We start from the raw sequence: 240,000 nt of genomic DNA, 5'->3' as shown, positions 1-240,000 counted from the left end.
TGAGGTATACTGTCGTGTTGTTGTTGCTGACTCTCACATGCCCAAATTCAATTGCCCTTTGCAATGATTAAAGTGTTTGTAACTGAATTGAATTGAATCCCTTCCCCTGTCCTCCTTGCAGGTCCTGAAAGGCTGTAAGAAGCTGGCCATGTCAGTTTGTTCAGTAGGCCGGATCCCCGGGGGGTATGTCACCAACAACATTTATGCCTGGGTGGATCCTCATGGCCGCAGTGTGTCCCCTCCCTCCGACCTGGAGCAGCAAAGCACCCTGGGACCACAACACAGCCAGAGACGTACAGGACACACACAGGAGAAGACAGTGAGTGGATTGAATACCTCTGAGAATCTAAAATATATTTTCTCTCAGTTGTTTCAATATGGCTGACATATGGGTCAAATGGCCACTCATGTTTGACAACAAACAACTAATGGAGGGGGTGAACATGAGAAGGAGGAGGAGAAGGAGGAGGAGAAGGGGGGCAGAAATCAATGTGGAGCCTCACTGAGCTCTCCATATACCCAGGTTACATTAAAATGGCACCCTATTCCCTATGTAGTGCACTACTTTTGAACAGAACCCTATGGGCCCTGGTAGTGATCTATGTAGTGAATAAGGTTCCATTTGGTACTCAGACCATCCCTGCCCTGTGCACTCCTCTGCTCTGTCCAGTACCTCTCTCATCTATTGATGTGAGACTGCATCGTCAGCACCACAGACCAGGCAGGCAGCCGGGGGTACGGTACACAGCTTTACACAGCACTGCAGAATTAAAAGTAAACTACGAGGACGGCCAAACACAGCCCAAGGTTCTTAAAAACAGATTTACTTTCACTAAATAAACTGTGGGAACAGTAGAGGTGTATGGGGCTAACTTAATCACTAAATAAACTGTGGGAACAGTAGAGGGTTATAGGGCTAACTTAATCACTAAATAAACTGTGGGAACAGTAGAGGTGTATGGGGCTAACTTAATAACTAAATAAACTGTGGGAACAGTAGAGGTGTATGGGGCTAACTTAATCACTAAATAAACTGTGGGAACAGTAGAGGTGTATGGGGCTAACTTAATCACTAAATAAACTGTGGGAACAGTAGAGGGTTACAGGGCTAACTTAATCACTAAATCAACTGTGGGAACAGTAGAGGGTTACGGGGCTAACTTCATCATGCAGATAATTTCTAACCGGTTATTTTCCCCTGTATTTGGGTGAGATTCGGAGGGCCTGAGATGTTTATGTCATTAAATTGACAGTGATATTGTCTCTCTCAATGTGGGCCTGAGAACCCATCTGCATCTTAAATGGCATCCCATTCTCTATATACTAAAGTGCACTACTGTTGACCTGGGGATTTATCCCTGGTCATAAGTAGTACACTATGTAGGGAATGGGATGCTGTTTGGTACGAAGCCCCTGTTAGTACCATACCTCAGCCCAGACCCCAGGCCCCCATACAAGGTGTGATGATGTGTTGCTTATCTTGAGGCGGAGCCAGGGGGCATGAGTCTCTGCCAATGGAGAGTCAAGGCCTTTCATTTGGGACTCCTCCCTCTGGGCATCAAGCCTCATGTGTTGGAGGGATTGGTTGATGCTACCTCTGCACCTTTGATATAAACATTAATTTGTAAAGAAAGGTGCTCTGACATTCTGCATGTTGCGTTCTTCAAATAATTTGGTGCCATTTGGGAAGCACATCATATCACTTACCACTGTCACTTCCTGTCTGGTGACTGCCCCCTCTGTCTGTCCCTAAAGGTAAACCTGAACCTGGACGATGGTCTCTCTCTGGGCCTGATGATCAGAGGAGGGGCGGAGTATGGCCTGGGTATCTACATCACTGGGGTAGACCCCGGCTCAGCTGCAGACCACGGGGCACTCAAGGTATTAACCGATTATTACCATGCATATCCTATTGAAATTGTTACACCCCATCTGTCACAACTGTCTTCCTGGAAATGACTGGACCAAAGCGCAGTGTGATGAGTGTACATTTATTTTTATTTGAATTGAATGTCGCCAACAAAACAAGGAAACGACCGTGAAGCTTAACTTGGGCAACAATGCCACTAACAAAGTCAACTACCCACAAATGCGAAAGGAAAAAAAGGCTGCCTAAGTATGATTCCCAATCAGAGACAACGATAGACAGCTGTCTCTGATTGAGAACCACACCCGGCCAAACACAAAGAAATAGAAAACATAGAAATAAAGAAACTTGAAAGCCCACCCTAGTCACACCCTGGCCTAACCAAAATAGAGAATAAAAGCCTCTCCATGGCCAGGGCGTGACACCATCACAGCGAATACAACGCAACCACAAGGTTCAGACGCCGTGAAGCAAAGGGGGTAAGAATCTTCTGTGGTCCATCTCGCTGTGTCGAAACCTGGCAGACACTTTTTAACTGACAAAAATATCATATGTACAAAAGGGTCGGCCATTGCATTCTTTAGTCTGCTGTTTTTTTTCAACTCAGATGACTGAGGCAGGACTAGTGAGCTTGTAAACAGAATGACTGAACCATGGCACCATAGTATCATGGCTGGGTTCGAAATAGATCTCGCAGGCATCAAGGATTTTTATGCCTTGAGACAATTGAGACATGGATTGTGAGGGTAAATGGGCGCACCGGTTTGTGTCAAGAACTGCAATGCTGCTGGTTTTTTCACGCTCAACCGTTTCCCGTGAGTATCAAGAATGGTCCACCACCCAAATAACATCCAGACAACTTGACACAACTGTGGGCAGCAGTGGAGTCAACATGGGCCGGTATCGCTGTGGAACGCTTTCAACACCTTGTACATCCATGCCCAGACAAATTGAGGCTGTTCTGAGGGCAAATGGGGGTGGGGGAGCACAACACAGCCCTCAGCTCTTCATCTCTCTGTCAAAGAAACACTGCCAAAATGTCAAGCGCATCTTATTCAATCTTTCAAGAGACCATGCTTAGATTTCGAAAAAGTATTGGAAGGATAGGGAGCGTATCTTTTTTCACTGTGACTGACAATCAGAGTTCAATCAGAACTACATCACTGCATGAGATGGAATGACATGGATCACTCCTAAAACCAATTATCCATCCAATTATACACAGGTTAATGTTCTATAACCTGTTGGTAATACATGGATGAAGTGATGCATAGCCCTGTGAATGATGTGTTAGAGAAATACTTTTGAGAAGCAGGGACATACAATGTGCTCATGTCTTGATATCTGCAGTAAACCAGCATGTGAGCTAGCGAGAGGCTAGTTTAATGAGGCTAATTCAATGTTGCTCTTTCATGACCTTTTCTGGAGCTATTTTGCAGAAGCTGAGAGAAACCTCTCCTCTCCTGTCCACTCCTCTCCTGTCCACTCCTCTCCTGTCTACTCCTCTCCTCTCCTGTCCTCTCCTGTCCTGTCCTCTCCTGTCCACTCCTCTCCTGTCCTCTCCTCTCCTCTCCACTCTTTTCCTGTCCTGTCCTGTCCTCTCCTGTCCTGTCATCTCCACTCATCTCCTGTCCTGTCATGTCCACTCCTCCCCTCTCCTGTCCTGTCCACTCCTCTCCTGTCCTGTCATGTCCACTCATCCCCTCTCCTGTCCTCTCCTGTCCACTCCTCTCCTGTCCTGTCCTCTTCTCTCCTGTCCACTCATCTTCTGTCCTCTCCTCTCCACTCCAATCCTGTCCACTCCTCTCCTGTCCACTCCTCTCCTGTCCGCTCCTCTCCTGTCCACTCCTCTCCTGTCCACTCCTCTCCTGTCCACTCCTCTCCTGTCCTCTCCTCTCCTGTCCACTCCTCTCCTGTGCACTCCACTCCTGTCCACTCCTCTCCTGTCCACTCCTCTACTGTCCTCCACTGTCCTTTCCTGTCCACTCCTCTCCTGTCCTCTCCTCTCCTGTCCACTCCTCTCCACTCCTCTCCTGTCCTGTCATGTCCACTCCTCTCCTGTCCTCTCCATTCCACTCCTCTCCTCTCCTGTCCTCTCCTGTCCACTCCAGTTCTCTCCTGTCCTTTCCTGTCCACTCCTCTCCTGTCCTCTCCATTCCACTCCTCTCCTCTCCTGTCCTCTCCTGTCCACTCCTGTCCTCTCCTGTCCACTTCTCTCCTGTCCACTCCTCTCCTGTCCTCCCCTGTCCACTCCTCTCCTGTCCTCTCCTGTCCACTCCTCTCCTGTCCTGTACACTCCTCTCCTGTCCACTCCTCTCCTGTCCTCTCCTGTCCTCTCCTCCCCTCTCCTGTCCTCTCCTGTCCACTCCTCTCCTGTCCTGTCCTCTTTTCTCCTGTCCACTCATCTCCTGTCCTCTCCTGTCCACTCCACTCCTGTCCACTCCTCTCCTCTCCTGTCCTCTCCTCTCCTCTCCTGTCCTCTCCTCTCCTGTCCTCTCCACACCTGTCCACTCCACTCCTCTCCTGTCCACTCCTCTCCTGTCCACTCCTCTCCTGTCCTCTCATGTCCACTCCTCTCCTGTCCACTCCTCTCCTGTCCTCACCACTCCTGTCCACTCCTCTCCTGTCCTCTCCACTCCTGTCCACTCCACTCCTGTCCTCTCCACTCCTGTCCTATCCTGTCCACTCCTCTCCTGTCCTCTCCACTCCTGTCCTCTCCACTCCTGTCCACTCCTCTCCTGTCCTCTCCACTCCTGTCCTCTCCACTCCTGTCCACTCCACTCCTGTCCTCTCCACTCCTGTCCTCTCCTGTCCACTCCTCTCCTGTCCTCTCCACTCCTGTCCTCTCCACTCCTGTCCACTCCTCTCCTGTCCTCTCCACTCCTGTCCACTCCACTCCACTCCTCGACTGTCCTCTACTGTCCTTTCCTGTCCACTCCTCTCCTGTCATGTCCACTCCTCTCCTGTCCACTCCTCTCCTGTCATGTCCACTCCTCTACTGTCCTCTACTGTCCTTTCCTGTCCACTCCTCTCCTGTCCTGTCCTCTCCTCTCCTGTCCACTCCTCTCCACTCCTCTCCTCTCCTGTCATGTCCACTCCTCTCCTGTTCTCTCCTGTCCACTCCTCTCCTGTCCACTCCTCTCCTGTCCTGTCCTCTACTCTCCTGTCCTCTCCTGTCCACTCCTCTCCTGTCCACACCTCTCCTGTCCTGTCCTGTCCAGTCCACTCCTCTCCTGTCCTTCCCCCTCCTGTCCTCTCCACTCCTGTCCACTCCTCTCCTCTCCTGTCCACTCCTGTCCTCTCCTCTCCTGTCCTCTCCTCTCCTGTCCCCTCCTCTCCTGTCCCCTCCACTCCTCTCCTGTCCTGTCCACTCCTCTCATGTCCTCTCCTGTCCTTTCCTGTCCACTCCTCTCCTGACCTCTCCTGTCCTTTCCTGTCCTCTCATGTCCACTCCTCTCCTGTCCACTCCTCTCCTGTCCTGTCCTCTCCTCTCCTGTTCTCTCCTGTCCACTCCTCACCTGTCCACTCCTCACCTGTCCTGTCCTTTCATGTCCTATCATGTCCACTCCTCTCCTGTCCTGTACTCTCCTGTCCATTCCTCTCCTGTCCTGTCCTCTCCTCTCCTGTCCTCTCCTGTCCACTCCACTCCCGTTCACTCCCACCCTGTCCTCTCCTGTCCACTCCTGTCCTCTCCTTTCCACTCCTCTCCACTACTCTCCACTACTCTCCACTACTCTCCTGTCCACTACTCTCCTGTCCACTCCTCACCTGCCCACTCCTCACCTGTCCACACCTCTCCTGTCCTGTCCTCTCCTGTCCTCTCCTATCATGTCCACTCCTCTCCTGTCTTCTCCTGTTCTGTCCACACCTCTCCTCTCCTGTTCTCTCCCATCCTGTCCTCTCCTCTCTTGTCATCTCCTGTCCACTCTCCTGTCCTCTCCCCTCCACTCCTGTCATCTCCTGTCCTGTCCTCTCCACTCTACTCCTGTCCTCTCCCCTCCACTCCTGTCCTCTCCTGTCCTCTCCACTCTTCTCCTGTCCACTCTTCTCCTGTCCTCTCCTCTCCTGTCCTCTCCTCTGACAGGGGGTAAACTAAACTCCACTAAATACATGATATCAGTCATCCTATCTCTGAGGAACAATAAGACACCGTCAATCCGTCCAGGTGTCAGCCCTGTAACGAGGACCTCTATCAGCCAATCTGGATCCAGCTGTTGTCTGTTGGACGGTGTGACAGATGATCATACGTCTGTCCCATCTCTGTGCCCTGACATGGGCTTTAATTATTGTCATTCCCCCATGGGGATCAGACCAGCCTCCAGCCCTTCCATTACCTTGTCTTTCAACAGGCCAGCCCACTGATGTGCCTGTCTGTCGCTTCTCATCCACAGATAAGCACTCTTTGGCTAGCAACGGGACAGGACCCTCTGAAATATAACATTTATTGTCTTTGGGAGATTGTCCATTTGCTCTACTGGTCTCCTCCATGGCTACTCTCTCAGGCCAACTGGAAACACACCACCTAAAGTCAGCCAACTGTCTTGGCTGCCCAAAATACTCTGCATTGATCTCCCTCTCTCTCTCTCTCTCTCTCTCTCTCTCTCTCTCTCTGAGAAAGGACAAGAACATTGTGTGTGTAAAATTGCTCCTCTCCTCTCAATCTTGTCTGACTCATAACCATTTTATTTCACACTTTGTCTCAGATGATCAATGAAACGCCACTTAGAAATGATGGTTCAATCTATCTACTTTGAGCATTTGAGTTACAGTATGTTGGAGGGGTCCCATATTGTCACAGAGTAAGCATTACAGAGGCAGGAAGGTTTGAGGGGACACAGACCGTGGGTATGTCCCAAAAATCACCCTAGTAGGGCTCCCGAGTGGTGCAGCGGTCTAAGGCACTGCATCTCAGTGCTAGAGGTGTCACAGACACCGTGGTTCAGGGGTAGGTCATCATTGTAAATAAGAATTTGTTCTTAACTGACTTGCCTAGTTAAATAAAGGTTAAATAAAAACCCTCCCCTCCAGTGGCTGCAGCTCAAGAGACCTCGACTGGGGGGTGTAAATCAGGACCTCTCACCCTCCCTCCCATCCCTCCCTCCACTTCAATGAGTTATGGAGGTTCACTCAAGCTGATTCGTCCTCTGAATGTAAATGCATTAGTGTTAGGAGGGAGGGAGAGAGAGGAGAGGAGACGTCAATAACTAATTTCTCCCTTTACTTCCTCTTGTGGAAAGAGAATAGGCCAATTGAAGAGGTTCAGCAATGCCACTGTGTCTCCTCAGCTTCTCCTGTGTTTGTCAGATTCTCAGTTCTCTTTTATTTCATGCTAGACTAACTCATATGTTGTATGTCTGCTGGATAGGATAGAGAGATAAGCATGTATCTGGGTGGGAGCCATACCACTCCGGACCACTCATTTCACCAACTCATGCTGATGCTCTGAGATGGCCAGTAAAATACATGAGAAATGGAAAAACAACATTCACACACTCCAATGTATATAGAAGTTGTTTCATTGTGAATTTAATTTCTATTAAATACTAGTCGCGTTACATATTGATACTGCAGATTACTATTGTATCCCCTGTAGATCAGTAGATGTTTTCCTTACTAATTACTAAGCTAAAATCAAAGCGGAACTGCTTTGTGGAAACTGAATGTGGAACAGGAAGAATAGGAAAGGGCATAAAACAAAGAAGAGCTTTGATTGTAAATCACCACGTCTGTCAAGTGTTTTGTTTGTGCATTAGAAGAATGAATAGGCTGGGAGATAATAACCATTGATTTTTTTCCCCCAGTGTTGTGTTTTATGAATGATGTTCCTTCTATAGAATTGGCCTCTTACTGTCAGTGATATCCTCCTTTCAGCATTTTCTGTTTTTATTACTAGCCATAGATTGATCCTACTTAAGTCAATCAAACTGAATTGCTGTCTTTCCCTAGTAGTTCCTTAGCCTGGTGAAACCAGCCCAATCTTGCAAAAGCTCACATGCTGTTTCCCTTTACGTATCAAGCTAAACGAAAGGTGGGCGAAGCGGTCATTCTGCTTGACCAGGCTAGTATCTCCTGTTCCCAGGGTGAAATAAAACCACAGATTGTTTCCAGAATAATACGTGTGTGTGTGTGAGGGCAGTAGCTAGTCAATAATGAAACTGCGTAGCCTACACATCGCTGTGGTGGGTTTGAGTGCACTAAGTTCTGCTTCAGTGTACTTTGTGTTATTGCCTGAACCTTGAGCTGCAGCTCTCAGAATGTCTGCTCTGCTCTCACCTGAATACTGGCCGGGCCTTGACTGTTGGAAGAATGTTCAAGACTATCAGGAAAAGCCATGGCACTTTTGTGTGGGTGTACTTGCGTGTGTGTGTGTGTGTCTGTATCAGTGTCTGTGTGAATACACACCCTCTCTCTACCAGTGCACCCACCCTCTCCTCTCTGTCTGTTCAGGTGGGCGACCAGTTGCTGGAGGTGAATGGGCGGAGCTTCGTGGCCATCCCCCATGACGAGGCGGTGAGGATCCTGAAGACGTGTCGTCACCTGCTGGTGAGGGTGAGGGACGTTGGCCGCGTGCCCCATGCCCGCACCGTGGTGGACCAGACCAAATGGATCAGCAGCCCCATCACCCCTAGCCCACCGCCCATAACAGAGAGCACCGCCAGCCCAGCCGCTACACGGTGAGTTAGCGCCCATAACAGAGAGCACCGCCAGCCCAGCCACTACACAGTGAGTTAGCGCCCATAACAGAGAGCACCGCCAGCCCAGCCACTACACAGTGAGTTTGCGCCCATAACAGAGAGCACCGCCAGCCCAGCCGCTACACGGTGAGTTAGCGCCCATAACAGAGAGCACCGCCAGCCCAGCCACTACACAGTGAGTTTGCGCCCATAACAGAGAGCACCGCCAGCCCAGCCGCTACACTGTGAGTTAGCTGCCATAACAGAGAGCACCGCCAGCCCAGCCGCTACACGGTGAGTTAGCTGCCATAACAGAGAGCACCGCCAGCCCAGCCGCTACACAGTGAGTTAGTGCCCATTACAGAGAGCACCGCCCGCCCAGCCGCTACATGGTGAGTTAGCTGCCATAACAGAGAGCACCGCCAGTCCAGCCGCTACACGGTGAGTTAGCGCCCATAACAGAGAGCACCGCCAGCCCAGCCGCTACACAGTGAGTTAGCGCCCATAACAGAAAGCACCGCTAGCCCAGCCACTACACAGTGAGTTAGTGCCCATAACAGAGAGCACCACCAGCCCAGCCGCTACATGGTGAGTTAGCGCCCATAAAAGAGAGCACCGCCAGCCCAGCCGCAACACAGTGAGTTAGCGCCCATAACAGAAAGCACCGCTAGCCCAGCCGCTACACAGTGAGTTAGCGGCCATAACAGAGAGCACCGCTAGCCCAGCCGCTACACAGTGAGTTAGCACCCATAACAGAGAGCACCGCCAGCCCAGCCGCTACACAGTGAGTTAGCGCCCATAACAGAAAGCACCGCTAGCCCAGCCGCTACACAGTGAGTTAGCACCCATAACAGAGAGCACCGCCAGCCCAGCCGCTACACAGTGAGTTAGCGCCCATAACAGAGAGCACCGCCATCCCAGCCGCTACACGGTGAGTTAGCGCCCATAACAGAGAGCACCACCAGCCCAGCCGCTACACAGTGAGTTAGCGGCCATAACAGAGAGCACCGCCATCCCAGCCACTACACGATGAGTTAGCGCCCATAACAGAGAACACCGCCAGCCCAGTCGCTACATAGTGAGTTAGCGCCCATAACAGAGAGCACTGCCAGCCCAGCCGCTACACAGTGAGTTAGCTGCCATAACAGAGAGCACCGCCAGCCCAGCCGCTACACGGTGAGTTAGCTGCCATAACAGAGAGCACCGCCAGCCCAGCCGCTACACGGTGAGTTAGCGCCCATAACAGAGAGCACCGCCAGCCCAGCCACTACACAGTGAGTTTGCGCCCATAACAGAGAGCACCGCCATCCCAGCCGCTACACGGTGAGTTAGCTGCCAAAACAGAGAGCACCGCCAGCCCAGCTGCTACACGGTGAGTTAGCTGCCATAACAGAGAGCACCGCCAGCTCAGCCGCTACACAGTGAGTTAGTGCCCATTACAGAGAGCACCGCCCGCCCAGCCGCTACATGGTGAGTTAGCTGCCATAACAGAGAGCACCGCCAGTCCAGCCGCTACACGGTGAGTTAGCTGCCATAACAGAGAGCACCGCCAGCCCAGCCGCAACACAGTGAGTTAGTGCCCATAACAGAGAGCACCGCCAGTCCAGCCGCTACACGGTGAGTTAGCTGCCATAACAGAGAGCACCGCCAGCCCTATGGCTGTGTCCCAAAAGGCACCCTATTGCACTACTTTTGACCAGAGCCCCATGGACCATTGGCGATGCATCCTATGAGAGTTTGATGATATCTTTGTCATGCTGAAAGACTAATGAAAGCTCCTTCCTCCGTTTATGTTAAATTCCCTTTGAAAACCAAACGTCCTTGGAATGTACAATGCACAGTGGCATCGATGTTTCATCTTTAATGTAACAGATATGTAGTATGTTTGACGCTTTGAACATGGAATGATTTTTCCATTCGATCAGTAATTTTTTCTTTGACCAGAAATAATGTCTTAGGGCCTTCATGTCTGCGGTAACATGAATATTAGCAACTGAATGTAATATATTTCAATTACAATCCAGCCTCCATAGAAGCAATATATAGAATGATCACGTAACAAGGTAACATAATGAAATTACCATTGAATTTCTGACCAGTGTCATTATTCTTCTACAGCTGTCAGTGTCTTCTCATGTGACTGACTGACTAATGCGAGGCAGAATACGTCCAGCTCATTGTTGGAGGAGACTAAGGTTCCTTCTCTCTGGGTTTGACAGTGATGTGGCAGGCTGCTCAGTTCCAGGGAGAGCTGTCTCTCTCTCCCTCCTTTCCTCTGTCTGTCTTTCTTTCTCTCCCTCCTTCCCTCGGTCTCGCTCTCCCTCGGTCTATCACTCTCTCCCCCCTTCCCTCTGTCTGTCTGTCTGTCTGTCTGTCTGTCTGTCTGTCTGTCTGTCTGTCTGTCTGTCTGTCTGTCTGTCCCGTCTGTCTGTCTGTCTGTCTGTCTGTCTGTCTCTGTCTACTTGTATGTCTCTCCCTCCTTTCCTCTGTCTATCTATCTGTATACTTGTCTGTCTCTCCCTCCTTCAATCTGTCTATCTATCTGTCTACTTGTCTGTCTCTCCCTCCTTCAATCTGTCTATCTATCTGTCTCTCTCCCTCCTTCCCTCTGTCTATCTATCTGTCTACTTGTCTGTCTCTCCCTCCTTTCCTCTGTCTATCTGTCTGTCTCTCCCTCCTTTCCTCTGTCAGTCACTAGCTCTAATGGTGGCCGGTTGATTGAGAGCCCTAGAAGGTATACATTTCCCTTCAGCTCCTTTAGAAATCAAGCAAGTGGCTTTAAGTCCCACACTTCATTAAACACACGTTGCCTGCGAACCACCCAGTCCCTACATAGTGCACTACTTTTGAGCAAGGCCCTGTGTAGATAATAGGGTACCATTTGGGGTCCATCTGTAGGCTTCCTAGGGAGCTCTGCCACCAGGTCTCCCTGGGTTGCTGTTGTTCTCATGGCCAGACCATACACATTTCAAAGTCAGTTGTGTTTGGGTGTTTGTGTTATTGTAAAATGGGTTTTCTGTTAGTGGTTCATTATGGGAGCATCTTTTAAGTTCTACTGTTTTTGTTGCAGGCCATCTTCAGCGCGGGCTACACCTGTATTAGGAAAGGTAAGTCAAATTCTACTATCTCCAATGCTTCCACCAGTTGTGTCAAGTTGGCTGGATGTCCTTTGGGTGGTGGACCATTCTTGATACACACGGGAAACTGTTGCAGTTCTTGACACAAACCGGTGCACCTGGCACCTACTACCATACCCCGTTTAAAAACACTTAAATATTTTGTCTTGCCCATTCACCCTCTGAATGGCACACATACACAATACATGTCTCAATTGTCTCAAGGCTTAAAAATCCTTCTTTAACCCGTCTCCTCCCCTTCATCTGCACTGATTGAAGTGGATTTAACAAGTGACATCACCCAGGGATCATAACTTTCACCTGGATTCACCTGGTCAGGCAAGAGCGGTTGTCCTAAATGTTTTGTACACTCAGTGTATACTTAAGCAATAAGGCTTAAGGGGGTGCAGTATATGGCCAATATACCACAGCTAAGGGCTGTCCTTATGCACGACACAACCTGGATACAGCCCTCAGTCGTGGTATATTGGCCAGATACCAGAAACTCACAAGGTACCTTATTGCTATTATAAACTTGTTACCAATGTAATTAGAGCAGTAAAAATAAAAGTTGTCATATCTGTGGTATACAGTCTGATATACCACGGCTGTCAGCCAATCAGCATGCAGAGCTCGAAGCACCCAGTTGATAGTCTATCATGTACTACTTGATACTACTATATCCTCATTGATACATAGAACTGGAACATCAGAGGGTTGACCACAACTCACCACACTAAAGGCCTTTTATACTGATAGTGAACTATCTTCAGATTCAGTCTTCATCTGCTAGTACCATTAACCTCAGCATCACACATGAACTGCACAGGTTGCATCCCAAAAGTAACGCACAATTAGGGCATAGTGTGCTATATGGGATGCCAAGAAAGGGAAAGCAGTATGATTTACTGGAAGAGAAGAGAGGGCTGCATTTTGCTGGGGCTGGCTCTATGCTGGGGCTGGCTCTATGCTGGGGCTGGCTCTATGCTGGGGCTGGCTCTATGCTGGGGCTGGTTCTATGCTGTGGCTGGCTCTATGCTGGGGCTGGCTCTATGCTGTGGCTGGCTCTATGCTGGGGCTGGCTCTATGCTGGGGCTGGCTCTATGCTGGGGCTGGTTCTATGCTGTGGCTGGCTCTATGCTGGGGCTGGCTCTATGCTGGGGCTGGCTCTATGCTGTTTTACAGTTAAGAGTAGCTCACCCCTGCTTTGCTTCTCTCTCTCTCTATTTCCTAACAACTGAAACACTGAAGTGAAGAGGATTTTCAACAATTCTCCTTTATAATTCTGGCCTTCTTCACGGGCTGAAAAGTGTTGGTTTTAGCAGTAAGGAAGTCTTTTTTATCAAGATCCCCCATCCTCCAAGGGGATCTGAATTTCCCCTTTACTTCAGTGGAACATCCATGACCTCATCGTTAGCTGGACACACTGATCGATTCTTCAAGGGACGGGAAGTGACAGCCTGGCCAGATGCCATCACCATGGCGACACAAAGTCAGCTCTCGTCAATAAAAGAGGGAAGAGGGAATAGAGGAAGAGCACGGACTGTCCTTCGTTAGCGGTCCATAATTAGTTGAAGGGGAACACTGAGCATCTAATCACATGATCGGGGAAATGCTGCATTCCCCATTCACCCATCCATCACTGTCATAAAACCTCAAACCTCATTAGCATTCACTATCACTAAGTTTAATACAGAGAAATGCAATCCAACAGATGACATGGAATTGATACAGGTTACAGCAATATGACCTTTAGGCGAAGCAGTGTATTTGTCAGCTGAGATACAGTATGTAGATTGAGTTGATCCATTTCTTTGGAGACCCTGAGGTTCTCATCCAGTGAACTTGATGGTTGAGCAAGTCTACGCTCTGAGCTTCAATGTTATTATGCCTTACCTTGTACTACTGTGAGTACAGAGTGCTGTAAACCTGTGTCCCAGTCAGGATCCTTACAGAGTGCTGTAAACCTGTGTCCCAGTCAGGATCCTTACCTGTGTACCTGTGTCCTTACAGAGTGCTCCCATGGTGGTGATGAGAGGCAAGGTTCAATAACAGACAGCCCTGACACTCTCACGCACACACACGCACACTCTCTCTCTCACACACACACACCTCTCTTCAAGGTTAGGAGAGTTTGTCACCAATTAAGCGGGAGACCGTCACCAAAATCACCCCAGAAAGAGAGTTCTTTTGAACCTGTGTGTTTATTTCTCCGTCCTGATTCAGTCAGGCCGCAGGCGTGGTCAAGGATAGCAGGGTTCAGTACACAAATCGAGTTCTCGGTAGGTCCAGGTCCAAACACCAACAGCTAAGTCCAAACCGTCCAACTCATACACAATATATATCATCTCTTTCTCTATCGTTCACAGATCCTCCCAGCCCCTTCCTCTCTCTCTTCCTGGTTTGTCATGACCCCTTATCTGTGGATCGGACCCACCTTCTGAGCATTCCCCTTGCTTCTGAGAATTGGCGGTCGGCCATTTTGTGATCTGTAGTTCTGATCGGGATTGCTCTTTTAGTGAAAGGGCAGAGCCTGTTTTATGATTTATTATTATTATTATTTTTTTTAAGGGGTGGATCAGCTTAGTATTGCAGAAAGACTTGCTTCCATCAATGTAAATGTCTGCATCATATCCAATCCCACATACAGTGGGGCAAAAAAGTATTTAGTCAGCCACCAAGTGTGCAAGTTCTCCCACTTAAGAAGATGAGAAAATCACATTGTAGGATTTTTTAATTAATTTATTTGCAAATTATGGTGGAAAATAAGTATTTGGTCAATGACAAAAGTTTCTCAATACTTTGTTATATACCCTTTGTTGGCAATGACAGAGGTCAAACGTTTTCTGTAAGTCTTCACAAGGTTTTCACACACTGTTGCTGGTCCCTTTGCAGAAAAACAGCCCCAAAGCATGATGTTTCCACCCCCATGCTTCACAGTAGGTATGGTGTTCTTTGGATGCAACTCAGCATTCTTTGTCCTCCAAACACGAAGAGTTGAGTTTTTACCAAAAAGTTTTGGTTTCACCTGACCATATGACATTCTCCAAATCTTCTTCTGGATCATCCAAATGCTCTCTAGCAAACTTCAGACGGGCCTGGACATGTACTGGCTTAAGCAGGGGGACACGTCTGGCACTGCAGTATTTGAGTCCCTGGCGGCGTAGTGTGTTACTGATGGTAGGCTTTGTTACTTTGGTCCCAGCTCTCTGTAGGTCATTCATTAGGTCTCCCCGTGTGGTTCTGGGATTTTTGCTCACCGTTCTTGTGATAATTTTGACCCCGCGGGGTAAGATCTTGCGTGGAGCCCCAGATCGAGGGAGATTATCAGTGGTCTTGTATGTCTTCCATTTCCTAATAAATGCTCCCACAGTTGATTTCTTCAAACCAAGCTGCTTACCTATTGCAGATTCAGTCTTCCCAGCCTGGTGCAGGTCTACAATTTAGTTTCTGGTGTCCTTTGACAGCTCTTTGTTCTTGGCCATAGTGGAGTTTGGAGTGTGACTGTTTGAGGTTGTGGACAGTTGTCTTTTATACTGATAACAAGTTCAAACAGGTGCCATTAATACAGGTAACGAGTGGAGGACAGAGGAGCCTCTTAAAGAAGAAGTTACAGGTCTGTGAGAGCCAGAAATCTTGCTTGTTTGTAGGTGACCAAATACTTATTTTCCACCATAATTTGCAAATAAATTCCTTAAAAATCCTACAATGTGATTTTCTGGATTTTTTTTCTCATTTTGTCTGTCATAGTTGAAGTGTACCAATGATGAAAATTACGTGGTTGAACTTGCACAATTGGTGGCTGACTAAATACATTTTTGCCCCACTGTACATATGAGATGAGTAATGTAGGGTATGTAAACATTATATAAAGTGGCATTGTTTAAAGTGGCTAGTGATACATTTATTACATCAATTTTTCCATTATTAAAGTGGCTAGAGTTGAGTCAGTATGTTGGCAGCAGCCACTCAATGCTAGTGATGGCTGTTTGACAGTCTGATGGCCTTCAGATAGAAGCTGTTTTTCAGTCTCTCGGTCCCAGCTTTGATGCACCTGTACTGACCTCGCCGTCTGGATGATAACGGGGTGAACAGGCAGTGGCTCGGGTGGCTGTTGTCCTTGATCTTTTTGGCCTTCCTGTGAAATCGAGTGGTGTAGGTGTCCTGGAGGGCAGGTAGTTTGCCACCAGTGATGCGTTATGCAGACCTCACTACCCTATGTCGAGCCTTACGGTTGTGGGTGGAGCAGTTGCCATACTAGGCGGTGATACAGCCCGACAGGATGCTCTCGATTGTGCATCTGTTAAAGTTTGAGTGTTTTTGGTGACAAGCCAAATGTAGACCCTGCCACATACCTCTCGTGTCTGAACCGTTGAATTGCGACTCTACTTTGTCTCTATACTGACGCTTAGCTTGTTTGATTGCCGTGCGGAGGGAATAGCTACACTGTTTGTATTCGGTCATTTTTCCAGCCGCCTTGCCCTGATTAAAAGAAGTGGTTCGCACTTTCAGTTTTGCGCAAATGCTGCCATCAATCCACGGTTTCTGGTTGGGGAAGGTTTTAATAGTCGCCGTGGGTACAACATCACTGATGCATTTTCTATTAAACTCGCTCACCAAATCAGCATATACATCAATGTTGTTGTTAGATGCTATCCGGAACATATCCCAGTCCACGTGATCGATGCAATCCTGAAGCGTGGAATCAGATTGGTTGGACCAGCGTTGAACAGACCTGAGCATGGGCGTTTCCTGTTTAAGTTTCTGTCTATAGGCTGGGAGCAACAAAATGGAGCCGTGGTCAGATTTGCCAAAAGGAGGGCAAGGGAGGGCTTTGTATGCGTCGCGGAAGTTAGAGTAACAATGATCCAGGGTTTTGCCAGCCCGGGTCGCACATTCGATATGCTGATGAAATTTAGGGAGCCTTGATTTCAACTTAGCCTTGTAAAAATCTCCAGCTACTTACAATCAAATGCCGACTGCATTATATACCAAGAGAATTCTCTTCGATCATTATCACTGTCGTGTATATCACCCCCCCAAGCAGACACCTCGACGGCCCTGAAAGATCTTCATTGGACAATATGTAAACTGGAAACCACATATCCCGAAGCTCCATTTATTGTAATTCTAGGTCAGGTGAACAAAAGGACTTGAGTTCCTGTATGTTGTTATGATCACACCACTACTCGTTAATCATAAGGCATACACCCCCGCCCTTCTTCTTACCGGAGAGATGTTTGTTTCTGTCGGCGCGATGCGTGAAGGAACTAGGTGGCTGTACCGACTCTGATAACGTATCCTGAGTGAGCCATGTTTCCGTGAAACAAAGAATGTTACAATCTCTACATCTCTCTGTAAGGCAACCCTTGCTCGGATTTCGTCTACCTTGTTGTCAAGAGACTGGACATTGGCTAGCAGTATACTCGGCAGCAGTGCGCGATGTGCCCGTCTACCAGAAGACCGCTCCGTCTGCCCCTTCTGTGGCATCGTTGTTTTGGGTCGCCTGCTGGGATCTGATCCATTGTCCTGGGTGGTGGACCAAACAGAGGATCCGCTTTGGGAAAGTCGTATTCCTGGTCATAATTTTGGTAAGTTGACGTTGCTCTTATATCAAATAGTTTCTATATAATAATAGTTCCTCCCGGTAGTATGTAGTAAGACTTAAGATTTCCTGGGGTAACAGCGAAATAAATAATACATACATTTTTTTTTAATACTGCATAGTTTCCTAGGAACGCGAAGCAAGGCGGCCATCTCTGTCGGCGTCGGATGTATTAGTCCCATCCTTCAGCTCCATTCAACCCCTCCCATCTATCTCTCAACACCATCCATTTTGGATTTCAATTTGCCATATATTTTTCAACTGTACTGTGATGCTTGACAAAAGTACCGAACCTTTCTATTCTCATAGCTTCTACAGGTTGTAAATTAAAAAGAAACATTTTTGCTAAATTATTATATTATATTATTTATTGATTGACAATGGATTTTCAAATCACCCAGTATTGCTATCTGCAGCGTTAGTTCTAGGCAAATTTTGCAACTCTTCAGCCATTCCTGGACCTGTGACCAAAAATGATCTACATATGGACAATACCAAAAATAAATTACTCTGCCTCCTCACTGAAAAATCTGCAGAGCTGGGAAGATTGTATCCCCCATATACAGTGCCTTGCGAAAGTATTCGGCCCCCTTGAACTTTGCGACCTTTTGCCACATTTCAGGCTTCAAACATAAAGATATAAAACTGTATTTTTTTGAGAAGAATCAACAACAAGTGGGACACAACCATGAAGTGGAACAACATTTATTGGATATTTCAAACTTTTTTAACAAATCAAAAACTGAAGAATTGGGCGTGCAAAATTAGTCAGCCCCCTTAAGTTAATACTTTGTAGAGCCACCTTTTGCTGCGATTACAACTGTAAGTCGCTTGGGGTATGTCTCTATCAGTTTTGCACATCGAGAGACTGACATTTTTTCCCATTCCTCCTTGCAAAACAGCTCGAGCTCAGTGAGGTTGGATGGAGAGCATTTGTGAACAGCAGTTTTCAGTTCTTTCCACAGATTCTCGATTGGATTCAGGTCTGGACTTTGACTTGGCCATTCTAACACCTGGATATGTTTATTTTTGAACCATTCCATTGTAGATTTTGCTTTATGTTTTGGATCATTGTCTTGTTGGAAGACAAATCTCCGTCCCAGTCTCAGGTCTTTTGCAGACTCCATCAGGTTTTCTTCCAGAATGGTCCTGTATTTGGCTCCATCCATCTTCCCATCAATTTTAACCATCTTCCCTGTCCCTGCTGAAGAAAAGCAGGCCCAAACCATGATGCTGCCACCACCATGTTTGACAGTGGGGATGGTGTGTTCAGCTGTGTTGCTTTTACTCCAAACATAACGTTTTGCATTGTTGCCAAAAAGTTCAATTTTGGTTTCATCTGACCAGAGCACCTTCTTCCACATGTTTGGTGTGTCTCCCAGGGTGCTTGTGGCAAACTTTAAACAACACTTTTTATGGATATCTTTAAGAAATGGCTTTATTCTTGCCACTCTTTCATAAAGGCCAGATTTGTGCAATATACGACTGATTGTTGTCCTATGGACAGAGTCTCCCACCTCAGCTGTAGATCTCTGCAGTTCTCCCAGAGTGATCATGGGCCTCTTGGCTGCATCTCTGATCAGTCTTCTCCTTGTATGAGCTGAAAGTTTAGAGGGAAGGCCAGGTCTTGGTAGATTTGCAGTGGTCTGATACTCCTTCCATTTCAATATTATCGCTTGCACAGTGCTCCTTGGGCTGTTTAAAGCTTGGGAAATATTTTTGTATCCAAATCCGGCTTTAAACTTCTTCACAACAGTATCTCGGACCTGCCTGGTGTGTTCCTTGTTCTTCATGATGCTCTCTGCGCTTTTAACGGACCTCTGAGACTATCACAGTGCAGGTGCATTTATACGGAGACTTGATTACACACAGGTGGATTGTATTTATCATCATTAGTCATTTAGGTCAACATTGGATCATTCAGAGATCCTCACTAAACTTCTGGAGAGAGTTTGCTGCACTGAAAGTAAAGGGGCTGAATAATTTTGCACGCCCAATTTTTCAGTTTTTGATTTGTTAAAAAGGTTTGAAATATCCAATAAATGTCGTTCCACTTCATGATTGTGTCCCACTTGTTGTTGATTCTTCACAAAAAAAGACAGTTTTATATCTTTATGTTTGAAGCCTGAAATGTGGCAAAAGTTCGCAAAGTTCAAGGGGGCCGAATACTTTCGCAAGGCACTGTATATAACATTCTATTGGTTGCAAGAATTTCGTATTGTAATTTAAATTGAAAAATTCTAAGTTTTGTACCCGGCGTTGTTTTGCGTATCAATTCATAAACCATGTGCCATGGAATGTGTACATCGGAAATGTATATGGCACAGCGGTCAGTTTTTTGGTCCTTAAATTAAAGTGGTATATGTTTTTATTTATCACTGTCACGCCCTGACCATAGATATCTCTGTTTTCTTTATATTTTGGTTAGGTCAGAGTGTGACTGGGGTGGGTACGATAGTTTTTGTATTGTCTAGGTGTTTTGGATGTCTAAGTGTTTTTGTATTTCTATGTTGGCCTGATATGGTTCTCAATCAGAGGCAGCTGTTTATTGTTGTCTCTGATTAGGGATCAGATTTAGGTAGCCATTTCCCTTTAGTTTTTTGTGTTTTTATGTGTAGTTGCCTGTCAGCACTCGTTTGTATAGCTTCACGGTTCGTTTTGTTATTTTGTTAGTTTGTTCAGTTTTTCATTTTGTAAATAAATAAGAATGTGCGCATACCACACTGCGCCTTGGTCCGATTCTTATAACGAACGTGACAATCACGCTTTTCTTTAACCATGTATGTCGGCCCTGTATTAAAGAACATAAAAAGTTCCTTACTTTCTCCCCTTCTACTTGCTTCTTCCATTTTTGTGGTAATGCTGCAATTAGTTGGTTGTAATTTTGGGTAGAGAAGACATTTCCGTATGTTAGCTGCATGTGTGACATAACTCAGCCAGTCCTATTTATGATATCATTCATTAAAATTAGACCTTTCTAAACATTTCTTCCAAAAATACGTTTTTTTAATCAATTAGTATGTTTGAGTTTAACCACATTATTTGTTGTATTATTTGTTCTGTCTTTTCAGTTGGATTAAACTGAAATTGCAAACAATTTGCTAAGGCCTGTTTAAAAAATAACGATATTTTGGAGATTAGTTCCTTTTCAAACAACCGAAAGTGGGCCGGTGTAATCTGAATAAAGGGGAAAAGGCCATTCTTGAACATAGGATGAGACATTCGTACCAATTTACTAGAAAACCAGTTTGGACTTAATATAACTCTTGTGTGACTGATGCCTTTAATGAGAGGTCTGATGCTTTAATATTTAATGATTTCTGCCCCCCCCCCGAATTCATATTCGTTATATAAATAGGCCCTTTTAATTTTGTCTGGTTTGCAATTCCAAATAAAATTGAATATTTTTTGTTCATATAATTTAAAAAGCAGGTCACTAGGTGTAGGCAAAGCCTTAAGCAAATAGCTAAACTGATATGACTGAAGAGTTAATCAGGGTGATTTTTCCACAAATAGACAGGTATTTTACTTTCCATGGTAGCAATATCTTATCTATTTTTGCTAACTTTCTATAAAGATTTATTGGAGTGAGATCATTTCTTTCTTTTGGGATTTGTATACCGAGTATGTCCACATCCCTGTCAGACCATTTAATTGGTAAACTACACAGTAATGTAAAAAAAAAATGGTGATCCAACACGTAATATAGTGACACTTATCATAATTTGGTTTTAGTCCAGAGAGGATAGCAAAAGGTATCTAGATACACTATGAGGCTGCGGAGAGATTCTAATTGTGGTTTTAAAAGAAAACATGAATCATCAGCATACAATGAACCCTTAGTTTTTTAAGCCACATATTTCTAATCCCTTAATATTATTGTTTGATCTAATTTTAACAGCTTACATTTCGATGGCAATAATAAATAGATGTGCCGATAGTGGACAACCTTGTTTTACTCCCTAGATAGTTGAAAACCTTCTGAGATACATACATACATACATACATACATAACTTTAACCCATTTTATAAGAGATTCCCCAAAATTGATATACAAGAGCCCGTTTATTAGTCCTGCCCTCGCATATCTGCCATTTATCACTCAACCCACTTCTTTGCCACAGCACACAAAAACACAAACACACACACACACACAAACACACACACTCAATTGTCATAAAAGAATCAGGAGACACAGGGGACCACCACTGTACAGCAAGGGAACTAGGTGGACACAGGAATGTGTGTGTGCGCGTGCATGCATGTGTGTGTGTGTGCGGCGGGTGGGTGGGGGGCGGGGGGGGGGGGTAATTGACAGTGTCCAGGGCCCTCAGAAGGGATTTGCTCCGGTCAGGACAGACTGCTCTTCAAGGTTATGACTTTAAATGCAGTTTGAGTTCTGGCAGCCACAGAGAGGCTAATGGCCCCTGAACCAATATCACACACACACTCTCAGACACACACATACCAATCTCTCACACAGTCTCCCACATCAGCAGGAGGAGAGAACACCCTATGCTGCTGCCCGTTGAGGAGCAAGGACTCATGATCAATACAAATTCTTCCTAACTCACAACAACTGTGAAATGATACAAGTACTATAAAACACATACCCTGTCTGTACTTCTAATATAGACCAACACATTCAAACGAGCAGCAATCAACCGCTTCTTAAAGTGTTGTCTCGTCTTGTGAACATTACAGCTTTGTTTCCAAAGAGGGACATCCTTTGTTAGGATGTGTCCCAAATCACACCCTATTCTCTATATAGTCTTCAACTTTTGATCAGAGCCAACAGTGAATAGGGTGCCATTTATGACACATCCTCATTGTCCCTAATGCATTCAGTCATCTGGCCTCACATGCAACCCAAACCGGCTGCGCGCGTGCGCCATTGTGTGCTATCGTGCAAACATTTATTTTGCCCCCCCACACCAGATCACCACACGCAGGTTAAAATATCAAATCAAACTCTGAACCAATGACATTAATTTGGGGACAGGTCAAAAATCATTAAACATGTATGGCAATTTAGCTAGTTAGCTTGCACTTGCTAGCTAACTTTAATTTGTCCTATTTAGCTAGCTTGCTGTTGCTAGCCAATTTGTCCTGGGATATAAACATTGAGTTGTTATTTTACCTGAAATGCACAAGGACCTCTATTCCGACAATTCATCCACACATAAAACGGCCAACCGAATCATTTCTAGTCATCTCTTCTCCTTCCAGGATTTTTCATTGTTTAACTTACAGTGGGGCAAAAAAGTATTTAGTCAGCCACCAATTGTGCAAGTTCTCCCACTTAAAAAGATGAGAGAGCCCTGTAATTTTCATCATAGGTACACTTCAACTATGACAGACAAAATGAGAAAAAAAATCCAGAAAATCACATTGTAGGATTTTTAATGAAATTATTTGCAAATGATGGTGGAAAATAAGTATTTGGTCAATAACAAAAGTTTATCTCAATACTTTGTTATATACCCTTTGTTGGAAATGACAGAGGTTAAACGTTTTCTGTAAGTCTTCACAAGGTTTTCACACACTGTTGCTGGTATTTTGGCCCATTCCTCCATGCAGATCTCCTCTAGAGCAGTGATGTTTTGGGGCTGTTGCTGGGCAACACGGACTTTCAACTCCCTCCAAAGATTTTCTATGGGGTTGAGATCTGGAGACTGGCTAGGCCACTCTAGGACCTTGAAATGCTTCTTACGAAGCCACTCCTTCGTTGCCCGGGTGGTGTGTTTGGGATCATTGTCATGCTGAAAGACCATGATGTTTCCACCCCCATGCTTCACAGTAGGTATGGTGTTCTTTGGATGCAACTCAGCATTCTTTGTCCTCCAAACAGTTTTTACCAAAAAGTTATATTTTGGTTTCATCTGACCATATGACATTCTCCCAATCTTCTTCTGGATCATCCAAATGCTCTCTAGCAAACTTCAGACGGGCCTGGACATGTACTGGCTTAAGCAGGGTGACACATCTGGCACTGCAGGATTTGAGTCCCTGGCGGCGTAGTGTGTTACTGATGGTAGGCTTTGTTACTTGTTACTTGTTCTTGGCCATAGTGGAGTTTGGAGTGTGACTGTTTGAGGTTGTGGACAGGTGTCTTTTATACTGATAACAAGTTCAAACAGGTGCCATTAATACAGGTAACGAGTGTAGGACAGAGGAGCCTCTTATCGAAGAAGTTACAGGTCTGTGAGAGCCAGAAATCTTGCTTGTTTGTAGGTACTTATTTTCCACCATAATTTGCAAATAAATTCATAAAAAATCCTACAATGTGATTTTCTGGATTTTTTTCCTCATTTTGTCTGTCATAGTTGAAGTGTACCTATGATGAAAATTACAGGCCTCTCTCATCTTTTTAATTTGGAGAACTTGCACAATTGGTGGCTGACTAAATACTTTTTTGCCCTACTGTATATGGTGATGGCATCTAAACTTTAATTATTTTACCACAACTACCGGCAAAACAGTTAGTCTTACAGTCACCCACGTGGGTATAACCAATGAGGAGATAGCACGTGGGTTCCTGCTTCTATAAACCAATGAGAAGATGGGAGAGGCAGGACTTTCAGCGCGATCTGCGTCAGAAATAGGAATGAGCTCTATTTTAGCCCTCAGTGTTTAAAACGCTCGTTGGCGCGCAATAATTTAATAACATGGATTTCTAAATTTAATTTGCGACGCTCGCGCACGCGACGTGTCCGGTCTGGTCAGCATGTTAGGTTGTTGAAACGGCACTAACCTGTACTAAATCAACATGCCCTGACCACCCATCTCCACTCACAAAGCTCATTAGTTGCAGACCGACAAAATCCACAGAGTTTGGACTCATTCCTGATGATTAGATGTTCAAATTTAGTGATGTTGTTGTAAGCATTCTGTTGGCCTTTTACTGTCTACAATGACAATGCAGGAAAGAAAGAGAGAGAGAGAGCTAGAGAGGGGGAGAGACAGAGGTGAGTGTATAATACAGTGTTTTATCTTTTTGTCATTGATGATGCTGAAAATGTTTTCTCCACAGTGTTCCCTGTCCTTCATCCTGTTGTATCAGACTAGCAGTGTTTTCTCCACAGTGTTCCCTGTCCTTCATCCTGTTGTAGCAGACTAGCAGTGTTTTCTCCACAGTGTTCCCTGTCCTTCATCCTGCTGTATCAGACTAGCAGTGTTTTCTCCACAGTGTTCCCTGTCCTTCATCCTGCTGTATCAGACTAGCAGTGTTTTCTCCACAGTGTTCCCTGTCCTTCATTCTGCTGTATCAGACTAGCAGTGTTTTCCCCACAGTGTTCCCTGTCCTTCATCCTGCTGTATCAGACTAGCAGTGTTTTCTCCACAGTGTTCCCTGTCCTTCATCCTGCTGTAGCAGACTAGCAGTGTTTTCTCCACAGTGTTCCCTGTCCTTCATCCTGCTGTATCAGACTAGCAGTGTTTTCTCCACAGTGTTCCCTGTCCTTCATCCTGCTGTATCAGACTAGCAGTGTTTTCTCCAGTGTTCCCTGTCCTTCATCCTGCTGTATCAGACTAGCAGTGTTTTCTCCACAGTGTTCCCTGTCCTTCATCCTGCTGTATCAGACTAGCAGTGTTTTCTCCACAGTGTTCCCTGTCCTTCATCCTGTTGTAGCAGACTAGCAGTGTTTTCTCCACAGTGTTCCCTGTCCTTCATCCTGTTGTATCAGACTAGCAGTGTTTTCTCCACAGTGTTCCCTGTCCTTCATCCTGTTGTATCAGACTAGCAGTGTTTTCTCCACAGTGTTCCCTGTCCTTCATCCTGCTGTATCAGACTAGCAGTGTTTTCTCCACAGTGTTCCCTGTCCTTCATCCTGCTGTATCAGACTAGCAGTGTTTTCTCCACAGTGTTCCCTGTCCTTCATCCTGTTGTAGCAGACTAGCAGTGTTTTCTCCACAGTGTTCCCTGTCCTTCATCCTGCTGTATCAGACTAGCAGTGTTTTCTCCACAGTGTTCCCTGTCCTTCATCCTGCTGTATCAGACTAGCAGTGTTTTCTCCACAGTGTTCCCTGTCCTTCATCCTGCTGTAGCAGACTAGCAGTGTTTTCTCCACAGTGTTCCCTGTCCTTCATCCTGCTGTATCAGACTAGCAGTGTTTTCTCCACAGTGTTCCCTGTCCTTCATCCTGTTGTAGCAGACTAGCAGTGTTTTCTCCACAGTGTTCCCTGTCCTTCATCCTGCTGTATCAGACTAGCAGTGTTTTCTCCACAGTGTTCCCTGTCCTTCATCCTGCTGTATCAGACTAGCAGTGTTTTCTCCACAGTGTTCCCTGTCCTTCATCCTGCTGTAGCAGACTAGCAGTGTTTTCTCCACAGTGTTCCCTGTCCTTCATCCTGCTGTATCAGACTAGCAGTGTTTTCTCCACAGTGTTCCCTGTCCTTCATCCTGCTGTATCAGACTAGCAGCGTTTTCTCCACACTGTTCCCTGTCCTTCATCCTGCTGTATAAGACTAGCAGTGTTTTCTCCACAGTGTTCCCTGTCCTTCATCCTGCTGTATCAGACTAGCAGTGTTTTCTCCACAGTGTTCCCTGTTCTTCATCCTGCTGTAGCAGACTAGCAGTGTTTTCTCCACAGTGTTCCCTGTCTTTCATCTAGCTGTATCAGACTAGCAGTGTTTTCTCCACAGTGTTCCCTGTCCTTCATCCTGCTGTATCAGACTAGCAGTGTTTTCTCCACAGTGTTCCCTGTCCTTCATCCTGCTGTATAAGACTAGCAGTGTTTTCTCCAGTGTTCCCTGTCTTTCATCCTGCTGTATCAGACTAGCAGTGTTTTCTCCACAGTGTTCCCTGTTCTTCATCCTGCTGTATCAGACTAGCAGTGTTTTCTCCACAGTGTTCCCTGTCCTTCATCCTGCTGTATAAGACTAGCAGTGTTTTCTCCACAGTGTTCCCTGTCTTTCATCCTGCTGTATCAGACTAGCAGTGTTTTCTCCACAGTGTTCCCTGTCCTTCATCCTGTTGTAGCAGACTAGCAGTGTTTTCTCCACAGTGTTCCCTGTCCTTCATCCTGCTGTATCAGACTAGCAGTGTTTTCTCCACAGTGTTCCCTGTCCTTCATCCTGCTGTATCAGACTAGCAGTGTTTTCTCCACAGTGTTCCCTGTCGTTCATCCTGCTGTAGCAGACTAACAGTGTTTTCTCCACAGTGTTCCCTGTCCTTCATCCTGCTGTATCAGACTAGCAGTGTTTTCTCCACAGTGTTCCCTGTCCTTCATCCTGCTGTATCAGACTAGCAGTGTTTTCTCCACAGTGTTCCCTGTCCTTCATCCTGCTGTATAAGACTAGCAGTGTTTTCTCCACAGTGTTCCCTGTCCTTCATCCTGCTGTATCAGACTAGCAGTGTTTTCTCCACAGTGTTCCCTGTTCTTCATCCTGCTGTAGCAGACTAGCAGTGTTTTCTCCACAGTGTTCCCTGTCTTTCATCCTGCTGTATCAGACTAGCAGTGTTTTCTCCACAGTGTTCCCTGTCCTTCATCCTGCTGTATCAGACTAGCAGTGTTTTCTCCACAGTGTTCCCTGTCCTTCATCCTGCTGTATAAGACTAGCAGTGTTTTCTCCAGTGTTCCCTGTCTTTCATCCTGCTGTATCAGACTAGCAGTGTTTTCTCCACAGTGTTCCCTGTTCTTCATCCTGCTGTATCAGACTAGCAGTGTTTTCTCCACAGTGTTCCCTGTCCTTCATCCTGCTGTACAAGACTAGCAGTGTTTTCTCCACAGTGTTCCCTGTCTTTCATCCTGCTGTATTAGACTAGCAGTGTTTTCTCCAGTGTTCCCTGTCTTTCATCCTGCTGTATCAGACTAGCAGTGTTTTCTCCACAGCGTTCCCTGTTCTTCATCCTGCTGTATCAGACTAGCAGTGTTTTCTCCACAGTGTTCACTGTCTTTCATCCTGCTGTAGCAGACTAGCAGTGAAGCATGTGTTCATCATCATCAACTCTCCTTCACACCTTTATAGGCCTGACAGGTAACATACAAGTGACCTCTCTTCCACTGTAAAGATTTCATTGCATAATCTGGGAGCTCACATAAACAGGGTTGTGTTGGAATGATACCATAGTAAAACCGGTAGGATGACCTTTGGGAGAAAATGAACGTCTTTTTTATCAGAGCCGAGATTTGGGTCCCAAATGGAAACCTATTTCTTATATTGTGCACTTTTTTTGACCAGAGCATGATCAATAGTAGTGCACTACGTAGGGAATAAGGTGCCTTTTTGGGATGCATTACATTTCTCTGAGTTGAGCCTGGTAGTGGTGGTGGCGACAGGTGTGCGGGGAGCAGAGAGGATAGCTTTGTAATTTAGAGTAACAACAGTTGATGCTTTGCTTCTGAGCCCCTAACTACCTCTATCATTTTCTCTTTACTCTCTGGGCCTGACCCCATATTTCTCATTGTAGTGCTCCTGACGGTGGATTTCACACTCCAACAAAGCTATAACCTCTAACTCTAACTTGTCGATCTTTTTGGCCTTCCTGTGACATCGGGTGGTGTAGGTGTCTTGGAGGGCAGGTAGTTTGCCCCCTGTGATGCGTTGTGCAGACCTCACTACCCTCTGTCGAGCCTTACGGTTGTGGGCGGATCAGTTGCCATCCTAGGCGGTGATACAGACCGACAGGATGCTCTCGATTGTGCATCTATAAATGTTTGAGTGTTTTTGGTGACAAGCCAAATTTCTTCAGCCTCCTGAGGTTGAAGAGGCGCTGTTGCGTAAATCATTCACTGTAGTGTTTTTGTGGACTTTACTGTAGTATACTGTAGTATTTACAGTAGTGTTTTTATGGACTTTACTTTTAAACTTCTTATGGTATAGGGAACGCGTGCGTCCCACTTGGCCAAAAACCAGGGAAAATGCAGCGCGGAAAATTCAAATAAATTGATATAAAAATCAAACTTTCATTAAATCACACATGTAAGATATTCAATTAAAGCTACACTCTTTGTGAATCCAGCCAACAAGGCTTTTCGGCGAAAGCACAAGATGCTATTATCTGATGATAGCACAGCAGTTAGCAAAGAGGGTAGCAGTAAACAAAGAGGGTAGCACATTTCAACCATATTTCAACCCTGCAGGCGCTACACAAAACGCAGAAATAAAATATAAAACATGCCTTACTTTTGACAAGTTTCTTTTGTTGGCACTCCAATATGTCCCATAAACATCATAATTGGTCCTTCTGTTCGATTAATTCCGTCCATATATATCCAAAATGTCAATTTATTTGGCATGTTTGATCCAGAAAAAAACAGCTTCCAAAATGCGCAACATCACTCCAAAATATTTCAAAAGTTGCCTATAAACTTTGCCAAAATATTTCAAACTACTTTTGTAACACAACTTCAGGTATTTTTAAACGTTAATAATCGATCAAATTGAAGAAGGGTCTATCTGTTGTCAATAGAGGACGAGAGGAAACTAACGCTACTTTTCAAGTCTTGGCCAACTCTCAACAGCGTTACCCTTTTCCAGGATGGCCCTACTTCTTCATTGCACAAATGAATAACCTCAACCAAATTCCAAAGACTTGTGACATCCAGTGGAAGGGGTAGGAATTGAAAACAAGTTCTTAAGCAATATCGTTTGCCAATGAGAACTCAGTGAACAGAAAGAGACCTAAAAAAAAAAAATCTGAACGGTTAGTCCTCGGGGTTTTGCCTGCTACATAAGTTCTGTTATACTCACAGACATGATTCAAACAGTTTTAGAAACTTCAGAGTGTTTTCTATCCAATAATATGCATATATTATATTCTTGGCATGAGTAGCAGGAAGTTGAAATTGGGCACGCTATTTATCCAAAAGTGAAAATGCTGCCCCCTATACCTTAAGAAGTTTTAAGCGTTAGACTAGAAACCGAAAGGAGAGCTGACAAGGTCAAATCTGTCATTCTGCCACTGAACAAGGCAGTTAACCCACTAGGCCGTTATTGAAACTAAGAATTTGTTCTTAACTGACTTCCCTAGTTAAATAAAGGTAAAAAATAAATAATGAACTTGCAGTACAGTGAGTTTATTAAGCTCTGAGCTCCAACAGTGCAAGTTAAAAAGAGTGAACATAATAATAACTATGGTATACTACAAAGTTCTATGGTAAGCACTACACGATCAAGTGATGCTACAGTGTATAATATACTACAGTTGACTAAATATTTACATAGTAAACTGTAGTCTTTTTTCATGTGGGTTCATTCATTCATTCCCTCCCCCCACCCCTCCTTCTATCCCTCCAATCAGTCTGTGTGTCAAGGTGTGGGGCCCCTGGGTTTCCAGGTGTCTCTGGAGGAGCAGGCCTTCCTGCTGCTGACAGACCCAGAGAGACAGACCATGGGCTACTACCTGCGGGAGTACCAGGAGGGACACATCGGCCTGGAGCCCCTGACCATGGCCCTGTTTGAGCTCTTCAATACTCGTGCCAAGGTAACGCACCCTATTCTATATATAGTGTACTATTGGGCTCTGGTAGAAAGTAGTGCATTATATAGGGAATAGGGTGGCATTCAGGATACACCTGGGTGCCTGGTTCATCTTATGGTCAATCTTTTACTCTCTTGATGATGGTACCTCCACAACTGTTGAGAACATTTGAATGTCATGTACACACAGTCACTCATCCAACATGCCCATACATGTTCTCTATGAGGTTCCTGGTCTCAGTTGTTAATCCATTCTTCCTTCTGGCCTCCCTCTAGTTTTCTTTGTCAAAGGAGACCTGATCAAAACATGGTGCTCAAAACATTGTCTTATAAATTCCCATGGGAGTGTGCCGATTCCCCTTCTCACCTTTTATTTGGCAACTCAAAATGGCCACCAATCCACTCAATATGGCCAACATATCATTATGGGATCATTTAATTGAATGAGGATGCCCATTCTACTCATTCTAATCCTACTCTCCTGTCCTCCCTCCAGTTGTCCCTGCTATCTGAGGTGCGTAGTCAGGTAGCTCCCCAGGAACTGGAGCTGTATGATGGCCTGGTGCTGCACCGCGAGAGGGAGGCTCTGAAGGCCTGGCACGGAGGAATAGGATCCCTACACCCTGTGCACCCATACAGCCGCTGTCTACACGCTGAGCCCTCAGCCAGCCACATCCACTCCAACCCGGCCACTCTCTGCTCTGCCAAGGTAGGAGGAACCGTGTAGGATGGATGGACTTACAGGTGTGTTCCTATTGGATGGTTCTGGACTATTCAAAGTGTGTGTGTGTTCATCCGTGTGTGTATGGGTGCATGCTTGCGTGCCTATTGAAGTCTATGGTGCCTGTGGCTGTATACTGTATGTGGGTGTTTCTTCCTGGCATCTTCTCTCATCTTTCATCCATTGGAAGTTGCACTCTGACTGTTGCCACTGTCAAATGAAACGGAGCAGTGACTTCAGATGAGATTGCTGAGCAGCAGTGTTCTATAGCGTCAATATTCCACTGATGTGGCCCGGACCAGCTGAATGGGACCTCACTCTGCCAAGTCACTCTACAAAACGCTATGACACACTGTAACCATCCAACTGAGTCTGAGACCCAGCCACGCTTTAATAGAAACTGATAAAACAGTGTTTGTATCCACAATGGCACCCTATTCCCTATTTACTGCACTTAATACAGAATAGGGTGCCATTTTCTCCAACAAAGCAGAGATTATTCAGTGGTGAACCAGCAGGATTTTAAACCATTGTGAGAAGAGATTATCTTTAAGATGACTGAGCTGAACCCAAGGATGTTTTTTGTGCTCAGCAGTTGTTCATGTTAGCGTGCGTGAACGTGGGTGTGTGCATGTGTTTGACAGTTTCCCCATGGTCCAAGGTGACAGTGTTGCTGTCTGTTTGATATGGCTGGCTGGTTGCCATGGCTGGCTGGTTGCCATGCCTGGCTGGTTCTGCTGAGCTTGTCCACTCTGTGCTTGTATAATTGATCATGTTGACATCATCATTACTATAGCTGTAAAATCCCACCCTTAGTTAACAAGTCATTGAAGTTCATTCATATTGTATCAACTAAATTAACTTCCTGTGTTAATTGTTGATTGAGGTCTTTAGTCACAGTTCATGGTTAATGTTTCAGCACATGATTGTCTCACAACATTGTACTGGGAGGCAGGTCAGTGAGTCTATGGCTGGGCCTGTTTATTTTGGATGATACGGTCAAATCAAATTTTATTGGTCACATACAAATATTTAGCAGATGTTATTGCGGGTGTAGCAACATGCTTATTTTCTTAGCTCCAACAGTGCAGTAGTATCTAACAATTCAGTAGTATCTAACAATTCAGTAATATCTAACAATTCAGGTGGAATACCAGGTGAAGTCATACTATTGTAACACACCAACCTTGTGTCTCTGTCTCTCTTTCAGAAGGAGTGCTCACATGGTGACATTGTACAGCAAGATCCAGGGGCAACCACTAATGTCATACCTGACGTTACATTGGTGAGTCTGTATGTGAGTTTGAGTTTGTTTCAGATTGATTGAAATCATAGTCAGGTTTATGATGTGCAGGATTATAACTAAATGCTAATGTTTTTGAACAATGCATTTTAAAGGTTAGGCGTGAAACTCTCTCCATGAAAAAACAACATTTGGTGACCTTCATCAGACAGACTTGAGTTTGTACAGAGTTTGTTTGTAAAACAATTCTGTACAATGTCCCTTTTTGTTTCTAGAATGAAGTGCAGTCGACAGCTGAGTCTCCTCCGTTCTTCAAGCCGCCTCCTCCCCCCGGACCCGGACAGACCCAGCCCAGACATCCGAGGGACAGGGAGAGGGAGCAGTCCAAGCGCTTCTTATCCAGACACTCCCAATCTGGCCTGGTCTTTACTGCCCCCACCAGGCTGCACCAGGAATGTCACCACAAACACCTTAAAGCCTTCCAAAGCTTCTCCAACCACCAAACGTCCAACTCCCCTAGCTCTGAGCTCCATCACATCTGTCCCAACCCTGGCCATCATAATAGCTCCAACCCTGGCCATCATAATAGCTCCAACCCTGGCCATCATAACAGCTCCAACCCTGGCCATCATAACAGCTCCAACCCTGGCCATCATAACAGCTCCAACCCTGGCCATCATACTACCCCCAACCCTGGCCATCATACCACCCCCAACACTGGCCATCATACCACCCCCAACACTGGCACTGGCCATAGCGTCTATCCAAGCTCTGGCAATGACACATCCATGAACTCTCTTCACCACACCTGCCAAAGCTCCCTCCACATCTCCACAACTACCTCCTCCGACCACCACACCCCCCAAACACACCACGGCTGCTCCAGCTCCGGCCACCATTCCTGCCCTGGCTCCCCTCATCCCAAGCACTCTGGTCCTCAGAACAAGGACACATTCATCAAGCTTCCCATCTTCAGATCCTGCTCCCATGAGAAGCCTGTTACCTCCCCTGTTCCCTCCCCTGGTCCCTCCCCATGTCTCTCTCCCTGTCTCTCTCCCTGTCCCTCCCCTGGTCCCTCCCCATGTCTGTCCCCCTTTCTCTCTCCCTGTCCTTCACCCTGTCCCTCTCTCTCTGTGCTGGGACCTCCCCCATGTAGTCCAGACAGGCCCTGCTCCCCCTGCTCTCCCTCCCTCAGCCAGGGAGGTTTGTGTGTCATGGCCGACACACACAGACTGACTGCTGAGGCCAAGCCCGAGCCCCAGCAGAGAGGTAAAGATTAATGTGTGTGTGTATCTGTGTACCTGTGCCTGTGTTTGTCTTTGTGCTTGCCTGTGAGTATGGCTTAACATGCATGTATATATATATATATATATATATATATATATATAATCAAATCTACTTTCCTTTATGTATCCAGGCACCACATTGTCCCAGCTGTCAGACAGTGGTCAGACTCTGAGTGAGGACAGTGGGGTGGACATTGCTGAGGCACGAGGGCTCAGTAAAGACAGCAATCCTTGGCCAACTAAGAACCAGGCCAGCCAGGCCACACAAGGGCCCCATGGGGCCCAGGGGTCTGCAGTACTGGCATCCAAACAGGTGAGGCCCACCAAGGGCCCATATCACAACAGAAACAACATGGATGAGTCTCAAATGGAATCCTATTCCCTTTATACTGTAGTCCACTACTTTTTGACCAGGGCTTATAGGGCCCTGGTCAAAAGTAGTGCACTATACAGGGAATAGGGTACAATTTGGGACGCATACCATGACATTCATAAATCTCAGAGTTTTAGGACACTCTGTTTTGCCTTTTAACAAATTCATGGTTTGCCCCACTTGGTAACACTGAAAAAAATACTAAAGGCATATTTTATTACAGAAGTCAATGCCGTCGATTAGGCTTGGTGTTTAGCTTGCTTCTATGTATTTTAGTCCTCATTCTATGCTATTATTCCAACTCTTCTATTCTATGTCCTTATTCTATGTCTTTTTTCTATGTCTTTATTCTATGTCCTTATTCTGTCCTTATCCTGTCCTTATTCTATGTCTTTATTCCAACTCTTCTATTCTATGTCCTCATTCTATGTCCTTATTCTATGTCTTTATTCAAATGTCCTTATTCTGTCTTTATTCTATGTCCTTATTCTGTATTTATTCTATGTTTTTAGTCCATGTCCTTATTCTATGTCCTTATTCTATATCTTTATGATATGTCCTTATTCTATGTCCTTATTCTATGTTCTTATTCTGTCTTTATTCTATGTTTTTAGTCCATGTCCTTATTCTATGTCCTTATTCTATATCTTTATGATATTTCCTTATTCTATGTCCTTATTCTATATCTTTATGATATGTCCATATTCTATGTTCTAATTCTGTCTTTATTCTATGTTCTTATTCTATGTCTTTATTATATGTCCTTATTCTATGTTTTTAGGCCATGTCCTTATTCTGTGTCCTTATTCTGTGTCCTTATTCTATGTTCTTACTCTATGTCCTTATTCTATGTCCTTATTCTATGTCCTTATTCTATGTCTTTATTCTATGTCCTTATTCTATGTCCTTATTCCATGTCCTTATTCCTATTCTTTATTCAAGGTCCTTATTCTATGTCCTTATTCCATGATGTCTTCTTGTGTGCCCTGCAGCAGCCCGGCTCTCCAGTGCCCATACTTACTCTGGTACGTGTGGTAAAGAATGCCAACACTCTGGGCATTGCTATAGAGGGAGGTGCAAACACACGGCAGCCACTGCCACGCATCGTCACCGTACAGGTGAGAGAGAGGCTGATTCCCAAATGGTACCCTATTCCCTATGTAGTGCACTGCTTTTGACAAGGAGGTTCATTTAAAAGAAGTGCACTTGTATAGGGAATATCTAGATGATTCTGCATCAGTTTATCATACTGTAACATTTAGGATAACTTTGAACATGAATGTAGTATGAAGACTACACAAGGCTTTTGTACTGTGAAGTCTGTAAATAGTAAGAACCACAGCCTCCTATGTGGATGTAGAACCCCCATGTTGTGCCTAAAGGTCTGTGCGTATTGATACGTATTGTAGTGTTAATGAGTGCAATATGGATTACAGCAAGCATCAAACATGACAGAGAAGCCTCCCGAGTGGTGCAGTGGTCTAAGGCACTGCATCGCAGTGCTAGCTGTGACACTAGAGATTCTGGGTTTGAGTCCAGGCTCTGTCGCAGCGAGCTGCGACCTGGAGACCCATGGGGCGGTGCACGATTGGCCCAGCAGGTTAGAGGAGGGTTTGGCTGGCAGGAATGTCCTTATCCCATCGCACACTAGTGATTCCTCTGGCGGGCTGGGTGCAGTGCACGCTGACACGGTTGCTAGGTGTACAGTGTTTCTTCTGACACATTGGTGCGGCTGGCTTCCAGGTTAAGTGTGCGCAAGAAGCAATGCGGCTTGGTTGGGTTGTGTTTTGGAGGACGCACGGCTCTCGACCTTCGCCTCTCCCAAATCCATATGGGAGTTGAAGTGATGAGACAAGACTGTAACTACTAATTGGATACCACAAAATTGGGGGAAAAAAACAGAGACATTACCATTTTCTCTTTCATCTTAAATGTGAGCTTCCCAGAACATCTGTTTATGTGCGTGATAACAACCTATATTTGCATTGATAATAATTTCAAAGCAGGTCAAGGAATCTCTCCTGGGGATGTTTAACTTTGTTGAAGAAAGTTTTCTACCACCTGGTTAGTGTTAGGGGTCTTGGGTAATCTATTCAGGTCTACAGGATGTTGTGGACAGGCGTGGACAGACTGAAGTTGACCTAAATTCCAACATTATTCATCTTTTGTTTTCATTTAACAATAATGTATCTACAAGTACAGCATGCGTTTTCATATTATACACTGAGGTTGCTTCCCAAAGGACACAATATTGCATAGAAAGTCCACAACTTCTGAGCTGAGGGCTCTGGTCAAAAGACATGCACTACAGTACATAGTGTGTTTCTGCAGTCTTTTATGTGCGGAACATCCTCGTACCTAATTCAGACTCACAAGATATGGAGAGTCTTATTGAGGGGTTTGTATGACAGCCGTGCAGGGATTTCCATAAGAATGACTCCTCACGAGCAGCCCCCATGAATCTCTATAGTCCAATAGAGTCCTGATGGTTCCCCAGGCATTTACAGGCCCAACAGCTGACATGGCAAAGATACTACTGCCTCATTACATCAATTATGTTTCACCACCATTAGTATGATTAAATAACAGTCCATTTATGTGTCCCAAATGGCATCTTATTCCCTGTATACAGTCCCTATGGGCCATGGGCAAAAGAAGTGCACTGTAGAGGGAATACGATGCCATTTGAGATGGAGACTTTTGGTTGGCCCTGAATCATCATACAAGCAATTGTATGTGACATTGTTGAAAAGGTTATGTCAGGATAGGACAGCCAGAGAATAGAAATGGGATTTGACTGTTTGACTGCCTGAATGATATGGGGCATTTTTACATTTGGTAAGTTGGTGCCATTAGAATATTATCAAGAGAACTTTAAGGAGAAGAAGTTGTCACGCAATGGTTTGCCATAACACGCAATGGTTTGCCATAACACGCAATGGGTTGCCATAACACGCAATGGGTTGCCATAACACGCAATGGGTTGCCATAACACGCAATGGGTTGCCATAACACGCAATGGGTTGTCATAACACGCAATGGTTTGCCATAATGCACAATGGGTTGCCATAACACGCAATGGGTTTCCATAACACACAATGGGTTGCCATAACACGCAATGGGTTTCCATAACACAGAATGGGATGCCATAACATGCACAGCCAAGTCTATGCAGCAGCAGCTAGAGTGCCATCTTGTTAGATGGTTGGAATGCCTTCCCCCTCTGTCGTAATGAGGGTAGACAGCGTAATGCTTCAACTTAAGTGGGAACTACTTCTGCAGTCCAAAAGTATTGTTTAGCCTCTTTCTTGCACTCACATCCCAGACTTGATTTTAATCTTCCTGGCACTAATTCTGCTGATAGCGGATAACTATTTCGAAGAAGGGTCTACTTGTAATAACTGTGATATGTGGTTGTGTTTTTCACTAAACTTAGTTGAATGTGCTGTAGGAAGCAGTAAAGTAGAATGCAGTAAAGGAACAGTGAGAGCACTAAGGGGTACAGGCTCTGGCGCTAAGTGCCCAGGGCTGAGCCTGCCTGCCCTGCTGCCTGGTTATCAGCCCCTTCCTGCCATGGCCTCCTCTGTTCTCAGCTAGACTTATGTCTCTGTCCTGCTGTCTCTGTCCTGATGTCTCTGTCCTGATGTCTCTGTCCTCATGTCTCTGTCCTCATGTCTCTGTCCTCATGTCTCTGTCCTCATGTCTCTGTCCTGATGTCTCCGTTCTGATGTCACTGTCCTTGTTTTTCCTGACAGACAGGAGTCCACAAGGCACAAAGCTCTACATCATTCCTCCCTTCACTCTCTACCTCTACCTTTACCTCTACCTTTACCTTTTACGTCTATCTCTATCTCTACCTCTACCTTTACCTTTTACCTTTTACGTCTATCTCTACCTCTACCTTTACCTTCACCTCTACCTCTACCCCTACCTTTTACCTCTATCTCTACCTCTACCCCAACCTTTACCTTTTACCTCTATCTCTACCTCTACCCCTACCTTTACCTTTTACCTCTACCTCTACCTTTACCTCTATCTTTACCTTTACCTCTATCTCTACCTTTACCTTTTACCTCGATCTCTACCTCTACCTCTACCTCTACCTTTACCTTTTACCTCGATCTCTACCTCTACCCCTACCTTTACCTTTTACCTCGATCTCTACCTCTACCTCTACCTTTACCTTTTACCTCGATCTCTACCTCTACCTCTACCTTTACCTTTTACCTCGATCTCTACCTTTACCTCTGCCTTTACCTTTTACCTCGATCTTTCTTTACCTTTACCTCTACCTTTACCTTTTACCTCTATCTCTACCTCTACCACTACCTTTATCTTTATCTTTACCACTACCTCTACCACTACCTTTTACATCTACCTCTACCACTAACACTACCTCTACCTTTACCTCTACCTCTACCTCTAACCTTCCTTGAATCCAAAACAATGCTCTCGTATCTACCTTCGTATCTTTTGTTTATACTCTCTTCTCTCTAGCAAGAACACATCCTATCTACACATCCTGTCTACAGAAAGGGATTATTTATTTGATGTTTAATTCTCTCTCTCTGTTCTCTCTCGCTCTCGCTGTCTCTCTCTCTCTCTCTCTCTCTCAGAAGGGGGGCTCGGCACACAGTTGTGGGCAGCTGAAGGTGGGACAGGTGATTCTGGAGGTGAACGGGGTCTCCCTGAGGGGTAGAGAGCACCGGGACGCTGCTCGCATCATCGCTGAGGCCTTCAAGACCAAAGAGAAGGACCACATTGACTTCCTGGTTACCGAGTTTAACACAGCCCTACTGCAAGGCCTTTAGCGGGGTCGTATTTAGGCTCCACACAGAAGAAAAGAGACTGAAGGGACCACCTGAACAAGAAGGGACCTCCTGAACTAATGCTTGTTCCCATTTTCCTGCAGGGGCTTCAGCAGGACTTTGCACTTTAGAGAGCTGGAACAGATGGAGGAAGGAGGAGAAAGAGAGAACGGAAGGAGGGAGAAGTTTGATGGAGTGTTGCACCTGGGGACAAAATAAAGACAATCCGTTATTCTCCTGTAAGCCCCTTCTCCCTTCCCACATTGTTGTCCCTATATACCAACTTACCAGGCTGGCCATGTAGTGTTAAAAAGCTAAGACATCCTGCCTTAAGAAGAACCCACCGATAGAACACACAGTTGAAGTCGGAAGTTTACATACACTTAGGTTTGTGTCATTAAAACTGATTTTTCAACCACTCCACACATTTCTTGTTAACAAACTGTAGTTTTGACAAGTCGGTTAGGACATCTACTTTGTGCATGACACAAGTCATTTTTCCAATAATTGTTTACAGACAGATTATTTCACTTATAATTCACTGTATCACAATTCCAGTGGGTCGAAGGTTTACATAAAACTAAGTTGACTGTGCCTATAAACAGCTTGGAAAAGTCCAAAAAATGATATCATGTCTTTAGGAGCTTCTGATAGGCTAAGTGACATAATTTGAGCCATTCGGAGGTGTACCTGTGGATGTATTTCAAGGCCTACCTTCAATCTCAGTGCCTCTTTGCTTGACATGTGAAAATCAAAAGAAATCAGCCAAGACAATTGTAGACCTCCACAAGTCTGTTTCATCCAGTAATTTCCAAATGCCTGAAGGTACCACATTCATCTGTACAAACAATTGTACGCAAGTATAAACCCCATGGGATCACGCAGCTGTCATACCGCTCAGGGTGGAGACGCGTTATGTCTCCTAGAGATGAACCTACTTTGGTGCGAAAAGTGCAAATCAATCCCAGAACAACAGCAAAGGACCTTGTGAAGATGCTGGAGGAAACAGGTACAAAAGCATCTATATCCACAGTAAAACGAGTCCTATATCGACATAACCGGAAAGGCTGCCCAGCAAGGAAGAAGCCACTTCTCCAAAATAAAAAAGCCAGTTTGCAACTGCACTAAGATCATACTTTTTGGAGAAATGTCCTCTGGTCTGATGAAACAAAAATAGAACTGTTTGGCCATAATGACCATTGTTATGTTCAGAGGAAAAAGGGGGAGGCTTGCAAGCTGAAGAACACCATCACAACTGTGAAGCACGGGGCTGGCAGCATCATATTTTGGGGGTGCCTTGCTGCAGGAAGGACCGGTGCACTTCACAAAATAGATGGCATCATGAGATAGGAAAATCATGTGGATATATTGAAGCAACATCTCAAGACATCAGTTACCAAGTTAAAGCTTGGTTGCAAATGGGTCTTCCAAATGGACAATGACCCCAAGAATAGTTCCAAAGTTGTGGCAAAATGGTTTAAGGACAACAAAGTCAAGGTATTGGAGTGTCCATCACAAAGCCCTGACCTCAATCCTATAGAAAATGTGTGGCCAGAACTGAAAAAGCGTGTGCGAGCAAGGATCCTATCAACCTGACTCAGTTACACCAGCTCTGTCAGGAGGAATGGGCCAAAATTCACCCAATTAATTGTGGGAAGCTTGTGGAAGGCTACACAAAACGTTTGACCCTAGTGAAACAATTTAAAGGCAATGCTACCAGATACTAATTGAGTGTATGTAAACTTCTTACCCACTTGGAATGTGATGAAAGAAATAAAAGCTGAAATAAATAATTCTCTCTAACATTTCACATTCTTAAAATAAAGTGGTGATCCTAACTGACCTAAGACAGGGAATTACTACTAAGTTTAAATGTTAGGAATTGTGAAAAACTGAGTTTAAATGTTTTTGGCTAAGGTGTATGTAAACGTCCTACTTCAACTGTAATAGCATTAAAAATAACCATGGAAGAACCCACTAAAAAAGCGTAATAGAAACTAAGGATCCACCAATAGAACATAAATGCATTGAGAAGAACCCACCAATAGAATCTAAAATAGTCCAAGAACAACCCACCAATAGAACCTAAAAGCATTGAGAAGAACCCACCAATAGAATCTAAAATAGTCCAAGAACAACCCACCAATAGAACCTAAAAGCATTGAGAAGAACCCACCAATAGAATAAAAAATAACCCACCAATAGAACCTAAAAGCATTGAGAAGAACCCACCAATAGAATCAAAAATAGTCCAAGAACAACCCACCAATAGAACATACTCGAATTGAGAAAAACCCACCGATATAATCTAATACAGTGCATTTGGAAAGTATTCAGACCCCTTGACCTTTTCCATATTTTGTTACGTTACAGACTTATTCTAAATAAAAAATGTTCCTCATCAATCTACACACAATACCCCCTAATGACAAAGCAAAAACACGTTTTTAGAAATTGTAGCAAATGTATTAAAATCAAAAATCCCTTATTTACATAAGTATTTACTATGAAACTCGAAATTGAGCTCAGATGCATCCTGATTCCAATTATTATCCTTGATGTTTCTACAACTTGATTCTAGACCACCTGTGGTAAATTCAATTGATTGGACATGATTTGGAAAGGCAAACATCTGTCTATATAAGGTCCCACAGTTGACAGTGCATGTCAGAGCAAAAACCAAGCCATGAGGTTGAAATAATTGTTTGGAGAGTTCCGAGACAGGATTGTGTTGAGGCACAGATCTGGGGAAGGGTACAAATAAATGTCTGCAGCATTGACGGTCCCCAAGAACACAGTGGCCTCCATCATTCTTCAATGGAACAAGTTTGGAACCACCAAGGCTCTTCCTAGTGCTGACCGCCAGGCCAAACTGAGCAATCAGGGAGAAGGGCATTGGTCAGGGAGGTGACCAAGAACCCGATGATCACTCTGACAGAGCTTCAGAACCTTCCAGAAGGACAACCATCAGCACTCCACCAATCAGGCATTTATAGTAGAGAGGCTAGACAGAAGCCACTCTTCAGTAAAAGGCACATTGGAGTTTGCCAAAAGGCACCTAAAGACTCTCAGACCATGAGAAACAAGATTCTCTGGTCTTATGAAACCAAGATTGATTTTTTTGGCCTCAATCAATCAAATGTATTTATAAAGCCCTTCTTACATCAGCTGATGTCACAAAGTGCTGTACAGAAACCCAGCCTAAAACCCCAAACAGCAAGCAATGCAGGTGGCTAGGAAAAACTCCCTAGAAAGGCCAGAACCTAGGAAGAAACATAGAGAGGAACCAGGCTATGAGGTGTGGCCAGTCCTCTTCTGGCTGTGCCGGATAGAGATTATAACAGAACATGGCCAAGATGTTCAAATTTTCAAAGATGACCAGCAGGGTCAAATAATAATAATAATCAGCACCTCAGGAGTAAATGTCAGTTGGCTTTTCATAGCCGATCATTCAGAGTATCTCTACCGCTCCTGCTGTCTCTAGAGAGTCGAAAACAGCAGGTCTGGGACAGGTAGCATGTCCGGTGAACAGGTCAGGGTTCCATAGCCGCAGGCAGAACAGTTGAAACTGGAGCAGCAGCACAACCAGGTGGACTGAGGACAGCAAGGAGTCATCAGGCCAGGTAGTACTGAGGCATGGTCCTAGGGCTCAGGTCCTCCAAGAGAGAGAGAGAAAGAAAGAAAGAATTCGAGAGAGCATACTTAAATTCACACAGGACACCGGATAAGACAGATATAACACACTGACCCTAGCTCCCGAGACATAAACTACTGCAGCATCAATACTGGAGGCTGAGACAGGAGGGTTCAGGAGACACTGTTTGGCCTGAATTCGAAGCGTCACCTCTGGAGGAAACCTGGTAGCATCCCTATGGTGATGCATGGGGTTGGCATCATCATGCTGTGGGGATGTTTTTCAGTGGCAGGGACTGGGAGACTAGTCAGGATTGGGGGAAAGATGAACAGAGCAACGTACAGAGAGATCAATGATGGAAACCTGCTCAGGACCTCAGACTGGGGCGAAGGTTCACCTTCCAATAGGACAACGACCTTAAGCACATAGCCAAGACAATGCAGGAGTGGCTTCGGGACAAGTCTCTTAATGTCCTTGAGTGGCCCAGCCAGAGCCCAGACTTGAACCCGATCAAACATCTCTGGAGAGACCTGATAATAGCTGTGCAGTGATGCTCCCCATCCAATCTGACAGAGCTTGAGAGGATCTGAAGATAAAAATGGTAGAAACTCCCCAAATACAGGCAGTGGTGGATAAAGTACCCAACTGTCATACTTGAGGAAAAGTAAAGATACCTTAATAGAAAATGACTCAAGTAAAATTCACCCAGTAAATTCCTACTTGAGTAAAAGTATCAAAGTATTTGGTTTAAAATACACTTAAGTATCAAAATTAAAAGTATAAATCATTTCAAATTCCTTATATTAAGCAAACCAGCACCATTTTCTTGTTTTTTAAATTAATGGATAGCCAGGGGCACACTGCACACTCCAACACTCAGACATCATTTACAAACAAAGCATGTGTGTTTAGTGAGTCCGTTTAGTGCGTGAATTGGAATATTTTCCTGTCCTGCTAACTATTGAAAATGTAACGAATACTTTTGGGTGTCAAGAAAAATGTGTGGAGTAAAAAGTACAATATTATTCAAAAATATGAATAGAAAAGTAAAGTACAGATACTTAAGTAGTATTTTTACTTAAGTACTTTACACCTCTGAATACAGGTGTACCAAACGTGCTTCAAAAACCTACTGCGTAAAGGTTCTGAATATTTCTGTAAATGTGATATTTCAGTATATACAGTATGTATTTTTATAAACATTTGTAAAACATTTAAATATATATATATATTTTTTTTGCTTTGTCATTATGAGGTATTGTGTTGATGGAAAATAAATAATTTAATCAATTTTAGAATAAGGCTGTAACGTAACAAAATTTTGAAAAAGTCAAGGGGTCTGAATACTTTCAGAATGCACTGTATAACCTACGAATATAACCTAGTTTAACCTAAGAAGAACCCACCAATATACTTTAATATAACCTAAGAGCTCACCAATAGAACCTAATGTAGTTGAACTGGTGTAATGTCATCAATGTTGTCATTACATTTAGCCGCTTGCTTTTCATTCTCCCTGCTTTCACCTCTCCAATTGGTCTGCCTTTAGGAGCAGCTCTCCCCTCAGTGGTTATACCAAGATGGTGCTTTGAAAATGGATATCAATTGTATCTAATCTTTGTTGAACTATACCTTCATGCCATCTCTAAAATAATCCTGCACCCATACTTCTGTACATGCATATAATATTTAGTGAATATGGCACTGAGACACCTTCAAGATTTAAGAGGATTGGAGCTATTTATAATGTAATGTTAGATAGTCTGTGAATGTAAAAGGATCACATTTTAAAATGGATTGTATTAATTGACTTGCATCCATTTATGTGTTATTTATAACAATACTTCCTTTTCTATACTTTGTGTTCATGAGATGCAATTCTGAAAACTTAGCAAAGGCACTTCATGGGAGCTGTAAGCTAAGTCAGAGATGGTAATCCTGATAGAGGTGAAATTAGTCAACAGACTGCAAATTCATCGTTACAACGAGATAACTTTTCAATTATAGGTAACTGACTCACGACAAGCGGATCAGGGGTGGAGGCAGTTGTATTCAGCCATAATCCACACTGTGTGTGTGAGAGAGAGAGGTTGCAACCTAAATGCCACCTATATAATGCACTACTTTTGACCATATAGGGAATAGGGTGTAATTTAAGACTCTACCTATATATCAGTATAGTGTAGGATTCTAAGGCTTCCTGTTGTATTTGGGGAAGCTCCAGGAAGGAGCAGGCCTGTGGATTCAGCATCAATTAACTCTAGTAATAGTTAGTAAGAGTAAAAGAGAGGATATGATTATGTAAAATGTATAACAGAGTATAAGATTGAACAAGAGAGTAGCGTATTGTAGGTTGTATAAAACAACTGATCATAGATGTTTGAATAAGCTTGTAATAAATTATGACAGAAGGTTTATATTGGTATTTTTTAATATTGTAAAAATGACAACGTTTTTGTGAATGCAAACAGTCCAGACATGATACATACTTTATATCTTGTCCACATATAAAGTATACACTGTAAATACATTTATAGACATAATTATATATATATATATATTAGAGAGAGAGAGAGAGAGAGACATTCAATTACTGTTTGACAGAATCACACAACTACAAACAATATCACAGTATTATTCCTTTCTGCTGTCACATTCTAGAATGTACTTTCTCGGGTTCTAATTGGGTAACAATCACATAAGAAGCACATTGACTAATCGTGACTTCGTCCCAAATGGCACCCTATTCCCTTTACAGTGCACTACTCCATTAGGGCTCTACTTAACAGTAGCACACTATATAGGGAATAGAGGACCATTTGGGACAAGTGTATTGTATTAACTATAGCAGGGGAAGTTGAGCCAATGCCACATCACTTAAGGATTTTTCTTTGCACCAAAACAACGCCAAGAATGGATACATACAATAATTAAGATGAAAAACCCTATGCAGATCTAATGTAGACTATATACAAGTCTGCTGCATCTTGTTTCTATACCTTATGTTGCCCAGGAGTAGGCTCAAGCTGTATGGGAAAGACCCCGGACAATGTTTTAGACCTAGCCTGAGTGCTAATCTGTTTGTGCTAGCATGCCAACTCTTTGTCATGCCAATGTTTGGCTTGACAATGACAGCAATGGAGAATGGAGTTAGCGAGACCAAGCACAGATCTGGGACCAGGCTAATGTTTTAGAGCTTTAGATGTAGCAGCCTATCATACACAGCTGACAGTCTTAGAGGTGTACAATCATAACCTAATGCTTACTGCACTAAAAGATCAGACATATTCCTCAACGCTGAATTGAATTGAATAAAGATTTACCAACTCATGTTTTGAATCTTGTTTGCCTGGTTAGGTTGAATATAGCTAGAACATTTCAAAATACACATTTTATTCAGACATTTTCCATTTCATGATACATTGAAACATCCTCAATTAAATGTTCAATTCAATACAACTTTATTTATCCCTTCAGGGACTATGAAGAATATATTGTCACCATAAAAGGGAGGATGACAGTGTCTATTCAATTGGCTCAGTAGCCACTGCCTATAGGCAGGTGCATTTCCTGTGTTCTGCTGCAGTCTCTATGGCCTTGAGCTTCCCTCACAGTGCTCCACAGAGAGACTAGTATTATAGAGCTAGCAAACAGGACAGCACATATGACTCTGGGTGTACTGTACTGGTATATTAAGTCAGGTAGGAGTTATATTTTGTCTATGCATTCACTCATTGACTATGTACGGAGATAATCAGCGAGAAATGTAAATATAGCTGCAACTAGAAGTTGCTTCACTGCTTGAAATCCGGTTGTAAAATGAATAATTGTACTAATGTAGGTCTCTTACCATTCACACAAATATATCGTTGCCCCCATAATATTCAAAAGCTGGAGAAGTACACAACATGACCAAAAGTATGTGGACACCTGCTTGTCGAATATCTCATTCCGACATCATGGGCATTAATATGGAGTTGGTCCCCCTTTATCTGCTATGACAGCCTCCAATCTTCTGGGAAGGCTTTCCACTAGATGTTGAACATTGCTGTGGGGACTAGCTTCCATTCATTGGGCGATTGGGCCTGGCTCGCAGTCGGCTTTCAAATTCATCCTAAAGGTGTTCCATAGGGTTGAGATCAGGGCTCTGTCCAGGACAGTGAAGTTCTTCCAAACCAATCTCAACAAACCATTTCTGTATGGACCTCGCTTTGTGCACGGGGGCATTGTTATGCTGAAACAGGAAAGGGCCTTCCCCAAACTGTTGCCACAAATTTAGAAGCATAGAATCATCTAGAATGTAATTTTATGCTGTAGCGTTAAGATTTCCCTTCACTGGAAATAAGGGGCCTAGCCCAAACCATGATAAACAGCCCCAGACCATTATTCCTCCTCCGCCAAACTTTACAGTTGGCGCTATGCATTTGGGCAGGTAGCGTTCTCCTGGCATCCGTCAAACCCAGATTTGACTGTCAGACTGCCAGATGGTGAAGCCATTCATCACTCCAGAGAATGCGTTTCCACTGCTCCAGAGTCCAATGGTGGCAAGCTTTACACCACTCCAGCCACTTGGCATTGAGCATGGGGATCTTAGGTTATGTGCGGCTGCTCGGCCATGGAAACCCATTTCATGAAGCTCCCGATGAACAGTTATTGTGCTGTCGTTGTTTCCAAAGGCAGTTTGAAACTCGGTGGTAAGTGTTGCAACTGAGGACAGATTATTTTTTACGCACCATGCGCTATAGTACTCAACGATCCCGTTCTGTGAGCTTGTGTGGCCTACCACTTTACGGCTGAGCCGTTGTTGCTCCTAGATGTTTCCACTTCACAATAACAGCACTTACAGTTGACCGGGGCAGCTCTAACAGGGCAGAAATTTAACGAACGGACTTGTTGGAAAGGTGGCATCCTATGACGGTGCCATGTTGAAAGTCACTGAGCTCTTCAGTAAGGCCATTCTATTGCCAATGTTTGTCAATGGAGTGCTCAATTTTATTTACCTGTCAGCAGCGGGTGTGGCTGAAAAAGCCAAATCCACTATTTGAAGGGGTGTCCACATACACTATATATATATGTATGTTGGCTCGTCCGGGCTGTCAAAGCAAAGTTCTGCGGGCTGCTATTATGTTTATCAAGCAATATGCCAATGCTTCTCTCCAGTGGTTGTAAATGGTACTGCAATGTTATTATTATAATTGACATACATTACAATGTTACAGTATTACTATCAAAGTCTTCCAGTTTAGTTTATGGGACATTGTACTAAATTATGCACTAGCCTCTCAGACATTTTTCTTGAACCACCCAGATAGTTTGTAACATCAATAGAGGATCAGCAGCAGTCCAATCCATCCATCCCTCAATGACTAAAGTGTTTACTGATATGCATTTCAATCATTTCATGTAATAATGTAACAGACTAAAACATCAGCATTTTCTTTGAAGCAACTTTATTAGAGCTTTAGTACGTGAACCTACATTGTTTGGGATAAATTACTTCCAAGCATAGAATTCTGATCAAATACACTGGTAATATATCTTGAGAAATAATAGATAACCCTACTATAGAGTAACAAAATCAACAACAAGTGTAACAACAACAATACCAACAAATGAGTTTGCATCATGACAGTGTCAACGCTGCACTAGAAAGTGGGACAAAAACGAGACTATAGCTTCAACAGGAAGAGGAAATAGCAAATCAAATCAATGACATACTATTCCTGAACAGAGACTAAATGAAGAGGAATAACTTTCCAATGGTTGGTTGATCATCACAGCCCAACTACTGTAACTGTACTGCTAACTACAGCCCAACTACTGTAACTGTACTGCTAGCTACAGCCCAACTACTGTAACTGAACTGCTAGCTACAGCCCAACTACTGTAACTGTACTGCTAGGTACAGCCCAACTACTATAACTGCACTGCTAGCTACAGCCCAACTACTGTAACTGTACTGTTAGCTACAGCCCAATTACTGTAACTGTCCTGCTAGCTACAGCCCAACTACTGTAACTGTACTGCTAGCTACAGCCCAACTACTGTAACTGTACTGCTAGCTACAGCCCAACTACTGTAACTGTACTGCTAGCTACAGCCCAACTACTGAAACTGTACTGCTAGCTACAGCCCAACTATTGTAACTGTACTGCTAGCTACAGCCCAACTACTGTAACTGTACTGCTAGCTACAGCTACATGAGCACTAGTACAGAGTGGCTTCACATTGGCATTTTCAAAGTCAGAATATTCACCAGGAATAGAAACATTGATACAGTATGGCATATATTCTACAAACTACTGATTGCATTACGAGGAAGATGGTGATGATGTTGGTGATGAAGATGATGTCCAAATTATACAATTGTGAGTTTAAAAAATATTGGTATTTTTGCTCATTGTTCCTGAAACGTTTACAAGCAATGAGATAAAAGCTACATGCTAAACCACTAAAAACAGACCTGGCTTTTCAAGTACCTTGGTTAAACGCTTGGGAGTGTATTTGAGTCAGGTATTTCAGTGTTCAAATACATTCCAAGTGTATTTCCAAGTTCATTCCAATATTCAGCTAGTTGTTTTTTTCAAATAAATGTTATATGAATACTTTTATGAAATGTAATGAAAGGTCTGTTGGAAAGACAGGAATATTACACTATGATTGGCTTCCTTTTTAAGAAAGTGCAACAATGGCATCCTGAGACGGCAGTTTACATCCACTGCTCATATAGTATCAACAGTCATCCATCACAGACTCAATCTCTACTCTTCCCTTCAATCTGACAAACAAATTGAAATGATATTATTACTATACAGTCATCAGGGTTTATGTACAGTAGGTAAAACATGGTGTTTTTTGGTAGTATGGCTTTAAATGATCTTATTTCATGCTATTAAGAAATTCTATCTGAATACATTACTTTAATATATTTGAAATGGCTCTATGTGTAGAGTAGAAGGGGTTTGGTATGGACGGTCCTGAGTAGAATATGCCGTCTGAGGGAGTTTGGAGGTTAGGGGAGTTAGTTAAGAGAAGGACAGCTAGTTAAGAGAAGGACAGCTAGTTAAGAGAAGGACAGCTAGTTAAGAGAGGGACAGCTAGTTAAGAGAAGGACAGCTAGTTAAGAGAAGAACAGCTAGTTAAGAGAGGGACAGCTAGTTAAGAGGAAGACAGCTAGTTAAGAGAAAGACAGCTAGTTAAGAGAGGGACAGCTAGTTAAGAGAAGGACAGCTAGTTAAGAGAAAGACAGCTAGTTAAGAGAGAGACATATAGTTAAGAGAGAGACATATAGTTAAGAGAGAGACATATAGTTAAGAGAGGGACAGCTAGTTAAGAGGGACAGCTAGTTAAGAGAAGGACAGCTAGTTAAGAGAGGGACAGATAGTTAAGAGAAGGACAGCTAGTTAAGATAAAGACAGCTAGTTAAGAGAAGGACAGCTAGTTAAGAGAAGGACAGCTAGTTAAGAGAGGGACAGCTAGTTAAGAGACGGATAGCTAGTTAAGAGACAGATAGCTAGTAAAGAGAGGGACAGCTAGTTAAGAGAGGGACTGCTAGTTAAGAGAGGGACAGATAGTTAAGAGAGAGACAGATAGTTAAGAGAGAGACAGATAGTTAAGAGACAGATAGCTAGTTAAGAGAGAGACAGCTAGTTAAGAGAGAGAGAGCTAGTTAAGAGACAGATAGCTAGTTAAGAGAGGGACAGCTAGTTAAGAGAGGGACAGATAGTTAAGAGACAGATAGCTAGTTAAGAGAGGGACTGCTACAGCCAGGGGGTTCTGCTTAAACCTCTGCGTGTTTATCCACGTCTTTGAGAGTTTGAAGAAGGCTTGTAGGGGTGAAGATATTGGTTGATCCTGCTGAGAGAGACGGGGAGAGACAGAGAGAGAGAATTAGAGTAGTTGAATAACTTGGAACATGTCAAATCATTAACATATCATTGAAGACTTGATTCATCTGCTAAATTAAAGTAGAATGGGCCTTTAGTTCCAAATGGGAATGATAGACAGAAATACACAGACAGCAGAAATCCCATATAAAGACATGGGTTGAGCTTTTAGTCCAGGAAAGAGTATCATTTTCACGGAAATATAAAATCTCTGCATCAGTCACCATGATATGCACAGCAGAAATCGACCATCGGTGCTGCTCCTCTAAACAGTGTGAAACGGCAGACATAAAACGATCGAGGTGCAAAAAGGCCCAGTAAAAATAACAAACAATCATACAAGAAGTGCTTCAACAGAGATTTTGATATTGAATGGATGGACAGAGATATTGTTTTCTCAAAGACTAATTTCTCCACAGAAAAGGGGAGATTTTGACAACTGTCTACATCACAGGAGGTTGGTGGTACCTTCATTGGGGAGAACTGGCTTGTGGTAATGACTGGAGCGGCATCAGTAGAATGGTATCAAATACATCAAACACATGGTTTCCATGGTTTCCATGTGTTTGATGGCATTCTATTAGCTCCATTCCAGCCATCATTATGAGCTGTCCTCCCCTCAGCAGCCTCCTGTGGTCTACATGTAGCATACCAAGGACAGATACAGAGAGTGCACACAAGATAAACAGAATAGATGACAGCACCACAGACCAAGTATACAATGACATGGAAGGAATAGAGGTGGGAACATGAAACAACCGACAACCATGAAACAACAGGATGGAGGAGGGATCCCTATGGGTCCTGGTCAAAAGTAGTTCACTGTAGAAGGAATATGGTTCCATTTGGGACACAGGGGACTAAGAGTCCTGGGCCAGTGTACGTGGTGAGAGGAGGCTGAGAGAGGGGCTTCACATCACAACGACCATCTTTACTTTTCAGTGTGTGTTCTCATTCTGCGGGGGCAGGCTCTGGTTCCTCAGGGGCAGCGTTGGGGTCCAGGAAGTCAGGGTGCTGCAGCTCCTTCAGGTATTTGGTGGGAGTGAGCATGTGGGTGGAGCCTATGGAGGGAGTGGGACAAATGCTGCATGCTCATTTCACATTGTATCTCAATAAGTGAAAAATGGCAGTACAATAACGAGCAAAAATAACATGGCTATATACAGGGAGTACCAACACAGAGTCGACTGTGTCCTGTGTCTAACCCTGCATGGTATCCATTCCCTGTTGTCACAACAGCACATATATCCTGTCTCTGATGTTTTCTCAGAAACACCATCTGATCTGAGCACACAAAGCAGATTCCATCCAGCAGCAGCTAAGTCAGTCACAGTGGAATAGAACTATAGGATATCAACAGTATATTCTAATCATTTCCTAAGTATCGCCATGCCAGGATGATTCAGGGTATTTAGATGGAGAAGATATCTCCCTTTTCCCTGCAATATAGTTCTGATTGTACACCCTATGCCTGCTCCCTACTAGGTGTACAATGTATATCCAGGTAGAATGTACATAAAAGGGCTACGTGGTGCAACGAGTGCATTCTACGTCAGACGTACAGTTATGACCATGACATTTCACCCCACCCATGCTGCCAACTCACCAATGATGGCTTCCCATTTGCCATTGGCCTGTGTGACTTCGTAGACGCAGCGCATCTCGCTAAAGGTCATGCCTCCAATGATGAAGACGATGACCCGAGGACCAGTCTTCATCTCTGTGGGGCCCTTGTTCTTGTGCCAGTTTCCGTACCGGGCACTGTAATGACAGGGCAGGACATTCAAGTAACACTTTAGATGGTGTTGGGTTCTGTAAATATGAAATATACTTATGTCGCTGAGGGAGAGAGGGGAATGTATACCATTTACATTCTGTTCAGATATGTTATTGTTAGCCATCAGGGATCCTATGGGAGGAAAAAGGACAAAGTCTGGTGCGAGTCAACATGACAGCTGTGAGTTGGGGAGGAGTGAGCACTTTGGGGCAGAGGTCAGGTCAGATGAAGTAAGGAAGAGCAACAGAGATGCATTGGCTGCTCAGATGTGTAGGAGGAGACTCTGCTTAAGAGAAAGGGTTAAATATCAGTGCTCGTGTGAATATGTCTTTTGTCTTATGCAGATGTATTGACCCAATGGGTGAATGAACTTGGATGGAGCTTTCATAGTGTACGTCAATTTCTTGACTACAGCCACTTTCTTGTTGAAAGTCAACAGACATGCAGTTGACATGCTATTGATAGTCTGTTGATAGTTTGTAGTGTAGAACAGATGAACTGTCCAATTAAATATTGAGGCCGTTCCTTCCTCCACTAGAAGCTAAAGTGAATAATTCCAGTAAGTCATTGGAAACTCAGAAGTGACAGACTACAGAGGGGATGTATAATTCCTGTAGTTTATTTGCATACCTTGATGGAGCGCTGGAGTGGGTGGAGGCAGTTCGTTGGGAGATGTAGGGGTACTGCTTTGGATCCAGTTTGTCCTCAATGGCATCCTGAGGAGAAACAAAACTGGGTCAGTGAACTAACCCTAACCCCATGTCCACACCCTAGCTTAATGTCCACACCCTAGCATAATGTCCACACCCTGGCTCAACCCCAACCCCATGTCCACACCCTAGCTTAATGTCCACACCCTAGCATAATGTCCACACCCTGGCTCAACCCTAACCCTAGCTTAATGTCCACACCCTAGCTCAACCCTAACCCCATGTCCACACCCTAGCACAATGTCCACACCCTGGCTCAACCCTAACCCCATGTCCACACCCTAGCATAATGTCCACACCCTAGCTCAACCCTAACTCTAGCTTCATGTCCACACCCTAGCTTCATGTCCACATCCTGGCTCAACCCTAACCCTAGCTTCATGTCCACACCCTGGCTCAACCCTAACCCTAACCCTAGCTTCATGTCCACACCCTAGCTCAACCCTAACCCTAGCTTCATGTCCACACCCTGGCTCAACCCTAACCCTAACCCTAGCTTCATGTCCACACCCTAGCTCAACCCTAACCCTAGCTTTATGTCCACACCCTAGCTTCATGTCCACATCCTGGCTCAACCCTAACCCTAGCTTCATATCCACACCCTGGTTCAACCCTAACCCTAGCTTCATGTCCACATCCCAGTTCAACCCTAACCCTAGCTTCATGTCCACATCCCAGTTCAACCCTAACCCTAGTTTCATGTCCACATCCCAGTTCAACCTAGCTTCATGTCCACATCCCAGTTCAACCCTAACCCTAGTTTCATGTCCACATCCCAGTTCAACCCTAACCCTAGCTTCATGTCCACATCCCAGTTCAAACCTAACCCAAAAAGCTAGAGACCACTCTTTTCCTGTCAGTCTTAACTTAGTATCCACCCACACTAAACTACTGTAGGATAGACCCTACTTTCTAATCAAATCCAATATATAACAGTTTAGGATAGCAGACTGGACATGCCTCCATGATGTCCTTGATAAGAGGGGTCCATCGGGACAGCTGGTAGGTCTGCTCACTCACTCTCTCCTTCCGGTCAGTCTTCTTCACCTTGCGGGTCGGATTCCCCTAGAAAATTAATCATTATTATTATTTTATTAGGAATGCTGTTCATTACATAAGGACTCTCAAAGTACTTAGAGTAGATGACTGATGCACTCAAATACTCTTCAGTTGGACACAGACAGCATATAACCACAGAGGATATCTTATTCATGCCACTATTCAAAGATGGATCCCCAATCCACATGTTAAAGTATTTCTACTCAATTGTGTGAGAGAGTTGTGTGATGGTTCAACAATGGTTCATATTCATTAGAGCACAATGTAGCAAAACGTTTTGCAACAGAAAATAAAAACAAGTGTTACTTATTGGACAAATTAGTTTGTAGTACCTCCCTGTTCAGTCAGTTTTCTTCTGCTCGGTACCTAATGAATACAGGTCCTGGTGTTACTATGTTCCTATAGGAGCTAACCTCTGAGATGATGGGCATGCCCATATGGGCCATGTTGGAGATGATATCACTGTCCTCAGGAGGGATGTTAGCATGCTGGAGGAGCTTACACAGGTTCTCCTCCGAAACACCTGACACATGCACAAACACAGACACATGCACCGAAAACACACACACGCAGAAACATGCACACACCCAAATCAAAGCTTGATGATTAGCTGATGACTTGAATCAGCTGTGTAGTGCTAGGAAACCCTGCATTAGTACATAGTATTGTACATAGTAAACTACAGACACACAGAAAAGGGATTGATCTCTCACCGTTCTTCATGAAGATATAGAGGAGGATGATGCGAATCTTGTCGAAGACAGTGACGTCTTTGTCCAGCAGGACGGGCACGATAGCCCTCATGGGGTCCTTGATCTTCTCCCCCTCTGCGTCCGTACCCATCGCTAGGTCCTGGGGTAGGGCAAGGGGCAAAGACAGACGGAGGGGCACAGGGTTTCATTTTATTTCACATTTTTATTTAACCTTTATTTAACTAGGTAAGTCAGTTAAGAGCAAATTGTTATTTACAATGACGGCCTACACCGGCCAAACCCTAAACCGGACGATGCTGGGCCAATTGTGCGCCGCCCTTTCAGACTCCCAATCACGGGAGCCCCGAGTAGCGCAGATGGTTAGATATGGATTAGATGGTTAGATATGGATTAGATGGTTAGATATGGATTAGATGGTTAGATATGGATTAGATGGTTAGATATGGATTAGATGGTTAGATATGGATTAGATGGTTAGATATGGATTAGATGGTTAGATATGGTAGTGATGGTTAGATATGGATTAGATGGTTAGATATGGATTAGATGGTTAGATATGGATTAGATGGTTAGATATGGTAGTGATGGTTAGATATGGATTAGATGGTTAGATATGGATTAGATGGTTAGATATGGATTAGATGGTTAGATATGGATTAGATGGTTAGATATGGATTAGATGGTTAGATATGGATTAGATGGTTAGATATGGATTAGATGGTTAGATATGGTAGTGATGGTTAGATATGGTAGTGATGGTTAGATATGGATTAGATGGTTAGATATGGATTAAATGGTTAGATATGGATTAGATGGTTAGATATGGTAGTGATGGTTAGATATGGTAGTGATGGTTAGATATGGATTAGATGGTTAGATATGGTAGGGATGGTTAGATATGGATTAGATGGTTAGATATGGTAGTGATGGTTAGATATGGATTAGATGGTTAGATATGGATTAGATGGTTAGATATGGATTAGATGGTTAGATATGGTAGTGATGTAACGGTTTTCTGTATGTGAAGGAGAGTCGGACCAAAATGCGGCGTGTAGATTGCGATCCATGTTTATTGTGACTATAGCAACATGAATCTAAATACAAACAGTGCAAAATAATAAACGTAATGAAAACCGAAACAGCCTAAACTGGTGCAAACTAACACTAAGGACAATCACCCACAAACACACAGTGAAACCCAGGCTACCTAAATATGGTTCCCAATCAGAGACAATGACTAACACCTGCCTCTGATTGAGAACCATATCAGGCCGGACATAGAAATAGACAAACAAGACATCCAACATAGAATGCCCACCCAGTTCACGTCCTGACCAACACTAAAACAAGGAAAACACACACGAACGATGGTCAGAACGTGACAGTACCCCCCCTCCAAGGTGCGGACTCCGGACGCACAACTTAAACCTATGGGGGAGGGTGTGGGTGGGCATCTGTCCGCGGTGGCGGCTCTGGCGCTGGACGTGGACCCCACTCCATAACAGTTTTAGTCCACCTCCTTAGCGTCCCTAGATAGGTGACCCTTCTTAATGACAGCTCGGGACAGAGGGTCAGCTCGAGACAGAGGGGCAGCTCGGGACAGAAGTAGCTCGGGACTGATGAGTAGCACAGCACTGAGAGGAAGCTCAGGCAGGTAGTTAGATCCGGCAGATCCTGGCCGGCTGGCGGTTCTGGCAGATCCTGGCCGACTGGCAGATCTGGAAGAGTCTGGCCGACTGGCAGATCTGGAAGAGTCTGGCCGACTGGCAGATCTGGAAGAGTCTGGTCGACTGGCAGATCTGGAAGAGTCTGGTCGACTGGCAGATCTGGAAGAGTCTGGTCGACTGGCAGATCTGGAAGAGTCTGGTCGACTGGCAGATCTGGAAGAGTCTGGTCGACTGGCAGATCTGGAAGAGTCTGGTCGACTGGCAGATCTGGAAGAGTCTGGTCGACTGGCAGATCTGGAAGAGTCTGGTCGACTGGCAGATCTGGAAGAGTCTGGTCGACTGGCAGATCTGGAAGAGTCTGGTCGACTGGCAGATCTGGAAGAGTCTGGTCGACTGGCAGATCTGGAAGAGTCTGGTCGACTGGCAGAGCTGGAAGAGTCTGGTCGACTGGCAGAGCTGGAAGAGTCTGGTCGACTGGCAGATCTGGCTGCTCCATGCTGACTGGCTGCTCCATGATGACTGGCAGCTCTGGCTGCTCCATGCTGACTGGCTGCTCCATGCTGACTGGCAGCTCTGGCTGCTCCATGCTGACTGGCTGCTCCATGCTGACTGGCAGCTCTGGCTGCTCCATGCTGACTGGCTGCTCCATGCTGACTGGCGGCCCTGGCTGCTCCATGCTGACTGGTGGCCCTGGCTGCTCCATGCTGACTGGCGGCCCTGGCTGCTCCATGCTGACTGGCGGCCCTGGCTGCTCCATGCTGACTGGCGGCCCTGGCTGCTCCATGCTAACTGGCAGCTCTGGCGGCTCCTTGCAGACTGGCAGCTCTGGCGGCTCCTTGCAGACTGGCAGCTTTGGCGGCATCCTGCAGACAGGCAGCTCTGGCGGCTCCTTGCAGACTGCCAGCTCCTTGCAGACTGGCAGCTCTATGCAGACTGGCAGCTCCTTGCAGACTGGCAGCTCCTTGCAGACTGGCAGCTCCTTGCAGACTGGCAGCTCCTTGCAGACTGGCAGCTCCTTGCAGACTGGCAGTTCTGAACAGGCGGGAGACTCCGGCAGCGCTGTAGAGGAGGAGGGCTCCGACAGCGCTGGACAGGCGAGGCGCACTGTAGGCCTGATGCGTGGTGCTGGCACTGGTGGTACTGGGCCGAGGACACGCACAGGAAGCCTGGTGCGGGGAGCTGCTACCGGAGGGCTGGGGTGTGGAGGTGGTACTGGAAAAACCGGACCGTGCAGGCGCACTGGAGCTCTTGAGCACCGAGCCTGCCCAACCTTACCTGGTTGAATGCTCACGGTCGCCCTGCCAGTGCGACGAGGTGGAATAGCCCGCACTGGGCTATGCAGGCGAACCGGAGACACCGAGCGCAAGGCTGGTGCCATGTAAGCCGGCCCAAGGAGACGCACTGGGGACCAGCTGCGTAGAGCCGGCTTCATGGCATTAGGCTCGACGCTCAATCTAGCCCGGCCAACACGCGGAGCTGGAATATACCGCACCGGGCTATGCACCCGCACTGGAGACACCGTGCGCACCACTGCATAACACGGTGCCTGTCCGGTCTCTCTAGCCCCCCGGTAAGCACAGGGAGTCTGCCCAGGTCTCCTACCTGGCGTAGCCATACTCCCTGTTAGCCCCCCCCCAAGAAATTTTTGGGGCTGCTTCTCAGGCTTCCATCCGCTACGTCGTGCTGCCTCCTCATATCTGCGCCTCTCCGCTTTCGCCGCCTCCAGTTCTTCTTTGGGGCGGCGATATTCTCCTGGCTGAGCCCAGGGTCCTCTTCCTTCTAATTCGTCCTCCCATGTCCATACCTCCTCTTTGGGCTGCTCCTTTGGGCGGCTACACTCCCCTGGTTTAGCCCAGGGTCCTCTCCCGTCGAGGATTTCCTCCCATGTCCAGAAATCCTTATTGCGCGTCTCCTCGCGCTGCTCCTGCCTGTTGACACGCTGCTTGGTCCTTTTGTGGTGGGTGATTCTGTAACGGTTTTCTGTATGTGAAGGAGAGTCGGACCAAAATGCGGCGTGTAGATTGCGATCCATGTTTATTGTGACTATAGCAACATGAATCTAAATACAAACAGTGCAAAATAATAAACGTAATGAAAACCGAAACAGCCTAAACTGGTGCAAACTAACACTAAGGACAATCACCCACAAACACACAGTGAAACCCAGGCTACCTAAATATGGTTCCCAATCAGAGACAATGACTAACACCTGCCTCTGATTGAGAACCATATCAGGCCGGACATAGAAATAGACAAACAAGACATCCAACATAGAATGCCCACCCAGTTCACGTCCTGACCAACACTAAAACAAGGAAAACACACACGAACGATGGTCAGAACGTGACAAGTGATGGTTAGATATGGATTAGATGGTTAGATATGGTAGTGATGGTTAGATATGGATTAGATGGTTAGATATGGTAGTGATGGTTAGATATGGATTAGATGGTTAGATATGGTAGTGATGGTTAGATATGGATTAGATGGTTAGATATGGTAGTGATGGTTAGATATGGATTAGATGGTTAGATATGGTAGTGATGGTTAGATATGGATTAGATGGTTAGATATGGTAGTGATGGTTAGATATGGTAGTGATGGTTAGATATGGTAGTGATGGTTAGATATGGATTAGATGGTTAGATATGGATTAGATGGTTAGATATGGTAGTGATGGTTAGATATGGTAGTGATGGTTAGATATGGATTAGATGGTTAGATATGGTAGTGATGGTTAGATATGGTAGTGATGGTTAGATATGGTAGTGATGGTTAGATATGGTAGTGATGGTTAGATATGGATTAGATGGTTAGATATGGTAGTGATGGTTAGATATGGTAGTGATGGTTAGATATGGTAGTGATGGTTAGATATGGTAGTGATGGTTAGATATGGATTAGATGGTTAGATATGGATTAGATGGTTAGATATGGATTAGATAGTTAGATATGGTAGTGATGGTTAGATATGGTAGTGATGGTTAGATATGGTAGTGATGGTTAGATATGGATTAGATGGTTAGATATGGTAGTGATGGTTAGATATGGATTAGATGGTTAGATATGGATTAGATGGTTAGATATGGTAGTGATGGTTAGATATGGATTAGATGGTTAGATATGGTAGTGATGGTTAGATATGGTAGTGATGGTTAGATATGGTAATGATGGTTAGATATGGATTAGATGGTTAGATATGGATTAGATGGTTAGATATGGATTAGATAGTTAGATATGGTAGTGATGGTTAGATATGGTAGTGATGGTTAGATATGGTAGTGATGGTTAGATATGGTAGTGATGGTTAGATATAATCCTTCTTTAACCTGTCTCCTCCCCTTCATCTACACTGATTCAAGTGGATTTGATAAATGACATCAACAAGGGATCATAGGTTTCACCTGGATTCACCTGTTCAGTGTATGTCATGGAAAGAGCAGGCATTCTTAATATTTTGTTCACTCAGTGTATACCCGGAGTACCCATTTAATACAAGTGTACTCCAATTCACTGGAGCTCCTACAAAGATCATCAAGTTGTACAAGTCCACTCTGTGCCGATTGGTCTCAGCAATCAGCACCTGTAAATTCTCTGGCCTTCATTTTCAAGCATCTCATAGTCTTTGGTCTTTGAACCGAGGAGGAGGGTACTGAACATAGAACACAGGTATATTGTGTTACCTGCTCCACACGACACAGCTTGTCCACAGTGCCCTGATAGCGGTTCATACAGTCCTCAGCCAGGTGGAGGTGGGTGGAGTACTGAAACACAGGGAGAAGTGTACACACGCAGGTGGTCAGCGGTAAAGTCACAAGATTGTAGTCGGTTAAGTGTGCATACTATGTCAACATCCCAAATGGCACCGTATTCCTTATATTGTGCGCTACACTTGACCAGGGCCAAAAATGTGTACTATTATAGAGAATAAATAGATAGCCATTTGGGATGCAGACTATAAACATGTATAGTATCAGTGTGTATAGTATCATTGTGTATAGTATAGTATCAGTGTGTATATTTTCATTGTGTATAGTATCATTGTGTATAGTATAGTATCAGTGTGTATAGTATCAGTGTGTATCGTATCAGTGTGTATAGTATCATCGTGTATAGTATAGTATCATTTTGTATAGTATCATTGTGTATAGTATCATTGTGTATAGTATCAGTGTGTAAAGTATCATTGTGTATAGTGTATTGTATCAGTGTGTATAGTGTCATTGTGTATAGTATCATTGTGTGTAGTGTATTGTATCAGTGTGTATAGTGCCATTGTGTATAGTATCATTGTGTACAGTATAGTATCAGTGTGTGTAGTATCCTTGTGTATAGGATCAGTGCGTATAGTAGCAGTGAGTATAGTAGCCGTGCGTATAGTTGCAGTGTGTATAGTATCAGTGTGTATAGTATCAGTGTGTATAGTATCAGTGCGTATAGTATATTATTAGTGCGAATAGTAGCAGTGCGTATAGTATCAGTGCGTATAGTATCAGTTCGTATAGGAGCAGGGTGTATAGTATAGTACCAGTGTGTATAATATCATTGTGTATAGTATAGTATCAGTGTGTATAGTATAGTATTAGTGTGTATATTATCATTGTGTATAGTATAGTATCATTGTGTATAATACAGTATCAGCACGTGTAGTATCATTGTGTATAGTATCATTGTGTATAGTATTGTATCATTGTGTATAGTATCAGTATGTGTAGTATCATTGTGTATAGCATAGTAGCAGTGCGTATAGTATCAGTGTGAATAGTATCATTGTGTATAGTATCAGTGCGTATAGTATCATTGTGTATAGTATAGTATCAGTGTGTATAGTATCAGTGTATATAGTATCAGTGCGTATAGTATTGTATCAGTGCGTATAGTATATTGTTAGTGCGAATAGTAGCAGTGCGTATAGTATCAGTGTGTATAGTATCAGTGAGTATAGTATCAGTTCGTATAGTAGCAGGGTGTATAGTATAGTATCAGTGTGTATAGTATCAGTGCGTATAGTATAGTACCAGTGTGTATAGTATCATTGTGTATAGTATAGTATCAGTGTGTATAGTATCATTGTGTATAGTATCATTGTGTATAGTATAGTATTAGTGTGTATATTATCATTGTGTATAGTATAGTATCATTGTGTATAGTACAGTATCAGCATGTGTAGTATTATTGTGTATAGTGTAGAATCATTGTGTATAGTATAGTATCCGTATGTGTAGTATCATTGTGTATAGTATAGTATCAGTGTGTATAGTATCAGTGTGTATAGTATCATTGTGTATAGTATCATTGTGTATAGTATCAGTGTGTATAGTATAGTATCATTGTGTATAGTAGCAGTGCGTATAGTATCAGTGTGGATAGTATCATTGTGTATTGTATCATTGTGTATAGTAGCAGTGCGTATAGTATCAGTGTGTATAGTATAGTATCAGTGTGTATAGTATAGTATTAGTATTAGTGAGTATAGTATCAGTGCTTATAGTATCAGAGCTTAAAGTAGCCATGCGTATAGTATAGTATCATTGTGTATAGTATAGTATCATTGTGTATAGTATCAGTGTGTATAGTATCGTATCATTGTGTATAGTATCATTGTGAATAGTATCCGTGCGTATAGTAGCAGTGTGTATAGTATCAGTGTGTATAGTAGCAATGCATATAGTAGCAGTGCGCATAGTATCAGTGTTTGTAGTATCATTGTGTACAGTATAGTATCATTGTGTATAGTATAAGTGTGTATAGTATCAGTGTGTATAGTATCGTATCATTTTGTATAGTATCAGTGTGTATAGTATCAGTGTGTATAGTAGCAGTGCATGTAGTAGCAGTGCGCATAGTATCAGTGTTTGTAGTATCATTGTGTATAGTATCAGTGTGTATAGTATCAGTGCGTATATTAGCAGTGCGCATAGTATCAGTGTTTGTAGTATCATTGTGTATAGTATCAGTGCGTATACTATCAGTGCGTATAGTAGCAGTGCATATAGTATAATATCAGTGTGTATAGTAACTGTGCGTATAGTAGCAGTGCGTATAGTATAGTATCATTGTGTATAGTATCATTGTGTATAGTATAGAATCAGTGTGTATAGTATAGTATCATTGTGTATAGTATAGAATCAGTGTGTATAGTATAGTATCATTGTGTATAGTAAAGTATCATTGTGTACAGTATAGTATCATTGTGTACAGTATAGTATCAGTGTGTATAGTATCATTGTGTATAGTATATAATCGATGTGTATAGTATCATCGTGTATAGTATAGTATCAGTGTGTATAGTATCATTGTGTATAGTATCAGTGTGTATAGTATGGTGTCAGTGTGTATAGTGCCAGTGTGTATAGTATCATTGTGTACAGTATAGTATGGTTTCAGTGTGTATAGTATCAGTGTGTATAGTATCAGTGTGTATCGTATCAGTGTGTATAGTATCATTGTGTATAGTATAGTATCAGTGTGTATAGTATCATTGTGTATAGTATAGAATCAGTGTGTATAGTATCAGTGTGTATAGTATCATTGTGTAGTATCATTCTGTACAGTATAGTATCAGTGTGTATAGTATCATTATGTATAGTGTCAGTGTGTATAGTATAGTATCATTGTGTATAGTATCAGTGTGTATAGTATCAGTGTGTATAGTATCAGTGTGTATATTATCATTGTGTAAAGTATAGTATCAGTGTGTATAGTATCATTGTGTATAGTATCATTGTGTATAGTATAGTATCAGTGTGTATAGTATCATTGCGTATAGTATCATTGTGTAAAGTGTAGTATCATTGAGTATAGTATCAGTGTGTATAGTATCAGTGTGTATAGTATCATTGATGAAGCCTCAGAATCCCGTAGATTTCAGGGGAGTCAACTCATTCCATGGAGGGCCTAGTGTCTGCTGGTTATTGGTTTTTCCTTTCAATTAAGACCCAGACAACCAGGTGAGGGGAGTTCCTTACTAATCAATGACCTTAATTCATCAATCAAGTACAAGGGAGGAGCAAAAACCTACAACCGCTCATTCCCTCCGTGAGTTTGACACCTATGCCTTCGTGGAATATGAATGTGTGGGATCTAAGTCCATAGTAAAGGTCTTCAACATGATATACGTAATAGCTGCCTGGGGGAACAGCTGATATACATCACAGCTGCCTGAGGGAACAGTTGATATACATCACAGCTGCCTGAGGGAACAGTTGATATACATCACAGCTGCCTGAGGGAACAGTTGATATACATCACAGCTGCCTAGGGGAACAGTTGATATACATCACAGCTGCCTGAGGGAACAGTTGATATACATCACAGCTGCCTGAGGGAACAGTTGATATACATCACAGCTGCCTGAGGGAACAGTTGATATACATCACAGCTGCCTGAGGGAACAGTGGATATACGTCACAGCTGCCTGAGGGAACAGTTGATATACATCACAGCTGCCTGGGGGAACAGTTGATATACATCACAGCTGCCTGGGGGAACAGTTGATATACATCACAGCTGCCTGAGGGAACAGTTGATATACATCACAGCTGCCTGAGGGAACAGTTGATATACATCACAGCTGCCTGAGGGAACAGTTGATATACATCACAGCTGCCTGAGGGAACAGTTGATATACATCACAGCTGCCTAGGGGAACAGTTGATATACATCACAGCTGCCTGGGGGAACAGTTGATATACATCACAGCTGCCTAGGGGAACAGTTGATGAACATCACAGCTGCCTAGTGGAACAGTTGATATACATCACAGCTGCCTGAGGGAACAGTTGATATACGTCACAGCTGCCTGAGGGAACAGTTGATATACATCACAGCTGCCTGGGGGAACAGTTGATATACATCACAGCTGCCTGGGGGAACAGTTGATATACGTCACAGCTGCCTGAGGGAACAGTTGATATACATCACAGCTGCCTGGGGGAACAGTTGATATACGTCACAGCTGCCTGGGGGAACAGTTGATATACATCACAGCTGCCTGAGGGAACAGTTGATATACATCACAGCTGCCTGAGGGAACAGTGGATATACGTCACAGCTGCCTGGGGGAACAGTTGATATACATCACAGCTGCCTGAGGGAACAGTTGATATACATCACAGCTGCCTGAGGGAACAGTTGATATACATCACAGCTGCCTGAGGGAACAGTTGATATACATCACAGCTGCCTGAGGGAACAGTTGATATACATCACAGCTGCCTGAGGGAACAGTTGATATACATCACAGCTGCCTGAGGGAACAGTTGATATACATCACAGCTGCCTGAGGGAACAGTTGATATACATCACAGCTGCCTGAGGGAACAGTGGATATACGTCACAGCTGCCTGAGGGAACAGTTGATATACATCACAGCTGCCTGGGGGAACAGTTGATATACATCACAGCTGCCTGGGGGAACAGTTGATATACATCACAGCTGCCTGAGGGAACAGTTGATATACATCACAGCTGCCTGAGGGAACAGTTGATATACATCACAGCTGCCTGAGGGAACAGTTGATATACATCACAGCTGCCTGAGGGAACAGTTGATATACATCACAGCTGCCTGAGGGAACAGTTGATATACATCACAGCTGCCTGAGGGAACAGTTGATATACATCACAGCTGCCTAGGGGAACAGTTGATATACATCACAGCTGCCTGGGGGAACAGTTGATATACATCACAGCTGCCTAGGGGAACAGTTGATATACATCACAGCTGCCTAGGGGAACAGTTGATATACATCACAGCTGCCTGAGGGAACAGTTGATATACGTCACAGCTGCCTGAGGGAACAGTTGATATACATCACAGCTGCCTGGGGGAACAGTTGATATACATCACAGCTGCCTGGGGGAACAGTTGATATACGTCACAGCTGCCTGAGGGAACAGTTGATATACATCACAGCTGCCTGGGGGAACAGTTGATATACGTCACAGCTGCCTGGGGGAACAGTTGATATATCTGTCCTCATGCTCCTAGACCTTAGTGCTGCTTTTGATACCATCGATTGATTACCACATTCTTTTGGAGAGATTGGAAACCCAAATTGGTCTACACGGACAAGTTCTGGCCTGGTTTAGATCTTATCTGTCGGAAAGATATCAGTTTGTCTCTGTAAATTTCGGTGTTCCTCAAGGTGCCGTTTTAGGACCACTATTGTTTTCACTATATATTTTACCTCTTGGGGGATGTCATTCGAAAACATAATGTTAACTTTCACTGCGTCTTTTCATTCTTTTTTTGTTGTCTACAATGTATTCTGTGACAGGACATGCATCAACACACTCTTAAGACACACTTACCTTGCTCAGCTCTTTCTGATACTGGGGCATCTTCTTCAGCATCTGAGCCAAATCTTTCATTGTGGTCTGAAACAAACCCAGAACAGCACATCACTGTTAGATACACACAGCAGCCAATACAATACAGGGGGTAAAGGACTCATCTCAAGTCAATAATGAGGTACTGTAGGACTAATACAGACTGAAATTAGAGTACAGTACCTTCTCTCCTGTGTTCATCTTTTTGGTGGATGAGAATTCTTTCAGAGAACGGGTCACAGCCCTGTTTGAATGTATGTGCGAAAGAGAGGGAGGGAGGGGTGGGGGGAGAGGGCGAGAAAGAGATTGTGAGAGCGATAGATTAATTAAAGAATGATGCACGCTTGTGTCTGTGTGCTTTCTCGTTATATATGTATATATGTATATATATATATATATGTATGTATATATATATATATATATATATATATATATATATATAAATATATATATATATATATATATATATATATATATATATGACACACACACACACAGAAAGGTGAGGGAAAGAGAGATATATATGTGTGTGTGTCTGTGTGTGTGTGTACCAAGGGAGCATCCTATTTGTATTTGTTAGAGACTCACGTGGTGACTTCTGCAATGTGCTTGTGTCTGAGACTCATCCACAGATCATCGTCCTCATCCAGCAACACCGCCTTCTCCTTGACCTCCCCCATCCCGCTGGTGTCATACCTGACACACACACACACACACACACACACACACACACACACAGAAAGGTGAGGGAAAGAGAGATGAGAGAGAGATATCAGAGAGAGATGTGAGAGAGAGAGATGTGAGAGAGAGGTAAGAGAAAGGTGAGGGAAAGGGAGACGACAAAGGGAGAGATGAGCGAGAGAGATGAGAAAGAGGTGAGAGAGATGAGAATGAGAGAGGTTCGAGAGAGAGACATGAGAGAAAGCGAGAGAGTGGTGAGAGAGCGATGAGAAAGAGGTGAGCGAGAGAGATGAGAAAGAGGTGAGAGAGATGAGAATGAGAGGTTTGAGAGAGAGACATGAGAGAAAGCGAGAGAGAGGTGAGAGAGAGAGAGAGAGAGAGAGAGAGAGAGAGAGAGTGGTGAGAGAGAGCAGTCCATAACAGCAAACAGATATGCTCAAATGTTGATTTAGAATTCAAACCAAACAAAAAACTACAGGATAGGATTACTTCCTAACAAAATAAGAGATGGACCTAAAGATATGCTGCCAGGCATAGATATAATTTATTTCACTTAGGGATTGATATCCTTTAAATCACCTAATGTATGGATAGTTCACATTGTTCACTATTGTTCACTATTGTTCACATATATATCATAGTGTTCACATTTAGATCCTATTGTTCACATAGAGATCCTATTGTTCACATAGAGATCCTACTGTTCACATAGAGATCCTATTGTTCACATAGGGATAGAGATCCTATTGTTCACATAGAGATATAGATCCTATTGTTCACATAGAGATATAGACCCTATTGTTCACATAGGGATAGAGATCATATTGTTCACATAGAGATATAGATCATTTTGTTCACATAGAGATATAGAACCTATTGTTCACATAGATATAGATCATATTGTTAACAGAGATCCTATTGTCCATATAGATCCTATTGTTCACATAGATATAGATCCTTTTGTTAACAGAGATCCTATTGTCCATATAGATCCTATTGTTCACATAGAGATATAGATCCTATTGTTCACATAGAGATGCTATTGTTCCATATAGATCCTATTGTTCACATAGAGACCCTATTGTTCACATAGGGATAGAGATCATATTGTTCACATAGAGATATAGATCATTTTGTTCACATAGAGATATAGAACCTATTGTTCACATAGATATAGATCATATTGTTAACAGAGATCCTATTGTCCATATAGATCCTATTGTTCACATAGATATAGATCCTATTGATAACAGCGATCCTATTGTCCATATATTTCATATTGTTCACTTAGAGATATAGATCCTATTATTCCATAAATGTCCTATTGTTCACATAGAGATAGAGATCATATTGTTCACATATGGATATATATCCTATCATTCCATATATGTCCTATTGTTCACATAGAGATAGAGATCCTATTGTTCACATAGAGATAGAGATCCTATTGTTCACATAGAGATAGAGATCCTATTGTCCATATAGATCCATAGATCCTATTGTTCACATAGAGATCCTATTATTCCATATATGTCCTATTGTTCACATAGAGATAGAGATCCTATTGTTCACATAGAGATAGAGATCCTATTGTTCACATATGGATATAGATCCTATTGTCCATATAGATCCATAGATCCTATTGTTCACATATGGATATAGATCCTATTGTCCATATAGATCCATAGATCCTATTGTTCACATATGGATATAGATCCTATTGTCCATATAGATCCATAGATCCTATTGTTCACATATGGATATAGATCCTATTGTCCATATAGATCCATAGATCCTATTGTTCACATATGGATATAGATCCTATTGTCCATTTAGATCCATAGATCATATTGTTCACATAGAGATCCTATTATTCCATATATATCATATTGTTCACATAGAGATAGAGATTATATTGTTCACATAAAGATATAGACCCTATTGTTCACATAGGGATAGAGACCCTATTGTTCACATAGATATAGATCATATTGTTAACAGAGATCCTATTGTCCATATAGATCCTATTGTTCACATAGATATAGATCCTATTGTTAACAGAGATCCTATTGTCCATATATATCATATTGTTCACATAGAGATATAGATCCTATTATTCCATACATGTCCTATTGTTCACATAGAGATAGAGATCCTATTGTTCACATAGAGATATAGACCCTATTGTTCACATAGGGATAGAGATCCTATTGTTCACATAGAGATATAGATCCTATTGTTCACATAGAGATATAGACCCTATTGTTCACATAGATATAGATCATATTGTTAACAGAGATCCTATTGTCCATATAGATCATATTCTTCACATAGATATAGATCATATTGTTAACAGAGATCCTATTGTCCATATATATCATATTGTTCACATAGAGATATAGATCATATTGTTCACATAGAGATATAGATCCTATTATTCCATACATGTCCTATTGTTCACATAGAGATAGAGATCCTATTGTTCACATAGAGATAGATATCCTATTGTTCACATAGAGATAGAGATCCTATTGTCTATATAGATCCATAGATCCTATTGTTCACATAGAGATCCTATTATTCCATATATGTCCTATTGTTCACATAGAGATAGAGATCCTATTGTTCACATAGAGATAGAGATTATATTGTTCACATAGAGCTAGAGATCCTATTGTTCACATATGGATATAGATCCTATTGTCCATATAGATCCATAGATCCTATTGTTCACATATGGATATAGATCCTATTGTCCATATAGATCCATAGACCCTATTGTTCACATATGGATATAGATCCTATTGTCCATATAGATCCATAGATCCTATTGTTCACATATGGATATAGATCCTATTGTCCATATAGATCCATAGATCATATTGTTCACATAGAGATCCTATTATTCCATATATATCATATTGTTCACATAGAGATAGAGATTATATTGTTCACATAAAGATATAGACCCTATTGTTCACATAGGGATAGAGACCCTATTGTTCACATAGATATAGATCATATTGTTAACAGAGATCCTATTGTCCATATAGATCCTATTGTTCACATAGATATAGATCCTATTGTTAACAGAGATCCTATTGTCCATATATATCATATTGTTCACATAGAGATATAGATCCTATTATTCCATACATGTCCTATTGTTCACATAGAGATAGAGATCCTATTGTTCACATAGAGATATAGACCCTATTGTTCACATAGGGATAGAGATCCTATTGTTCACATAGAGATATAGATCCTATTGTTCACATAGAGATATAGACCCTATTGTTCACATAGATATAGATCATATTGTTAACAGAGATCCTATTGTCCATATAGATCATATTCTTCACATAGATATAGATCATATTGTTAACAGAGATCCTATTGTCCATATATATCATATTGTTCACATAGAGATATAGATCATATTGTTCACATAGAGATATAGATCCTATTATTCCATACATGTCCTATTGTTCACATAGAGATAGAGATCCTATTGTTCACATAGAGATAGATATCCTATTGTTCACATAGAGATAGAGATCCTATTGTCTATATAGATCCATAGATCCTATTGTTCACATAGAGATCCTATTATTCCATATATGTCCTATTGTTCACATAGAGATAGAGATCCTATTGTTCACATAGAGATAGAGATTATATTGTTCACATAGAGCTAGAGATCCTATTGTTCACATATGGATATAGATCCTATTGTCCATATAGATCCATAGATCCTATTGTTCACATATGGATATAGATCCTATTGTCCATATAGATCCATAGACCCTATTGTTCACATATGGATATAGATCCTATTGTCCATATAGATCCATAGATCCTATTGTTCACATATGGATATAGATCCTATTGTCCATATAGATCCATAGATCATATTGTTCACATAGAGATCCTATTATTCCATATATATCATATTGTTCACATAGAGATATAGATCCTATTGTTCACATAGAGATATAGACCCTATTGTTCACATAGGGATAGAGATCCTATTGTTCACATAGAGATATAGATCCTATTGTTCACATAGATATAGATCATATTGTTAACAGAGATCCTATTGTCCATATAGATCCTATTGTTCACATAGATATAGATCCTTTTGTTAACAGAGATCCTATTGTCCATATATATCATATTGTTCACATAGAGATATAGATCCTATTATTCCATACATGTCCTATTGTTCACATAGAGATATATCCTTTTGTTAACAGAGATCCTATTGTCCATATATATCATATTGTTCACATAGAGATATAGATCCTATTGTTCACATAGATATAGATCCTTTTGTTAACAGAGATCCTATTGTCCATATATATCATATTGTTCACATAGAGATATAGATCCTATTGTTCACATAGATATAGATCATATTGTTAACAGAGATCCTATTGTCCATATAGATCCTATTGTTCACATAGATATAGATCCTTTTGTTAACAGAGATCCTATTGTCCATATAGATCCTATTGTTCACATAGAGATATAGATCCTATTGTTCACATAGAGATGCTATTGTTCCATATAGATCCTATTGTTCACATAGAGATCCTATTGTTCACATAGAAATAGAGATCCTATTGTTCACATATGGATATAGATCCTATTGTTCACATAGAGATCCTATTGTTCACAGAGATCCTATTGTTCACATAGAGATAGAGATCCTATTGTTCACATAGAGATAGAGATACTATTGTTCACATAGAGATAGAGATGCTATTGTTCACATAGAGATAGAGATGCTATTGTTCACATAGAGATCCTATCGTTCACATAGAGATAGAGATGCTATTGTTCACATAGAGATAGAGATGCTATTGTTCACATATAGATCCTATTATTTACACAGAGATCCTATTGTTCCATATAGATCCTATTGTTCACATAGAGATCCTATTGTTCCATATAGATCCTATTGTTCACATGGAGAAAGAGATCCTATATGTTCTATTTCATTTTGTGGTGCCATGAACCCCTTGCTAGGCTGTGCCTGTGTGCCTGTGTGTGTGTGTTTACTTGTAGACGTCGTTCTCGATGCCCAGCAGGTCATAGCCCATGGCTTGGAGGGTGAGCTCATGGAGGATGGGAGAGACCGGGTCAAAGCCTCGGTCCAGAATCAAGAGCTGGGAGCGAGACTTGTCCGGACCCTAAGCAGGGAGGAGAGAAAGAGGGAAATATAAACTGACAAAGACAAAAGGCTGGACAATGAGGTTTATAATAATATGTTTCTATAATATAATATATGCCATTGAGCAGATGCTTTGATCCAAAGCGACTTACAGTCATGCGTGTACCCATCTTCCGTATCTGCCTCCAGGAATTGAACCCACAACCCTGGCGTTGCAAACGCCATGATCTACCAACTGAACCGTTCCACTGTTCCATGTGCCAGTGGTATGTGTTTACATTATGATTCAACTACACTATTACAGTTTCATACATAACCTCCAAAATGTTCCAACAACTGTAGATTCTACTATTCCATTATTTTGCCTGTGCGTGCTACATTGGTTTTACGTAATGACGTGTTTCAATGTAACCTAAAGGACAAAACACACCATGCTGGCAAAAGGCTAAAACCAGCTGGTGGCTATCCTATCGCCTCGGACCTGAACATCGGACATCATTTCTATATGTTGAATGGCCACCGTTAGTTGACACCCAGCAGGGGATCGCTAACACAACCTGCTGTTTTTACCATTCACTGGCTCAGTGTGTTTTGTAAGGCCCTGTCCCAGTGAAATCATTATGGTTGGTTGGCTTTAGGGTTGAGGTCAATTCCATTTCAATTCCAGTCAATTCAGGGAGCACACTGAAATTACAAGACTAATTCTCTCCAATGTTTTTCAATTAGGAAAATGTGGAACTGTGTTTACTATCTGAATTGACTGGAATTTAAATGGAATTTACTCCTAACCTGGTTGTCTGCTCTCCTGCCTCACCTCTCCCATGGTGGGGTTGTCTGCCTTGTAGCCGTCCAGCTTGTCCTGCAGGAGCTGAGCCAGAGTGGTACAGTCTTTATACTCCCTGAGTCAAGTAGACAACAGACAGGCTCTTAGCTTTCCAACAGACAACAGTCTATACAGGTGTTAGACACGATAGGAGTTAAACGCTGTGTATCAGTGTAATAAAAAGCCTAGTGACTTATAGTGCTTCATCTCTCCCTCTCTCTCTCTCACCCTCTGTATCTGACGCCAGGGTATTCCTTCAGGGTATTGCAGAGAGTGGCGATCTGCTCAGCACAGCGCTCCAACATGTTGTGCTTAATGTCAGCCTTGTAGGGGCTGTAGAAGTCCTGGAAGGCATCTGTCTTGTCCAGGGAAAACACCTAGACACACAGACATAAGACAGATAAGAGGGAATAGACATACATACCACAGGAGGTTGGTGGCACCTTAAATGGAAAGAACGGGCTCGGGGTAATGACTGGAGCGGAATCAGTGGAATGGTATCAAATACATCAAACACATGGTTTTCATGTGTTTGATGCCATTCCATTAGCTCTGTTCCGGCCATTATTATGAGCCGTTCGCCCCTCAGCAGCCTCCACTGCTACATACACACAGAGAAATAATTAATGAAATGTATTTTATTAGGCTCTTTTTACATCAATATTTGTCACAAAGTCCTTTACAGTTGCCCGGCCTAGACTCCAAATATTACGGTCACTTTCCGAAAATATTTGGAATATTCCTGTAATCAGGATGGAATGAGCAAGATATCCATGAATCCTACAACCGGGAATTTGGTGGAAATTAACAGAATTTTGCAACCCTATCCAGTGGGCATGCAGGGTCGGTCGTGCAGGTGGCACAGTAGCAGTGTGAGGGGGGGGGGGGGGGGGGGGGGGTAATATAATCCTCTTTCATTACGCTGAGTGCTGCCCTAATGACTGACAACACAGTACAGTGCTGTAGGAGCAGATGCGACATCTTTCATTATTTTCGTAGGAGGGATTTCCCAAATGCACCATTATGACATAAATGACAGTTTATTTTCAATCTGACACTGCCTATTTCGCTTCCTAATTCTGCTCCTCCATCCTTTCCCATTTCCTCTACTTGCCCCATAATGTCAGGCAGGCTCTCTCTTTCCCCACGCACCACCACTGTCACTGGCACCTCTACATGGTTGAGCCCATCTGTTGATCGCCCATTTAGTGTGCAAACAACTTCCCCTTGTCACACAACCCTACTTCACCCCCCATTGGCTACTGGCCAGTATGTTGCTACATCAGCCAATGAGGTGAGGGATTAGAGCCTTTCCAGAAGGGAGGGAGGCCTCCCTTTTAGCCACTCCGCTCTGCTCTGGAACATTCCATCAGGAGAGAGAGGAGAGGAGACAACCCCAGCTCATTCAGCAATCCCTCCTCTACTCCTCCCCTTCTCTTCGATTATTCCTCCCCCTCTCCAATTGTGCTTCCTCCTCCTCCTCCTCTCCCTCTCCCTCTCCCTCTCCCTCGACAGACAGACAGACAGACAGACAGACAGACAGAAGGGCAGAAGGGCAGACAGACAGTTCTGACCTGAGACTCATAGGACGGACGGACAGACAGACAGACAGACAGACAGACAGACAGAAGGGCAGACAGACAGACAGAAGGGCAGACAGACAGACAGTTCTGACCTGAGACTCATAGGGCAGACAGACAGACAGACAGACAGACAGACAGACAGACGGGCAGACAGACAGTTCTGACCTGAGACTCATAGGACAGACAGACAGACAGACAGACAGACAGGCAGACAGAAGGGCAGACAGACAGACAGACAGTTCTGACCTGAGACTCATAGGACAGACAGACAGACAGACAGACAGACAGACAGACAGACAGACAGACAGACAGACAGACAGACAGAAGGGCAGAAGGGCAGACAGACAGACAGACAGTTCTGACCTGAGACTCATAGGACAGACAGACAGACAGACAGACAGACAGACAGACAGACAGACAGACAGACAGACAGACAGACAGACAGAAGGGCAGACAGACAGTTCTGACCTGAGACTCATAGGACAGACAGACAGACAGACAGGTTCTCACCTGAGACTCATAGGGCAGACAGACAGACAGACAGACAGACAGACAGACAGACAGACAGACAGAGACAGACAGACAGGTTCTGACCTGAGACTCATAGGGCAGAAAGGCGATGTGGATCTCAGTCAAGGTCTTCATGGCTTTGGACGCGCGGGATTTCGTCAACAAATTAAACAATGAATCTGGGATTGCTGTGAGGGAGGGGGGACAAAAGTATTAATTAAAATATGAAAAAGGGAAATAGATAGAAATCAATATACTCTACTGTGGAAGGTTGAGTGTTGGTATGGTGTCAAAGAGGAGTTGACTGTCGTTTCATCTGCTAGTCCGTTCCCAGTACTCCAGCAGGCGGTCAGACTGCTCCATACTCTAATTGACATATACAGCATATGGTACGTCGTCGTCCCGGGTCTCTCTAATATTACTCACTGTCAGTGAAGAAGACGTGAGCTCCTCTGTATCTGGGCGACCGAGGGTCTCTGAAGTCATCTATGAGTGCCTCCACAGTCTGGGGAGAAGGAACGGTTGGCAACATCATTAGAATCTTACCATAGAAAGCAAAACGTCTGTGGTCCTGTGTGGCTTAGATGGTAGAGCATGGTGTTTCCAACTCCAGAGCTGTGGGTTTCATATCCCACTGGAGCCACCCATATGTTCATGTATAAATGTACCACAGTAAAATGCTTTGGATCAAAGCATCTACCAAATGGCTCCCATACCTCATCATTGGGAGTTATTAAGTAGATGGCCTCCATGCTGGGGAGAGGCTCCCGTTTCTTTCCGATGTCTTCAACAACTGGACAGGAGAAGACAGAAAAGCACAGTCATTCAGTTAGTCAATTGAAGGTGGTACACCTAAAATGTATCCCCTACATCCAATTTATCCGTAACGTAGCAGAGACTCGCACTTGAGCCATTTACTTTCTGTTTTGGTCCACCAGCCTCAAACAGCTGTAAAAAAAAAGTTTTGTTAGTTTCACAGCGATTTAGATGGTACAATGATTCCCTACACTATTCAGTGCTTGTTTTCTAACATAAACTGAAATTGAGCGAACAGTAAATACTTTTTGCAACCAGGACATTGGCCACTAGATAAGACAGCCACAAATTCAAATAAACTTTCTGGTGGGAGAAATCAATAAGAGAATATCACAGCCAATCTCTGGTGGGTAAGTTACACTGTGAAAAGATTCATTCCATTATTACTGCAGATATATTATTGAAATTTTCTGAAATAACAATGCAAATAAAAAACATGGTGTATCACCTTGAAGTGATGATGAACAGGAAGTGAGTATATGTGGGACATTGACAGAGTGGTACTCACTGGTGATGCCCTCTGACATGATATCTGTCATCTTACAGCAGGATGACATCATCCTCATGCTCAGCTTGTCTACGACCAGCACCTGGGACAGGGCAGGGCAGGGAGGACACAGGTCAGAGGTCACAGTGCGTCAAGGGCTCTAGTCAAAAGCAGTACGCTACGTAGGGAATAGGGTGCCATTTGGGCGCAGTCCAGCGCTATCATGTACTATCAGAGAGTCATTCATAACCAATACGCAGGCATTCATAGCTAAGACACAGTCATTCATAACCAAGACACAGTCATTCATAAACAAGACACAGTCATTCATAGCCAAGACACAGTCATTCATAACAAAGACGCAGCCATTCATAAACAACACACGGTCATTCATAACCAAGACAGTCATTCATAAACAAGACGCAGTCATTCATAACCAAGACACAGTCATTCATAACCAAGACAGTCATTCATAACAAAGACGCAGCCATTCATAAACAAGACACAGTCATTCATAACCAAGACAGTCATTCATAAACAAGACGCAGTCATTCATAACCAAGACGCAGTCATTCATAACCAAGACAGTCATTCATAAACAAGACACAGTCATTCATAACCAAGACACAGTCATTCATAAACAAGACACAGTCATTCATAACCAAGACACAGTCATTCATAACCAAGACACAGTCATTCATAAACAAGACACAGTCATTCATAAACAAGACGCAGTCATTCATAACCAAGACACAGTCATTCATAACCAAGACACAGTCATTCATAAACAAGATGCAGTCATTCATAACCAAGACACAGTCATTCATAACCAAGACACAGTCATTTATAATCATTGATATGCAGTGCCTTCAGAAAGTATTAATATATACTGAACAAAAATATAAAACGCAACATGTAGTGTTGGTCCCATGTTTCATGAGCTGAAATAAAAGATCCCAGAAATTATCCATACCCGCAAAAAGCTTATTTATTTAAAATGTTGAGCACAAATTTGTTTACATCCTTGTTAATAAGCATTTCTCCTTTACCAAAATAATCCATACACCTAACAGGTGTGGCATATCAAGAAGCTGATTAAACAGCATGATCATTACACAGGTGCACCTTGTGCTGGGGACAATAAAAAGACACTCTAAAATGTGCAGCTTTGTCAACGCAATACCACAGATGTCTCAAGTTGAGGGAGCGTGCAATTGGCATCCTGACTGCAGGAATGTCCACCAGAGCTGCTGCCAGAGAATGTAATGTTATTTTCTCTACAGTAAGCTGCCTCCAACGTCAATTTAGAGAATTTGGCAGTATTTGTATTTATTATGGATCCCCATAATACATACGTCCAACCGGCTCACAACCGTAGACCACATTTAACCATGCCAGCCCAGGACCTCCACATCTGGCTTCTTCACTGGCGGGATTATCTGAAGGGGTGCTGGGGTGTATTTCTGTCTGTAATAAATCCCTTTTGTTGGAAAACAACATTCTGATTGGCTGGGCCTGGCTTCCCAGTGGATCCATGGGTGGGCATAGGCCCACCTGATTGGGAGTCAGAGCCACCCATGGATCCACCCTTGCCCAGTCATGTAAAATTCATAGATTAGGGCCTAATTTATTTATTTCAATTGACTGATTTCCTTACATTAACTGTAACTCAGTAAACTCTTTGAAATTGTTGCATGTTGCGTTTATATTTTTGTTCAGTATACTTTCTGAAGGCACTGTAAAAGCTGCCCATACCTTCCATTCTCCCTTCTTGTGTACCTTCTTGATGACGTCATTCATAATCTCTGTAAAGGGAGAAATCATTGATTAGCACACTTCAGTTTGCACAGTAAACTTTTTTTTGTGATAAAAGCATCGTAGGCTATTTCCCCTTGTCATATACAGTAAGTCTCGCGAGGTTTCACTGACTCAACTATTGGAACAACATTAGCAAAGCCTGGGCATCTAAGCATAATGTTTCAGATTAAAAAATGGATGTCAGATATTTTTTTCTCGTGAATTCTGGTGACAGACGGTGTTAGCGGTGAGGACACAGTCATTGTTGGCATTTAATGGACTCCTCGGAGGGGTTTGAAGTAGGCATGTCATACAGTGTAACACTTGAATTCCATCTGTGTGGAGTTTTGGAATTGCACCCCTTGGAACACTCTGGAAGACTGTTGTTGCATCCCAAATGGAACCCTATTACCTTTAAACTGTGCTACTCTTGACCGGGACCTAGGGAATAGGGTGCCATTTGGGACACATATCCCAACTAACAGCAAACGTTCCCGCAACTTTAGAGAACGTTCCCTCCCCTCATCATCTAATGTTTGGACCATGTGGTCCACCATGGTTTGACCTCGAGAGAGGCTGGGCAGAGAGTGCAGCACAATCTGAGCCACTTCACCATAGCATCCATCATCCGGACATTCCAAAATGAGAATAGGTACGTACTGCAGACATTGGACCTCTATTACTTTTACTACTTGACAGTGGTACAACAAAAGCACAGTAAAGACCATAAATTAAAAATATATACTGTAAGGGGAAACAAAGCCAATGTTTCATGTATTACTGTATACAGTATATGGGAGCTATACTACTTTGTAACATGTTTATCTTGTGTACTGTATAACTGTAGTGTTTACTGTACTGTATGCTATTTGGTTTTTGTAGAACTGAAAGACGGCCACCACATGGAACATGTCTAGTTACAGACCAACAGGAGGCTTCCATTGTGCAAATGGTAGTTAAACATAATGCCATAAGACTGTAGGATATCTAACAACAGATGATTGAAAACCCTGCCATCTTCCATAACGTCAGAGTGAGCTTTTCAACCATAGCCTGCATTCTTAAGAAACACCATCTCCGGATGAAGCACATCTACAGTCCCATTTGAAAGGAATTCCCAGAGTGAAGGGTGAATGGTATGAATATGTGCAAGTAAAGTTATTATTATTACACTGTGGAAATATTAGAGACTCATTGATGTTGCCAGTGAACTTCACTACACAGCAATTACATTATTTGCTGTAATTTCAGAGAATCATCAAATCAAATCAAATTTTATTTGTCACATACACATGGTTAGCAGATGTTAATGCGAGTGTAGCGAAATGCTTGTAAGTTGGATGCAATTCCCATCCACCAAAAAATCCTATTCATAGATGAGGCTGGATTCAATTGAATTAAGTGGAGGAGGAGAGGAAGGAATATCATTGGTAAACGAGCCATCATTGAGATACCTGGCCAGCGCGGAGGAAATGTCATCATAAGCGCAGCTATGAGCCACAATGGGTTCCTCCACCGCCATGCCACCCTTGGACCATACAACACTGCCCATGTTCTTAATTTCCTGAACACCTTACATAACAATCTTTTCCAGACAGAGCTGAGAGGGCCAGATGATCCTGATGTATGTTCTAATCAAATTGTATTTGTCACATACACCGAATACAACAGGCGTTTCAGCTTACCGTGAAATGCTTACTTACAAGCCCTTAAACAACAATGCAGTTCAAGAAATAGAGTTAAGAAAATATTTACTAAATAAACTAAAGTCAAAAATAACATACAATCAATAAGTAACACAAGAAAATGCAATAACAATAATGAGGCTAAATACAGTGGGTACAGGTACTGAGTCAATTTACTAATGTAAATAGTCCTGGTAGCCATTAGATACATTTTTCAGCAGTCTTATGGCTCGGGGGTAGAAGCTGTTAAGGGTTTTTTGGTGTGGTAGCAGAGAGAACAGTCTATAACTTGGGGGACTGGTGTCACCCCCTGACCTTAGTATTCTTTGTTTTCTTTATTATTTTGGTTAGGTCAGGGTGTGACATGGGTGATATGTGTGTTTTTGTCTTATTCTAGGGTGTTTGTACTGTCTAGGGTTTTTTGTAGATTTATGGGGTTGCTTTCATCTAGGTGTTTATGTTGGTCTATAGTTGCCTAGATTGGTTCTCAATTAGAGGCAGGTGTTTATCGTTGTCTCTGATTGGAAACCATATTTAGGCAGCCATCTTCTTTGGGTATTTTGTGGGTTATTGTCTATGTTATGTTGCACGTATGCACATTGTTTGTATAGCGGTCACGGTCGTCTTATTTGTTTTGTTGCTTTTGTTTAAGTGTTCTTCGTGTTCTTCATTAAATAAAGAAGAATGTATTCTAACCACGCTGCGCTTTGGTCTACTCCATACGACGATCGTGACAGAATAACCCACCAACAATGGACCAAGCAGCGTGGTAACGGACAGCAGCAGCAATCAAAGGACTTCTGGACTTGGGAGGAGATTCTGGACGGCAAAGGACCCTGGGCACAGCCAGGGGAATATCGCCATCGCAAAGCAGAGCTGGAGGCAGCACAGCGGCGTGGCTGGAAGCCCGAGTGGCAGCCCCAAAGATTTATTGGGGGAGGGCACACAGGGAGCGTGGCGAAGTCAGGTAGGAGACCTGCGCCAGCTCCCCGTGCTTACCGTGGAGAGAGAGGGCGTTGTACCGGGCCGGCACCGTGTTATGCGGTGGAGCCACGGTGTCCCCGGTGCGTATGCATAGCCCGGTGCGGTACATTCCAGCTCCTCGTATCGGCTGGGCTAGAGTGGGCATCGAGCCAGGTGCCATGAAGCCGGCTCTACGCATCTGGTCTCCAGTGCGTCTCCTCAGGCCGGAATACATGGCACCAGCCTTACGCATGGTGTCCCCGGTTCGCCTGCACAGCCCAGTGCGGGCTATTCCACCTCACTGCACTGGCCTGGCTACGGGGAGCATTCAACCAGGTACGGTTGGGTATGTTCAGTGCTCCAGATCTCCAGTGTGCCTTCTCGGTCCGGTCTATCCGGTGCCATCTCCACGCACCAGCACTCCGGTGGCAGCCACCCGCACCGGGCTTCCTGTGCGTCGCCAGAGTCCAGTTCTCCCTGTTCCTCCTCCCTGCACTCGCCCTGAGGTGCGTGTCCTCGGCCCAGTAACACCAGTGCCGACACCATGCACCAGGCCTACAGTGAGCCTCGTCTGTCCTGAGCCGCCAGAGTCTCCCGTCTGTCCTGAGCCGCCAGAGTCTCCCGTCTGTCCTGAGCCGCCAGAGTCTCCTGTCTGTCCTGAGCCGCCAGAGTCTCCCGTCTGTCCTGAGCCGCTAGAGTCTCCCGTCCGAATAGACAGGAGGCTCCGGCAGCTCCGGAGTGAAGGGCGGCTCTGGCAGCTCCGGAGTGAAGGGCGGCTCTGGCAGCTCCAGAGTGAAGGGCGGCTCCGTCAGCTCCGGAGTGAAGTGCAGCTCCGGCAGCTCCTGACTGACGGGCGGCTCCGGCAGGCGTCTCTGGAAGTGCTGGACAGAACGGAGAACCTGGAGGGAGGAGACGGAGAGACAGCCTGCCACAGGACCCACCAGGCTGGGGAGACCTACAGGAGGCCTGGTGCGTGGAGGAGGCACCGGATGGACCGGGCTGTGGGGGAGCACTGGCACTCTGGTGCGCAGCCTTGGCACCACTCCTCCAGGCTGGATGACCACTTTAGCCCGGACCCTCCAGAGTGCAGGCACAGGTTGAACCGGGCTGTGGGGGAGCACTGGAGATCTGGTGCATACCACTCGCACCTCTCCCTTAGGCTCAATGCCCACATTCGCCCGCATGGGCGGAGCGCAGGCATAGGGCAAATTGCCCCCTCCCAGTGCCCCGGAGACACAGCACCCAGCGCCGGCGCAGGATACTCTGGGCCGAAACGGCGTACCGGAGACCAAACACGCTGAACTGGCACAATATGCGCTGGCTGGATGCCCACTCTCGCATGGCACTTGAGGGGGGCTGGCCTATAGCGCAAAGGGACTATGAGCTACAGCGTTCCTCACTGAGTTCCCTGAATTCCTATCGGACCTTGTAGTCATAGCGGATAATATTCTAATCTTTGGTGACTTTAATATTCACATGGAAAAGTCCACAGACCCACTCCAAAAGGCTTTCGGAGCCATCATCGACTCAGTGGGTTTTGTCCAACATGTCTCTGGACCCACTCACTGTCACAGTCATACGCTGGACCTAGTTTTGTCCCATGGAATAAATGTTGTGGATCTTAATGTTTTTCCTCATAATCCTGGACTATCGGACCACCATTTTATTACGTTTGCAATTGCAACAAATAATCTGCTCAGACCCCAACCAAGGATCATCAAAAGTCGTGCTATAAATTCACAGACAACACAAAGATTCCTTGATGTCCTTCCAGACTCCTTCTGCCTACCCAAGGACGCCAGAGGACAAAAATCAGTTAACCACCTAACTGAGGAACTCAACTTAACCTTGCGCAATACCCTAGATGCAGTTGCACCCCTAAAAACTAAAAACATTTCTCATAAGAAACTAGCTCCCTGGTACACAGAAAATACCCGAGCTCTGAAGCAAGCTTCCAGAAAATTGGAACGGAAATGGCGCCACACCAAACTGGAAGTCTTCCGACTAGCTTGGAAAGACAGTACTGTGCAGTACCGAAGAGCCCTTACTGCTGCTCGATCATCCTATTTTTCTAACTTAATTGAGGAAAATAAGAACAATCCGAAATTCCTTTTTGATACTGTCGCAAAGCTAACTTCCCCAAGAGAGGATGACTTTCACTTTAGCAGTGATAAATTCATGAACTTCTTTGAGGAAAAGATTATGATTATTAGAAAGCAAATTACGGACTCTTCCTTAAATCTGCGTATTCCTTCAAAGCTCAGTTGTCCTGAGTCTGCACAACTCTGCCAGGACCTAGGATCAAGAGAGACACTCAAGTGTTTTAGTACTATATCTCTTGACACAATGATGAAAATAATCATGGCCTCTAAACCTTCAAGCTGCATACTGGACCCTATTCCAACTAAACTACTGAAAGAGCTGCTTCCTGTGCTTGGCCCTACTATGTTGAACATAATAAACGGCTCTCTATCCACCGGATGTGTACCAAACTCACTAAAAGTGGCAGTAATAAAGCCTCTCTTGAAAAAGCCAAACCTTGACCCAGAAAATATAAAAAACTATCGGCCTATATCGAATCTTCCATTCCTCTCAAAAATTTTAGAAAAGGCTGTTGCGCAACAACTCACTGCCTTCCTGAAGACAAACAATGTATACGAAATGCTTCAGTCTGGTTTTAGACCCCATCATAGCACTGAGACGGCACTTGTGAAGGTGGTAAATGACATTTTAATGGCATCGGACCGAGGCTCTGCATCTGTCCTCGTGCTCCTAGACCTTAGTGCTGCTTTTGATACCATCGATCACCACATTCTTTTGGAGAGATTGGAAACCCAAATTGGTCTACACGGACAAGTTCTGGCCTGGTTTAGATCTTATCTGTCGGAAAGATATCAGTTTGTCTCTGTGAATGGTCTGTCCTCTGACAAATCAACTGTAAATTTCGGTGTTCCTCAAGGTTCCGTTTTAGGACCACTATTGTTTTCACTATATATTTTACCTCTTGGGGATGTTATTCGAAAACATAATGTTAACTTTCACTGCTATGCAGATGACACACAGCTGTACATTTCAATTAAACATGGTGAAGCCCCAAAATTGCCCTTGCTAGAAGAATGTGTTTCAGACATAAGGAAGTGGATGGCTGCAAACTTTCTACTTTTAAACTCGGACAAAACAGAGATGCTTGTTCTAGGTCCCAAGAAACAAAGAGATCTTCTGTTGAATCTGACAATTAATCTTAATGGTTGTACAGTCGTCTCAAATAAAACTGTGAAGGACCTCGGCGTTACTCTGGACCCTGATCTCTCTTTTGAAGAACATATCAAGACCATTTCAAGGACAGCTTTTTTCCATCTACGTAACATTGCAAAAATCAGGAACTTTCTGTCCAAAAATGATGCAGAAAAATTAATCCATGCTTTTGTCACTTCCAGGTTAGACTACTGCAATGCTCTACTTTCCGGCTACCCGGATAAAGCACTAAATAAACTTCAGTTAGTGCTAAATACGGCTGCTAGAATCCTGACTAGAACCAAAAAATTTGATCATATTACTCCAGTGCTAGCCTCTCTACACTGGCTTCCTGTCAAAGCAAGGGCTGATTTCAAGGTTTTACTGCTAACCTACAAAGCATTACATGGGCTTGCTCCTATCTATCTCTCTGATTTGGTCCTGCCGTACATACCTACACGTACGCTACGGTCACAAGACGCAGGCCTCCTAATTGTCCCTAGAATTTTTAAGCAAACAGCTGGAGGCAGGGCTTTCTCCTATAGAGCTCCATTTTTATGGAACGGTCTGCCTACCCATGTCAGAGACGCAAACTCGGTCTCAACCTTTAAGTCTCTACTGAAGACTCATCTCTTCAGTGGGTCATATGATTGAGTGTAGTCTGGCCCAGGAGTGGGAGGGTGAACGGAAAGGCTCTGGAGCAACGAACCACCCTTGCTGTCTCTGCCTGGCCGGTTCCCCTCTTTCCACTGGGATTCTCTGCCTCTAACCCTATTACAGGGGCTGAGTCACTGGCTTTACTGGGGCTCTCTCATGCCGTCCCTGGAGGAGGTGCGTCACCTGAGTGGGTTGAGTCACTGATGTGGTCATCCTGTCTGGGTTGGCGCCCCCCCCCCCCCCCCCCCCCCCCCTTAAGTTGTGCCGTGGCGGAGGTCTTTGTGGGCTATACTCAGCCTTGTCTCAGGATGGTAAGTTGGTGGTTGAAGATATCCCTCTAGTGGTGTGGGGGCTGTGCTTTGGCAAAGTGGGTGGGGTTATATCCTTCCTGTTTGGCCCTGTCCGGGGGTGTCCTCGGAGTGGGCCACAGTGTCTCCTGACCCCTCCTGTCTCAGCCTCCAGTATTTATGCTGCAGTAGTTTATGTGTCGGGGGGCTAGGGTCAGTTTGTTATATCTGGAGTACTTCTCCTGTCCTATTCGGTGTCCTGTGTGAATCTAAGTGTGCGTTCTCTAATTCTCTCCTTCTCTCTTTCTCTCTCTCGGAGGACCTGAGCCCTAGGACCATGCCCCAGGACTACCTGACATGATGACTCCTTGCTGTCCCCAGTCCACCTGGCTGTGCTGCTGCTCCAGTTTCAACTGTTCTGCCTTATTATTATTCGACCATGCTGATCATTTATGAACATTTGAACATCTTGGCCATGTTCTGTTATAATCTCCACCCGGCACAGCCAGAAGAGGACTGGCCATCCCACATATGCTCTCTCTAATTCTCTCTTTCTTTCTCTCTCTCGGAGGACCTGAGCCCTAGGACCATGCCCCAGGAATACCTGACATGATGACTCCTTGCTGTCCCCAGTCCACCTGACTGTGCTGCTGCTCCAGTTTCAACTATTCTGCCTTATTATTATTCGACCATGCTGGTCATTTATGAACATTTGAACATCTTGACCATGTTTTGTTATAATCTCCACCCGGCACAGCCAGAAGAGGACTGGCCACCCCACATAGCCTGGTTCCTCTCTAGGTTTCTTCCTAGGTTTTGGCCTTTCTAGGGAGTTTTTCCTAGCCACCGTGCTTCTTCACCTGCATTGCTTGCTGTTTGGGGTTTTAGGCTGGGTTTCTGTACAGCACTTTGAGATATCAGCTGATGTACGAAGGGCTATATAAAATAAATTTGATTGATGAGCGCGTACTGGCGACACCGTGTGCTTGACCACATAACACGGTGCCTGACCAGTACTGCGCTTCTTCTGGTAAGCACGGGGAGTTGGCTCAGGTCTGTCGCCTGACTCCGCCAATCTCCCCGTGCCTCTCGTGCTGCCTTGTTTGTGTCGCCAACTCCATTCTCCGGTATCCCTCCTCGCACTGTTCTAGGGAATCCCAGGCGGGCTCCGGCACTCTCTCTGGGTCGACCGACCACCTCTCTATCTCCTCCCAGGTTGTCTCATTCTCCAGCTAGCGCTGCTCACCTGTCCAGGATTCCCTTTCACCACGCTGCTTGGTCTTTCGTGGTGGGTAGTTCTGTAAAGATTGTCGTCGGGAGAAGGAGAAGAGGACCAAAGTGCAGCGTGGTACCTATTCATAATAATTTTAATAAAGATGAATACTAAACAAAAACAACAAACCGACAAACGAACAGTTCTGTAAGGTGCAACAAAAACACTAAACAGAAAATAACAACCCATAGTGGGAGAACAGGCTGCCTAAGTATGGTTCTCAATCAGAGACAACGATTTACAGCTGCCTCTGATTGTGAACCATACCTGGCCAAACACATAGAAATATAACACACAGAACAAAACATAGAATGCCCACCCCAAGTCACGCCCTGACCAAACTAAAATAGGGACATAAAAAAGGAACTACGGTCAGGACGTGACAAGCGCTATGATGAAACTAGCTCTCATGAGGACTGCCACAGGAAGACCCAGAGTTACCTCTGCTGCAGAGAGGATAAGTTCACTCGAGTTACCAGCCTCAGAAATACGCCATCCCATCTGGTTTGCGTTTAGTAGGACTATCATTTGTTTTTCAACAGGACAATGACCCAACACACCTCCAGGTTGTGTAAGGGCTATTTGACCAAGAAGGAGAGTGATGGAGAGCTGCATCAGATGACCTGGCCTCCACAATCACCCGACCTCAACCCGATTGAGATGGTTTTGCATGAGTTACTCCACAGAGTGAAGGAAAAGCAGCCAAGTGCTCAGCATATGTGGGAACTCCTTCAACATTGTTGGAAAGCATTCCAGTTGAAGCTGGTTGAGAGAATGTCAAGAGTGTGCAAAGCTGTTATCAAGGCAAAGGGTGGCTACTTTGAAGAATATAAAATATAAAATGTATTTTGATTTGTTTAACACTATTTTGGTTACTCCATGATTCCATATGTTATTTCATAGTTTTGACGTCTTCACTATTATTTTACAATGTAGAAAATAGTAAGAATAAAGAAAAAATCTTGAATGAAAAGGTTCTAAAACTTTTGACTGGTACTGTAGGTCCTGGATGGCAGGAAGCTTGGTCCCAGTGATGTACTGGGCCGTACGCACTACCCTGTGTAACACCTTGCGGTCAGATGCCAAGCAGTTGCCGTACCAAGCGGTGATGCAGCCAGTCAAGATGCTCTCAATTGTGCAGCTGTAGAACTTTTTGAGGACCTGAGGGCCCATGCCATATCTTTTCAGGCTCCTGAGTGGGAAGAGCCGGTGTTGTGCCTTCTTCACGACAGTGTTAGTGTGTGTGGACCATGTTAATTCCTCAGTGATGGGGACACTGTGGAACTTGAAGCTCTCTTGAACCCTCTCCACTACAGCCACCGATGTGGATGGGAACGTGCTCGGCCATCCGTTTCCTATAGTGCGCGATCAGTTTCTTTGTTTTGCTGACGTTGAGGGTAGTAGAGGGAGGGGGTATGAGCTTCAAATATATAATTAAAAAGCTGTCCTATCTATCTACTGGAGTGAGTCAGTGAGAGGGACACACAGCAATCACAAGGCTTAATCTCTTTCAATCCTCTTACGCCACAGAACTGGGCTGCTTTTTCTGGGCTCTTTCTGTCCCACAGGATGTGACGTAACAACGCCCATGACTATATATTCTACAAACCAAAAGCTTACCAAAAAACAGAAATAGGCCTATGTTTCATTGGAGCTAGGCATACAAACATTTCGCTACACCCACAATAACATCTTTTAAATATGTGTATGCGACCAATAAAATTAGGTTTTGATATGATTTTCAAACAATGTTGTTTTGAACATGGGTTGAGGGTTATAGAGGCAACCTGTCCATCTATCATTTAATTAATTCACTATCCAATTAACCAACTGGTTTAGCTAGGGGGAATTGCCCCAATGCCCCATAAACTTGTCAGTCAGCAACAACACAAACTCACAAGAAGCTTGGGAATGTAAGATATTGTCTGCCTCTCAAATGGTTCCCTATTCCCTGTATAATGCACTACTTTTGACCAGGGACAATATGGGCACATAGGACTCTGGTCAAGTGCACTATATAGGGAATAGGGTGCCATTTGGGATGCATTATTACACTTCTCCTGTCTCTCTGAGCCAGACGACCACAATGATTGTGTCTCAGAAGGTTAACAGAAGAGCCAAGACCACCAACATGCCAGTCTGTAACCTACTGGCAGACAGGATAAAATAAGCTGTGGGTCAGTGTGGATCCTTGCAAAGATATAATGACTTTTGATACATTCTTTGCATTGGTGTTTCAATTGACTTTCAATTAGTGTGCTATCCAGTAGAGAAATATAATAAATGGGACCACCAGATGAACTAGGAAAGATAGGAGAACTGAGCGCCTTTACGCACGTTGTGCAATCGTATCGATGCAGGACGCACTATATTTTACTTTCAATATGTCTACTTCTCAAGAAGTTTTTGGCAAAAGAATGTACTTAAATAATGTTTGATTTACAAATAGATATATAAATAAAATAGTAATTCAAATAAATTAGCCTAAAGTAGCCTAAATTACTTTTAGAATAGCCTACTGTCAAAAATAAAATAGTCTACACGCAGTACACAGTGCTAGCCTACATATCGGTGGTTGATCGTTAAATGCAAATAAATATTCTTACTTTCTCCCACAATGGCTTTTAGTCCGAGTGGTGCCATGGTGATGCCTCTGTCGTGAACACGTCTCTAAATGCCCCTCTCTAGCTCCCTTAATAACCCGACCCAACATCAGCTAATACAGCGATGTAGTATACTGGAGACCTAATCCTTTACGCCTCCGCCTTGCCTGTATGTTACTGTACAACCATGCCGATTTCGTCTGTCATACCTAATGATTACATAGCCTAACTTTTAAATAAACACAAATATGTTTGGCTTTCTGCAGAGTATCAATTATCAAGTTAATGTTACTGTATTTTACATTAGGGTTAGAATAAAGTAACGTTTTTAGGCAAATTACTTCAGATTTTAATTTGGTTGTGTCACGAGCGTAATAAAAATGAATGATTCAACATTTACATTTGATATTTTTAGCGCAAGTGCAATACATAGTCAATATATAAACATTGACTACATTATCAAACTACCTAGAGATGTCCACAGGGGGGCAGTAACGTCTAGGTAAACAAAGGTCTCATTTTGTGCGCGTGACATTCAAACAGGTATGGGCACAGATTATCCATTATATTGACCAGATACTCAAGTGGCCACTCTAACAATGAAAATAAATGTAATCAAAAATGGAAAGCAGTCGGGAGGAGGCAAGATCAGGTGGGACCATTCTAGCTAATGAGAGGGCAGATACTCGTGAAGAACAGGCACAACGTTGCCGGGCTGTCACGTGTCCGTCTTATAATATCAGTACACTCGTAACAAACTAAGGATTACGAAATGTATATTTGATCAAATAATCCTCACGTAGCAAATCAGCCATTACATATTTTTTTGACCAAATTCGACACTGATGACATCCATACCAAAACTCTTCACTTGGTGAGCGGGCTTTTTAAAAATGTTAAACGTGCTGGAGAAGACACCTGCTGGAGAAGACAGATTTTGGGTCCTGTTTCCCTTTCCCTTCGCCTCTTCCTCTCTTGTATGAGTAACCAAAGATGTTCTATTATATTGACAAGATAGTCAAATGACCACTCTAAAAAATGTAACTACGTCCTCAAAGATGGAAGGCATTGCTTGAACTGAGCGAATGGAATGGCTTCTATTCCATTCTATTATACCATTCCATTTATTCCGCTCCAGCCATTACCAGGAGCCCGTTCTCCCCGATTTAAGTGCCACCAACCTCCTGTGGAGGGCAGGTATTTGACACACAAATTCAAATTTGACACACAAATTCTTCAATTATTTTTGTGAACAGATTTTGGGCGGAGTAACACCTCTCCCTTCGTCTCTTCCTCTCTGGGTTAACTGCATAGATGGAGTGTCTGAAAGTGGGCGTTGTAAAGTAACGGGTAGGATCAACACAAGTGCGTGTATAGAAACCAGTGGTGAAAAGTACTTCAGTAAAAATACTTTGAAGTACTACTTAAGTCGTTTTTTGGGGTATCTGTACTTTATTATTTATGTTTGAGAACTTTTACTTCACTACATTCCTATGGAAAATATGTACTTTATAATCCCATACACACCCTAAAAGTATTTGGAATACTCAGGAAGGACAGCAATATTGGCCAATTCACACCCATATCAATATAACACATTGTCATCCCTACTGCCTCCGATCTGGCGGACTCACTAAACACAAATACCATGTTTGAAAATTATGTCTTGAGTTTTGGAGTGATCCCTTTTTCTGTCGGTAAATTTAAAAGCAAGAACATTTTGCCATCTGGTTTGCTTAATATAAAGAAATTGATGTTTAGCATGTATTTTTACTGAAGTATGACAATTGAGTACTTTTTTTTCACCACTGTACTTAAGTACATTTAAAATCAGATACTTGTATACTCTTACTCAAGTAATGTTTCACTGGCTGACTTTTATTTGAGTCATTTTGTATTAAGGTAGGTATATTTACTTTTACTCAAGTATGACAATTGTGTACTTTTTCCACCACTGACGGAACAGCTAATTGGGCAGATTGGTTGCCACTCAAGACTGTTTTGCGTGGCTGCTTCCTTGTAGCATTTTAGCTAAGCAGGTTAGAAAGGTTATGATAATTAACATGGGAGGTTAGGAGAATTAATGAGGCAGGTTAGGAGAATTAACGAGGCAGGTTAGGAGAATTAATGAGGCAGGTTAGGAGAATTAACGAGGCAGGTTAGGATAACAATTCTTTTTTTTACCCCTTTACCCAATTGGTAGCAGTTACAGTCTGTCTCATCGCTGCAACTCTCGTACGGACTCGGGAGAAGTGAAGGTCGAGAGCCATGCGTCCTCCGAAACACAACCCAACCTAGCCGCTCTGCTGCTTGACACAACGTACATCCAACCCGGAAGCCAGCCGCACCAATGTGTCGGAGGAAACACTGTACACCTGGCGACCTGGTCAGTGTGCGCTGCGCCCGGCCTGACACAGGAGTTGCTAGTGCACGATGAGACAAGGATATCCCTGCCGGCCAAACCCTCCCTAACCCGAACGACGCTGGGCCAATTGTGCATCGCCCCATGGACCTCCCGGTCGCGGCTGGCTGCGACAGAACCTGGGCTCGAACCCAGAATCTCTGGTGGCACAGCTAGCACTGTGATGCAGTGCCTTAGACCATTGCGAGGTTAGGATAATTAACTTGGCAGGTTAGGATAATTAACTTGGCAGGTTAGGATCATTAACGTGGCAAGTTAGGATCATTAATCTTAGGGATCCGATCCCGTTAGCGGGATCAAAAATCGACAACATCCGGTGAAGTTGGAGACGCCAAATTCAAATTACAAAATAGTAATAAGAAACATTCATGAACATACAAGTGTCCTACATCATTTAAAAGCTTAACTTCTTGTTAATCCAACCGCGTTGTCAGATTTCAAGTCCTTTACGACAAAAGCATACCATCTGAGGACAGCACCCCACATCAAAATACTTTTTCAAACCAGCACAGGAGTCACAAAAATCACAAATAGCGATTAAATAAATCACTTACCTTTCGAGGATCTTCCTCTGTTTGCAATCCCAAGGGTCCCAGATACACAATGTATGGTCGTTTTGTTTGATAAAGTCCTTCTTTAGATCCAAGAAAGTCTGTTTAGTTGGCGCCATTGATTTCAGTAATCCACTCGTTCAACATGCATACAAACAAATCAAATGTTCGCCAAACAAGTCAAACGATGTTTCAAATTAATCCTCAGGTACTCTAATATCTAAATAAATGATCAAATTTAAGACAGAGAATATTATGTTCAATAGGGAAGATAAATAATGAAGAGACTACTTTTCTAATAAGGGACACCTTGGAAAAACTACCTGCTCATTTTTCAAGAAACAAGCCTGAAACCCTTTCTAAAGACTGTTGACATCTAGTGGAAGCCATAGGAACTGCAATCTGGGTCCTTGTTATTTGTATATCCCATAGGCTAGCATTGAAATGGCCTGTGACCTCAAAAAACACATTTTCGGATGGATTTTTCTCTGGTTTTCGCCTGCCATATCAGTTCTGTTAAACTCACAGACATTATTTTAATAGTTTTAGAAACTTCAGAGTGTTTTCTATCCAATGTTACCAATTATATGCATATCCTAGCTTCTGAGCCTGAGTACTTTGGGCACATCAGTCATCTGAACTTCCGAACACTGCCCCCTAGCCATGTGGCATGTTAGGAGAATTAACATGGGAGGTTAGGAGAACCTTAATGATCCTAACCTGCCCTCCCCAGACAACCCCCCAGGTAAATAAGCCTGATGTGGAGGTCCTGGGATGGCATGGTTACATGTGGTCTGCAGTTATGAGGCAGGTTGGACATACTGCCAAATTCTCATTGGAGGCAGTTTATGTTAGAGAAATGAACATTCAATTCTCTGGCAAAAGATCTGGTGAACATTTCTTTCGTCAGCATACCAATTGCGAGCTCCCTCAAAACGTGCGACATCTGTGGCATTGTGTTGTGTGACAAACTGCACATTTTATAGTGGCCTTTTATGGTCCCCAACACAAGGTGCACCTGTGTAATGATCATGCTGTTTAATCAGCTTCTTGAAATGCCACACCTGTCAGGTGGTTGGATAATCTTGGCAAATGAGAAATGCTCATTAAACAGGGATGTTAACAAATATAGGCACAAACTTTTCTGGGATATTTTATTTTCAGCTCATGAAACATGGGACCAACACTTTACATGTTGTGTTTATATTTTTGTTCAGTGTACATATAAAAAGCGTGAATAGATACCATACAGTGCCTTGTGAAAGTATTTGGCCCCCTTGAACTTTGCGACCTTTTGCCACATTTCAGGCTTCAAACATAAAGATATAAAACTGTATTTTTTGTGAAGAATCAACAACAAGTGGGACACAATCATGAAGTGGAACGACATTTATTGGATATTTCAAACTTTTTTAATAATCCAAAAACGGAAAAATTGGGCGTGCAAAATTATTCAGCCCCTTTACTTTCAGTGCAGCAAACTCTCTCCAGAAGTTCAGTGAGGATCTCTGAATGATCCAATGTTGACCTAAATGACTAATGATGATAAATACAATCCACCTGTGTGTAATCAAGTCTCTGTATAAATGCACCTGCACTGTGATAGTCTCAGAGGTCCGTTAAAAGCGCAGAGAGCATCATGAAGAACAAGGAACACACCAGGCAGGTCCGAGATACTGTTGTGAAGAAGTTTAAAGCCGGATTTGGATACAAAAAGATTTCCCAAGCTTTAAACATCCCAAGGAGCACTGTGCAAGCGATAATATTGAAATGGAAGGAGTATCAGACCACTGCAAATCTACCAAGACCTGGCCGTCCCTCTAAACTTTCAGCTCATACAAGGAGAAGACTGATCAGAGATGCAGCCAAGAGGCCCATGATCACTCTGGATGAACTGCAGAGATCTACAGCTGAGGTGGGAGACTCTGTCCATAGGACAACAAAGTCGTATATTGCACAAATCTGGCCTTTATGGAAGAGTGGCAAGAAGAAAGCCATTTCTTAAAGATATCCATAAAAAGTGTTGTTTAAAGTTTGCCACAAGCCACCTGGGAGACACACCAAACATGTGGAAGAAGGTGCTCTGGTCAGATGAAACCAAAATTGAACTTTTTGGCAACAATGCAAAACGTTATGTTTGGCGTAAAAGCAACACAGCTGAACACACCATCCCCACTGTCAAACATGGTGGTGGCAGCATCATGGTTTGGGCCTGCTTTTCTTCAGCAGGGACAGGGAAGATGGTTAAAATTGATGGGAAGATGGATGGAGACAAATACAGGACCATTCTGGAAGAAAACCTGATGGAGTTTGCAAAAGACCTGAGACTGGGACGGAGATTTGTCTTCCAACAAGACAATGATCCAAAACATAAAGCAAAATCTACAATGGAATGGTTCAAAAATAAACATATCCAGGTGTTAGAATGGCCAAGTCAAAGTCCAGACCTGAATCCAATCGAGAATCTGTGGAAAGAACTGAAAACTGCTGTTCACAAATGCTCTCCATCCAACCTCACTGAGCTTGAGCTGTTTTGCAAGGAGGAATGGGAACAAAATTCAGTCTCTCGATGTGCAAAACTGATAGAGACATACCCCAAGCGACTTACAGCTGTAATCGCAGCAAAAGGTGGCGCTACAAAGTATTAACTTAAGGGGGCTGAATAATTTTGCACGCCCAATTTTTCAGTTTTTGATTTGTTAAAAAAGTTTGAAATATCCAATAAATGTCGTTCCACTTCATGATTGTGTCCCACTTGTTGTTGATTCTTCACAAAAAAATACAGTTTTATATCTTTATGTTTGAAGCCTGAAATGTGGCAAAAGGTTGCAAAGTTCAAGCGGGCCGAATACTTTCGCAAGGCACTGTACATGGATACAATTAAAATACATCGTATAGGCCTGCAAACACTGAGTTAGAATGGATAGCAAAAACACAATCACAGGAATGGCTTCAGATCAAACTCTAGGTTGAGACTGAAGGGAGCTAGGGTGTTTAAATTAAAGGACAATTAACATGGCAGGTTAGGAGAACTAACCTAGCTGGTTCAGAGAATGATGTTAAGGTTAGGAAAAGAGTTAGGCTTAGATAAAATGCTACAAGGACGCAGCAAACATCCACGCAAAACGGTCTTGAGTGGCAACCAATCCGCCCAATTAGCTGTTAGGTTTCCATACACCCACTTCGTGATGATCCTCCCACTTGTTTCGCAACGCACACTTTCAAACTCACTCCACCTATCTATCCACTTATCCATGACTCCCATTGAAAAATATTGAAACAGCATCCTTCCTCCCTACCTTATTTGAAAAAGGCCCATGTTATTTTTGTGAAGACCTGAAAAGTAGGTACATCTCATCTGTATATGCCCTGTTTATCAAAGTGCTGGAAAAAGTTGTCAATAATCAACTGACTGGCTTTCTTGATGTCTATAGTATTCTCTCTGGTATGCAATCTGGTTCTGCTCAGGTTATGGATATGTCACTGCAACCTTAAAGGTCCTCAATGATGTCACCATTGCCCTTGATTCTAAGCAATGTTGTGCTGCTATTTTTATTGACTTGTCCAAAGCTTTTGATACGGTAGACCATTCCATTCTTGTCGGCCCGCTAAGGAGTATGGGTGTCTCTGAGGGGTCTTTGGCCTGGTTTGCTAACTATCTCTCTCAAAGAGTGCAGTTTATAAAGTCAGAAAATCTGCTGTCTCAGCCAATGCCTGTCACCAAGGGAGTACCCCAAGGCTTCATCCTAGGCCCCACACTCTTCTCAATTTACATCAACAACGTATCTCAGGCAGTAGGAAGCTCTCTCATCCATTTATATGTAGATGATGCAGTCTTATAATCAGCCTGCCCCTCCCCAGATTTTGTGTTAAATGCTCTACAACAAAGTTTTCTTAGTGTCCTACAATCTTTCTCTACCCTTAACCTTGTTCTGAACACCTCCAAAACAAAGATTGTGTTGTTTGGTATGAATGCCCCTCTCCCCAGAGGTGTGATTACTACCTCTGAGGGTTTAGAGCTTGAGGTAGTCACCTCCTACAAGCACTTGGGAGTATGGCTAGATGGTACACTGTCCTTCTCTCAGCACATATCAAAGCTGCAGGCTAAAGTTAAATCTAGACTTGTTTTCCTCTATCGTAATCACTCCTCTTTCACCCCAGCTGCCAAACTAACCCTGATTCAGATGACCATCCTATCCATGCTAGATTACGGAGACAATATTTATAGATTGGCAGGTAAGGGTGCTTTCGAACGGCTAGATGTTCTTCAACATTCGGCCATCAGATTTGCCACCAATGCTCCTTATAGGACACATCACTGTACTGTATACTCCTCTGTAAACTGTTCATCTCTGTATACTCGTCGCAAGACCCACTGGTTGATGCTTATATATAAAACAATCTTAGGCCTCACTCCACCATATCTGAGATATCTACTGCAGCTCTCATCCTCCACATACAACACCCGTTCTGACAGTCACATTCTGTTTAAGGTCCACAAAGCACACACATCCCTGGGTCGCTCGTCTTTTCAGTTCGCTGCAGCTAACGACTGGAACGAGCTGCAACAAACACTCAAACTGGAAAGTTTTATCTCAATCTCTTCATTCAAAGACTCAATCATGGACACTCTTACTGACAGTTGTGGCTGCTTTGCGTGATATATTGTTGTCTCTACCTTCTTGCCCTTTGTGCTGTTCTCTGTGTCCAGTAATGTTTGTACCATGTTTTGTGCTGCTACCATGTTGTGTTGCTACCATGTTGTTGTCATGTTGTGTTTCTACTATGCTGTGTTGTCATGTGTTGCTGCCTTGGTATGTTGTTGTCTTAGCTCTCTATTTGTGTAGTGTTGTCTCTCTTGTTATGATGTGTGTTTTATATAACTATAAATATATATATAGTTGTGTGTTTTATATAACTATATATATAGTTATTTTTGTAATCCCGTCCCCGCAGGAGGCCTTTTGCCTTTTGGTAGGCCGTCATTGTAAATAAGAATTTATTATTAACTGACTTGCCTAGTTAAATACAAATAAATAAAAAAGTATATAAACTACAGTGTTGAGTGTGCTTATATATGTCCTATTTCAAGTGGGCAATTATACGCATGTGTGAATTGTAAATGTGTTTTTTTTGTATATCCCATATCCCCCTGCAGGAAATTCTATTAAACTATCCCGAGCACCTGGGTAGGCGTGTTTTGCAGCAGGTGAACGTTGATCGCATTTGTTTTGGAACTGAGCTGCCTCCCGGGCGTGAGCCATGTGCACTATTCAAACCCATAGCGAAGTTGTCTCAAAACAAAAGCGACGTAATTAAGCACGTGGAGTTATGTAGCAGTCTGTGTTTTAACATGAAAAATGTATTGGTTTTGATAAACACGCTTTATATGCTTTCTCAATGAAAACAAGTTAGACAATTCAAACAGCCTATATTTAATGGAAAAGATAACCAACCGGCTATTTGGCAGGCTAACTCCAAAAATGTCGCGGTTCAAAACAAATAGAAACTCGGAAATCTGACTTCCGAGTGTTCACGACAACTAGAAACACGGAAAAAACGAGCTTCGACCTAGAAAAAATGTTTTAAACTGTTATCGAACTCGGAATTCCAAGTCGGGACGTCGGGCCTCTTTCTAAAACTCCCACTTTCCGACCAGAAGACCACTGACGTCATAATTTGACCTCTTATTTGTTCGAGTTCCCAGTTGTCTTAAAAGCACAATTTCCCTGACTGAAACGACTGAGCCGAGAGTTGAGGACCAAAAAAATCATATTACCCCCCTCTTGCAAAGATTGCGTCATCACCCCTTTCATTTGAAGGTGACTGATTAAATATTGTATTAATCAAATGTTTGTTTTTGTATTTAAAAAAGTGTAGGATTAATGTTAATTACACATTTAGTAATGAATTTCACACAATGTAACACTTTTGTAAGAGGCTCAGCATAATCGAATCCACCCATTATCAACGCCTAATCTGGAGCATTCGCGTTAAGTGCCTTGCTCAAGGGCACATCAACCGCTTGATCACCTTGTCGGCTCGGGGATTCGAACTACCGACCTTTTCGTTAGTGGCCCAATCTAACCGATAGGCTAAATTTGGGGTCATTTCTAATGTAGCATAAGCACAGCAGTTTGGTTTATAGTTCAAACGCAGTTTAATTTCCTTCAATCACTTTACATATCGTAACATTATTATGGAAACTCTTTAGGCTCCCTCCTCCAGCTAGAAATTCTGGAATACGCGCGATGCAAAGGTAAACAGATCATTGCGCGATCTCTTGACGCGCCCTTGATATTAACGAATTGGCTTTATCAGTCAGTTCTGTCGAAGCCACACCTTTGCTTGCTTAAAGAAATGAGACTGAGGGAGTTTGATTAAGTGTAGTAGGCTTTTCCCGTAACTTGAACAGGAAAAATCTGCGAGGGAGGAGCGACCTCTCAAATCGAACAATAGCGTATGGTACAAGGCAGAAAGATGCATCGTTCTGAAATATACATCTCTTTTCCAAAAATATAGGCCTATGTTTGCATTTTTAAACTAGTTTTAATTGGAAAGGCAGATCAAGCCATTTTATCTCAATAAAACAACTTCCGCATGTGAAAACAGAATCCTACCAATGATTTGCATAATGTTATACTGACGTTACTCATTACTCCACGTGCTTAACCTTAGCCATCACGCCCAGGAGGAAGCACTGTTCCAAAACGAATGGAATCAACGCTACCCCGGTTCACCCGGGGCATTAATCAAATCCCCTCACTGGCATATGAACTCACATTGAGGGTGTGTCTCCCTTACTCTCTCAATGCGAAATAATAGACTGCAGCCTTGTGCTCAAGTCAACTTTGCTCTTTCCCGCTCGTACTCCAATCTCACTAATCACGTTATGTTGGCGGTTTAGCTAAGGGTGCGAAGGAGGCACCAGAGTTCAAAGTTGTTGCTGTGTTAATTTGTTTCTGTGTTGGTAGATTTCTGTGTTCTATTTGCCTTTGAAAAGAACGGGAGAGTTGTCATTGGATTAAGTTGTATTTGTCGCTATGGGAGACGTGATTTCGAGCCACCTGGATGAGGGCAAACGGGAGATCATTACAGGTGAGTGGGTGGGTTGGGATTACACACCCTGATGCGTTACTGCGGTAAAAGCGAAGTTGCATTTTGTCGCTGTGAGAGACGTGATTTCGAGCCACCTGTTTGAGGGCAAGCAGGAGATCCTTACAGGTGAGTGGGTGGGTTGGGACTTTGTCAATGTTTGCCTTTACCACAGTAACGCATCTCTGTGTGTGTGTGTGTGTGTGTGTGTGTGTGTGTGTGTGTGTGTGTGTGTGTGTGTGTAGGCGACGGATCATAAATGGGTGAATAAGAACTGTGAAACTGAACAGTAGCCTTCAACGTCAATGTTGCTAACAATTTAATGTAGCACTGAAGGGAAACACTAGTTCCCTGGGGTGCCCGCATGAAGAGCCAGAGGTAGCCTACACCACGTTCGTTTCTGTCATCTAGGAAGTAATTCCATCCATTCAATTTCCAGTCCAGTTCCCACAATATAGCCTATTCCTAGTCCTGAACAGAACATGATTGGGGTAAAACACAGAGGCGTGGCTTAGGAGGGGGAAAGTTGTTACTTTTTTCCCAAAACATTTTTGTTGTATTTGTCACATGTTTTGTAAACAACAGGTGTGGACTAACAGTTATAGAATTACGTGCCCTTCCCAACAATGCAGAGAGAGAGAGGAAATGGAGAGATAATAGAAAAGTAAAACGTGTAACAATAACTTGGCTATATACAAAGGGTACCAGTACTGAGTGGATGTGCAGGGGTATGAGGTAATAACATGGCTATATACAAAGGGTACCAGTACTGAGTTGATGTGCAGGGGTATGAGGTATTAACATGGCTATATACAAGGGCTACCAGTACTGAGTTGATGTGCAGGGTTACATGGTAAAAACGTGGCTATATACAAGGGCTACCAGTACTGAGTTGATGTGCAGGGGTATGGGGTAATTGAGGTAGATATGTACATATAATTAGGGATAAAGTGACAATGATAAACCGTAGCAACAGTGTATTTGATGAGTCAAAAAAGTTAGTGCAGATAGTTAAATAGTTAACCAATAGCTAACTATTTAGCAGTCTTGTGGTTTAAGGTAGAAGCTATTCAGTGTCCTGTTGGTTCCAGACTTGGTGCATCGGTACTGAATGCCATTCGGTAGCAGAGATAACGGCTGGAGTCTCTGACTATTTTTAGGGCCTTCCTATGACACTGCCTGGTATAGAGGTCCTGGATGGCAGGGAGCTCTGCCCCAGTGATGTACTGGGCCGTACGCACTACCCCCTGTAACGCCTTGTGGTCGGATGCCAAGCAGTTGCTGTACCAAGTGGTGATGCAGCCAGTCAGGATGCGCTCAATGGTGCAGCTGTAGAACTTTTTCAGAATCTGATTGCCCATGACACATCTTTTCATTCTCCTGAGGGGGAAGAGATGTTATGACTGTGTTGGTGTGTGTGTGGACCATGATGGATCCTTAGTGAGGTGGACACTGAGGAACTTGAAGATCTCTACCTGCTCTACTTTTATTTATTTTTTTAAATTTTGAGACTGTAAATGAATTGTTCTTTAGCTGTGTGAAAACCATAGACCAGGATGAGCATACGAACTGAGTTTTATCTGACTGTCTGATTAGGCTCTTGTGCAGCAGCCTGTATGACAGTTTCATGGATGTGCCTGTAGAAACGTGTCCAGTCTGGCAGCTGAGAGGATGGGCCTTGATCATAGTGGAATAAGACTTAGGGATTTAAGAGGGTGTGGTGGGCTATATGAGTGAATGTATGCTCCCAACATTGACGTTCAGTATCAATGATTAGCTTACCACCTCAATGCTTATGTTTTTCATTGAGTATTTAAAGCATCTTCAACAGAAGATGAACCTCACTGGTTTCAGGCACAGAGCATTTTACTGTCCGGTATCAAAATCGGTTCCAGCATTCCCGTTCTATGGACATTTTCATAAGAAAAGCTGCAGACAATATAAATCAATATGAAGAACTACCAGTGAAAACCTGAAGGATGGGGAAACCTTTGACTGAAGATGAAAGTCTTCCCCAATACCTTGATCAGGGAAGCATCTGAGGGAGTGGTCCTTGCAGATAAGAGGGAAACCAGGCAGCAAAGTTGTAGGATTTGGAGTGATACTTTTAATGTCTTGGCCAGCCAATCCAGAGACTTGTGTATCATAAGTGGAATTGCAGGAATGCATGAAAAAACGCATGTGTGCCTGTGACTGGGGAAACTGACTGGGCCTTGGAAACTCTGACCTTGGGCTGCATGTAGTCTCCTAGGCTCTAGGGTACTGGGTGTCAAAGGCCTGAAGACGCCAAGGTATTCTTTCAAGCCCTGAAGTGTTCATTATGTGCCGTGTGTGTGTGTCTCCTGTCCTCTCTCTCTCTCCATGGCCTTGTTCAAGACTGAATGTCATGACTATTGTTGTCTTCAGTAATCTCTCGAAAGAGGTCACCACTAACCATTCCTTTCCTGTTTTAGATTGTGTTCACTTTGTTTAGTTGGTGGCATGTTCAAGAGTATGTCCTTGTAAGTAACTTGTGAATTACTGGTCAGTGGGTGTGGGCTGTGCAATGTTTCCTTGTGGCAGAAAGAGGCAGGGTTGTTGTCGGGTTTCACTGTGGGGAGTGGTGGGCTGCGAAAAGGGAGGTTTTGCGTGGCCTGGCGGGGCACTTCTCACTTCTCACTCACTCACTCACCAACCCACACCCTTTTGAGGACAGAGGTCTGTTTGAAAGAACAGGTAGCAGAAACACCCATGGGTTAGCTATTATCTCACTGGCAACATGGTCCAACACATCTAGGCTAATCCCGTTAGGGCCCATTTACCCTGTTTATGCCATTACACACATTAAATCAAACATTAAAACACACTCTCCCTCTGCTTTTGATGGCAGCAGGGTGTAAGTGTGTGAGTCAGTCTATGGGACTATCCCATTGGAATATTTTTCTAAAGCTCTGTGGTGCCCTGAGAAAGATGTGATTATATTTGTCTGTGCAAGACAAAAGAGTTAAAAAAATGTTTACTTGAATTCAATATTTCCCCACAGTTCGCTACATTACCGGTCAAAAGTTTTGGAACACCTACTCATTCAAGGGTTTTTCTTTATTTTTACTATTTTCTATGTTGTAGAGTGATAGTGAAGACATCAAAACTATGAATAACATTAACTTAATTCTAATACATCAATAAAATCAATTTAGCTTCAAATACATAATGCAAAAACAAAGTGTTGGAGAAGAAAGTAAAAGTGCAATATGTGCCATGTAAGAAAGCTAATGTTTAAGTTCCTTGCTCAGAACATGAGAACATATGGTGGTTCCTTTTAACATGAGTCTTCAATATTCCCAGGTAAGACGTTGTAGTTATTATAGGAATTATAGGACTATTTATCTCTATACCATTTGTATTTCATATACCTTTGACTATTGGATGTTCTTATAGGCACTTATGTATTGCCAGTGTAACAGTATAGCTTCCATCCCTCTCCTCGCCGCTACCTGGGCCAGAACCAGGAACACATCGACAACAGCCACCCTCGAAGCAGTGTTACCCATGCAGAGCAAGGGGAACAACCACTCCAAGTGTCAGAGCGAGTGATGTTTGAAATGCTATTAGCGCGCACCCTGCTAACTAGCTAGCCATTTCACATCGGTTACACCAGCCTAATCTCGGGAGTTGAAAGGCTTGACGTCATAAACAGTGCAAAGCCTGAAGCATTGTGAAGAGCTGCTGGCCAAACGCACGAAAGTGCTGTTTAAATGAATGCTTACGAGCCTGCTGGTGCCTACCATCGCTCAGTCAGACTGCTCTATCAAATCATAGACTTAATTATAACTTAATAACACACAGAAATACGAGCCTTAGGTCATTAATATGGTAGAATCCGGAAACTATAATTTCCAAAACGTTCCGTATTTTATCTAACGGGTGGCATCCCTAAGTCTAAATATTGCTGTTACATTGCACAACCTTCAATGTTATGTCATAATTACGTAAAATTCTGGCAAATTAGTTTGCAATGAGCCAGGTGGCCCAAACTGCTGCATATACCTTGACTCTGCATGCAATGAACGCAAGAGAAGTGACACAATTTCACCTGGTTAATATTGCCTGCTAACCTTTCTTTTAGCTAAATATGTAGGTTTAAAATGTATACTTCTGTGTATTGATTTTAAGAAAGGAATTGATATTTATGGTTAGGTACATGTTGGAGCAACGACAGTCCGTTTTTGCGAATGCGCACCGCATAGATTATATGCAAAGCAGGACAAGCTAGATAAACTAGTAATATCATCAACTATGTGTAGTTATAACTAGTGATTATGATTGTTTTTTATAAGTTTAATGTTAGCTAGCAACTTACCTTGGCTTCTTACTGCATTCGCGTAACAGGCTCCTCGTGAGGCAGGTGGTTAGAGTTGGACTAGTTAACCGTAAGGTTGCAAGATTGAATCCCTGAGCTGACAAGGTAAAAATCTGTTCTGCCCCTGAACAAGACAGTTAACCCACCGTTCCTAGGCCGTCATTGAAAATAGAAATGTGTTCTTAACTGACTTGCCTCGTTAAATAAAGTTGTAAAAAAAACAATCAAATAAAAAAATCAGCGTCCAAAAATACCGATTTCCGATTATTATGAAAACTTGAAATTGGCGCTAATTAATCGGCCATTCCGATTAATCGGCCGACCTCTAGTCCATATTATGTTATGAACAGCTCAAATAAACAAAGAAAAATGATAGTCCATAATTACTTTAAGACATGAAGGTCAGTCAATATGAAACATTTCAAGAACTTTTGAAAGTTTATTCAAGTGCAGTCGCAAAAATTTGTCCTTTGGTCTGGTGTCCAAATTTGCAGTTTTTGGTTCCAACCACTGTCTTTGTGAGACGAGGTGTGGGTGAATGGATGATCTCTGCATGTGTATTTCCCACCGTAAAGCATGGAGGAGGAGGTGTTATGGTGTGGTGGTACTTTCCTGGTGACACTGTCTGTAATTTATTTATTATTCAAGGCACACTTAACCAGCATGGCTACCACAGCATTCTGCAGCGATATGCCATTCCATCTGGTTTGGGCTTAGTGGGACTATCGTTTGTTTTTCAACAGCACAATGACCCAACACACCGCCAGGCTGTGTAAGGGCTGTTTGACCAAAGAGTGGAGTGCTGCATCAAGGCAAAGGGTGGCTATTTAAAGAATTTCAAATATAACACATTTTGATATGTCTAACTTTTTTGCTTACTATATGATTCCATATGTTATTTCATAGTTTTGATATCTGTAATATCATTCTAAAATGTAGAAAATGCAAAAAAAAGAAACCCTTAAATGAGTAGGCGTTCTAAAACTTTTGACAGGTAGTGTATAATTTTTCAACATGCACTTAACTAAAGAAGTTGGTGGATTTTATGTAAGTCTGTGGTTGCTAAAGATTTGTTCTGGTCTTAAGCAGTGTGGTGTGTTTTGTGTGTGTGTGTGTGTATATAGGGAATAGAGTGCCTTTTGAGAACAGCCTTCTCCAGTGAGGCATTGGAACAGGACAGGATGGTATGCAGAAACCCTTCTGTTACCCAGACTCAGCACTGTTGAGGCCCCCAAGACAATTATCCTAGGCTGGGACATGACAACACTTCAAATGAATGAACACCACAACACAGCGTCAGCTAGACTCACAGTAACGCAGCTTTAGCTCTATTCGGACAGGATACGTTTTACTGGGGGATACTCTTGATGATACTTAACCTGTGGGAATAGTTATCCCTGTGTTTTGAGGGATATTACAGTTGAACAGGTGCTGCGCTCAGTTTGGGTAAGAACAAATTGATGCTTAAAGCAACGTGCTATGCACATAGCCTATAGCTGAACGATCTGTTCTGTAATATATCAACCTTCCTAGTGCCATTCTTCTCTTTTAAAAGATGAGGTGGACGATATCGTGTCAATGAATTGATACATTGACAAATGTCAATTAATTAAATATCTGCGTAGGTTACAGTTTACGGTTCTTATTGATATGCATTATTATTTGGACTTTCTCCGAACTGAAGGCCATTAGGCCAATATTAGGATGTCCCTAGACATATATTAAATATATTCACACCTAGAAGAGCCTCCAGGCTTCCGTCATAATGGTCAATTGTGAATTCGGAAAAAAACTAATGACGGGCAGTTCGGTAAAACGAATCCCGTCGGAATCGCCTTCTGGAAAAACAGACATACTGTGGTAAAAATTACATAACCGAGGTTCTATAGCAATACTAGTGTCCTGTGCAGATAGCGCTTCAGATACTCACCTGTCTCTTCAGCTCTTCTATCAGTTCTTCTCCATCAAAGTGGATGTAAGGGAACATAAAGGAGGCTAATAGGGCGCTGACCTATTGACCCCGATGTTACTGCTTGACAGCGGTGTAGAGATCAACCTTGTAGTATACTATACACTCAACATTGACCTGGACTTCCTACCTAAAACAGGAAATAATGTATCCCCATCAACTCCCTATAGTAGCCAGGCTGTACACTTGCACAGAAGGATGGATGCTCTTCAGTCTGTGCACTAAAGCATATTGTATCTGACTGAATTATGTGTGATTTGAATTAGGGCCCTCTTGATCCACTTTAATTGGTATTTTGTGCCTCCTGATTGGGTTAGTCGCCAGTCCTGTATAATGCCGCTACAGAACCATATACTGGCCCTCTTTATATCAAACGCATTATAGCGATGTATGCTGACACGTGTATGTCATTGTTTTAACTCGAGCCCATTTACTCATACAATAGAAGTAGAAGACCGTACATTTGGAAGTAATCCTTTTTCTATCGCTCTACCATCTACATCAGTGAGTAATGATGACAGTGAGTACACCCATGGATGTCCTGCACTGCTTCTGGTAGACACGGGCTTATCTGGGTCTGATGACTCATCTCCTGTCAAACGGCTTGCGTCTCCAGTATAGAGAGTTACTTTTGACCAGAGCCCATGGGGGGGGTGTATATAATATTGCGGTATTATTTTTGAAACGATGTTATAGCAATTATTTGTTGTTGTTGAGAAGCAGTGTTATCTAGTGCTAGTCGGCTGTACCTGCACCAAAACTCTGGCATTTTTCATCCTATAACTTGTTCTACATCTTTTCTTTACAATTTAGAGCAAAACATGTTTTCAGTACATTTTTATTTCCCTGACCGAAACTCATTTTGTCATGCTCTCTCTCTGCAGCAGACATAGTGAGCAATACGTTTGGGACATCAAATTGCAATAAATATAGAATCAAGAGAATTGCAGTAAATATTGTATCGGCATCTAATTATCGTGAGGTCCCTGGCAATTCCCCTCCCTACTATATAGTGCAATATAAAGGCGATAGGGTGTCATTTTAGGACACGGGCCTGGATCGAGTGTTTTTGTGCGTGCTCTTTCAGCTCATTTTGTTCTTCCATGTCTTCCCTCTGTTCTTGAGAGCTGTTGCTGTCTTCCCCCACATGGCCCCTCATGCCCAGTCAGCACCTCCTTCCCTGCCTTCCTCCCCCTCACCACTCTGACAGAGAGACACTCCATCAGCCCACAGTCCTAACTACATGAAGAAAGAACCCTCACCCATCTGAACCCCCAACCCATCTGAACATCATGTTTCCCCCACTCATGCTCCAGACCTCTAGGACACAGTGGAGTTGGGGATTATGAGACCGGTCTTGTCGACTTTGAGGCCCATGATACTGTATGCCAGTTTTCACACAACATGAGAATGGAAAGTTTATTTTCCATTTTTGATTCTGCTGAAGTTTGGGAACAGCGTCAACAGACACAAGGTCGGAGAGTTGGCTGCTTCATCAGAGAAGTTCTCAGTTGAACCAGACGTTCCTTCACAGAACATGCGTTACAGGGAAGTTTATTCAAGTGTAGCCTGAAAGGCAGCTGAGGCCAGTTGAACAGGGACTGTGTTATCTGCCAGTTCAGCTCCTTCATGCTGTCTACTAAGCATAATGGACTGAGATGAATACATGTTTTTCTTTGCTCAAGAGGTCCATTGGTTCCTGTCACCATGTGATCATGCCTCACTTCATAACAACAGAGTAACTCAAAGGACAGTGTTGGGAGTATGGCAGCTGAGTCATGCTGCCAAACCAACCACTTACACCTCACTGTGAATCTCTGTAGTGTTTATCAAGTCTGCCAAAGTCACAGAGTGCTCTTTGTGTTACCTTGTTACAATCATAATAGTCGGGATGAACACTGCCTGTCTGTTCGTCTGATTTCATCAGGATATCTATTCTTGTGTCGTGTTTGAGATGAGTGGCACGTCTGTGTGACTCAATCAAGTGACGTACAAACACATATCTTGTGGTTTGTAGTCCTCAGGCCTGTCACAAGCTCTCAAAAGTGACTATTTTCCACACTCCCAACTTACGACGAATTTGATTGTCACACTGTCAGTGAGTAAAGGGTTTGCTCGGCCAACATTGAGACCCAGGCCCCTTCTCTCTCTCCTAGCTCCCTGGTTAAGCTTTTCATCAGGAACAGTTCAAACATCGCTAACCCTTTAATGGGACCTTAACCATTGAACTCATTTCCAGGTTTTGTTCCGTTAGTGGCACTGTGATGAAGACACTGGACTTACTCTTTCCTCCCTGACTGAGCTTTCTTAAGGTTACATTCCACAGACACTTCCTTCCAAGTCGGCCAGCTGGCCCACCACTGCCAAGACATTCCTCAGAATTTCATCTTATTTCTGTCCAATATTACCACCTCTGGCTATTCAACCCTCACAGATCACTCAATGCTTAATTAAACAACATTTAGTAACTTGTCTGTTTTATTCTTAGACTTAATTTTACTGCAGGAAAGTTGGTGCATTAGACTCGCTACATAAAGGAGGTGAACTACGTGAGACTGAATAGCTGTCACAAACACAGATGCTGCAGAATCTGTGGGATAGTTGAGTTCAGGGAAATTCAATAGTAACGGAAATACGCTGAGACTCATTTCATTTTTTTTCTCACTTAAAATGTATGCCAATCAAAGACCATTGTAAAAAAGTTAAACAAACCATACAACTCTATGCACAAGGACTACCTTTAACAATGTACACAGCATTTGACAAAAACACACTTATTAGAAGAACACCCTAGATGCAAAGAACCCCCCCCCAGAAATCAAAGCCTGAAATTTAAATATGCCTTTATTGCCTTTATTTTCATTTGACATGCTAGGATTGAACTTTGCTTGTTGGTGCTCATGGGTCCTTTCAGATGACAATGACCTTGAGATACCATATGTCTGGTGACTGGATGGATTTGGGCTACCTGGGAGTGGTGCAGCAATGGGCAGTTTTGTACTCTGTTGTCAGTCAGGATGTTTGTTCAGGATGGTTTGTGAGTCACCACACTAACAGTGATGCAGCTATGAATGGCTGTCCTAAACGTCTCTGCTAGATCCACTCTTGAGGCAGTGGGAGCACAGAGGATGGACTGAAAGTGGAATGTAAGAGTTGTAGATGTTATGGAAGGTCTATGTATCAAGGCCATGAGGAGTGGCTCATGGTGGACTGTCCTGTTATCCTGTCTCTCCTACATGTTAATAATAGTGGACAACCCACGTTGGTGATCTGCTGCCTGTTATCCCTCCCCATGACTTAGTTCCTTAGCATAATTCTTTAGTCCAGTTTATAGAAATGAAATCAGCCATTAGATCCATTGAGTGATTGTTTCTTTGGTCCTATGACTCAAGTCCCCCCAGACTCTTTGACTGACTGACTGCCTTATGGATTTACCAGAGGCTTCAATTACAGTCTTTAGAAAGCTAATCTGATCCGAGGCTATCTCTCATAATTTTTTCCCCCAACCACCTCTACTCTCTTCCAGTAAAATAAAAATGTCATAACTGCAATGCAGAACAGATGGGATCAGAGGAAGATGATCGCTGCTCCAGTTATAATTACAATTGTCGAACATTAGAATATTTCCTGTAGAAGTGCTGTATGAAAAATACATATTTTGAAATTCTAGTTTGACGTATGTACTGTAGATCACTGACCTATTCACCCTTGTTTGTAAAGCACTCAGAATTATTCAGTATACCAATCTCCACAGAGTCTAGATAAGGATGGTTTGCAGCTGTGTCCTGAAGGGTTATGGGTTGGTTTATGTGTTATTAGAATATGATTGGTCCACAGAGCAGTAGATGGGAGGACCCAAGCCGTGGTTTGCGTCCCAAATGGCACCCTTCCCTATATACTGCACTATGTTGACCAGAGTAAAAGTAGTGCGCTATTAAGGGAATAGTGCCATCTGGAACACAGGTGCTATTCTGTCCCCTACGCCTGGCCTGGTTCCAGCTATCCCTCCTGACTCTCTCTCTGGAAGAGAGTGAACCCCTGAGCCTGAGTCTCCCTCTACCCTGCCAGCAGACCATTCCTCCCTACGCTACGTTTACAGTCTCCCTCTACCCTGCCAGCAGACCATTCCTCCCTACGCTACGTTTACAGTCTCCCTCTACCCTGCCAGCAGACCATTCCTCCCTACGCTACGTTACGTTTACAGTCTCCCTCTACCTTGCCAGCAGGCCATTCCTCCCTATGCTACGTTACGTTTACAGTCTCCCTCTACCCTTCCTCTACCCTGCCAGCAGGCCATTCCTCCCTACGCTACGTTTACAGTCTCCCTCTACCCTGCCAGCAGGCCATTCTTCCCTACGCTACGCTTCGTTTACAGTCTCCCTCTACCCTGCCAGCAGGCCATTCCTCCCTACGCTACGTTTACAGTCTCCCTCTACCCTGCCAGCAGACCATTCCTCCCTACGCTACGTTTACAGTCTCCCTCTACCCTGCCAGCAGACCATTCCTCCCTACGCTTCGTTTACAGTCTCCCTCTACCCTGCCAGCAGGCCATTCCTCCCTACGCTACGTTTACAGTCTCCCTCTACCCTGCCAGCAGACCATTCCTCCCTACGCTACGTTTACAGTCTCCCTCTACCCTGCCAGCAGACCATTCCTCCCTACGCTACGTTACGTTTACAGTCTCCCTCTACCTTGCCAGCAGGCCATTCCTCCCTATGCTACGTTACGTTTACAGTCTCCCTCTACCCTTCCTCTACCCTGCCAGCAGGCCATTCCTCCCTACGCTACGTTTACAGTCTCCCTCTACCCTGCCAGCAGGCCATTCTTCCCTACGCTACGCTTCGTTTACAGTCTCCCTCTACCCTGCCAGCAGGCCATTCCTCCCTACGCTACGTTTACAGTCTCCCTCTACCCTGCCAGCAGACCATTCCTCCCTACGCTACGTTTACAGTCTCCCTCTACCCTGCCAGCAGACCATTCCTCCCTACGCTTCGTTTACAGTCTCCCTCTACCCTGCCAGCAGGCCATTCCTCCCTACGCTACGTTTACAGTCTCCCTCTACCCTGCCAGCAGACCATTCCTCCCTACGCTACGTTTACAGTCTCCCTCTACCCTGCCAGCAGACCATTCCTCCCTACGCTACGTTTACAGTCTCCCTCTATCCTGCCAGCAGGCCATTCCTCCCTACGCTACGTTTACAGTCTCCCTCTACCCTGCCAGCAGGCCATTCCTCCCTACGCTACGTTTACAGTCTCCCTCTACCCTGCCAGCAGGCCATTCCTCCCTACGCTACGTTTACAGTCTCCCTCTACCCTGCCAGCAGACCATTCCTCCCTACGCTACGTTTACAGTCTCCCTCTACCCTGCCAGCAGACCATTCCTTCCTACGCTACGTTTACAGTCTCCCTCTACCCTGCCAGCAGACCATTCCTCCCTACGCTACGTTTACAGTCTCCCTCTACCCTGCCAGCAGACCATTCCTCCCTACGCTACGTTTACAGTCTCCCTCTACCCTGCCAGCAGACCATTCCTCCCTACGCTACGTTTACAGTCTCCCTCTACCCTGCCAGCAGGCCATTCCTCCCTACGCTACGTTTACAGTCTCCCTCTACCCTGCCAGCAGACCATTCCTCCCTACGCTACGTTTACAGTCTCCCTCTACCCTGCCAGCAGACCATTCCTCCCTATGCTACGTTACGTTTACAGTCTCCCTCTGCCCTGCCAGCAGACCATTCCTCCCTACGCTACGTTTACAGTCTCCCTCTACCCTGCCAGCAGACCATTCCTCCCTACGGTACGTTTACAGTCTGCCTCTACCCTGCCAGCAGACCATTCCTCCCTACGCTACGTTTACAGTCTCCCTCTACCCTGCCAGCAAGCCATTCCTCCCTACGCTACGTTTACAGTCTCCCTCTACCCTGCCAGCAGACCATTCCTCCCTACGCTACGTTTACAGTCTCCCTCTACCCTGCCAGCAGACCATTCCTCCCTACGCTACGTTTACAGTCTCCCTCTACCCTGCCAGCAGACCATTCCTCCCTACGCTACATTTACAGTCTCCCTCTACCCTGCCAGCAGGCCATTCCTCCCTACGCTACGTTTACAGTCTCCCTCTACCCTGCCAGCAGGCCATTCCTCCCTACGCTACGTTTACAGTCTCCCTCTACCCTGCCAGCAGACCATTCCTCCCTATGCTACGTTACGTTTACAGTCTCCCTCTGCCCTGCCAGCAGACCATTCCTCCCTACGCTACGTTTACAGTCTCCCTCTACCCTGCCAGCAGACCATTCCTCCCTACGCTACGTTTACAGTCTGCCTCTACCCTGCCAGCAGACCATTCCTCCCTACGCTACGTTTACAGTCTCCCTCTACCCTGCCAGCAAGCCATTCCTCCCTACGCTACGTTTACAGTCTCCCTCTACCCTGCCAGCAGACCATTCCTCCCTACGCTACGTTTACAGTCTCCCTCTACCCTGCCAGCAGACCATTCCTCCCTACGCTACGTTTACAGTCTCCCTCTACCCTGCCAGCAGGCCATTCCTCCCTACGCTACGTTTAGTCTCCCTCTACCCTGCCAGCAGACCATTCCTCCCTACGCTACGTTTACAGTCTCCCTCTACCCTGCCAGCAGGCCATTCCTCCCTACGCTACGTTTAGTCTCCCTCTACCCTGCCAGCAGACCATTCCTCCCTACGCTACGTTTACAGTCTCCCTCTACCCTGCCAGCAGACCATTCCTCCCTACGCTACGTTTACAGTCTCCCTCTACCCTGCCAGCAGACCATTCCTCCCTACGCTACGTTTACAGTCTCCCTCTACCCTGCCAGCAGACCACTCCTCCCTACGCTACGTTTACAGTCTCCCTCTACCCTGCCAGCAGACCATTCCTCCCTACGCTACGTTTACAGTCTCCCTCTACCCTGCCAGCAGACCATTCCTCCCTATGCTACGTTTACAGTCTCCCTCTACCCTGCCAGCAGACCATTCCTCCCTACGCTACGTTTACAGTCTCCCTCTACCCTGCCAGCAGGCCATTCCTCCCTACGCTACGTTTACAGTCTCCCTCTACCCTGCCAGCAGACCATTCCTCCCTACGCTACGTTTACAGTCTCCCTCTACCCTGCCAGCAGACCATTCCTCCCTACGCTACGTTTACAGTCTCCCTCTACCCTGCCAGCAGGCCATTCCTCCCTACGCTACGTTTACAGTCTCCCTCTACCCTGCCAGCAGGCCATTCCTCCCTACGCTACGTTTACAGTCTCCCTCTACCCTGCCAGCAGACCATTCCTTCCTACGCTACGTTTACAGTCTCCCTCTACCCTGCCAGCAGACCATTCCTCCCTACGCTACGTTTACAGTCTCCCTCTACCCTGCCAGCAGACCATTCCTCCCTACGCTACGTTTACAGTCTCCCTCTACCCTGCCAGCAGACCATTCCTCCCTACGCTACGTTTACAGTCTCCCTCTACCCTGCCAGCAGGCCATTCCTCCCTACGCTACGTTTACAGTCTCCCTCTACCCTGCCAGCAGACCATTCCTCCCTACGCTACGTTTACAGTCTCCCTCTACCCTGCCAGCAGACCATTCCTCCCTATGCTACGTTACGTTTACAGTCTCCCTCTGCCCTGCCAGCAGACCATTCCTCCCTACGCTACGTTTACAGTCTCCCTCTACCCTGCCAGCAGACCATTCCTCCCTACGCTACGTTTACAGTCTGCCTCTACCCTGCCAGCAGACCATTCCTCCCTACGCTACGTTTACAGTCTCCCTCTACCCTGCCAGCAAGCCATTCCTCCCTACGCTACGTTTACAGTCTCCCTCTACCCTGCCAGCAGACCATTCCTCCCTACGCTACGTTTACAGTCTCCCTCTACCCTGCCAGCAGACCATTCCTCCCTACGCTACGTTTACAGTCTCCCTCTACCCTGCCAGCAGACCATTCCTCCCTACGCTACATTTACAGTCTCCCTCTACCCTGCCAGCAGGCCATTCCTCCCTACGCTACGTTTACAGTCTCCCTCTACCCTGCCAGCAGACCATTCCTCCCTATGCTACGTTACGTTTACAGTCTCCCTCTGCCCTGCCAGCAGACCATTCCTCCCTACGCTACGTTTACAGTCTCCCTCTACCCTGCCAGCAGACCATTCCTCCCTACGCTACGTTTACAGTCTGCCTCTACCCTGCCAGCAGACCATTCCTCCCTACGCTACGTTTACAGTCTCCCTCTACCCTGCCAGCAAGCCATTCCTCCCTACGCTACGTTTACAGTCTCCCTCTACCCTGCCAGCAGACCATTCCTCCCTACGCTACGTTTACAGTCTCCCTCTACCCTGCCAGCAGACCATTCCTCCCTACGCTACGTTTACAGTCTCCCTCTACCCTGCCAGCAGACCATTCCTCCCTACGCTACATTTACAGTCTCCCTCTACCCTGCCAGCAGACCATTCCTCCCTACGCTACGTTTACAGTCTCCCTCTACCCTGCCAGCAGGCCATTCCTCCCTACGCTACGTTTAGTCTCCCTCTACCCTGCCAGCAGACCATTCCTCCCTACGCTACGTTTACAGTCTCCCTCTACCCTGCCAGCAGGCCATTCCTCCCTACGCTACGTTTAGTCTCCCTCTACCCTGCCAGCAGACCATTCCTCCCTACGCTACGTTTACAGTCTCCCTCTACCCTGCCAGCAGGCCATTCCTCCCTACGCTACGTTTAGTCTCCCTCTACCCTGCCAGCAGACCATTCCTCCCTACGCTACGTTTACAGTCTCCCTCTACCCTGCCAGCAGACCATTCCTCCCTACGCTACGTTTACAGTCTCCCTCTACCCTGCCAGCAGACCATTCCTCCCTACGCTACGTTTACAGTCTCCCTCTACCCTGCCAGCAGACCATTCCTCCCTATGCTACGTTTACAGTCTCCCTCTACCCTGCCAGCAGACCATTCCTCCCTACGCTACGTTTACAGTCTCCCTCTACCCTGCCAGCAGGCCATTCCTCCCTACGCTACGTTTACAGTCTGCCTCTACCCTGCCAGCAGACCATTCCTCCCTACGCTACGTTTACAGTCTCCCTCTACCCTGCCAGCAAGCCATTCCTCCCTACGCTACGTTTACAGTCTCCCTCTACCCTGCCAGCAGACCATTCCTCCCTACGCTACGTTTACAGTCTCCCTCTACCCTGCCAGCAGACCATTCCTCCCTACGCTACGTTTACAGTCTCCCTCTACCCTGCCAGCAGACCATTCCTCCCTACGCTACATTTACAGTCTCCCTCTACCCTGCCAGCAGACCATTCCTCCCTACGCTACGTTTACAGTCTCCCTCTACCCTGCCAGCAGGCCATTCCTCCCTACGCTACGTTTAGTCTCCCTCTACCCTGCCAGCAGACCATTCCTCCCTACGCTACGTTTACAGTCTCCCTCTACCCTGCCAGCAGGCCATTCCTCCCTACGCTACGTTTAGTCTCCCTCTACCCTGCCAGCAGACCATTCCTCCCTACGCTACGTTTACAGTCTCCCTCTACCCTGCCAGCAGGCCATTCCTCCCTACGCTACGTTTAGTCTCCCTCTACCCTGCCAGCAGACCATTCCTCCCTACGCTACGTTTACAGTCTCCCTCTACCCTGCCAGCAGACCATTCCTCCCTACGCTACGTTTACAGTCTCCCTCTACCCTGCCAGCAGACCATTCCTCCCTACGCTACGTTTACAGTCTCCCTCTACCCTGCCAGCAGACCACTCCTCCCTACGCTACGTTTACAGTCTCCCTCTACCCTGCCAGCAGACCATTCCTCCCTACGCTACGTTTACAGTCTCCCTCTACCCTGCCAGCAGACCATTCCTCCCTATGCTACGTTTACAGTCTCCCTCTACCCTGCCAGCAGACCATTCCTCCCTACGCTACGTTTACAGTCTCCCTCTACCCTGCCAGCAGGCCATTCCTCCCTACGCTACGTTTACAGTCTCCCTCTACCCTGCCAGCAGACCATTCCTCCCTACGCTACGTTTACAGTCTCCCTCTACCCTGCCAGCAGACCATTCCTCCCTACGCTACGTTTACAGTCTCCCTCTACCCTGCCAGCAGGCCATTCCTCCCTACGCTACGTTTACAGTCTCCCTCTACCCTGCCAGCAGGCCATTCCTCCCTACGCTACGTTTACAGTCTCCCTCTACCCTGCCAGCAGGCCATTCCTCCCTACGCTACGTTTAGTCTCCCTCTACCCTGCCAGCAGAACATTCCTCCCTATGCTACGTTACGTTTACAGTCTCCCTCTGCCCTGCCAGCAGACCATTCCTCCCTACGCTACGTTACGTTTACAGTCTCCCTCTGCCCTGCCAGCAGGCCATTCCTCCCTACGCTACGTTTACAGTCTCCCTCTACCCTGCCAGCAGACCATTCCTCCCTACGCTACATTTACAGTCTCCCTCTACCCTGCCAGCAGACCATTCCTCCCTACGCTACGTTTACAGTCTCCCTCTACCCTGCCAGCAGGCCATTCCTCCCTACGCTACGTTTAGTCTCCCTCTACCCTGCCAGCAGACCATTCCTCCCTACGCTACGTTTACAGTCTCCCTCTACCCTGCCAGCAGGCCATTCCTCCCTACGCTACGTTTACAGTCTCCCTCTACCCTGCCAGCAGACCATTCCTCCCTACGCTACGTTTACAGTCTCCCTCTACCCTGCCAGCAGACCATTCCTCCCTACGCTACGTTTACAGTCTCCCTCTACCCTGCCAGCAGACCATTCCTCCCTACGCTACGTTTACAGTCTCCCTCTACCCTGCCAGCAGACCACTCCTCCCTACGCTACGTTTACAGTCTCCCTCTACCCTGCCAGCAGACCATTCCTCCCTACGCTACGTTTACAGTCTCCCTCTACCCTGCCAGCAGACCATTCCTCCCTACGCTACGTTTACAGTCTCCCTCTACCCTGCCAGCAGACCATTCCTCCCTACGCTACGTTTACAGTCTCCCTCTACCCTGCCAGCAGACCATTCCTCCCTACGCTACATTTACAGTCTCCCTCTACCCTCCCAGCAGACCATTCCTCCCTACGCTACGTTTACAGTCTCCCTCTACCCTGCCAGCAGGCCATTCCTCCCTACGCTACGTTTAGTCTCCCTCTACCCTGCCAGCAGACCATTCCTCCCTACGCTACGTTTACAGTCTCCCTCTACCCTGCCAGCAGGCCATTCCTCCCTACGCTACGTTTAGTCTCCCTCTACCCTGCCAGCAGACCATTCCTCCCTACGCTACGTTTACAGTCTCCCTCTACCCTGCCAGCAGGCCATTCCTCCCTACGCTACGTTTACAGTCTCCCTCTACCCTGCCAGCAGACCATTCCTCCCTACGCTACGTTTACAGTCTCCCTCTACCCTGCCAGCAGACCATTCCTCCCTACGCTACGTTTACAGTCTCCCTCTACCCTGCCAGCAGACCATTCCTCCCTACGCTACGTTTACAGTCTCCCTCTACCCTGCCAGCAGACCACTCCTCCCTACGCTACGTTTACAGTCTCCCTCTACCCTGCCAGCAGACCATTCCTCCCTACGCTACGTTTACAGTCTCCCTCTACCCTGCCAGCAGACCATTCCTCCCTACGCTACGTTTACAGTCTCCCTCTACCCTGCCAGCAGGCCATTCCTCCCTACGCTACGTTTACAGTCTCCCTCTACCCTGCCAGCAGACCATTCCTCCCTACGCTACATTTACAGTGTCCCTCTACCCTGCCAGCAGACCATTCCTCCCTACGCTACATACAGTCTCCCTCTACCCTGCCAGCAGGCCATTCCTCCCTACGCTACGTTTAGTCTCCCTCTACCCTGCCAGCAGGCCATTCCTCCCTACGCTACGTTTAGTCTCCCTCTACCCTGCCAGCAGACCATTCCTCCCTACGCTACGTTTACAGTCTCCCTCTACCCTGCCAGCAGACCATTCCTCCCTACGCTACGTTTACAGTCTCCCTCTACCCTGCCAGCAGACCATTCCTCCCTACGCTACGTTTACAGTCTCCCTCTACCCTGCCAGCAGACCATTCCTCCCTACGCTACGTTTACAGTCTCCCTCTACCCTGCCAGCAGACCATTCCTCCCTACGCTACGTTTACAGTCTCCCTCTACCCTGCCAGCAGACCATTCCTCCCTACGCTACGTTTACAGTCTCCCTCTACCCTGCCAGCAGGCCATTCCTCCCTATGCTACGTTTACAGTCTCCCTCTACCCTGCCAGCAGACCATTCCTCCCTACGCTACGTTTACAGTCTCCCTCTACCCTGCCAGCAGACCATTCCTCCCTACGCTACATTCACAGCACCACTCTCTCTAAATAAAGGGGATGGTAAAAACCAAACAGAGTATCTTTATTCCGTTCTCTCTGAGGTAGACAGACATAAAGAGACCAAGTTAACACCAGAAACCTAAGTAAGCCTTGTCTAAACCAGAATGGCCCGTAGTCACACTAACAGAGTGCTAAACTAGTTTGTTGAAGGTCCAGGGGTGTAACTTTGAAGTCGGGCCTTTTCAGTTTCACAAACGGGTTGATGGTGTGCCAGGTTTGTTGCCATGCCAACTCCATTTGGTAAAATATTGAAATGCTGAACTGAAGGCTAACTCTGTAATGCAAACACTGCCGTGTGGACATTCTGATAAAGGACACAAAGGACCACGTGAAATGTGGTAATTATTTCTTTACACTGTGCTAAGCGTAGTAAATAGTGATCGAGGTAACCGGCAAAAGGTGACCCTTTGCATTCAGATGGTTACTTAACACGTGAATGAAGAATACACTTACAAATACATCACTATTGACAGGGAATGTCGTCATACAACGTTTGATTTGCAACACCTCAGGTCTGTTCGGGGATGTAGCATTACAGATCTTTCCGATAGAAGTGTAGAAATGTTATGAATAGAGCTGACATGACTCCGTATCTTCCAACACTGAGTGTTTCATGTCCCCTAATATAGCCTTGTCCTTCCTTCCTCCCGCAGCCAGGACAGGCGAGGTGATTGGAGAGTTTAGCCGTCTGTATGAGCAACAGTATGCAGTGGCCCTTTTCAACAAGGTCCGCTTTGACATCGAGGGAGGAGGTGGGCCCCAGCCACAGCTACTGCACCGCAAGGTAATTCACTTTCTCCTCCACTCCTCTTGTCCTCTACTCTGTTTCTGCCCTGATAAGGTGACAGAATAACACCTGAAGTTCTGACATTTGGAACACTTTGCCCACACTATGTTGAAACTCAAGAAACTCGCCTCGCTATATCAATATCAGTTTGTTCTGAAGATTGAAGTGTGTTCAGATATAATAGTAGCTACAGCATGAGAAGTCCTTGCCACTCCCACTTAAGCCAGAGGAGTAAACAGTAGTTTAGAGTTCTGTGCTAGGCTACAGAGAGAATCATTCAAGGAGCATTGAGATATTTCCATCTCTGTGTAACAGATGTGAAGTACAAGTTACCCTGGTGTGATGCCACTGTCCCTGAGGTATCAAGTCAACCGTGCTACGAATGGAGGGAGCAACAATCTAACTTGTGACTTCTTGAGCCACTGCCACATTTGACTTTAGGGAGAGTGAGGTCACTGCAGAGGACCCTAGGGCTCGATTTAAATCCGTAGCGCTGAAGATCTGCTTTGTAGCACGATTGACATTTTTAAAGGCAATGTTCCCGCCTTAGCAGAGACTGCATTCACAGTAAACAATGTCATTTTGGCTCAATTAGACATGACCTTTACATTTCAACCGCTCTATAAAGGCGATTTGCACATGGGCCACTGTAAACGGCAATTGAACCGCAATAATATTTGCCTACCGTGTGTCGTGACCAGCGGTCCCGGGTTGTCAGCTCGAATGTTGTAGTAAAAAAGTTGGTCAACCATGCGTAGGGAATGTTCAAGACTTTTCCAGCTGCCGCCCTACTCCCAGAACCTTTGATGCTTTCCGCAGCCAGTCTGTAAGCGCATTAATGCTGAACATAAGCGCTATGGTTTGAATCGAGCCCCTAGTATAACAATTTTATTAGGCTTCTCCTGAGGGTCCAGTGTTAAGCCTGTTGCCCTGTTTTTAAAGGCCCGTAACACACTCGTAAAGAGAAACAGTTAGCTACATTCTGTCTGGTGTTACAGCTGCACTGACAATGCTAACTACATGAGGCTGTGTAAGAGATTGCAGTTTTATTGTCAGTGAGGTTTTTGAGGAATGTCGGCTGTTTTCCTGAGAACAACAATAGTGTCTTGATGGGCAAATGATTGGATAAATTACTCAACACTACTGTGTCTAGACTACATTTGAGACATCACAGACAGTAGTACCACATGGCAATGTAGTAAGTATACCTGATGTTTCAAGAGGAACTCCAAGGCTTTAAATAGTAGGCCAGTCCTTGGTCCATGAAGATGGACCAGTCCACCAAAGAGGTGATGTCCCTAAATGCCAGTCATCAGAAGGTTTTTACAGATTCTCCTGCCCGGCCCATTCAGGTTCCTCTGGAGAATAGATCCATCTTCTCTGGAGCTCTGTTCCAGTTTCTGGAGGAGAATAATAAATGGAGAAACCACTTCATCTTCGTTCCTGACTCCTACACTATCAACTACTATGACAACAAAGCGGTAAGGAAAGATTTAATTCAAATGCCCCCCCCCCCATTATGATGGTGCATTTGTCAGTATTAGTGAATTGGCTAATAAAATGTGTCAATCCCTGTAATGTACATGGAGTTCTAGATGTGTGTTATATCTGCAAGGCTCATTCTCATAAATGTCATATTGTCAACAAGTTTAACTTTTGGGGATAAAGATGCAATAGAGCGTTACATCTGCCTTGTCCTTGTGTTCCCCGTCAGTCTCACGAGAGAGGGCTTCACCCCAAGGGGAACATCAACTGTGCTGGGTACAAAGTGCTGACTTCAATGGATCAGTACCTGGAGCTGCTCAACAACAGCCTGCCTGGTGAGAACATGTTAGGACTGAGAACCAGCGAAGGGGGTGGGGCACATGTTATGCAGGTTAACTTTTACTGTCATGAATCTTGCCCTGGCACCAAAACTGAGCGATTTCTGACAGATGGGCCAGCTGATAAGTCAAAATTGCCTGTCATGAAAACAAACATTAGCTTTTTGGTCTTCATTTAGAATTAGGCATTAGGGTTAGCAGTGTGGTTAGGGTTAACATCAGACTTCGTGGCTGTGCTAGCTAGTGAACACTGCAGAGCTGCCTCCAGGTTAAGATTCAGGACCATAAATGCCAACCTACATAGGTTAAGACTCCTCCCATAAATGCCATATGTCATCATTTTAAAGAGGAACGGAGACCTGGTATTGCACTTATGAACGGCTCGCTGTTATTTTATGTAATGTGGGCATGTTCCTGTTTCCGAAGGGCTGTTTTTGTGCTACTGGATGGTTCACAACATGTGCAGAAAGGATCACTTCCTGGCTGGTGCAGGACTGTTTGATGCAGTGTTGTATAGACTGTCAATTATTGTCTGAATATTTGGTTTATTGTGAAGCATTGTTAACACCATTTCACCATATCAACATTCCGGTTACATGTAAATGTACTTGTTGCATGAAGGTTATTGTGATGGTGTGTTTCAGGTGTAAAGGCTAAAGTGGGTAACTCTCCCTTCCTGAAGTGTGCCACCCAGTTCCCCCTGATCCTGTGGCACCCGTACGCCCGCCACTACTACTTCTGTGTGGTGACGGAGAAAGAACAGCAGAAGTGGCATGCAGTCTTTCAGGACTGTGTAAGACATGCCAATGATGGTGCGTATCCCTGTCAAACCAACACATTCAATCCCAGACACACTGTATTACCCGTCGAGATCATCCTGTCATTCATTCTGTGGTTGTGCGCATGTTGAAACACAAGTGTCCATTTTTATGGTTCTGCGGCATGCTTGAAGGTTCTGCGGCATGCTTGAAGGTTCTGCGGCATGCTTGAAGGTTCTGCGGCATGCTTGAAGGTTCTGCGGCATGCTCGAAGGAACTTAATTGCAGTGTTCAAACACAGTGAGTGACTGACGTGTCTAGATTAATTGGTTCCCAGCCTTGGTCCCGAGGTGTTATGGTGAGGCAGTTATTGAGTAATACATGAAGGCAAGAGCACACTTGTCTAGAATCAATGACCTCAAGAGTTTTGATATGTATAGCAAAGTTGATGATTTAGAGCCCCATTAACAGTAGTGCATTGCTACTAGCGGTAGCATAATGATTAAGTTAGCTGTTCCCATAGACTTCCAGTCATTGAGCCAACGACTAATCATTTAAGTGCGCCTTGACAGAAACTTATTCAAATATTGTATTTATTTATTGCAGCGGTGGGCCACCACTGCTTAATGAATATAGGTGAAACACTGGCTCAAGTATTTGAAAGATTTCAAATAGCATTGCCCACTAATTTCAGACTAGATATAACTCAAACAGGGAGAGAGATTTGAGCAGGGGAGTGGAGTGTAGCAGTGAAGTATACACTGAACTGACTGCTGATGAAGTGATTATGTCTGAACCCAGGAATTATGGCTTCCAACTGACCACCACCTAGCCAAACCCAGACTGTTGTCCTCCCACCATCCTCACTGTCTCTTGATGTGTCCCATCATGTTCCTCATGCAACAGCCTCTCTGCAGAAATGTAGATTGATCAACAGTGATAGAAGTGTCACCTGTCTCCATACAGGTCTGTCTCAATATAAAAGCCTAGTAGGTTTACAATCCAGTACATTATGATCAAATGGGGAAATGACTTAACAATCCTCCTAGGGACTTACTGATAGTGTTTTGAATTAGGCCACCCATGTTGGCTCTGTAGAGCTGCACAGCAACTATGCTGGCAGAGACTGACGTATAGCTACATAGTTTATACATAGTTCTATGGTTTTGGCTTCATTTCCTCTACAGCATGTGTCAAACTCATTCCATTGCGTGTCTGTGGGTTTACGCTCCTCCCTTGTACTTCATTGTTGAATTAAGGTCACTGGTTAGTAAGGGACTCTCCTCACCTGGTTGTCTGGGTCTTAATTGAAAGGAAAAAACAAAAACCAGCAGACACTAGGCCCTCCATAGAAAGAGTTTGACACCCCTGATCTACAGTATCATAAGCAGCCACAGCACTTGAGCATTGACATCTGTAGTAACATCCAGTTAGTTATAATGTCCAAGCAGACAGAAACTCGGGTGAATGTTGCATTGGAATAGCATGTGTCCCAGTCTGTTTTGGATTCTGGGATAGACTATGTCCCCATAGCGACAGGGAAGACAGTCTCTGAGAGGGAGTAGCTACCTGCCACGCTGTATGCCATACACATGATTCAATATGTTTTAGAACTGGTGTCATGTTAACTTGGGTCCAACAGTTTCATCATTGACAGGAAGGAAATTAAATCTGCTGTATCTGTCTGCACAGGGCCTGTGTTTGGTTATTGTGTGCAGACCAATGTTTTACTTGAATTGCAGTGTCATGTTTTTATATACATGTATTATGAGTAGACCAGGAATACTTTTGGAGGTTTATTTATTTATTTTTAGCAGGGTGAATGTGAGGACAGTGTTTTGGGACGAGATCTATGCTCCCTGAACTAAGAAAAAAGAGCTGTACTGTACTCACTCCATTCTCTTTAGCCTCTACGTGGCCAACAGAATTATCTTTCATTGAGGAATAAATCGGATTAGAAAAACAGTCATGTCTGTAGAGAATCCCAAGAATGACAGCTGCCTCTTGCCTGCTCAAAGATTCCTTTACCAGATTTTCTCTATTAAGTTAGAGCTTGTTCCATTCGTCTAAACAACGGGCCTACGGTAAGCCCCGGGGGTCTTCCTTCATGCCCTCTCCCTCTCAACATAAAACATGTGGCCAGCTCATGCTAAATTCCCTACAGACACTTTCTTCTTTTGTCAGAAAACAAACTGTCCTCTAACTCTCAGATACTGTCAGCAGTACTTAGCATGTCTACTATACAACAGTAGATGACTCAATTAAGTCACAAAATGACTCTAATTAAACCATCAGATTGTGGACCAGGAGTGCTTAGTCAGGCAATCCATCCCTGTGCTCGTTTTGTGTAATTGTTATTTAACCTTTTTAATTAACTAGGCAAGTCGGTTAAGCACAAGTTCTTATTTACAATGACATACTACCCCAGCCAAACCTGGACAACGCTGGGCCAATTGTGCGCCGCCCTATGGGACTTCCAATCCCGGACGGATGTGATACAGCCTGGATTCGTACCAGGGACTGTAGATGCACTGAGATGCAGTGCCTTAGACCTCTGCACCACTCGGGAGCCCTGTTACTACACAGCTGATTCAAATGATCAAAGCTTGATGGTTAGGTGTTTTTATTATTTTGAGTAAGCTGTGTAGTGCTATAGCAAACACCCATATAGTGTACCCCTTGGGGTCCTGAGGACCAAGTTTGGGGAAACCCTGGTTTAGGGTTTGACTATCCATTTATGTTTCAGTCGTTTTAAGGATTAGCACTTCAAGTACTGTGATCTCTTTATTAGGGTTGCAAAAGGAGGGTATATTACTAGAAATGTTTGAAGTTTACCTGAGAACTACCAGAGTTTTGTATCTTTCAAGGATTTTGTGTAATCCATCACAAAACATCTAGTGGCCCTTTTGGGTACTTCAGGTTCTAACAGGTGTCTGTAATGATCCTGGCCCTCTGGTAAAATAGATTATAAAATAGATTTTAGAATTAAACATGTAACGACATCTGTAAAACATGATCCTAAATATAAACCCACTTAGTGCATACTATTTGTTTTTTTTAATATGAGGCTTTCAGCATGAAATATCCTTACATTTTTTTTAAACACTTACACAAAAAATATTTTGTGTCAAACTGGTAGCAGTTTTGGAAAAAAAGTAAATGGTTGGAAGAGTTGCAGAGGAAATGAGAAATGATGTTTTTTTTATAATGCTATTTTCTGGAACTATATGGTCTTTGTACTAAACTCCTGGACATATGGACACATTTTTGAAGTTATTCAAGTATAAATGATCAAAGTTATGATACATTTTCCAAAATTACTGAAGATTCTGGTAACTTTGGTAAATTACCGGTAGTTTTTCACCTCTACTCCTTATAACGGTAGCCTAGTGGTTAGAGCATTGGGCCAGTATCCAGTAAAAGTTGCTGGATCGAATCATCCTTGAGCTGACAAGGTATAAATCTGTCTTTCTGCCCCTGAACAAGGCAGTTAACCCACTGTTCCTAGGCTGTCATTGTAAATAAGAATTAGTTCTTTACTGACTTGCCTAGTTAAATAAAGGTTAAACTATTTTATTTTGAATTGCCTTATGACCCAATGCACAGACCAGCCTATACACAGCATATTACTAAATGTATACAATTTGTAGAAGCTCCAGTCTGATCCACCATCATAAAGAGGTGACCACAATGTTATGGAACCAGTCTGTAGCATGCACATCCCATGTCAGGGGTTCTCAAACCTCTCGTCGGGAACCCCAAGCCGTTCCATGCATTTCAACTATTCCTGAGCTAGCACACCTGATTTCAACTTATCGTCAAGTCCTTGACGAGGGGAATCATATTAGATACAACAAACATGTGAAACGCCTGGGGGTCCCCGATGAGAGGTTTCAGGACCATTGCCAAATGGCACCCTATTTCCTATATAGTACCAAAGTAGTCCCTGGTCAAAAGTAGTACACTATATAGTGAATAGGCTTCCATTTGGGATGCACACCAAGTGTTCATGGAGCCAGTTATCACTTCGCTTTAACAGCAGGGGATTTGTCATTCATGCTAATAAAGCTTATTTGAATCCGAAAGACCGGTACGTACACGTGTCTGCTCTGAAGCTGGTCCCTCTATTTTAAAATCTGTTTTAAAATCAGTCTGAAAAGACACAGCCTGACCAGCTCCTGATAAGGACATAGCTAACATGCCCCAGCTGTGACCCAGGCTTGGGTAGTGTGTGTAGCAGTGTTAATTTTGGCACTTTTTATTATTTTGTCTACTGTCATTTTGTCTAAAATATTAAGTCATAGTCACGTTGTAATTTGAATAATGACTTGGTCTAGTTACAAAGTGAGCCATTTTAGTCAACCAAATACCCTTTAATTTGAGTCACATCACATTTGTATTGCCTCAGTAACCTATAGTAAACAAATCACTTACTTCCATGTGCACTAACATATATATATATATATATATATATATATATAGCCTTGTCCTACCAAAATGTTTTTCCTATTCTCTTCATAATAGCAGAAATATGACATGTATAAAAGTATGTGTTGCAGCGACGGCATTGTTATCAGACACTGCAGTCACAATGATGTCCAAAGTAGAACTGGAGCTATTGACTTTCGCCCGGTGATGTAGTCAAGTCACTAAACCTAGAGCCCCAAGTCCCCTGTGCTCGAGTTGCAAGACCCTATGGCTAAAGTCTGAGTCCCAGTGCTCCAGTCCTGATCCAGGTGCTCACGTCTGAGTCACTGGGTCCACATGAACTCAAAGCCACCGGTCGGCTGTATTGGTACTCCCCAGTAGGACCAGTCCTCCATTGGAATGAAGGACATTCTACAGTATTTCAAGTCGATGTTTAAAGGACAAAATTGTTTGTGTTTGTTGTAATGGAGACTAACATTAGCAGCAAAAAAAAAGACTTTAAGAAATAATTATTTTTGAGGTTCAGTTCACAAAATATAATTTTAAAGTATGTCTGTCACAGAATAAATGTGTCAAACGAATGTTAATACATTAACATTAATAAATACGTTTCTATAGATTCCAAATCTTACAATGGAGGAGTGCCAAGATGGCTGTGCGGGGGTTTCAATACAATGCCCCCTGTCAGTCATCATGGTTTACAGTGCCTTCGGATAGTATTCAGACCCCTTGACTTTTTCCACATTTTGTTACGTTACAGCCTTATTCAAAAATTTATAAAATAGTTTTTTCTCCTCATCAATCTACACACAATACCCCATAATAATAAAGCAAAAATAGTTTTGTGGAAATATTTGTACATTTATTACAAATTTAAAAAACTGATCATGTTTACATAACTATTCAGACCCTTTACTCAGTACTTTGTTAAAGCACCTTCTGGCAGCGATGACAGCATCTATTCTTCTTGGGTATGATGCTACAAGCTTGGCACACCTGTATTTGGGGAGTTCTTTCCCGTTCTTCTCTGCAGAGCCTCAAGCTCTGTCACGTTAGATGGGGAGCGTCTCTGCACAGCTATTTTCAGGTCTCTCCAGAGATGTTTGATCGGGCTCTGACTGGGCCACTCAAGGACATTCAGAGACTTGTCCTGAAGCCACTCCTGCGTTGTCTTGGCTGTGTGCTTAGGGTCGTTGTCCTGTTGGAAGGTGAACCTGTAGCCAAGGTTCTGAATACTTATGTAAATAAGGCATTTTTTTATGCAAAAATATCTATACCGGTTTTTGATTTGTCATAGGGTGGTGTGTCAACCACGGGACCTTGTATCTGGCCTTTCCAAATCATGTCCAATAAGTTTAATTTACCACAGGTGGACTCCAAGTTGTAGAAACATCTCAAGGATGATCAATGGAAACCTGAGCTCAATTTCAAGCCTCATAGCAAAGGGTTTGAAAACTTATGTCAAGGTATTCTGTTTTTTATTTTTTATGATTTTGCAAAAATTAACAAGAATTTGCTTTGTCATTATGTGTAGGTTGCTGAGTATGGTATTTAAAATGAAATAAAACATTTTAGAATAAGGCTGTAACGTAAGAAAATGTGGAAAAATTCCAGGGGTCTGAATACTATCCGAAGACGCTGTATACAGTCGTGGCCAAAAGTTGAGACACTTAATTTTCACACAGTCTGCTGCCTCAGTGTCTTTTAGATATTTTTGTCAGGTGTTACTATGGAATACAGAATTATAATTACAAGCATTTCATAAGTGTCAAAGGCTTTTATTGACAATTACATAAAGTTGATTCAAAGAGTCAATATTTGCAGTGTTGACCCTTCTTTTTAAGACCTCTGCAATCCGCCCTGGCATGCTGTCATTTAACTTCTGGGCCACATCCTGACTGATGGCAGCCATTCTTGCATAATCAATGCTTGGAGTTTGTCAGAATTTATGGGGTTTTGTTTGTCCACCAGCCTCTTGAGGATTGACCACAAGTTCTCAATGGGATTAAGGTCTGGGGAGTTTCCTGGCCATGGACCCAAAATATCGATGTTTTGTTCCCCAAGCCACGTGGTTATCACTTTTGCCTAATGGCAAGGTGCTCCATCATGCTGGAAAAGGCATTGTTCGTCACCAAACTGTTCCTGGATGGTTGGGAGAAGTTGCTCTCGGAGGATGTGTTGGTACCATTCTTTATTCATGGCTGTGTTCTTAGGCAAAATTGTGAGAGAGCCCACTCTCTTGGCTGAGAAGCAACCCCACACATGAATGGTCTCAGGATGCTTTACTGTTGGCATGACACAGGACAGATGGTAGCGCTCACCTTGTCTACTCCGGACAAGCTTTTTTCCAGATGCCCCAAACAACCGGAAAGGGGATTCATCAGAGAAAATGACTTGACCCCAGTCCTCAGCAGTCCAATCCCTGTACCTTTTGCAGAATTATCAGTCTGTCCCTGATGTTTTTCCTGGAGAGAAGTGGCTTCTTTGCTGCCCTTCTTGACACCAGGCCATCCTCCAAAAGTCTTTGCCTCACTATGCGTGCAGATGCACTCACACCTGCCTGCTGCCATTCCTGAGCAAGCGCTGTACTGGTGGTGCCCCGATCCCTCAGCTGAATCAACTTTAGGAGACGGTCCTGGCGCTTGCTGGACTTTCTTGGGCACCCTGAAGCCTTCTTCACAACAATTGAACTGCTCTCCTTGAAGTTCTTGATGATCTGATAAATGGTTGATTTAGGTGGAATCTTACTGGCAGCAATATCCTTGCCTGTGAAGCCCTTTCTGTGCAAAGCAATGATGACTGCACGTGTTTCCTTGCAGGTAACCATTGTTGACAGAGGAAGAACAATGATTCCAAGTACCACCCTCCTTTTTAGCTTCGTCTGTTATTCGAACTCAATCAGCAGGACAGAGTGTTCTCTAGCCTTGTCCTCGTCAACACTCACACCTGTGTTATCGAGAAAATCACTGACATGTCAGCTGGTCCTTTTGTGGCAGGGCTGAAATGCAGTGGAAATGTGTTTTTGTGGATTCAATTAATTTGCATGGCAAAGAGGGACTTTGCAATTAATTGCAATTAATCTGATCACTCTTCATAACATTCTGGAGTATATGCAAATTGCCATAATTCAAACTGATGCAGCAGACTTTGTGCTAATAAATGTGTCATTCTCAACTTTTGGCCAAGACTGTACACATCATTGGTTTTCAACACATCGCTTGCGCTGCCCATATGTGTTGCTAATATTTGCTTATCACTGAAAAGCCCTCAATTTCCTTAAACTCTTGTCCAGTCCACTTATTAGTCCGATTTTAGTCACACACAATTTTGTATAGTCTCATTTTTGTCAACTGAAATTGGAGAAAAAACATTCGTTTTTTTCCTGGGTCTATTTAGTCATCTAGTGTCGTCAATTCGCACAAAAAATGTGTTTGACAAAAATTGTAATCACTTTTTATTGACAGAACTTGCATATGGTTGGCAGATGACCATGTATACACACACATCCATTAATAGACAGTACTGGGATTTCAGCACAGGCTAGACTTTGTTTGGTTTAGCTTTTTTGGGGGCCCTCTAATAAATCCCTCCAATTTCTCCTGAGGCAGTTCCAAAATAAATGGCCTGGCCCCACCCTTAATCTCACTCACTCACTCAGAGGGAAGGGGGGGGGGGGTCTGGGCCTGTGCACTTCCTGCCTGTAGCAATGTGCTCTGGTAGATTATCTACACCCCCCTCCCCCCTCATAACACTCACAGGCCTCTCACACAGCCCTACCCTACCCTGCCCTGCACACATTCACTTCCTGCCTTTGTCATAGCTGGAGTCCACACACACAGCATTTACACAGAATCTCATTGAGTTCATTTCTAAATTCTCCCATTTTTATCACAACACAGGGTAGCTCTTTAGTGGCCTCCTGTTGAGTTGTTTGGCTGGAGAGCCTGTGCATGCCATTCTAAATCTTGATTCCAAACACAGCTGGATGCGTTCATTATTACTTCATTTTGACGCTTTCAGCAGAGGTGGAGATAATCTGAGCAGGTGGTGTGATTGAACTCTATCCATTAGGGGGAGCAGGTGGTGTGATTGAACTCTATCCATTAGGGGGAGCAGGTGGTGTGATTGAACTCTATCCATTAGGGGGAGCAGGTGGTGTGATTGAACTCTATCCATTAGGGGGAGCAGGTGGTGTGATTGAACTCTATCCATTAGGGGGAGCAGGTGGTGTGATTGAACTCTATCCATTAGGGGGAGCAGGTGGTGTGATTGAACTCTATCCATTAGGGGGAGCAGGTGGTGTGATTGAACTCTATCCATTAGGGGGAGCAGGTGGTGTGATTCTGCCTCAAGAGAAGCTTTCACCATAACTGACTTGATGGTGGAAAGGAAACAGTACCTTGCCAAACAAATGTCAAATCAGTTTATTTGTTGTCTACACAGATTTGCAGGTGTTATGACATGTGCAGCAAAATGCTTATGTTACTATGTGAATTCAGACCCTTTGACTTTAACACAGTTTGTTACATTGCAGCCTTGTTCTAAAATGGATGAAATTGTGTCCCCCCCCCCCCCCCAATCTACACACAACACCCCCCAAAAAATGTTTTTTTTTTAGAAGTGTTTGCAAATGTATTAAAAGTAAACATATCACATTTACATAAGTATTCAGACCTTTACTCAGTACTTTGTTGAAGCACCTTTTTGGCAGCGATTACAGCCTCGGGTCTTCTTGGGTATGATGCTACAAGCTTGGCACATCTGTATTTGGGGAGTTTCTCCCATTCTTCTCTGCAGATGCTCTCAAGCTCTGTCAGGTTGATGCACAGCTATTTTCAGGTGTCTCCAGAGATGTTTGATTGGGTTGAAGTCCGGGCTCTGGCTGGGCCACTCAAGGACATTTAGAGACTTGTCCTGAAGCCACTCCTGCGTTGTCTTGGCTGTGTGCTTAGGGTCGTTGTCCTGTTGGAAGGTGAACCTGTAGCCAAGGTTCTGAATACTTATGTAAATAAGGTATTTATTTTTAGCTAAAAAATCAATACCGGTTTTTGCTTTGTCATAGGGTGGTGTGTGTAGATTTGATGGGAGGGGGGGTCAATACATTTTAGAATAAGGCTATAACATTACAAAATGTGGAAAAAGTCAGGACGTTTGAATATGTTCCAAATTTGCAGTATATACACAGTGAGTTAACTGTATATAAACAGAATGAGGTGACCAGCCTTCAGACTACATACGGTACATGGGTAATTAGTTTCAAGGTGCAGTGTACCGGGCAAGTAGCCGGCTAGGCATGGCTCTTCAACAGTCTGATGGCCTGGTGACAGAAGCTGTTTCACAATCATTAAGCCATTATGGGGTGTAGCTACTTCAGTATTCGGAAATGATTGGGCGATTTTTAGGGAAGACAAAAGTTCTTACTTCCTTTAAAATGGTTACTGTGGATTCTCCCTGGGTTGCCATGGCAATGCTCTGATAACTAAAAGCAAGGCTACTCCCTGCTGCCACTAGAGGGTGACCTGTTCTGTGTGTGTGTGGTCACTCTGCAGTGGCCTGTTCTGTGTGTGTGGTCACTCTGCAATCTCACTGTATTAGACTGTTTCCTTTTAAGGAATAGCCGCCTACTCCGCTGTCCAGATTAAGACTGTGACCCTTGGTCTACATACACTTCTCTTTCTGGGCAAAGTGCAACAAACTAGGAATGGAGCTCCTTTTTCAAGCATGTTTTAGCCACAAATATTTTAGAAAGCATTTTGTATGTACTTTGTAGAAAGTGTAACCAATATTTTCTGAGATTGTTGTGATTTAAATGATAAACTTGTACATTGTGAATTTAGAAAGTATTAAAATCAACCATTACTATGTTGTTTCTCGTCCACTAACAACACTGCTCATCTGTGGTTATCCCATAGGTTTATCAGAGGAGAGCCAGGTGCAGACTCCGGCCTTCACAGACGCAGTGAGGCTCTACCGCCAAGCCCACGGGCAGTATGGCACCTGGGAGATGATGTGTGGGATCCCCTCACAGGTCAGCATGCCACAGCGAATGACAGTCTGTGTCACATGTGCTGGTCTGATCTGTATGTGTCTCATTGGTGGTGTTATAGGGAGCTATGAAGGAAATCCACTGTTTGGTTATAGTGCGAAAACACACACACACACACAGTGACACCACTCTCTGCCCTGTCTGCCTCCCATTCTGCTGTCCAACAGGGGGTCAGGGCCCAGTGAGTTCATGCCTACAGGATTGTGTCACCAGGGCAGGGGCCATAGTGACATCAACTCGCAGCTGGACTGTGCATCTCTAATGATATGCTATTCCCTATGTAGTGCGCTATAGGCCTTGGTCAAAAGTGCTGCACTGTATAGGATACCATTTGGGATTCATCCCTGTATGCTTCCTGTTGCTGTTCACTCTGGGGTTGCTGAGTCATACTGATGGTTATTTTGCTGACCAGGCCAGGGCTCTGACTGTAGGTCATACAAATTGTGGAGCGTGCGGAGCACCCAGATTCTGGTGAATAAGACTACGGATTTCGTATCACTATGGAAAAATGGCTGTCGGTTCTCATACAAATACTTTTGGACAGCTGAAGCAAGCTTCAAGGAAATGATCCTTTCTAATTGTCATCTGTAACACATTAATCCACCTATGTGTTGTGTATCCCTCCTGTAGATTCTGGCCAACCTGGTGATGGAGACTCTTCTCCCTGAGCTCAGGGATCTGATCTCCCCTCGACTCAAAGGCAAAATGCACGACAGGCAGAGGAACTGGATGCTAGTAAGTCCCATCTCTCACCCAACAGTCCAAGTACACCTTTATATATTATACCAAGCAAGCGGAGAAATATCTTACCCCTTAGCTTCTGTGGTTCCTGTTTTGACATGAGTCCCTGTGTTCCCCTGCTATGTACCTGATGGGTGGGCTTTACGCCAACATCTTCAACCTGTTTGTGTGTCTTTTCAAAAGGGCTGGGATCAAGGCAGAAGATGAATTTCTTTTGACTGCAAGGAAAAGGGCTCAATAAAGTATTCTTCTGTGTCCCCATGCAGGTCTGCGACGCGGTGTATGGTCTGGTGGTGAGGCAGGCCCAGGCCCAGTACGAGGCTGTGGTGCAGAGCTGTGAGGCCCGACGCCCTCCTCTAGAGGCCTCCATACGCACAGACATGGACCAGATCATCACCTCCAAGGAGCACGTCGCCAACAAAATCAAAGGTGAGCCCTCGGTGACCTCTGCTGTTAGTTCTGTGGACGACTCTTCTCCCCTTTTCATTGTCCTATCTCTATCAAAATAAAGAAATATCACACATATATTTAAGAGGATGAGCCCTCCACAGAAGAAAGAAGTTGACCCTAGTCCTAGAAACTGACCCAAGGTCAGTTTTTCCAACCACCTCGTGTGTGTGTGTGTGTGACTTTTTTACAATTATTCCTGGACAATAACAAAATAAGGTTACCCAGTAATTTATAATACAGACATGTTATTTTCATGCTACCCACAACCCCACCCAACTTCTCATCTACCTTCTCAGGCACAACCCTACCCAGACATCTCTTCCTTATGGCTGGGAGAAGAGCAGACACAATTTTGCAAACATTTATAAACAAATAATAACACACAGACATACAGTAAAATTACAATACAGTTATATGCATACGAAAAAACAAGTCATGAATTTTGTTGGAGTGAACTCATCTGACGTCTCTGCCCAATAAGGGTAACTTGGAACAGTAACTGGTCAATTCCAGTAGCTTCAGTGCACAGTGGATCATAGTCCTCCATGTCTGGTCTGCATGTTTATCTGTGAGTCCACAGGTATTTACCAACAGATTGACAGGTGATTTTCACAGCCACATATGGCCGACTCAATCCGTAACGCGGAAAAGTTCAGCGTGATTTGAAAAGGAAAGGCATAATGTTTTCGCATTAGCGGAGACTGCATTCCCTTTAAACGCTGCATATGTCATCTCAATCAGAAAATACCTTTACATTTCAAGGGTGCAATCTGTATAGCAGCGACGCAGATTCAGTAGAGCCCTCCTTTGACAGGTTAATGGTGTGTGACAGCATGTGTCCATCGAGTGGAACGCAGGAAGACTAGCAGCATTCCACAGTTATGAGGGTGACTAAACCTTACCATTACAGTCTGACAAACCTGCTGTCAGAGCGATGGCTCTGGTCATGGACAGGAGCTGAATTCCTTTGGATGACTCGTATCTTCAGAAAAGCACGTGTGTCACAGTATAACTTCTGCCAGTTTCTAAAGTTATCTAGCCTTGCCCACTCTTTGTTGACATTCTCTCTACTCTGTCACAGCGGTGGTGCTGCCTAAGGCAGAGAAGCTGCTGACGGTTAGTATCCAGCCCTACATCAGCTCTATCCTGGAGGCCCTGATGGAGCCCACCAGCCGAGGCTTCTCTCAGGTCAGAGACGTCTTCTTCAGAGAGCTGGTGGACTTGAGCAAGAACACACTGAATGACGCCACCAATGAGAAAGTGGGAGAGGTGAGAGGGCTCAGCTTCTGATTATAAGCCTAGTGAAACTGCATCTCAGGTTCGCGGCTTACACTATAGGTTTCCATAGAACAATGTAGTGATTTTGCATTTGTAATTGTATTTGGGATACAGACATGTGTAAAATGAATGACTAGGTTGTATCGTTCTACCCTTTTGGCATATTGTGTGTTCTGTGGGGACTATAGTAAGTATACTAGGTCAATGCCCAGTCTCTCTCTTTTTATTCCCCCCATCCTCAGCACATGGAGAAGATCTCTATGCTGGCGTTCCACCCGGTGAAGATGCAGAGCTGCTATGAGAAAGTAGAGGACCTGAGTCTGGATGGCCTGCAGCAGAGGTTCGATGTCTCCAGCCCCTCTGTGTTTGTCCAGAGAGCACAGATTCTCATGAGAGAGGTAAAACTACTCCTACACATTGAGGCCTTGTCCCGGCCAGAATGGCCCATAGGGTAGTAGGTGATCTCATGTTTTTGTAATGTGGGGCGGCTCCATGTACAAGTACACCACCTGGACAGGATACTCGTCTGTCTTCCTACACATTATTACATGCTGCAAAACGTGACACGGCGTCTTACTGCTGATAGTTTTTCAATGAGCTGATAGTATGTTACAACTAGTCCTCAGAATATGGTACTGATTCAATAAGTGCTCATGTCTCCTTTTGAGTTCCTGCTGGTGACTGCTGAAAGGATGCGGTCTGCAGGTCTCTGTGGTGGGTGGTTGTGCTGTTTTGTCTGAGGTCCTCAGATCTACAGGGCGTTCTTCATTGTTGTGGTTGGAGAACAAGCACATTCTGGTCAGCGAGTGGTGGGGCTTTGGTTGGCTGGCTGGTCTCTATTGACAGGCTGTAAGTTTAGGGAAAGCGATTCTGGAGCCATGTATTCACCTCCCAGTGTGTCCCCCATTGTGAAACACGTAGTCTGCCCTCTTTGTAGTGGCCATAAGCTGCTGGGAGTCAGACTTCTCAAGTAAAACAATGGAGCGTTTAACTTTGCTTTGCATCCAAGATTCTGTATATAATTCAGATGTACAGTAGTTCAAATCTTTCGTCAGTGTTCGGAGCATGCTTTGTGTAGAATGAAAGGAGGGGTTGTATTGGACAATATTCCACTAGTATACAGTAGAAAGATTTTATATTCTGTAACTCTACACTTACGAAGGAATTGTTGGGAAGATAGTGCCCCCTTGTGGTAAATGTGTGGGCATTTTCTCAGCTAGATTTTTGGAAATTCTGCAAGTATCTTGTGTGAATGTTGCTGTTATGTTTACTATATATCTTTTGAATATCTTATCCAACTTGCCACTAAGCTATTCCCTATTCTAACGTTTGTCTGTGCAGCAAATGGACGATGCGGTATACACGTTTGAGCAGATCCTCCACCAAAGTCTGGAGGACCAGGGGCCAGAGGGGCTCTGTAAGAACATCCAACGCTGCCAGGACCGGGTCATCAAGGTGAGACAGGAAAGGGTTGGCCCTGCTGCCCGCCATGGCACAGTGATGGGCAGAGGAAGGGTGGGGAAATAAGATTGATACTACACACACTTTCTCATTTTCCTGTTGTATGGAAAATCCTACTATAGGAAACCAAGAGGGGATTTAGTTGATTTGTTTGACGTTTTAGCTCTGAGGTCTTTCTCAGTGATGCACTATATACTCTTATGGTGATTCCCAACCTCTTCTGACTTTCGTTTCCCTCATTTCTGTCCCCCTCTCTCCTCAGAAATTTGACTATGACAGCAGCACAGTCCGGAAGAGGTTCTTCAGAGAGGCTCTTCTTCAGATCTTCATCCCTTACATGCTGAAGCAGCTCACTCCCTCTTTATCCCCTGTAAGTCTATCAGCTATATACCGGCTGTTGGAACACTTCACATTCTAGTTTGACAGTGTGACTAGACATACACTGTTGGGTGAAATTCATATATTATGAGTGCGTTTGTAAATTCACTCTGGAGTGCTAGAGTGCATTCTGGGCATTCGTAAATTCAGAGTGTTGTCAGATTGTCCATTAGTAGATTCATAGCGTTTCGCTCTCGGAGCGCACACTGGACGCTCTGGCCGAGGAGTAGGGTGGATCCGAGCGTTCTGACCTCACAACAGCAGTCAAGCACCCAAGCTAACTGGCTAAAGTTGGCTAGCTACTTCCAAACACAAATGTGAGAACACCTCACTCTGACCATTTGACTTGCCCTAGCAGAGGTGGTTAGGCTGTTTTCATGTTATCTAGCGTGGTGGTAACTGTGCTGCTGGCAACAATTAAACATATATTTTTTTACTAACACTGGTCATATTCAATGGGTGCTGCGCATTCGTAAAATCATCAGTTATTCTGCGCTCTGGTACACAGGAGAGAGGGCTCTGAAATCCGAGTGAATTTATGAACGCAACCAATGTACTGTGTGAAACTGACATTACACTTCCATGCGATGGCATTCTCTTTGTCATTCATTGTGATAAGTTATTCTCTCTTTGCATGTCTCCCCTGAGTGAGTGAGTGATTCCTTTGGGTCCTAATACTTTTTCCTCTGGTGACCAGGAGCTGCCTCGTTTCCAGGAGCTGATCTTCGAGGACTTTTCTCGTTTCATCCTGGTGGAGAACATCTTTGAGGAGGTGGTGTTGCACTCTGTCATGAAGGACATCATGATGGGTGAGTCTCGCAGCTTGAACAGTGGCTGGTGTCCTTAATGGCACGTTATTCCCTTTGTAGTGCATCACTATGGGCCCTGGTCAATAGTAGGAAAAGAGGCTATTTGGGACTCAGAAGTATCCTTCTCCTATTAAACACAAAAACAAGGTTTTAATTGAGAAGCAGGCATTGGTCTGAATTCACATGAGCACCACACTGCCTACTTGACCTATGCTCTACCAAGGTTTTCCACCACACTGCCTACTTGACCTATGCTCTACCAAGGTTTTCCACCACACTGCCTACTTGACCTATGCTCTACCAAGGTTTTCCACCGCACTCTCTACTTGACCTATGCTCTACCAAGGTTTTCCACCGCACTGCCTACTTGACCTATGCTCTACCAAGGTTTTCCACTGCACTGCCTACTTGACCTATGCTCTACCAAGGTTTTCCACCGCACTGCCTACTTGACCTATGCTCTACCAAGGTTTTCCACCACACTGCCTACTTGACCTATGCTCTACCAAGGTTTTCCACCGCACTCTCTACTTGACCTATGCTCTACCAAGGTTTTCCACCGCACTCTCTACTTGACCTATGCTCTACCAAGGTTTTCCACCGCACTCTCTACTTGACCTATGCTCTACCAAGGTTTTCCACCACACTGCCTACTTGACCTATGCTCTACCAAGGTTTTCCACCGCACTGCCTACTTGACCTATGCTCTACCAAGGTTTTCCACCGCACTCTCTACTTGACCTATGCTCTACCAAGGTTTTCCACCGCACTGCCTACTTGACCTATGCTCTACCAAGGTTTTCCACCGCACTGCCTACTTGACCTATGCTCTACCAAGGTTTTCCACCGCACTGCCTACTTGACCTATGCTCTACCAAGGTTTTCCACCGCACTCTCTACTTGACCTATGCTCTACCAAGGTTTTCCACCGCACTGCCTACTTGACCTATGCTCTACCAAGGTTTTCCACCACACTGCCTACTTGACCTATGCTCTACCAAGGTTTTCCACCGCACTGCCTACTTGACCTATGCTCTACCAAGGTTTTCTGCCGCACTGCCTACTTGACCTATGCTCTACCAAGGTTTTCCACCGCACTGCCTACTTGACCTATGCTCTACCAAGGTTTTCCACCACACTGCTTTGACTTTTTTACCTATCAATAACCCTTATGCAACACCGATACAAATAACTGAGAGCAAAGACAAGAAAACAACCAACATATGTCAACATTTGAACGTGTACTTTAGTGCAATATTCATTGTGACATTGTCATTGTGACATTTTAGTGCAACAGTGAATCAATTTACCTTTTTCCCAAAAAACATTTCAGTCATTTTGATTTGTCTTTTTTGTCAACTTGTCTTTTCTTCCTAGAGTCTGTTGTACTGCTTCTCCTCACCCTTAGTGACTTTTCTATTTTTCTTTCATTGGCTTTTCCAATCCTTATACCATGGACAGTAGAAAAGGAGATCCTGAAGCACTCAATGTGCAGTGGTACTTTGTATTTCTCACATGCATAGCAGCCAGTAGAGATCTCCTTTTGTGACTCAGCGGTTTCCTGCCAAACATTTTCATAAGAGACTGTGCCACTATCCGTGAGAAGGTGAGCAGGTCGATGGTCCCTCCCATAACGTCTCTGTAAAATAAATGTCTGTTTACGAGTGCACTATTGAGAGACCATGCAAAGATGGGCCACCACCACTTCTTAGACCTGAATGAGATATGGTATCTTGAAACCTGTAGGCCGTGAAGTCAACACTTCCCATGTGCTCATTATATCATTTGATGCATTTTGGTTGTGGGACTTTGTCAAAGGCACGTCGCTCCCTGTTCCATCTCTTGACAGAGGTCTCACTGTATTTCTCCATGTTTGTTGCCACAGTGACAATGTTATTGTCTTTTTAACGGACCAGCAACTTGCCTCCTTGGGTCATAACCTCAGAGACTCTCCGGGGTAACTTCATGATGTCCTTCTGTGGCTCGAATGGGACATCAGACGATTTTGCCTCATCGTTCCAGAGCTCCCATATACTCTTTTTGTCATTTCACTGAGTGCAAGCGAAGTGAAGATGTTGTCATGAAGGAACATGCAACCTTGAGGCACCTGAGAGTGCTCTGCAAGACCAAGAACGACACTGGGTCCCTGACCCAACTCAGTCTCAGGGAGGAGAGTATGGGATCCACCATATGGCTCCATGTGATACATGTAACCATTGGATGAGGCAAGGCTCCATAGCTTGCAACCAAAACGGATTGGTTTACCTCTTATTAATTGCTTACATCCATGTCGGCCATAGTATCGGATCATGCTCTCATCAACTGACAGCCATTCCTGAAATGGCATGACTTTGTATGACTGATTGAGCTCGGAAAAGATGGACCTAACCTTAAAAAAAATGGGTCATCAGTGATCTTTGTGTTGTCAACCACATGAACGGAGGCCATTATTTAATCAAAGCAATTTCTCCGCATTGCATCTGAAATGCTTTCATTGTGTACATCACTGTCAAGTGACCAATACATGTGACTTCTTGGAACAGAGCTGTACACAGATGTGATAAGGATCCCATAGTCACCCATAGGATCCCATAGCTTTATCAATAAGTGCATCGAGGATGTCGTCCCCACAGTGACTGTACGCACATACCCCAACCAGAAGCCATGTATTACAGGCAACATTCGCACTGAGCTAAAGGGTAGAGCTGCCACTTTCAAGGTGCGGGACTCTAACCCGGAAGCTTACAATAAATCCTACTATGCCCTGCGACGAACCATCAAACAGGCAAAGCGTCAATACAGGGCTACGATTGCATCATACTACTCCGACGCTTGTCTTATGTGGCAGGGCTTGCAAACTATTAGACTACAAAGGGAAGCACAGCCGCGAGCTGCCCAGTGACATAAGCCTACCAGACGCGCTAAATCACTTCTACGCTCGCTTCGAGGCAAGCAACACTGAGGCATGCATGAGAGCATCAGCTGTCCCAGACGACTGTCTAATCACACTCTCCGTAGCCGATGTAAGATCTTTAAATAGGTCAACATACACAAGGCAGCGGGGCCATATGGATTACCAGGACGTGTGCTCCGGGCATGTGCTGACCAACTGGCAGGTGTCTTCACTGACATTTTCAACATGTCCCTGATTTGAGTTTTTAACACCAACATGTTTCATGCAGACCACCATAGTCCCTGTGCCCAAGAACACTAAGGCAACCTGCCTAAATGACTACAGACCCGTAGCACTCACGTCCGTAGCCATGAAGTGCTTTGAAAGGTTGGTAATGGCTCACATCAACACAGTTATCCCAGAAACCCTAGACCCACTCCAATGTGCATACCACCCAAACAGATGATGCCATCTCCATTGCACTCCACACTGCCCTTTCCCACCTGGATAAAAGGAACACTTATGTGAGAAGGATATTCATTGACGATAGCTCAGCGTTCAACCCCATAGTACCCTCAAAGCTCATCACTAAGCTAAGGCTCATAGGACAAAACACCTAGCAACATATCTGCCACACTGGAGCTCCCTAGGGTGTGTGCTCAGTCCCCTCCTGTACTCCCTGTTCACCCATGACTGCATGGCCAGGAACGACTCCAACACCATCAAGTTTGCAGATGACACAACAGTGGTAGGCCTGATCACCGACAACGATGAGACAGCCTATAGGGAGGAGGTCAGAGACCTGGCCGGGTGGTGCCAGAATTACAACCTATCCCTCAACGTAACCAAGACTAAGGAGATGATTGTGGACTACAGGAAAAGGAGGACCAAGCACGCCCCCATTCTTATCGACGGGGCTGCAGTGGAGCAGGTTGAGAGCTTCAAGTTCCTTGGTGTCCACATCACCAACAAACTAGAATGGTCCAAACACAGCAAGACAGCAAGACAGTTGTGAAGAGACAAAGCCTATTCCCCCTCAGGAATCTAAAAAGATTTGGCATGGGTTCTGAGATCCTCAAAACGTTCGACAGCTGCAGCATCGAGAGCATCCTGACTGGTTGCATCACTGCCTGGTACGGCAATTGCTCGGCCTCTGACCACAAGGCACTACAGAGGGTAGTGCGTATGGCCCAGTACATCACTGGGGTTAAGCTGCCTTCCATCCAGGACCTCTACACCAGGCAGTGTCAGAGGAAGGCCCTAAAAATGGTCAGACCCAAGCCACCCCAGTCATAGACTGTTCTCTCTACTACCGCGTGGCAAGCGGTACCGGAGTGCCAAGTCTAGGACAAAAAGGCTTCTCAAAAGTTTTTACCCCTAAGCCATAAGACTCCTGAACAGGTAATCAAATGGCTACCCAGACTATTTGCAGTGTGCCCCCCCAACCCCTCTTTTTACGCTGCTGCTACTCTCTTTATCATATATGCATAGTCACTTTAACTATACATACTACCTCAATTGGGCCAACCAACCAGTGCTCCCGCACATTGGCTAACCGGGCTATCTGCATTGTGTCCCTCCACCCACAACCTTGATCCAACATATCCAGAACTGGACTCAAAGTGTAACTAAAAGAAATAACAGAGTAGAAAGTTAGTTAGAACAAGAACTATGTATGTGTATAACTGTGTATACCTAGATGCACTGTGTTATCCCGCCGGTCACTATTGTTACCGTTTACTCATTCTATGACCACACTGAACAAAGTTGAGTAATTGCAAATGATATATCAATACTAGACACCTTAAAGATATGTACCAAGTATCTTTGTCCTAACTATCTTAACATACTTTACTAACCTTTTGTTTGGGATCTTTGACGCAGCCATCCTCTTCTCATGGTGCAACCAGGAAGTAAACGGCTCTGGTCATGTGACAATTTACACTAAACATGTGACACTGCACATATTTCATTGAGACCCTTTATTATTTCAATATTTACTGGAAATGCATTGACACATCAAAGTAAAAATTTTAGAGCCGTATAACTGGGAGAAAAAAATTACGGTCACTACTGTGACTGATGGGATGAAATAGGTTAAGATGTGAAGGTCAGTCAATCCAGAGAATTTTAAGAACTTTGAAAGTTTCTTCAAGTGCAGTTGCAAAAACCATCAGGCGCTATGATAACTGGCTCTCATGAGGACCGCCACAGGAAAGGAAGACCCAGAGTTACTTCTGCTGCAGAGGATAAGTTCATTAAAGATACCAGCCTCAGAAATTGCAGCCCAAATAAATGTTTCACACTACAATAAGTCTTATTGTAAATGTCTATCTACAAACAGTGTAATAATATAATACATACATTTAAAAGCAGGACACTGTGACGTTCATTATCCCTCTGAAGAGTATAAATTAGGCTGTTTGAGAAGGTTTGAATCCTAAGATACCTGCCTATGCGTTGTTTGAAGTACAATAGACCAATAGCTAAATCAAATCAAATGTATTTATATAGCCCTTCGTACATCAGCTGATATCTCAAAGTGCTGTACAGAAACCCAGCCTAAAACCCCAAACAGCAAGCAATGCAGGTGTAGAAGCACGGTGGCTAGGAAAAACTCCCTAGAAAGGCCAAAACCTAGGAAGAAACCTAGAGAGGAACCAGGCTATGTGGGGTGGCCAGTCCTCTTCTGGCTGTGCCGGGTGGAGATTATAACAAAACATGGTCAAGATGTTCAAATGTTCATAAATGACCAGCATGGTCGAATAATAATAAGGCAGAATAGTTGAAACTGGAGCAGCAGCACAGTCAGGTGGACTGGGGACAGCAAGGAGTCATCATGTCAGGTATTCCTGGGGCATAGTCCTAGGGCTCAGGTCCTCCGAGAGAGAGAAAGAAAGAGAGAATTAGAGAGAGCATATGTGGGATGGCCAGTCCTCTTCTGGCCGGGTGTGCCGGGTGGAGATTATAACAGAACATGGCCAAGATGTTCAAATGTTCATAAATGACCAGCATGGTCGAATAATAATAATAATAATAATAATAATAATAATAATAAGGCAGAACAGTTGAAACTGGAGCAGCAGCACAGCCAGGTGGACTGGGGACAGCAAGGAGTCATCATGTCAGGTAGTCCTGGGGCATGGTCCTAGGGCTCAGGTCCTCCGAGAGAGAGAAAGAGAGAAGGAGAGAATTAGAGAACGCACACTTAGATTCACACAGGACACCAAATAGGACAGGAGAAGTACTCCAGATATAACAAACTGACCCTAGCCCCCCGACACATAAACTACTGCAGCATAAATACTGGAGGCTGAGACAGGAGGGGTCAGGAGACACTGTGGCCCACTCCGAGGACACCCCCGGACAGGGCCAAACAGGAAGGATATAACCCCACCCACTTTGCCAAAGCACAGCCCCCACACCACTAGCTACTGTTGTCGGCCAAAGCTGTGTGCTTAACACTAAAGTAGAGCATGGGTGAAATACTTTCTTAAAATGTATTTATTTTTAAATCTCTACCCGGCACAGCCAGAAGAGGACAGGCCACCCACCACTCAGAGCCTGGTTCCGCTCTAGGTTTCTTCCTAGGTTCATCTTAGGGAATTTTTCCTAGCCACTGTTCTTCAACATCTGCATTGCTTGCTGTTTGGTGTTTTAGGCTGGGTTTCCGTATAGCACTTTGACATCGGCTGATGTAAAAAGGGCTTTATAAATACATTTGCTTGAAATAGGCATTGTGGTGCTCATGTGAGTTTTCTTTTTTGGCTCAAGGCCAATGCCTACTTCTCACTTAACACAAAACATTTTTGTGTTACATTTCCATGGTTTTTACACCGAAAGGTGATTAAACAACATTTCCACATACAAATAGTGTAATTTGCACCCAAGAATTGTTTTACAAATTTGTGTTTTGTCTCACTTAATTTATTGTCCATGGCCCAGTTTCCCCAAAGCATCTTAAGGCTAATAAGTTAATTAGACATTTTGAAGGAACATCGTTAAATCTCAGCTGTTTCCCAAAACCAAAAGGTCAAATGCCAACCATTTTATCTCGAGTTCATCTGTTATCGTCACTGCTGTCTACATCCCTCCTCAGGCCAACACCTCCCTGGCACTCAACGATCTGTACGAGGCTCTAAACAAGCAGGAAATCGTGCACCCAGAAGCTGTACTTTTTGTTGCCAGGGATGTTGCTAAGACACGTGATGCCCAACTTCTAACAGCACGTCTCCTTGGCCACGAGAGGCGCTAAAGTTTTTATACTCTTGCTATTCCACACAAGCGAGCTGACAAGGGCTGAAACATAACATTTGGAAAAAGTCAAGGGATCTGAATACATGTTTTCTCTGAATAAGCTTTGTAAGGAAAGCGGGATACCTAGTCAATTGTACAATTGAACCCAACCCTTCAGAATCAGAGAGGGGGCTGCCTTAATCGACATACAGTTTTGGCAGCCTGGGAACAGTGGGTTAACTGCCTTGCTCATGGGGAAGATCGACAGTTACTGGCCCAATGCTCTAACCACCTGCCTCCCCTTTATCGTAGTACAATAAAGGTCAAATACACAGCATTTCAAACAGTCTGCAATTACTAGATGAATTCAGGTCACGTGAAATAAGTCTAAATATAAGCCCCACTAATTTCATTATTTTAGAAAATAGTTTTACCTGCTTTTTTGCAGTAATCACTGGTCTGGGTTTGAAGTCTATGGAGATGCACTTCTTGTAAAAAAATAAATTAAAAAAACAGAACCATGCATAATGCACATTCACTAATAATGACTAACTTCATGTAGCAGCCATTTATACGCAATGTAGCACAAGACAAACTGAGCGTTACTTTTCCAGAATCATTGTTCATTGATAGTTCTGTTTTAGTAGTGTCTGCTCTTTGTGCAATTTGAGTTGAGACATATAAAGCTTAACTTCTCCTCTACATTAAAATAATGTCCCTGTATTTCTGTGTCCATATGACCCATTCTGTTGGACCAAACCTCAAATGCAGGTAGGGAGTTGAAACCACTTGTCAGAGAGGAAGTTTCACTCTAGACACAATGTCTAAAATAAGCCCAATGCATTTCTATGGGCTTATTTTGGACCTAAGCTGGTCGCCCGCCTTTGAGACTACTCCCATTGTTGGGGTGGAGACAGGATCATATCGGCATTATAGTTAGATCAATGTTGTAAATAGGAAGGTGCACACAGAACAGAAGGAGATGATACCAAAAAGACAGCATGAGAACAAGCGAACATAATCACTCGGGAAAATACAAAAAAAGTGATTCTTGCAATACAGGCATTTGGAATATTGCACAAAAACACATTTTAATCAAATGAATTTGATATCCTGTGACGTGCTCGATTGAGAAATGGTCAGATGAAGCAGAGTCTAGGATACAAGACTGCTTTGCCAGTAAGGACTGAAATATAACTTTGCCAATAACATTGAGAAGTTTACGACCTCCGTCACCGGCTTCATAAGATAAGCATCGACAACGTTTTAAAGTTCGCTGCTTTTCCAAACAAAAGCCCTGGATTAACACTTAGGTACACACCAAGCTAATGGACAGAGCCACCACATATGGGGCTTTAGCAGCCTGAGGCTAGGGTCATTGCTACGACTGCATACAAGCAGTCCCGCTACGACCTCCACAGATTCATCAAAAATGCGAAAGGACAATACAAGAATAAGGTGAAATCCTGCTACACCGGTTCTGATGCATGTCAAGGACTACAGTCTATGAATTATAAAAGAGGACCCAGCCCTGAACTGCCTAGATGAACTGAATGCTTTTTATGCAGTCTTTAACAAAAACAGAGCTTTGCAAGAGGGCCCCCACTGTCCTGGAGGACAGGATGATCTCGCTCTCTGAGGTTGACATGAAATTATTTTATTATTATTATAATTACATATTTTAAACGGATCAACAATCCTAAGGCTGTATTCCGGGGCGCGACCTCAGGGCATGCACAGACCAGCTAGCTGGTGTCTTCACTGACATTTCAGCCCTGTTTCCTGCTGACTACCATCATTCCTGTTCCCAAAAACTCTAAGGCAACTAAGCCGACCCCATGTGGTGATACGCAACAGCACAGGGAGCCACTCAGAAGGGACTGCGTTCACAATAAGCTTTCCTCAGCTGGACTCCATTCCTGTTTTCCTACTGCACTGTTCTCATGAGATGCGTGAAGTTAAAGTTGCAGAATGTGGGACTTCAGTTCCTGTCTAGTGGAGTACTGACCAATTTTTAGGTTTTTGCTTGGAGAAGAATTCATTTTCTACTTCTGTCTCCGTCCACGATAATCGAGAATTTCAATAAGCATTTCTCTACGACTGGCCATGCTTTCCTCCTGGCTACCCCAACCCTGGCTAACAGCTCAGCACCCCCCGCAGCTACTTGCCCAAGCCTCCCCAGCTTCTCCTTCACCCAAATCCAGATAGCAGATGTTCTGAAAGAGCTGCAAAACCTGGACCCGTACAAATCAGCCGGGCTAGACAATCTGGACCCTCTCTTTCTAAAATTATCAGCCGCCATTGTTGCAACCTCTATTACTAGCCTGTTCAACGTCTTTCGTATCGTCTGAGATTCCTAAAGATTGGAAAGCTGCCATGGCCATCCCCCTCTTCAAAGGGGGTGACACTCTAGACCCAAACTGTTACAGAACTAAACCCATCCTGCCCTGCCTTTCTAAAGTCTTCGAAAGCCAAGTTAATAAACAGATCACTGGCCATTTCGAATTCCACCGTACCTTATCCGCTGTGCATTCCGGTTTCCGAGCTGGTCACGGGTTCACCTCAGCCATGCTCAAGGTACTAAACGATATCATAACCGCCATTGATAAAAGACCACTGTGCAGCCGTCTTCATCGACCTTGCCAAGGCTTTTGACTCTGTCAATCACCATATTCTTATTGGCAGACTGAACAGTCTTGGTTTCTCAAATGACTGCCTCGCCTGGTCCACCAACTACTTCTTGGATTTCAGTGTGTCAAATCGGAGGGCCTGTTTTCCGGACCTCTGGCACTCTCTTTGGGGGTACCACAGGGTTCAATTCTCGAGCCAACTCCTTTCTCTGTGTATATATCAATGTTCTTTTGATGCGGGTGATTCCTTGATCCACCTCTACGCAGACGACACCATTCTATATACATCTGGCCCTGTTGGACACTTAACAAACCTCAATGAGCTTCAATGCCATACAACACTCGTGCTGTGGTCTCCAACTGCTCTTAAACTCTAGTAAAACTAAATGCATGCTCTTCAACCGATCGCTGCCCGTTTTGACTTAGAATATGTGAACAACTACATACCTAGGTGTCTGGCTAGACTGTAACCTCTCCTGCCAGACTATTAAGCATCTCCAATCCAAAATTCTATCTAGAATCAGCTATCTATTTCGCAAAAGCCTCCTTCACTTACGCCGCCAAACAACCTCATAAAACGGACTATCCTACTGATCCTCGACTTTGGCGACGTCATCTACAAAATAGCCTCCAACACTCTACTTAGACTGCATCCAATTTGCTATCACAGTGCCATCTGTTTTGTCACCAAAGCCCCATATACTACTGCGACCTCTATGCTCTTGTCTGGTGGCCCTCGCTACATATGTCACCAGACCCACTGGCTCCAGGTCATCTATAAGTATTTTCTAGGTAAAGCCCCACCTTATCTCAGCTCACTGGTCACCATAACACCCACCTGTAGCACGAGCTCCAGCAGGTATATCTCACTGGTCGTCCCCAAATCCAACACCTACTTTGGCCGCCTTTCCTACCAGTTCTCTGCTGCCAATGACTTGAACGAATTGCAAAAATCGCTTTAGTTGGAGACTTATCTCCCTCACTAACTTTAAGCATCTGAGCAGCTTACCGATCGCTACAGCTGTACACAGCCCATCTGTAAATAGCCCATCCTACCTCATCCGATATTGTTTTTTATTTACTTTTTTTTGTTCTTTTTTACACACCAGTATTTCTACTTGCACATCTATCACTCCAGTGTTAATTTGCTCAATTGTAATTACTTCGCTACTATGGCCTATTTGTCTTACCTCTTTACTCTATTTGCACACATTGTATATAGATTTTTCTAATGTGTTGACTGTGTGTTATTGACTGTACTGTATTCTGTGTAACTCTGTTGTTTGTCGCACTACTTTGCTTTATCTTGGCCAGGTCGCAGTTGTATGAGAACTTGTTCTCAACTGGCCTACCTGGTTAAATAAAGGTGAAATAATAATAAAACGTCTTGTCTCACTCTTCATAAAGGCAACTTGTTCACTTCCTTGTAACCCACCTCAGCGAGTTAGGGTTCAACATAAATCAGAAAAAGAGCACAGAGAATATAATACGTAGGCATCGAGCGAAATTCTCTCATCGTGCTACCAAATAACCGTCATGTTCATAACCAGTGGCTATGGATGAAATGTATAAAAGTATTTGTACAAAACATTCAAAAATGTATATTTTGAAACACTAAATTTGACTAAATGTGTGAACATTTAAAAATGTATGCTTATTTGGGGGAATTTAAACGGTTTACTTGTATTGCAAAAGGTTAATCAAATAAAAACGGTATAGGGTTCTTGGTAACGGACAAACAGATCCTGACGAGAGGGGGAGAGTTGTGTACCTCCAAGTTGATTTGCAAAGTTTTCATTGATTATTGGTGTTCTATTGGCATAGTGATGGGAAGATTTGAATTTAACATCCCGTAGTCTATACTATTTGAATGCGTTATGTATTCGGTGCATGGAAGAGTACTCGTGTGCTGTAGCTATGGCCCAGAGTTCTTCCTTACCAAGTGACCTCAGTAGGGAAAACTCCAGGCCGTGTTAAGAGCTACTTCTCCTGTGGTCTGTGTACAATGTCTTAATGTCTCTCTCTTCTTCCCTCTTACTGTAGCTGTCAAGGAGGCAGCAGTCCAGAGAAGACACAACCTTTACAGGGACAGCATAGTGCTGACCAGCAGTGATCCCAACCTCCACCTGCTGGGGGATAACCCTGCCATCGACTGGGCTGGGGAGTATGGGACAGGACAGGAAGAGGTGGAGACTGGGGACAGCACAGGAGGGGCGGCCCAGAGGAGGCGCAGGATGAAGCAGGTAGTCTCTATGATCCAGCTGGATGGCTCTCCCATCCTGGAGTCCCGTCTGGACATCCCCATGGTGGACAGCATTCCTGAGGAGGGAGTGGAACAGCCTGAGGAGGGAGTGGACCAGGACACCGATGCCCCCTCATCTCCAGAGAGGGTCCACCAGGAACCAGCCAAAGTTAATGGAACCAGTCTGAAAGGAAAGAGAAAGGCCCCTCCTCCTCCAGTCCAGCCAGAGAACATTCCATCCCCTGCCCTAACCAATGGCTCTGTCCTAGAAGGTGAGCCGGCGACAATCTTGAGTGAGGCCCCAGAGATACAGACCAAAATCTCAGAAGATTTACCCCAGGAAGATGAGTGTGCGATGAAGTCCCCAGAGGCTAAGAGCTTTTTACACGACCCTGAGAGCACAGCGTCAGCCATCGAGAGTGCCATACGGGAGATTGACAATGCAGTGCAGGGAGAGGACAGCGAGCCAGCTGGAGGCAGTGTACTGGAGGCAGTGACAGAAGTTTCACCCTCAAGCCAGGATAGCGTACCCTTTAGCAAAAAGGAGGAATCTTTAAAACCAATTCAGCAGGAGGCTCTGGCACCAACAGCTTTTAGCCAAGAGGAAAGCACTCCTTCCAGTTTAGAGGAGGTATCGTCCTCACTCTCTACTCAGACTGGGGTAGCAGCAACACCCGTAGCAAAAGAGGAGATCCCCACACCAACAACCCTGGACAGCAAGCAAATCCCTGCAGCCATACCAACAGAAATGCCTAAAGCCATACCAACAGCCCTGGAGACGGAGCAAGTCCCTGTCCCAGAACCAATGCCAGGGGAGCTAGAGAGCGCTTCAGTAGTCAGACCAGAGTTGGAACAGGCCACAGTGGATTTGGACTCCCTGTCCCCGCCACATGACAACAGTGGCTTCCAGTCTCTCACCAGTGAGGCAGTGAAGAAGGATGCTGCCCCCAGTACAGAGGGGCCAGAGGCAGTAGAGGTGGTCCCTGAGGCAGGGGGTGATGGAGTGACTGTGGTCCAGTAGGGAACAGCAGAGCGAATGACTGGCCCAGTAGGGAATGGCAGCACAGAACAATGACTCTGAGACCGGAAAGGTGGAGAAGGAATCCAGGAAGGCAGAGAGTCAGTGAGGAATTCATCTTCGTTTAGGCTGTATGCTGGCATTGATTTAGATGTGGGGGGGTTTCTGAAGACAGGCATATTATACTATATTAACCTAATCTCACAAAAGCATAGACAATTTAATACATGGAAAATGGTTTGTATACAGTAGTTTTCCATTAGATCAACTGATGTGGTTTACACCTTCAAGATAATTCTAATAAATTCTAAACTTTTTTGTTGTACTAATATTATCTACCAATACTAAATCAGTCTGTACCTTAGGTGGGGCTCAAGTACAACTTGCATGTCTCTTGTTTTTGTGTTTCTATATTTCGACAGACATTCCAACTGATAAAGCATGTGCATTCCATTCAACCCACATTCCAGTTGATAACATGAACATTGTAGTCCGAGTGCCAGATGTTTGTGCGCTCATGCCAACTCATTGTCACTCATTTCATGCCAAACATGGTTTGATAATGAATGGAATTGACAAGCGCACAAACAAATTTGGGACCAGGCTATGTGTGTATTGCATTGCATTACATCCACACAAGGGGAACTCATTCCATGATCCTTTTTTAGTATATATTCACTGTGTAGTGAATGATGAGGACGATTGAAGGACCCAGTTGTCCTCGTCATGGTGTTCTGTAAATATGAAATCGCACAATTCAGGTGCTGTTCTTGGTTGTGTATACAAAATCTTAGACACCTTCCTAATATTGAGTTGCACCCCCTTTCCCCTCAGAGCCGCCTCAATTCGTTGGCTCATGGACTCTACAAGGTGTCATGCGTTCCACAGGGATGCTGACCCATGTTGGCTCCAGTGCTTCCCACAGTTGTCAAGTTGTTTTGGGTGGTGGACCATTCATGATACACACAGGAAACTGTTGAGTGTGGAAAAACCCAGCATCGTTGCAGTTCTTGACACAAATCGGTGCGCCTGGCACCTACTACCACTTCCCGTTCCAAGATGCTTAAATCTGGTCTTGCTCATTCACCCTCTAAACGGCACACATCCACAATCCATGTCTCAAGGCTTAAACAACTTCTTTAACCTGTCTCCTCCCCTTCAGCTATACCGATTTTGAAGAGGATTTAACAAGTGACATCAATAATTGATCATAGCTTTCACCTGTATTTACCTGGTCAGTTTGTCATGGACAGGACAGGTGTCCTTAATGTTTTATACACCGCGTATAATGTTCAGTGGCATCATTGATTTGTTTAAAGTTTGCTTAGTAAACCCTCTGATCTGCACTGCTGCTCCACCAGTTGGCTTAACCCTGAATCTACATGCTGTCTAGCGTGCTGCTTACCCACGGTGTTAAATTGTATTTCGATTGGACCACGGCAAGGTGTGCAAAGCTAGAGCTAGCCATAGCGAAATACAAATGAGTATTTATTCCATAGATTCAACAACCAATATGTCCTTTGTTATCTTATTGGTGTTTGTTTGTATGTCCCACTACTTTCATACAGTTGCTCTCTGAAGTTTCCTGTCAGTTTAATATGTCTTATTATCAGAGGACTTCAAATACTTTTGTAATCGTGCTTCAGTCTTCAATAATCTTCTGGGATATTTGATGGAAAGGTGCCTGGGAATCGAGCAATCCATGTCTCATGGAATACAGGAAAACATTGCATTCAAAGTACCTTTTCTATTTTCTATTTCAAATTGTCATTTCAATCTGTCAAATATAATGATAGGCACAACTGTTCTGTTATATCATGGCATGGAAATCATAGCAAAATACAACATCAAATGAGTAATGCTATTTGATATGTTGTCCTTAATATTTTACAAGTTATTATTGATATGACTGGGAATACCTCAGTTCTGACATTGAATGGTTCCTAACAGAAAAGGCCTCTGTACATACAGTATTAAATACATTGTTGGCCCTTTTCACCACCATAGTCATTCGTTTTGCAAAGACTATAGTACAAATTACATATCTTCAGTGCCTTCATTGATATGCATGTTTTTTCCCCCTTCTATTTATGATGTATTGCACACTGCCTTATGTCCCCAACCCACACTGCCTTATGTCCCCAACCCACACTGCCTTATGTCCCCAACCCACACTGCCTTATGTCCCCAACCCACACTGCCTTATGTCCCCAACCCACACTGCCTTATGTCCCCAACCCACACTGCCTTATGTCCCCAACCCACACTGCCTTATGTCCCCAACCCACACTGCCTTATGTCCCCAACCCACACTGCCTTATGTCCCCAACCCACACTGCCTTATGTCCACAACACAACCCGTTTGATGAGGGTACTTTTAGATTTGTTTTACTCAATGTTATACAGCAGACTTATTGATTTCATAAATAATTAAGTATGTTGGTCTGTTATGGTTTTCCTTTGGAACACACAGGTTTGTTAAAGGGGGCAATCTGGGAATTGAAACACAACCGTGGGCATCCTGACACTACTGTTGGCAAACAGGTGAGGGATGGGAATGGAGAAATGTTACCACTCAAATTCCAAAATGGATGTGCCAATCGCAGATTGCCCTCTTTTTAAATTGTTGTTGGGTTCATGTGGAGCAGTATTTAAGCTTGCATTCACATTGACTGTCATAATTCCTCATGTATTTTTCTCCATTGTTTGAAAGCAATGTAATTGTAAACATGGTTAAAAGTTGAAATAAAAACAAATCAATATGGTTAAAATGTACCAATGATGGTCACTCCTTGTGTCCATAGCCCTGTATATGATTGATCTCATTTCTCCAGCCCCATCCCTCTGCATTTGTTCTAAACAGTGGTGGGGTGCCTGCTTTATTGTTTCAACTGCAGATTCATAGTTCACCAGAGATGCATGAACCAATCTGTCTGAAGGGAGACGTAGTAGCCATAGTCTGTTTTTAGGAAATGCCAACTGTAGAGACTACAGGCCTACTACAAATGTATAGTATGTATAACCCACATTTAAATAGTGATCTTCCACGAACCAAATGAAAGATCCCTCTTAAAAATGTTAGGTAATATTTCAAGAGACCTTTGTTCAATGTTTTGGATCTCCTATTTTAGCCTTATTATGTAACCTTGGTGTCACGTCTTATGCACTTGATGTATGAATCATCAATGTGCACTAATAGAGATTATTTTCCTCCTTGGAAAAAATAGCAAAGTGTTATTTATGAACACAATTTCTTTCAGAACTGGTGGAAAGCACTAGAACTGGGTTCCCCAACTGGTGGGTTAAAAAAACCATTGTTAGACATAAGACTGTAAAAACACCCGCAAATGAGCTCTAACGGATTTTAATTTTGGAAATCTGTTAAAGTATTCCCACGCATAGTAGAGTGACGTATACAAATCAGTGAGGGAGGGTGATTTTAAAAAATGTTTAAAAAAATCATAAGCATGGCCTTGTTTCTATTACAGCATATTGGATGACTGTCATTCATATTCCATTCAACCAGCTCAATGTAACATCAATGGGTTCAGGCTACTACATGATACTAACATTTTCCCTATACCCATGATGACATTGCTACAACCTAGCCTATGAATTAAAGTACAAGGTGCACAGGTCAAGAGACATTTTTGTAATCAAGGTGACCGACGGTGACACATTCAATACCGCCTTGCACACTCTTGCCTGATCTAGGATGAAATCATTAGTCCAACAGTTGCAAACGAGAGTTTCTGTTGAACAAATTCAGGTATCTTCGTTCCATTTTCTTTCCGTTTTAAGAAACATTTTCAACCGAATCGGCGGAATGAATACAGCCCTAATCACATACAAACACAGTTCAATTTTAAAGCAGCCACATTCAAACAGCATGAACATTTTGCATGAACACATTGCTTATCGCATCTACGCGCTCTCCTCTCAACTGTTTCTTTCGCTTATAGACTTCGGTGCACAACACCGCTGTCTGACCAGGCGGAAAAAAACTTTCCAAGCCAAACCAAATAACCGCTACCCATAGCCTGCATTGTCACCATATTAGCTAACGACCTTATTAATGTCATACTCAACATGACTACCATTTTTATTTATTTGACCTTTTTTTTTATCAGGGAGTAATACTGAGATGAAGGCCTCTTTTACAGATGAGCCCTGAATGACATGAATTACAGAAAAAACACATCAAAATATAAACACAAAATGCAAGCAGAAAGAAACATCAGTAATAAGGTCCTCAATCAGCTAGAACTAACGCATTCGTAAACCCGCTACACTCATGCAGTACAGTTTCAGTTGGTGCCAATAAATGAAAGCCTTGACTTGGAAGAGTTCCAGTGTTGGATAGCCACAGCCAGCTAGCTAACATAGTATCACTCTGTTTTGAGCCGGGTGTTTGAAAAGTGATAAATACAATTAAGCATTGTGCTCTCCCTCTTCATTTTTAAAGAAATTAATTTGTTCAAAACTCTCTTTCCCTACATTTTATCCACTGCAGTCCTAGCTAGCTGTAGCGTATGCTTTCAGTACTAGATTAATTCAATGATTCTTTGATTGGGTGGATAACATGTAAGTTTATGCTGCAAGAGCTCTGACAGGTTGGAGGACGTCCTCCGGAAGTTATTATTTAAGTGTAAGTCTATAGAATGGGGTGAGAACAATGAGCCTCCTAGGTTTTGTATTGAAGTCAATAAACGCAGAGGACGGAAACTATTCTGTCCTCCGGCTACCACATGACGCTACTCTACAGAGTTCTGTTGAGGCTATTGTAGACCTTCATTGCAAAACAGTGTTTTAATCAATTATTTGGTATAGTTTTATCAAAAAATTAGAAATGTTTCACTATATTAATGAAATTCACTGAGGAGGATAGTCTTCAACTTCCTCTTCTGAGGTTTGAAATTATTGTTTTAGTGTCCGCTTCTTGCAGTGAATTTGCAGTTCACAAACTATTTGTAATTATGTTCAGGCCCCCTGACCATCCGCTAAATGTAGTTCATGATCCCTGCACTAGAAGCACTAGTCTAGTGTCTTATGAAATGCACCTTTTTGTAGTTTCCTCTTCTGTACGGTCTATTACATTGACTAGATAGCCAAGTGACAGCTCTAACAATGGAAATACATGTCCTCAAAGATGGAAGCAGGCGGTAGGAGGCGAGATCAGATGGGACCATCGTAGCCAAGGAGAGGGCAGATACTCCATAGAGATAGAGGACTCATCTTTGTATCTGTGACATAGTGTCTGTGACCGCATGTGCAGCACCATTGAGGCTATCTCCATTTTAATGTAGTCAGTTTTATTTGTCTTCATTGGCTGATTGTGCCCAACTCATAGGAATCCCCACCCAGTTGACTACTTTAAAATAGTGGAAGCTCTCATTGGCAACGTCCATACTAAAACAGGCAATATCCATGATGAGTCCTCTAGCTCTATGAAAGAGGCACAACTCTGATAAAGTCTTTTATGCAGCATACCACCCTGCATACCACTGCTGGCTTGCTTCTGAAGCTAAGCAGGGTTGGTCCTGGTCAGTTCCTGGATGGGAGACTAGATGCTGCTGGAAGTGGTGTTGGAGGGCCAGTAGGAGGCACTCTTCCCTCTGGTCTAACAAAAATATCCCAATGCCACAGGGCAGTGATTGGGGACACTTCCCTGTGTAGGGTGCCGTCTTTCGGATGGGACGTTAAACGGGTGTCCTGACTCTCTGAGGTCATTAAAGATCCCATGGCACTTATGGTAAGAGTAGGGGTGTTAACCCTGGTGTCCTGGCTAAATTCCCAATCTGGCCCTCAAACCATCACTGTCACCTAATAATCCCCAGTTTACAATTGGCTCATTTATCCCCCTTATCTCCCCTGTAACTATTCCCCAGGTCGTTGCTGCAAATGAGAACGTGTTCTCAGTCAGTTTACCTGGTAAAATAACGGATAAAAAAAATGTATAAAAAAATATTTGAAAAAATTGCCAAAATGCCACGTGCATCCACTTATATCAGTGCATTTGTAACAAACTAACCATTACGACACTTGTATTCGATCAAATAAACCTCACGTAGCAAATGAGCAATTACATGTTTTGTTGCCAAATTCGACACTCACAGACCTCCATACAAAGATTCCTCACTTCGTGGTATTATTTTCGTGGGCTGAATAACATCTCTCCCTTCGCCTCTTCCCCTCTGCCTGTAATTGCGGCTATGCGTACGGCACAACGGATTAGGAGAGCGTCGTGACGACATCGTCTACGTACCGCTCTCACCAAAGACCGACAGCTCAGCAATAACAGCCCTCACCGTCGTTTCTTCAAGCTTCACCCAATATAGCGCTCAACTCAATGGGATCCTGCGCAAAACACAGAGGAGACGGCATCGTTCACCATCGCTCTATTACCGAATCTGATAACTGCAACTGAGCGCTACTCCGCACTCGGACTACATATATACAGAAGCTGAACACATTTCCTGATTTTCCTTCTGTAGTAAGGGGATGGGGGTATGACCGACCCCCGACTCCCAACTCTGTTCCATCAGTTGTAGGAGCGCTTTGCAGCATGCTATCGCCGAGAAGAGGGGTCGATCACAGGCCCGCCGCTACGATTCTAACCCAGGTTGCTGTCATTGCAATCTTCGTTTCTATGAGCGCTTGTATGCCAGGTAAGAACAACACTTTTAATATGAAGTCGTGCATGTTTTGCAGACATTTATTAAAGTTGATGTGGATGATGTCATATGCTGTCAATTAAAACATATTTGCAGATGTTACCACGTTCCCTATAGGCCTACACCAACTCATGAAAATAAGACTGTTTTCTGACCATAGGCTATTTTAGAATTTAAAAGTGATATTTCAATTGGCGTGTATTCCCATTGTGAATGTTCTGTGTTTAAGCACGTAACTTCAGAGCACCTGTGGTTTCTGTGAGGCTTGTTTTTAAATCCCCCTTCAGTTTTTTTTGGGGGGGATAGCTCAATTCATAGTGCATAGCACAGACTACACAATATATTTGGGTCATGTTTCAATACATTCTATGTATTTGAAATGGTGTATCTCAAACACTGACATATTACCCTGGGGGAGGGGGTGACGCATCTGGCTGGGGATGACCTGATAAGATGTGACGTATGGCATGTCTGTGGATACTCACACTTAAACACTAATTACCAGAACCATAAGAAATGGCCGTTACTGACCAGTGACTACATTGCATGATTACCAGAAGGCCGGGAACCTTTATTAGGTTACCATCCTGGACTACACGACTGCAAAATGCATTACACTGATACCATGTATCATATCATCCATATGTAGACCCTTGGACGGACACACACACACTTGACTATAGTGAGGTCATGTATTGTCACCCGTGAGGTATCTTATCTTAGTGGTGAAATGGAAACTGGCTATCAGTAGGCAAGCTGTTCTGTGACACACTCCCCCTGTCAGAGAGACTACCCCTATTCAAGTCATTGGTCAGAGGTACTATGTCCATTCCAGTGATGGTATTTATGCAGTCCTGTGACACATTCCCCCTGTCAGAAAAACCAGCAGAGATATTCTGTGTATAAAGGGCAAAAATGCATCTAATGATGCACTTAGTTGTTATACGACTGGTCTGAGGCAGTCGGTAAATAACAAGTGTTTGAAAGTGCAACTTTACTAATGATGGTTTTGGGAAACAGCTTGGAGATTTAACGATGCTCCTACGAAGGTTCTAATGATGAGTTTAGCCTTAAGATGCTTTAGGAAACTGTGCCCTGTTTATTTTGCTCCATCCCTAATCTAGCACACCTGATTTAAAAATGGGTTGATAAGCTGAATCAGGTTAGTTACAACTTGGGTTGGAGCGAAAACCCACAGGAGGGTAGCTCTCCAGGGATAGGGTTTGAGAACCCTGTTCTAGGCTGTCCTGTAACACATTCCCTCTGTCAGAGAAACCACAGAAATAGATTCACTAGAATGGGAATCCCTATTCAAGTCAATGGTCAGAGTTTCCCGTGTGGCTCAGTTGGTAGAGCATGGAGCGTTAATGGCTAATTTCTCTGAAGGGGGAAAAAAACTATCAAATTCTCTGAGAATACATTACATAATACGAATAAACAATACCAAGCTGCAGCTTCATACTACTTGTCAAACATAATGGATGTTTGGTTCAAATCAGATGTTGATTACTATAGGTATTGAATATTATATGAATCCTTCTAAATTGAAATGACCCATGTCAGTGTAAAATGTATCCCAAACAAAAAACATAGATTTCAAAGTTTTTAAATCATACAACTCTATGCACAAGGACAGCTTTTAACAATTTACACTGATCATTTTACAAAAACATTTACTGGAAGAACTGTGCAGATGCAGAATTTAGTAAAATTATTTTGGTAAAATCTTCCTCAGTTTTCTTTGTGTCCACGTTCTCAAAAATATCTGCTCTGAAATAAGATTCAACGACATCTGCAGAAAGAATGGGGTGTCAGCTATGACATGATACATTGACTTTAAAACACTCTTTTGGTTATTGTAATGCAGTAAGTGAAGTGGATTTACACCTGCTATTATTTTAATGAGCTCTGCAAGACTAAATTTGATTGGTCCGGGCAAGACCAAATCTGAACCAGTCATTGACATCTACTGACTCTACTGTGCTGACCAAACTTGTGAATCCAACTGTTTGTGACTACTATGACTTCCCCCATTGTAGCCAATTCAATTGCAGAAATTCCGTTACCTATTTTATTTATAATTTTTTGTAATGTCGAGTTTTAATCACATAATAATTAATAATCAAAATTGATATCAGTAAAAACATTAATTCATAGGTCTATCTTTACTTGTTAGCTCTGTGAACTTTCATTATCCTCCGTCCTCATGAGAGAAATGAGAAAATATCTTAAAGATATGTTTTTTTTGGTAACAGAATTTCAAGGCATAAGGTAATGTTTCTTAAACTTACAGAAAGCAGAAAAATGTAGTCATATTAGCTGGCAGGGGTCTTCAATATTATTGTGTTTTGCTGTATTTCTAATCCCTTTTAAGACTAATACCTTTTCTATCTGACCAGAAGCCTTTGCTAATTCTACATTTTTAGGATGGAAAATGGGTAAACTATATGTATATTTGTGTGTGCGTGTATGTATATATGCCAAAACATGTGGCTTTCATTTGACACCCAATTTGACATGCTCATATGAACTTCACATGTTGGTGCTCATGGGTTATTTTACATGCCCAACGGCCAATTTAGGTGCAATCAGTTCGACTTAATGTCTTTTAACAAGATACTGTTGCAGGAATTCTTCTGTTTCTAACTACAGAAACCCTTTCAGATCAATCTGAGAGGTGTCATGGCTTGCTGAAATGAAACTAAGCTGTTGTTAGCTCTTAAGCACAGGTAGCAATGACAGACTGGGGTGTCCTAATTTGCACCCCCTTCCATTTTACAGTGCACTACTTTCGACCAGAGCTCAAAGGGTGGTCAGAAGTAGTTTGCTATATAGGGAATAGGGTGTCATTTGGTACTTAACCTGGGTCTGTGAGCTCTGTGCTGCTGTGGATAGAAGGACTGAGAGGAGAGCGCAGGCTTCTGTTAAGGCTGTAAAATGGAGATTATAACCTGATTATAGTGCCATAGAGGAGAGCACTACAGCTGTATAGTATTCTGCTCCTTAAAAGACATGTGCTGGGCTTGCACTGCCGTCCTGCACACAATCTCACCTTATTGTTTATTCACCTTCTATGTCCAAAAAATACTGTTTTTAGAGAGAAACATTTTGGCCACGCGGTCATGTTTTAGAGTGAAGCCGTTTCAGACCATTGGGTGACTTTTTGTCCCTGTGCCAGAGGGAGGCCCCATTTGTTAAAATTCAGATATATAATGTGGGTTTGTTTCTCCAGTCATTTGGGTAAGAAATAGGATGCAACCTCTGACTGTTGAAGGAAACCATAGGCTTTGTCCAACTCTTCTTGGAAGAGATGCCACTTGGAATACCAGAAGCACAATTAAAAGGCTATCAATGATAATTGAGAATAAGGGGATTGACATTTTAGTGTTGAGAGAAGAGAACGTTTCTGGGGGAAATCCATTGCTTTGTCGCTGTGGAGATGTTGAATTTGTTGTTTTGCTGATGCCCCAAGAGGAGGAGAGGTGGATGAAAGGGGGTAGGAGAGATGGATGAATGAAAAGGTTAGCTGCCAAGGTTTATTAGATGCTGTGAAGCGTAACCGGGGCAACACGACCATTGCAGTTCTGTTTCTTTCCCCGAAGGCGTTGGTTTTGGGAGCGAGACCGAAATTTGGTTCCTTCATCTCACCTGCCTCTTGTTGTCTTACAGGCTCTCATGTCTGCAGAGGTCTTGGCTTTAGCCTCAAAAGGAAGTTCATGGACTTGCTGTTAGACTGGCAGTCTAAGGGCTTTTTTTACACAAACAAATATTTGAAGTAAGATCTGATTTAAACATTAAGAAACTTTAATATGTTTTTTCATGTATTTCCTGGCCCAGTGTTTTGTTGTTGAATGGAAGTGAATGGAAAATGTCAATCGACTGACGTCACACATGGTGAACTAACTGGCCTGCTTGCTGCCTGTCAGCAGCTTTCAGATCTTATCGTGTCATAAAAGAATGACCAAATGTTAGATTTAGAGGTTCCAAAACCTGTCCTCTGTGCTGTGTGCGTCTTGCATAGCTGCGTTCCCCCAAGTAGTCAGAGTAGCACTGGCTTGAAGATGAAATCCTGTTGACATGTCAGTAATATGTTTTAGGCTTTCTGCTGATGTGGTTTGCTGCTGGCACTGGGAGGACCAGCTTTGTTCACTGTGTTTGACTGACTCTTACTGTCTCTTTCTCTCTAGCATATTTCTTTCTCGCTCTTTTGTTCTTTCTGTCTCTCAATCTCTCTGCTCCATCTCTCACTTAGCTGTTGTTGTGAATAACACCTCTGGTGTTGTAGGTTTACTGTATGTTCAATAACTCACTTCACTCTCACAGCTCATCACAGTACTCTCTCTCAAACCATGGTTACGCTTGAACCATCTAGGATGTCATGCATGTCCTGTTTCTAATATTAGATCATTTTTTTAAAGTAACGTAAGAGGACGTTTATAGACTACTTGACATGTCTGAAACCATCTTTGCTCTTCTTGAATCCTCCTTTCTATTCTGAAGAGAGATTATAACCAAAATCATTTGAATGATAGGTTCCTATTTTTGAGAGACTTATATTGTCCATTGCAGAGATCTGTTCCCAGAAACGCTTATATCCTATGAAGATCATTTCAACCACATCCTCAAATGAAGATTTAAATGTATTTAACTAGGTAAGTCAGGGGACCATGTCTAATAATTTAGTCAGGCACTGGAATAGAAGCCTAACTGATTCCCGGCCGCTGTCACACAACCCTGATCAATGGGAATCATTTGAATCAATTATATTTAAGTCTTCATGATTTACTGATATCAGGGATGTTAGTGTGTATTATCAATCATTCATTAGGCTGTATTCTCTAATGCATGAATCTGTTTGACTTAACATTTTAATGTTGATCGGTAAATCAACATTCTAGTAACCAGATGGAAATAACATTATATTTGTGCTTTTAATTCCAAAAACATAAAGGACACTACTACTACTCTGTTTATGAATACTAATTCATCTTATGTCATATTTTCCCATCATGACTAGGGATTGCTTTATGCCCAATCTGGAAGAACAGAGGTGAAATAATATGAAGTGCATTAAGAATAGAATGGGAAAAATAAAGTATATTGTAGAGGGAACATTCTTTGTCATATCTTTTTTACATTTATGCCTTAAAAAGCATTTTAAGGGCCTCCCGGGTGGCGCAGTGGTCTAGGGCACTGCATTGCAGTGCTAGATGTGCCACCAGAGACTCTGGTTCCGCGTCCAGACTCTGTCGCAGCCGGCTGCGACCGTGAGGTCCGTGGGGCGACGCACAATTGGCCTAGCGTCGTCCGGGTTAGAGCGGGTTTTGCCGGTAGGGATATCCTTGTCTCATCGTGCACCAGCGACTCCTGTGGCGGGCCGGGCGCAGTGCACGCTAACCAGGTCGCCAGGTGCACGGTGATTCCTCCGACACATTGGTGCGGCTGGCTTCCGGGTTGGATGCACGCTGTGTTAAGAAGCAGTGCGGCTTGGTTGGGTTGTGTTTCGGAGGACGCATGGCTTTCGACCTCCGTCTCTCCCAAGCCCGTACGGGAGTTGTAGCGATGAGACAAGATAGTAACTACTAACAATTGGATACCACGAAATTGGGGAGAAAAGGGGGTAAAATAAAAAAGAAAACATTTTAGTATCTCTTCTCTCATGTTACTGTGACATTCTGCATGGCTAAACAAGGACACGAAGTCCTCCTTGCATATGGCAGATTAAGTGCATAATTCAAACTAGTCCATCTCTTGCCATATTTAAGGTGGACTTTTTGTGTCCTTGTTTAGCTTTGAAGAATGCCACAGTGAATCACAGGAGAGAAGATACAGTAAGTGAATATGTAGTGTGAAAATAACTATCAGGCTGGCAGCTGGGGCTATCTGTGTTATTATACAATACACTCTGGGGGGGGGGGGGGGGGGGGGGGGGGGGGGGGGGGGGGGCTCAATGACTTTCAATGGTTCACATGGACTCACGCCTGTAGGTTGTCTCAGGTGAGATCAGATCGCACTCACTACTAGACATTGTTCTGGGAATATTCAATGTCATTACCCTAGAAATAGATTTGATTTCAATGTTCAATACTGCAGACCAAATCACGTCCCCAGTCGACTTTCCCTCCATATGCAGTAGCGATTGAGCCTGGCCACGCGGTTACTTCTGAGCCTGGCCACGCGGTTACTTCTGAGCCTGGCCACACGGTTACTTCTGAGCCTGGCCACACGGTTACTTCTGAGCCTGCAGTATAGCTCGCTCACTGACAAAATACCTGGAACAATTCTACGTAATACACTTGAGACCATGACCACTAGACACCATATATGCAGGGCTAACCGTAGCCTATTCTGAGACCATGGCCACTAGACAGATACTTTTGGTTATGTACTGTATGTGGACACTTGGACATCTCATTCCACAATCATGGGCATTAATATGGAGTTGTTCCCCCCACTCTTCTGGGAAGGCTTTCCACTAGATGTTGGAACATTGCTGCAGGGACTTGCATTAAGCCACAAGAGCATTAGTGAGGTCGGGCACTGATGTTGGGTGACTAGGCCTGGCTCTCAGTCGACGTTCTAATTCATCCAAAAGGTGTTCGATGGGGTTTATGTCAGCGCTGCGTGCAGACCAGTCAAGTTCTTCCACACCGATCTCGACAAACCGTTTCTGTATGGACCTCGCTTTACACAGGAGCATTGTCATGCTGAAACAGGAAAGGGCCTTCCCCAAACTGGTGCCACAAAGTTGGAATGGTCTACAATGTCATTGTATGCTGTAGCGTTAAGATTTCCCTTCACGGAAACTAACTCTTTTCTCTGTATATATCGATGTTGCTCTTGCTGCTGACGATTCTCTGATCCACCTCTACGCTGACGACACCATTCTGTATACTTCTGGCCCTTTGGACACTGTTAACAACCCTCCAGACGAGCTTCGATGCCATACAACACTCCTTCCGTGGCCTCCAACTGCTCTTCAATGCAAGTAAAACTAAATGCATGCTCTTCAACCAATCGCTAGTCTGGATGGTTCTAACTTAGAATATGTGGACAACTACAAATACCTAGGTGTCTGGTTAGACTATAAACTCTCCTTCCAGACTCACATTCAGCATATCCAAAATTAAATCTAGAATCGGCTTCCTATTTCGCAACAAAGCATCCTTAAAGTCATAAAACTGACTATCCTGCCGATTCTTGACTTCAGCGACGTCATTTACAAAATAGCCTCCAACATTCTACTCAGCAAATTGGATGTAGTCTATCACAGTCCCACCCGTTTTGTCACAAAAGTCCCATATACCCACCACTGCGACCTGTATGGCTGGCCCTCGCTTCATATTCGTCGCCAAACCCACTGGCTCCAGGTCATCTATAAGTCTTTGCTATGTAAAGCCCCGCCTTATCTCAACTCACTGGTCACCATAGCAGCACCCACCCGTAGCACGCGCTCCAGCAGGTATATATATATATATATATATGTCACCCCCCCAAAGCCAACTCCTCTTTGGCCTCCTTTCCTTCCAGTTCACTGTTGCCAATGATAGGGGAAAAATGCAAAAATCACTGAAGCTGGAGACTTATCTCCCTCACTAACTTTAAGCATCAGCTGTCAGAGCAGCTTACCGATCATTGCACCTGTACATAGGCCATCTGTAAATAGCCCACCCAACTACCTCACCCTTATTTTTTTGCTCCTTTGCACCCCAGTATCTCTACTTGCACATTCATCTTCTGCACTAGAGGTCGACCGATTAATAGGAATGGCCGATTTAATTAGGGCCGATTTTTCAAGTTTTCATAACAATCGGTAATCAGCATTTTTGGACACCGATAATGGCCGATTAGATTGCACTCCATGAGGAGACTGCGTGGCAGGCTGACTACCTGCTATGCGAGTGCAGCAAGGAGCCAAGGTAAGGTGCTAGCTAGCATTAACCAACAATCAGTCTTAACATAATCACTAGTTAACTACACATGGTTGATGATATTGCTAGTTTATCTAGCTTGTCCTACGTTGCATATAATCGATGCGGTGCCTGGTAATTTATCATTGAATCACAGCCTACTTCGCCAAACGGGTGATTTAACAAGTGTATTCGTGAAAAAAGCACTGGTGTTGCACCAATGTGTACCTAAACATAAATATCAACGCCTTTCTTAAAATCAATACACAAGTATATATTTTTAAACCTACATATTTTGTTAATATTGCCTGCTAACATTAATTGTTTTTTAACTAGTGAAATTGTTCACTTCTCTTGTGTTCTGTGCAACAGAGTCAAGGTATATGCAGCAGTTTGGGCAGCCTGGCTCGTTGTGAACTGTGTGAAGACCATTTCTTCCTAACAAAGACAGCCAACTTTGCCAAACGGGGGATGATTTAACAAAAGCGCATTTGCGAAAAAAGCACAATCGTTGCACGAATGTACCTAACCATAAACATCAATGGCTTTCTTAAAATCAATACACAGAAGTATATTTTTTTATTATATTTATTATGACATAACATTGAAGGTTGTGCAATGTAACAGCAATATCTAGACTTATGGATGACACCCGTTAGGTAAAATATGGATCGGTTCCGTATTTCACTGAAAGAATAAACATTTTGTTTTTGAAATTAGTTTCTGGATTTGACCATATTAATGACCTAAGGCTCGCATTTGTGTATGTTGTTATATTATAATTAAGTCTATGATTTGATAGAGGAGCCTGGCTTAGCGGTGGTAGGCAGCAGCAGGCTCGTAAGCATTCATTCAAACAGCACTTTACTGCATTTGCCAGCAGCTCTTAGCAATGCTTCAAGCATTGCGCCGTTTATGACTTCAAGCCTATCAACTCCTGAGATTAGGCTGAAAGACTCATGTTAAAAGGAACCACCAGCTTTCATATGTTCTCATGTTCTGAGCAAGGAACTTCAACGTTAGCTTTTTTACATGGCACATATTTCACTTTTACTTTCTTCTCCAACACTTTGTTTTTGCATTATTTCAACCAAATTGAACATGTTTCATTTATTTGAGACTAAATTGATTTTATTGATGTATTATATTAAGTTAAAATAAGTTCATTCAGTATTGTTGTAATTGTCATTATTACAAATATATATATAAAAATATCGTCCGATTTAATCGGTATCAGCTTTTTTGGGTCCTCCAATAATCGGTATCAGTGTTGAAAAATCATAATCGGTCGACCTCTATTTTGCACATCTATCACTCCAGTGTTTAACTGCTAAATTGTAATTATTTTGCCATTATGACCTATTTATTGCCTTACCTCCCTAATCTTACTTAATTTGCACACACTGTATTAAGACTTTTCTATTGTGTTATTGACTGTACGTTTGTTTTTTCCATGTGTAACTCTGTTGTTTGTGTCGCACTGCTTTGCTTTATCTTGGCCAGGTTGCAGTTGTAAATGAGAACTTGTTCTCAACTGGCCTACCTGGTTAAATAAAGGTGAAATCAAAAAAAAAATCTTAGGCTGCTCAGCCGTGGAAACCCATTTCATGATCTCCAGACGAATAGTTATTGTGCTGACGTTGCTTCAAGAAGCAGTTTTGAACTTGGTAGTGAGTGTTGCAACCGAGGACAGATGATGTTTACGCGCTACGTGCCGTTCTGTGAGCTTGTGTGGCCTACCACTTCGCGGCCGAGCCGTTGTTGCTTCTTGACATTTCCACTTCACAATAATAGCACTTAGTTGACCAGGGCAGCAATTTGATGAACTGACTTGTTGGAAAGGTGGCATCCTATGACAGTGCCACGTTGAAAGTCACTGACCTCTGCAGTAAGGCCATTCTTCTGCAATTTGTTGGCCGCTAGACGCATAGGGCCAACAGTAGCCCATTTTAGGCCAGTTCCAAAACCAAGAGACATGTTCAAACAAGACATTGCTCTTTTGCAGCCCCAACCAGCAACTCGACAAACAGAGAACATTTTGAGAAAATGTGACAGAATAATTACATTAGAGCACTGAGCTACATTATGACTCATATTTGTGTTGCCCTTGTGTCCTGGGTGCATCCCAAACGGCACTGGTCTGAAGTAGTGCAGTATACAGGGAATAGAGTGCCATTTGGGACTCATATTAGTTTCAGATTAAGGGGAGGAGGAGGAAAGAGCAGGGGGGAAAATTTTACAGAACCAGCTCACATTTGTTTACATCCCTGTTACTGAGCATTTCTCCTTTGTCAAGATAATCCATCCAACTGACAGGTGTGGCATATCAAGAATCTGATTAAACAGCGTGATCATTACACAGCTGTACCTTGTGCTGGGGACAATAAAAGGCCACTAAAATATTATATCCGATGTCACAAAGTGCTACAGAAACCCAGCCTAAAACCACAAACAGCAAGCAATGCAAAGGCAGTAACCTAGGAAGAAACCTAGAGACGAACCAGGCAGAGGGAGAGACACACACACGTTCGGTGAACAGTTCATGGTTCCATAGCCGCAGGCAGGACATTTGAAACCGGAGCAGCAGCATCACGAGTGGCAGCTGCAACCTTTTCTCTGTCTCTAATGTATTGTGTCCTGCTATCAATAGGGAATATATAACTAATATATGCATCACTGGCTTGTGTCATTCAAACCCATATGGTGCCATCAACCACAGCTAGAAGGGACCCAGACTGAAAAAGGTCTCTGCAGTTTTAAATACAATACTTAATGACATTAACTCATTATCTGAGACAGCCTTACAAGAGATGCGCAACGAGGCATGTTGTCACACATACTGCGTGTATAGAAAAAAAAAAGATTATCACGGTGTCATGATGTTGGCCTGGGGGTAGGTTCATGACAGTCATAAATACCTCTTCCCCCCTTTTTCCTCTCTTTTACATTTGCAAACCCCTTGGTTAACATAGAGATTCTGGGAACATCAGAAGGTGAGGGGAAATAAACTATATTCTGGTAATCCGACCAATTGAACATGTGCAGTGTTTCTTAATGAATATGATGTCAGTTCGGTTGTCATCTGAGACATTCTCATCAATGATAAGATGACAAACTCTACACATCAGAGTTATCGGATTCACATGGAATTGTTGTTCAATTCAAATGTTTGAATATGAAATTATTTGTGATGCGATGAAATGTGATTTTAGCTTCTAAAATGTGAGAATTGGGTTTTCATAAGGTTACCCTAACCCTAACTGCTCAATCAGTGGCCCGTCCCTGTGAAGAGTCATGGGTTATAACACTTTTCAGACACACCCTTCTCGCTCCACTATATAAAGCCTTGACGAAAATGTAACCTCCTGTTCTGAGGATGTGAGGACGACGGTCCGATGTCAAAATGGTTCAGATAATAACTACAGGACGAAGCCAACATCAGCGTGAGCTTTGGTTGCGAATGGTATGAACTTTAAACACTTATTCACCACAGAAGTGATACTTCCTAGCCGTTGAGTTAGCAACAGCAGCTGCAAACGAGGGTTAGGAAGGAACAGACAGAGTATCCCGTCTATCACACAATGATGTATCCAATTGACCACCAGAGACATTCTTCAAAGGACTCGGTTTGGCAACACGACCTTCCATCTACCACCAACCTACTGAAGCGTAGCTCAGAGTAAATATTTATTGCATTTTCCTTTTCCAAATGGGCGGTAATTTAGAATGCATGAGATACTGTATTTACGATAGCACAGCTTCTTCCTTTGTTACTCTTTCACTCAAACCCAGCCCCCTTTCCTTTTGTGTAACAAGCTGTCATATCTGTTCCGCCCGCTAGGGACGATTTCCTTTATGACGTCAAGTTACGATGAATTATATGTATATGTAATTCTGTGTGATTAGTTAGGTATTTTAGTAAATAAATAATTAAACCCCAATTTTGCATTGCTGATTCAACTTGTTAGCCATGGTTTGTGAAGATAACCAAGAATTTACAACTTTCAGATGAGATTGAATTAAAGTGACGATTAATATTGACTGCTATTGATGTAAAATATTACTAGGTCTTTAAGAGTTTATTCGGAAGATAACAGCTCTATAAATAATATTTTGTGGTGCCCCGACTCTAGTTAATTACATTTACATGATTAGCTCAATCGGGTAATATTAATTACGGAGAAATTATTTTATAGAATAGCATGTCATATCACTTAATCTGGCATAGCCAAAGACACAACAACAGTTTAATTTAAAAATACTTCCAATAGAGCAGAAGTGCGACACAGATCCAATATATAATTTTCTATACACTACAAGTAAGGCGGAGTCCCATGTAGAGTCTGGCAGTGTGTCCCTGTTCCCTATATAGTGCCCTATTGGCCCTGAGCAAAAGTAGTGCACTATATAGGAAATAGGGTGTCATTTGGGGCACGTCCTACGTCTTGATAGTAACCAACTTGCCAAAAGGAGGATTCTAATCAGTCTGTCCTTTTGGCAGTGAATGGTCTCTTCCTGTTGACATTGCTCAAGCAGATCGACAGCTTGACAGAGACAAAGCCTCCTATTTGTAAATGGAAGACTCTTGATGGACGGAGGCTGCCTGTCATGTTTTCAGATTAGTGCCAACACCAACACCGCCCTGGGTACATAGGGCTTAATTACGGCTTCCTCACTCCTCTACATCTGGCCTCCTGACAGCATCTCCCAGCTTGGCTGGTCTGGCCCTGAGGATCACCAGCCCTAATAGGTAGCGGCAGGTTGTTTAGGAGCTACGCGGCAGGTTGTTTAGGAGCTATGCGGCAGGTTGTTTAGGAGCTACGCGGCAGTTTGTTTAGGAGCTACGCTGCAGGTTGTTTAGGAGCTACGCTGCAGGTTGTTTAGGAGCTACGCGGCAGGTTGTTTAGGAGCTACGCTGCAGGTTGTTTAGGAGCTACGCTGCAGGTTGTTTAGGAGCTACGCGGCAGGTTGTTTAGGAGCTACGCGGCAGGTTGTTTAGGAGCTACGCTGCAGGTTGTTTAGGAGCTACGCTGCAGGTTGTTTAGGAGCTACGCGGCAGGTTGTTTAGGAGCTACGCGGCAGGTTGTGGAGGAGCTACGCGGCAGGTTGTTTAGGAGCTACGCGGCAGGTTGTTTAGGAGCTACGCGGCAGGTTGTTTAGGAGCTACACTGCAGGTTGTTTAGGAGCTACGCTGCAGGTTGTTTAGGAGCTACGCGGCAGGTTGTGGAGGAGCTACGCGGCAGGTTGCTTAGGAGCTACGCTGCAGGTTGCTTAGGAGCTACGCTGCAGGTTGCTTAGGAATTACGCTGCAGGTTGCTTAGGAGCTACGCTGCAGGTTGTGGAGGAGCTACGCGGCAGGTTGTTTAGGAGCTACGCGGCAAGTTGTTTAGGGGCTACGCTGCAGGTTGTTTAGGAGCTACGCGGCAGGTTGTGGAGGAGCTACGCTGCAGGTTGCTTAGGAGCTATGCTGCAGGTTGCTTAGGAATTACGCTGCAGGTTGCTTAGGAGCTATGCTGCCGGTTGTGGAGGAGCTACGCGGCAGGTTGTTTAGGAGCTACGCGGCAGGTTGTTTAGGAGCTACGCGGCAGGTTGTGGAGGAGCTACGCTGCAGGTTGTGGAGGAGCTACGCTGCAGGTTGTGGAGGAGCTACGCTGCAGGCTGTGGAGGAGCTACGCTGCAGGTTGCGGAGGAGCTACGCGGCAGGTTGCGGAGGAGCTACGCGGCAGGTTGCGGAGGAGCTACGCGGCAGGTTGCGGAGGAGCTACGCGGCAGGTTGCGGAGGAGCTACGCGGCAGGTTGCGGAGGAGCTACGCGGCAGGTTGCGGAGGAGCTACGCGGCAGGTTGCGGAGGAGCTACGCGGCAGGTTGCGGAGGAGCTACGCGGCAGGTTGCGGAGGAGCTACGCGGCAGTTTGCGGAGGAGCTACGCGGCAGTTTGCGGAGGAGCTACGCGGCAGTTTGCGGAGGAGCTACGCGGCAGTTTGCGGAGGAGCTACGCGGCAGTTTGCGGAGGAGCTACGCGGCAGTTTGCGGAGGAGCTACGCGGCAGTTTGCGGAGGAGCTACGGCAGGTTGCGGAGGAGCTACGCGGCAGGTTGTTTAGGAGCTACGCGGCAGGTTGTTTAGGAGCTACGCGGCAGGTTGTTTAGGAGCTACGCGGCAGGTTGTTTAGGAGCTACGCGGCAGGTTGTTTAGGAGCTACGCGGCAGGTTGTGGAGGAGCTACGCGGCAGGTTGTTTAGGAGCTACGCGGCAGGTTGCTTAGGAGCTACGCGGCAGGTTGCTTAGGAGCTACGCGGCAGGTTGCTTAGGAGCTACGCGGCAGGTTGCTTAGGAGCTACGCGGCAGGTTGTGGAGGAGCTACGCGGCAGTTTGTGGAGTGGCAGGTTGTGGAGGAGCTACGCTGGAGGTTGTTTAGGAGCTACGCTGCAGGTTGTTTAGGAGCTACGCGGCAGGTTTGGAGGAGCTACGCGGCAGGTTGTTTAGGAGCTACGCGGCAAGTTGTTTAGGGGCTACGCTGCAGGTTGTTTAGGAGCTACGCGGCAGGTTGTGGAGGAGCTACGCTGCAGGTTGCTTAGGAGCTATGCTGCAGGTTGCTTAGGAATTACGCTGCAGGTTGCTTAGGAGCTACGCTGCAGGTTGTGGAGGAGCTACGCGGCAGGTTGTTTAGGAGCTACGCGGCAAGTTGTTTAGGGGCTACGCTGCAGGTTGTTTAGGAGCTACGCGGCAGGTTGTGGAGGAGCTACGCTGCAGGTTGCTTAGGAGCTATGCTGCAGGTTGCTTAGGAATTACGCTGCAGGTTGCTTAGGAGCTATGCTGCCGGTTGTGGAGGAGCTACGCGGCAGGTTGTTTAGGAGCTACGCGGCAGGTTGTTTAGGAGCTACGCGGCAGGTTGTGGAGGAGCTACGCTGCAGGTTGTGGAGGAGCTACGCTGCAGGTTGTGGAGGAGCTACGCTGCAGGCTGTGGAGGAGCTACGCTGCAGGTTGCGGAGGAGCTACGCGGCAGGTTGCGGAGGAGCTACGCGGCAGGTTGCGGAGGAGCTACGCGGCAGGTTGCGGAGGAGCTACGCGGCAGGTTGCGGAGGAGCTACGCGGCAGGTTGCGGAGGAGCTACGCGGCAGGTTGCGGAGGAGCTACGCGGCAGGTTGCGGAGGAGCTACGCGGCAGGTTGCGGAGGAGCTACGCGGCAGGTTGCGGAGGAGCTACGCGGCAGGTTGCGGAGGAGCTACGCGGCAGTTTGCGGAGGAGCTACGCGGCAGTTTGCGGAGGAGCTACGCGGCAGTTTGCGGAGGAGCTACGCGGCAGTTTGCGGAGGAGCTACGCGGCAGTTTGCGGAGGAGCTACGCGGCAGTTTGCGGAGGAGCTACGGCAGGTTGCGGAGGAGCTACGCGGCAGGTTGTTTAGGAGCTACGCGGCAGGTTGTTTAGGAGCTACGCGGCAGGTTGTTTAGGAGCTACGCGGCAGGTTGTTTAGGAGCTACGCGGCAGGTTGTTTAGGAGCTACGCGGCAGGTTGTGGAGGAGCTACGCGGCAGGTTGTTTAGGAGCTACGCGGCAGGTTGCTTAGGAGCTACGCGGCAGGTTGCTTAGGAGCTACGCGGCAGGTTGCTTAGGAGCTACGCGGCAGGTTGCTTAGGAGCTACGCGGCAGGTTGTGGAGGAGCTACGCGGCAGTTTGTGGAGTGGCAGGTTGTGGAGGAGCTACGCTGGAGGTTGTTTAGGAGCTACGCTGCAGGTTGTTTAGGAGCTACGCGGCAGGTTTGGAGGAGCTACGCTGCAGGTTGCTTAGGAGTTACGCTGTAGGTTGCTTAGGAGCTACGCTGCAGGTTGTGGAGGAGCTACGCGGCAGGTTGTTTAGGAGTTACGCTGTAGGTTGTGGAGGAGGTACGCAGCAGGTTGTGGAGGAGCTACGCGGCAGGTTGTTTAGGAGCTACGCTGTAGGTTGTGGAGGAGGTACGCAGCAGGTTGTGGAGGAGCTACGCGGCAGGTTGTTTAGGAGCTACGCTGTAGGTTGTGGAGGAGGTACGCAGCAGGTTGTGGAGGAGCTACGCGGCAGGTTGCTTAGGAGCTACGCGGCAGTTTGTGGAGGAGCTACGCGGCAGTTTGTGCAGGAGCTACGCTGTAGGTTGTGGAGGAGCTACGCTGCAGTTTGTGCAGGAGCTACGCTGTAGGTTGTGGAGGAGCTTCGCTGCAGGTTGTGGAGGAGCTACGCGGCAGGTTGTGGAGGAGCTACGCTGTAGGTTGTGGAGGAGCTACGTGGCAGGTTGTGGAGGAGCTACGCTGTAGGTTGTGGAGGAGCTACGCAGCAGGTTGTGGAGGAGCTACGCGGCAGGTTGTGGAGGAGCTACGCGGCAGGTTGCGGAGGAGCTACGCGGCAGGTTGCGGAGGAGCTACGCGGCAGGTTGCGGAGGAGCTACGCGGCAGGTTGCGGAGGAGCTACGCGGCAGGTTGCGGAGGAGCTACGCGGCAGGTTGCGGAGGAGCTACGCGGCAGGTTGCGGAGGAGCTACGCGGCAGTTTGCGGAGGAGCTACGCGGCAGTTTGCGGAGGAGCTACGCGGCAGTTTGCGGAGGAGCTACGCGGCAGTTTGCGGAGGAGCTACGCGGCAGTTTGCGGAGGAGCTACGCGGCAGTTTGCGGAGGAGCTACGCGGCAGTTTGCGGAGGAGCTACGGCAGGTTGCGGAGGAGCTACGCGGCAGGTTGTTTAGGAGCTACGCGGCAGGTTGTTTAGGAGCTACGCGGCAGGTTGTTTAGGAGCTACGCGGCAGGTTGTGGAGGAGCTACGCGGCAGGTTGTTTAGGAGCTACGCGGCAGGTTGTTTAGGAGCTACGCGGCAGGTTGCTTAGGAGCTACGCGGCAGGTTGCTTAGGAGCTACGCGGCAGGTTGCTTAGGAGCTACGCGGCAGGTTGCTTAGGAGCTACGCGGCAGGTTGCTTAGGAGCTACGCGGCAGGTTGTGGAGGAGCTACGCGGCAGTTTGTGGAGTGGCAGGTTGTGGAGGAGCTACGCTGGAGGTTGTTTAGGAGCTACGCTGCAGGTTGTTTAGGAGCTACGCGGCAGGTTTGGAGGAGCTACGCTGCAGGTTGCTTAGGAGTTACGCTGTAGGTTGCTTAGGAGCTACGCTGCAGGTTGTGGAGGAGCTACGCGGCAGGTTGTTTAGGAGTTACGCTGTAGGTTGTGGAGGAGGTACGCAGCAGGTTGTGGAGGAGCTACGCGGCAGGTTGTTTAGGAGCTACGCTGTAGGTTGTGGAGGAGGTACGCAGCAGGTTGTGGAGGAGCTACGCGGCAGGTTGTTTAGGAGCTACGCTGTAGGTTGTGGAGGAGGTACGCAGCAGGTTGTGGAGGAGCTACGCTGCAGGTTGTGGAGGAGCTACGCGGCAGGTTGTGGAGGAGCTACGCGGCAGGTTGCTTAGGAGCTACGCTGTAGGTTGTGGAGGAGCTACGCTGCAGTTTGTGCAGGAGCTACGCTGTAGGTTGTGGAGGAGCTACGCTGCAGTTTGTGCAGGAGCTACGCTGTAGGTTGTGGAGGAGCTTCGCTGCAGGTTGCGGAGGAGCTACGCGGCAGGTTGCGGAGGAGCTACGCGGCAGGTTGCGGAGGAGCTACGCGGCAGGTTGCGGAGGAGCTACGCGGCAGGTTGCGGAGGAGCTACGCGGCAGGTTGCGGAGGAGCTACGCGGCAGGTTGCGGAGGAGCTACGCGGCAGGTTGCGGAGGAGCTACGCGGCAGGTTGCGGAGGAGCTACGCGGCAGTTTGCGGAGGAGCTACGCGGCAGTTTGCGGAGGAGCTACGCGGCAGTTTGCGGAGGAGCTACGCGGCAGTTTGCGGAGGAGCTACGCGGCAGTTTGCGGAGGAGCTACGCGGCAGTTTGCGGAGGAGCTACGCGGCAGTTTGCGGAGGAGCTACGGCAGGTTGCGGAGGAGCTACGCGGCAGGTTGTTTAGGAGCTACGCGGCAGGTTGTTTAGGAGCTACGCGGCAGGTTGTTTAGGAGCTACGCGGCAGGTTGTTTAGGAGCTACGCGGCAGGTTGTTTAGGAGCTACGCGGCAGGTTGTGGAGGAGCTACGCGGCAGGTTGTTTAGGAGCTACGCGGCAGGTTGCTTAGGAGCTACGCGGCAGGTTGCTTAGGAGCTACGCGGCAGGTTGCTTAGGAGCTACGCGGCAGGTTGCTTAGGAGCTACGCGGCAGGTTGTGGAGGAGCTACGCGGCAGTTTGTGGAGTGGCAGGTTGTGGAGGAGCTACGCTGGAGGTTGTTTAGGAGCTACGCTGCAGGTTGTTTAGGAGCTACGCGGCAGGTTTGGAGGAGCTACGCGGCAGGTTGTTTAGGAGCTACGCGGCAAGTTGTTTAGGGGCTACGCTGCAGGTTGTTTAGGAGCTACGCGGCAGGTTGTGGAGGAGCTACGCTGCAGGTTGCTTAGGAGCTATGCTGCAGGTTGCTTAGGAATTACGCTGCAGGTTGCTTAGGAGCTACGCTGCAGGTTGTGGAGGAGCTACGCGGCAGGTTGTTTAGGAGCTACGCGGCAAGTTGTTTAGGGGCTACGCTGCAGGTTGTTTAGGAGCTACGCGGCAGGTTGTGGAGGAGCTACGCTGCAGGTTGCTTAGGAGCTATGCTGCAGGTTGCTTAGGAATTACGCTGCAGGTTGCTTAGGAGCTATGCTGCCGGTTGTGGAGGAGCTACGCGGCAGGTTGTTTAGGAGCTACGCGGCAGGTTGTTTAGGAGCTACGCGGCAGGTTGTGGAGGAGCTACGCTGCAGGTTGTGGAGGAGCTACGCTGCAGGTTGTGGAGGAGCTACGCTGCAGGCTGTGGAGGAGCTACGCTGCAGGTTGCGGAGGAGCTACGCGGCAGGTTGCGGAGGAGCTACGCGGCAGGTTGCGGAGGAGCTACGCGGCAGGTTGCGGAGGAGCTACGCGGCAGGTTGCGGAGGAGCTACGCGGCAGGTTGCGGAGGAGCTACGCGGCAGGTTGCGGAGGAGCTACGCGGCAGGTTGCGGAGGAGCTACGCGGCAGGTTGCGGAGGAGCTACGCGGCAGGTTGCGGAGGAGCTACGCGGCAGTTTGCGGAGGAGCTACGCGGCAGTTTGCGGAGGAGCTACGCGGCAGTTTGCGGAGGAGCTACGCGGCAGTTTGCGGAGGAGCTACGCGGCAGTTTGCGGAGGAGCTACGCGGCAGTTTGCGGAGGAGCTACGCGGCAGTTTGCGGAGGAGCTACGGCAGGTTGCGGAGGAGCTACGCGGCAGGTTGTTTAGGAGCTACGCGGCAGGTTGTTTAGGAGCTACGCGGCAGGTTGTTTAGGAGCTACGCGGCAGGTTGTTTAGGAGCTACGCGGCAGGTTGTTTAGGAGCTACGCGGCAGGTTGTGGAGGAGCTACGCGGCAGGTTGTTTAGGAGCTACGCGGCAGGTTGCTTAGGAGCTACGCGGCAGGTTGCTTAGGAGCTACGCGGCAGGTTGCTTAGGAGCTACGCGGCAGGTTGCTTAGGAGCTACGCGGCAGGTTGTGGAGGAGCTACGCGGCAGTTTGTGGAGTGGCAGGTTGTGGAGGAGCTACGCTGGAGGTTGTTTAGGAGCTACGCTGCAGGTTGTTTAGGAGCTACGCGGCAGGTTTGGAGGAGCTACGCTGCAGGTTGCTTAGGAGTTACGCTGTAGGTTGCTTAGGAGCTACGCTGCAGGTTGTGGAGGAGCTACGCGGCAGGTTGTTTAGGAGTTACGCTGTAGGTTGTGGAGGAGGTACGCAGCAGGTTGTGGAGGAGCTACGCGGCAGGTTGTTTAGGAGCTACGCTGTAGGTTGTGGAGGAGGTACGCAGCAGGTTGTGGAGGAGCTACGCGGCAGGTTGTTTAGGAGCTACGCTGTAGGTTGTGGAGGAGGTACGCAGCAGGTTGTGGAGGAGCTACGCGGCAGGTTGCTTAGGAGCTACGCGGCAGTTTGTGGAGGAGCTACGCGGCAGTTTGTGCAGGAGCTACGCTGTAGGTTGTGGAGGAGCTACGCTGCAGTTTGTGCAGGAGCTACGCTGTAGGTTGTGGAGGAGCTTCGCTGCAGGTTGTGGAGGAGCTACGCGGCAGGTTGTGGAGGAGCTACGCTGTAGGTTGTGGAGGAGCTACGTGGCAGGTTGTGGAGGAGCTACGCTGTAGGTTGTGGAGGAGCTACGCAGCAGGTTGTGGAGGAGCTACGCGGCAGGTTGTGGAGGAGCTACGCGGCAGGTTGCGGAGGAGCTACGCGGCAGGTTGCGGAGGAGCTACGCGGCAGGTTGCGGAGGAGCTACGCGGCAGGTTGCGGAGGAGCTACGCGGCAGGTTGCGGAGGAGCTACGCGGCAGGTTGCGGAGGAGCTACGCGGCAGGTTGCGGAGGAGCTACGCGGCAGTTTGCGGAGGAGCTACGCGGCAGTTTGCGGAGGAGCTACGCGGCAGTTTGCGGAGGAGCTACGCGGCAGTTTGCGGAGGAGCTACGCGGCAGTTTGCGGAGGAGCTACGCGGCAGTTTGCGGAGGAGCTACGCGGCAGTTTGCGGAGGAGCTACGGCAGGTTGCGGAGGAGCTACGCGGCAGGTTGTTTAGGAGCTACGCGGCAGGTTGTTTAGGAGCTACGCGGCAGGTTGTTTAGGAGCTACGCGGCAGGTTGTTTAGGAGCTACGCGGCAGGTTGTGGAGGAGCTACGCGGCAGGTTGTTTAGGAGCTACGCGGCAGGTTGTTTAGGAGCTACGCGGCAGGTTGCTTAGGAGCTACGCGGCAGGTTGCTTAGGAGCTACGCGGCAGGTTGCTTAGGAGCTACGCGGCAGGTTGCTTAGGAGCTACGCGGCAGGTTGCTTAGGAGCTACGCGGCAGGTTGTGGAGGAGCTACGCGGCAGTTTGTGGAGTGGCAGGTTGTGGAGGAGCTACGCTGGAGGTTGTTTAGGAGCTACGCTGCAGGTTGTTTAGGAGCTACGCGGCAGGTTTGGAGGAGCTACGCTGCAGGTTGCTTAGGAGTTACGCTGTAGGTTGCTTAGGAGCTACGCTGCAGGTTGTGGAGGAGCTACGCGGCAGGTTGTTTAGGAGTTACGCTGTAGGTTGTGGAGGAGGTACGCAGCAGGTTGTGGAGGAGCTACGCGGCAGGTTGTTTAGGAGCTACGCTGTAGGTTGTGGAGGAGGTACGCAGCAGGTTGTGGAGGAGCTACGCGGCAGGTTGTTTAGGAGCTACGCTGTAGGTTGTGGAGGAGGTACGCAGCAGGTTGTGGAGGAGCTACGCGGCAGGTTGCTTAGGAGCTACGCGGCAGTTTGTGGAGGAGCTACGCGGCAGTTTGTGCAGGAGCTACGCTGTAGGTTGTGGAGGAGCTACGCTGCAGTTTGTGCAGGAGCTACGCTGTAGGTTGTGGAGGAGCTTCGCTGCAGGTTGTGGAGGAGCTACGCGGCAGGTTGTGGAGGAGCTACGCTGTAGGTTGTGGAGGAGCTACGTGGCAGGTTGTGGAGGAGCTACGCTGTAGGTTGTGGAGGAGCTACGCAGCAGGTTGTGGAGGAGCTACGCGGCAGGTTGTGGAGGAGCTACGCGGCAGGTTGTGGAGGAGCTACGCTGTAGGTTGTGGAGGAGCTACGTGGCAGGTTGTGGAGCCAGAGGGCATTGTACACATAGATAGTCACTACAGAATGGAGAGAGCAGCTCAGCTGGCACTGAGGAAGGAAACACTGAGTCTTGCAGGGTTTAAATCATTCACATTGGCAATGTCACTGACTATAAATTGAGTGAGAGGTGGAGGGGACCGACGACTATAAAAATATTTTTCTTGGGGTTTTCATTGTAATACTGTTCTGTTCCACTTCCCGATTGCTTTGATAATCCCCAAGCAGTGGTTTAATTTCAGTTTGAGTCAGTTAAATTAGAATTCTGATCATGAATTCATTGGAGAGTTCTCCAGAAAACGATTGGCATTGTTCTAAATCAAAGGTCTGCAGTAGTTTGAATGTAATTGACTCTGGCAGACAGTTCATAGGCATAAAACACTGTCATGTCAGACAGTCTTGACCCACTGTGGGTTGGGCTTAGTAGGAGACATCGTACTACTGCATTCCCCTCTTCTGTCAGAGTAGATTTGTATTCAGTAGATGAGCTGCTAGTGAACCTGGGTTCAAATACTGTTTGACATTTTAAAGATACTTTAGGGCTGATCCCAGTCAGTTGAATGGTCGATTGTTTGGTCAATAGGCTGTTGGTCGACCGAGAATTTGGTAGTCGATCAGTTGCAACAAAAAAAGTAATGTTTTATTGCATGTCTTGATTGACCGTTAATTACCATAACTTCTAATCTACAATGTTTGTTTGGTTACTGTCATTTCTGTTAATGCATTCAATAATAATATTATTATGTATTTATTTATTATTATTAGTCTCTTAATGTTCTCATTGTCGGAGTGGACACGTTGTTTGCAGAGCGCACAACCTAGTCTACACTTGTGAGAAAGAAGTTTTGATTTATTTCATTCTGTTTCCGAGTTGTCAATTTATTCATTGTGTTTTGTTTTGAGCGCTCCTGTCAATGTTGAGTAAGGACACGCACCTGATTACGCATAGAAGTAGGCCTAGGCTACCTGGCCTGTGAGCAAATGTAGGCTTATAAATGTTCCCATTTGGGGGATCTGATTGTATTTCTGATTGTCTTAACTCACCACCACTAATGAGCTGTGGCGCTTCGCAAATAAATGTTTTCTTCAACTCAAACAGCAAGTAAACTAAGTCTGTTTTTTACATCCATTGAGAATGACAATAGTTCCTCAATGTAGCCTATTTAAAAAACCTTTCCAGGTTCCTCCCTTTCGATAACCACTCATTTTGAAAGGGATAAAAAAATGTTGTTCTCTGATCCGGTGGTAATGTCATAAAATAGGCCTACCTGATTACTACTACTCCTTGGATCAAATAGCCTACAACTGTGTCTGTCCAGAGCTTACTGGCACAGAACTCTGAGGGGACAGAATATTTTATACAATGTTGCATGTTTATTAGCATGAGCTTCTGGCTGGACCAAGTTGATACAGTGTTTCAAGTTCCTTGCATACAGGCCATGTGTGATTTCTACCTGCATGCAGGCTGCAATGTTTTTATTTGTTGACTTTATGTAGTCTATTTTTATATACAATACCAATCAAAAGTTTGGACACCTCATTCAAGGGTTTTTCTTTATTTTTACTATTTTCTACATTGTAGAATAATAGAAGAATGTTGTGGTAGCCATACTGGTTAAGTGTGCCTTGAATTCTAAATACCAGCAAAGCACCATCACACCACCTCCTCCACGCTTCACGGTGGGAACAACACATGCGGAGATCATCCGTTCACCTACTCTGCATCTCACGAAGACACGGTGGTTGGAACCAAAAATCGCAAATTTGTACTCATCAGACCGAAGCACAGATTTCCACTGGTCTAATGTCCATTGCTTGTGTTTCTTGGCCCAAGCAAGTTTCTTCTTCTTATTGGGGTCCTGTAGTTTTTTTTGCAGCAATTCAACCATGAAGGCCTGATTCACGCAGTCTCCTCGGGAACAGTTGATTTTGAGATGTCTTTTACTTGATATCTGTGAAGCATTTATTTGGGCTGATTTATGGATTTACTGACCTTCATGTCTTAACTTTTTAGTGACGGGGCAGTATTCGGAAATTCGGATGAATGACGTACCAAAAGTAAACTGCCTGTTACTCAGGCCCAGAAGCTAGGATATGCATATACTTGGTAGAATTGGATAGAAAACACTCTGAAGTTTCTAAAGCTAATAATGTCTGTGACAGACCTGATATGGCAGGCGAAAACTCAAGGAAAATCCATCCAGGAAGTGGGTTTCCATTGAATGCCTATTGTCTATGTAATTGATTAGGGCCCAGGTTGCAGTTCCTATGGCTTCCACTAGATGTCAACAGTCTTTAGTCATGGTTTCAGGCTTGTTTTCTGAAAAACGACGACGAAAAATACCTTTTTGTTAGGGGACTGGGGAAGCGCTATTGTCCAGTTGAAATATTATCGATAACTGACACCCTGAGGATTAGTTATAAACATGGTTTGACATGTTTCGACTAACTTTACCGGTACTATTAGGATGTATTTGTCTGCATGTTGACCGCCTTTGAGCCAGTGGATTACTGAACAAAACGCGCCAACAAAACAGAGTTTTTGGGATATATAGATGGACTTTATCGAACAAAACTACCATTTATTGTGTAACTGGGACCCTTCTGAATGCAACCATATGAAGATCTTCAAAGGTAAGTGATTCATTGTATAGCTATTTCTGACTTTCGTGACTTATCTGCTTGGTTGGAAAATGTTTGTATGTTCTGTATACTGTTCCAACCCTACCTTGTTACAACACAACTGATTGGCTCAAACGCATTAATTAAGAAGAAAATAAATTCCACAAATTAACTTTTAAGAAGGCACACATGTTAATTGAAATGCATTCCAGGTTGACTACCTCATGAGGCTGGTTGAGAGAATGCCAAGACTGTGAAAGCTGTCATCAAGTCAAAGGGTGGCTACTTAGAAGAATCTCTAATGTAAAATATTTTTTGTTTAACACTTTTTTTGGTTACTACATAATTCAATGTGTTATTTCATAGTTTTGATGTTTTCACGTTTATTCTACAATGTAGAAAATAGTAAAAACAAAGAAAAACCCTGGAATGAGTAGGTGTCAATTGTTGACTGGTAATGTAGTTGGGAATGGCAATAAAGTAACTTCATTTTTATTTAGATAAAAACATTTGTGATTAATGAAAATTATAAGCTACCAAGGCTTTATTATAAAATAAATTAAATTGTTGTGGAGCAATGTGCATATAAATGTCATAACTGGCACGCAGATCGGTAGAAATGGTAAGATAAATTGGCACTCCAAATGTTACTGGCCTCACTAAATGTTACTGGCTATTACTGGCTACCCCAAGGGTGTAATGGCAACGTAATGGCAGAAGCTGGAGGAGGAAGGTCGGGAACAGGTTTTATTTTTATTTTGGTTAGGCCATCTTGATCTCTGGCTCCCTCTTGAGTCATTTGTGTCTCAATTATTTAACCACAGTGTGCTTAAAGCATCAGACAAGCTCAGTAGTCTACATATAGTTGATTTTATTAAAACACATAGGGTGTGCCTATATTTATGGAAAAATACACATTTTAGAATTTTGACATGTGAATTGGTCGAAAAAAGATGACTCGTAAAATACTTTGAGCATTTACTCTAGCCTGCCTTGAGTGACAGGTGGACAAGATTTACCGTTTTGGGCCAATTCATTTGGTCCATTTAAGCCAGGCAAGCTCAACCAAGCCCAGATAGGTATTTAGAAATTAATTAAAATAATATTTGAACACAGGTCTGTCTGCTAAATGGACCAGGTAACCTCTAAAGTGTAGTGGATTTCTTGACCGTCAGATAAGGTAAGAAAACGATAGAATGCCGCTCTTGAATGGCTTATAGTCAGATATGTGCATGCTTGGCTTAGCCTAGACAGTAAGCAGCTGGATGCTGCCTAAAGACCATCACAAGTGGATACGGATCTTGTTAGGTGTTCATACCACTCACTACAGAATTCAATGGAATTTGTAGGATTAGAAATGTTAGAAGTGATAGAAACCAGAAATGATAGGATCTCAATGCCACTCACATACTGCAGAGGAAGACTATTCCTTTCTCTAGGCTGGGGCTAGGCTACACTAGCTGATTTGTAGACAGACTGTGCTCTCTGGGGAACTTAGCCAGGGTGATTTATACCCTGCTGCTGCTGAATGAAGATTATAGGAGATCTGCTCTCTGTCAGGACCAATTGAGAGGGCTGATTTGTCAAATGCAAAGTAGCAATTTGGGTCAGAAATGTTGTTAGTCAGATCAGGAAAACTGAGTATGTGTCCCAAATTGCACCCTATTCCCTACATAGTGCACTACTTTTGACCACAACCTTAAAGGGAATATGGTGCCATTTGGGACGCGGCTATAACGGGCCTGGGCAATTATTTTCCATGGAGGGCCACATTAGAATATATTTTTGCCATCGCTGGCCAGAATCACATTGCAGGATTATACATCATGTGTATGACTGTGTTGACAGATATATCTACTGTAATTCACATCCAGATATGCCACTTATTTTACTTTTTAACATGCACAGAAATAAACTACATCCATGTTCTCCTTTTGGTAGGTATTTTCGTTATGAAACATGCAATGAACTAAATGGAGGGAAATGTACACTACATTCAGCACCACGGACAGAACTCTTGTTAATGGAGATGCACAAAAACAGAGAGCTCAACATTACATTTAAACTACTCAGTGTGAGAAGTGAAGTCTCTGATGGGCATTGACTAGAGCAGTGAAGTCAGGTATAGTTTCTGATGTCGCTATGCGCAGGATTGCTGAGAGGTGAGAGTCAGTAAGAGAAGATCTGTGCCTTGGTGTGTTATATTTCATCACTGAAAATGTCTGTTCACATACACAGGTTGACCCAAACAGTACAAACCTCTTCTGAGCATAACTCCTCATCTTTGGAAAGTTTTGTTCATCGAGAGATGCATATAACCTTGTCAGTGACATTGTTTTGAAGAGTTCTCCAATCACTGCATCTGACTGAAGATCGATAAGCTCAAGTTGCAGGTCAGTGGGAGCATTATCCACATTGAAGGTGAAAGGAGAGGAAACCAACACCATGTCATTTTCCAACACTTTGAAATCCTCTAAACAACGAGAGAACTCACCGCTCAAAGCACGCAGCAGCGATGTATACTACTCCCACTGGTCATCTGATAGGTAACAGACTAGTAGTGTCAGAAGGTGGGTTAGATTGTTGGCTTCTACTTGGTGGGTCAGGAGGAGTAATTTTCCCTTGAAGGCTTTGACAAGGCTGTACATCTGATGTGCAAAAAGGCCCTTCCCTTGTAGTTTGGAATTTAGTTAATTTGAGGGCCATGATGTCCACAGTGAAGGAAAAATCAGCCAACCATTCTTCATCTTGCAGTTGAGGGAAATCCACATTTTCCTTTCATTTGCAAAAACGCAGCAATCTCCAATCTTCAGGTCCCACACCCTTTTTAAGCAACTTCCCTAAACTCAGCCATCTCACGTTTGCGTGATGAGGGAGATCTGCATGACCTGACTCTGTCTCCAACAGTGAGACAAACTGCCTGTGTTTTTTAAGATTTTGCTCTTATGAAGTTTACCACTTGTGTGACTGTATCCACAACATGGCTCATATTGCTGCAGAGTCAATTAAACATTATTTAATGAATTCTCCCTCAGCGAATGGCTTGCTATGTTTAGCAATTTTGTGGGACAGTACATAGCTAGCACTCTCAATTCTGTCATTTGCTGAATGCAGTTTAGTGAAAATTCCTTTAGAAAATGTTTCGATGTCCACTCTTGCTGGAACACCCTACATTCATTATCTACTTTTCTTTGGAAAAACAACCTTTTGCGCTAATTTCTAGCTAGTAACTGTGAGGTGTGTCTGTCAGCCACTGTCTGTCCTCGTACAGTTGTTATTTATACGTGCCTTTTAAAATAAATGTCCCACAAGTGGTGGGAGTTAAATCATTACACAAAGGCCAGTATTCATTGTGCTTTTCATTTGAATAACGAATACATTTTTCAAACCTTTACTATCTCAATTATTTTTATGTGATCTGAGCATGATTCCGCGGATCGTACTGAATCAGGTCGCGGGCCACATATGGCCCCCGTGCCGGACTTTGCTCAGGCCTGGACTATAAGAATGAGGACAAATCTGAGAATTTGTGCAAAAAAATAACAATAGATCACTATATTGTTTAGCTACTATACAATTACATTCAGATGGGATTCATGAATATCTGGTTGCTAACATTTATCAGAAACAGAATGGGACATATCCTACTACTTAACATAAACACTGTCCTTGGTCTCCTGTCCTTGGTCTTGCCAGCCAACTTAAAATAAATGTTCCCTTCTTCTTATCGTTTTTCTTAATCTTAGCTTGTTCATCCCCATTTGTCTCTCTTGATAGGTCCCCCCCCTCCTCCTTCTGCATTCACAGTGTGACTCACACCTGATGATGTCACACAGTCTCAGTTGCCATGGCAGTCGTTATGGCAACCGCAGCAGCCTTTCAGAGTTTCAGCTGCGTAACCCTCCAAAGGGATGTGATGTCAGTCAAGGGTTACTATTGATACGTTTACTTTAATGAGTTGCTTCCCTTGAATGTGCAGGGTATTGTGGACACTTATTACTCAATGGTGGAAAAAAATACCCAATTGTCATACTTGAGTAAAAGTAAAGATACCTTAATAGAAAATGCTTCAAGTGAAAGTCATCCAGTAAAATACTCCTTGAGTAAAAGTCTTAAAGTATTTGTTTTAAAATATACTTTAGTATTAAGGGTAAACGTAATTGCTCAAATATACTTAAATATCAAAAGTAAAAGTATAAATAATTTCAAATTCGTTATATTAAGCAAAAAATAATAATAATTACGAGTAGCCTCCACACTCCAGCACTCAAACATAATTTATAAATAAAGTATTTGTTTTGTGAGTCCTCCAGATCAGAAGCAGTAAGGATGACCAGGGGTATTCTCTTCAGTGTGTGAATTTGACCATTGTCCTGCTAAGCACGTATGGCTTATTAAAAAGTACATTTATTTTCTTTAGGGATGTAGTGGTGTAAAAGTTATCAAAAATATAAATGGTAATGTACAGATACCCAAAACACTACCTAATTAGTACTTTAAAGTATTTTTTTACATAAAATACTTTACTTTACACCACTGTTAATACTATTCAATTATTAATGGGGCACCAGTCCAGTTATTGGACAAAATGGTCTTCCAGGAAGACCTTACTTCTGAGTTATTAACTCTAGAAGACTACAATTAGAGTAATACATTTATTCATCTGAAGATGTGGATCCGTTGGAGTTCTTTACCAGTATATATAGACAAACACAATGTATTTATTCAATCAACATTTAATAACACTCATCAAAATATTTACAAACATGATGAAAATGATCATGAAATAGAATGAAAGATAAGGAGTGAAGGTCTGGAGATCCTGAACATGACATTTTATTCAACTCAGTCTGTAATCAAAATATGTTGTGGCTTCTTGATTGTTCAGGCCACATGGAGGATAACAATGGAAAAAGATGGATGTGTGTGCTTTCTGGTTGAGTTGGGTGGTTCCTCCTTCAGGTTGCTCCTGAGTTAGTGTCCTTATGATTGTTGCTCTTCTCTGTTGATTCCTTGCTTGAGTTGCAGAGGCTGTGCTCTAAATGTCTACTCTAGGTTATTTTAAGTGTACTGTTCAGGCTACAGTAGCTCTTAAGTCTTCTGTTTTCTTCTGAGGCTGTTTAGTACCAATTTCTGTACTGGATTACAAGTTCTATTCCCTAAAAGGTACTTTTCCCCAAACGTATCAGTTACCAGTTCTGGCCATTAAAGGCAAAGGTCCAGGGCCTGTGGTTGGGCTGCTGGAGATGGAGTTTTTTTCCCCTCCTTCTGGTCCAGAGTTGAGCGAGGGGAGCAGTACTTTTCTAGTCCTGCTAGGTCACATGGTTACACCCCTAGGTGTCGAGAGCCATTTTTGCCACCCATTGTCTTGGAGGTACCGAAGACATTTTGGGGGGAGAACCTATTTGGTTAAGGTCAGTTCAATCGTATTGTTCAACATATGACATTCAAACAACACATCACTACAATTGCTGACCAGTCTTTCCAGGATTCTACGATCTCATTTCCCCACATATATATAACTACACAATAAAACACATAAAACTGCCTCATTACCACAGTACAAAAAGAGGGGTCGCAATTTCAACCAATCACCGCACATTTACTGCATAATATGGATCCTTCAAGCCACACGTCAACAAACGTTTTCCCTTGGCAGTGCATTTTCAAGACAAATTGGACAAACATCTCATATTGACATGCAAAATGGAACAATTGCCGTGGGAAAATCAAGCATTTTTGCCCTCAAATATCACAGAAAATCCCAAAGACTAGGTCTGTGTCCCAAATAGCACACTATTCCCTATATAAAAAGTAGGGCGACCCCCATATAGAGATTAGGGTGCCATTCGGCACACAGCTTATCAGTCTGGGGAAAGCGTTATTCAGTTGGTGAAGGGTTTGGCCAGGCGTTTACTCTGTTAAGCAGGCTTACTTGGCATGATGACAGACACACAACGCAGCAGGACTCAGGAGCCTTGGGCAGACTGACTCACTCACTATTTTGGTCTGTCATTTAAGGGGTATTATTCCATGTGAAAGTGACCTAGCTGACAGCTCTCTCCCTTAACGCATCCCACCTTCAGCACACAGCCATATATCAGACAGCTGTTCACAACCTTGGCCCAACTCCGGCTCCAAAACATTATCAAACGGCAGCGTAAAAGTAGGTTCCGGGCTTCATCTTTTCATGTCAGAATGAAGGATTTCCACCTGGAACAGCGTGCTCATCCATGGGAGCCTAAACCTGCAGTATTATTTCAAACTTCAGATAACAATCTAAAGACTTTGAAGTCAGAGGAGGTTGGTTTCTATGACAACCATAGACTTGGTACAGTGAAGAATTAAAGTGACTGAGATCCCTGATTTTCAGTTAGAGGCAGTGAAGTAGATATTGTCTTCTGAAACTAGGGCTCTTAAATGACACCCCTATTCCTTATTTAGTCCACCGTTTTTGACCAGGGGAAAGGGGATAACTAGTCAGTTGTACAACTGAATGCCTTCAACTGAAATGTGTCTTTCGTATGTAACCCAACCCCTCTGAATCAGAGGTGCGGGGGGCTGCCTTAATCCACATCCACTTCTTCGGCACCTGGGGAACAGTCGGTTAACTGCTTTGTCTCAGGGGCATAACGACATATTTTTACCTTGTCAACTCCGGGATTTGATCTAGCAACCTTACGGTTACTAGCCCAACCACTGAGCTACAGTACCTGCCGCCCTAGGGCCCATATCTAGTCTGATTAGCTGTAGCTTGGTGTGTGGTAGAGCTGTACATTCAGGTGACTACGATGATTTATTATGATATTTCCTCCCTTTTCTCCTTCTCATTCGCTCTTCCGTTGTCACCTCAGGCTCCCTGATAATAGCTAGGCTGTAAGACTTAATGCCTGCATAATGAGATGAGTTCTCTGGTGTCACGTCCAATTTGTGTGGAAGCCTCAATGATTATTATTATCTTAAAGACCAGTGCTTTGTTTTTAAATTTACATTTGATTTAAATTTTTACATTTAAAATTATATCACGATGAAGTAATGTGTCTGCTGATGTTGATATTAACACTGACGGTCAGGAAGAGAGAGGCTTGCCTTTTTTCACTTTTGGTGGAGGGGTACTGGAGTTCAAATCCAAACTGTGTGAGATCCAGTAATGGATGTGAAAACTAATGTTAGTCTGTGTCTGTCTGTTTTCACAGGGTCTTCTTCCGTATGCCCACGTAGCCTGGACTGTGCCCGAGCAAGGAGGCATTTCTGCCAGCCGGGCAGCTCACACTGTGGCCCCTGCCTCACCCCGCTGGTAGAGAACTCACATGGCAGATGCATAGTGAAGAGGAGACCCAGTCACACCCCTCATTTTGGTAAGTTTACCTACCCTTACTAATGTATTGCTGTTGGTTTTCTACTGCAAGTGTAGGAACATTAAAGCCATACATGTTCAATGTAATCTCGACAACCCAGAACCAAATGTTGTGTGAGCTACTCAATTAGGTTCTGCGTGGAGGATGGGGAGTAGTTGTACTAGTGCAGAACCAGGGTGCATCCTCTTTGGCAGCCCCAGTGACACAAAACCAGCGCACAGAAAGAATTGTTCCATTTCAGTTGTCATATCCCACCATCTCCCAACAGATGTAACATTTTAAGTTTATGGTGCTCCATTTTAATGTTCTCGTTGTCACAGGAGACTAGTTTAATGTGAAAAGGAGTTTAAGGTGCTCCATTTTAATGTTCTTGTTGTCACAGGAGACTAGTTTAATGTGAAAAGGAGTTTATAGTGCTCCATTTTAATGTTCTCGTTGTCACAGGAGACTAGTTTAATGTAAAAAGGAGTTTATGGTGCTCCATTTTAATGTTCTCGTTGTCACAGGAGACTAGTTTAATGTGAAAAGGAGTTCATGGTGCTCCATTTTAATGTTCTCGTTGTCACAGGAGACTAGTTTAATGTGAAAAGGAGTTTACGGTGCTCCATTTTAATGGCAAGATGCTATTAGGTTTAGTCTCTTCCTTCCAGTCCCCCACAGCCTCTGACTTTAACGAGTGTTAATTATGCTGCTAGGTGATGCGTCATCAGGGGAATGAGAGATGATCGCTCAGGAAAAAGGTCAGTTTCGAGAGAGTTAGAGCAATGGAATAGATTCTTATGGTTTTGGCCAAAATGAAAGTGGTACCGATAGAAAACAATTGTCACTAAAACCCTAAAGAGATATCTTAGATGTAGTCTTAGTTCTACCACTGGAGGGGACAAAACATCAAGACCATACATAAAGAAAGAAAGATTAGTGTTGGAAAGAAATCCAGTACACCATTGACGAAAGACTGAAACGGAAATGAGTTTATATTCGGGATCATTTCACCTGATTCACCATCTGTGTGAGATGCATGGCTGTCTGGCCTGAACCCGGTATCTTAAGGCTACGTTCACATCGTTAGAATCTTCAGAATGAATGTGACACTGCCTACAAATACTAAATTGCCCATTTCTTTGCATAACTATCCAAGGATATAAAACCACAGGATTCAAATGAAAACCGAGATGACTGTATTCAAATATATAAATACAGTATAGACTTCATAGACTTATATATTTGAATGATATTGAAATCAATTTTTATTTAACTATTTGTATTCTACTGTTTTAATATATTTCATAATGTGTAGCCCAACTTGCCACCTCAATATTTGTAGCCTTTAGGTGATAGGCTAAAATCTCTCTATGAGCTGATCTGTCGTCATTGTAATAATTATAATGTTAAGGTAAGATTGGAAAGGTAGAACACTGATCCGAGAGCAGTGCTTCCTTTCTTTTGATACCATCTGTATTGTAACATGCCTCAATGACTCACTTAGCAAACATTCTCTCTGCGTGGTGTTTTGGTAAACTCATGTTACATCTTTGGTCGATGTAGGAAAGATGCACCGTTAAAACATTCTTAAGCCTAAGTTCCATTGCTGTTGGGAAACTGGTCTGTAGTAAGAGATGTAATAGAGAGAGATACCGGCTACCAGTGTTAAGTGCTGAGCAGCCCACTGGCCTGTATTAGATCCCACTCAGCTGAAGTCAGCTCTGACTCACTCACCGCCTACCCACTGGGTACAAACTGATCAATTCAACGTTGTTTCAAAGTCATTTGTCAACGTATTGTGATGTGGAATCTACTTTGTAAATACATTGGATCGGAAAAAGTCATCAACGTCAACTGTTTTGAGGGTGAAATTTCAACCACAAGATTATATCATCATGGTAACCAAATTTCAACAGACAAACCTTCACTAAAATATGTTGAATTTGTACATTTAAAAAGTCTGATTTCAACTTATCCACTACCAGAAGAAATAAACAATAGGCTGAGCAGCATCTCCTACTGAAAATGTATGTATCTACAGCTACAGTGTCCTTTCGGTCTCCCATCCAGGGTTTAAACCAAGCCCAGCTTAGCTATGATATTTGTCAGTGACTACTACCAGTGTGCTATCGTGAGAATGATTATTGAGTGATCTCCACTTAAAAACAAAATACATCCACGGTTGCTATCAAAGTCATTTCAAAGGTTTAACAGAGAAAATCAAATGTGATCATATTTTATCACTCACCAATGGTGCTATTTAGGCCTATATTTTTTTAATTTAACTAGGCAAGTCAGTTAAGAACAAATTCTTCTTTTCAACGACGGCCTAGGAACACTGGGTTAACTGCCTTGTTCAGGGGCAGAACAACAGATTTTTACCTTGTCAGCGTGGGGATTCGATCTAGCAACCACTAGGCTACCTATAGCATTTGATATGTCATCAACAGCAGAATTCAACTAAAATAAACAATACAAGAGGGTTCAAACTCTGATTTCAAGCTCTGCTTGATTTCAAATGTAATGATATTTAGTGATATTAAATTTGATTGTCAACGCAACCAAATATCAACATTTGAATGAGATTCATCTGCTTGGATAGTTATAAATGTGCCACGGACTCAGTCTCGCTTTAATTCCAGTTTGTCTACAAATGAATAATTGATATGTTGGATTCACATCTCCATCTCAACCAGAAATCAAAGTTAAAGAATAGAACTCAATCAAATCAAACTGTATTTAAAGTTTATACTATAACTTGGATTTTTGGTTGAGATGGACACATGAATCCAACATATAGGTTGTAATCTCATTGGTCAACGTCTCATCCAAATATTATCCACATGGAAATGACGTAGTGTTCCAAGTTGTTAGTCTCAACAGCTCTCACTGCCTCATGAAGCTGGTGGAGAAAAGGCCAAGAGTGTGAAAAGCTGTCATCAAGGCAAAGGGTGGCTGCTATGAAGAATCTAAAACATTACATATATTTTGATTTAACACTTTTTCTTGGTTACTACATGATTCCATGTGTGTTATTTCATAGTTTTGATGTCTGCACTATTATTCTACAATGTAGAAAATAGTAAAAATAAAGAAAAACCCTTGAATGAGTAGGCGTGTCCAAACTTTTGACTGGTACTGTGTATATTTGTTAGATACCTACTCATTCAAGGGTTTTTCTTTATTTGTACTACGTGTGTGTGTGTGTGCACGTGTACTACCGTTCAAAAGTTTGGGGTCACTTTTGAAAGAAAAGCTCATTTTTTGTCCATTAAAATAACATCTGATTGATCAGAAATACAGTGTAGGCATTGTTAAAGTTGTAAATTACTATTGTAGCTGGAAACATCTGACTTAAAAAAAAATGGAATATCTACATAGGCATACAGAGGCCCATTATCAGCAACCATCACTCCTGTGTTCCAACATTGTGTTAGCTAATCCAACCTTATCATTTTAAAAGGCTAATTGATCATTAGAAAACCCTTTTGCAATTATGTTAGCACAGCTGAAAACTGTTGTGCTGATTTAAAGAAGCAATAAAACGGGCCTTCTTTAGACTAGTTGAGTATCAGTGGCATCAGCATTTGTGGGTTCGATTACAGGCTCAAAATGGCCAGAAACAAAGAACTTTCTTCTGAAACTCGTCATTCTGTTCTTGTTCTGAGAAATGAAGGCTATTCCATGCGAGAAATTGCCAAGAAACTGAAGATCTCGTACAACACTGTGTACTATTCCCTTCACAGAACAGCACAAACTGGCCCTAACCAGAATAGAAAGAGTGAGAGGCCCCGGTGCACAACTGAGCAAGATGACAGGTACATTGGAGTGTCTAGTTTGAGAAAGACACCTCACAAGTCCTCAACTGGCAGCTTCATTAAATAGTACCAGCAAAGTCTCAACGTCAATGGTGACGAGGCAACTCCGGGATGCTTGCCTTCTAGGCAGAGTTGCAAAGAAAAAGCCATATCTCAGACTGGCAAATAAAAAGAAAAGATTAAGATGGGCAAAAGACCACAGACACTGGACAGAGGAACTCTGCCTAGAAGGCCAGCATCCCGGGGTTGCCTCTTCTCACACACACACACACACACACACACACACACACACACACACACACACACACACACACACACACACACACACACACACACACACACACACACACACACACACACACACACAAAGGATGTCCTCTGTTTTTCACAGAAAATACAGGTTTTTGTTAAGCTTCTAGATGATATACGTTTATGATTTTCTTTATCCAAGGAACACAAGATAATTTGAGTCATCTGTGGTCTGCTGAATACAATAGTTGAATTGGACTGAATAGGAAGGTTTGATTACAGGGTTCCCAGCAGATGGATCTATACTAATGTATTATTCAGATCTTAGAAGCCACAGGTGAACCCATCTGTATTGTATAACCTTAGATGACTGAGCACTTTGCTTCTCTGACCTGTGTGCAGAGCTGTTCATTCTGTTTTTTCTCACAATTTTGTCTTTTCTCACTATTGTTTATTTATTTTACTTGCTTTGGCAATGTAAACATACAGTATGTTTATCATGCCAATAAAGGAAAGCACCTTTTTGAATTGAATTGACATTTTGTGACAGATATCTCTCTATTTCTCTCTCTCTGTATCTCTCTTTCTCTGTATCTCTCTCTCTCTCTGTATCTCTCTCTCTCTCTGTATCTCTCTCTCTCTGTATCTCTCTCTCTCTGTATCTCTCTCTCTTTCTCAATCACTCTCTCTCTACAGTATTTTTCTCTTCCTCTCTCTGTTTCTTTCTCCCTCTCTCATTATCTCTGTATCTCCCTCCTGCCCTCTGTACCCTTCACCCACACGCTCAGAGCAGCACTGCGTGACAGAGAGGCTGACCCATCCACCCACGTACTGCACCACACTTATTCACCTACTCTCACCAATACCCACACACTTTCTCACATACACACTGCACCCCTCACTCTCACCCACTCTCTGATTCAGCCAGCATTACAGTATCACTGGCTTACTCAGTCTAAAATACGCCGGGACACACACTACAGAACCACACGCTGCACCATGCATCAGTCAGTCTGTCTCCCTGGCACACAGAGCCTCATCATAACTGTATGATGGATCACACACCAATCCAATGTAAACATGCAGTGTGTTCTCTCCGCCAACACAAAGCTCTTTGATGCTTGTAATAGGCTACAGTTTGTTTGCGCAAGGCTTTTGTACTTGATGAGCGATTTGTCAATTCACTTGTTGTTTATAGGTGTTTTTTCACACTTGCCACATAGGGACAGCATGGAGCAGTTTCTTCTGTCTGGCATTCCTCCCAGTCCTGAGTACCAGTATGTGGTATATGGATGGAGTCACGCAGATACATTCATTACATTTATATACATTATGAAATATTAGAAACAGCCGTGGTATATCAGACCGTATACCACGGGTATGACAACATTTTATTTTTACTGCTCTAATTATGTTGGTAACAAGTTTATAATAGCAATAAGGCACCTCTGGGGGGGTTGGTGGTATATGGTCAATATACCATGGCTAAGGGCTGTGTCCAGGCACTCCATGTTGCATCGTGGATAAGAACATCCCTTAAGGATGGTATATTTGCCATATACCACACCCCATCGGGCCTTATTGCTTCATTATAAAACAGGTTGTTTAGATCCTGAATGCAGAATGGTTGTTATTCACCACGATCCCCGTGTAATGCATGTTATTAGTTCCATTTGAATTATCAATATGCATCCACTGTCCCACAGTCCAGCCAGACAATTGATCAACTTCATCTCCCCTGGCATCTAGACACTGTCTTCCCATGCTCATAGTCTAGCATTTGGTTTGCAACAGTTTGGGTTGGTTCGATCCCGGGCTGTATCACAACCCGCCGCGATCGGGAGTCTCATAGGACGGCGCAATTTGGCCCAGCGTTGTCCGCGTTAGGGGGAGGGTTTGGCCCAGCGCTGTCCGTGTTAGGGGGAGGGTTTGGCCCAGCGCTGTCCGTGTTAGGGGAGGGTTTGGCCCAGCGTTGTCCGGGTTAGGGGAGGGTTTGGCCCAGCGTTGTCTGGGTTAGGGGAGGGTTTGGCCCAGCTTTGTCTGGGTTAGGGTAGGGTTTGGCCCAGCTTTGTCTGGGTTAGGTGAGGGTTTGGCCCAGCTTTGTCTGGGTTAGGGGAGGGTTTGGCCCAGCGTTGTCTGGGTTAGGGGAGGGTTTGGCCCAGCGTTGTCTGGGTTAGGGGAGGGTTTGGCCCAGCTTTGTCTGGGTTAGGGGAGGGTTTGGCCGGGGTAGGCTGACACTCATACCTGTGCAGCATTGTTGCAGCTTTTTTCTTGGCTTGGCTTCGGTCCTAAGAAAAGGCCTTAGTCAGGTGTTATTCTCACGATAATCCCCGGATTCTCCTGCCTTAATGCTTAATGGTGCATTTACATGACATTATGTAATTCCGTATGGCAGCCATGTTGGGTCCCTATTAAAATGTGTTTCTTCTGGAGTCAAGTAGCAGAGACTCTGCATTTCCTTTAGTCAGCTGTGGTTTCCTGTTGATCTCCTGACCCACAGCATTTCTATTAATAAGATCATACCATGCATTCAGTAAAGTATTCAGACCCCTTCACTTTTTTCACATTTTGTTACGCAACAGCCTTTTTATCAAATTGATGAAATTGTTTCTTTCACCCTCATCAATCTACACACAATACCCCATAACAACAAGACAAAGCAAAAACAGGTTAGACATTTTTGCTCATTTATAAAAAATTGAAAACAAAAATATTTAAAACATAAACATACTTATTTATTTACCTAAGTATTCAGACCCTTTGCTATGAGAATCAAAATTGTGCTCGGGTGCATCCTGTTTCCATTGATCATCCTTGAGATGTTTCTCCAACTTGGAGTCCACCTGTGGTAAATTCAATTGATTAGACATGACTTGGAAAGGCACACACCTATCTATATATGTTCTCACAGTTGACACTGCATGTCAGAGCAAAAACCAAGCCATGAGGTCGAAGGAATTATCTGTAGAGCTCCGAGACAGGATTGTGTCGAGGCACAGATCTGGGGAAGGGTACCAAAACATTTCTGCATCATTGATGGTCGCCAACAACACAGTGGCCTCATTCTTAAATGGAAGAAGTTTGGAACCACCAGGACTCTTCCTAGAGATGCCTGGCCAAACTGAGCAATTGGGGGAGAAGGGACATGGTCAGGGAGGTGACCAAGAACCTGATGGTCACACTGACACAGCTCCAGAGTTCCTCTGTGGAGATGGGAGAACCTTCCAGAAGGACAACCGTCTATGCAGAGCTCCACCTATCTGGCCTTTATGGTAGAGTGGCCAGACGGAAGCCACTCCTCAGTAAAAGGCACATGACAGCCCACTTGGAGTTGGCAAAAAGGCACCTAAAGGACTCTCAGACCATGAGAAACAAGATTATCTGGTCTGATGAGATCAAGATTGAATTGTTTGGCATGAATGCCAAGCGTCATGTTTGGAGGATACCTGGCACGATCCCTATGGTGAAGCATGGTGGTGGCAGCATCCTGTGGGGATATTTTTCAGTGGCAGGGACTGGAAAACTAGTCAGGATCAAGGGAAAGATGAACAGAACAAAGTAGAGATCCTTGATGAAAACCTGCTCCAGAGCCTACAGGGCCTCATACTGAGGCGAAGGTTCACCTTCCAACAGGACAACAACCCTAAGCACACAGCCAAGACAATGCAGGAGTGTCTTTGAGTGGCCCAACCAGAGCTCGTACTTGAACCCCATCAAACATCTCTGTAGAGACCAGAATATAGCTGTGCAGTGACGCTCCCCATCCAACCTGACAGCGCTTGCGAGGATCTGCAGAGAAGAATTGGAGAAACTACCCAAATACAGGTGTGCCAAGCTTGTAGTGTCGTACCCAAGAAGATTCAATGATGTAATCGCTGCCAAAGGTGCTTCAACAAACTACTGAGTAGAGTAAAGGGTCTGAATACTATGTAAATGTGATATTTCCATTTTTCAAAAGTTTCTAAAAAACAGTTTTTGCTTTTCATTATGGGGTATTGTGTGTAGATGGGGGGTGGGGGGCTATTTAATCAATTTTAGAATAAAGCTGTAGCGTAACAAAATGTGGGAAAAGTCAAGGGGTCAGAATACTTTCCAAATCCACTGTATAGTATGAATAGACACTGGATCTATTCAGTACAGTGGCTATGACTGTATTTCATAGTGTTTCATTCTGTATGGATATAAGTAGTTGATTAGGTGTAGCCTATGTTGTCAGCATCTGATGACTGATTTGTTGTGGACAATCAGTCTCCATAGGCACTCTGTATGGTGTAGTATGAGGTCATCATTGGTGATTGTAGATCTGAGTCAAACCTGGAATCATTGGGATGGTTGAGGATGATTCATTATCTCTCTCCCATCCTCTCCTCTCCTTCACTCGCATGGAAAATCTGAAATTCCATTAGAAATGCTGCCTCATCATTGTGTAATCATTGAAACCCAGTGACCCACATCTTCTGTCTCCTTTTTGATGCAGGCAAAGTGACCACTTTCCCTGAAGTGGACGAGGAGATAGACTTCCTGTCCACCATCATCAGCCAACAGGAGACTGAATCAGGTTTCAGACATCCAGGTGAGAGGACAAACCTTTGGCTCGTCCCAAAGGGTGCTACTTCAGAAGGTTTGATTGACTAAGATTTTACTAAATTGCAAATAGTATTAACATAATGTGACCAGTAATACCATACCATTTGCTAAGTTAGTAGTAGATGTCGTTTTGCCTTGCTATCAATTACCATTTAATTATATTTTATTTTTGTATCTCCTCCTAGCTTCTTCCTTTCAGGATGTTCCTAAAGTCAAGGAGGAGGAGGATGACAGATCAATGATCCTCACCCAACGGCCTACCACAGAGCAGCCTACTACACACAGCGCCACTACAGCCCCTCCACCCACCTCTATCACTACAGCCAACACCACCACTACCAGCCACGCCACAGCAGTACGCAGCGGTCCCCTGATCATCCCTTACCCCTCCAACAGCCGAGTGTTTATCAGTATGTAACCTTAATCCTCAGTCCCAGTTGACCCATTTTTTGAATGACAACCATGATTCCCTGATCTGTGTTGAGAATTAATTTCTCCGCATCCTGCTGCTCTTGTGAATGCTGCTCTGACTGTCACTGCTCTTGTGAATGCTGCTCTGACTGACACTGCTCTTGTGAATGCTGCTCTGACTGACACTGCTCTTGTGAATGCTGCTCTGACTGACACTGCTCTTGTGAATGCTGCTCTGACTGACACTGCTCTTGTGAATGCTGCTCTGACTGTCACTGCTCTTGTGAATGCTGCTCTGACTGACACTGCTCTTGTGAATGCTGCTCTGACTGACACTGCTCTTGTGAATGCTGCTCTGACTGACACTGCTCTTGTGAATGCTGCTCTGACTGACACTGCTCTTGTGAATGCTGCTCTGACTGACACTGCTCTTGTGAATGCTGCTCTGACTGACACTGCTCTTGTGAATGCTGCTCTGACTGACACTGCTCTTGTGAATGCTGCTCTGACTGTCACTGCTCTTGTGAATGCTGCTCTGACTGACACTGCTCTTGTGAATGCTGCTCTGACCTGACACTGCTCTTGTGAATGCTGCTCTGACTGACACTGCTCTTGTGAATGCTGCTCTGACTGACACTGCTCTTGTGAATGCTGCTCTGACTGACACTGCTCTTGTGAATGCTGCTCTGACTGACACTGCTCTTGTGAATGCTGCTCTGACTGTCACTGCTCTTGTGAATGCTGCTCTGACTGACACTGCTCTTGTGAATGCTGCTCTGACTGACACTGCTCTTGTGAATGCTGCTCTGACTGACACTGCTCTTGTGAATGCTGCTCTGACTGACACTGCTCTTGTGAATGCTGCTCTGACTGACACTGCTCTTGTGAATGCTGCTCTAACTGACACTGCTCTTGTGAATGCTGCTCTGACTGACACTGCTCTTGTGAATGCTGCTCTGACTGACACTGCTCTTGTGAATGCTGCTCTGACTGACACTGCTCTTGTGAATGCTGCTCTGACTGACACTGCTCTTGTGAACGCTGCTCTAACTGACACTGCTCTTGTGAATGCTGCTCTGACTGACACTGCTCTTGTGAATGCTGCTCTGACTGACACTTCTCTTGTGAATGCTGCTCTGACTGACACTGCTCTTGTGAATGCTGCTCTGACTGACACTGCTCTTGTGAATGCTGCTCTGACTGTCACTGCTCTTGTGAATGCTGCTCTGACTGACACTGCTCTTGTGAATGCTGCTCTGACTGACACTGCTCTTGTGAATGCTGCTCTGACTGACACTGCTCTTGTGAATGCTGCTCTGACTGACACTGCTCTTGTGAATGCTGCTCTGACTGACACTGCTCTTGTGAATGCTGCTCTGACTGACACTTCTCTTGTGAATGCTGCTCTGACTGACACTGCTCTTGTGAATGCTGCTCTGACTGACACTGCTCTTGTGAATGCTGCTCTGACTGACACTGCTCTTGTGAATGCTGCTCTGACTGTCACTGCTCTTGTGAATGCTGCTCTGACTGACACTGCTCTTGTGAATGCTGCTCTGACTGACACTGCTCTTGTGAATGCTGCTCTGACTGACACTGCTCTTGTGAATGCTGCTCTGACTGACACTGCTCTTGTGAATGCTGCTCTGACTGACACTTCTCTTGTGAATGCTGCTCTGACTGACACTGCTCTTGTGAATGCTGCTCTGACTGACACTGCTCTTGTGAATGCTGCTCTGACTGTCACTGCTCTTGTGAATGCTGCTCTGACTGACACTGCTCTTGTGAATGCTGCTCTGACTGACACTGCTCTTGTGAATGCTGCTCTGACTGACACTGCTCTTGTGAATGCTGCTCTGACTGACACTGCTCTTGTGAATGCTGCTCTGACTGTCACTGCTCTTGTGAATGCTGCTCTGACTGACACTGCTCTTGTGAATGCTGCTCTGACTGACACTGCTCTTGTGAATGCTGCTCTGATTGACACTGCTCTTGTGAATGCTGCTCTGACTGTCACTGCTCTTGTGAATGCTGCTCTGACTGTCACTGCTCTTGTGAATGCTGCTCTGACTGACACTGCTCTTGTGAATGCTGCTCTGATTGACACTGCTCTTGTGAATGCTGCTCTGATTGACACTGCTCTTGTGAATGCTGCTCTGACTGTCACTGCTCTTGCCTATTAATATTGACAATTTGCGGATGGACTCTTTCCTGTCCTCCTTTCTCGTACATGGGTGAATCTTAATTGTATTTCCTTGTTTCCTCACATCGTCCCTCCTCGTCTCCCTCTCTAAGCACGTTCAAGTAGAAGATCGGAGGTTCCAATGAGAAAGGATGCGAGGAATCAAGGAAATAAACTCAGCAAAAAAAGAAATGTCCTCTCACTGTCAACTATGTTTATTTTCAGCAAACTTAACGTGTGTAAATATTTGTATGAACATAAGATTCAACAACTGAGACATAAACTGAACAAGTTCCACAGACATGTGACTAACAGAAATTGAATAATGTGTCCCTGAACAAAGGGGGGGTCAAAATCAAAAGTAACAGTCAGTATCTGGTGTGACCACCAGCTGCATTAGGTACTGCAGTGCATCTCCTCATGGACTGCACCATATTTGCCAGTTCTTGCTGTGAGATGTTACCCCACTCTTCCACCAAGGCACCTTCAAGTTCCCGGACATTTCTGGGGGCAATGGTCCTAGCCCTCACCCTCCGATCCAACAGGTCCCAGACATGCTCAATGGGATTGAGATCCTGGCTCTTCACTGGCCATGGCAGAACACAGACATTCCTGTCTTACAGGAATTCACGCACAGAACGAGCAGTATGGCTGGTGGCATTGTCATGCTGGAGGGTCATGTCAGGATGAGCCTCCAGGAAGGGTACCACATGAGGGAGGAAGATGTCTTCCCTGTAATGCACAGCGTTGAGATTGCCTGCAATGACAACAAGCTCAGTCCATTGACGCTGTGACACACCGCCCCAGACCATGACGGACCCTCTACTTTCAAATCGATCCCGCTCCAGAATACAGGCCTCGGTGTAACGCTCTTTCCTTCGACGATAAAAGCAAATCCGCCCATCACCCCTGGTGAGACAAAACCACGACTCATCAGTGAAGAGCACTTCTTGCCAGTCCTGTCTGGTCCAGCGACGATGGGTTTGTACCCATAGGCAACGTTGTTGCCGGTGATGTCTGGTGAGGACCTGCCTTACAACATGCCTACAAGCCCTCAGTCCAGCCTCTCTCAGCCTATTGCGCACAATCTGAGCACTGATGGAGGGATTGTTCTTTCCTGGTGTAACTCGGACAGTTGTTGTTGCCAACATGTACCTGTCCCGCAGGTGTGATGTTCGGATGTACCGATCCTGTGCAGGTGTTGCGAGGATGATAAGCTGTCCGTCCTCTCTCCCTGTGGCGCTGTTTTAGGCATCTCACAGTACAGACATTGCAATTTATTGCCCTGGCCACATCTGCAGTCCTCATGCCTCCTTGCAGCATGCTTAAGGCACATTCACGTGGATGAGCAGGGACCCTGGGCATCTTTATTTTTGTGTTTTTCAGAGTTAGTAGAAAGGCCTCTTTAGTATCCTAAGTTGTAATAACTGTGACCTTAATTGCCTACTGTCTGTAAGCTTAGTGTCTTAACGACCGTTCCACAGGTGCATGGTCATTCATTCTTTATGGTTCATTGAACAAGCATGGGAAACAATGTTTAAACCCTTTACAATGACGATCTGTGAAGTTATTTGGATTTTTACAAATTATCTTTGAAAGATGGGGTCCTGAAAAAGGGACGTTTCTTTTTTTTTGTTGCTGAGTTTACAATTGAGATGCACCCCACAAACACCCACTTCCTTACTGTCTCCCCACCTGATCTGTTCCTGGTATTCTGGGTAATATGTCTTCCTCTGCCAGATGTTTCTTCCTCTTCTCCTGACAGCCTTTCTCTATCTCTTCACAGTCATGACCAGTGTGTTTTTGGTTGTGGGGTCTGTTGCCTTGCTCTTGGCTGCTGTCTGTTGGATCAGGTAAAACTCTACATCTGTTTTGCACTGATACCTGCTATGTGGAAGAATGGTCTGCGATAACTGTGATACGTGGTTGTTGTTCCCTACTTCACTTAGTTAAATGTACTGACTCATTTTAATAATTGTCATGTTATTTAATAATGTGGTCATGGGAAACTGACCATGATGTCCCCCATCTTATCCCAGGTTGCAGAGAGGTGTGCGGCTGGCTCAGAAGGTCGACTACCCAGCTTATGGGGGGATGGGGCCCCATTCCTATGACAATGATGTGGTATGTACAGCAGAACACACAATCACACAAAGTCATGGTTACAACAGATAATATTCATGTCAGTGAAGAAAGTTTTTTTTTTTTCATGTTATTTTATACATTTCATTAATTGCCATCTGTTTATTTTATCTCCTTAATTGTATTGTTTTACTGTAAAACTATTTTTTATTTTCAATAAATCTAAAGTTTGATTTGATAACATACTAATCACATGGGAACAAACATATCTTCTGTACAATAAATGTTATACTGAAACGGCTTCTGGTTGAGAGCCATGTCATCTCGGGCCCTCCCTCTGTGTCCTGCCTGCAGCTTGGGGATAGGAGGCTGGCTCAGAGTGCCCAGATGTACCACTACCAACACCAGAAACAGCAGATGCTCTGCCTGGAGAAGTGAGTCATACCCCACATGGCCTTCTGTCTGTCTTTTAACCAGACATATCTGTCTGCCAGTTTAGTCTGCTCTCTGACCCTGGCTGTCTAAAAATGTTACTAGCTGTCCATTTCTTGCTTCCTGATTCTCCTTCAACTCCTTTCAAAGCTAATTGGTGGAGGTCCAAGGTCCCATGTTTTTTAAGAGGATTTGAGGGGGTATGGAGGAAGTAAGCTGTAAATGTTTCCAGACACTGGCTTTGTCTCCCTCCTCTTCCCTCTCTTCTCCTTCCCTGTCCTCCTGTCAGTCTGTATCGGTGTTCTCCTCTGTGAATGGTGGGTTGGGATGTTATGTGATGTGGTTGGATACCTCCATGACTCAGTGTTTTTCCTTTGTCTCCAGACACAGGGATGAACCCAAGGTGCCTGACTCCGGGGCCACGTCAGATGAGGAGAATGAGGATGGGGATTTCACGGTATACGAGTGCCCTGGACTGGCCCCGGTAAGAGACGGACATACCTGATGCACATACAGTGTACTGCACAGCCATGCAGTACAATAGCAGACAGACATGGAGAGGCAGCGATGGCTGATATCCAATATATATTTACCTTTAGTTAAATGCTGTACATTTAGTTTACATACATTTCTACTTACAATAGGCTACAGATACACACATTTTGTTGTTTTAGCTGTGTAATAACTTACTCTTCTCTCCTTTCTTTCGCTCTCTCTTTTTCTATCTTTCTTTCTCCTTCTCTCTTTTGCTCTCTAGACAGGAGAGATGGAGGTGAAGAATCCTTTGTTTGATGACTCTACCCTTTACCTTCAGAGGAGCCACAAGTAACCCTGACAACTCTGGACATTCTGATATGCACCTATAAAACATACCACCCTACATGTACAGGAAGATCAAATCATACTCACTCCCTTGCACACCTACAAACACACATCAGGTTTCTCTGTCTGACCTTTTGACCTGTCCCACATGATACACTACTTACACTGAAGGGCTGGTGACGAGGAGGAGGAGGAGGACTGTATGAACATTATATCTGAATGACCGACTGACGTGAATCTCCTCTTGAAACAGACTGATATCTGGGACCAATGACGTCTCACACTCTCAGAAACCCTACATGATCTTTAAGCTTTCCGTCTGGCCTATCATAACCATGCCTTGTTTTGTTGTATGTTAACTCTGTTATCTCTTGTGGATTTGATTCTGTAATATCCTCTGTTTTTTCTGTCAAACGTGCACAACCAACTGACTGTTTTTCGTGTTCTGTTGAAAAATGTTCTACGGTGTGCACTAATGAATACTACCCTGCTTCATACGACAGATACCGACAGAAAGGTTCAGGAAGAGAGCAGAGAAGAACTACATTGAAAAAATAAATGTTATTGGTCTGTGGGTGTATGATTTATTACATTACACAATCTGTGGAGACTAACGTTGATACTTGCATCATACTTTTGAATGTTACCCAGACCATGACTTACAGTGAACTATACAGGCCAATGTCCAAACCACAAACCTTTAGTAATAGTGAACAGGAAGATTGTGTTGGAGGCACACACTTTGTGCAGAATGTGAAATTGAATAACCATTCCAGATACAAGTTTCCTAAATCATAGACTGCAGTATGACCCAGACTCCTGGACTAAAAAGCATTGATAATCTCAGTTGAAAATTCAGTTGAGGAATAGGCTTAATCTGGGTCTGGGAACTGGTCCTATAAATCATTCTGGAACTGCAGATGTTAGGCCATATGCCTTTGAAACAGAGCTGGAGCACAGTGGGAATATGCCAATTTATCAAGCTGTCAATAGTAATCATTGGCAGACTAAATATCTGTGTCCCAAATGACACCCTATTCTCTACATGGTGCCCTTCTTTTGCCAGCGCATTATATCGACCCCGGTCAGAAGTAGTGCACTACAGTATGTGGAGAATATGGTGTCATTAATGACGCATTCCGAAGATCTGGATCAACTCATCTTTGACTTTCTTCATTACCAAAAAGTTGTTTTTATTTTGTTCTTACATACAAAGGTGATTTTAATGTTTCATAAATGTACACATGCAGTATGTATGGTAAACCTTTACGCTTTGTTACGTAGCCATTATAGTCTCAGTATCAATGGTCCCTCTATGCATGACTTGATGATGCTGTGCTCTGCTGAAAAAGGGATACAATTCAATATGCATTTATGATCCTTACAAGTTTCTTGTGTAAACTTGCTTATGATGATATTTAAATAACTTGAATGATTTCAAAGGAATTTGGAACTTCTTTACAGAACTCTGAAACAGAGCAACCCCACTATGTACATACATATACACAGTGCTTGACTTGGGCAGGAGCTTGCTGGAGTACCGGCACCTCAACTGCTTGAGCTCCTGTTCCTCTTATATAGAATATTAGCTCAAAAGTATTGTGGAGCTCCTGCATCTAAATATAAACAGTACCGGCACCCAGAATGAGTACCGGAACATATTTCAGTCCAAGTCAAGCACTGAATATACCGTATCAAACAAACACATGGCTTGTCCCATGATTTGTGATGTTATTTATGTAAATAGCCACTGATGTGTACTGTACAGAGAGATGGCAACCTGGCTCTAATGATGTATTTGTACACATTATTATTCTATATTTCTGATTGCTGTGTCAAATAAACCTTTTTTTCTTTAGCCTAGTGTGCCTCCAAAATGGCACCCTATTCCGTATATAGGGCATTGCTTTTGACGAATGCCCTATAGTTTTTGGTCAAATGTAGTGCACTATATAAGGAATAGGGTGCCATTTTGGATGTACATTAGAGTCTGTTCAGAAGTTGCCTATTGCGGTTATTTCTCAGGAAAGCGTGTTGTTATTAGCTCTTTTATTTACTTAGGACAACTCCACACAACTATATTTCGGTATTTGTTTCATTAGTCCATTGTTGACATAGTCCCAAAATATTTTGCATTTCAGCAATCAATTTTCAAAATGCATATAAATACAGCTGGTATGATGCATCGAGCATCATATGATGCTGCGTTTTGGATCATGATGCAAAATGCGTCATACTGGCTATATTTCTGTATAGTTGTGTATATATATATACATATACAACTTCTAAATATATATAGAAGTTGTATATCTTCATTGCTGACATACAAAACATTTTGGGACTATATCAACCATGGACTAATGAAAAAAAAACTAGTTTTCGGGTGGAATTTTCATTTAACTGTTCCCCTAACTCTGCCTCCACTCTCTCTGAAGAACAGTGAAGTGGTCCGACACATACAGTAATGGGTGCAGATGATTTGATTTTCCTTTTTGGTCCTCAAGAACAATGTATGTGAGACAGAAAGAGTATTGGACTTGTAGAATGGACCCATTCATTGATGTAGGCCTAGATTACTGGTAAAGATGAACATCAAACCTAAACCTTCTTTGGCTGCTACCATATAGTTACCATATACCTACATCAATATTGTCCCCTAGGGTTGCAAAATGCAAATAACATTTCCCAGGTTTTCCAGAAATTTGAGTTTGATGGATTGAAAGTTGCTCTTTGTTTTCTCTCATGAATGTGGATGGTTATACATCTCCAGGACTCCCCTTTTAAACAGTAAAACCACCCTCTCTAAATAACGACACACCAGATGAATTAACACACCAACCCTGAGAGATGACCGACCTCTTTCACTACTACTGGAATTGCTGGACATGATGCATGTAAACATTTCAGAGATGAACATTGGAAAATAAATATTTATATTATCTTCACTGCAACATGGTCTGCTGTGCTGTTTTCTTTAATGATATGATATACAATCTTGTTGCAAGCTGATCAACTGTCTTGGATCTCGTGAGAGAGCAGCAAAATATATGTTAATAGCTGATCTAGCCTTAAAAACAAGTGATGAGGTAAAAAGCATATTGTTATCGGTTCAAGTTCATTCAATTTTTAGGTAATCCTGACCTCTGGTGGTCAGAGCTGTTTATTGCATGTTCTGTTATTGTTGGATTGTTCCCTGAATCCATAGACATTGATATGATAAAGCAACATCCCCTCAGTATCTAGACCAGAAACTGTTTTTTTTGCATACGAAATGGCAACCTAATTGTGATGCATATGATTTAATTATAGGAATACCCTATAAAATGCACTATGTAGGGAATAGGGCACCACCTTGGTGTGTGATCTGCATTGACACTAGAAATGAAATCATATGCATCACAATTAGTCAAAGTTACATTCGGATACAGAGGAGTACGGTTGAATTGAGTGACATACAGAACTTTCAATGCACAGTCATTTCTCTGAGACGGGTTGTTTAGATTTAGTATTTGTACAGGGTTTTTGTTTGTGGTTTGTGGTCGACCCAGAAACATTTGGAGGAGAGGGATCGAGGCAGAAATGACTGGGAGCGGCCTCAACTGGTGTGACCTGGAAAAACTTGCCCCGAACCGAGTGAGATGGAGGACATTCATCAACTGCCTATGAAGGGTATGAACTGTACCGTAGAGTATTGTGTGTAGCCAAATATTGAGAGAAAAAAATCCTTGAAAGCTTACCCTCAGTATTACTGCTGGGAAAGAAATGTCCTTGTGCCATTTAAATAGAATTATGAGCCAGCTTACAGGGTTGTGTAATGTTTTTATTTGTGGCAATTCTTGGTCTTGTAAAGGCTGGAATGTCGTCAATGGGACCTTAAATGTGATCGGACACTGTGGGTACACATTCATACTTACTCTTCCCTTCTTTAAGTTGTTTTTAAGTTGTGATTTTTCTGTGGTGTTTCTGCATTGGGGACCAAAATGCAATGCTGTAATGGATGTTTAAGTTACACACTATCACAACAATGCAGAAATTAATGTATTTCACGTTTTACCTGTGACATTTTGTGTGTGAACGAACTGGCCCTGTTGTAAGTACTGCCCATCAAAGGTTGTTGAACATGTCTTTTCACTGTTGTTTTTTAAAATTTCTTAAACTTACCTATTTTTTTACTTAACAATTGCACTGTTACCAAATAACTTGCAGTAAAAGCAGTTTTTGCCTGTTATCTATTGGCCCATCCATCCAGATCATAGTACACCTTTTTAGCTGGCAGTCTGTGATAGATGATACAGATATTACAGAGCCTCTCTCTCCAGTCTGTGTATGTCTTGATTTCATGGGTCTGACGCCACTTGAAGTAAGCCTCATAACGCCCTCTGTCTGTGGCCAGCTGCTGTAGGAAGGCAGCCAGCCGCTCTGTGCTGCTGAAGTCACTGACATGGATGAACGAGCCTGAGGGCACCAAGGCCTCATAGTTAGACCGAGAGGGCCCCAGAACCACGGGTACTGCCCCTGCTTGGTAGGCATTCCTCCACAGCTTCTCAGTGATGTAGTCTATGGCCACCGAATTCTCAAAGGCCAGGTAGAAGTTACAGCGGCCAATGGTGGGTATCAGACTTTGGTCGGTCAGTGGCCTCTTTAGCCAGCGGCCATACACCTCTATAGGAATGTACTTCCTTAGGCTCTGGTAGACTTGACTCCTGGCATGGTCAGGGCTGTAGTTGCTGACCACCCAGCTGGCCAGGCAAGCCCCTTTCTTAGGGATCACATAGCTGCTGCTGTTGCTGTTTGGTGGAACGAGAACTTCCACCGTCTTCCCATAGGGCATTGGTACATCAGCGTCTGCTCGGTAGCTCATGGTCCAGTTGAACAGTCCTTTGTATTGGGTCAGGTTGCCGTTGTTCACCGGGGGCTCCAGGGAGAGCCAGAGCCAGCCCTGGGAGGCCGGCCGTGGGAGATGGAGAGGCAGGGCGGAGCGACCCGTCCTCAGCTCATGGTGGTGGAAGACCACCACGTCTGCCTGAGGGTACAGGGAGGTGTTGTCACTGAGGAGGCAGCCTTGGATACCGTACTCGTCTCTGCAAATGTCTCCCTCCAGGCTGTAGTGGCGGCTGAAGGGCCAGTGCCACAGCAGAATGGTGAGGTTCCTGAGGTGGTGTTGATGAGTGGTCCCTATCTCAGCCTGCAGCCTCTTGTGGAGCAAGTACAAGGAGATGCTGACGATCATGATGCCGGAGAGGAACAGGGGCATGGAGGCAGCCATCTCTGACTCAGGGGATGACAGGCAAGCAACACACTGACTGGTACAATTGCAGCGTACTTTAGTTTAGTCCACAATCACACAATCTCCTTGGGATTTTTACTGTAGTAGTGTGGTATTTCCTCCCTGGTAAGACAAAAATAAATGAGTATCCAATCAGGGGTGTAGTGGAGGGTACACACAAATAAACACAGTTTACCCACCTTTTGTGGAAAAATGAATTGAAAAGCGTTACTTTTTTTACCGTGACTGGTGATCAGAGTTTACTCACCTCCTTGTTTTACCACTAAATCACTGTATAATGCAGAAAATGCTTACCTTTCCACAAACATAGGCACAGACACATGCAAACACACACGAAAGCATATGCACTATACACACACATACACATGGATTTTGTACTGTATATACAGTTGAAGTCTGAAGATTACATACACCTTAGCCAAATCTATTTAAACTCAGTTTAACACAAGTCCTGACATTTAATCCTAGTAAAACAATCACCACTTTATTTTAAGAATGTGAAATGTCAGAATAATAGTAGAGAGAATGATTTATTTCAGCTTTTATTTTTTTCATCACCTTCCCAGTGGGTCAGACGTTTACATACACTCAATGGTAGCATTGCATTTAAATTGTTTAACTTGGGTCAAACGTTTCCGGTAGCCTTCCACAAGCTTCCCACAACAAGTTGGGTGAATTTTTTCCCATTCCTCCTGACAGAGCTGGTGTAACTGAGTCAGGTTTGTAGGCCTCCTTGCTCGCGCACGCTTTTTCAGTTCTGCCCACAAATTGTATATAGGATTGCGGTCAGGGCTTTGTGATGGATACTCCAATACCTTGACTTTGTTGTCCATCAGCCATTTTGCCACAACTTTGGAAGAATGCTTGGGGTCATTGTCCATTTGGAAGACCCATTTGCGAGCAAGCTTTAACTGATACCTTGAGATGTTGCTTCAATATATCCACGTAATTTTCATTCCTCGTGATGCCATCTATTTTGTGAAGTGCACCAGTCCCTCCTGCAGCAAAGCACCTCCACAACATGATGCTGCCACCCCCGTGCTTCACGGTTGGGATGCTGTTCTTCGGCTTGCAAGCCTCCCCCTTTTTCCTCCAAACATAACGATGGTCGTTATGGTCAAGCATTTCTATATTTGTTTCATCAAACAAGAGGACATTTCTCCAAAAAGTACGATCTTTGTCCCCATGTCCAGTTACAAACCGTAGTCTGGCTTTTTTATGGTGATTTTGGAGCAGTGTCTTCTTCCTTGCCGAGCGGCCTTTCAGGTTATGTCGATATAGGACTCGTTTTACTGTGGATATAGATACTTTTTTACCTGTTTCCTCCAGCATCTTCACAAGGTCCTTTCCTGTTGTTCTGGGATTGATTTGCACTTTTCGCACCAAAGTACATTCATCTCTAGGAGACAGAATGCGTCTCCTTCCTGAGCGGTGTGACGGCTGCGTGACCCCATGGTGTTTATACTTGCGTATTATTGTTTGTACAGATGAACGTGGTACCTTCAGGCATTTGGAAATTGCTCCCAAGGATGAACCAGACCTGTGGAGGTTTACAATTTTTTTCAGAGGTCATGGCTGATTACTTTTAATTTTCCCAAGATGTCAAGCAAAGAGGCACTGAGTTTGAAGCTAGGCCTTGAAATACATCCACAGGTACACCTCCAATGATGTCAATTAACCTATCAGAAGCTTTTAAAGCCATGACATAATTTTCTGGAATTTTCCAAGCTGTTTAAAGGCACAGTCAACTCAGTGTATGTTAACTTCTGACCCACTGGAATTGTGATACAGTTATAAGTGAAATCATCTGTCTGTAAACAATTGTTGGAAAAATGACTTGTGACATGCACAAAGTAGATGTCCTAACCGACTTGCCAAAACTATAGTTTGTTGACAAGAAATGTGTGTAGTGGTTGAAAAACGAGTTTTAATGACTCCAACATAAGTGCATGCAAACTTCCGACTTCAACTGTTTGTGGTAGTGGTGGACTATTTTCTCATTGTAGAATAATATTGAAGACATCAAAACTATGAAATAACACATATAGAATAATGTAGAAACCAAAAAAGTGTTAAACAAATCAAAATATAGTTTATATTTGAGATTCTTCAAATAGACACATTTGCCTCGATGACAGTTTTGCCCACTCTTGGCATTCTCTCAACCAGCTTCATGAGGTAGTCACCTGGAATGCATTTCAATTAACAGCTGTGCCTTCTTAAAAGTTAATTAATGGAAGTAATGTGTTTGAGCCAATCAGTTGTGTTGTGACAAGGTAGAGGGATATACAGAAGATAGACCTATTTGGTAAAATACCAAGTTCCTATTATGGCAATAACAGCTCAAATATGCAAAGAGAAATGACAGTCCATCATTACTTTAAGACATGAAGTTCAGTCAATACTGAACATTTCAAGAACTTTGAAAGTTTCTTCAAGTGCAAACATCAAGCTCTATAATTAAACTGACTCTCATGAGGACCGCCACAGGAAAGGATGACTCAGAGTTACCTCTGCTGCAGAGGATGAGTTCATTAGAGTTACCAGCCTCAGAAATTGGAGCCCAAATAAATGCTTCACGGAGTTCAAGTAACAGACACATCTCAACATCAACTGTTCAGAGGAGACTGCATGAATCAGGCCTTCATGGTCGAAATACTGCAAAGAAACCACTACTAAAAGACACCTATAAGAAGAAGAGACTTGCTTGGGCCAAGAAACACAAGCAATGGACATTTGGTCTCAAGTCCAAATTGGCGATTTTTGGTTCCGACCACATGTGTCTTTGTGAGACGCGGTGTGGGTGAACGGATGATCTCCACATTTGTATTTCACACCGGAAAGCATGTGGGTGGAGGTGTGGTGGTGCTTTGCTGGTGACACCATCTGTAATTTATTTAGAATTCAAGGCACACTTCACCAGCATGTCTACCACGGCATTCTGCAACAATACGCAGTCCCATCTGGTTTGGGCTTAGTGGGACTATTGTATGTTTTTCAACCGGACAATGACCCAACACACCTCCAGGCTGTCTATGGGCTATTTCGCCAATAATGATAGTGATGGAGTGCTGCATCAGTTAACCTGGCCTCCACAGTCCCCCTACCTCAACCAAATTGAGATGTTTTGGGATGAGTCAGACCGGAGAGTGAAGGAAAAGCAAATGTGGGAACTCCTTCAAGACGGTTGGAAAAGCATTCCAGGTGAAGCTGGTTGAGAGAATGCCAAGAGTGTGCAAAGCTGTCATCAAGGCAAATATAAAATGTATAATTGATTTGTTTAACACTTTTTTAGTTACTACATGATCCCATATGTGGTATTTAATTGTTTTGATGACTTCACTATTATTCTATAATGTATAACGTCACTTTTTCTTTTTTGGAACATGACCTTACCCAGATGAACACCACATTCCATTCCAAGCCTTTTATCAACACCGGGATATGTAAACTCTCCGCTGGTCTCATAGACTAGATGTAATATAGTACATGTGCATCAGTGACACTCAAATTAGTATGATATGTAAGGTAACATAACTCTTATCCAGAGCAACTTACAGGAGCAATTAGGGTTAAGTGCCTTGCTCAAGGGCACATCGCCAGATTTTTCAGCTAGTCAGCTTAATGATTCAAACCAGCAACAATTCAGTGACTGGCCCTGCAATACTTAACCGCTACTTGCCGCCCTACATACTGTAAGTCATATGGTTACTTAAGACAAAAATGAAAGTGTGGTGGTTTTCAACTACTTGCGACTTTTTAGTTGCAACTACCTAGCATGTAAAAAAAACTACTTAGCATGTCAGCTAACCCTTCTCCTAACCCTAACCTTGACCCTTTAACCTAACTCCTAAAATGAACCCTAACCTTAACTCTAACCCCTAGCCTAGCTAGCGTTAGCCACCAAGCTAACGTTAGCCACCAAGCTTTTGACTGTAACATACAGTTCGGACACACCTATTCATTCAATGGTTTTTCTATATTTTTACTTTTTTCTACATTGTATAATAACATTGAAGACATCAAAAGAATGAAATAACACATGGAATCATGTAGTAACCAAAAATGTATTATATTTTAAATTCTTCAAATGAGCCACCATTTGCCTTGGTGACAGCTTTTCACACTCTTGGCATTCTCTCAAGCAGCTTCATAAGGAATGTTCCAACAGTCTTGAACAAGTTCCCACATATGCTGAGCACTTGTTGGCTGCTCTTCCTTTACTCTGCAGTCCAACTCATCCCAAACCATCTCAATTAGTTAGAGCAATTTGGTTGAGGTCGGGGGATTGTGGAGGCCAGGTCATCTGATGCAGCACTTCATCACTGTCCTTCTTGGTCAAGCAGCTTCATAAGGAATGTTCCAACAGTCTTGAACAAGTTCCCACATATGCTGAGCACTTGTTGGCTGCTCTTCCTTTACTCTGCAGTCCAACTCATCCCAAACCATCTCAATTAGTTAGAGCAATTTGGTTGAGGTCGGGGGATTGTGGAGGCCAGGTCATCTGATGCAGCACTTCATCACTGTCCTTCTTGGTCAAATAGCCTGGAGGTGTGCTGGGTCATTGTCCTGTTGAAAAACAAATGATAGTCCCACTAAACGCATACCAGATGGGATTGCGTATTGCTGCAGAATGCTGTGGTAGCCAAGCTGATGAATTGTGCCTTGAATTCTAAATAAATCACTGACAGTGTCACCAGAAAAGCACTCCCACACGTTTCACTGTGGGAACCACACATGCAAAGATCATCCGCTCACCTACTCTGCGTCTCACAAAGACACGGCGGTTGGAACCAAAAATGTCATATTTAGACTCATCAGACCAAATGGCAGATTTCCACATGTCTAACATCCATTTCTCGTGTTTCTTGGCCCAAGCAAGTCTCTTCTTATTATTGGTGTCCTATAGTAGTGGTTTCTTTGCAGCAATTAGACCATGAAGTCCTGATTCACGCAGTCTCCTCTGAACAGTTGATGTTGAGATGTCTGTTACTTGAACTCCGTGAGTTCTTGAAATGTTCAGTATTGACCGACCTTCATGTCTTAAAGTAATGATAAACTGTCGTTTCTCTTAGCTTATTTGAGCTGTTTTGGCCATAATATGGACGTTGTATTTCACCAAATAGGGCTATCTTCTGTATACCACCCCTACATTGTCACAACACAACGGATTGGCTCAAACTCAATAAAAAGGAAAGTAATTCAACAAATTCACTTTTAACAAGGCACACCTGTTAATTGAAATGCATTCCAGGTAACCACCTCATGAAGCTGGTTAAAGAATCTCAAATATAAAACATATTTTTTGGTTACTACATGATTCCATATGTGTTATTTCATAGCTTTGATGTCTTCACTATTATTCTACAATGTAGAGAATAGTACAAATAAAGAAAACCCTTGAATGAGTAGATGTGTCCAAACTTTTGACTGGTACTGTATATTTCCCGCAAATTTGTAACATATAGTATCTTTTTCAAATTCGTAACGTATTGTATGTTTTGCAATTTCATAACATATAATACAAATCATAATTCATAACATATCATACAAAATGAGTTATGTACATCCACAAGTTAATACATACTAAAGTGTTTTACGTAAAGAATAATACAAAATGCTCTGAGACCAGGTTGAAACGCTACATGTCACAGAGATGACCTTCCTCATGACACCTGTGCTCAGCAAACCTACCAGTTAAGAGTGTTGGGCAAGTAATCGACAGGTCGCTGGTTCCAATCCCTGAACCGGCAAGGTGGAAAAATCTGCCGTTCTGCCTTTGAGCAAGGCAGTTAACCCCCAACAACAACTGCTCCCTGGGCACTGATGATGTCGATTAAGGCAGCCCCCCACATCTCTCCGCTTCAGAGACACATTTCGGTTGAATGCATTTAGTGGTACAACTTAATAGGTATTCCCTTTCCCAGTGGTCTCAGTGTTTTCTGTCTTTTGGAGGTAAGACTCACTGAAACTGACTTCCTTCTCGAAGATGATTTAAGAAGTGGCACATAACAGTGGGTAGGAAATCCTGTCTTGGCCTTTATTTTCACTCCTCTTTCACATCATCTCTCTGTTCTCTCACAACACGCACACATGCCACAACCACACCCCTGTAACTTTTTGACAGTCATATGGACACTACTATGAGGCTATAGGGCACTATTGTAGCTAGTCTAGAATGAGAATAAATGTAGCTATTTACATTGCAGCCACTTATAGATCCAGTTCCTGGAACTTGTTTTGCAGAGATGTAGCTCATACGTTAGCCTATGCACCACCAAACAACTACAATAATGAAATAATATTTGAATATTCTCATCCAAAAATGTCAATCTTTAGATTTTTGGATAGTAGCACAATGTCAGAGTCAGTTGTTCTGGTTTTGTAGTTTCATCTGTTCTGCATTCATTTCATGTGTTCTGCATTCATTTCATATATTCTGCATTCATTTAATCTGTTCTGCATTCATTTAATCTGTTCTGCATTCATTTAATCTGTTCTGCATTCATTTCATATGTTCAAACTTTCCTTTTTTGACAGTATTGGATTTTAGTTAGAACATTTTTCCCCAGTCGTAACCTGAGCCGTGTTCTCAGACGAATGACTTCAGATGAGGGCACCAAGGGTGTGACTTTCAGATCACTAAACCACAATGTTTTCCTGTTATTGGTACATATGGAGAGTAAAGAGGTACCACAGTATAACTATAATACACTGCTCAAAAAAATAAAGGGAACACTTAAACAACACAATGTAACTCCAAGTCAATCACACTTCTGTGAAATCAAACTGTCCACTTAGGAAGCAACACTGATTGACAATACATTTCACATGCTGTTGTGCAAATGGAATAGACAACAGGTGGAAATTATAGGCAATTAGCAAGACACCCCCAATAAAGGAGTGGTTCTGCAGGTGGTGACCACAGACCACTTCTCAGTTCCTATGCTTCCTGGCTGATGTTTTGGTCACTTTTGAATGCTGGCGGTGCTTTCACTCTAGTGGTAGCATGAGACGGAGTCTACAACCCACACAAGTGGCTCAGGTAGTGCAGCTCATCCAGGATGGCACATCAATGCGAGCTGTGGCAAGAAGGTTTTCTGTGTCTGTCAGCGTAGTGTCCAGAGCATGGAGGCGCTACCAGGAGACAGGCCAGTACATCAGGAGACGTGGAGGAGGCTGTAGGAGGGCAACAACCCAGCAGCAGGACCGCTACCTCCGCCTTTGTGCAAGGAGGAGCAGGAGGAGCACTGCCAAAGCCCTGCAAAATGACCTCCAGCAGGCCACAAATGTGGGGGTTGTGCTTACAGCCCAACACCGTGCAGGACGTTTGGCATTTGCCAGAGAACACCAAGATTGGCAAATTCGCCACTGGCGCCCTGTGCTCTTCACAGATGAAAGCAGGTTCACACTGAGCACATGTGACAGAAGTGACAGTCTGGAGACGCCGTGGAGAACGTTCTGCTGCCTGCAACATCCTCCAGCATGACCGATTTGGCGGTGGGTCAGTCATGGTGTGGGGTGGCATTTCTTTGGGGGCCGCACAGCCCTCCATGTGCTCGCCAGAGGTAGCCTGACTGCCATTAGCTACCGAGATGAGATCCTCAGACCCCCTGTGAGACCATATGCTGGTGCGGTTGGCCCTGGGTTCCTCCTAATGCAAGTCAATGCTAGACCTCATGTGGTTGGAGTGTGTCAGCAGTTCCTGCAAGAGGAAGGCATTGATGCTATGGACTGGCCCGCCCATTCCCCAGACCTGAATCCAATTGAGCACATCTGAGACATCATGTCTCGCTCCATCCACCAACACCACGTTGCACCACAGACTGTCCAGGAGTTGGCGGATGCTTTAGTCCAGGTCTGGGAGGAGATCCCTCAGGAGACCATCCGCCACCTCATCAGGAGCATGCCCAGGCGTTGTAGGGAGGTCATACAGGCACGTGGAGGCCACACACACACTACTTAGCCTCATTTTGACTTGTTTTAAGGACATTACATCAAAGTTGGATCAGCCTGTAGTGTGGTTTTCCACTTTAATTTTGAGTGTGACTCCAAATCCAGACCTCCATGGGTTGATACATTTGATTTCCATTGATAATTTTTGTGTGATTTTGTTGTCAGCACATTCAACTATGTAAAGAAAAAAGTATGTAATAAGAATATTTCATTCATTCAGATCTAGGATGTGTTATTTTAGTGTTCCCTTTATTTTGAGCAGTGTATAATGGTGGACGGTTGGCTAGCTGTTAAATGTTTGTTTTTTAAACGTGGTTTTTCCAAAAATGTTTACTCATGGACTCCTATGTCACGCTATGAGTGTGTGTATGTGTGTGCATGTGTGTGAGAGAGAGAGAGATTTTACAGAGGTGTAGATGGACAGTCATGTATAAAATAAAATTAAAATTAAATACAAATAGGGATCTGGAAAGTCCAAAATAAGATTCCTAGTCATGCATAATCACAGAATGATCCATGCTGACAGTTAATTCCCTGTCCAGTGAGCCAGTATCTAGCTCCTGTGGTCCTGGATCGCCATGGCCAGATGTTGCATGCTTGTTTGGGTAGATTTATAGAGCTTTGTGAAATTCTAAGCCAAGCAGAGAGATTTGCATGTGACATCACTCTAGGATTGGAAAGTCATAAATGTTTCCAAGTGAAGCTTATCTTCTGTGACCTCTACTGAAGCCTACTGTTTAATATATTTTACACAGTTAATAAAGCAATAATAAACCAAGGAGCGTTGAAGACAGATACATTTACAAGGTGTATTTATGTTAATTAGCAACCTATGATGTTTGAGAAGAAACTATCTACGGATCTACTCACATCAGATCATTCCCACTGGGCACACAGTGTTTGAATCAACGTTGTTTCCACATCATTTCAATTACATTACATTGAACCAACTTGGAATAGACTCAAAAGTAATGTTTAATGAGTCCATGTCTCCCACATTGCCATGTAATACTGAGTAATAGTGGTACCAACATAGAGATGTTCAGGTCTTTAATTAATTATTAATTCAATTAATGAAACAATACAAAACTTCAGCATTTCTACCTGTTCCCAGGCATGTCCAAAGCAAATTCTTAACTACTGCTGTCATCTTAGTGGTCTTTTCGTACATTTGTACATTTTATAAAATTGTACTGCTACAATTGTTAAGCCTTTTCTCTTTATCTAGAGCAGCACTGCCTAGGGAATAAAGCACCATTTGGGATATGACCAAAGTAGTGATCTACTTGCTATCAAGGGAAAGCAGGGGTAAAAGCTTAGAGAAATGCCGCTCAATGGTTTATTGTGAAGCAAATAGTAAACATGAACCTTGTTTTATTGTTGTTGTTATAGTTTATTTATTGGATAAAAACAAAGTTTAAATGTTAGTCCTTTTCAAGCCTTGAATTTTTTTTAAACAATTTTGACATTTATAAGTATTATCAGACAGCTCTTTGACCTTAGATAGCCTGAGGGTTTGGGTCACCGGAGCCTGAGGGTTTGGGTCACCGGAGCCTGAGGGTTTGGGTCAAAGGAGCCTGAGGGTTTGGGTCAAAGGAGCCTGAGGGTTTGGGTCACAGGAGCCTGAGGGTTTGGGTCACAGGAGCCTGAGGGTTTGGGTCACAGGAACCTGAGGGTTTGGGTCACAGGAGCCTGAGGGTTTGGGTCACAGGGGCCTGAGGGTATGGGTCACAGGAGCCTGAGGGTTTGGGTCACAGGAGCCTGAGGGTTTGGGTCACAGGCCGGACTTGCACACTGGGTACACATGTCAGTTCAACAATTTGTTTGAGTTGTCAACTAACAATGTGAAATCAACAAAACATTTCACTCTATCATTGGATTTAGGTTAAAAGTTGGGTGAACAAAATATGAAATCCCCTTACCTTGTTGACTTTCTTTCACATTGAATTTATTTATTGAAATGATGTGGAAACAGTTTTTTCCCAGTGTGGGGGGGGGGTTCAGTTCAACCAGTTTTTGCCCAGTGGGGGGGGGGGGGGGGTTTCAGTTCAACCAGTTTTTGCCCTGTGGGGGGGTTTCAGTTCAACCAGTTTTTGCCCAGTGGGGGGGGGGGGGTTCAGTTCAACCAGTTTTTGCCCAGTGGGGAGGGGGGGGGGGGGGGGTTCAGTTCAACCAGTTTTTGCCCAGTGGGGGGTTTCCAATAGGAAAGACCAACGTCTTGACTGTTTGACAAGGGTGACACTGATTTTGAAGTCGCAGGCAGGGCTAACTCATCACTAGACTGTAAACCCGACTCACGTCTGTTACATATTGGCAAAGAAAAATACATGAGTTTGAAACTCTGTTTTTTGGGGTGTGGATGGTACTGTGCCACTATTACTGGCATATACAGAATGTATTCACACCCCTTGACCTTTTCCAGATTTTATTGTGTTACAGCCTGAATTTAATATTGACTAAATTGAGATGTCAGGTCACTGGCCTACACACAATACCCTATAATGTCAAAATATAATCATCTTTTTATAAATCTTTACAAAGAAATAGAAAATTAAAAGCTGAAATTACTTGAGTCAATAAGTATTGAACCCCTTTGTTATGGCATGCCTAAATAATTCAGGATCAAACATTTTCTTAACAAGTCACATAATATGTTGCAGGGACTCTGTGTGCCATAATGATTTTGAATGACTACCTCATTTCTGTACCCCACACATACAATTACATTGTGTTCAGACAGTATTCATACCCCTTGACTTATACCACATTTAGTTGTTACAGTCTGAATTCAAAATGGATTAAATATTTTTTTTTCTCACCCTTTCTACACACAATACCCAATAATGACAAGGTGAAAATATGTTTTTAGACATTTTTGCAAATTTATTGAGAATGAAATACATAAATATCTCATACATTTTTTTACCGAATACAACAATGCAGTTAAAAAAAAACAAGTGTTAAGTAAAAAATAGATAAGTAAAAAATAATATATATATAATATATAATCAGTAATAACGGAAACCGGAAACCGTTATTACGTTTACATCCAGAGCGATTTACAGGAGCAATTAGGATGAAGTTCCTTGCTCAAGGGCACACCGATTTTTCACTAAGTCATCTCAGGGATTCAAACCAGCGACCTTTCAGTTACTGGCACTACACTATTCAATGCAAAATTTTGGGAACAATTTGGGGACAAATCTAAAATTCTACAACTACAGTCTATCCTATTGGGATCGTTGAGACTGTCAATATACATTACCCTGGGATAAATATGTTACATTTATGGACCTACACCTATAAAGAATAGGTTTTAGGCTGTAAGAACAGTCATTTGTCAAATCATACAAGGTAACTTTGTGTTCCAATTTGCAAGAGGAACAGTAGCCTAGCCTTAGTATAGGGTGCGCGAGAAGACATACTGTCTGTAGCGCCGTCTCCGCCCACTATACTGCACGATGGTGATATATATCCCTATATCGATGGTTCTATGTTCATTCTAACGCATTACTTTAGAACCGTTTCAATTGGATGCTTCTGTATTTTTCCGCGGATGGTGATATCATACAGAATATCAGCCACGCTTGCCACTGAATTACAGCTTGTCCTATTTAGCCATCTAACCACAAGGCAGTGGCAGAAAACAGTCGTCTCGTTCAGAGAAAGAGCGAGAGAGAGAGAGCTGTGAAATGGGCATATAAACCTGTATCAAGCATATTATCTAAATTGACATTTAAATACATCGGAATGGCTTGTAATCCATGACCAAAAATCCACCCCACTAAACAGTAATTTAATTACCGGTATCGTAATTTGACCGTAATTAAAACCTCGAGCCTGTGGAGATGGGATTCCTCCACCAGCTACATCTTCTGTTGTGGAAGAATGTGTCTTTGAAGAGAAGAGGACCGGTAAGGAAACATTTTCTTTTATATTATTAGATAACAATTACAATATAGGGGTGCTTAGAAATATGGGACATTAGCTTAAATAGGCTACTGGTTGTGCGCTTGGAAAACATCCCCGAATGTCAGTGCGTGATCAGACGGGCGTCGGTCTACAGAATTCGGTTGCTGCTACTGCATTGCCTTTATTTGAGGCTGGCATGATATTCACTGGGCACACACTGGTTGAATCAACGTTGCTTCCACCAACGTGAAATAGACATTGAATTGACATCTGTGCCCAGTGTTGTGCCTTCATCAGTTCCCAGACATTTCAGTTCAAGAAATGTCATGTTTTTTTGTGAAATATTGTAGACTAATTTGCGCTGCCATAGTTTCCAAGGTGTTTGGATGTGTTATACCACCAGGTTTACTAGACGTGTATTCACAGAAAACCGAACAGGTTGTTGTGTGCATAAACTCCTCATAACCTCTCATGCTTATCAGAACATCATGCAAAGCGCTAGAGAAGATGATGTAAACACACATTAATGCCAATTTTTAATTGCGTCTCATTATGGTGCTGTCAGAATATGTGAGGTGCATTCGGAAATTATAACTGATTCAATTCAAATAACAAAATAGTATTACTATCAAAAGGTGCATAAGTGTAGCCTACGTAATTGCTTATTCATCTATCTACTGCATGTATGTGGGTCTTTTGGTTATGCACCTGCCTCACATGTAGCCTAGGCTACCTGACAGACAATGACAGGAAGGACACTGAGAATGTGGCCCGCTGGTGCTCAAAGTCTTTAAAATAAACATTATGTTCAGTTTTTACCATCCAATATATATATATATATATATATATATATATATATATATATATATATATATATATATATATATATATACCAAAGTAGTAGAGATATATATATATAAAATCTGTAGATACATTTGGGAGGGGCATTTTCACAGAGGGGGCAGGTACCCTGGCACCTGTAGACCTCTATCTGTGCGTTGGCCTGCAAAGAAGATGATCTGAGGTCCTCTACAAGGACACCAGAGATAATGGACCAGAATCTCAGATATTCAGGGCTCTGACACATTTTTATGTAATGTCTGTATTACACTCTTATACACTCTGGATCGAACCAAAAATAGTTATATTTCTTTCTTCATACATGGCACCCTTAAAGGTTCTATATACAACCCTTTTTTAGGGTTATGTGTTCAGAAGCCCAGTGGCTCTTCTTCACCAAAACAACATTGGTTTCATATAGAACCCTTGGGTTTCATATAGGGTTCTATATGGAACCAATTTCAGTTCTAAATAGAACCTTAAGGGGTGTCATATATGAAGAAAGCACCCTTTTTTTGGTAGAACCATTTTTGGTTGTATCCAGAACCTTTGTTTCTAAGACTGTATGTCAAACCTTGACTAGTGAGGTCATGTGTGGTGGATTAGACTCTACTACTTTGGTATAATGGTGGACATGTATGGTGGATTAGACTCTACTACTTTGGTATAGTGGTGGACATGTGTGGTGGATTAGACTATACTGCTTTGGTATAGTGGTGGACATGTGTGGTGGATTAGACTCTACTACTTTGGTATAGTGGTGGACATGTGTGGTGGATTAGACTCTACTACTTTGGCATAGTGGTGGACATGTATGGTGGATTAGACTCTACTACTTTGGTATAGTGGTGGACATGTGTGGTGGATTAGACTCTACTACTTTGGTATAGTGGTGGACATGTATGGTGGATTAGACTCTACTGCTTTGGTATAGTGGTGGACATGTATGGTGGATTAGACTCTACTACTTTGGTATAGTGGTGGACATGTATGGTGGATTAGACTCTACTACTTTGGCATAGTGGTGGACATGTATGGTGGATTAGACTCTACTACTTTGGTATAGTGGTGGACATGTATGGTGGATTAGACTACTACTTTGGTATAGTGGTGGACATGTGTGGTGGATTAGACTATACTACTTTGGTATAGTGGTGGACATGTATGGTGGATTAGACTCTACTACTTTGGTATAATGGTGGAGAGGTATGGTGGATTAGACTCTACTACTTTGGTATAGTGGTGGACATGTATGGTGGATTAGACTATACTACTTTGGCATAGTGGTGGACATGTATGGTGGATTAGACTCTACTACTTTAGTATAGTGGTGGAAATGTATGGTGGATTAGACTCTACTACTTTGGTATAATGGTGGACATGTATGGTGGATTAGACTCTACTACTTTGGTATAGTGGTGGACATGTATGGTGGATTAGACTCTACTACTTTAGTATAGTGGTGGACATGTATGGTGGATTAGACTCTACTACTTTGGCATAGTGGTGGACATGTATGGTGGATTAGACTCTACTACTTTGGCATAGTGGTGGACATGTATGGTGGATTAGACTCTACTACTTTGGCATAGTGGTGGACATGTATGGTGGATTAGACTCTACTACTTTGGTATAGTGGTGGACATGTGTGGTGGATTAGACTCTACTACTTTGGTATAGTGGTGGACATGTATGGTGGATTAGACTCTACTACTTTGGCATAGTGGTGGACATGTATGGTGGATTAGACTCTACTACTTTGGTATAGTGGTGGACATGTATGGTGGATTAGACTCTACTACTTTAGTATAGTGGTGGAAATGTATGGTGGATTAGACTCTACTACTTTGGTATAGTGGTGGACATGTATGGTGGATTAGACTCTACTACTTTGGTATAGTGGTGGACATGTATGGTGGATTAGACTCTACTACTTTGGTATAGTGGTGGACATGTATGGTGGATTAGACTCTACTACTTTGGTATAGTGGTGGACATGTATGGTGGATTAGACTCTACTACTTTGGTATAGTGGTGGAAATGTATGGTGGATTAGACTCTACTACTTTGGTATAGTGGTGGACATGTATGGTGGATTAGACTCTACTACTTTGGCATAGTGGTTGGACATGTATGGTGGATTAGACTCTACTACTTTGGTATAGTGGTGGACATGTATGGTGGATTAGACTCTACTACTTTGGTATAGTGGTGGACATCAGCAACATGGACATGTGTTACACGATGTTACAATTTATGTCAGATTAGTAACACAGCAACATTTAGGCTCCTGGGAGGCCCTGTCCAATAATATCATTCTTCTGCACCACAGATCTATTTAGCCAGAATAGGTAGTCCTGCTAACAGATGTGTATGTGACCAATAACATTTGATTAGATTTGATTTGTTTTCCAGGGAGTCCTGGGATCCACAAAAACAACAAAAACATACCATTATTGACTAAAAAACACCGGATTACACCATAGCATTTTATCAGACAATGGTTTTCATGTGGGATCGGGGCCAGAAGATTCCTCATAATGGATGGTGCCTTTGACAAACTCGGTCCTGCCCCCCCCCCCCCCCCACACACACATTTTTTCGCCCTAGCACTACACAGCTGATTCAAATAATCAAAGGTTGATGACGAGTTGGTTATTGGTTATTAGTGCTAGGGCCAAACCCAGAACGTGCCCTCAGTGGGGGCCAGAGGACCGCGTTTAGGAAACCATGATCTAGACTATAGACAGCACCTGACAAACTTTTGATTTTGGAGTAAACTACCTCTTTAGTGGACAGTGTAAAGTACCTACTTTAAAGCCTAATGACCCAAAGTGCTATTTTTATCATCAATAAATAGTGCCTGTTTATAGTAGCGTAGTCTGCAGAGAACACTATCTATTTCCATTTTACAGCCTTTCCATTTACAGCAGTTGGGGATTTTGCCTAAAGATCTTTATAGGACATATACACCCTGTTCCATTAGGTTCAGACTTCTTTTCTACAGGCAATGTAGAGCGCTGTCCACACTGGTTACCTTGATCCTAAAGATGCTTCGTTTTGTCCGTCATCCATCATGATGTCGCCGCCCTTCACTTGTTGTGTGCTATATTTAGCTATGGGTCCCCTTCAGATAGTACATGCAGGATCTGTCCCAAATGGCATACTATTCTGTTTATAGTGCACTATTTTTTGACCCTATTCCCTATACTATAAATGTTGTGCACTACAATAGGGAATAGAATGCCATTTAGGACACAGTCTTAGTGAAGACTTCAGATAGGTTTCCTGTAGTACACTAGGGTTGCCTCAGAGTAATAATAGTATCAGTTACGTCATCCTGTACGTTTATTATCATGTAGTCAATCTGGACCTGCTGGGGCTGAGGAAGATGCAGGTTTATTATCATGTAGTCAATCTGGACCTGGTGGGGCTGAGGAAGATGTAGGTTTATTATCATGTAGTCCATCTGGACCTGCTGGGGCTGAGGAAGATGTAGGTTTGTTATCATGTAGTCCATCTGGACCTGCTGGGGCTGAGGAAGATGTAGGTTTATTATCATGTAGTCCATCTGGACCTGCTGGGGCTGAGGAAGATGTAGGTTTATTATCATGTAGTCCATCTGGACCTGCTGGGGCTGAGGAAGATGTAGGTTTATTATCATGTAGTCCATCTGGACCTGCTGGGGCTGAGGAAGATGTAGGTTTATTATCATGCAGTCCATCTGGACCTGCTGGGGCTGTGGAAGATGTAGGTTTATTATCATGTAGTCTAAGGAATATGTCTATAGCATTAGCCAAGTGGATTGATTGGTGGGTTCTTGGAACAGGCTAGTCAGCAGTAGTCTGGAGCAGGGGCATGGTCTCTATCTTAATTACTGAGTCCTATTGTAAATCCTTTGGCTTTGACCCAAATAACTCCCTATTCCCATGGCCCATAAGGAATAGGATGCAATTTGGGAGTGTCGACTCTGTCAGTGCAAAATGTGTGTGAGAACATTTAATGATTTACTCCCTTTTACTGTGTTTTCAAAAGTACCTGAAAGGTCTTTATTTACATAGCAACCAACTGACGCCACTGTGAAGTCCATGGTTCATTGTTTTGTTTGCTATCTGCCTGACAGCCATCATAGTGCAAGCCAGAAAAAATGTGTGCTTATTTCCTAGGCAAAACAATGTGTGTAGAGGCGTAATGCAATTACCACAACATGACTTCATCCCTTTGTTGTACATACAGTACAGGAAGGTCAAATGTCTGTAGTGTCAACCTTTTAACTCCTCTTCCTGCCTGTCAATCATTCCTCCTGTCTGTCAACTCCTGCATTGATCTCTGAGGTGGAAAGCAGACACATGTTTATGTTAGTCCTCAGAGAGAGAGAGAGTGAATAAGGGGGAGAGAGAGATAGAAAGGGAGAAATGAAGTGAACAGAAAGGGAGAGATAACGGAAAGGGAGAGAGAACAGAAAGTGAGGGAGAGAGAGAGAGAACAGAAAGAAATAGAAAGAGAGAGAGAAGGAAAGAAAGAGAGTAAGAGATAAAGCGAAGTGTGGTCAAAGTCGAAAGAGTGTGAGGGAGAGAGAGAGTGAGGGTAGTCAAAGCCAAGTGAGAGTGAGGGGGAGGGAGAGAGAGAGGGTGGGTGGGTGGTCAAAGCTAAGAGAGAGAGAGAGAGAAAGTGGGTCAAAGCCGAGAGAGAGTGAGAGAGAGAGGGTGGGTGGTCAAAGCCAAGAGAGAGGGATGATGGTCAAAGCTGAGAGAGAGAGAGAGAGAGACACTGTATATATATATATAATATGACATTTGTAATGTCTTTACTGTTTTGAAACCTCTGTATGTGTAATGTTTACTGTTAATTTTTGTTGTTTTTCACTTTATATATTCACTTTGTATGTTGTCTACCTCACTTGCTTTGGCAATGTTAACACATGTTTCCCATGCCAATAAAGCCCTTGAATTGAATTGAATTGAGAAAGAGCGAGAGAGAGAGAGGATGGTCAAAGCCGAGAGAGAGAGAGAGAGAGAGAGAGAGAGGGAGAGAGAGAGAGAGAGAAAATAATAAATAGGATAAAGCCCCTTGAATTGAATTTAATTGAGAGAGAGAGGGTGGTCAAAGCCAAGAGAGAGAGAGAGAGAGAGAGGGTGGTCAAAGCCGAGAGAGAGAGAGAGAGAGGGTGGTCAAAGCCGAGAGAGAGAGACGGTGGTCAAAGCCAAGAGAGTGAGAGAGAGGGTGGTCAAAGCCGAGAGAGAGAGAGAGAGGGTGGTCAAAGCCGAGAGAGAGAGAGAGAGAGAGTGGTCAAAGCCGAGAGAGAGAGAGAGAGACAGTGGTCAAAGCCGAGAGAGAGAGAGAGAGAGAGAGAGCGAGAGAGAGAGAGAGAGAGAGAGAAAGAGGGTGGTTAAAGCGAATAGGGAGATGCTGGTCATATCCGAGAGATGGAAAGGGTGTTCAAAGTGGAGCTTGAGAGAGAGGATGGACAAAGCCAAGAGAAAGAGGGTGAGGGTGTTCAAAGCCAGGAGAGAGAGAGGGTGCTCAAAACCAAGAGAAAGAGGGTGAGGGTGTTCAAAGCCAGGAGAGAAAGAGAGGGTGCTCAAAACCAAGAGAAAGAGGGTGAGGGTGTTCAAAGCCAAGAGAGAGAAAGAGGGGGTGGTCAAAGCTAAGAGGGAAAGGATGGTCAAAGCCGAGAGAGAGAGGGTGACAAAGACATAAAGTCGGAGAGAGGATTGTCAAAGCCAAGAGACAGAGAGAGAGGGTGGCCGAGAGAGAGAGTGAGAGAGACAGCGAGAGAGGGTGGTCAAAGCCGAGAGAGAGAGAGAGAGAGAGAGAGAGAGAGAGAGAGAGGATGACAAAAGCTAAGAGAGAGAGTGAGTAAGGGTGAAAGAGAGTGAGACTTAGAGTGAGAGAGGGTGGTCAAAGCTAAGAGAGAGAGGGGGTCAACGACGAGAGAGAGAGAGAGAGAAAGAGGGTGGGTAAAGCGAATAGGGAGATGCTGGTCATACCCGAGAGATGGAAAGGGTGTTCAAAGTGGAGCGAGAGAGAGAGGATGGTCAAAGCCAAGAGAAAGATGGTGAGGGTGTTCAAAGCTGAGAGAGAGAGGTTGCTCAAACCGAGAGAAAGAGGGTGAGGGTGTTCAAAGCCAAGAGACAGAGAGAGAGGGTGGCTGAGAGAGAGAGAGAGAGAGAGAGAGAGGGTTGTCAAAGCCAAGAGAAAGAGGGTGAGGGTGTTCAAAGCCAGGAGAGAGAGAGGGTGCTCAAAACCGAGAGAAAGAGGGTGAGGGTGTTCAAAGCCAAGAGACAGAGAGAGAGGGTGGCCGAGAGGGAGAGAGAGAGCAAGAGAGGGTGGTCAAAGCCGAGAGAGAGTGAGAGAGAGAGAGAGAGAGAGAGAGAGAGAGAGAGAGAGAGAGAGAGGGTGGTCAAAGCCAAGAGAAAGAGGGTGCTCAAAACCAGGAGAAAGAGGGTGAGGGTGTTCAATGCCAGGAGAGAAAGAGAGGGTGCTCAAAACCAAGAGAAAGAGGGTGAGGGTGTTCAAAGCCAAGAGAGAGAGAGGGGGTGGTCAAAGCTAAGAGGGAAAGGATGGTCAAAGCCGAGAGAGAGAGGGTGAGAGAGACATAAAGTCGGAGAGTGGATTGTCAAAGCCAAGAGAGAGAGGGGGTTGTCAAAGCCAAGAGACAGAGAGAGAGGGTGGCCTAGAGAGAGAGGGAGAGAGACAGCGAGAGAGGGTGGTCGAGAGAGAGAGGGAGAGAGACAGAGAGAGAGGGTGGTCAAAGCCGAGAGAGTTGTCAAAGCCGAGAGAGAGGGTGGTCAAAGCTTAGAGAGAAAACCTCTTAAACCACCACCCTGCCTGGTACAGCAGCACCAGCTCTCCTACCTCACCACCCTGCCTGGTACAGCAGCATCAGCTCTCCTACCTCACCACCCTGCCTGGTACAGCAGCACCAGCTCTCCTACCTCCACACCCTGCCTGGTACAGCAGCACCAGCTCTCCTACCTCCCCACCCTGCCTGGTACAGCAGCACCAACACTGATGACCTAGTTATCCCAGGCAGGCAGGCACTCAGCATCCCTGAATGATTGGCCGCACTGAGGCAGGCAGAGCTGGCTAGGTATCTATGGATACAACAGAGAGAGTGAGGGGAGAGGGAAATAGAGAGAAATAAAGAGTGGGGAAGGAAAGGGGGAGCGAGAGTAAGAGAAAGAGGGAGAGCTAAAGTGAGAGGGGAAGAGAAAGAGAGGGAGGAGAGAGAGGGGGGGTAGAGAGAGGGAGAGGGTTGTCTCCAACCAAGGAGGGCCTACAGCAGCACCTAGATCTTCTGCACAGATTATGTCAGACCTGGGCCCTAACAGACCTGGGCCCTGACAGACCTGGGCACTGACAGACCTGGGCCCTGACAGTAAATCTCAGTAAAACAAAAGTAATGATGTTCCAAAAAAGGTTCAGTTGCCAGGACCACAAATACAAATTCCATCTAGACACCGTTGCCCTATATCAGTGGTTCCCAAACTTTTTATAGTCCCGTACCTCTTCAAACATTCAACCTCCAGCGCACTCTCAAATGTTTTATGTCTAGCACCATATTAATGTCTAGCACCAGGGTCAGTGCACTCTCAAATGTTTTTTGACATCATTGTAAGCCTGTCACACACACACTATACAATACATTTATTAAACATAATAATGAGTGTGAGTTTTTGTCACAACCCGACTCGTGGGAAGTGGCTCTTATAGGACCAGGGCACAAATAATAATATAATAATAATCATCTTTACTTAGCCATCTTACATTTGAAACTTTATTTGTTAATCTAAAAATGGTGAATAACCACAGGTTAATGAGAAGGGTGTGCTTGAAAGGATGCACATAACTCTGCAATGTTGGCTTGTATTGGAGAGAGTCTCAGTCTTAAATCATTTTCCACACACAGTCTGTGCCTGTATTTAGTTTTCATGCTAGTGAGGGCCGAGAATCACCTCTCACATAGGTGCGTGGTTGCAAAGGGCATCAGTGTCTTAACAGTGCGATTTGCCAAGGCCGGATTCTCTGGCAGTGGCTTCTGTTTAAATTCAATTTTCACAGAACCTCTTGTTGCAATTTTGATGAGACTCTCTTGTTCTGATATCGGTAAGTGGACTGGAGGCAGGGCATGAAAGGGATAATGAATCCAGTTGTTTGTGTCATCCATTTCGGGAAAGTACCTGCGTAATTGCGCACCCAGCTCACTGCTTTTCTATATCACATTTGACATTGTCCGTAAGCTTGAGTTAATTTGCACACAAAACAATCATACAATGATGGAAAGACCTGTGTGTTGTCCTTGTTAATGCAGACAGAGAAGAGCTCCAACTTCTTAATCATACCCTCAATTTTGTCCCGCACATTGTATATAGTTGTGGAGAGTCCCTGTAATCCTAGACTCAGATCATTCAGGCGAGAAAAAACATCTCCCAGACAGGCCAGTCATGTGAGAAACTCGTCATCATGCAAGCGGTCAGACAAGTGAAAATTATGGTCAGTAAAGAAAACCTTAAGCTCGTCTCTCAATTTAAAAAACGTGTGAATACTTTGCACCTTGATAACCAGCGCACTTCTGTATGTTGTAAAAGCGTTACATGGTCACTGCCCATATCATTACATAATGCAGAAATGCACCATCAGTACAGACACCAACACATCCATCAGTACAGACACCAACACATCTTGATCACCAAAGTCAATTTGATGTCACAAAGCTGTCCAGTACTTTAAAAATATCCTCTCCTGTTGTCCTGGTGTCCTGGTTTCCAATGGTTTGCAGAAGAGGATGTCTTCCTTAATTGATCCCCCATAAATGTAACGGACATATACCAGGATCTGTGCCAGTCCCGCCACCTCTGTTGACTCATCCAGCTGTAACACACATATACCAGGATCTGTGCCAGGCCCGCCACCTCTGTTGACTCATCCAGGTGTAACACACATATACCAGGAGCTGTGCCAGGCCCGCCACCTCTGTTGACTCATCCAGCTGTAACAGACATATACCAGGAGCTGTGCCAGGCCTGTTGACTCATCCAGCTATAACAGACATATACCAGGAGCTGTGCCAGGCCTGTTGACTCATCCAGCTGTAACACACATATACCAGGGGCTGTGCCAGGCCCTCCATGTCTGTTGACCTATCCAGCTATAACACACATATACCAGGAACTGTGCCAGGCCCACCACATCTGTTGACTCATCCAGCTATAACAGACATATAACAGGAGCTGTGCCAGGCCCTCCACGTCTGTTGACCTATCCAGCTGTAACACACATATACCAGGAACTGTGCCAGGCCCACCACATCTGTTGACTCATCCAGCTATAACAGACATATACCAGGAGCTGTGCCAGGCCTGTTGACTCATCCAGCTGTAACACACATATACCAGGGGCTGTGCCAGGCCCTCCACGTCTGTTGACCTATCCAGCTGTAACACACATATACCAGGAACTGTGCCAGGCCCACCACATCTGTTGACTCATCCAGCTATAACAGACATATACCAGGAGCTGTGCCAGGCCCTCCACGTCTGTTGACCTATCCAGCTGTAACACACATATACCAGGAACTGTGCCAGGCCCACCACATCTGTTGACTCATCCAGCTATAACATACATATACCAGGAGCTGTGCCAGGCCTGTTGACTCATCCAGCTGTAACACACATATACCAGGAGCTGTGCCAGGCCCTCCACGTCTGTTGACCTATCCAGCTGTAACACACATATACCAGGAACTGTGCCAGGCCCACCACATCTGTTGACTCATCCAGCTATAACACACATATACCAGGAGCTGTGCCAGGCCCTCCACGTCTGTTGACCTATCCAGCTGTAACACACATATACCAGGAACTGTGCCAGGCCCACCACATCTGTTGACTCATCCAGCTATAACACACATATACCAGGAGCTGTGCCAGGCCCACCACGTCTGTTGACTCATCCAGCTGTAACAGACATATACCAGGAGCTGTGTCAGGCCCACCACATCTGTTGACTCATCCAGCTGTAACACACATATACCAGGAGCTGTGCCAGGCCCTCCACGTCTGTTGACTCATCCAGCTGTAACGGACATATACCAGGAGCTGTGCCAGGCCCTGTTGACTCATCCAGCTGTAACAGACATATACCAGGAGCTGTGCCAGGCCCTCCACGTCTGTTGACTCATCCAGCTGTAACACACATATACCAGGATCTGTGCCAGGCCCTCCACGTCTGTTGACTCATCCAGCTGTAACGGATATATACCAGGAGCTGTGCCAGGCCCTCCACGTCTGTTGACTCATCCAGCTGTAACAGACATATACCAGGAGCTGTGCCAGGCCTGTTGACTCATCCAGCTGTAACGGACATATACCAGGAGCTGTGCCAGGTCCTCCACGTCTGTTGAGTCATCCAGCTATAACAGACATATACCAGGAGCTGTGTCAGGTCCTCCACGTCTGTTGACTCATCCAGCTGTAACAGACATATACCAGGAGCTGTGCCAGGCCCTCCACGCCTGTTGACTCATCCAGCTATAACAGACATATACCAGGAGCTGTGTCAGGTCCTCCACGTCTGTTGACTCATCCACCTGTAACAGACATATACCAGGAGCTGTGTCAGGCCCACCACGTCTGTTGACTCATCCAGCTGTAACACATAGAATTCACTGGCTTGTATGCGAAGCAGTAATTATTTCAAAACATCTCCTGCCATGTCACTGATGTGTCGTGAAACAGTGTTGTTTGATGAAGTAATTGTCTGTATAGTTTTTTTGTCCTGTTCCCCCAGCATTGTCCCGGTCATAGCCGTGGCAGCAGGAAGAAGGAAGTCCTCTACAATAGAATAGGGCTTGCCTGTCCTAGCCACTAGGTAGCTCATCATACAAGACGCTTCTAGCACCTTCTTATTAATGTTGCTTTTATTCATGTCTTACTTCTCAAAAGTCGTCTTAATTCTCGTGGTTTATTTTTCAAATGGGCATGTTATGTTTCTAAATGTCCGTGCAAGAGTGAAGGTTTCATTGAGTTGTGAGATAGTACTGTTGCACATCTAACACACTGTGGCTGAGGAAAGGCACTACTCCCAATATAAGTGAACCCCAAATCAATGTAGTTCTCATCATATTTGCGCCTCTTCGATGATCCAATGACCCTGTCTGTTGTTTGGTGCTTTCCTGGGTAAGGGGTCAGTAGCTCTTCAGCTGTATCAGATTCACAACTGTCAGTGTCCATGTTAGCTGGGCTAACAACAAATGTGGAATTACTGATGCTAGCATTGGATGTGCTCGTTGAAGGAGAACAACTTGTGTCGTCGACAGGTGTAGGTATAGTACTGCTGGTAGTAGCAGTACTACCAGTAGAGCTGGTATGTGTCTCTATGGACGCAGGCCTTACTTTATAAATAATTTATACATTTTGGACAAACGGAATGAGCAGCAGCTACGTTTGGAATTCCCGCGAGAGAGTAACGGTTAATGTGATTGGATGTTAATTATTTGACTAGGCTACCTGTATTTGACACTGTGTTTTTATTTCACTGAACACTAGATGGTTTCATTTTTCAGATGTTTTTAGCAGTGAAACGAGGCTACTCAAGTGAGAAAAGAACCTCACCCAAATGTATAGCCCCATTGGAAAATATAGATGGACTGTTTGAAAATTCACAAAATGGGACAAACACGAAATTGATACCTTGCATGCAGAATTCTGCAAAAAGATCCTTTGTGTACAACGTAGAACACCAAATAACGCATGCAGAGAAGAATTAGGCCGATACCCGCTAATTATCAAAATCCAGAAAAGTGACGTTAATAAGTTCTACAACCACCTAAAAGGAAGCGCTTCCCAAACCTTCCATAACAAAGCCATCACCTACAGAGAGGTTAATCTGGATAAGAGTCCCCAAAGAAAGCTGGTCCTGTTCACAAACACAAACAGACCCCACAGAGCCCCAGGACAGCAACATAACCAGACCCAATTAAATCACGAGAAAACAAAAAGATTGTTACTTGTCACATTGTAAAGAATTAACAAAAAAACTCAGCATCTGGAATGCTATTGGGCCCTAAACAGAGAGTACACTGTGTCAGAATACATGACTACTGTGACTGACCCAAACTTAAGGAAAGCTTTGTACAGACTCAGTGAGTATAGCCTTGCTATTGAGAAAGGCCACTGTAGGCAGACCTGGCTCTCAAGAGAAGACAGGCTATGGAAAGGGAAATAGGGGATACCTAGTCAGTTGTACATCTGAATGCATTCAACTGAAATGTGTCTTCCACATTTAACCCAGCCCCTCTGAATCAGAGAGGTGCTGGGTGCTGCCATGTGCACACTGCCCACAAAATGAGGTGGAAACTGAGCTGCACTTCCTAACCTCCTGCCAAATGTATGACCATATTCCAGACACATATTTCTCTCAGATTACACACGTCCACAAAGAATTAGAAAACAAATGCAATTTTGATAAACTCCCATATCTACTGGGTGAAATTCCAGTGTGCCATCACAGCAGCAAGATTTGTGACCTGTTGCTACAAGAAAAGGGCAACAAGAAAATGTCCCTTTTGTACTTGAACTATTTGTGTAATGTCTTTATTATTTTATAACTTCTGTGAGTGTAATGTTTACTGTTAATTTTTATTGTTTATTTCACTTTTGTTTATTATCTAGTTCACTTGCTTTGGCAATGTTAACATTGTTTCCCATGCGAATAAAGCCCTTAAATTGAAAATAATTTGAATTAAGAGGGAGGGAGGGGCAAAGACAGGGAGTGAGAGGGGTAGAGGGAGGGGGGAGAGAGAGGGGTGCGTTTGGAGACTAAGGAAGAGAACGAGGAAGAGAACCACCCGACAGATAAGAGAGCACGCAACAACTACAGAGGAGAAAGTTAACTGGCTGGCCAATGAATTATAAATGCTATCTGTAAACTCTAATGGACTAGCACTGCAGCAGCTCATAGAGGCTGTGGATGTTAGACATGGGCTATCTCTGTATGCTGATCTCACAGCAGGGACTCAGACAGGAGAGAGAGAGATGGAAGTTGGTTTGGAGGACCAGTACTGTACGTTCCTGATGTGTACTGCTGCAATCCATTATCTAGTCTCTCTCAAAAGACTTGCACGCAGATACAGCAGCTCTGATGAGAGATGAACATTATCCCTCACCACCATTATCCCTCATCACCATTATCCCTCACCACCATATCCCTCATCACCATTATCCCTCACCACCATATCCCTCACCACCATATCCCTCATCACCATTATCCATCACCACCATATCCCTCATCACCATTATCCCTCACCACCATTATCCCTCACCACCATATCCCTCATCGCCATTATCCCTCACCACCATATCCCTCATCACCATTATCCCTCACCACCATTATCCCTCACCACCATATCCCTCATCGCCATTATCTCTCACCACCATATCCCTCATCACCATTATCCCTCGCCACCATATCCCTTACCACCATTATCCCTCACCACCATATCCCTCATCACCATTATCCCTCATCACCATATCCCTCATCACCATTATCCCTCACCAGATAGTGTGAGCTCATGAATGATGTCCATGAGTCCTGACTAGAGCTTTCAGAATGATTTGGCCCAACCTGAAGTGGCTGTAAGGTATACATACGTCTGTCTGTCTGTCTGTCTGTCTGTATGTATGTATTGTATTTCAGCCACTGAAAAAAAATATCTCATCAATGTCATTCAAGTGAAATGACAAATTCTTAAATGCTTTTACACGCTCCATTTGTTTTGATTTACTGCATCTTTAAAAATAAAAAAATCAAATAGAAACAGTTGAAATATAGAAGTATTGAATTAGGACTATTTCAGAATATATTCAACAAGTCAGAAGAGAACACCTGCAAGCACTACGATAACTTTTATTCACCAAAGGGGATTTCTACATTCCTGGATGATCCAATTGTTTGAATATCCAATTACTTGAGGATTTTAATTGCCATCTTATTCTAATTGAGATGACTGTGGAATATTACTGTTCAGTGTGTGATTCATTGAATTGTTACTTCAGCCCGAGGCTGTATTTGATGTTTAACTATCTATTTTTTTATGATTTAGAAAAAAAATGAATTGCTTGATAACAGTTGGGACCATATGGTACCTGAGCCTTAGTTGCCATTACAAGGATGACGGCACTTGCTGTAGTCTGTATTGATGCTGTTTGTTACTGTAATTAATATGCTTTATGATGCAGCATGATAAACACACACAGAGACAGCTTTATGGCTGATTGATAACACAACCAGTAAACATGGCATTGCAGTACCTCTTCTAGTGGCTCACACCTGTCCTGGTCCATGCAGTACCTCTTCTAGTGGCTCACACCTGTCCTGGTCCATGCAGTACCTCTTCTAGTGGCTCACACCTGTCCTGGTCCATGCAGTACCTCTTCTAGTGGCTCACACCCTTCCTGGTCCATGCAGGGCCTCTCTAGGACTAGACGTTGGACTATCTCAAGCCTGACACACACTAACATGGTCCATGCAGGGCCTCTCTAGGACTAGACGTTGGACTATCTCAAGCCTGACACACACTAACCTGGTCCATGCAGGGCCTCTCTAGGACTAGACGTTGGACTATCTCAAGCCAAGAGAGAGAGAAATTAGTAGTCATAGTCTTTCTCCTGTTGTAACTGTGCATGTGTGTGTGGGTTTATGCATGGATGTGTATGTGCGTGTGAGTATGTGTGTGCATGCTTTCGTGTGTGTGTGTTGTGTCCCTGTTGTTGTGCATGGCTCCTTCCCCAGTCCTGCTGTGTGAGCCACCTGTTTGCTGTTACAGATCTGTGGGCAGTAAAAATGCTCTCATGCCAACTGAGACCAGCCTTGACAGAGATGGCCTGCGTGCGTGTGTTCGTTTATTGATCATCATCATCACCATCATCAGTATGGTCATCATCATTAAGTGAAAATATCAATATGCTCACATCCACACTACAGAATGTAAACTATAGGCCTGTATCTCTTTCTATTTTTCTGCATCTCTCTCTCATCTCTCTTTTCATGTGTTCTGTCTCTCCCTCCCTCTGCTCTCTCCCTCCCTCTGCTCTCTCCCTTCCTCCTATCACTCCCTCCCTCCCTCCCTCCCTCCCTCCCTCCCTCCCTCCCTCCCTCCCTCCCTCCCTCCCTCCCTCCCTCCCTCCCTCCCTCCCTCCCTCCCTCCCTCCCTCCCTCCTTTCTCTCCCTCCCTCCCTCCCTCCCTCCCTCCCTCCCTCCCTCCCTCCCTCCCTCCCTCACTCCGCTCTCGTTCTCCCTCTCGTTCTCCCTCTCTCTCTCCCCCTCCCTCCCTCCCTCCCTCCCTCCCTCCCTCCCTCCCTCTTCCTCAGCTCTGTTCCCTCAGCTGTAATCAGGGTGTGTTACTGTTTAATTTAATGGAATGAGAAGTGCTTCCTGTCTCTAGCTAATTTAGTCGTCATGTTTAAATCATACCATATTTACAGCTGCTATGGTAGCCAGGATACAATGTTATTTTTGCTCAAATCATTGCAATTTACCTTCATTGACATGTTTCATTTTCACAATTGATATATAAAACAATTATAATGTGAATGGCAACCGTCATCCAGGTCTGTATCCCAATTGGCACCCAATTCCCTACATAATGCATAGGCCCTGGTCAAAGGAAGTGCAAGGAATAGGTTGCCATTTGGGACGCTACCCAGGTTCATCTGCAGGTGCATTGTCTTGGGTCAGGCTGTTAGAATGACGCCACCGGTCAGAAGACGATGCTGCAGTTGGCTTCCCCTGGGTCGTTCTGAAAGGCAGCAATTTATCCTCGAGAGGGGTTTCTGGCCTACATGTTGCCTGTCTGTTAGATGGATACGACTTTGCGTGACTGTAGAAGGCTAGTTTCTTCGTTCTATGTGTCTGCTGTGTGCAACCGTGTCTCTTCTTATGATAGATGGCCCAGCCTGCAGAACATCTTGTTCACTGTCTGTCCGGTAGAAGGAAGCGGAGAGGAGCTTGTTTGCCAATCTAATGTTGTCTTGTCTCTCTTATGGGGAGTGGAGTGAGATAAAGGGCTGAAGAGGAGAGGAGATTGGAGGAAAGGAGTGGAGAGTGGAGGACAGGAGAGGATAAGAGAGAAGAGAAGAGTGGAGGAAAGGAGAGTTGATTTAGGCCAAAGCTGCAGTGCAGTAGAGTAACTACTCATCTCTCTCTCTCTCTCTCTCTCTCTCTTTCTCTCTCTCTCTCTCTCTCACACTTTCTCTCTCTCTCTCTCTCTCTCTCTCTCTCTCTCTCTCTCTCAGACTTTCTCTCTCTCTCTCTCTCTCTCTCTCTCTCTCTCAGACTTTCTCTCTCTCTCTCTCTCCCTCTCTCTCTCTCTCTCTCTCTCTCTCTCTCTCTCTCTCTCTCTCTCTCTCTCTCTCTCTCTCAGACTTTCTCTCTCTCTCTCTCTCTCTCTCTCTCTCTCTCTCTCACACACACTTTATCTCTCTCTCTCTCTCTCTCTCTCTCTCTCTCTCAAATATTACAGAACCTGTGGAGCCGATTGTTAATTTCTACAATGTGTAACACAAGGCAAGCTCCATAATTGAGAATTTCAATAAGCATTTTTCTACGGCTGGCCATGCTTTCCACCTGGCTACTCCTACCCCGGTCAACAGCACTGCACCCCCAACAGCAACTCGCCCAAGCCTTCCCCATTTCTCCTTCTCCCAAATCCATTCAGCTGATGTTCTGAAAGAGCTGCAAAATCTGGACCCCTACAAATCAGCCGGGCTAGACAATCTGGACCCTTTCTTTCTAAAATTATCTGCCGAAATTGTTGCCACCCCTATTACTAGCCTGTTCAAGCTCTCTTTCGTGTCGTCTGAGATTCCCAAAGATTGGAAAGCAGCTGTGGTCATCCCCCTCTTCAAAGGGGGGGACACTCTTGACCCAAACTGCTACAGACCTATATCTATCCTACCATGCCTTTCTAAGGTCTTTGAAAGCCAAGTCAACAAACAGATTACCGACCATTTCGAATCTCACCATACTTTCTCTGCTATGCAATCTGGTTTCAGAGCTGGTCATGGGTGCACCTCAGCACGCTCAACGTCCTAAACGATATCTTAACCGCCATCGATAAGAAACATTACTGTGCAGCCGTATTCATTGATCTGGCCAAGGCTTTGACTCTGTCAATCACCACATCCTCATCGGCAGACTCGACAGCCTTGGTTTCTCTAATGATTGCCTCGCCTGGTTCACCAACTACTTCTCTGATAGAGTTCAGTGTGTCAAATCGGAGGGTCTGCTGTCCGGACCCCTGGCAGTCTCTATGGGGGTGCCACAGGGTTCAATTCTTGGACCGACTCTCTTCTCTGTATACATCAATGAGGTCGCTCTTGCTGCTGGTGAGTCTCTGATCCACCTCTACGCAGACGACACCATTCTGTATACTTCCGGCCCTTCTTTGGACACTGTGTTAACAACCCTCCAGGCAAGCTTCAATGCCATACAACTCTCCTTCCGTGGCCTCCAATTGCTCTTAAATACAAGTAAAACTAAATGCATGCTCTTCAACCGATCACTACCTGCACCTACCCGCCTGTCCAACATCACTACTCTGGACGGCTCTGATTTAGAATACGTGGACAACTACCAATACTTAGGTGTCTGGTTAGACTGTAAACTCTCCTTCCAGACCCATATCAAACATCTCCAATCCAAAGTTAAATCTAGAATTGGCTTCCTATTTCGCAACAAAGCATCCTTCACTCATGCTGCCAAACATACCCTTGTAAAACTGACCATCCTACCAATCCTCGACTTTGGCGATGTCATTTACAAAATAGCCTCCAATACCCTACTCAACAAATTGGATGCAGTCTATCACAGTGCAATCCGTTTTGTCACCAAAGCCCCATATACTACCCACCATTGCGACCTGTACGCTCTCGTTGGCTGGCCCTCGCTTCATACTCGTCGCCAAACCCACTGGCTCCATGTCATCTACAAGACCCTGCTAGGTAAAGTCCCCCCTTATCTCAGCTCGCTGGTCACCATAGCATCTCCCACCTGTAGCACACGCTCCAGCAGGTATATCTCTCTAGTCACCCCCAAAACCAATTATTTCTTTGGCCGCCTCTCCTTCCAGTTCTCTGCTGCCAATGACTGGAACGAACTACAAAAATCTCTGAAACTGGAAACACTTATCTCCCTCACTAGCTTTAAGCACCAACTGTCAGAGCAGCTCACAGATTACTGCACCTGTACATAGCCCACCTATAATTTAGCCCAAACAACTACCTCTTTCCCAACGGTATTTAATTAATTTATTTATTTTGCTCCTTTGCACCCCATTATTTTTATTTCTACTTTGCACATTCTTCCATTGCAAAACTACCATTCCAGTGTTTTACTTGCTATATTGTATTTACTTTGCCACCATGGCCTTTTTTGCCTTTACCTCCCTTCTCACCTCATTTGCTCACATTGTATATAGACTAGTTTATACTGTATTATTGACTGTATGTTTGTTTTACTCCATGTGTAACTCTGTGTCGTTGTATCTGTCGAACTGCTTTGCTTTATCTTGGCCAGGTCGCAATTGTAAATGAGAACTTGTTCTCAACTTGCCTACCTGGTTAAATAAAGGTAAATAAATAGTGCATGTGAAGTCTCATTTACATAAAGAACCTGCAAGAAATGTCACAAATATTTGTCCGCCAACATGGAGAAATCAAAGAAAAAAAATTCGGACCAAATATAACTTTTGATCACAGAATTGGAAGCAAAACAAGCCATACTTTTTGGAGCCCTCAGCAATGGCTTGACAAATAAGAGAAAAAGTATTACTTGGGAGCAGGTTAGAGCTGTGGTAAATTCTGCCTCATCTGAGTGCAGAACAGTTAATGAAATTAAAAAGAAATGGTTTGATTTGAAAACATTTGCACAAAGAAAATGATGATCCACAAAATGGATATAAGTGGAACAAGAGGAGGGCAGAGAGACTCTTCACTGTCTGCTATGGACCAGCATACTGTCTGCTATGGACCAGCATACTGTCTGCTATGGACCAGCACATTGTCTGCTATGGACCAGCATACTGTCTGCTATGGACCAGCACATTGTCTGCTATGGACCAGCATACTGTCTGCTATGGACCAGCACATTGTCTGCTATGGACCAGCACACTGTCTGCTATGGACCAGCATACTGTCTGCTATGGACCAGCACATTGTCTGCTATGGACCGGCATACTGTCTGCTATGGACCAGCATACTGTCTGCTATGGACCAGCATACTGTCTGCTATGGACCAGCACATTGTCTGCTATGGACCAGCATACTGTCTGCTATGGACCAGCACATTGTCTGCTATGGACCAGCATACTGTCTGCTATGGACCAGCACATTGTCTGCTATGGACCGGCATACTGTCTGCTATGGACCAGCACATTGTCTGCTATGGACCAGCATACTGTCTGCTATGGACCAGCACATTGTCTGCTATGGACCAGCACATTGTCTGCTATGGACCAGCACATTGTCTGCTATGGACCAGCATACTGTCTGCTATGGACCAGCACATTGTCTGCTATGGACCAGCATACTGTCTGCTATGGACCAGCACACTGTCTGCTATGGACCAGCACACTGTCTGCTATGGACCAGCCCACTGTCTGCTATGGACCAGCACATTGTCTGCTATGGACCAGCATACTGTCTGCTATGGACCAGCACACTGTCTGCTATAGACCAGCACACTGTCTGCTATGGACCAGCACATTGGCAGCGTAATTGGAGAGACCTGTGTTGGGCCGTGTAAGCACTATATTTGGAGTAGTGAGCCGTTTGAGATGCACCTCTGAATATATTCCACGTTGGCCTTCGAGCTGCAGCAGTGCTGTTTGATAAGCCATGTTAGCCTTTTGGTTGTTGATCTTGCAGTCTTGTGTAAGCAGTGTGGAGTAGGTCCGTGTTCACGGTGTACAACGTGATGCTTATGTAGGTCCTCTTCAAGTTGTTCCGTCTTCTCCACTGCACTGTGCTGCTTGTTGAAGAGGAGTGCTCCGCTCCGGCACTTAGATGAAGGCTGCAACCATTTCCACCTGTGCCAAATGCAGAGGGAGGGAAGGTTGGAGGGAGGGATGGAGGGAGTCAAGGAGGGAGGGAGGCATGGAAGGAGGGAGAGGTGGCGGGAGGGAGGGATGGAGGGGTGAAGAGAGACGGACAGCATGTTAATGATTGATACTGTCACCTTGGATCCTGATTAATAATTTAAACTACCTTGTGTATGTGTGTGTCTGTACATATCTGCGTGAGTGTCTGCGAGAAAGATGTGTGTGTGTATGACCATACTGGGGTGAATGTGAGGACAGTAGAGTGAGTGTCTAAGTACATCTTCTAATATTTGTGCCCAGACTGCTTTTCGGTCTGCTTTGGCGTATATTATACAAAGCTGATTAGTTCATTATTTAGAGTGTATGTATGCTTGAGGACATTTTATTGTGTTTAGGGTGGTCTTATTTCCTGGAGGAAGAGGATAACTGAAGGAGAGTGAGAGTGAGATACATAACGAGAGACGTAGAAAGGAGAGTTAGAGAGAGTTAGAGAGAGAGACGTAAAAGAGGTAGGTAGAGAGAGAGCGAGAGAGAGAGAGAGAGAGAGAGAGAGACGTAAAGAGGTAGGTAGAGAGAGAGAGAGAGAGAGAGAGAGAGAGATACATAAAGAGAGACGTAGAAAGGTAGAGAGAGAGAGAGAGAGACATAAAGAGTTAGGTAGAGAGAGAGAGAGAGAGATTTTTGAACCCAGAGGAAAAACTAAGAATACTCATGGGCGAAGGAGCAATGGCTCCTCTTGCAGCCAAATATGTATTTTCCTGCCATAGCCTGAGGGACACTGAATAATAACATCTGCATAGTAAACAGTAACTTACTTATTATTACTATTATTGTTATTACTATAATTATTAATGTTTACTGTAGACTGTTACCATTTTATTGTTATTATTTTTGTATTTAATTTTGTATTATTATTTACTACCATTTTATATTATTATTTGCTATCATTTATAATTTTGTTACAATGTATATGGTATACATTGTTGCTTTGGCAATATTGACACAATGTTTTTCATGCCAATAAAGCAGCTTGAATTTGAATTTGAATTTGAATTTGAG

General features: G+C 44.3%; 6 protein-coding genes across 9 annotated transcripts in view; 4 read left to right on the top strand and 2 right to left on the bottom strand.

Moving 5' to 3' along the window:
* The window catches only part of LOC110535109 (whirlin), a 79,418-nt gene extending 40,832 nt beyond the window's left edge, over positions 1-38,586 (top strand). The window contains exons 3-13 of the mRNA XM_036936342.1: positions 122-319; positions 1,756-1,881; positions 8,315-8,541; positions 11,612-11,648; positions 29,441-29,689; positions 30,182-30,394; positions 31,617-31,691; positions 31,925-32,647; positions 33,084-33,248; positions 34,301-34,426; positions 37,925-38,586. Coding sequence (XP_036792237.1) covers positions 122-319; positions 1,756-1,881; positions 8,315-8,541; positions 11,612-11,648; positions 29,441-29,689; positions 30,182-30,394; positions 31,617-31,691; positions 31,925-32,647; positions 33,084-33,248; positions 34,301-34,426; positions 37,925-38,119 — 2,334 coding nt within the window. The 3' untranslated portion in view covers positions 38,120-38,586. The remainder of the gene's footprint in view (positions 1-121; positions 320-1,755; positions 1,882-8,314; positions 8,542-11,611; positions 11,649-29,440; positions 29,690-30,181; positions 30,395-31,616; positions 31,692-31,924; positions 32,648-33,083; positions 33,249-34,300; positions 34,427-37,924) is intronic.
* An 8,597-nt stretch (positions 38,587-47,183) lies between these two features.
* LOC110535108 (syntaxin-binding protein 1-like) lies at positions 47,184-87,596 on the bottom strand. 2 transcript variants are annotated; one of them, XM_036936263.1, is made up of 20 exons: positions 87,474-87,596; positions 76,727-76,776; positions 74,993-75,074; positions 74,385-74,461; positions 74,095-74,173; positions 73,753-73,856; positions 71,804-71,952; positions 71,567-71,651; positions 70,641-70,771; positions 65,484-65,591; positions 65,079-65,139; positions 64,878-64,943; positions 59,246-59,326; positions 53,896-54,034; positions 53,596-53,705; positions 53,084-53,188; positions 52,044-52,129; positions 51,243-51,397; positions 50,572-50,697; positions 47,184-49,607 (listed from the first exon to the last, which is right to left on the bottom strand). In XM_036936263.1, the coding sequence occupies exons 1-19, from the start codon at positions 87,508-87,510 to the stop codon at positions 50,588-50,590; spliced, it is 1,815 nt and encodes a 604-aa protein (XP_036792158.1). In that variant the 5' UTR covers positions 87,511-87,596; the 3' UTR covers positions 47,184-49,607; positions 50,572-50,587. The 2 variants fall into 2 exon arrangements, with proteins under 2 accessions (XP_036792158.1, XP_036792159.1); XM_036936264.1 differs by having other exon boundaries at positions 47,184-49,604.
* Positions 87,597-97,181: 9,585 nt separating this feature from the next.
* LOC110536362 (protein Niban 2) lies at positions 97,182-150,927 on the top strand. The gene is made up of 14 exons (XM_021622109.2): positions 97,182-97,541; positions 116,828-116,958; positions 118,314-118,442; positions 118,676-118,781; positions 119,429-119,596; positions 129,883-129,998; positions 130,647-130,751; positions 131,024-131,186; positions 132,289-132,476; positions 132,728-132,883; positions 133,827-133,940; positions 134,209-134,316; positions 135,022-135,133; positions 146,936-150,927. The coding sequence occupies exons 1-14, from the start codon at positions 97,487-97,489 to the stop codon at positions 148,153-148,155; spliced, it is 2,871 nt and encodes a 956-aa protein (XP_021477784.2). The 5' UTR covers positions 97,182-97,486; the 3' UTR covers positions 148,156-150,927.
* A 3,338-nt stretch (positions 150,928-154,265) lies between these two features.
* Positions 154,266-203,799, top strand: LOC110536361 (neural proliferation differentiation and control protein 1). Its single transcript, XM_021622107.2, has 9 exons — positions 154,266-154,820; positions 186,122-186,283; positions 194,810-194,905; positions 195,105-195,329; positions 199,299-199,365; positions 199,552-199,636; positions 199,949-200,028; positions 200,411-200,510; positions 200,784-203,799. Exons 1-9 carry the CDS (start codon positions 154,718-154,720, stop codon positions 200,853-200,855), a joined length of 990 nt encoding a protein of 329 aa, XP_021477782.1. The 5' UTR covers positions 154,266-154,717; the 3' UTR covers positions 200,856-203,799.
* Positions 203,800-204,670: 871 nt separating this feature from the next.
* On the bottom strand, positions 204,671-206,229 carry LOC110536648 (alpha-(1,3)-fucosyltransferase 7-like). The gene has a single exon (XM_021622380.2). It carries the CDS (start codon positions 206,112-206,114, stop codon positions 205,074-205,076), a length of 1,041 nt encoding a protein of 346 aa, XP_021478055.1. The 5' UTR covers positions 206,115-206,229; the 3' UTR covers positions 204,671-205,073.
* Positions 206,230-217,524: 11,295 nt separating this feature from the next.
* LOC110536359 (ATP-binding cassette sub-family A member 2) overlaps positions 217,525-240,000 on the top strand; it is a 131,142-nt gene continuing 108,666 nt past the window's right edge. For 2 of the 3 annotated variants that reach the window (XM_036936262.1, XM_036936261.1), the window contains exon 1: positions 217,526-218,005. In XM_036936262.1, the coding sequence (XP_036792157.1) occupies positions 217,940-218,005 (66 nt within the window). In that variant the 5' untranslated portion in view covers positions 217,526-217,939. Of the gene's footprint in view, positions 218,006-240,000 lie in introns of all 3 variants that reach the window. The other variant, XM_036936260.1, reaches the window with a different exon arrangement.

The sequence above is a fragment of the Oncorhynchus mykiss genome, chromosome 11 (genome assembly GCF_013265735.2).
Source record: "Oncorhynchus mykiss isolate Arlee chromosome 11, USDA_OmykA_1.1, whole genome shotgun sequence".
In the NCBI taxonomy this organism is placed as follows: Eukaryota; Metazoa; Chordata; class Actinopteri; order Salmoniformes; family Salmonidae; genus Oncorhynchus; species Oncorhynchus mykiss.
Note: the sequence above shows the minus strand (reverse complement) of the source record. Positions and strands in the feature narration are given on the sequence as shown.

Excerpts from the sequence above, each read along its gene's own strand:
- LOC110535108 (XM_036936263.1), bottom strand. The coding sequence starts at position 87,510 with ATGGCACCACTCGGACTAAAAGCCATTGTGGGAGAAA. Across the intron at positions 71,953-73,752 it reads TTCTGCCCTATGAGTCTCAG|GTGTTTTCCCTGGACAAGAC; the intron begins GTCAGAACCTGT and ends CTGTGTGTCTAG. Across the intron at positions 53,189-53,595 it reads GCATGCCCATCATCTCAGAG|GGGAATCCGACCCGCAAGGT; the intron begins GTTAGCTCCTAT and ends TTAATTTTCTAG.
- LOC110536362 (XM_021622109.2), top strand. The coding sequence starts at position 97,487 with ATGGGAGACGTGATTTCGAGCCACCTGGATGAGGGCAAACGGGAGATC. Across the intron at positions 116,959-118,313 it reads CACAGCTACTGCACCGCAAG|GTTCCTCTGGAGAATAGATC; the intron begins GTAATTCACTTT and ends CGGCCCATTCAG. Across the intron at positions 134,317-135,021 it reads TCACTCCCTCTTTATCCCCT|GAGCTGCCTCGTTTCCAGGA; the intron begins GTAAGTCTATCA and ends TCTGGTGACCAG.
- LOC110536361 (XM_021622107.2), top strand. The coding sequence starts at position 154,718 with ATGCTATCGCCGAGAAGAGGGGTCGATCACAGGCCCGCCGCTACGATT. Across the intron at positions 186,284-194,809 it reads CAGTCACACCCCTCATTTTG|GCAAAGTGACCACTTTCCCT; the intron begins GTAAGTTTACCT and ends TTTTTGATGCAG. Across the intron at positions 199,366-199,551 it reads GCTGCTGTCTGTTGGATCAG|GTTGCAGAGAGGTGTGCGGC; the intron begins GTAAAACTCTAC and ends ATCTTATCCCAG.
- LOC110536648 (XM_021622380.2), bottom strand. The coding sequence starts at position 206,114 with ATGGCTGCCTCCATGCCCCTGTTCCTCTCCGGCATCATGATCGTCAGC.